The sequence below is a fragment of the Bombina bombina genome, chromosome 5 (genome assembly GCF_027579735.1).
Source record: "Bombina bombina isolate aBomBom1 chromosome 5, aBomBom1.pri, whole genome shotgun sequence".
NCBI lineage: Eukaryota > Metazoa > Chordata > Amphibia > Anura > Bombinatoridae > Bombina > Bombina bombina.
Genome location: NC_069503.1, coordinates 163,017,744 through 163,306,101, shown reverse-complemented (window position 1 = coordinate 163,306,101; position 288,358 = coordinate 163,017,744). Strand labels below are relative to the sequence as shown.

Genomic DNA, 288,358 nt, shown 5'->3' with positions numbered 1-288,358 from the left:
CCTTACAAGAGAAAACATAATTTATGCTTACCTGATAAATTTATTTCTCTTGTGGAGTATCCAGTCCACGGCCCGCCCTGTCATTTTAAGGCAGGTATTTTTTAATTTTAAACTACAGTCACCAGTGCACCCTATGGTTTCTCCTTTCTCTTGCTTGTTTTCGGTCGAATGACTGGATATGACAGTTAGGGGAGGAGCTATATAGCAGCTCTGCTGTGGGTGATCCTCTTGCAACTTCCTGTTGGGAAGGAGAATATCCCACAAGTAATGGATGATTCGTGGACTGGATACACCACAAGAGAAATAAATTTATCAGGTAAGCATAAATTATGTTTTTTTTCAGTCATGTGACTGCTATTGAAAAGCATTGAGAAGCAGTGCATTGATTAAAATAGCCAGTAGGTGGAGCTGTCCGCTTGTGTTGCAGCAAAGATATGCAAGCCAAGCATGCTAAAATGAATCAGTATAACTAGACCTGAGCTATCAAGCAGCTTTCATAGGAACAAGATGTTCCTGTCTATAAATCAGTCAAGATTGGAAGGCATAGAAAGAACTGTTTGCAGAAAAATGAACGTAAAGTCTGTGTTGTGTGATTATTTTATTAGGTTTATGATGCTGTTTAGCAAATGTTGTTCATTTAACTTAGTTTAATTATATATTCTGTGTTATGTTATTATTTTATTAGGTTTATTATGCTGTTTAGCATTTAAAGTCTTCATTTCTAAACTTTAAAAATAATGTATTAGGTGTTACTTATGACAATTTTGAGAGGGGCCTGGAACCTAACTCCCTCACTTCCCATTGACATTATAAACTGGGTTTCAATTTACAATGGTTTTGATTTACAACCATTCTTTCTGGAACGTAACCAGCCTTTATTCACAAACAGTATTTTGAAACATACACTGTGTTATTTCATCAATCACAGTTTGTCATAGGAAATGATTTGCACGAGGTGGTGATAAAGGGGGTGGCAGTGGAGGATCTATAACTGTGTGTGGTATTGTTCATTACACGAGGATATATTGATCCTGTCAATAAGACCTTAGTGTTAAAAGAACATTAAATGTTAACATAAATGATGCATAGGATGATGTTCTTAAAGTAAAGATTAACCAGAGAATAGTATCTAGACACATTTGTTCAATTATATTAGTTGTTTAAATAGTGCAGAAATAAGTGTTTAATGAGGAAATACAGCTTAATGTGTCTTATAGACATTTATCCTTTATAGTTAAAGGGACAGTAAAAACAAATGTCAACTTTCATGATTCAAAGAGAGCATGCAATTTAAACAACTCTCCAATTGACTTCTATTATCAAATTTACATCCTTTTCTTGGTATCCTTTGTTGAAAAGCATACCTAGGTAAGCTCAAGAGCAGAAACGCACTACTAGGAGCTAGCTGCTGATTGGTGGCTCCTATCATTTGGTCACAAAATATGTTCAGCTAGCTCACAGTAGTGCATTGTTGCTGCTTTAACAAAGGATAACATGGGAACAAGCTCAGGAGCGTGCACGTGTCTGCAGTACTATATGGCAGCAGTTTTGCAACAATGCTATCCATTAGCAAGAGCCCTAGGTGGCAGCACTATTTCCTGCCATGTAATTCTCCAGACACCTACCTAGGGAACATGGAACAAAACAAATTTGAAAATAGAAGTAAATTGGGAACTTTTTAAAAATTGTGTGCTCTGTCTGAATCACAAAAGAAAAGGTTTGGGTTTCATATCGATGTAACTAAATAAGGTTGTACGATTACATAAAAGGTTAGAGCCACTGAATAAAAATAAGACAAATACGTAGATGAGTCATAGAATAACAGCTATAATTAGGGTGACCATATTGCCGCTTTAATAAGGGACACATAAAAAATACATATTCAGGGCTGTTTAAAGAAATGTTCTGTATAAGAACCCTGACATATGTATTTTTCATATGTGTCCCTTTTTAAAGTGGCAATATGGTCACCCTAGCTATAAATCATTACACTGCACATGAATATTTTAACACTACCAGTTTGTAATGCAATTTTGCAAATCAAGAGCAGTTCACGAATACACTCCTTGAAAAGTCTGGCAGTATTAATGTTCCTTGTTTTTGCTGTAACCATATAAGAACAGGTGTAAATGATCTTGTGTGATCTGAGCTAAGCAATCCCCTTTGTTGAATGTTTCAGGGTCAGGAATTTCACAAAAACAGCATTTTTTTAACTAAACATTTGATGTGGGGTTGCATTTTAAGCTTAAAATCTTAAAAGGAAAATGCAATGTGTCAATACTATAGTTTAGCCCTAACATACTATTGCAGGGGAGAATGTTTTTCAAAGTGAATTAAAAAAAAGTCTGAATTATTTATTTATTTTTGTTTACATCTAATGAGTGATTAACTATAAACATCTTAGTTGGAATTATTGCTTTATTACAGTTTCTAATAAGTAATTAGAATGACATGTTATGTTTTGAGCCCTTCATTCCTACCTTCAAGCTATGTCATATGTTCTTTCATGTCAGTTACTCTTTAGGAAATCCCCACCCTTGTTAAAGAGTCAGTCAACACCAGAATTGTTGTTGTTCAAAAAGATAGATAATCATTCCCTTTTGGAATGTACCTTTAAGACTAATCACAGGGAAACTCACTTACTGGAAAACAAAATCACTCACTTACTGGAAAAAAAAAATCAGTTTTCACTACACCTGCTGTTCTACCTGGCATTGTGAATGTAAGCTAATCTATTACACACCTTTTTTTGGTAGATTATGTAAATAGACATGCATTTGCATTCAGATTAAAGGGACAGTCAACACCAGAATTTATATTATTTAAAAAGATAGATAATCCCTTTATTACCCATTCCCCAGTTTTGCACAACCAACACTGATTTATTAATAGACTTTTTACCTCTGTAATTACCTTGTATCTAAGCCTCTGCAGACTGCCCCCTTATTTCAGTTATTTTGACACACCTGTATTTTAGCCAATTAGTGCTGGCTCCTAGGTAACTCCACGGGCTTCAGCACAGTTATCTATATGGCATACATGAACTAATGCCCTCTAGTGGTGAAATAATTTCAAAATGCCTTCAGATAGGAGGCAGCCTTCAAGGGATAAGAAATTAGCATATGAGCCTACCTAGGTTTAGCTTTCAACTAAGAATACCAAGAGAACAAAGCAAAATTGATGATAAAAGTAAATTGGAAAGTTGTTTAAAATCACATGCCCTATCTGAATCATGAAAGTTTATTTTTGACTAGACTGTCCCTTTAATGTAAAACAAAACATTTGTGTAATTTTTTTTGCTTCTGCTGACTTGTAGCAGTAGTACTGGTACTACTTTATATTGTCTCTTTGAACTTAAACAAAATGAGGCTTGTATGATTAAGATAGAGCATGAAAATCTAAACAACTTATTAAATTAAAGGGATACTCAGGTCAAATTAAATTTTAATGATTCAGATAGAGCATGCAAATATAAACAACTTTCCGATTTACTTGAATTAAAAAAAAATGTGCACAGTCTTTTTATATTTACCGTTTTTGAGTCACCAGCTCCTACTGAGCGCGTGTAAGAATTCATAGAATTTACGTATATGCATTTGTGATTGGCTGATGGCTGTCACATGGTACAGGGGGTTTGGAAATAGACATTTGAAACTTTGAAATTAGAAAAAAATCGAATACTCATTTGAAGTTCAAGCTAAGTGATATTGCATTGTCTCTTTATCACGCATTTGTTGATTTAGCAAATCTGCTGTATTTACTGGACCTTTAACTTCTATTATGACATGTGTTTCATTCTCTTGGTATCCTTTGTTTAAAAACATACCTGTAGGCTAAGGGGCAGCAATGCACTACTGGGAGCTAGCTGATTGGCGGCTGCACATATATGCCTATTTGTTCTCCCATTAGTGCATTGCTGCTCATTCAACAAAGGATACTAAGAGAATTAAGAAAATGTGATTATAGAAGTAAATTAGAAATTTGCATGCTCTGAATCACGAAAGAAAAAAAATGTGGTTCATGTCTCTTTAAGCTGCTATCCAGCTGCTCCTTTGCTGCCCTGAAGATCCTTCATTAGCTATTTACAAACAATTTCCGAACTACAACATGAGCAAATATTACACAATACAGGTAGCCCTCAGTTTACGCCGGGGTTAGGTTCCAGAAGGAATGGTTGTAAATCGAAACCGTTGTAAATTGAAACCCAGTTTATAATGTAAGTCATTGGGAAGTGAGGGAGATAGGTTCCAGGCCCCTCTCAAAATTGTCATAAGTAACACCTAATACATTATTTTTAAAGCTTTGAAATGAAGACTTTAAATGCTAAACAGCATTATAAACCTAATAAAATAATCATACAACACAGACTTCACTTGCATTTTTCGGCAAACAGTTCTTTCTATGCATTCCAATCTGGACTGATTTATAGACAGGAAGATCTTGTTCCTTTGAAATCTGCTCGACAGCTCAGGTCTGGTTAAACTGATTAATTTCAGCTTGCTTGGCTTTGCTGCAACAGAAGCGGACAGCTCCACCTACTGGCTATTTTAATAAATGGACTGCTTCTCAATGCTTTGCAATAGCAGTAACATGACTGGAAAAAAAGGTTGTTTTCTTTCATGTAATTAGCAAGAGTCCATGAGCTAGTGACGTATGGGATATACATTCCTACCAGGAGGGGCAAAGTTTCCCAAACCTCAAAATGCCTATAAATACACCCCTCACCACACCCACAAATCAGTTTTACAAACTTTGCCTCCTATGGAGGTGGTGAAGTAAGTTTGTGCTAGATTCTACGTTGATATGCGCTCCGCAGCAAGTTGGAGCCCGGTTTTCCTCTCAGCGTGCAGTGAATGTCAGAGGGATGTGAAGAGAGTATTGCCTATTTGAATTCAATGATCTCCTTCTACGGGGTCTATTTCATAGGTTCTCTGTTATCGGTCGTAGAGATTCATCTCTTACCTCCCTTTTCAGATCGACGATATACTCTTATATATACCATTTCCTCTACTGATTCTCGTTTCAGTACTGGTTTGGCTTTCTACTACATGTAGATGAGTGTCCTGGGGTAAGTAAGTCTTATTTTCTGTGACACTCTAAGCTATGGTTGGGCACTTTTGTATAAAGTTCTAAATATATGTATTCAAACATTTATTTGCCTTAACTCAGGATGTTCAACGTTCCTTATTTCAGACAGTCAGTTTCATATTTGGGATAATGCATTTGAATAAATCAATTTTTTTCTTACCCTAAAATTTGACTTTTTTTCCTGTGGGCTGTTAGGCTCGCGGGGGCTGAAAATGCTTCATTTTATTGCGTCATTCTTGGCGCAGACTTTTTTGGCGCAAAAAGTTTTTTCTGTTTCCGGCGTCATACGTGTCGCTGGAAGTTGCGTCATTTTTTTGACGTTTTTTTTGCGCCAAAAGTGTCGGCATTCCGGATGTGGCGTCATTTTTGGCGCCAAATAATGTGGGCGTCTTTTTTGGCGCTAAAAAATAAGGGCGTCATTTTTGTCTCCACATTATTTAAGTCTCATAATTTATTGCTTCTGGTTGCTAGAAGCTTGTTCACTGGCATTTTTTCCCATTCCTGAAACTGTCATTTAAGGAATTTGATCAATTTTGCTTTATATGTTGTTTTCTCTATTACATATTGCAAGATGTCCCAGATTGACACTGAGTTAGAAGATACTTCTGAAAAAAACGCTGCCTGGTGCTGGATCTACCAAAGTTAAGTGTATCTGTTGTAAACTTGTGGTATCTGTTCCTCCAGCTGTTGTTTGTAATGAATGTCATGACAAACTTGTTAATGCAGATAATATTTCCTTTAGTAATGTTACATTACCTGTTGTGGTTCCATCAAAATCTAATGCTCAGAGTGTTCCTGTTAACATAAGAGATTTTGTTTCTAAATCTATTAAGAAGGCTATGTCTGTTATTCCCCCTTCTAGTAAACGTAAAAGGTCTTTTAAAACTTCTCATTTTTCAGATGAATTTTTAAATGAACATCATCATTCTGATTCTGATAGTGGTTCCTCTGGTTCAGAGGATTCTGTCTCAGAGGTTGATGCTGATAAATCTTCATATTTATTCAAAAAGGAATTTATTCGTTCTTTACTTAAAGAGGTCTTAATTGCATTAGAAATAGAGGATTCTGGTCCTCTTGATACTAAATCTAAACGTTTAAATAAGGTTTTTAAATCTCCTGTAGTTATTCCAGAAGTTTTTCCTGTCCCTGATTCTATTTCTGAAGTAATCTCCAGGGAATGGAATAATTTGGGTAATTCTTTTACTCCTTCTAAACGTTTTAAGCAATTATATCCTGTGACGTCTGACAGATTAGAATTTTGGGACAAAATCCCTAAGGTTGATGGGGCTGTCTCTACTCTTGCTAAACGTACTACTATTCCTACGGCAGATAGTACTTCCTTTAAGGATCCTTTAGATAGGAAGATTGAATCCTTTCTAAGGAAAGCTTACTTATGTTCAGGTAATCTTCTTAGACCTGCTATATCTTTAGCGGATGTGGCTGCAGCTTCAACTTTTTGGTTAGAAGCTTTAGCGCAACAAGTATCAGATCATAACTCTCATAGCATTGTTAATCTTCTTCAACATGCTAATAACTTTATTTGTGATGCCATCTTTGATATCATTAGAGTTGATGTCAGGTATATGTCTCTAGCTATTCTAGCTAGAAGAGCTTTAGGGCTTAAAACTTGGAATGCTGATATGTCTTCTAAGTCAACTTTGCTTTCCCTTTCTTTCCCTTTCTTTCCATAAATTATTTGGTTCTCAGTTGGATTTTATTATCTCAACTGTTACTGGAGGGAAAGGAACTTTTTTACCACAAGATAGAAAATCTAAAGGTAAATTTAGGTCTAATAATCGTTTTCGTTCCTTTCGTCACAATAAGGAACAAAAGCCTGATCCTTCGCCCTCAGGAGCGGTATCAGTTTGGAAACCATCTCCAGTCTGGAATAAGTCCAAGCCTTTTAGAAAAACAAAACCAGCTCCCAAGTCCACATGAAGGTGCGGCCCTCATTCCAGCCCAGCTGGTAGGGGGCAGATTACGTTTTTTCAAACAAATTTGGATCAATTCAATTCACAATCTTTGGATTCAAAACATTGTTTCAGAAGGGTACAGAATTGGCTTCAAGATAAGGCCTCCTGCAAAGAGATTTTTTCTTTCCCGTGTCCCAGTAAATCCAGCAAAGGCTCAAGCATTTCTGAAATGTGTTTCAGATCTAGAGTTGGCTGGAGTAATTATGCCAGTTCCAGTTCTGGAACAGGGGCTGGGGTTTTATTCAAATCTCTTCATTGTACCAAAGAAGGAGAATTCCTTCAGACCAGTTCTGGATCTAAAAATATTGAATCGTTATGTAAGGATACCAACATTCAAGATGGTAACTATAAGGACTATTCTGCCTTTTGTTCAGCAAGGGCATTATATGTCCACAATAGATTTACAGGATGCATATCTGCATATTCCGATTCATCCAGATCACTATCAGTTTCTGAGATTCTCTTTCCTAGACAAGCATTACCAGTTTGTGGCTCTGCCGTTTGGCCTAGCAACAGCTCCAAGGATTTTTACAAAGGTTCTCGGTGCCCTTCTGTCTGTAATCAGAGAACAGGGTATTGTGGTATTTCCTTATTTGGACGATATCTTGGTACTTGTTCAGTCTTCACATTTAGCAGAATCTCATACGAATCGACTTGTGTTGTTTCTTCAAGATCATGGTTGGAGGATCAATTTACCGAAAAGTTCTTTAATTCCTCAGACAAGGGTTACCTTTTTAGGTTTCCAGATAGATTCAGTGTCCATGACTCTGTCTCTGACAGACAAGAGACGTCTAAAATTGATCTCAGCTTGTCGAAACCTTCAATCACAATCATTCCCTTTGGTAGCCTTATGCATGGAAATTCTAGGTCTTATGACTGCTGCATCGGATGCGATCCCCTTTGCTCGTTTTCACATGCGTCCTCTTCAGCTCTGTATGCTGAACCAGTGGTGCAGGGATTACACGAAGATATCTCAATTAATATCTTTAAAACCGATTGTACGACACTCTCTGATGTGGTGGACAGATCACTATCGTTTAGTTCAGGGGGCTTCTTTTGTTCTTCCGACCTGGACTGTAATTTCAACAGATGCAAGTCTGACAGGTTGGGGAGCTGTTTGGGGGTCTCTGACAGCACAAGGGGTTTGGGAATCTCAGGAGGTGAGATTACCAATCAATATTTTGGAACTCCGTGCAATTTTCAGAGCTCTTCAGTCTTGGCCTCGTCTAAAGAGAGAATCGTTCATTTGTTTTCAGACAGTCAATGTCACAACTGTGGCATACATCAATCATCAAGGAGGGACTCACAGTCCTCTGGCCATGAAAGAAATATCTTGAATTCTGGTATGGGCGGAATCCAGCTCCTGTCTAGTTTCTGCGGTTCATATCCCAGGTATAGACAATTGGGAAGCGGATTATCTCAGTCGCCAAACGTTACATCCGGGCGAATGGTCTCTTCACCCAGAGGTATTTCTTCAGATTGTTCAAATGTGGGGACTTCCAGAAATAGATCTGATGGCTTCTCATCTAAACAAGAAGCTTCCCAGGTATCTGTCCAGATCCAGGGATCCTCAAGCGGAAGCAGTGGATGCATTGTCAATTCCTTGGAAGTATCATCCTGCCTATATCTTTCCGCCTCTAGTTCTTCTTCCAAGAGTAATCTCAAAGATTCTGAAGGAATGTTCGTTTGTTCTGCTGGTAAATCCAGCATGGCCTCACAGGTTTTGGTATGCGGATCTTGTCCGGATGGCCTCTTGCCAACCGTGGACTCTTCCGTTAAGACCAGACCTTCTGTCGCAAGGTCCTTTTTTCCATCAGGATCTCAAATCCTTAAATTTAAAGGTATGGAGATTGAACGCTTGATTCTTAGTCAAAGAGGTTTCTCTGACTCTGTGATTAATACTATGTTACAGGCTCGTAAATCCGTATCTAGGGAGATATATTATAGAGTCTGGAAGACATATTTCTTGGTGTCTTTCTCATCATTTTTCCTGGCATTCTTTTAGAATTCCGAGAATTTTACAGTTCCTTCAGGATGGTTTGGATAAAGGTTTGTCTGCAAGTTCCTTGAAAGGACAAATCTCTGCTCTTTCTGTTCTTTTTCACAGAAAGATTGCTAATCTTCCTGATATTCATTGTTTTGTACAAGCTTTGGTTCGTATAAAACCTGTTATTAAGTCAATTTCTCCTCCTTGGAGTTTGAATTTGGTTCTGGGGGCTCTTCAAGTTTGAACCTATGCATTCATTGGACATTAAATTACATTAAATTACTTTCTTGGAAAGTTTTGTTCCTTTTGGCCATCTCTTCTGCCAGAAGAGTTTCTGAATTATCTGCTCTTTCTTGTGAGTCTCCTTTTCTGATTTTTCATCAGGATAAGGCGGTGTTGCGAACTTCTTTTAAATTTTTACCTAAGGTTGTGAATTCTAACAACATTAGTAGAGAAATTGTGGTTCCTTCATTATGTCCTAATCCTAAGAATTCTAAGGAGAAATCATTGCATTCTTTGGATGTAGTTAGAGCTTTGAAATATTATGTTGAAGCTACTAAGAATTTCCGAAAGACTTCTAGTCTATTTGTTATCTTTTCCGGTTCTAGGAAAGGTCAGAAGGCCTCTGCCATTTCTTTGGCATCTTGGTTGAAATCTTTAATTCATCATGCTTATGTCGAGTCGGGTAAAACTCCGCCTCAAAGGATTACAGCTCATTCTACTAGGTCAGTTTCTACTTCCTGGGCGTTTAGGAATGAAGCTTCGGTTGATCAGATTTGCAAAGCAGCAACTTGGTCTTCTTTGCATACTTTTACTAAATTCTACCATTTTTATGTGTTTTCTTCTTCTGAAGCAGTTTTTGGTAGAAAAGTACTTCAGGCAGCTGTTTCAGTTTGATTCTTCCGCTTATAATTTCAGTTTTTTTCATTATAAGATTTAAACTTTAGTTTGGGTGTGGATTATTTTCAGCGGAATTGGCTGTCTTTATTTTATCCCTCCCTCTCTAGTGACTCTTGCGTCCAAGATCCACATCTTGGGTAGTCATTATCCCATACGTCACTAGCTCATGGACTCTTGCTAATTACATGAAAGAAAACATAATTTATGTAAGAACTTACCTGATAAATTCATTTCTTTCATATTAGCAAGAGTCCATGAGGCCCACCCTTTTTGTGGTGGTTATGATTTTTTTGTATAAAGCACAATTATTCCAATTCCTTATTTTTTATGCTTTCGCACTTTTTTCTTATCACCCCACTTCTTGGCTATGCGTTAAACTGATTTGTGGGTGTGGTGAGGGGTGTATTTATAGGCATTTTGAGGTTTGGGAAACTTTGCCCCTCCTGGTAGGAATGTATATCCCATACGTCACTAGCTCATGGACTCTTGCTAATATGAAAGAAATGAATTTATCAGTTCTTACATAAATTATGTTATTCTGAAACGGTGTAAATTGAACCGTTGTAAAACGAGGGCCACCTGTACAAAACTGTTTTGTGACAATTTATTTGAAACACACTTTTGAATGTGCGCATCTAATATATGCAAAAAAATTATTTCATTTTATGATTAATATGCAAATAAAATATTTTGTAATTGGTTTTCTCTGACATGTATGTGCCAAATAACTTTAACTTGTCTCTAAAACAACTGACATTGGCTGTAATATTATACAAGTCATTACAAAAGTCAGTTAAAGGGACATTAACCAAATAAAATGCATAGTAAGAAAAACTTTGTAATGCACATTTTTTTCCACATTGCTCCCAGAAGAGGCTGAATCTTCCAACATGCAACACAGTGATTGGTCAATGCAAGAGCTAATTTATGTTTGTCCCTTATTTGCCACAGAAAAGAGATAAGATATGCACAATAACGATGGTTTTCAAGAACTGAAACAAACAAAAAACAATGTAGCTTTTGCTGACAACATAAGTTTTAAATGTCTGTAAAGTTACTCTGTATGTAGATATCTTACAATGTAATTTTTAATTGATAATATGTATCATGTAAATATAATAATGACTTTAAAGGGACAGTCTACACCAGAATTGTTATTGTTTCAAAAGATAGATAATCCCTTTATTGCTCATTCCCCAGTTTTGCATAACCAACACTTATATCAATATACTTTTTACCTCTGTGATTACTTTGTATCTAAGCATCTTCTGACAGCCCCCTGATCACATTACTTTTCATTTATTATTATTTATTTATTTTAGCCTATTAGTGCTGTATTGTGTTGACTCGTAAATAACTCCCCTGCTGTGAGCACAATGTTATCTATATGGCCCACATGCAGTCTCCTGTTGTGAAAAGCTAATAAAAAAGCATGTGATAAGAGGCTGCCTGTAGTGGCTTAGACACAGGCAGCAATTTCAAAGTTTAAATGTTATAAAGTATATTAAAGGGACACTGAACCCAAATTTTTTCTTTTCTGATTCAAATAGAGCAAGCAATTTTAAGCATCTTTCTAATTTACTCCTATTATTTTTATAATTTTTCTTCGTTCTCTTGCTTTCTTTGGCCTAGATTTAGAGTTCGGCGGTAAAAGGGCTGTTAACGCTCCGCGGGTTTTTTTCTGGCCGCACCATAAATTTAACTCTGGTATCGAGAGTTCAAACAAATGCTGCGTTAGGCTCCAAAAAAGGAGCGTAGAGCATATTTAGCGCAAATGCAACTCTCGATACCAGAGTTGCTTACGGACGCGGCCGGCCTCAAAAACGTGCTCGTGCACGATTCTCCCATAGGAAACAATGGGGCTGTTTGAGCTGAAAAAAAACCTAACACCTGCAAAAAAGCAGCGTTCAGCTCCTAACGCAGCCCCATTGTTTCCTATGGGGAAACACTTCCTACGTCTGCACCTAACACCCTAACATGTACCCCGAGTCTAAACACCCCTAACCTTACACTTATTAACCCCTAATCTGCCGCTCCGTAAACCGCCGCCACCTACGTTATCCCTATGTACCCCTAATCTGCTGCCCTAACATCGCCGACCCCTATGTTATATTTATTAACCCCTAATCTGCCCCCCACAACGTCGCCGACACCTACCTACACTTATTAACCCCTAATCTGCCGAGCGGACCTGAGCGCTACTATAATAAAGTTATTAACCCCTAATCCGCCTCACTAACCCTATCATAAATAGTATTAACCCCTAATCTGCCCTCCCTAACATCGCCGACACCTAACTTCAATTATTAACCTCTAATCTGCCGACCGGAGCTCACCGCTATTCTAATAAATGTATTAACCCCTAAAGCTAAGTCTAACCCTAACACTAACACCCCCCTAAGTTAAATATAATTTTTATCTAACGAAATAAATTAACTCTTATTAAATAAAAGATTCCTATTTAAAGCTAAATACTTACCTGTAAAATAAATCCTAATATAGCTACAATATAAATTATAATTATATTATAGCTATTTTAGGATTAATATTTATTTTACAGGTAACTTTGTATTTATTTTAACCAGGTACAATAGCTATTAAATAGTTAAGAACTATTTAATAGTTACCTAGTTAAAATAATTACAAATTTACCTGTAAAATAAATCCTAACCTAAGATATAATTAAACCTAACACTACCCTATCAATAAAATAATTAAATAAACTACCTACAATTACCTACAATTAACCTAACACTACACTATCAATAAATTAATTAAACACAATTGCTACAAATAAATACAATTAAATAAACTATCTAAAGTACAAAAAATAAAAAAGAACTAAGTTACAGAAAATAAAAAAATATTTACAAACATAAGAAAAATATTACAACAATTTTAAACTAATTACACCTACTCTAAGCCCCCTAATAAAATAACAAAGACCCCCAAAATAAAAAATTCCCTACCCTATTCTAAAATACAAAAATTACAAGCTCTTTTACCTTACCAGCCCTGAACAGGGCCCTTTGCGGGGCATGCCCCAAGAATTTCAGCTCTTTTGCCTGTAAAAAAAAACATACAATACCCCCCCCCCAACATTACAACCCACCACCCACATACCCCTAATCTAACCCAAACTCCCTTAAATAAACCTAACACTAATCCCCTGAAGATCTTCCTACCTTGTCTTCACCATACCAGGTTCACCGATCCGTCCTGGCTCCAAGATCTTCATCCAACCCAAGCGGGGGTTGGCGATCCATAATCCGGTGCTCCAAAGTCTTCCTCCTATCCGGCAAGAAGAGGACATCCGGACCGGCAAACATCTTCTCCAAGCGGCATCTTCTATGTTCTTCCATCCGATGACGACCGGCTCCATCTTGAAGACCTCCAGCGCGGATCCATCCTCTTCTTCCGACGACTAGACGACGAATGACGGTTCCTTTAAGGGACGTCATCCAAGATGGCGTCCCTCGAATTCCGATTGGCTGATAGGATTCTATCAGCCAATCGGAATTAAGGTAGGAATTTTCTGATTGGCTGATGGAATCAGCCAATCAGAATCAAGTTCAATCCGATTGGCTGATCCAATCAGCCAATCAGATTGAGCTCGCATTCTATTGGCTGTTCCGATCAGCCAATAGAATGCGAGCTCAATCTGATTGGCTGATTGGATCAGCCAATCGGATTGAACTTGATTCTGATTGGCTGATTCCATCAGCCAATCAGAAAATTCCTACCTTAATTCCGATTGGCTGATAGAATCCTATCAGCCAATCGGAATTCGAGGGACGCCATCTTGGATGACGTCCCTTAAAGGAACCGTCATTCGTCGTCTAGTCGTCGGAAGAAGAGGATGGATCCGCGCTGGAGGTCTTCAAGATGGAGCCGGTCGTCATCGGATGGAAGAACATAGAAGATGCCGCTTGGAGAAGATGTTTGCCGGTCCGGATGTCCTCTTCTTGCCGGATAGGAGGAAGACTTTGGAGCACCGGATTATGGATCGCCAACCCCCGCTTGGGTTGGATGAAGATCTTGGAGCCAGGACGGATCGGTGAACCTGGTATGGTGAAGACAAGGTAGGAAGATCTTCAGGGGATTAGTGTTAGGTTTATTTAAGGGGGTTTGGGTTAGATTAGGGGTATGTGGGTGGTGGGTTGTAATGTTGGGGGGGGGGTATTGTATGTTTTTTTTTACAGGCAAAAGAGCTGAAATTCTTGGGGCATGCCCCGCAAAGGGCCCTGTTCAGGGCTGGTAAGGTAAAAGAGCTTGTAATTTTTGTATTTTAGAATAGGGTAGGGAATTTTTTATTTTGGGGGTCTTTGTTATTTTATTAGGGGGCTTAGAGTAGGTGTAATTAGTTTAAAATTGTTGTAATATTTTTCTTATGTTTGTAAATATTTTTTTATTTTCTGTAACTTAGTTCTTTTTTATTTTTTGTACTTTAGATAGTTTATTTAATTGTATTTATTTGTAGCAATTGTGTTTAATTAATTTATTGATAGTGTAGTGTTAGGTTAATTGTAGGTAATTGTAGGTAGTTTATTTAATTATTTTATTGATAGGGTAGTGTTAGGTTTAATTATATCTTAGGTTAGGATTTATTTTACAGGTAAATTTGTAATTATTTTAACTAGGTAACTATTAAATAGTTCTTAACTATTTAATAGCTATTGTACCTGGTTAAAATAAATACAAAGTTACCTGTAAAATAAATATTAATCCTAAAATAGCTATAATATAATTATAATTTATATTGTAGCTATATTAGGATTTATTTTACAGGTAAGTATTTAGCTTTAAATAGGAATCTTTTATTTAATAAGAGTTAATTTATTTCGTTAGATAAAAATTATATTTAACTTAGGGGGGTGTTAGTGTTAGGGTTAGACTTAGCTTTAGGGGTTAATACATTTATTAGAATAGCGGTGAGCTCCGGTCGGCAGATTAGGGGTTAATAATTGAAGGTAGGTGTCGGCGATGTTAGGGAGGGCAGATTAGGGGTTAATACTATTTATGATATGGTTAGTGAGGCGGGTTAGGGGTTAATAACTTTATTATAGTAGCGCTCAGGTCCGCTCGGCAGATTAGGGGTTAATAAGTGTAGGTAGGTGTCGGCGACGTTGTGGGGGGCAGATTAGGGGTTAATAAATATAACATATGGGTCGGCGATGTTAGGGGCAGCAGATTAGGGGTACATAGGGATAACGTAGGTGGCGGCGATTTGCGGTCGGAAGATTAGGGGTTAATTATTTTAAGTAGCTTGCGGCGACGTTGTGGGGGGCAAGTTAGGGGTTAATAAATATAATATAGGGGTCGGCGGGGTTAGGGGCAGCAGATTAGGGGTACATAAGTATAACGTAGGTGGCGGTCGGCAGATTAGGGGTTAAAAATTTTAATCGAGTGGCGGCGATGTGGGGGGACCTCGGTTTAGGGGTACATAGGTAGTTTATGGGTGTTAGTGTACTTTAGGGTACAGTAGTTAAGAGCTTTATAAACCGGCGTTAGCCAGAAAGCTCTTAACTCCTGCTATTTTCAGGCGGCTGGAATCTTGTCGTTAGAGCTCTAACGCTCACTGCAGAAACGACTCTAAATACCAGCGTTAGAAAGATCCCATTGAAAAGATAGGCTACGCAAATGGCGTAGGGGGATCTGCGGTATGGAAAAGTCGCGGCTGTAAAGTGAGCGTTAGACCCTTTAATCACTGACTCCAAATACCAGCGGGCGGCCAAAACCAGCGTTAGGAGCCTCTATCGCTGGTTTTGACGGCTACCGCCGAACTCTAAATCTAGGCCTTTATTTGAAAAAGAAGACATCTAAGCTAAGGAGCCAGGCAATTTGTGGTTCAGAACCATGGACAGCACTTGTTTATTGGTGCTGTCTAATCAGCAAGGACAACCCAGGTTGTTCACCAAAAATGGGCCGGCATCTAAACTTAAATTCTTGCTTTTCAAATATAGATACCAAGAGAATAAAGAAAATTTGACAATAGGAGTAAATTAGAAAGATGCTTAAAATTGCATGCTCTATCTGAATCATGAAAGAAAAAATGTGGGTACAGTGTCCCTTTAATATAACAATGTTGGTTGTGCAAAGCTGGGAATGGGTAGTAAAGGCGTAATCTATCTTTTTTAAACAATAACAATTTTAGTGTTGACTGTCCCTTTAAACGGACATAAAAGGCCTTTTAACTAAAAATATTTTTTTTTGCAGACTTCCATTAAATTGACATACTAGGTGAGTTTACATTAGTAGTACACAGAACATAACAGGTAATGCTTACATAGGCAAGTTCACTGTCAGTTTTATCAACTTTAGCGGCAAAATGTTTAATATATATACTGTGTGTGTGTGTGTGTGTGTATATATATATATATATATATATATATATATATATATATATATATATATATATATATGCAAAATAATTTGTAGAGTGATGGTAAACTTGACATGTTTTAAATATCAGGGGCCCGATCCGATATGCAACGTCGCCCACAGAAGCCGGCGACGCCGAAATTTGCGCTGGTTTGGTATCCTTTATATGGCGTAACCTAGAAGTTACGCTCGTATATTTCTGCCGTCGCCCGTAGTTTTTTGGGCCATAGGCAGGTATACCAAACCAGCGCAGTTTGGTATCCAATATACAGCGTAAGGATTTACGTGGCGAAAATGGAGAAATCTTACTCCGTTTTCACCTCACCACAAATTGCAGGCGTAGTAAGCCTTACGCTGTCTATTGGAGCCCCGTAACTCCCTAAACTAGCTGCTAAATAAAACCTAACATCTAACGCATGCGCAATGTCTATCTACCTGTCAACCGCGATCTGCTAAATAAAACCTTACACCTAACGCATGCGCAATGTCTATCTACCTGTCAACCGCGATCCCCCGCCGCAATCCCTAATAAAGTATTGAACCCCTAAACCGCCGCACACGGACCCCGCCGCCACCTACATTAAAAGTATAACCCCCTAATGTGATCCCCCTACACCGTCGCAAGCTACATTACATACCCCCTAAAGTGAGCCCCTTACACCGCCGCCATCTATCTTACCTACCCCCTAAAGTGAGCCCCCTACCCCGCCGCCATATATCTTACCTACCCCCTAAAGTGAGCCCCCTACCCCGCCGCCATCTATCTTACCTACCCCCTAAAGTGAGCCCCCTACCCCGCCGCCATCTATCTTACCTACCCCCTAAAGTGAGCCCCCTACCCCGCCACCATCTATCTTACCTACCCCTAAAGTGAGCCCCCTACCCCGCCGCCATCTATTTTAAAAATATTAACCCCTAATTGAATCCCCCTACACCGCCGCCAGCTATACTAACCCTAATTATATTAGGGTTAATATAGTTAATATCGTTATTATATTATATATATTAACTATATTAAGCCTAATTATATTAAGGTTAATATAGTTAATATCGTTATTATATTATATATATATATATATATATATATATATATATATTAAGTATAATAAACCTATCTAACTCTAACATCCCTAACTAAATTCTTATTAAAATAGATCTAATTAATATTAATATTATTAATTAAATTATTCCTATTTAAATCGAAATACTTACCTATAAAATAAACCCTAAGATAGCTACAATATAATTAATAATTATATTGTATCTATTTTAGGGTTTATATTTATTTTACAGGTAACTTGGCATTTATTTTAACTAGGTAGAATAGCTATTAAATAGTTAATAACTATTTAATAGCTACCTAGTTAAAATAATTACCAATTTACCTGTAAAATAAATTCTAACCTAAGTTACAAATACACCTACACTATCAATAAATTAAATAAACTACAAATATCTAAACTAAAATACAATAAAATAATCTAAACTAATTAAAAAAAAAAAACACTAAATTACAAAAAATAAAAAAAATATTACAAGATTTTTAAGCTAATTACACCTATTCTAAGCCCCCTAATAAAATAATAAAGCCCCCCCCAAAAAAAACATTTCCCTACCCTATTCTAAATTTAAAAAGTTCAAAGCTCTTTTACCTTACCAGCCCTTAAAAGGGCCTTTTGCGGGGCATGCCCCAAAGAATTCAGCTCTTTTGCATTGAAATAAATATACAATACCCCCCCCACTACAACCCACCACCCACATACCCCTATTCTAAACCCACCCAAACCCCCCTTAAAAAAACCTAACACTACCCCCCTGAAGATCTCCCTACCTTGTCTTCACCCAGCCGGGCCGAACTCTTCATCCGTTCCGGGCGATGTCCAATCAAGCGGCAGTGAAGTCTTCTTCACACCGGGCGATGTCTTCAATCAAGCGGCAGTGAAGTCTTCTTCCATCCGGCCAGATTTCTGGACATCGCTGGTTTGTGAGACTTACGGCACTTTAGCCTCCGACGGCGCCGTATATTGGATAGCTCGAGTTGCAAGCTGAAACTGTGTGCGGCGGGGGTTCCCTCGCTTGTGCCGCAAACTAGGATCTTTATCGGATCGCGCCCCAGGTCCGGAATCTAAGCTATATTTGACAGGGACTTTATCTGATCACTTCTAATGAAGATGCGCTATTACTTACTTTTTATTCTAACCGTGCTCCAGCTGCCCTCTTCAAAATCTGTGCTCTAACTGCACAGCACTTTTTGTTGTAGCCGATTGGAGAACAGTTCAAACTGTTAGCTCAAAATAAATATGAGTTTTGAAGTAGGCGGACGGAGCACGGAGTATTAGAATGGCTAAATTAAAAAGATATAGCACATCTTCATGTCCCTTTAAGGGAAGCAGCTGCATTAGAACACTCATGTGCGTTGGAGCTGTGCATGGTGTACAGGTTCCCTGAAGATTTAGGTTAGTTAGACTTAACCCCTGAGCAAGAAGGTGGGGCCCGATCCGATATGCAGCGTCACCCGCAAAAGCCGGCGACGCCGAAATTTGGGCTGGTTTGGTATCCTATATACGGCGTAACCTAGAAGTTACGCTCGTATATTTCTGCCGTCGCCCGTAGTTTTTTGGGCCATAGGCAGGTATACCAAACCAGCGCAGTTTAATATCCAATATACAGCGTAAGGACTTACGTGGCGAAAATGGAGAAATCTTACTCCATTTTCACCTTGCCACAAAATGCAGCCGTAGTAAGCCTTACGCTGTCTATTGGAGCCCCGTAACTCCCTAAACTAGCTGGTAAATAAACCTAACACCTAACGCATGCGCAATGTCTATCTACCTGTCAACCGCGATCCCCCGCTGCAATCCCTAATAAAGTATTTAACCCCTAAACCGCCGCACACGGACCCCGCCGCCACCTACATTAAAAGTATAACCCCCTAATGTGATCCCCCTACACCGTCGCAAGCTACATTACATACCCCCTAATGTGAGTCCCTTACACCTGCCATCTACCTTACCTACCCCCTAAAGTGAGCCCCTACCCCGCCGCCATCTATCTTACCTACCCCCTAAAGTGAGCCCCTTACACCGCCGCCATCTATTTTAAAAAATATTAACCCCTAATTTAATCCCCCTACACCGCCGCCAGCTATATTAACTATATTAACCCTAATTATATTAGGGTTACTATAGTTAATATAGTTATTATATTATATATATTAACTATATTAACCCTAATTATATTAGGGTTAATATAGTTAATATCGTTATTATATAATATATATATAAGTATAATAACCCTATCTAACTCTAACATCCCTAACTAAATTCTTATTAAAATAAATCTAATTAATATTAATATTATTAATTAAAATATTCCTATTTAAATCTAAATGCTTACCTATAAAATAAACCCTAAGATAGCTACAATATAATTAATAATTACATTGTAGCTATTTTAGGGTTTATATTTATTTTACAGGTAACTTGGTATTTATTTTAACTAGGTACAATAGCTATTAAATAGTTAATAACTATTTAATAGCTACCTAGTTAAAATAATTACCAATTTACCTGTAAAATAAATCCTAACCTAAGTTACAAATACACCTACACTATCACTAAATTAAATAAACTACAAATATCTAAACTAAAATACAATTAAATAATCTAAACTAAATTACAAAAAAAACAAACACTAAATTACAAAATATAAAAAAAATATTACAAGATTTTTAAGCTAATTACACCTATTCTAAGCCCCCTTATAAAATAATAAAGCCCCCCAAAATAAAAAAATTTCCCTACCCTATTCTAAATTTAAAAAGTTCAAAGCTCTTTTACCTTACCAGCCCTTAAAAGGGCCTTTTGCGGGGCATGCCCCAAAGAATTCTGCTCTTTTGCATTTAAATAAATATACAATACCCCCCCAACATTACAACCCACCACCCACATACCCCTATTCTAAACCCACCCAAACTCCCCTTAAAAAAACCTAACACTACCCCCCTGAAGATCTCTCTACCTTGTCTTCACCCAGCCGGGCCGAACTCTTCATCCGATCCGGGCGATATCCAATCAAGCGGCAGTGAAGTCTTCTTCCATCCGGGCGATTTCTTCAATCAAGCGGCAGTGAAGTCTTCTTCCATCCGGGATGTCTTCTTCCATCCGGCGATGTCTTCAAGCAAAGCGGCATCTTCAATCTTCTTTCTTCGCTCCTCCGCCGCGGAGCATCCATCCGGCACGAAGACTAAACGAGGAATGAGGTACCTTTAAATGACGTCATCCAAGATGGCGTCCGTCGAATTCCGATTGGCTGATAGGATTCTATCAGCCAATCGGAATTAAGGTAGAAAAATCTGATTGGCTGATTGAATCAGCCAATCAGATTCAAGTTCAATACGATTGGCTGATTGGTTCAGCCAATTGTCTTCTTCAGTCTATATTATAAGACTCTATCCTCATAAAACCTGCAAACAACAAAACAACATAGTGCAATAATGCTACAAATAGAAAAGAAAGTAATGAAATATTGCTCACCAAATTCTGTCAACGCGTTTCGGCCTCTCAGTTAGGCCTTTTTCAAGACTATGTTTTCTGGTGAGTTATGGTGGCTATTTAAGGTGTGTTCTACCAATCAGGGGGTTGTGTATTTGGCGCCAAAAAACGTTAGCCTAACTTGACCCGGAAGTATTATCTTTCCCTTACGGTTTTCCTATGAACTCTTTTTTCTGTTTCCTTATTCTTATTCTAAGTGTTCTATTGTTGATTCTCTTTATATTAAGATTCCGTTTAGTATTTTCTACTTGGTTGCTTACATTTCGTTTGTTTTGTCCCCTCGTTAAACCGGATGTTTGTGTTTTAGTGAAACCGGAAGTATCAGATGTGGAAGGTTTCACTCGTTGAACCGGATGTTTGTATCTAAGTAAAACCGGAAGTGACGTCTTGTCTCTTGCGTCACTTCCGGTCTACCCAGTGTTTACAAACATTGCCGGTTGCCATGACAATACCTCCGGTATAGTGTTTTACAGAGGTGACAGATGATTTAGCGGAGATTTCTCAATATTTTGGGTACCAAGGGTTTGGTTTGTTTTATGGATGCCTTTTACGATCGTTCCTACATGGAACGAACATACTATAGAAGAATCTACTAAGAAGTTAATACTTGAAAAAGGGATAGAAATGAACTTGGAAATTAGTATAAAATTGATATTTAAAATTGAATTATATAAAATAGTAAAAACTCTATTGCTGGTCGTAGGATTTTTAATATATTAAGAGACCCTTTGAATGTTTATTAAAATAATAAAATAATAAAATACTAGAAATTAGTGCAGGTGATATATTAAAATCTAAAACTCTCAAAATGTCTAACGTGTCATCCCCTTAACCCTGTATGTTACTATAAGAAAGGCTTGCACTGTGCAATAAACAGAATTGGCTTTCGATCATAATGCTGCGTGGTCTGAGTCATTCTAAGGGGCCCTTATCAGATAATCTACATATGCCTCAGGTGGTACACTAGGCCCCAGGCTTTGGCCTGCACTGACACTTACCCCCTCAAGGGGACACCTAACACCATGACAATACCTCCGGTATAGTGTTTTACAGAGGTGACAGATGATTTAGTGGAGATTTCTCAATATTTTGGGTACCAAGGGTTTGGTTTGTTTTATGGATGCCTTTTACGATCGTTCCTACATGGAACGAACATACTATAGAAGAATCTAGTAAGAAGTTAATACTTGAAAAAGGGATAGAAATGAACTTGGAAATTAGTATAAAATTGATATTTAAAATTGAATTATATAAAATAGTAAAAACTCTATTGCTGGTCGTAGGATATGTAATATGTACATGGATCCATGTTTTTAACTGAATGTTTCTAATTATATGCTTAATTTTACTTTAATGTATTAAATTTGTCAAACTCTTACATTGCTTACATATTCATCTTTATACAACCTTGTGTTGTCTTTTACCAAGAATATCTACACTTGATAGAAAAGCACATTTAATCTCTTAACCCACCTCCCAATAGCCTCTAGTTAGGCGCTTTCTGATATTCCACTACCAATACATATCTTTCCATGCAATTGACACATTCAATTTCTCCAGTGCAGAAAAACTGTAAGAGATTAACTAATTCAAATCGGGGAAAATGTTGACACCTAAAAAGAGACCAAGTTTTGGGAAGAAATTTGGTCCTGTTTTGCAAGCATTATATTGTATAAAAGAGAAATTGTAAATTTGCCTGCTACAGCTTTTTTAATGCACTCATTGATGTCGGACCACCGCAAATCAATACTACTACCCCGATCTCGCGAGTTAATAAAGTGTCGAGTTTGAAAATATGCAAATAGGCTATGTCTTGGTAGTTCAAATGAATCCATTAGATCGTTGAAAGAAAGCATCTGTCCTGAAGTGGTAATAAATTGATACATATACTTAAGGCCATTTTGAGCCCATATACAATATATTTGCTCATTAGTTCCTGGAATAAACTCTGGGTTGCCTTGAATTGGTAAAAAAGCTGAGAATCTATAATCTATATCACACATACTACATATTTTTTGCCATGCTATGATTATATTTTTGAAGGATATAAGATTACAGATATTTGATGGGAGTTTTTTTATTGGACAATGCAAGATTGCTTTTAAAGAAAAAGGGGCTGTGACAGATTCCCTGGCTACCCCGACTGGGTAGCTCCGCCAAACGGGTCCTGCTTCCTCCCTGCCGACTGCAGCTATGTAGCTGGCAAGTGACCACAGCCTGTAGCCACCCCTGATGCCCGACAGCATCAGTACCCAGGGTCCCACCCTATGGCAGACTCCAGCTACACGGACTGGGTAGCTCTGCCTGATGATCCTTTCTCTGCCTGAAACAGGCTGGCTATGTAGCCCAGGAAAGTGATTTCTATGTAGCCCAGGAAAGTGATTTTAGCTGGAGCTCACCCAAATAACTAGCAGACTAGCCTTCAGGTGAACAAGAACTGATTTTATTGAGAACACACACTCCTTTTATACACACATATCATATTGATAACACAAAGGACAATCCCACAATTTTCCAGCCATTCCCACCCCTCCAGACAGCCTGGCACCTCCATAGGAGCCACAGTCTCACATAATCCCAATACGTAGGGGTGGCGGTTTCGGGTGATCCCGGTGGAGCGGTGGCACTTCCAGTGTGTCATTTTAAAGCTCTTGGTCCCCAGATTTCACAGTCCAAAAATCAGCATGATTTGTTACTGGGGACCGGAGTTACAGTCCGTTGAAGTTATGGGGATAGGGGTGTCCAAAACCCCCGGTTCCCAAAGGAGCTCCCCTCCGGCAATTCCCCCACCCCTTGTACTCCCCATGGGCTACTAATCCCCAAAAGGGCGGAGCTCTGGGGTACATGGTTGCTGGAGCAACCTGGGTTAAAGTTAGCGGGTGTTCTGCTGTCCTGTGGCCGACCGGGAGTTCCAGGAGCCTGGCAAGCCTGAGAGGGGTTAGGCAGGTGTCCGTTGTGAGGCAGTCGGCCGGGAGTTCCAGGAGCCCGGCCAGCCTAGGAGGGTTTTCCTGGTCATAAACCAACTCTTCTCTGAACACAAAAACAAGCAAAAACAAAGCAAACAAACAGCTTCCAGAGATGGTGGTTGCTCTGAGTAGCCCAAAACCACTGAGAAACAACAGGGGTGAGGTTGTAGGGGGGGGGGTTGGGGGTAGCCTTAGCTGTCTGGTATCCGTGACAGGGGCTATACATAGACTCTTTATCTCTACAGACGAAACTTTATTTGAGCTGTTGTTCGTTCCTGGTAGAGCGCTTCTCTCTTTGTATGCGAAACTTTATTTGAACTGATCAACCATCCCATAGCTATTTTGGTTAAGGTTATCAAATTGTAAAGTTTAATATCCGGCAAAGCCAGTCCACCATTCCTCTTTTTTTGACAAAGTTTCGCTATTGAGATACAAGGCTTACATTTTGTTTTTTCCCAGGTGCCTCCCTTTCCCCTTTCCTTCACCTCCACGTATATTTCTACTACACTTATTGTGGTCTATTTTAGACTAGGGTTATTTACACGTCATGTCAGCACCTCTTAAAATTCTTTCGTGGAATGTCGGGGGAATAACATCCCCTATTAAACGTAAACAAATTATATCTTTATTGGGTAAACACTCCCCTGAGTGTTGTATTTTTACAAGAAACCCACCTTAAAGAGGCTGAACTTTCCAAATTAAGATCACGTTGGGTAGGACGAGTTATTGCGACTCCTTGTGTGAGCCGGAAATGTGGAGTTGCTATCCTATTTAATAAAAAATTAGAATTTGAAACTATCAGTACTGAATGTGATAAAGATAACAGATTTATTATTATGAAGATTCGGATTAGAGGATATGAACTCATTTTATGCAATGTTTATGGCCCAAATCAGTTTTCCCACAGATTTTGGGACACAATCCAAAACAAATTATACCCTCACTGTAGTTATAGACTTATTTTAGGCAGGGATTTTAATATGACTCTCTCCCCGAAAATTGATAGAATGTCCCAGAGCAAACGACAAGATATGAAGGCTAGTAAATATTTTAAAAAATTTTGTTCCTCTCTTAAACTTAATGACATTTGGAGGATCAAATTTCCTGACATTGTAACATTTTCTTGTGAGTCCAAATGTCATTGTACATTCTCAAGGATCGACTATATTTTTATCTCAGAACAGCTGCTTCAGTTACGACTATGTCCTCAGATACATGATATTATCATTTCGGACCACGCGATAGTTTCTCTGAGTATCCATTCATGTCAAAGAGATAATTCTCATAATTCTAGTTTCTTTTTTCCTTATTATTTAAGTAATAACAGCAAAATTATAAATTGGTTAAAACTACAATGGCAGGATTTTTTCAGGAATAATATTTCATACTATAATAAAAGTGAAATATTCTGGGAAACCTTTAAAGCTGTACTTAGAGGCCAAATCAAGTCTTATTTATGTCATTATAAAAAGAAATGTTTACTGAGTGAAAGACAATTATCCAATCAAGTTAAAAACGCTTTTAATCAATATAAGCTACATTCTTCTCAGAGCAACTGGCTATATTACTCTCAGTGCAGAATTAAAAGAGATATATACATTAAGCAGCAATGTCTTGAGGAAGAGACTAAATTGGCCAATCGTTTTAGAGGTCATTATGGTAGCTCAGCCAAATATTTGGCCAGAATTACTAAAAAATAATAAAAGCAGAAACTACATTCCGGCTATTAAGGTTGAACACCAGAGATATACAGACAATAACAATATTAGAAAGTTTTTTTTTTAATATTATCAAGAACTATATAACACTCAACTTTAATAAAGATTTTTTTTGGAATAAGATTACTATTCCTCAACTTTCCCTCTCAGATGTAGAAATTTTGAATGCACCTATTTCAAAAGAAGAAATACTGTTAACAATAAAAAACGCAAAATTGAATAAAGCTGCTGGGTCAGATGGGATCGCGGTAGAATTGTACAAAATACTTATGGAAGAAATAAGTAACTTATTAGTGGTTCTGTTTAATAATTATTATATAACCTCTTCCCCTATATCAAATCTCTTCTCAGCAGCTAATATAACCCTTATCCATAAAAAGGGTAAAGACCCCGAGCATACAGCGTCATATAGACCTATATCTGTCTTAAACTCTGATTATAAAATTCTTTTATCCATTATAGCTAATAGAATGAAGAACTTTTTGCCTAAAATAATCCATATGGATCAAATGGGCTTCATCAATGGACGCACTGTAACCTCTAATTTACAGAAAGTTGAAATATTGTTAGATTTTTTCTGGAACCAAAATGTGACCCCAAAATGACAAGTTTGATAAGGATTTAGCTATACTAACTATAGACGCCGAGAAGGCATTTGATTCCATATCATGGGATCACCTGCTATATTCTTTAGAAAGTTTTGGTATTAAAGGTCATTGTTTAGATTTTATAGCCAAGATCTATAAAAATCCATACTCAGCACTTTTGATAAATGGCAATCTTTCTAATAAATCGTGCTAGGGCGAGGTACTCATCAAGGCTGCCCTATGTCGCCTTTATTGTTTAATATTGCAATTGAACCTCTAGCAATTTGGCTTCGTTCAGAACTATTAGGGATGAGAGTGGGCACAATGGCGTTTAAAATCTCTCTCTATGCTGATGATTTCACTAATTTTTTTTAGAGGATTCGATAAAGTCAATTCCAAAAATCCTTTATTTACTTTCAACTTTTAGTTCTTTCGCAGGGTATAATATAAATCTCCAAAAAAGTGAACTTTTATGGATACGAAAACATAAGGGAAGTTGCATTAATCATTCTTTTAAAAATACAGACAATATCAAATATTTGGGTATTATATTACATAGAAATCCCAAGATGTGGTATAATTTAAATTTTAAACCGGTTTTTGAGAAAAGCCATTTCAGACCTTAAGAATTGGTTGACATTTCCTCTTCCGCTCTCGGCTCAAGTTAATCTAGTTAAAACAATTATTTTTCCACGGATACTTTACTTACTGCAAAATCTTACATTATTCATTCCTAACCAGGAAACTCGAAAGTTTTATACGGCATGTTCACAATTTTTATGGAAAGAAAGTAAGCCAATCACACACTCTAATACGTATACAATGAACTTGTGCACATGGTACATAGGTAATGCTAATGCCTCAAAAAGTGTGTACATAAAAAGGCTGCACAATTTGATAATGGAAGTAAATGAAAGTTTAATTTTGACTTTAGTGTCCCTCTAATATTTAGCACTGTCTGCACACCATCAAGGGCCCCAACGTGCACAACAGATATGGGGACCGTACACGCTTCTGCCGTTCTGTTTTAGAGGAGGGTACCCTCAGAGTGTGGAAGAGAGAGTTGCTACGGTTACATGATTACAGGGATATGAAACCCAAAAAATCTTTCATTATTCAGATAGAGCAAGTGATTTTAAACAACTTTCTAATTTACTTCAGTTGGCAGCAGTTTTGCAAGAATGTTTTATATGTGTAAGAGCACTAAATGGCAGCACTATTTACTGCCATGTAGTACTCTAGATGCCTGCATAGGTACCTCTCCAACACACAATATCAAGGGAACAAGGCAAATTTTATGAGGAGTAAATTTAAAAATGTTATGCTCTGTCTGAATCACAAAATATTTTTTTTTAGGTTTCATATCCCTTTAAGCTATACTGTTTACATAGTCAATAATATTTACTTCTGCTGTTTGTTTTATATTTTCCTATCAGCATTTGCTTTATTATTGTTTATTGTGTATTTGTAATAAATTATTATTATTATTATTTTATTATCAGGTATCTGTATAGCGCCAACAGGTTCAGCAGCGCTATGAACATAGGTGGTATATAAAAAAAACAATTACAGGGATCAAATGGGTAGAGGGTAGTGCCAAGAGTTGCACTGTTGTAGTCGGCTCTTATGAAGGTGAACTACAAACAGCTGGGCCCATAGGCTTACATGCTATGGGATTATAGGGGATAGCAGTGGAGATAGGAAGGTTAGTGTAGGTTGTATGCATCCCTGAATAGTCTTCAGGGAGCACTTGCAGCTTTTAAAACTAGGGGAGAGTCTTGTGGAGCGAGGCAGAGAGTTCCATAAGATGGGAGCCAGTCTGGAGAAATCTTGTAGACCGGAATATGAGGAGGTAACAAGAGAAGAGGAGAGTAGGAGATCATGAGTGGAGCGAAGAGGTCGGGAGAGAGAGTATCTGGAGACAAGGTCTGAGATGTAGGGGGGAGCAATGCAATTGAGGGCTTTAAATAAAAGCCATACAGTATAGTGCCTGGGTTATTATGGTGCTTGTGTGTTTGGGGTATGCATTGGTCTCAGTGCTGTGAATTCACTGGGAGGTATTTTACTGTAAATTGGGTTTGGTTTACCATGTCCCAGTCTTCCTGCCCCTGCAGAGACTCAAGTATTCCCTGTGAAACTACAGAGCATGTGGTGACAATGTTACATAGAATATTGTTTTAGAATTCTGTGTGCTTATTTCTGGCTTTATCATATTGTGTTTGAATATCCACCACTTAGTTATGTGCTTTCCTTCTTACTCACAATTAAATCAATAAATCAATGTGACAGAACAATAAATTCTCCACTGAGGAAAATGGTGTTGCAACAGATTTAGCAATGACAGAAAATTAGAGATCTCTCTCATTTCTGTATGTGAAGGAGAGACAAACCCAGTGCAATATAGCACTGCATGATATGAGAGTTTTGTTACACTTACACTTTGTGCTTTGTATTTTATATTACTTTACACTTCATATTGGGTCCTTCCAGTATTATTACTTTTAAGCTTTGCACTTTCAATGTTATGTTTGAATACATTTGAATTTAGATTTAGATCCAAATATATGTTTGTGTTTCTTTTACAACTTAAATTGCACTTTGTATTTTTTTCTATTGTAAAATAAAACAGAGCTTCAGAAAGTGGGAGGGCTGAACTGGAGAGTTCACAAGGTATGTCTGAAGCTCTCTCACAATTCTTGTGAAATGCTGTAAGCATTGTAAACAAGCTGGTTTCACTGAATTATCTTGTCAGCTGTATGGAGGTGAAGTTTGCTCCAAATTCACAATACGTTATTTAACTGACAGAAAAGTAATATATAGTAAACTATATGCAAAAGCAAGTTAAATTGTAGTGAAAACATTGGTTTAATTTGTATCTGCTGCAAACAGACTTTATATTAGCCCCAGGAGTTCTCCTGTTAACTTCTCTCTCCCCTGGTAATTTCAGTATTCCAGGGAGACATTACTTTCTGAGGAAGGCATCTCTCATCTCTCTGTAGCCCGGATGATCGAAAGTACTGGAAGTCGGTGATATATTCAAAAGAGCCTGTACCACAACGTCAGTCCCGCACGCGTACAAATTACGTTTTTTCATGGGATTCCCATAGCGCCGGTATTATGAGTTTTGCGGTGAGGCTAATAAGTGAGCTTTACAGCCTAAAATTACAAGATCTGTACTGCCATCTAAAGTCAGTAGTTATAAGTTTACGCTACAAAGCTGTAACATAAAACTCATAACTAAAGTGTTACAAAGTACACTAACACCCGTAAACTACCTATTAACCCCTAAACCGTAGGCCCTCCTGAATGGCAAATACTATAATAAAGTTATTAACCCCTAATCTGCCGCTCCCGACATCGCCACCACTAAAAAAAATGTATTAACCGCCTATTCCGCCGCTCCCCGACATTGTCGCCACTATAATAAACTTATTGACCCCTAAACCGCTGCCCTCCTGCATCGCAAGCACTATTTAAATATTATTAACCCCTAATCTGCCGTCCGCCCACACCGCCACTATAATAAACCTATTAACCCCTAAACCGCAAGCCCCACACAACGAAATATACTAAAATAAACTATTAACCCCTAAACCGAAAGCCCCCCACAACAATATAAACTAATTTAAACTAGTAACCCCTAAACCTAACAACCCCCTAACTTTATATTAAATCTTAAATTAAGTAAAAATTTACCTGTCAAATTAAAAAAATTTATCTTAAACTAACAATTAAACTATAATTGTCATGATCGCTTCCGTTCATCGCCGTGTCGCCGCGGCTCCCGGAACTTCTCTGTGTCTCTGACGTCATGTTGCTTAGCAACATGACGCTTTCTCTCACACCCCTCTGATGACGGTTACGCTCCTGCCCTTTAAATCTCGGCGGGAGATCTGAATCTGGGCCCGTTTGTTTGTTTCCCTGGATTGTGAGTACCATATCAGTTTTGTTCTTCTGTGTACCGACTTCTGCCTGCCTGACCAAGCCTCTTGCCTAATCCCTACTTGCTGATATTTGGACATTGACTTCTGCCTGCCTGACCTTGCCTGTAGCTTTTACCCTTTTGCTGATACTTGGATGCCGACTTCTGCTTGCCTGACCTTGTCTTTTGCCTACACCTTTTGCTGATATTTGGATGCCGACTTCTGCCTGCCTGACCTTGCTTTTGCCTTTACCTTTAAAACTATTCTTTGATAAACAAGACCTGCTTAAAGGGACATTTTACTTTTACAAGCTACAAAAGAGAACTTTGCCTTTCTGTTTGTTATACACCTGCTTAAAAGGGACATTTACTTTTACAAGCTGCAAAAGAGAACTTTGCCTTTCTGTTTGTTATACACCTGCTTAAAAGGGACATTTACTTTTACAAGCTGCAAAAGAGAACTTTGCCTTTCTGTTTGTTATACACCTGCTTAAAAGGGACATTTACTTTTACAAGCTGCAAAAGAGAACTTTGCCTTTCTGTTTGTTATAAACCTGCTTAAAGGGACATTATACTTTTACAAGCTGCAAAAGAGAACTTTTCCTTTGTTTTACAAGCCTGCTAAAGAGGACCTTTTTCAGAAGCTTCAAGTAAGAGCATTTCCTTTTTGTTCTTTGTACTACTTAAAGGGACGTTTTATCCTTTGTGGCTTTCCTGCATTCTTGAACAATATTCATTTTTGTTATCTTCTAATCTGCTTCCTGAGTGGGTCACGTCCTGGATATTTCTCAGTGTGCTAGCGTGTGCTTTCAATTCACGCTAGCAGTTGGGTTACATCCCGGATTGATTCCAGAGCGGCTGACATTACAAACGGGCCATAAAAATGGACCCCACTGAATTATCTATGGCCGTGGCTCACCAGGGACAGCTCTTGGGTTCTCATGCCACTCACTTGCAGTCTCTGGACACTAAACTTGATCAAATTACTGCTCTATGACAAAATTTGGTTGCTACCGCACCTCCCAATCCTAATCCCAATCCAAATCCAATTGAGGCATTACCTCCTCCGATTCCTAACAATCAGTCTCAGGTACAACTAAGTCCCAGGATTCCTCTTCCGGATAAATATGATGGGAATCCTGAAGAATGTAGAGGCTTTTTGAATCAATGCCGTCTTCATTTCCGAAATAGCCCTACTCTCTTTGCTACTGCCTCTTCTAGAATCACGTTTCTTATTTCCTTAATGAAAGGAAAAGCCTTGGCTTGGGTGTCACCTTTGCTAGAAAAGAATGAACCTATACTGTTGGATGTTGATACATTTCTATCTACATTCTCAAACGTATTCGATAAACCTGGAAGGTCATCCGCTGCTGAAGCTACTCTCCTGGATTTACGTCAAGGAAATCAACCAGTCTCTCAATATGCAATTGAGTTCCGCACCCTTGCCTCTGAAACCACTTGGAATCAGGGAGCACTCAGAGCCGCTTTCCGTAAAGGACTTTCTGAGCGTCTCAAGGATGAATTGGTGTATCGTGAACTTCCAGAGTCCTTAGAAGCCTTAATAAATCTCTGTATCAGTCTCGACGCCAGGTTTCGTGAACGCCAACAAGAAAAGGATAGAACACAGAGGACTTCCACTCGAACTCCTTTTCGTTTAGCTCCTCGTTTTTCTAATCCAGTCACTCCAGCCTCTCCTACTACTGATCAGGCTGAACCCATGGAAGTAGGAAGTATAAAATTAACTGAGACTGAACGCTTGAGAAGACGGACTCTTGGCTTATGTCTGTACTGTGGCCTTAAAGGACATTTATTAAGGGATTGTCCTACTAGGCCAGTAAAAGCCAGGGCTTAACTCTAGTCCAGGGAACTGAGTTAAGCCAAAATAGTGGTCATTCCCTATACAAGAAACTCTTTGTTCCAGTAACTCTTCTAATTGGACATAAGAAGATCTATACCCAAGCTCTAATTGATTCTGGTGCTGGAGGTGTGTTCATTGACTCTACATTTGTTTCTACTCATTCTATACCCTTACTAAAGAAGGAGTATTCCATTTCAGTCTCTACGGTCAGTGGAGATCCTTTGGGTTCTGGATACATTCAGTTTTCTACTCAACCCTTAATCCTCACCGTAGGAATACTTCATTCTGAGACAATTTGTTTCGATGTCATTCCCACTCCGCAATTTCCCATTATCTTGGGATTACCCTGGCTCCAGATTCACAATCCCATTTTTTCTTGGACTTTCGGTGAACTCACTTCCTGGGGATCTACATGCCAGACTAAATGTCTTCAAAAGATTACTAAGTTACCACTCACTATTGCTCTCACAGTTGAAACTCCAGAATCCTTACCTATGCATTACCATGACTTTGTGGATGTCTTCTCCAAAAAAGAAGCTGAACGTCTTCCTCCTCATCGCCCTTTTGATTGTCCCATTGACCTCCTTCCTGGGGCTGCCTATCCTCGAGGCAAGACATATCCACTTTCTAAACCAGAAAACATGGCTCTGGAAGAATATATAAAAGACAATCTGGCTAGAGGATTTATTCGACCCTCCTCTTCCCCTGTAGGGGCTGGTTTCTTTTTTGTGGGAAAAAAGGATGGCGGATTAAGACCCTGTATTGATTATCGTGGATTGAATCAGATTACCATCAAGAACAGTTATCCTCTGCCCCTTATTCCTGAACTTTTTACTTATCTTCAGGGAGCCACCATTTTCACCAAACTCGACCTACGTGGTGCATACAACTTGATCCGTATACGCAAAGGAGATGAGTGGAAGACTGCCTTTAACACTCGATTTGGGCATTATGAATATTTGGTCATGCCCTTTGGGCTATGCAATGCTCCGGCGGTTTTCCAGCATTTTGTAAATGAGATCTTTCGTGATTTTTTGAATATTTTTGTTATCATATACCTGGACGACATCTTAATTTTTTCTCAGAACCACCAAGATCATGTGCACCACGTCAAGAAAGTACTTCAACGTCTAAGAGAATTCCATCTGTTTGCTAAACTGGAGAAATGTTCTTTCCATCAAAAATCCATACCCTTTCTGGGTTATGTAATATCGGCAGCTGGATTCGAAATGGACCCTACTAAACTTTCTGCCATTTTGGATTGGCCTAGACCTGATTCTTTGAAGGCTTTACAACGTTTCCTAGGCTTCGCCAATTATTACAGAAAGTTCATCAAGAATTTTGCTACTATTACTTCTCCTCTTACTTCTCTCACAAGAAAAGGACAAAACTGTAAAGTATGGCCGTCTGAGGCTATAGAAGCTTTTGAATCTCTCAAAGAAGCTTTTTCCTCAGCTCCTATCCTTCGTCATCCAAATCCTGAGTTTCAATTTATTCTGGAGGTGGATGCTTCCTCTGTTGCTGCTGGAGCTGTTCTGTCTCAACGAATACCAGAGACTGGAAGGATTCATCCTGTTGCTTTTTTCTCTAAAAAATTCACTCCTTCCGAATTTAACTATGACGTAGGGAATAAAGAGTTGCTTGCCATCAAGATGGCATTGGATGAATGGAGACATTGGCTGGAGGGTACTTCTTTGCCATTTACTATACTTACTGATCATAAGAACCTTCTGTATCTCCAAACAGCCAAACGACTAAATTCCAGGCAAGCACGCTGGTCATTATTCTTCTCTCGGTTTCACTATAATTTGTCTTACATACCTGGTTCAAAAAATATTAAAGCAGACGCACTTTCCAGACAATTTCAAGATACCCCAGTTCCTGAGTCTGGTACCATTCTCCAACCTCATGAAGTCATTGCCCAGTTAACAACTTCTTGGTTACAAGAATTACAGTCCGCTCAAGAGCATCTTCCTTTGTCCTGTAAACCTCCCGATGGTTTACTCTTTGTTCCTGAACGCCTTCGTTCCAAGATTTTATTTTGGGCTCATGATAGTCCCCTTTCTGGACATCCTGGCATCAGTATTACCACTCGAAACCTCAAAAAACATGTCTGGTGGCCTACACTCTCTCAAGATGTGAAGGATTACGTCTCAGTATGCACACAATGTGCCATGAACAAAACTCCACGCCAACTTCCTTCAGGATTACTCCAACCATTGCCTATACCTCACCAGCCTTGGACTCATGTATCCATGGACTTTATTACCGATCTTCCTTTGTCCACTGGGAACAATACTATCTGGGTGGTGGTCGACAGGTTCACTAAGACTGCTCATTTTGTACCCTTGCCAGGATTACCATCTGCCAAAAGACTCTCTGAACTTTTTATTCTTCATATTGTAAGAATCCATGGATTTCCTCTAGATATTGTTTCAGATAGAGGGGTACAATTCGTTTCTCGATTTTGGAGGTCACTTTGTAAACATTTTGGTACTACTATATCTCTCTCTACCTCTCACCACCCACAATCGAATGGTCAGACTGAAAGAGTAAACCAGTGTCTTGAAACATATCTTAGACATTATGTGGATCATTATCATTCTAACTGGACTTCTTACCTTCCTTTGGCTGAATTGGCCCATAATGCCCGGTACAATTCCTCCCTTCAGACTTCTCCTTTTCATGCAGCTTACGGATATCAGCCTAGGACATTCCCTTTGCATACTTCCTCCACAGTGAATCCTGCTTCTGATCTTACAGCCCGAAGATTAACTCGACATTGGCAGAAGATACATCGTATTCTTTCTGTCACTTCTAGACGTTACAAGTTCTTTTCGGATCTTCGACGGAAGAAGGCTCCCAAATATCGCCCTGGTGATAAAGTTTGGATTTCCTCTCGATTTCTTCGCCTGAAACAACCTTCTAACAAATTGGGACCACGATATGTGGGTCCTTTCCGAATACTGGGTCAGGTATGTTCCACTGCTTATCGGGTAGCTTTACCCAAGTCTCTCAAAGTCCATCCGGTATTCCATGTTTCTCTTTTAAAACCTGTGATGAGTAACAGGTATTCTAAGCCTTTTTCTAAACCTCCACCGTTATTGGTGCATGGACATCCTGAGTTTGAGATCAGCCATATTCTAGATTCCAAATTGCGGGGCAAGAAATTGTATTATCTCATTCATTGGAAGGGTTATCCAGTCACGGAACGTTCTTGGGAACCTGCTCATCAAGTAAATGCTCCTATATTGGTCAAGACCTTCCACAAGACTCATCCTGATAGACCTGGTCCTGTCCCCCGGAGGGGTCCTTGAGGAGGGGGTGCTGTCATGATCGCTTCCGTTCATCGCCGTGTCGCCGCGGCTCCCGGAACTTCTCTGTGTCTCTGACGTCATGTTGCTTAGCAACATGACGCTTTCTCTCACACCCCTCTGATGACGGTTACGCTCCTGCCCTTTAAATCTCGGCGGGAGATCTGAATCTGGGCCCGTTTGTTTGTTTCCCTGGATTGTGAGTACCATATCAGTTTTGTTCTTCTGTGTACCGACTTCTGCCTGCCTGACCAAGCCTCTTGCCTAATCCCTACTTGCTGATATTTGGACATTGACTTCTGCCTGCCTGACCTTGCCTGTAGCTTTTACCCTTTTGCTGATACTTGGATGCCGACTTCTGCTTGCCTGACCTTGTCTTTTGCCTACACCTTTTGCTGATATTTGGATGCCGACTTCTGCCTGCCTGACCTTGCTTTTGCCTTTACCTTTAAAACTATTCTTTGATAAACAAGACCTGCTTAAAGGGACATTTTACTTTTACAAGCTACAAAAGAGAACTTTTCCTTTCTGTTTGTTATACACCTGCTTAAAAGGGACATTTACTTTTACAAGCTGCAAAAGAGAACTTTGCCTTTCTGTTTGTTATACACCTGCTTAAAAGGGACATTTACTTTTACAAGCTGCAAAAGAGAACTTTGCCTTTCTGTTTGTTATACACCTGCTTAAAAGGGACATTTACTTTTACAAGCTGCAAAAGAGAACTTTGCCTTTCTGTTTGTTATAAACCTGCTTAAAGGGACATTATACTTTTACAAGCTGCAAAAGAGAACTTTTCCTTTGTTTTACAAGCCTGCTAAAGAGGACCTTTTTCAGAAGCTTCAAGTAAGAGCATTTCCTTTTTGTTCTTTGTACTACTTAAAGGGACGTTTTATCCTTTGTGGCTTTCCTGCATTCTTGAACAATATTCATTTTTGTTATCTTCTAATCTGCTTCCTGAGTGGGTCACGTCCTGGATATTTCTCAGTGTGCTAGCGTGTGCTTTCAATTCACGCTAGCAGTTGGGTTACATCCCGGATTGATTCCAGAGCGGCTGACAATAATTATTAAACTAAAATTAAACTTCCAATTAAATAAAACTAAACTACCGATAAAAAATCCTAACACTACTCTAAAAATTACAAAAAGTATCTTTTTACAAAAAATAAAAAATAAAATACAAAAACAAACAAACACTAAATTACGAAAAATAACAAACATATCAAAAATAAAAAAGAATTGCACCTAATCTAATAGCCCTATCAAAATAAAAAAGCCCCCCATAATAAAAAACCCTAGCCTACAATAAACTACCAATGGCCCTTAAAAGGGCCATTTGTGGGGCATTGCCCCAAAGATATCATCTCTTTTACCTGTAAAAAAAATACAAACACCCCCCCAACAGTAAAACCCACCACCCAACCAAACTCCCCAAATAAAAAAACTATCTAAAATAACCTAAGCTAACCATTGCCCTGAAAAGGGCAGTTGTATGGGCATTGCCCTTAAAAGGGCATTTAGCTCTTTTACATTGCCCAAACCCTAATCTAAAAAAAATAACCCACCCAAAAAAAACTTAAAAAAACCTAACACTAACCCCCGACGATCCACTTATAGTTGTTGAAGTCCCTCTTGAAGGATCTATCCAACCGGCGAAGTCATCATCCATGCGGCAAGAAGTCTTCATTCAGGCTGCCTCTTCTATCTTCATCCAGCCGGCAAAGTCATCATTCATGCGGCAAGAAGTCTTCATCCAGGCGGCCTCTTCTATCTTCATCCAGCCGGCGAAGTTCTCATCCAGGCGGCAAGAAGTCTTCATCCAGACGGCCTCTTCTATCTTCATCCAGCCGGCGCGAAGCGGGTCCATCCTTAAGACATCCAGCATGGAGCATCCTCTTCATACGGTCGCCACCGTACACTGAATCTTCAATGCAAGGGACACGATTCAAGATGGCGTCCCTTGCATTCATATTGACTGAAAAATTTGAAACAGCCAATAGGTATTGTGGCTGCTAAAATCCTATTGGCTATTCAAATCAGCCAATAGGATTTAAGCAGCTCTCATTCTATTGGCTAACTTGAATCGCGTCCCTTACATTGAAGATTCAGTGTACGGCGGTGACTGTATGAAGAGGATGCTCCCCGCTGGATGTCTTCAGGATGGACCCGCTCTGCGCCGGCTGGATGAAGATAGAAGAGGCCACCTGGATGAGGACTTCGCCGGCTGGATGAAGATAGAAGAGGCCGTCTGGATGAAGACTTCGCCGGGATGAGGATCGTTCAAGTAGGACTTCAAAAACTGTAAGTGGATTGTCAGGGGGTTAGTGTTAGGCTTTTTTAAGGGTTTATTGGGTGGGTTTTATTTTTTAGTTTAGGGTCTGGGCAGTTAAATAGCTAAATGCCCTTTTAAGGGCAATGCCCATACAAATGCCCTTTTCAGGGCAATAGGTAGCTTAGGTTATTTTAGATCGTTTTTTTATTTGGGGCGGTTGGTTGGGTGGTGGGTTTTACTGTTGGGGGGGCGTTTGTATTTTTTTTACAGGTAAAAGAGCTGATATCTTTGGGGCAATGCCCCACAAAACGCCCTTTTAAGGGCCATTGTTTTTTTCTAGATTAGGTTTTTAATTTTGGGGAGGTTTTTTTTATGGGTATTAAAATAGGAATTTTTTTTTATTTTTGATAATTTGTTATTTTGTGTAATGTATATTTTTAGGGTCTTTTTTTTTTTTTTTAGCAAAAGAGCTGTTTATCTCAGGGCAATGCCCTACAAAAGGCCCTTAATTAATAACTATTTACTAACTAGTCTACCTAGTTAAGATAAATACAAACTTACCTGTGAAATAAAAATAAAACCTAAGCTAGCTACAATATAACTATTAGTTATATTGTAGTTAGCTTGAGTTTTATTTCACAGGTAAGTATTTAGTTTTAAATAGGTATTATTTAGTTAATAATTGTAAATTTAATTTAAATCTAATTTAATTATGTTAAAGTTAGGGGGGTTAGGGATAGGTTTAGGGGTTAATATAGCTTAATTTAGCTTGTTGCGATGTGAGGGGACTGGCGGATTAGGGGTTAATAGGTTTATTTAGGTAATAATTGTAAATTTAATTTAGCTATATTTTTATTATGTTAAAGTTAGGGGGTGTTAGGGTTAGGTTTAGGGTTACCTTAGGGTTATTTTAGGGTTAGGTTTAGGGGTTAATATAGTTTGATTTAGCGTGTTGCGATGTGGGGGGCTGGCGGTTTAGGGGTTAATAAATGTAGTACAGTGGCGATATCAAGAGCGGCAGATTAGGGGTTAATAATTTTATTTAGGTAGCAGCGATATTGGAAGCAGCAGATTAGGGGTTAATAACTATAGGCAGGCATCAGCGATGTTGGGGGCAGCAGATTAGGGGTGTTTAGACGTAGGGTTTATGTTAGGGTTTAAACAGTATTTTTATTTCCCCATAGACATCAATGGGGCTGCGTTACGGAACTTTTGTTTCCGCGATCGCAGGTGTTAGGTGTTTTTTTTGGCCGGCTCTCCCCATTGATGTCTATGGGGAAATCGCGCATGAGCCCGTCAAAACACCGCTGCTTTTGTGTGCTGTATGGAGCTCAACGCAACTATATCGCACGCAAAAGGCGTATGTTTGAAAACTTGTAATAGCAGCGCTATAGGAAATTAAATAACGTAACTTTTGTTGAGTTTGTTAATTTCTCTATAGTGCTCAAAACTCGTAATCTAGGAGTAAATGTTTTATTTAACCTTATTCCTCTCCTTCTGAGGCGGAATTCTATTTTGTGGCCAAAAAAGAAGAACCCTTAGATCTTGTATTGAATGCATACAGAAAGAGAAGCGCTCTACCAGGAATGAACAACAGATCAATAGCTTGTTTTAGCCTCTTTTAGCCTAGTTGTGCTTTTCATAGAGCAAAACTCTCCTGAAGTATATCAGTCTGATCCCACCTTGTATTGAATATAGAAACCTTCAAGGTGCCACTGTCTTCACTAAAGTTTATTCACAACTTTTCTAAAATTATTACAGCCATAAATGCCCTTCCCTTATAAGAGAAACAACTGCAAAGATTTGTCTCCTTCTACTCTTGAAGTCTTGATAAATTATAAACTGCGTTCTCTTCTGCTCCTATCCTTTGGCGTCCATATCCTCACAGACAATTTCTTCTTGAAATTGATGCTTTTGACACGGGCTGTTCTGTTTCAAAGACATCTTAAAACTAATTGCATGCACCCCGTTGTCTTTTTCTACAAACATTTTATTATTTTTTTTGCAATGGAATGTAGTTATATTGTAGGGAACAAGGAGCTATTGGCCATGAAATTAGCCCTGACAGAATTTGCGGCAGGATCCACTGATCCTATACTAATATACACCAGTCATAAGATTTTTTTGTATTTGGAGCCTACTCATTGTCTCACTCCCAGACAAGCTAGATGGGCACTTTTCTTCTCTCCGTTTAACTTCATTCTCTCCTACATTCTTGGAAGTAAGAACAAAAAAAGCTTACACTCTCTCTCTCAACAGTTTGAATCCAATTGTACAGAAGCCTCTAAATCAACCCGATTCCTCCAAAAAGAAATGACAAAATGCTTAACCTGGAAACTCTTCTTCTTGGCCCAAAGGGAAATTCTTTGTTCCCTCTTCCCTTCATAAGGGACTACTTCAGTTGGCTCATAAACATTTTTGAGTAGGCATTCAGGCGTCCTTAGAATTCTCTCTTATTATGATCCCATGTCTGGTGGCCTACAATGTCTACTGACATTGAAGACTATGTTGCAGCCTGCCCTACTTGTACTAGTATTAAAGAGCCCTTACACTGGCCTATGGGACTTTTGCAACCATTGACCATCCAGTTGTATGGATCACAGTAGAACTCTTTTCCAAGCAATCTAACTTTGTGCACTTGCCAAAATTAGCCTCAGCTCTAGAACCCAGCTCTTATTTTCTGAATCAGATTGTTCATCATCATGGTCTACCAGTGGAGATTGTTTCTGACGATGGTCTCAATTTATTTCTAAATTTTGAAAGGTATTTGCACCCGCCTATGTATCTCTGTTTCTCTTTTCTCTGGATATCACCCTTAGTCAAATGGACAAACGGAAACAGTTAATCAAGATTTAAAAGGGTACCTAAGATCCTACTCAAACACCCAGTAAAATAAATTGGTGGATCTGCTTCAATTGGCTGGCTATGCTAGGAATTCCTAATGGCATTTGTTTTTTACAGACAATCTCCATTTTTTGCAACCTTGGGATATCAACCACACACTTTTCCCTTCAATACTAGAGTACAGCCATTATTACACTGGAGGAAGAAACCTCCTTGCTCAAGTCATCTTATAGACATAAATGTTGGGCAGATAAAAAGAGAAAATCACTGCCTATATTGAAGGATTGTGTCTTGCTTTCTGCAAAAAAACTTTTTTTTGAAACAGCCATCTGCAAAATTCAAATTGTATCCCTAATCAACCATGTGGCTTATAAATTGGTTTTACCTTCCCATTTATAGATTCCTTCCACATTTCATGTTTCACTCCTGTAACCAGTGTTTCGTAATCGCTTCTCCTCTAAGAAACCACTCCAGCCCCTGTTCTAGTGGATGGCCATCCAGAACACAAAGTGGCCAGAATCTTTGACTCCAGATACAAAGGGTGTTAACTCCAATATTTTGTTGACTGGAAGGGCTAATCTTTAATAGATGGATATTGGGTTCCTGCAATGGAAGCTCACTTTCCGGCTTTTGATTACTTTGGTCTCTGGAGGTATCCTTTATTGAAGGGTCATGCCATGCCCCTTACATCTATGTCCTCTAGGGGGAACTTGTGCACCCTTTTTCCTTGGTTTTTACTGATCTTGCCCTCTCCCTTTTTCTACTACAGTTTAATTATTGTTGTGCAATGTATTGGTGTAGTCTCAAACAGCGTAATTTTGACGTAAATTGTCTGCACTTTTTGTTGTATCTAGTATTGTTTTTGCCATGAGTTTTGAAGTTAATTACATCGTTTTTTTTTAGCCTGTTCCTTGGATTACCCTTTTATCTTTCGATTTTGTACCTTGCTGCTGGTTGCTGACAACTTTGCCTGAACCTTGGACCACTCTTTGCCTAAATATTTGATACCTCTGCTACCTGATTGACTCTGATCCGGATTAAATTGTTTCTCATTTTGCCTGATTGCTATCTACCTTAGCCGAAGGCTCCTACCTTATGCCGACTACCATCCAGGATTAGGGAGGGGGAATACATTTATTGGAATCTGACACATACCCTACATCCTCCACTAAATAGTTTCCTTTACTTTCTGGGGGTCAAATATCCCTCTAAACCACTGTTTTTCAAACCTCTCCTGAGGCTTCTCTAACAGGCCAGATAAGATTATCTGAATTGGAGCACAGGTGAAATAATCAGCTGATTAGTAAACATGATTATTTTAGCTGCTCTCATCCAAGGTAATCATGAAAAGCTTGTCTGATGGGGAGGCATAAGTACAGATTTGAAAGCCAGTGCTCTAAACTAAAGCCCTCCTTTGATGAGCGTTATTACATACTTTGTATATGGTAAATCAATCATATGATGTTTGTTCATTCAGTTTAATGTCCTTTTACATAACAGGAACAGTTACGTCATGGGCAATTTATGAGCTGTTTTCCTTCTTTCCTGTTCATTATCTCAGCAGTAATCGGTAATCTCTTTGGCTCTGAACAAAAAATTATGGACTTAAGAAAATAAACCCCCTATATTAGTATGTTGATAGTACTAGGATTCACTGACAGAATGATACTAGACAGAGTTTACAAGGTTTTAAAGAAAATTGTCTTAACTGCTACAACCACAAGATAATATAGCAAAATATAATACAATATATACCTAATAAATATATAAAAAAATGTAAAATATAAGAGCGACAGTGTATCTTAAAATACCCTAATGATAAACAATAACAATGTCAAAGATAATACTACGATGAAGCTATGAAAATAAATAATAAAAAGGGATCAAAATTCATGTAAAATAATGGAAATAAGATGACCTTCTAATTATTAATGCAAAATATAAATAAGACCAAAATGTTTTTAATCTGTAATTTCTGTGTTCTGAAGTACCCACATAAATCATAGGTTGATTATTTCAGCACACTAACCATTTGTATAAAATAACTAATGTTTGCAGAAATACCTAAGCAAAAAAACTACCACAAAAATCAGGGAAATCATTTTCTACACAATACATGGTAGCTGCACACTAGTCACAATCTCCCACTTCAAATTGAATATGTTTTGTCTGATTACACGTCTATTACTATCAGCAATGCTTAATCGTTATTACAAGCTGTCTATTAATAAACTTGTTTTACCAAAGCATTTTATACACTCGATACATAATGTAGTGTGCCCTAAATAATAATGGAAAGTGCAAAGCACAAGTAACATGCTCATTTCCCACTGATTACAAGAATTCTATTAAGTGTATGCACCATTGTTTTCTGAATAAATGTAATGTTGTATATGCACCATTTTATATGACTACAACACTGTTATGTGATACTGTTTACTTTTTTACATTTGTTTAAAGTAAATTGTAGGATTTTCTACCTAGCAACCTTAGATGTCTGATGACGTCCCATGTTGACTAGCTAAGGGGTGAAACGTGCATTGTTACACTGTCAGAGCCCTAGTCAAGACTATTGAATTGGGGGCGGGGCATAGGGCTTGTGGATGATCCTCCATGACTAAAGAATATCCTCTGAACTGCTTTACCACTTGTGATGAGAGCAGGATGTGATGTCACTAGTTTTGGGGGCGGGGCTAAGGTCCGGTAGTCTGTGTCGCAGTTAGTTAGTGAAATCAACCTGACCAGATGTATGTTTCTGTGCTCTGTAATAAAATAGAGTTGTACCATCATTGCTGTGTCCTGCATATGTCCTGCATCTCATGACATGGTGTCAGAAGTTCTGGCCTGCGTTTCTGTTCCTAATCGATGACGATGTCAAAAATTACCCCACCTGAGCCTTTTGACTTCTCTCAGCCTGCAGCTTGGCCCACATGGCGTCAGCGGTTTCACCGCTTCAGGATTGCTTCCAAGCTGTACAAGGAGAGTGGTGAAGTACAAGTTAATTCTCTTTTATACTCTATGGGGGAAGATGTGGAGCCTGTGTTCAATGCTTTTACTTTCCAAGAAGGGGAAGAATTTAACTTTGATATAGTTATGGATAAACTCAGTGCCCACTTTGTGCCCAAAAGAAATGTGATTCATGAGAGAGCTTGTTTTCACAAACGTAATCAGCGTGTGGGAGAATCTGTGGAGTCATTTATGCGCAGCCTGTATGAACTAGCTGAATTCTGTGAGTTTGGTGTTGCTAAAGAAGAGCAAATCAGAGACAGAATAGTTATTGGAATTGCAGAGGCTGAAGTCTCACTGAAGCTGCAGTTAGAGCCTGATTTAACATTAGATGGGGCTATTAGGATGGCCCGCCAGAGTGAACTGGTGAAAAAGCAAAGTGCTGATCTGAGGTCTGAGAGTATTGTGGATGAAGTGCAACAGTCCAGGAAAACTGCTAGTGAAAGGCACAGTGTGAGCGGTAGATCTAAAATAATGGATAGACCTAGAAGTGGATGGGTGCAGCATGCCCGATGCACACGATGCTACCGTGCCCATGATCAGAGTGTTATATGCCCGGCCAGAGATAAAAGATGCAGAAAATGTAACAGAATGGGCCATTTTGAAGTGGTGTGTAAAACTGAATACATTAAGGAGATGCAGGTGGACAGTGACCAAGAGGGTTCAGGAAGTGTCTTTTGTGGGGTCTGTTGTGGAGCGGCCAAGCTCAGAGGAAGATTGGAAGGTTACTTTTACTGTAATGGGAGTTGATTTTAAGATTGACACAGGAGCAGATATCACTGTAATGTCTTTTGCTGCATTTATGAAACTGCCTCGACAGCCCCAGCTGGCGAAGGTTACTACAAATGTCCATAGTCCCGGTGGCCGCATTGATTGTGCGGGGAAATTTCTTGCCAGCTGTGAGTACAAGCAAAGAAAATTCACCATGTGGGTGCATGTGATTCGAGGCCATTGTGTTAGCAATTTATTGAGCAGAAAAGCAGCCTGTGATTTGGGCCTCGTGGCCAGAGTAAATGAGATCTCCGAAGATATGTTTGGTGAATTGGGCCTACTGAATTGCAAGCCAGTTCGTATAGCACTTAAAAGTGACGCAGTCCCATACAGTATTTCTACTCCCCGTAGAATTCCATTCCCGCTCATGCCTCAAGTGGAGAAGGAGCTTATGCGCCTGAAGTCTATGGGGGTTATTGAAGAGGTTGTTGAAGCAACTGACTGGTGTGCCCCCATTGTTCCGGTTGCAAAGAAAAATGGAAAGGTGCGCATCTGTGTGGACCTGAAAAGGTTGAATGAGGCAGTGAAGAGAGATTTGTGCTCTAAAAGTTGGCTGGGGCAAAGTTCTTTTCTACATTAGATGCTTCTAGCTGCTTTTGGCAGATCCCCCTGGATCCAAAGTGCCGCAAACTGACTACCTTTATCACACCAGTAGGTCGGTTTTGCTTCTGCAGACTCCCCTTCGGGATATCCTCTGCCCCAGAAATTTTTCAAAGGGAAATGAGTTCTCTCCTAAGTGACCACGTGGGTTACTACAAATGTCCATAGTCCCGGTGGCCGCATTGATTGTGCGGGGAAATTTCTTGCCAGCTGTGAGTACAAGCAAAGAAAATTCACCATGTGGGTGCATGTGATTCGAGGCCAGTGTGTTAGCAATTTATTGAGCAGAAAAGCAGCCTGTGATTTGGGCCTCGTGGCCAGAGTAAATGAGATCTCCGAAGATATGTTTGGTGAATTGGGCCTACTGAATTGCAAGCCAGTTCGTATAGCACTTAAAAGTGCTATACGATATCCTCTGCCCCAGAAATTTTTCAAAGGGAAATGAGTTCTCTCCTAAGTGACCACGTGGGCACGGCAGTCGTCATGGACGACATTCTGGTGTATGGGTCTACAGCGGAGGAGCATGATCAGCGTTTAAGTTGTGTGCTGCAGGCTATCAAAGATTCTGGGCTGAAGTTAAATAAAGAGAAATGCCATTTTAGGAAAACTGAATTATGTTACTTTGGTCATATCATCAATGGGGATGGCATCAAGCCAGACCCCGAGAAAATTCGTGCTATTGAACAGATTAAAAGTCCTTCTGATGTACATGAGCTGAGACAGATATTGGGCCTTGTAAATTATGTGGGCAAGTTTCTTCCAGATTTATCAACAGTTCTACACCCTATCACAGAGTTGCTAAAGAAAGACGTTGCCTGGTGAAGAGATATATAGATAGATACCTATATACCTAATAGGGCTCTATATAAAGCCTTGACATTTATGTTATATTACTGTATTACTGCATAATCATATAGTCATATAATCAAAGAGTTAAATATTTTAACAGAAATATTTAATACATTATAATACACTATATTCCTTTGTTTTTCTGTGATTTCTCAATATCAAAGCTGGCTTCACATATCCTGTACACGAATAATTGTGAAATGTCGGTTTTTGTTCCTGAATAAAAACCGCAATATTTATGGATGTTTTTTTGCATTATCTGAATCGCTGATTATTGCAATTTATAATGAAATTGTCGTATGCCCATGTTTGTAAAAATGACTTCCCGTATTTTATGAACACGGTTTTGTATAACAGGAGTGGTTCGAGCATAATAAATTGGAGTTGTTGGAATATCTATCCGTGTGTGTGTGGCTTATTTTGGCTTATCTGACAACTCTCCAGGTGCCTGCCTCTTTGAAAGTTGGTGACCAGTCTTGCAAGTCAGGTGATAAATATATCTTCGGCCGAAGAAAGGAAAATAATTACCTACAGTTTATGATGACAGCGGTGGGATAGGATAAAAGCTATTTATATCCCTGAGGTAAATTGGAATTTTGTTTGTTTTTCTTTTAAACATATGATTTTTTTTTCCACCTTATTTCGGGGGTTGGCTAAAATATCCTATACCTATAGAAAATTAAAAATTTAAAAAAAGGGGGTAGAGATGTAAATTGTTTTTATTATCTCCATTATATCAGGATTAGGTAAATAAAATTTGGTAGGTAAAATTGGTATAAAATTGGTATAAACACAGTTTGAGGTAAATTGTTGTTTTAAGGTTAAAGGAAAAGGTTAAATGTGTTTCTTAGATGGAAGAAACATAATAGAATTATAGGATACTGATTATACTGACTGGTTGCCGACTTTCAAAGTTTTTATATGTGTTATATGTGTTATGTCATTTTTTTTAATGTACTGCATGTATTGCTTTACAATTTCTTCATAAGATTATAAGTTTCTGTACTAATTTGATTATTGTGGTTTGTGGTTTAGAAAAGTTATGAAATCTTTCCTGATGTTAAAGATGCTCAGATCATTTTTCTGTAAATATGCTGGACGAAAGATAAAGTAACTTTTAGAAAAAATTTATTCTTTTGCACAAATTAAGCTTTTTGCACGATATTTAAATTCAGTATTGTGGTTTCTAAGCAAGTTGAATTAAATGAGTATGGTTTTTTGCAAGAGAATAGATTACTAACCATTGTTTATATTTTAAGAATTGTGGTTTGATATTTGGTAAGAGGTATTTTGGTATTTTTTGCATAAAGTTGTTGTTATCTGTGAAAAGATAAGAGTTGATGAATTTACAGAGTTGAGAATGGGGAAGTCACAGTCAAAAAATAAAAGTAATAAAGATAATAAAGAAAAGAAAAATTGTAAACAAATAATATATGTAAGTGCTAGTGCAAAGCCTCCGTTGCCATCATATAATAAACTATATCCTAGTTTAGTGACTCCGTCAGATGACGAATTACAGACTATTGCAGTAGCAGCTACATTACAGTCAGGACCTTCACAAGAAAAAGCTTTTATGCAGGCCAAGTCCCTGCTGGGGTCTGCCCCAGTGCTGGGGTTCTACGACCCTTCCAAAAAGACTGTGGTTAGTGCTGATGCAAACAGTTATGGGTTGGGGGCTGCTCTCCTGTAGTTAAATGAAAATAAACTACAGCCCATCGCCTACTGTTCCCGCACACTGACGGCTGCGGAGTCAAAATACGCTCAAATTGAGAAAGAGTGCCTGGCTGCAGTTTGGGCCTGTGAGCGCTTTCAGCGTTATCTAGTGGGTTTGGAGAAATTTAGTCTGGAGACTGACCACAAACCGCTAGTCCCTCTAATCAACTTTTATGATATGGACAAAACACCCTTAAGATGCCAGAGACTTTTAATGAGACTGCTCAGGTTCAATGTTCAGGCAGTGCATGTGCCGGGGAAACAACTGGTTGTGGCAGATACACTATCCAGGCTCCCGCTGGCTGCTGCTGAAGAATCCTCCACTGAATCTGATGTGAAAGTGTAGGTTGATTCAGTTCTGGCCTCTAAGTCCATTTCTTCAAGGAAACTGGAGGAGATAAAGAAAGAGACATATTTGGACACAGATCTGCAAGAGGTTATAAAGTACATAAAAGAAGGCTGGCCCGAGAGCAGGGCAGCCTGGATGTCTTTAAGTTCTTACCAGCCAGAGAGGTCGCAGCTCACGGAGCTGGAGGGGTTGGTGCTGTTCCAAGACCGCATCGTAATTCCTGTCAGCATGAGGAAGGAGATGTTAAACAGGATTCACGATTGCCACTTAGGCATTACAAAGTGCAGAGAAAGGGCAGCTACAGCTGTGTGGTGGCCTGGGATCAGCTCCGACATTGCAAATCACGTGTCTAAATGTGCCTTTTGCCGGGAACGCCGGCCTACTCAGAGAAGGGAGCCCTTGATTTCTACTCTGCTGCCTGCGGGGGGCCGTGGCAGAAAATAGCTGCTGATTTGTGTGAACTGCACAGGAAAAAGTTCCTTGTTGTGATCGACTACTATTCCAGGTATTTGGAAATTGCACCTCTGAATGATATCACAAGTCAAGCTGTTATCATTCGTCTGAAGAGCTTGTTCGCCCGGTGGGGCATTCCAGTGGAGCTGGTGAGTGATAATGGTATGCAGTTCGCTTCTACAGAGTTCAGTGCTTTCAGCAGGGAATATGACTTTGTACATTCCACGTCAAGTCCACATTATCCGCAGGTCAACGGAATGGCTGAAAGGGCAGTTCAAACAACAAAATTCATTCTAAAGCAATCTGAGCCGTACCTAGCCCTCTTGTCATACAGGGCGACGCCCATTCAAGCCACCGGGTTTAGCCCGGCACAGCTGATGCTAGGACGCCAGATTCGCACCACTTTACCCTCAGTGGGTGTCTTCAAGCCGCCTGGCCCTGTTCCTCGGGACGAAGTCCTTAGGAGGGATGAAGAGGCCAAAAAGGGTTATCGTTTCTTCTACGACAGGAGACATTCTGTCAGGCCCTTACAGGAACTGAATGCGGGGCAAAGTGTCAGAATTAAACTGGATGATGAGAAGAAATGGAAGACGCCTGCTACGGTAATTGGACGCTCTCCAGAACCAAGGTCTTATACAGTCCTTACTGATGGAGGGATGGTTACACGCCATAACCGAAGACATCTTCAGCCTGTACCTGAGAGTCTGGAACTGGATGCCTCAGTACCACCGCCGGTGGGATCCCCTGTTCTAAGAGAGGTGCCTTCCCCTCAGCAAGATCACAGCGGGGATATATCTTTGCCTCCAGCGGACTCTTATTCCCCATCTTCTGTATCAGAGGACAGTTCATGCAAAGTTACATCAAGCGGAAGAGTGGTGAAACTTCCGGCCCGATATAGGGACTGACTTTAGCTAGAACAGTGACCGGACGTATGGGCAGAATAATCCCATGGTCACTGTGGACTAGGGTAGTCTACCCCGATGTCCAAGTCAGGATGTAATTTATGTGTTTATATTTTCTGAACCTATTTGTTTATATATTGTTCGGAAAAAAATGTTGTTTTATACTCTGTTCGTATACCTTGTTATTTGTTATATTCAAATGTATGCTTCGCCTTTGAAAAAGGGGAAGATGTGATGAGAGCAGGATGTGATGTCACTAGTTTTGGGGGTGGGGCTAAAGTCCGGTAGTCTGTGTCGCAGTTAGTTAGTACAATCAACCTGAATAGATGTATGTTTCCATGCTCTGTAATAAAATAGAGTTGTACCATCATTGCTGTGTCCTGCATCTCATGACACCACTGTTTAAATAAATATATATCCGATTAACTGCTGAGCCATTTACACCCCTGTGCTGAGATGTTTTGGAGTTTCTAGATGTTGCACACCTTTAACCCTTACTTACTGTAGTCTATTTGTAGTGAGAAACCAATACATATTACATACGAGTTGTTTTTTTTAGTAAACCCAGCAGATTCACACTATACCCTTATTTTATGTATATATCATGACGAATTGTACAATAAATGTGCATATTTTTTTTAAAGTGTAATAAATAAGATTGAAAAAAAATTGATTTAACCTCTTATAAATATGAGATTTTGGGTATAGTTATGTAACGTTGATGTGCACATACTCTCTCATGAACCAGGTGATCATTAATACTACAGTGATCACCTGACTATGAAAACCTATACAGGGGCTTTTATTTTAAAGAGGAGCTTTTAATCTTTAAAATAAAGGGTCTTGGGGGATTCTAGGCCTTTTTGATGGGTTGCTATATGTGCATAGAGACCCCTTATGAAAAAACATTGTGTGTTTTTTACTTTTTCTTAAAAGAAAAAACTTTTATGCACTATAGACTATGGAGCACTATAGAGCAGGCAATTGCATTTCAAATGGTGGGTCTTGGGGTTTCTATGACTTAAAGAGATACTAAACCCAAAGGCCCAGATTACGAGTTTTGCGTTAGAGGCTATGCGGTGCTAACGAGCAGTTTTCACTCAACGCTCACTTACATGCAGCGCTGGTATTACGGGTTTTTAAAAACCTGTCGTTAAAAGACAAGAAGTGAGCGTTGAGCAAAATTTTGCTCATTACCGCACTCCAATACCAGCGCTGCTTAACCCCTTAGTGACCAGAGCACTTTTCCATTTGTTGACCGTTTGGGACCAAGGCTATTTTTACATTTCTGCGGTGTTTGTGTTTAGCTGTAATTTTCCTCTTACTCATTTACTGTACCCACACATATTATATACCGTTTTTCTCGCCATTAAATGGACTTTCTAAAGATACCATTATTTTCATCATATCTTATAATTTACTATTAAAAAAATTATAAAATATGAGGAAAAAATGGAAAAAAAAATTTTTTCAAACTTTGACCCCCAAAATCTGTTGCACATCTACAACCACCAAAAAACACCCATGCTAAATAGTTTCTAAATTTTGTCCTGAGTTTAGAAATACCCAATGTTTACATGTTCTTTGCTTTTTTTGCAAGTTATAGGGCACTAAATAAAAGTAGCACTTTGCTATTTCCAAACCACTTTTTTTCAAAATTAGCGCTAGTTACATTGGGACACTGATATCTGTCAGGAATCCCTGAATATCCTTTAACATGTATATATATATTTTTAGAAGACATCCCAAAGTATTGATCTAGGCCCATTTTGGTATATTTCATGCCACCATTTCACCGCCAAATGCGATCAAATAAAAAAAAATGTTCACTTTTTCACAAATTTTTTCACAAACTTTAGGTTTCTCACATTATTTACAAACAGCTTGTGCAATTATTGCACAAATGGTTTTAAATGCTTCTCTGGGATCCCCTTTGTTCAGAAATAGCAGACATATATGGCTTTTACGTTGCTTTTTGGTAATTAGAAGGCCGCTAAATGCCACTGCGCACCACACATGTATTATGCGCAGCAGTGAAGGGGTTAATTAGGGAGCATGTAGGGAGCTTGTAGGGTTAATTTTAGCTTTAGTGTAGTGTAGTAAACAACCCCAAGTATTGATCTAGGCCCATTTTGGTATATTTCATGCCACCATTTCACCGCCAAATGCGATCAAATTAAAAAAAACTTTAAATATTTCACAATTTTAGGTTTCTCACTGAAATTATTTACAAACAGCTTGTGCAATTATGGCACAAATTGTTGTAAATGCTTCTCTGGGATCCCCTTTGTTCAGAAATAGCAGACATATATGGCTTTGGCGTTGCTTTTTGGTAGTTAGAAGGTCGCTAAATGCCGCTGCGCATCACACGTATATTATGTCTAGCAGTGAAGGAGTTAATTAGGTAGCTTGTAGGGAGCTTGCAGGGTTAATTTTAGCTTTAGTGTAGAGATCAGCCTCCCACCTGACACATCCCACCCCCTGATCCCTCCCAAACAGCTCACTTCCCTCCCCCACCCCACAATTGTCCCCGCCATCTTAAGTACTGGCAGAAAATCTGCCAGTACTAAAATAAAAGTTTTAGGTTTTTAAAAAAAAAAAAAAAAAAATTCTTCTGCTGTGTAGGACCCCCCTTAGCCCCAAACCTCCCTCATCCCCCCTCAAACAGCTCTTTAACCCCCCCCCCTCTGCCTTTATTGGGCACCATATTGGGTACTGGCAGCTGTCTGCCAGTACCCAGTTTGAAAAATAATAATGTATTTTATTTTTTTTATTTTTTTAAATATTGTATTTATTTCTGTAGTGTAGCTGCCCCCCCCCTCAACATCCAACCCCCCACCCTCTCCCTGATGCCTTGATTTCAAAATCCCACCCTCCCCAGTCCTCTCTCCCACCCTCCAGATCTACAGCATATTGATGCTGTTTTGATAGACATCACGCGCACGCACCCGCACTAGATCCCTCCCCCCTCCTCCACCAATAACTGCCCACCCGCCTCCCTGGATGAGCTCCCACCCACCAACCATAACGGCCATCGGTAGCCGATGCAGAGAGGGCCACAGAGTGGCTCTCTCTGCATCGGATGGCTAAAAACAGTTATTGCAGGATGCCTCAATATTGAGGCATCACTGCAATAACATGAAAGCAGCTGGAAGCTATCAGGATCGCTTCCACTGCTTTCAAAGACCAACGACGTATGGGGTACGTCCTTGGTCATTAACTGCATTTTTTTGCAGGACGTACCCCATACGTCGTTGGTCACTAAGGGGTTAAGTCAGCGGTGAGCTGGTGTAACGTGCTCATGCACGATTTCCCTATAGGAATCAACGGGGAGAGCCAGCTGAAAAAAGTCTAACACCTGCAAAAAAGCAGCGTGAAACTCCTTAACGCGGCCCCATTGATTCCTATGAGGAAATAAAATGTATGTCTACACCTAACACCCTAACATGAACCCCGAGTCTAAACGCCCCTAATCTTTCACTTATTAACCCCTAATCTGCCGCCCCCGACATCGCCGACACCTAAATTATAATTATTAACCCCTAATCTGCCGCTCCGAACACCGCCGCCACCTACATTATACTTATGAACCCCTAATCTGCTGCCCCCAACATCGCCGAACCCTACATTATATTTATTAACCCATACTCTGCCACCCCCAATGTCGCCGCCACCTACCTACACTTATTAACCCCTAATCTGACGCCCCCAAAGTCACCGCCACTATAATAAACATATTAACCCCTAAACCGCCGCACTCCCGCCTCACAAACATTAGTTAAATATTATTAACCCCTAATCTGCCGTCCATACCATCACTGCCACCTACCTACATTTATTAACCCCTAATCTGCCACCCCCAACGTCGCCGTCACTATATTAAAGTTATTAACCCCTAAACCTAAGTCTAACCCTAAACCTAACACCCCCTAACTTAAATATAATTTAAAAAAATCGAAATAAATATTCCTATCATTAACTAAATTATTCCTATTTAAAACTAAATACTTACCTGTAAAATAAACCCTAAGCTAGCTACAATATAACTAATAGTTACATTGTAGCTATTTTAGGATTTATTTTTATTTTACAGGCAAGTTTGTATTTATTTTAACTAGGTAGAATAGTTATTAAATAGTTATTAACTATTTTATAACTACCTAGTTAAAATAAAGACAAATTTACCTGTAAAATAAAACCTAACCTAAATTGCACTAACACCTAACACTACACTATAATTAAATAAATTAACTAAAGTAAATACAGTTACCTAAATTAAATTATCTAAAGTACAAAAAAAACAAATACTAAATTACAGAAAATAATAAACAAATTACAGAAATTTAAACTAATTACACCTAATCTAATAGCCTTATTAAAATTAAAAAAGCCCCCCCACAATAAAACAAAAAAACCAAGCCTAAACTAAACTACCAATAGCCCTTAAAAGAGCCTTTTATAGGGCATTGCCCCAAAGTAATCAGCTCTTTTACCTGTAAAAAAAAAACAAAACAAAAAAACCCCAACAGTAAAAACCACCACCCACACAACCAACCCCCCCAAATAAAATACTAGCTATAAAAACCTAAGCTCCCCATTGCCCTGAAAAGGGCATTTGGATGAGAATTGCCCTTTAAAGGGCAGTTAGCTCTTTTGCAAGCCCAAACCCCTAATCTAAAAAATAAACCCACCCAATACACCCTTAAAAAAAACCTAACACTAACCCCCTGAAGATCAACTTACCGGGAGACGTCTTCATCCAAGCCGGGCGAAGTGGTCCTCCAGACGGGCAGAAGTCTTCATCTAAGCCGGGCAGAAGTGGTCCTCCAGACTGGCAGAAGTCTTCATCCAGACGGCATCTTCTATTTTCATCCATCCGGCGCGGAACAGCTCCATCTTCAAGTCATCCGACGCGGAGGATCCTCTTCTTCCGACAACTAAAACAGAATGAAGGTACCTTTAAGTGACGTCATCCAAGATGGTGTCCCTTAGAATTCAGCCAATCAGAATCTTAGGGACGCCATCTTGGATGATGTCACTTAAATGTACCTTCATTCTGTTTTCGTCGTCGGAAGAAGAGGATGCTCCGCGTTTGATGTCTTGAAGATGGAGCCGCTCCGCGCCGGATGGATGAAGATAGAAGATGCTGTCTGGATGAAGACTTCTGCCCGTCTGGAGGACCACTTCTGCCCGGCTTGGTTGAAGACTTCTGCCCGTCTGGAGGACCACTTCTGCCCGGCTTGGATGAAGACTTCTGACTGTCTGGAGGACCACTTCGCCCGGCTTGGATGAAGACGTCTCCTGGTAAGTCGATCTTCAGGGGGTTAGTGTTAGGTTTTTTTAAGGGTGTATTGGGTGGGTTTATTTTTTAGATTAGGGGTTTGGGCTTGCAAAAGAGCTAACTGCTTTTTTAAGGGCAATGCCCATCCAAATGCCCTTTTCAGGGCAATGGGGAGCTTAGGTTTTTTTAGCTAGTATTTTATTTGGGGGGTTGGTTGTATGGGTGGTGGGTTTTACTGTTGGGGGGTTTGTTTGTATTTTTTTTTACAGGTAAAAGAGCTGATTACTTTGGGGCAATGCCCCGCAAATGGCCCTTTTAAGGGCTATTGGTAGTTTAGGCTAGGGTTTTTTTTTTATTTTGGGGGGCTTTTTTATTTTAATAGGGCTATTAGATTAGGTGTAATTAGTTTAAATTTCTGTAATTTGTTTATTATTTTCTGTAATTTAGTGTTTGTTTGTTTTTGTACTTTAGATAATTTAATTTAATTTTGGATAATTGTAAGTAATTTTTTTTAATTGTATTTAATTTAGTTAATTTATTTAATTATAGTGTAGTGTTAGATGTAATTGTAACTTAGGTTAGGTTTTATTTTACAGGTACTTTTGTATTTATTTTAGCTAGGTAGTTATTAAATAGTTAATAACTATTTAGTAACTATTCTACCTAGTTAAAATAAATACAAACTTGCCTGTAAAATAAAATTAAATCCTAAGGCCTAGATTTAGAGTTTGGCGGTAGCGGTGAAAACCAGCGTTAGAGGCTCCTAACGCTGGTTTTAGGCTACCGCCGGTATTTGGAGTCATTCAAAAAAGGGTCTAACGCTCACTTTTCAGCCGCGACTTTTCCATACCGCAGATCCCCTTACGTAAATTGCGTATCCTATCTTTTCAATGGGATCTTTCTAACTCCGGTATTTAGAGTCGTGGCTGAAGTGAGCGTTAGAACTCTAACGACAAAACTCCAGCCGCAGAAAAAAGTCAGGAGTTAAGAGCTTTTTGGGCTAACGCCGGTTCATAAAGCTCTTAACTACTGTACTCTAAAGTACACTAACACCCATAAACTACCTATGTACCCCTAAACCGATGTCCCCCCACATCGCCGCCACTCGATAAATTTTTTTTTAACCCCTAATCTGCCGACCGCCACCTACGTTATACTTATGTACCCCTAATCTGCTGCCCCTAACACCGCCGACCCCTGTATTATATTTATTAACCCCTAATCTGCCCCCCACAACGTCGCCGCCAACTACCTACAATAATTAACCCCTAATCTACTGACCGCAAAGCGCCGCTACTTAAATTATCCTTATGTACCCCTAATCTGCTGCCCCTAACACCGCCGACCCCTATATTATATTTATTAACCCCTAATCTGCCCCCCTCAACGTCGCCTCCACCTGCCTACACTTATTAACCCCTAATCTGCCGAGCGGACCGCATCGCTACTATAATAAAGTTATTAACCCCTAATCCGCCTCACTAACCCTATAATAAATAGTATTAACCCCTAATATGCCCTCCCTAACATCGCCGACACCTAACTTCAATTATTAACCCCTAATCTGCCGACCGGAGCTCACCGCTATTCTAATAAATGTATTAACCCCTAAAGCTAAGTCTAACCCTAACACTAACACCCCCCTAAATTAAATATAATTTTAATCAAACGAAATTAATTAACTCTTATTAAATAAATTATTCCTATTTAAAGCTAAATACTTACCTGTAAAATAAATCCTAATATAGCTACAATATAAATTATAATTACATTGTAGCTATTTTAGGATTAATATTTATTTTACAGGCAACTTTGTAATTATTTTAACCAGGTACAATAGCTATTAAATAGTTAAGAACTATTTAATAGTTACCTAGTTAAAATAATTACAAAATTACCTGTAAAATAAATCCTAACCTAAGTTACAATTAAACCTAACACTATACTATCAATAAATTAATTAAATAAAATACCTACAATTACCTACAATTAAACCTAACACTACACTATCAATAAATTAATTAAATACAATATGTACAAATAACTACAATGAAATAAACTAACTAAAGTACAAAAAATAAAAATATATTTACAAACATAAGAAAAATATTACAACAATTTTAAACTAATTACACCTACTCTAAGCCCCCTAATAAAATAACAAAGACCCCCAAAATAAAAAATGCCCTACCCTATTCTAAATTACTAAAGTTCAAAGCTCTTTTACCTTACCAGCCCTGAACAGGGCCCTTTGCGGGGCATGCCCCAAGAAGTTCAGCTCTTTTGCCTGTAAAAAAAACCATACAATACCCCCCCCCAACATTACAACCCACCACCCACATACCCCTAATCTAACCCAAACCCCCCTTAAATAAACCTAACACTAAGCCCCTGAAGATCATCCTACCTTGTCTTCACCTCACCAGGTATCACTGATCTGTCCTGGCTCCAAAATCTTCATCCAACCCAAGCGGGGGCTGGCGATCCATCATCCGGTGGCTGAAGAGGTCCAGAAGAGGCTCCAAAGTCTTCATCCTATCCAAGAAGAAGAGTAGATCCGGACCGGCAACCATCATCTTCCAAGCGGCATCTTCTATCTTCATCCGATGAGGACCGGCTCCATCCTGAAGACCTCCACCGCGGACCCATCTTCATCCGGCGACGTCCAACTGAAGAATGACGGTTCCTTTAAGGGACGTCATCCAAGATGGCGTCCCTCGAATTCCGATTGGCTGATAGGATTCTATCAGCCAATCGGAATTAAGGTAGGAATATTCTGATTGGCTGATGGAATCAGCCAATCAGAATCAAGTTCAATCCGATTGGCTGATCCAATCAGCCAATCAGATTGAGCTCGCATTCTATTGGCTGATCGGAATCTACTCTTCTTCCCGGATAGGATGAAGACTTTGGAGCCTCTTCTGGACCTCTTCAGCCACCGGATGATGGATCGCCAGCCCCCGCTTGGGTTGGATGAAGATTTTGGAGCCAGGACGGATCGGTGATACCTGGTGAGGTGAAGACAAGGTAGGATGATCTTCAGGGGCTTAGTGTTAGGTTTATTTAAGGGGGGTTTGGGTTAGATTAGGGGTATGTGGGTGGTGGGTTGTAATGTTGGGGGGGGGGTATTGTATGTTTTTTTTTACAGGCAAAAGAGCTGAACTTCTTGGGGCATGCCCCGCAAAGGGCCCTGTTCAGGGCTGGTAAGGTAAAAGAGCTTTGAACTTTACTAATTTAGAATAGGGTAGGGCATTTTTTTATTTTGGGGGTATTTTGTTATTTTATTAGGGGTAATTAGTTTAAAATTGTTGTAATATTTTTCTTATGTTTGTAAATATTTTTTTATTTTTTGTAACTTAGTTCTTCTTTATTTTTTGTACTTTAGTTAGTTTATTTCATTGTAGTTATTTGTACATATTGTATTTAATTAATTTATTGATAGTGTAGTGTTAGGTTTAATTGTAGGTAATTGTAGGTATTTTATTTAATTAATTTAATGATAGTATAGTGTTAGGTTTAATTGTTAGGATTTATTTTACAGGTAATTTTGTAATTATTTTAACTAGGTAACTATTAAATAGTTCTTAACTATTTAATAGCTATTGTACATGGTTAAAATAATTACAAAGTTGCCTGTAAAATAAATATTAATCCTAAAATAGCTACAATGTAATTATAATTTATATTGTAGCTATATTAGGATTTATTTTACAGGTAAGTATTTAGCTTTAAATAGGAATAATTTATTTAATAAGAGTTAATTAATTTCGTTAGATTAAAATTATATTTAACTTAGGGGGGTGTTAGTGTTAGGGTTAGACTTAGCTTTAGGGGTTAATACATTTATTAGAATAGCGGTGAGCTCCGGTCGGCAGATTAGGGGTTAATAATTGAAGTTAGGTGTCGGCGATGTTAGGGAGGGCAGATTAGGGGTTAATACTATTTATTATAGGGTTAGTGAGGCGGATTAGGGGTTAATAACTTTATTATAGTAGCGGTGCGGTCCGCTCGGCAGATTAGGGGTTAATAAGTGTAGGCAGGTGGAGGCGACGTTGAGGGGGGCAGATTAGGGGTTAATAAATATAATATAGGGGTCGGCGGTGTTAGGGGCAGCAGATTAGGGGTACATAAGGATAATGTAAGTAGCGGTGGTTTACGGAGCGGCAGATTAGGGGTTAAAAATAATATGCAGGGGTCAGCGATAGCGGGGGCGGCAGAATAGGGGTTAATAAGTGTAAGGTTAGGGGTGTTTAGACTCGGGGTTCATGTTAGGGTGTTAGGTGCAGACGTAGGAAGTGTTTCCCCATAGCAAACAATGGGGCTGCGTTAGGAGCTGAACGCGGCTTTTTTGCAGGTGTTAGGTTTTTTTTCAGCTCAAACAGCCCCATTGTTTCCTATGGGGGAATCGTGCACGAGCACGTTTTTGAGGCTGGCCGCGTCCGTAAGCAACTCTGGTATCGAGAGTTGCAGTTGCGTTAAAAATGCTCTACGCTCCTTTTTTGGAGCCTAACGCAGACATTCTGTGGACTCTCAATACCAGAGTTATTTTAAAGGTGCGGCCAGAAAAAAGCCAGCGTTAGCTACGCGGGTCGTTTCCGACAAAACTCTAAATCTAGCCGTAAGATAGCTACAATGTAACTATTAGTTATATTGTAGCTATCTCAGGGTTTATTTTACAGGTACGTATTTAGTTTTAAATAGGAATAATTAAGTTAATGATAGAAATTTTTAGTTAGCTTTCTTTTAATTATATTTCAGTTAGGGGGTGTTAGAGTTAGACTTAGATTTAGGGGTTAATAACTTTAATATAGTGGCGTCGATGTTGGGGGCGGCAGATTAGGGGTTAATAAATGTAGGTAGGTGGCGGCGATGTTAGGGACGGCAGATTAGGGGTTAATAATAATAAACTAGTGTTTGCGAGGCGGGAGTGTGGCGGTTTAGGGGTTAATATATTTATTATAGTGGTGGCGATGTCCGGTTCGGCAGATTAGGGGTTAAAATTTTTCTTTTAGTGTTTGTGATGTGGGAGGGCCTCGGTTTAGGGGTTAATATGTAGTTTATGGGTGTTAGTGTACTTTTTAGCACTTTAGTTAAGAGTTTTATGCTACGGCGTTGTACCATAAAACTCTTAACTACTGACTTTCAAATGCGGTACCAGTCTTGACAGGAGAGGGTCTACCGCTCACTTTTTGGCAGACTCGTAATACTGGCGCTATGCTAGTCCCATTGAAAATAGAGGATACGCAATTTACGTAAGTGAATTTGCGGTATTTCCAAGTCTGGCCAAAAAAGTGAGTGATACACCTGTATCTGCAAGACCAGCGGGCGTTAAAAAGCAGCGTTAGGGTCGTCGGCTAATGCTGCTTTTTAAGCCTAACGCAAAACTCATAATCTAGCCAAAAGTTTTTCTTTCATGATTCAGGTTGAGCATGCAATTTTAAGCTACTTTCTAATTTTCTCCTATAAACAAATTTTCTTCGTTCTCTTGGTATCTTTATTTGAAAAAGCAGGAATAAAAGCTTAGGAGCCAGCAAATTTTTAGTTCAGCACCCTAGATAGTGCTTGCTGGTTGGTGGCTACATTAGATACCATGAGATTGAAGAAAATTGAAAACAAATGCACATCTCTAGAATACAGTTACTATTTTAACACCCAAACATAACAAAATGTGGATCTCACCACCTTGGCGCTTTAAGGGGGACACATATGAATAACACATATGTCAGGGTTCTAATAATGGAACATTATTCAAACATTTATTTAAACAGCCCCTGACATATGTATTGTTCATAATTGTCCTTCATTAAAGCCGCAATATAGCAACCCTACTTATATCATGTGACGGCCATCAGCTAATCCCAGACTAATATACACTTTTATCAACAAGAAGAAATTCCCTGTATACGGTATACAGATGACGTCACACTCCACACACACCTGTGTCTCCTGGTAGTCACACCGCAATTGTATGCAGAGTGTTTGTCCGACATGCCACAATAAAGGTATGAATTGATTTACTTTATTTCGACTCATGTGCTTGTGTTGTGCCTAACTTAGTGGACATCTCACTTGGTCTGGGAACCGTATACAGGGAATTTCTTCTTGTTGATATTTATACCTGAGAACTAGCAGCCTGGTCTGCAAGCTTAGGTTTGTGCCGGGAGAGGCGCCGACACAGCTTCCATTTACGCTCCCATTTAGACCTAACCGCTCAATTCTTAACTCTCACCCATCCGTGTACATTAATATACACTTATACACTTATCAAGCTATGGTGGACAAGGGTGTACTTATGCGCCCCTGTCCACTGCAGCTCGCCTCTGGCGGACATAATTCCGCTGGCGGAATTTAACATTGCACGCGAGTAGTATTTTGAGTGCAATGCCGCCCCTGCCTGCGCACAGCCAATCACGCGCGAGCAGGAGCTGTCAATCTCCCCAGTCAGATGAGACCGGGGAGATTTAAATTCACCTAAGAGGTGGAGAAGAGTGTAAGAAACAGCGGTCTGATGACCACTGCTTGATAAATACGGACTGCAGATTTTCTTATGAGAATCTGCAGTTGTAGATGAGCAAAGCCTTTCATAAATCGAGCCCATACTCTTGCACATGATCATTGGTCGCTGGTGCTTCAGAAAGTGTGCATTTAAAATGTAAATAGGAAAGTCTATGGAAATGTCATGTTCTATCTTAACCATGAAAGTTTAATTTTAACTTTAGAGTCCCCTTTAAAGTATATTGCAAAGCTGTTTTACTACATTCACTTAACATTTTATTTTACAACTTCAAAGTATGCCTATACCTTTAAAGGGACACTCAGGTCAAATAAAATTTTCATGATTCAGATACAGCATGTCATTTTAAACAACTTTCCAGTTTACTTCCATTAAAAAAAATGTGCACAGTCTTTTATATTTACACTTTTTGAGTCACCAGCTCCAACTGAGCATGTGCAAGAATTCCCAGACTATACGTATGCGTTTGTGATTGGCTGATTGCTATCACATGGTACAGGGGGAGTGGAAATACGCATATCTTTAAAATTTCTTAGAAAGAAATCTACTACTCATTTGAAATTCAGAGTAAATGCTATTGTATTGTCTTGTTGATTATGCAAATCTACTGTGTTTACTGGTCCTTTAACACCTCTCAAACTATATTCATACCTTATAGAGCTGACCACTACCTCAGGTTAAGAGCAAGAGAGAAAAAATAAACATTAGACTGTGGAAGATGAACTTTATTTTATTATAACTATGATTCAGAAAGCAGGAATGCAAAAGACACTAAAGCAGAATGAATCTAGTGATTATTTGTATCCTGTTTAATTCCTGCTGCTATACTGTAATGCTATAGGTATTTCAGTCAGATTCATTATGTTTTATTAATGTCATTCTTTTGCATTTTTAGTTATAATTTATATAGCAGAGGTAAAAAAAACATGTAGTCAATGAGCTCATAGAGACAACTATGACACCTGTTAATTAAAAATAAATGAGAAAAGAGATAACTATAGATTGTTAAAAACAATGGAAAATATCTTACAGGCTTTTATAGTGAAAAGTATGAGGTAACAATCTAAGGTTTTGCCTCACACAAAACAAGTGTGCAGTAGGTTCATGTTCTCAGTTTCTGAGGAAAACTTCACCTCTCTCCTTTATTTCTTGACATGTTTAAAAGGGACAGTTTACTCAAAAACATTTTCCCCTTTAATTTGCTCCCAAATATCCACTTTACCTGCTAGAGTGTTTTAAATTGTTTACAAGTATTTTCTTTACCCTTATATTGGCACTTGAAATAGTTGATTTAGCCTGTGGTATCCCCACCTATTCTGAATGTTTCTGGCCTTAGGTCCAAGCTATAGATACGCTGTGTAAACACAGCCAGCAGAATACATTACACTCCCAGTGGGTATAGAAGTGATAAGGTTATAACATTTTCCATTGTTCTCTCCTAGTATTGGTCTTTGGTTTACAGACAGATATAAGATAAAGAAGCTGGTATATGTACACAATGTGATAAAGTAATGAGATCTTATTATACCTACAAGCTCAACCTATTTTAAAAGGTTGTGGCTTCAAAACACAAAATCAGCTTTTTATGTACACAAATAAACCTTATAAAGGAAATTCTCATACATTTGATACTTAGCAGCTGGTAAAAAAAAGTAATTGGAAACATTTTTACAGTATACTGTCCCTTTAAATAGCCATATATTCAACTCTATGCATTTAACCGCCACAAATCTTGGTGTGGCTACTTGGCAAGTGGCATTCTCTTTATTTTATTTATTTTTTTATTTTGCACAAAACTTTTTTTTTCCCCCCGAACAGAAACTGACATGGGTTCCATAGAGGTGTGTCGCTTGTTGACTCTCTTCTTCCTAGAAGTGGGAATAGGTAAACTTGGTTTGCCATGGCTAATTAAAAAGTGGCCATTCTGTGTCTTTAGTGTAAAAGCGTTATTTTTTTTTTACTAGATTGGACACAAACAGATTCCATGCCAGCTGTGAGGCAAAACCAGCTATTTAATTTATAAAACTAAACCCAAAGGAGCAATTACTCATACTATTTATACTTTGCAGCTTGTATAACAAGTCATTGGAAACACATTAAAGGGACACTCGGGTCAAACTAAACTTTCATGATTCAGATAGAGCAGCAATTTTAAACAACTTCTCAATTTACTTCCATTAACAAAATGTGCACAGTCTTTTTATATTTATACTTTTTGAGTCACCAGCTTCTACTGAGCATGTGCAAGAATTCACAGAATATACGTATATGCATATGTGATTGGCTGATGGCTGTCACATGGTACAGGGGGAGTGGAAATAGACATAACTTTGAAATTTGTCAGAAAAAAAAATCTACTACTCATTTGAAGCTCAGACTTAGGGGCCGATTTACCAGCCAATGAAACTGTTTCTGCGTGAGCCTTCAGGCTCGCCAGAAACAGGAATTAAGAAGCAGCAATCTTAAGACCGCTCCTCCTTAACTCGCACGCCTCCTGTGAGGCTGAGGTCTGCAATCCGCCCGATCGGGTTGATTGACACCCCCTGCTAGCAACCAATTGGCCGTGAATCTGCAGGGGGCGGCATTGCACAAGCAGTTCACCAGAACTGCTTGTGCAATGTTAAATGCCGACAGCGTATGCTGTCTGCATTCAGTGATGTCTGGCGAACATGATCCGCTACAGCCGGCCCCAAAGTGCTATTGCATTGTCTTTTTATCATGCATTTGTTGATTACGCAAATCAATTGTATTTACTGCTCCTTTAAGGGAAAAATAATTTTATAGTATGCTGTCCCTTTAAATATCTCTAGCTTAGCACCTCATTCAGTTGGGAGCATTAAGGTATTATTAGCATAATGAACATTTTATGAAGAGAAGATATTTATGATTCTGCAAGGTAGCGTAGTGTGCCACTCTTCTGGGCATAGTCACGGGACCCTGTCTTCAGTAGAAGTTACACACAAAACTACAATAGCTTTCAGGTCCTCAGTCTAAATAAAACACTGCATAACAGTCTCAGATCACATAAAATATGTGTCTATGACTTAGCTGCAGCTGGGCAGAACAGAGAAGTTTCCATAGCTTCCACTTGATACAATATCTGAAAAACACAATAACATCCCAGCGCAAACAATTCAAGTGTCATTTATTAAAAGCAGAATGAAACGCATAAGGAAATGTGCTTCCAAAATAAAAAGTAAATATTCAGCAAAACACACCTCCTTAGATTGCAACCCCCTCCATGAATAGGGTTGACAGTTGTCCAGCATTTAACTGGACAGTCCAGTATTTTAGTAGGCTGTGCAGTACAATCTATACAAACAATACTGGACAGCTAAATGTAAAGGGCCTTTTATACCCTCTATTCATTACAAATATGGCCAAAAAAGAAGTAACACTCAGCATTTTCTATTGTTTGTTACAGGCAGTTAAGTGGATCAAATTACTACTTTGTACATGTGTTCTGGCAAACAAGGGGATACAATAACTGCTCAGTGGTGAAAAATATAAATGGTGGATCAAGGGTGGGGCCTAAGACTAAGCTTTTAGGGGGATATTGTGTGAGCTCACCTACCACCTTTGCCCAGTCACCTACAGGCTGCCCAGTATTTTTATAGAGAACAGCTGGTAACCCTAACTATGAATGAAGCCACTGGTCGGCGTCCCGCAGTAATATTCTGCTCAGCTGTAGTCACCAGCCAGTTAATTCTATTGCTCCAACTACAGAAGCCCATGAAGTGCAAATTGCAGCTATTGTTTTACAGCAGGGATACGGACTGGTGGTTTCATTCATGGCTGTGGCTCAATCTAGGGAGGGGTGTTTTGCTGACTATTTAGCTTTTTGTTTGTAAGTACATTATATTGTGCATTGCATTCTGCTTTGAATAAATCACACTTGTATCGATTGTGTTTGGCTATTATTGTTTTTGTCAGTAGAAATTAAGCATGATAACTCCTATTTCATTCCTACCCCCCCCCCCCCTTTAATATGCTAAATAGTTTAAACACTAATAAATACAAATATTCATAAGAACTACATATTATTTACAGCAACATGGCATATTCACAATCTGAAGTTCATCTATAACTCTAACACGGTGTTACTTCTAGGGGGCGCAAAATGCCATATGCATGAAAGATATAATATATCTTTAGAATCCAAAAAATAATAATAGTATTTAAATTGTTGATAAGAAAGTGCTAGTGATAAACAGCCTATAATATGCAATGATGTATAAACAAGAATATATATACAGTATAAATACAATACAAAAATGAAAAAATAAGATGAAAAATTAGTATGGACAAATTAAAGTCCATAAAGTTCTTATCTGTATATGAAACCTTCTTCAATGATATCCCATGAAGGATCAAAACCTTATGTAAGATAATGGTAGTCCCATATGATGTAAACAATCTGGATGTCGCAGTTGAAGGAAGGAGTCAGCTGCTTTGTCAAGATTGTCAGGATCTGGATACAAGTTTTCTCTGTGAAATAATCACAAACAACAAAGGCGCCTCCTGGTGTAATAAAGTTGGTACAAGTAAATAATGGGATGATCAAAATGGTACTCACAAGTGGAACAGCACCCAATTGTGCTGATTCAAACAGACTGGGATCTCTCAGTGTCCCAGCTCACTGACACAGCAAGGATACTGGTGCCTCCAACGTCCTACTGGACCAAATAAGCTCAGACTCTCAAAGCAGTTAGTAAAAACCACAATTTAATAACAAAATAAAAATCAAGGTGTCAATAATATAACACTTGATATTAAAATACAACAATCTGAAGTTAGTTGGACTAAGATATTCAAAAGAAGCAACTAACAGTATAGTCTAACATATAGACCAGCTCACACACTTTTTTGGAGCATCTGGAATAACGTCTGAATGATCATCCTCATAGTTTCATGGTGCAAATATAAGCATTGTCATTAGGGGGCATAGGAGTTTTTTCAGACTCCCCTGAGCATATACTCTTGCCTGTGGACAAACATCCTAGCCAGCAGCCATTGATTGAGTTGGTCTATGAACCTTAGGTTACATCCCAGTTTGGAGATTTTCTGGCTCAAAAGGAGTGTCCATGGTCTGAATAATTCCATGATTCTGCAGGGGTGGGTATCAAGAGGCACTATGCAGCGAGGGTGGTTCATTGAAAGCTGAAGGACTGAATACACAGCCTACCACCAGAAGCATGAGTGTCAATACTGTTCTGAGATTATGTGGTTTATGGCTGACTTACATCTGCAGTTTGATGAGGTTGGCCACCCGAGACAAAGTTGGCGTTAACACCGTGCTTATACCCTGCAATTTGTGCCCTGGAGCTTGGAGGGCAAAATATTGCTTGTTAAGAGGGCTATACCAAGTGCCACTGTTAAGGAGATCCTCAGTTTGACTACCCCTATTTGCGGTTGTGGCAAATATACGGTCAACAAGACAACAGTTTACCTGAGCCATTGTGGTTTTAAATTTTCTTCACTGGTCCATGGGACTCCTTATAGTTTTAAGAGTTGGAGTCTCTGTTACAAATGATAGCACTACTATTGCTAGACATTGACAACAGGAAGACTTGTCTCATGCTTATTGGAACTGGCTGTACCTGTTGTTTCCTTTCCCTGAGAAAATCTGACTGGAGGACTAAAATTGGCTGATTCTATGAATGTTTTTTATTTGTTTGTTTGTGTCTTTAGTGTTCTCAATCAGAGCCTCTGAATTCTTTTCCACCTCTGTTTCACAAAAACTTGTCACATGTAAGTAACAGGAAGCATGCTTTATTTTTATTTCCAAAATAAAAATTCTTCCATGTATCAATTGCCATTTACCAAGCCAATCTTCCAATGTTTTTGAATCCCTTTGCAGAGCAATTATGTCCTGCCCTGAGCTAATCCCCTAACAAAAGTTAGTCTGCAGTCAATCATCTGCAAAGATAAGATATCTAATCCTTCCTGTAGGTCATTTATAAAATATTAAAGGCAGCTGGGCCCAATACTGATCCTTGTGGAATACTACAGTTGTCCAATTTAAGAATAGACTATTTACTCTTTGTTCCCTGAACCAGTTATTTATCTACATGCTTATTTTACAACAACTTGTCATGTAGCATTTTATCAAACCCCCCTGTAAATCCAGGTGTAAATCCAGCTATGCCTTAGATCATTGTCGTTTTGGTGGTTTCTAGGTTTCTTTGTTTGTTTTTAATTTCAGGAAAATATCTCTTGTAACTTCTGAAACAAGAAGAAAACAAGTGCTGTATTTGGAATTGGACACATACCTTTTTAACAAATCTAATTTATACCGCAGAATGAAATGGATTTGAATTTCAACATTTTTCTTTCATGATTTATTTAAAGGGGCCGTTTTATCATTCCCCCGAATTGGGCCAAATACCCCTGTTTCCACGCGAGCCTTCAGGTTCGCCGGAAACAGGAGTTGAGTAGCAGTGGTCTTAAGACCGCTGCTCCTTAACTGGTCCGCTGCCTCTGAGGCTGCGGACATCAATCCGCCCGATCGTGTAAGATCGGGTTGATTGACACCCCCTGCTAGCGGCCGAATCTGCAGGGGGGCGGCATTGCACAAGCAGTTCTGGTGAACTGCTTGTGTAATGTTAAATGCTGACAGTGTATGCTGTCGGCATTCAGCGATGTCTGGCGGACATCATCTGCTACAGCGGATCATGTCCAACAGACATTGATAAATCGGCCCCCATGTGTAAATGTTTCTTCATTCACTTAATTGTCTTGGTATCCTTTGTTGAAATTCAGGTAAGCTCACAGTAGTGCATTGTTGCTCTTTCAAAAAATATACCAAGAGAATGAAGCAATTTTGATAATAGAAGTAAACTGGAAAGTTGTTTAAAACTAAATGCTCTATGTGAATCATGAAAGAAAAATGTTTTGGTTTCATATCCCTTTAAGCACATTATCTTGTAATCTTAGATTACCTATTAAGGTCTAGATTATGGGTGGAGCACTAACTGTTGCACATGAACGATATCAGTTTTTTCGACTTTTTGCTCATGCGTATTACTAGTTGAAAGTAAACACGCTGTACAGTTACACTCATAGAAATACTATCTGATAAAAATAATTTAAAACAAAAATATATAAGGGCTCAAAAATGTATGGTAGGTGTTTGACAAAAAAAGGTCTGACATATACAGGGAGTGCACAATTATTAGGCAAATAAGTATTTTGACCACATCATCCTCTTTATGCATGTTGTCTTACTCCAAGCTGTATAGGCTCGAAAGCCTACTACCAATTAAGCATATTAGGTGATGTGCATCTCTGTAATGAGAAGGGGTGTGGTCTAATGACATCAACACCCTATATCAGGTGTGCATAATTATTAGGCAACTTCCTTTCCTTTGGCAAAATGGGTCAAAAGAAGGACTTGACAGGCTCAGAAAAGTCAAAAATAGTGAGATATCTTGCAGAGGGATGCAGCACTCTTAAAATTGCAAAGCTTCTGAAGCGTGATCATCGAACAATCAAGCGTTTCATTCAAAATAGTCAACAGGGTCGCAAGAAGCGTGTGGAAAAACCAAGGCGCAAAATAAATGCCCATGAACTGAGAAAAGTCAAGCGTGCAGCTGCCAAGATGCCACTTGCCACCAGTTTGGCCATATTTCATACTCAGAGACATGGCCAAGGTAAGAAAGGCTGAAAGACGACCACCACTGAACAAGACACACAAGCTGAAACGTCAAGACTGGGCCAAGAAATATCTCAAGACTGATTTTTCTAAGGTTTTATGGACTGATGAAATGAGAGTGAGTCTTGATGGGCCAGATGGATGGGCCCGTGGCTGGATTGGTAAAGGGCAGAGAGCTCCAGTCCGACTCAGACGCCAGCAAGGTGGAGGTGGAGTACTGGTTTGGGCTGGTATCATCAAAGATGAGCTTGTGGGGCCTTTTCGGGCTGAGGATGGAGTCAAGCTCAACTCCCAGTCCTACTGCCAGTTTCTGGAAGACACCTTCTTCAAGCAGTGGTACAGGAAGAAGTCTGCATCCTTCAAGAAAAACATGATTTTCATGCAGGACAATGCTCCATCACACGCGTCCAAGTACTCCACAGCGTGGCTGGCAAGAAAGGGTATAAAAGAAGAAAATCTAATGACATGGCCTCCTTGTTCACCTGATCTGAACCCCATTGAGAACCTGTGGTCCATCATCAAATGTGAGATTTACAAGGAGGGAAAACAGTACACCTCTCTGAACAGTGTCTGGGAGGCTGTGGTTGCTGCTGCACGCAATGTTGATGGTGAACAGATCAAAACACTGACAGAATCGATGGATGGCAGGCTTTTGAGTGTCCTTGCAAAGAAAGGTGGTTATATTGGTCACTGATTTGTTTTTGTTTTGTTTTTGAATGTCAGAAATGTATATTTGTGAATGTTGAGATGTTATATTGGTTTCACTGGTAAAAATAAATAATTGAAATGGGTATATATTTGTTTTTTGTTAAGTTGCCTAATAATTATGCACAGTAATAGTCACCTGGACACACAGATATCCCCCTAAAATAGCTATAACTAAAAACAAACTTAAAACTACTTCCAAAACTATTCAGCTTTGATATTAATGATTTTTTTGGGTTCATTGAGAACATGGTTATTGTTCAATAATAAAATTAATCCTCAAAAATACAACTTGCCTAATAATTCTGCACTCCCTGTATAGGCATACATAGACATATCTAAATATAAATATATTTACAGTATATGTATACAGTCTTACCATTGCACTCCCTCTTAAGTGTTAACTGCTGGTGTAGAGATCCAAACTCACACAAAGCTTCACACACCTCGTAACACAGCTTCCTTTGTGTATATGTATATATACTAGTCCTAAAGGGGCCATTTTTTGCAGTACAACAGTTCCACCGCTTGCTCTCTCTCTATCCCCCCTCTATTTGGCTCTCTCTCACCCCCTCTCTTCTGCTCTCTCTCTCTCTTCCCCTTCTCTTTTGCTCTCTCTCTCCCCTCTCTCTTATGATCTCTCTCTCCCCCTCTCTTTTGCGCTCTCTCTCCCCCTCTCTATTGCGCTCTCTCTCCCCCTCTTTTGCTCTCTCTCTCCCCCTCTTTTGCTCTCTCTCTCTCTCCTTTCTTTTGCTCTATTTCCCCCTCTCTTTTGCTGTTTCTCTCCCTCTCTTTTGCTCTCTCTCTCCCCCTCTATTTTACTCTCTCCCCTCTTTTTTTACTCTCTCCCCTCTCTCTTTTGCTGTCTCTCTCTATCCCTCCTCTTGTGCTCTCTCTATCCCCCCTCTTTTGCTCTCTTTCTCCCCCCTCTCTTTTGCTCTCTCTCCCCCCTCTCTTTTGTTCTCTCTATCCCCCCTCTTTTGCTCTCTCTCTCCCCCACTCTTTTCCTCTCTCTCCCCCCTCTCTTTTGCTCTCTCTATCCCCCCTCTTTTGCTCTCTCTCTCCCCCCCCCCCCCTTTCTTTTGCTCTCTCCCACCTCTCTTTGCTGTCTCTCTCCCCCTCTCTTGCTCTCTCTATCCCCCCTCTTTTGCTCTCTTTCCCCTCTCTTTTGCTCTCTCTCTCTCTCAATCCCCTTCTGTTTTGCGCTCTCCCCCCTCTTTTGCTCTCTCTCTCTCCCCCTCTCTTTTGCTCTCTCTCTCCCCTCTATTTTGCTCTCTCTCTACCTTCTCTTTTGCTCTCTCTCTCTACCCTCTCTTTTGCTCTCTCTACCTTCTCTTTTGCTCTCTCTCTCTACCCTCTGTTTTGCTCTCTTTCTCTCCCCGCTATCTTACCCCCTCTCTCCCCCCTCTTTTGCTCTCTCTCCTCCCTATCTTTTGCTGTCTCTCTCCCTCTGTTTTGCTTTCTATACCTCTCCTCTTTTGCTCTCCCTCCCCCCTCTCTTTTGCTCTCTCTATCTCCCCTCTTTGCTCTCTCTATCCCCCCCTCTTTTTCTCTCTCTCTCTCTCTCTATCCCCCCTCTTTGAGCTCTTTCTATCACGGCTGCACGGCACCGGCACCACCCACGTCACATTCGACCCCGCCCACGTCACGTCCGCATCACACCCGCCCCCATCCCCTGTCATGCCCGGTTGGCCCTAGATGCCAGGAGGTTAGTCTGCTGAAGGCCAGGTGTGTTTGTCCTCACGCAGTCTGTACTGTGCATGACAGCTTCGGACAAACACACTTGGCCTTTTATGTTATAGGATTATATATATATATATATATATATATATATATATATATATATATATATATATATATATATAATGTGTGTAAAGATGTGTACATATGTATTTAACTATTTGTGTTTTACTGTATATGTACTGTACATATTTAACATTCCAATGTTCTTCACTTACAGAATAAAGTACTTTGTATTGTAAATATATTTCTAGATAAACACAGCTTTGTAATTCACTTGTCTTTTATTATTAATTTGGGGGGTTGGTTGTGTGGGTGGTGGGTTTTACTGTTGGGGGGTGGTTCGTATTTTTTTTTTACAGGTAAAAGAGCTGATTTCTTTAGGGCAATGCCCCGCAAAAGGCCCTTTTAAGGGCTATTTGTATTTTAGTTTAGGATAGAAGTTTTGTATTTTGGGGGGGCTTTTTTTATTTTGATAGGGCTATTAGATTAGGTGTAATTAGTTTAAATATCTGATAATTTATTTTTTTATTTTGTGTAATTTAGTGTTTGTTTTTGTAATTTAGAATTGTATTTAATTTATGTAATTTATTTAATTGTAGTGTAAGGTTAGGTGTTAGTGTAAGACAGGTTAGGTTTTATTTCACAGGTAAATTTGTATTTATTTTAGCTAGGTAGTTAGTAATAAGTTAATAACTATTTACTAACAAGTCTACCTAGTTAAAATAAATACAAACTTGCCTGTGAAATAAAAATAAAACCTAAGCTAGCTACAATGTAACTATTAGTTATATTATAACAAGCTTAGGGTTTATTTTACAGGTAAGTATTTAGTTTTAAATATGAATTATTTAGTTATTAATAGTAGGTTTTATTTAGATTTATTTTAATTACATTAAAGTTAGTGGGTGTTAGGGTTAGGGTTAGACTTAGGGTTAGGTTTAAGGGTTAATAAATTTAGTATAGTGGCGGCGACGTTGGGGGCAGCAGATTAGGGGTTAATAAATGTAGGTAGGTGGCGGCGATGTTAGGGGCGGCAGATTAGAGGTTAATAATATTTAACTAGTGTTTACGATGCAGGAGTATGGCGGTTTAGGGGTTAATATGTTCATTATAGTGGCGGCGATGTCCGGAGCGGCAGATTAGGGGTTAATAATTTTATTTTAGTATTTGCAATGCGGGAGGGCCTCGGTTTTGGGGTTAATAGGTAGTTTATGGGTGTTATAAAAGCGTAATAAAAAGAGAGATAAGATAGTTACCTACGATAGGGTAACTATCGCACAAGACAGGGATTTCAGCACAACCTTAAGTGTATATGCTTTAAAAAAGCAGTCTCACCATTAAATATGGTTTATTGTGTGTTTTCCCAATCTCGCATTCATACATCAGTATGAGAAACAAGCCCAGCCCATGGATTGACAAAAGAACCAATGTACACCAAAGGTTAATGCGTTTGAAACAGACTTACAGTCACTTTATTTATAAGGACATAGAGCACATCTTGTTCTATCACCTCAGCAATGCAGCACAATACAGGCAACACCTCCACTAGAGGATGGTAGAGCTCTAAGCGCTAAATCTGACCATCATAGTGATCCATGAGGATCTACGCCTGTAAAGTTTAGGACAAACTTAAATGCATAAGCAAAGGAATGGTAATCAAAAAAAGCCCAACAAATATAACTTATATCAATATACTGCAAGTAAGTTATTTGTATTGTGCGCAATACCTATATACCAGTATTAAACAGGACCTTAATGATCCAAATAAGAAGACATCACAGACTTAGGGAATGTATACAACACCAATTTCAGCGGGCACCACCATTAGAGATACGGTATAAGGTGTCATGAAATACAAATGTTACAGGATCTATGTATACAGACCCAAAGCTAGTCCCAATGTGTCTTAAAATAGCTTATGTGAGTACATTATGGCGAATTGTGTATATCGCATGTACAAAAAAATTACAGCTACAAAATGCAGAGGAGACAATTCACATATTCATAAGTGAAAGCAAACTGACACGTGAAAGTTCCAAACAGTATCCATGTGTTTTGAGGCAGTTGATACTTTTAAGCTGTGAGATTCTTTCTACACAGTGTATCCAAAAAGGAAACGATAACAGTACTTGTCTGGCAGGTGTTGCGGTAAGTAGAAAATCCACTTTGGAATGATGCCACGAAAACAGCGTTGTCTGCAAACAAACTCATCAACCTCCAGTTATGGGTGTTAGTGTACTTTTTAGCACTTTAGTTATGAGTTTTATGGTACGGCTTTGTAGCGTAAAACTCATAACTACTGACTTTCAGTTTACGGTATGAATCTTGACGGTATAGGTTGTACCGCTCACTTTTTTGGCCTCCCAGGCAGACTCGTAATACCGGCGCAAAGGAAGTCCCATTGAAAAAGGACTTTTTGAAAGCTGCGGTAATTACGTTGCGTTCTGGCCAAAAAAGTGTGCGGTGCCCTTAAACCTGCAAGACTCGTAATACCAGCGGTAGTGAAAGAGAGCCTTAACGCTGCTTTTTCACTCATACCGCAAAACTCGTAATCTAGCCGATAGTAATGTAAAATATGCGTAAGGCGTGGTCAGGTTAGCGCACAAGAAGAATTGCTAAATTCAATGCACAGTAATGAAATATTAAATATAAAATAGCAATAATAATTATTAAAACATACATACTGTAAATATATATATATATCTTTTTTTATGGATTGTTTAGAACTTTTTACAGTATTTATAATCATTTTTGATAATACTCAATGAAGCTAGTCATTCTTCATGTGCACTAACCCGAACACATTAGATCTAAATAGCGAACCCCAATAAGCGTTACGCAGATAGTTTCCATTCCTATGTTCTTCACATAAAAAATATATACATTTTATTATAAAATATATATTTCTATATACAGGGCTTGAAATTCCCAGTGGTCCAGTAGTGCTGGATGACTTAGAAATTTTACTATTTCCTATCTTTAACATTAGGTGGACTAGTAACTTTTAACCCCTGGCTAGTAAACCATAGTGATATTTCTCCACACCACTATATATATATATATCTGATACTGTTAATTTAAAATAGATATCTATACTTGTACATCTATAGGAATGGATATATATATATATATATATATATATATATATATATATATATATATATATATATATATATATATATATAGACATATTTACAATAAAAAGTATATATTAGTGTTTGTGAAGAACATTGAAATGTGAAATATGAATAACTGATGTTGAGTTAGTGTGCGAGCGATAGGTGTTAGGTTTTTATCTTCTGCACTCTCCATTGACTTCTATGGGGAGAATACTTTAATGCAGTCGTGATATTTGGTTAACGTGCGTAATACGCACGATTCCCGACGTGCGCAAAAAGCTTCTGCCAAGGAAATTTTGCTCAAGCAATATATAATATTGTAATATAGCCGTAAATGATTTTTAGGAAAAAAACTGCCATATTACGGTGATGATCCACATAATTTTCATCTGTCTTGCTGTCTCATAACCAATTCCTCAGTGACTCTGAGGACCTGTATGCTCTGTACATCATTAGATATTGATCTTCCCTTCACCATTCATATTAAATAAACACTAATGATGATTGTGGCGCACCTGGTTCAGCCTCCATTATTATTTTAGGACTTCAGTTATCTTTTTTTTTTTTATATTTTATTGAAATTACTGGGCGTTCTCTTGTGAAGTGGATCAAATGTGTTTTGTTGTTTTTTTTTTAAAAAATTCAAACCATTTCAGATTGCTGCAAAACAACTTTATAAACAATTTATAAAAAGTTTATTAAAAGCATTTGTGCAAAAAAAAAATCAGGTTTAACACATTGGGTAGTTCTACTTAAATACCGTCTTACTAATATTTACTTTGGATGTCATATTAACCGTATGTATGTAGTGTTCTTGGCTCAATCACCATGGGTCATATTTTTATATAGCCAATGAATGCAAGCTTTTATTTCATATTGTAGGATCACTGTAGTTGTATGTATGTTTATTAATATGCACTCTCAAGTTCCTCTCATTTAAGTCACACACTTTGTAAGATAAATAGCACTGCCACATAGCGATATCTTCATTTCACTCCCATGCTTGTTTTGCTAAGGCTGGACCTTTGCCCCTACATGTATCCTTCGATTTTAGGGAGATCTCTACTGTAACAGATATACTCCTAGTGCTATGGTGCAGCCTTTAATCTAGACACTCCTCTGCTAGCGGCCAAAGCAGCGGGAGCCTGTTTATTGCAAATGTGGGGCTTTATAGAAGAATTTTAGTTTTAAACACATTTTGCCATTAATATTCGTTAATTGTTACATAACCAGAGCTGCTACATATGGCTGACTCATCTACCCTCTCCATACTGGATATCCCGACAAATATTGACATCATTCATATTATCAAGCTCAGCTTGTCCCGTTAAGGGCTTGCTTTACCCTGTATTACGAACAGTCTCCCCTACCTTACTATGTTACTTATCCTTGAAACACAGTTCGTCCCAGCCCATAGTTAGTGTCCCTAGGTTCTTATTACGAATGGAGTTATACATCTTTATTGTTATTTGTCTTTATCTATTACTCCAATAACGTAGAATTTTTTCTATCATATCTCCCATACTTAACTACCCACCCCATAAAAATATACCTCCTAATTTAGGAGACCTAACTACACGACTCATCTTGCCTATGTCGTACCCTGTTTATCCTAGTTAAATAATTTGCCACACTAGTTTTACCATTTCTACCACACTAATTACTCCATTATACTTACATATTATACTACACTATTCACCCAGAAACGGCATTTGTCGATATGGCTAGAAATATATCTTGTTACTTTACTGTATCTATAGGACCACCTTAGGAGATTTAACTACGTGACTTATCTTGCTTATGTCGTCGTACCCTGCTTATTCCTATTTACTTGTCTTACCATGCTAGCTTTATCAGTTCTACCACCCTATCTAATCCATCTGTTAAGGTATATTTTATACATAGCATACCCGCATACTTAATAACAATAATTTACTTTATCATATATCTCCTTAGACAGATATTCTACCACACTTACATATCATTCCACACGGCTTAACCAGAAACGACATTTGTCGATGTTGCTTGAAATATATCTTGTTAATCTACTTTATCATATAATTATAGAAAAGAGGTTTTTGACTCTTCCATAGTATGGCCTATGTTGTATATCTTATTTATTTAGATGGAAGTAGTTTATGTGAAATGTACCATTTCTGCATGTTCTGTTCGATATTATTTTGCATAAGTTGTATTGGTTTTTCGCATAGCCTCAATAAAAATCTTTAAAAAAAAAAAAAAGTTTAACACATTGGACATTTTGAAAAATCTTTTATGGGAGTCTCTAGTCAAAATTAAACTTTCATGATTCAGACAGGGCATGTAATTTTAAACAACTTTCCAATTTACTTTTCTCATAAAATTGGCTTGCTCTCTTTGCATTCTTTGTTGAAAGATAAACCTAGGTAGACTCATATGCTAATTTCTAAGCCCTTGAAGGCCACCTCTTATCTCAGTGCATTTTGAAAGTTTTCACAGCTAGACAGCGCTAGTTTATGTGTGCCATTTAGATAACATTGTGCTCACTTTCGTGTAGTTATTTATGAATTGGCATTGATTGGCTAAACTGCATGTCTGTCAAAAGAACTGAAATAAGGGGGCAGTCTGCAGAGGCTTAGATACAAGGTAATCACAGAGGTAAAAGTATAATAATAGAACAGTGTTGGTTATGCAAAACTGGGGAATGGGTAACAAAGGGATTATCTATCTTTTTAAAAAATAAAAATTCTGGAGTAGACTGCCCCTTTAAAGTTTAAACTTTGGCTTATGATCAATAGGAATGATCTAAAATATAGTCAAGGAGAATAACATTTTTTTTTCTCTTGGAGTTAACGATGGTTTAGTTTAATTAAAACCAGTTTTTAAACCTTTCATAATGATTTGTATACAGAGATAATGCTCAGCGAGGAAGGAACAATGGCTCAGTGAAACTGTGCCTTTAACAGAGAGAACTTTCCTGAAGTGTATCAGTCTGATCACGCCTAAAAATGGATGGTCCAGCCCCCAAATTCCAGGCAATCCACCTTCGAACTAGGAACAAACCAATTCAAAACAATTGTTTTGGCCTTCTGTGGGTATTGTCAGTAATGGGCAGCCATATCCCTCTTGGCCCATTGAGCAGGAAGCAGGGGCAGGCTAGGGTCATCCAATCTGAGCTTGCCCCTATAATTCATTTTTTAATAATAAAATATTCCATTTGTCTGATCATGTCAATATTAGTAAATATTGAATCTGACCAGTGTGGATCTCCCTTCCTCTCCTCACTTGCGTTTTTGTGGGAGAGATTTGTGTTTAGGAGAGAGAGATTTATTTAATATATTTGTTAAAAATTGTAAGACCTAAAGGTTCTTTTCAGAGCCATTAACCCCTCGCTTGCCAGTGATAACTATAAATCATTGGCAGTAGCACAGCTGCACTTTTTGCTCTCTGTGCATTTTTTTAGGGGTTCTTTTTTTTTTTTTTAGTAATTTTTTGTGAGACCCAAAGGCTCTTTTTTTTTTTTTTAAATTTTCAAACAAATTTTATTGAAAACATAAAGTACATAGTATGGAAAACCGGTACATAATATGGTAAGAAGCATAAAAAGATTTTTAGAGTTTTACATATCAAAGTTGCATAACAGACAATATTGCTAGTAAGTCAATATTTAGCGAATGGTGGGTGATGGAGGGAATTTGGGTTTTTGGTGGATGCTATCTTTTCACCAGATGAGATTTAAATGACGTGTGGTAGCAAAAGGGGCAGAGAAAGAGGGGGAAAAGAAAGTTGGAGGAAGAAGGGGAGGAGGATATGGTAAGTGGGAGGGGTGGAGGGAAAAAACAAAAAGAACACAACACCAGGCTGGACAAAACTACTTTGTGTCAACACTAGAAGGGTGTGGATGATAGTTGCCCTCAAATGGTTCTGTTCCAAATGGCAAGTATCAACTCGTGGGTTTCAAGATTGTGGGTTTGGGAGTAGTGAAATTTTTCAAGTGTGATGAGTTCGGATACTTGAGACTTCCAGTCTAGGAATGTAGGAGTGGTTTGTGTCTTCCAGAGTTTTGGTATTAGTTTTTTAGCTGCAGTTAACATTAATATCCAGAGAGCTTTGTGGGCTGCGCTGTTTGTTTTGGGAATTGACCTGAAAAGAAGGGAGTCAATAGTAATCTGTGTTTTTATGGCTAGGAGGTCGCAGATTTCATGTGATATCTCTGACCAGAATTTTTTTAACTTCGGGCACGACCACCAAATATGTTGGAGCGAGCCTTCCTCTCCGCATCCCCTCCAGCACGATGCGTTGAGTTTAGGGAACATCTTATGGAGCCTGGCTGGAGGGAGGTACCATCTACAGAGGAATTTTAAATGCATTTCCTGAGTCTGAACTGACACTGAGGATTTTTTAGTGATTGCAAAGGCCCTCAACCACAGATCGGTATCTCCTTCCAGATTGGCCTCTTTATTCCATGCTATCGTGTATGATGGGAGGGTGTCTGTCTCAGGTATTCTCAGAGTTCTATATAGGGTGGATATGAGGTGCCTGGGTGTGTGGGTCATGGTGCAGATGTTTTCAAATGGGGTAATTTCCCTGCCTATTTCACTCTTATATTTGTGGTGAGATATAAAGTGGGTTAGTTGTGTGTAGTGATACCAGGAGGAGAAAATCTCTCCATGTGTTTCCATTAGACAGGCTTGTGATTTAATTTTACCATTTTCTATTAGGGAATAGACTGAGTTCTTGTTAAGATTGTGTGGCTGCTTGACCCTATATCCTAGTTTACAGTAAGGGAGTTCTGGGTGTTCCAGAAAGGACATTAAAGGGCTGTGTTTAGAGGATATATGACTGCTTGTGGCAATGATTTTATCCCAATCTGTTAATGTTGCCAGGGCAATCGGGAATTTGATTAGGGTTTTGGGCCTATGTGTGGGCAAGGTCCACGCTAAGGTGCTCATGTTGTTAAGTTTGAAGATGTGTCTGTCAAGTTCTGTCCAGGCTTTTTTATCAGAATTATGGGCCCATTCTACAATGTGTTGGAGCGATATGGCTCCTCTATAGTCAGATATTTTAGGTACTCCCAAGCCGCCCCTATCTCTAGGTAGATACATCGTTTTTTTGGGGATTCTGGGTTTGATGCCCACCCAAATGAATTGTTCCATAAGGTTTTGGAGTTGTTCAATGTAACCTCTTGGTAGGTTAATGGGAAGTGTTTGTAGGATGTATAAAATCCTGGGTAAAACATTCATTTTCACAACTCCAATTCTGCCTAACCAAGTGAGGGGTCTATTCTTCCATGTGGAAAGATCTCTTGAAATTTCTTGTTTTAAATTAAGATAATTATATTTGACAAGTCCAGTGGGGAAATAGTCAGAGAGATCCCTAGATATTTTAGTTTCTGGTGTGCAATGGTTATATTATAGTTAGTTTTTAGTGAATGTATATGATGTTGTAGTGTGTTAATGTTAAGAAGTTCTGATTTGTGTAAGTTGAGACTAAAGTTAGATATGCGGCCGTAAGCTTCTAGTTCCTTCAACAATGCTGGGATAGAGTGCATCGGCAAAGAGAGCCTGTTTGTATTCCTTGTCCCCTACTATTATCCCTTTGATTTCACGATTTTCTCGTATTTTTGTGTGGGGAAAGGGGGCATCCCTGCCTGGTTCCATTGTTAATATCAAACGATTCAGATAGGACATTGTTTACTTTTATGCTAGCGTTAGGATTGGAATAAAGCGAAAGGGTCATGTTGATAAAGGCCTTGGGTATGTTCATTTCCTGAATTGCTCGCATCAGAAAGGACCACCTCACCCTATCAAAGGCCTTTTCTGTGTCTGTTGCAAAGAGGACCATTGGGATCCCCTCTGCCTTTGCGTAACTAATTAGGTTTAGGACCTTGATGGTGTTGTCCCTGGCTTCTCTGCCAGGGACGAAGCCCACCTGGTCGTTGGATATCAAGAACGGGAGGAATTTGCTAAGCCTATTTGTCAGCACTTTGGCCAGAATTTTCACATCTGTGTTTATTAGTGATATTGGTCTAAAGTGTTTGGGACTAGTGTGTGGTTTTCCCGGTTTGGGGATGACTGTGATGTGGGCCTCTGGGAGTGTCCTTGATAGATGTGGATGGTTTCTTAGTGTGTTAAAAATAGTTATCATGGGGGGCGGAGCAAACTACTAAGGCAGCAGGATGCACTTCTTACAGCTCTGAGCCCCCAATTACAATTTTATAGATTCATTTATACTAAAAGAGCTCAAAAATATGCTTGGATGCAATGGAGACCAAGTTTTATCGGTCCTAAACATGAAGACACTAAAAATTCCTCTCTTCTAGGACTATAACACTGCCATTCCTCTTTCAAACTTGCCACGTGCAAGCGTTGCATTCATATCTAAAAAGATTTGCCGACATGGAGTCTCTGGAAGCCTGGGAACAACACACCCAGCAACTACTGGACAGGCATTACCAGAGTATGCAGGAAGATATACAACTACTACTTTTGGCTTTTATTCCGCTATTGCCTCACGCAACTGAGAAATCTGGCCTTCAGGGGGCCGCATTGGAGCAGAAGCGATCTCACACCACGGAAACCATACTCCCTCAAATCCCACAGAAAGCACTGCCAACAGAGGAGACAGAGCAAGCTACATGGTCATATAGATCACTTTTCTCACGCTGGAATAGAGATGAGCTTTGGGCTGCGATGGAGGTATGCAAGATGGAGAACGGGAGCCCCTTATCAGTGACGGCAGGTCAATTAGACACCCGAGTGCAATGCAGTACCAATCAACTAATACCCACGCAGGACCTGCACAGCTTTGCGCTGCTCGACTAGATGCCAAACCTCCGACAGTCACCCACATGTCATGCGGTCTCAAACCACAGCCTCTCTTTGTTCTATCCTTAACCTGCTCTGTGCGGTCTGGAGTGGGGTGAATCTGGATGTTGCACAGCTGAAGCCTAAACCATCTGTTCTAACATCAGGCTACTTTTCAGCTGCTCCATGTTAATATTTATGTGAGTCATATGTGGCCGATATTTACCTAGTTTTTAAAGTTTGACAGTTTGCTTTCATGTTGACATACTTGTTTATCCCCTCCTGACACCGCATACAGTGTACTGCTCTAAGATGACAGACCTTGCACGCATATTCCCTGCGGTCTTAACTGCTTTTCATATATAGGGCTGGACTGCTCTGTGACACACTGGAGTCCACAATAGATCGCAAGGTCCCTGAGTGTTTTAAAAGACATCTAGCCTATATGCAGGGATATTTTGAAAGCTGCCTTGTACCACAAATAGATTGTTTATTGCCCTACAACTGAGCCTGCCCATGGAGTTAATCAAGTGACTGATGCTAATCCTCATTGCATTCTATCTGCTGCCGGCTTGTCTTTGCAACGCTCTCAAGACATGTTATGCTGCACCCAGTTTTAGAGAAGCATTACTTCAAATTTGTGTGGTTGTCTGCATATATAAGCCAATATTTAGGGACTGTACGCACACGTTCCCCTTGGCAAACATGCACCGATTATAACCTCTGATTCTGATGCTAGCAAATATACACACATGGCTGGATAACTGCACTGTGGTCTTGTTAAATCACGTTTGCCTATCTATATTTTATTAGCCTGAAGCCTTTTTGTTACTGTACTTAGCTTAATGTTCTGTATAGATAATGTTAGAGGTGTACTGTTTTATATTATAAGTTCTAAATATCAAGCATTCTTAGGGCAGTCATACAGGTCTGCATATTATAGCTCACTATGGTCTGTTTTCTAGTAGAACTCTCCCAACTCTGAAACTATTAGAGTACACCATTCTCTTGAGACTCAAGATAAGTTAGACAGAGGTCTTCTAATTATATACCACTAACTGCTACACTTTATTCCCATTTAGACTAAGAGACTTGAATAGGGCTAACTATTTGTGGGCGATTTGTGTCCCTCTGCTTAGTGCTGGCATTTTCTTGGGGGAAATATCTACATGATGCCTAGAGCTCTCTCAAAAGTCCCTAACTTAAAAATAAAACCCACCCGAGATTGTGGTTCCGGTTCCGGTGGGAGGAGCTAGCGCAGCACGAGGAACGCTGAGTGCTGCTGCGGAGAGCTCGAACTATACCAACCCCTGCTTCTAGCCCGTTGCTGCAGGCCATCTGCCTGCCTAGGGCGCTTGCACTAGATCATTGGTGCACAGTTCGGAGACCTGGAACAAGCCGACTGGCTCGGTCGCTGGAGCCTGACACGTAGTACCGCTGGCCCTGCTAAAACTATTGCTTGCCTGGAGGTCCGCCGCAGGAATTAGCCTTGGTGGCTTTATAGAAAGTCCTGCTGGATGTAAGAACAGTATGGGAGGCTGACAAGTTGAGCAGTATTTCTCGGCGGAGGGACCAAAAGAGTAAAAGCTTACAGAAACCCCCTGGCTACGGGTAAGAAAGCACTGGATAAAGTCTTTCCTGGTAAAGACCGAAGTAACAAGCAGAGGACATGCTTGGGGAAATCTTCCAGAGCTGATACATCACGGTTTGCCAATTTCTTGTGCTATTTGATCTACAGACTGTAAGTAGAGATTTTGGTACTTATAATTGATTGATCTACAATCTGTAAGCAGAGACTTGGGTACTTATAAACGAGGTTGTTGCCTGGAAAAAGTCCTCAGAAATTTCAGAGTTACTTTGCATCACAGTCCTTTTAATCAAAAAGGTTCCCACATACAAGTAATCTTTCCCTAAAAGTTAATCCAAGGGAAGGGGAAAGCTGACGTTAAGGGAAAGGAAGAAAAGGGGGGAAAATAAGGGAGGAAAAATCCTATATTGACTCGCATATTATCCAATGTTGGGACCCACAGCCCTGCTACTGCTGTATAAGTCAGAGGGCACAGGTTCTCATCCCCTTTTCTTTTGGTTGCAACTCTGACACAGCAGTTCATAGAGTCTACACACTCCTAAACCACGCTAGCAAGCTGTGCCCTGGATCCCCAACTGTGAGGGTTAAAGGAAGGGACGACTGTCATATATCTGCAAAACAGACCCCAATATAATACCCCACAAGCAAATAAGAATCGGACTTCCAAGGACATGTCTTATGAATATATCCCCCATAATTAAAGGGAAAGGGAAAAAAAAAAAATCTGTTGAAAAGTGTATCTAATGTGTCTATTTTCATAGCAACAGGCATATGGTTAAAGAGAGGATATGTGATCTTATCATAAAAACACAGTGTATTGTCTCTCCTGCAAATTTTCCTGTTCAGCCTGATACATTGCAATACTGTTGTTTGTTGTATAAAGGTATCCTTCGGTAATATATTAAGTAATACAGACCTCATTTTAATTGTCACAAGAGCTAAAGAAGGAGGTCCCTTATAAACTCTTATTATTATCTGTAAATAACACCTGTTGACTACACAGTAGCACCGTTTAGTATCACAGTTTTAAGCAGTAAACGGGTAATAGAGGTGACATACAAGAGTTTAACATAAAGCGTATAGGCATGTTTGACCTGTAGAACTTGTTTATGTTATCTGTATAACAGTAGCATCCTCCTAAAAAAGGGGGAGAAGGAGAAGGGAAGAGAAAAGGGAACCTCACATATTATTACACTTAAACTTGTCTTACATGATTGGCTAGGAAGACACACGCTTCACTCCCCTTTTTTTTTTTTTCTTTTTTTTTTTTTTTATCACTAAGGACATTTGCATGATCACACTTGCACTGGGCAGAGATTAAGCAGTATCACTACACTCAATACACTTTTCACTTAACTATTGGAATTTATGGGGTTATGCCCGCCCCGGCTTGTAACTAAATTCCCTCACCGCACTCTTTTTTTTTATAGATTAAATGCACATGGATAAATTTATCACAAACTTTAAAGCTAACTCGCCAATCATGCCCCCCAAATCGAAAGACAAAAAACCACGCACATCTGATGTACATACAGACACTGTAAATGAACCAACACTGCATAGACTTGATACTCAACCATTAGTCAATCAGATGTCGGATCTGTTTCTGCCACAATTTGAGTTGTTAAAAACCCAAATGACTGACATAATGTCAGAATTTAAACAGTTTTCTAATCGACTCACATAAGTTAAAAACAGGGTATCGGCAAATGAGGATATATTACATAAGCAGGAACAAAATATAGATGCAAACACTAAAACCTTGAAAGTGCTCCAAGCAAAAATGCATGAGTTAGAAGATCGCTCGAGGCGAAATAACCTTAAAATAATTGGCCTCCCCGACAATGGGGATTATGTAGATTTAATTCATTTCTCAAATACAACTCTCCCCATGGCTGTTGGTATCTTACAGAAAGATATACCAATACCAGTAGAAAGGGCACATAGGCTGGGGCCAATCAGGGATGCTATAAATGACAAGAATTATAACAGACCAGTAATGGTTAAATATCTCAACTATCAGGATAAGATGAATATCTTAAAACTTTATAGAAAGATGGAGAATCTATATATTAGCCAAAGTAAAGTTTTAATATTTCAAGACTATTCCAGTGAGACCGCCTCTAAAAGAAAAGAGTTAGCCCCATATTGTACTAAATTGATCAATGCTGGCTTCAAGGCTAGACTCGTTTACCCAGCTAAAGTTGTAATAGAGGAACAAGATGGTAAATGTATCCTCAATAATATGTTAGAAGCCAGGGAATTTTGTAAAAATAAGAAAGTTATCTGGTAAAAATTGCAGACAACGATAAGTCAAACTAGAAGCATACACAAGTATTATGTGTCTTTTTATTTTTAAACTGTGTCTTTAGGCGGCTGCGGCTAACATTGTTAATGTGTTTTGAGATGTCTAAACTAGTAATTTGTCCGCAGCTCAGGGATTTGAGTGCTGTCTCCTGTCTTTCTTTCTTATCATTTTTTTTTTTTTTTTTTTTTGTTTCTTCGCCCCCTCTCTCTCCTACAGTCCATCTCTCCTCCTTGGTCCATCTCCCTGTTAATACGAATATGGTATACTCTATGAATTATTACCCTACTCCTGACACCCCAGCACAATGATAGATAAACTAAAATGTCTCTCTTGGAATGTTGGCGGAATAACATCTCCCAGTAAAAGGAAAATAATTATCAAACAACTTGCTAGACACAAGCCAGATATTGTATGGTTGCAGGAGACGCATTTAAAGAGAGCAGAGATGGAGAAGTTTAAATGTAAATGGATAGGTAAGGTCATCGCTTCAGATTGTTCCAGGAGAAGGAAGGGGGTCGCTTTCCTTATTAACAAAAATCTACAATATAGCATTCAGAATATCCAAATTGACACACATGACAGGTGGTTAATTTTACATATCGAGATTGCTGGGGTTCGATATGTTCTGGGCAATATATATGGGCCTAATAATATAGACCAGGCTTTCTGGGATGACATTATTATCAAATTATCACCCAATTTAGATCATAAAATTATAGTGGCGGGCGACTTCAATCTAACCCCTATGTCTTCCCTTGATAGATGTACACCCAAACAGTATATTCCCCCTCTTAAAAAAACTCGCTTATTTCGCCAGATTTGTAAAAATCTTAAACTACATGATATTTGGCGTATTCAACACCCCGATACTAAACTATACACCTGTGAATCTAAATCCCATAGATCTTTTTCACGGATTGATTTCTTTTTAATTTCTAGTCCCCTTCTTAAAGTCAGAAGTAAAGCTTAGATAAATGACATTGTAATCACTGATCACGCTATAATCTCTCTCGAAATGGAATTTCGACCTCCTCTAGCAGAATCAACTAACAATTTCTATTTCCCAAAACACCTAATAAACAACATCCCGTTCCAACATTGGATACGTCATAAATGGCAAGAATATAGCTCTGACAATTATTTGCATGCAGATAAACCCGAAATTTTCTGGGAAGCCGCAAAGGCATTCTTACGGGGACAGATTAAAGCCTATATGGTCACAGCCAAAAAGAAATACATTGCACGTGAACTGCAGCTATCAAACACAGTCACGAATGCTTACAGAAATTATGTAATTACACCGTTAAAGAAATTTTGGGACAAATATAAGATGGCTAGGCAAGATAGGGATCTCTTCTTAAAATCTAAATTGACCATGGAAGAAATGAGAATGAATGCCCTTTACACAGGACATTATGGTAAATCTGCAAAATATCTTGCCAGACTTGACAAAGTCAGGAAAAAGAATAATACGATTGAGCAGTTAGTAGTGGGTGATAAGAACTATACAGCATTGGCGGATATCAAAAATGTGTTTTTTGATTATTATCAAAAGATATATACTGCTAAAACAATTGACCCAGAGGACAGTGAGAGGTTCTGGAATAGTATCTCATGTCCAGTAGTCTCTCCTGATCAGATCGAAGTATTGAATCTCCCCATAACAACTCTGGAAGTTACAAAAGCTTTAGAGGAAGCTAAACTAGGCAAGGCCCCTGGTCCAGATCAACTACCTGCTGAGTTTTATAGATTACTTAAAGATGAGATTGTGCCTATCCTTACCCAGCTGTTTAATGAGTATTATGTTAAAAAAAGGCCATGTCCAGATTCTTCTCCGCGTCAATCATCACCCTTATTCTTAAAAAGAATAAAGATCCTTCAGACCCTGGTTCATATAGACCGATTTCTCTACTGAACGTAGATTATAAACTGCTCACAACTATTATTGCTAACAGACTTAAAAACGTATTACAGGAGATTATTCACCCAGATCAGTCAGGCTTTATGATGGGAAGATCTCCTACAAAAAACATTCGTAGAACATATATGATTCTTGAACATCTATGGAATAAACTCCATGGAGACAAAGTAACATGTAAACAGGATTTTGCCATGGTGATGATTGACGCCGAGAAGGCTTTTGATTCTATTATTTGGCAACATCTTCACAATTCTTTGTTCAACTTTGGCTTTTCAGGAAACATAATCCATTTTGTGAAAGCCATCTATAATTTCCCCATTTCCACGATTCTGGTTAACGGTAGCCAAACCGCGTCTTTTAAATTAGAAAAAGGGACACGACAGGGCTGCCCTCTCTCTCCCCTGCTTTTTAATATTGCAATAGAACCTATGGCAATATATCTTCGCAAAGAAATCTCAGGCATAAAATTAGGTCCCCAAATTTGTGTTCTTTCTTTATACGCCGACGATCTACTACTCTATTTCAAAAACACTAAAAGAAACATCCCAAAAGCGCTTGAAATTCTAGAACAGTTTAGTCTAATTTCTGGCTATAAAGTAAATACCCTTAAATCAGAGATACTATGGGTTCATAAACATAAGGAGAGCTTCCAGCAACATAATTTCAGAGAAAGTCTTGAGAAAGGTCCCTGAGGACCGAAACGCGTTGGCTATACACTGGTATTGCAGCTCAGAATATATCTGGTGAGTAGAATACTGTTGTTGTCATTCTAAAGTGATTTTATTGCACTATGTCTATTTTCTGTACACTTTTTTAGGTACAGGAGGATATCCCATTACATTTGATAACCTTTTAAGAAGAGGAACATCAACCCAGCACTTTCTACACTCACATTTGTAATACTTGGAATTATATACACATTTTTTTGGAGCAATTTGGACTTTATTTATTTCACCAGGATTTTGAATCCTTTTTTATGACACACACTTTTTAGGTGTACACCTCACGAGAATTATTCACTATCACATATATTATATTCCTTCCATATGGGTTGCTGATCACAACTCATATATTTTTTATATATTTTTATTTATTTTTTCATCTTTTCAAAAAATATTTAATATATTTTATATTTTTTACATTTTTTCACCTTTTTGATTTTTACACCAACGTTGGACATATTATCATTTTTTTTTTTATTTTTTTTTTGGATATTAACCTTGAACATTTGCTTTGGACATTTTGGTATGGGACTTAAACACTTGTATGTTACATAGGACATAACCTCTTGGACATTGTATGGGGCAATCCATTAGATTGTTGAATCTATTTTTAACTGTATTTTTAACTGTCAGTTTATGTTAATAAAATGTTTGTTTAATACATTTTAATATCACATCCTATATATATATATATATTGTTTTTAATCTTTTACCTTTTAAGTACTTTTTCACATGGTTTTATATATATTCTTTGTGTAACACAATATTATATATTAACCTTTATGTATACACATTCCAAGTCGTGGACACCATCTTTAGCAACCCAACCCTCATCTGAGGGTAGTGTAGCGCTGTATCTTGGCATTTCTTTTTACTCTTAACTTTTGGAGTCTGGTTGGGAGACTCCGCCTATATCAGATATAGCTTGTATGGTATTGTGGCGCTGATAGATATACATTCATTTGAACTATTCACCCAGATCAGTCAGGCTTTATGATGGGAAGATCTCCTACAAAAAACATTCGTAGAACATATATGATTCTTGAACATCTATGGAATAAACTCCATGGAGACAAAGTAACATGTAAACAGGATTTTGCCATGGTGATGATTGACGCCGAGAAGGCTTTTGATTCTATTATTTGGCAACATCTTCACAATTCTTTGTTCAACTTTGGCTTTTCAGGAAACATAATCCATTTTGTGAAAGCCATCTATAATTTCCCCATTTCCACGATTCTGGTTAACGGTAGCCAAACCGCGTCTTTTAAATTAGAAAAAGGGACACGACAGGGCTGCCCTCTCTCTCCCCTGCTTTTTAATATTGCAATAGAACCTATGGCAATATATCTTCGCAAAGAAATCTCAGGCATAAAATTAGGTCCCCAAATTTGTGTTCTTTCTTTATACGCCGACGATCTACTACTGTGATAACCAAAAGTTATCTAATAGTTTGATAATTAGAATATGAAAAATAAAGGTTTTGTTGCTCTTTTCTTAAAATAAGCAAGAGAAAATGATTTATTAAACTTACTTATTTAAGGTGAGTCATTAATTTTGTAATTGATAGAATATTATGAAACTTCACTAAGGTATGAATATATAAATATTCAGGAAAGATTATGAGTAACTGAGATTTAAGTTCAGAGCATGTCATATGAGTTACAGAATAATGCAACAGTTAATGCTGATTAGAACAGATAAAGCAAAGCAAAGGTTTAGACTGCTTTATAAAGTAAAGGTAATTTCTTCACGCACTCACACTATCACGCAATAAAATATATACACAGTCCAGACATACTAGCTTGAATCCCAAACCGCAATATACAGAGTCAGATGAAAATCACAATATAGGTTATAGATAAATCCAGTAACAAACAATGGTGTTTAAGGTTTAACCTTTATGAGTTAATATATTGTAGCGTGGAGAGCGGTACTTATCTTAATAGTAGCGGTGGTAAGAAGCGTGGAGAGCAGTAATGCCTTTTAAAAATAAAGGCTGAGAGGTAAGTTGAAGCTCTTAGATTCGGCGTCTGTTTGGTGTGAGCGCGACTTCGGCGTGGTGAAAGAAGTTCCGATTGGCGGATGAATCCGGAAGATGATCCCGGTCTGAATAGAGGTAACTGTAGATACCCAGCGGGTATCGAAGGCGAAGTAAAAGACCTGATGGTTAAAGCAACAATTGCACAATGTGGTAGTAGCTCCACAGAGGAGCAAGGAAAAGTGATAAACAGCTTCAATTTTCAGGCCCTGATTGAGGAGTAAGCACTTCCTTAAATAGGAAGGAAGTGCTTATGCAGGTTCAGATTTAAAGGGATATCACATGCCCCCCTCCTCAGGGAATCACCCCCGGGGATTCTGCGTGAGGTTTAAGTGGATATTTCTTATGGAAGAACCTGATCAATCGGGGCGAATGGACTTCGGAATGAATGAGCCAGGAGTTTTCCTCAGGGCCGTAACCCTTCCATTTAATGAGATATTCCAGTTTATTTCTGTGTATCCTAGAATCCAGTATGGATTCAACCTCGAATTCTTCCTGATGATCAACCATAACAGGTGGTGGCGGAATAGAAGAAGGATGGTTTTTGGTTGGGAATGGTTTCAACAATGAGATATGGAAAGAAGGATGTATTTTGTAGTATTTTGGCAGTTTAAGTCTAACCACATTGGAATTTATCACATGTTCTATTGGAAATGGACCCAAAAATTGATTCGCAAGTTTCTTGCTAGGAACTTTGAGTTTAAGATTTTTTGTTGAGAGAAGTACTAAGTCTCCAACCTTATAATCAGGACCCTTACGATGTTTTAAATCATAATATGATTTTTGATATTGTTTGGCTTCATGTAGATGTCTTTTCAGGACAATTAACCTTTCGTGTAGGTTAGATGTAAAATCAGTTGCTGTGGGAGAGTTTACAGATTTGTTAGAAAGAGATATAGTGTTTGGGTGGTAACCATATGTTGCAAAAAAGGGTGAAGTTTTGATAGAAGCACTTAAGGAATTGTTATATGTGAATTCGGCCATGGGAAGAAAAACTGTCCAATCATCTTGGAGATGTGATATGTAACATCGTAAAAATTGTTCTATGGTCTGATTAAGTCTCTCTGTGAGTCCATTAGTCTGGGGATGGAAAGCAGTGGTATAAAGGTGGTCAATCTTTAGCAATTTACACAGAGATCTCCAGAAAGATGATGTAAATTGCGTTCCCCTATCTGTAATTATGTTGGTAGGTAAACCATGTAGTCTGACTATGTGGTCGATAAATACCTTAGCCGTAGTCATAGCTGAGGGTAATCCCTTAAGTGGGATAAAATGAGCTAGTCTGGTTAAATGGTCAATTATTACCATGATAGTATTATATTGTTGAGTGTGTGGGAGTTCAACAATAAAATCCATGGCTATGGTACTCCATGGTTTATCTGGGATAGGCAGAGGTGTAAGTAGACCAATTGGTCTCTTATGAACTAATTTATTTCGGGCACAATTTTCACATCCTGATACATAGTCATAAATATATTTGTTCATGCCAGGCCACCAGAAATTACGTCTGGTTAGTTCAATGGTCTTTTTAATTCCAGGATGACCAGACATTGTATCATCATGGGTGTGTGTGAGTATTGAAGATCTCATGCTTTTGGGTATATACAATTGACTGTTATGATAGTACAATCCAGATTGAGAGTCTTTAACACAAGTTTGGTGGGGTATGGAATCTTGTTTTAAAGCCTTATGAACCTCTTCGCCTATGATTTTTTCAGGAGGTATAGTAAAATTAGGTGGTTCATGAGTTAAGCTTTCGTTTATACGTGATAAAGCATCAGCCTTAGTATTTTGACTGCCTGGTTTGTAGGTAATTATAAAGTTAAAACGGTCTAAAAATAAAGACCATCTCGCTTGTCTGGCTGTCAAAGTCTTGTTCTTTTTTAAATATTCAAGATTCTTATGGTCAGTAAAAATAATGAATGGAAGTTTAGACCCTTCTAGGAGGTGTCTCCATTGTTCAAGGGCAGTCTTTATTGCTAACAATTCTTTGTCCCCCACACTATAATTACTTTCTGCACTAGTTAAGGTTCTTGAATAAAACGCAATGGGGTGAATTTCCCCATTCTCAACTTGTTGTTGGGAGAGTACTGCTCCTATGCCAGTATTAGAAGCATCTACTTCAAGTTGGAATTGGAGATCAAAGTTGGGTAGTGATAAGATTGGGGCTGTAGAAAATAACTCTTTAAGTTTTTCGAAGGTTTCTTGAGCTTTTTGAGACCATTTAAATTTTTGATTAACACTAGTCAGTTGTGTCAGTGGTCTTACTATTGAAGAAAAGTTTTTAATAAACTTTCGATAAAAATTAGCGAAACCGATAAAGCGTTGTAACGCTTTTACAGTAGTAGGAGCTGGCCAATCTTTAATGGCGGACACTTTGTCAGGATCCATTTGTACATGGTTAGGAGTTATTATATAACCTAAAAATTTTATCTTAGAGACATGGAATACACATTTTTCTAATTTAGCATATAATTTGTGCTCCTTGAGACGGGTAAGTACCCATCTAACATGCTTTTCGTGATCAGAGGGTGTTTTGGAGTATATTAGAATATCATCTAAGTAAATTATAACACAGATGTCCATAAGGTCGTGGAATATTTCATTAATAAAATGCTGGAATGTTGCAGGAGCATTGCTTAAGCCGAAGGGCATTACATTATATTGAAAAAGCCCATAACGGGTTCTAAAGGCGGTTTTCCACTCATGACCTTCTTTCATACGGATAAGATTGTAACCCCCCTTAAGATCAAGTTTTGAATAAATTGTAGCTTCGTTTAAACGTTCCAATAATTCGGGTATGAGGGGTAGAGGATACCTGTTTTTAACAGTAATTTCATTTAAAGCTCTATAATCAATAATGGGTCTTATTGTACCGTCCTTATTACGTACTAAGAACATTCCAGCAGCAGCTGGAGATGTTGAATGGGATATAAAACCTTTTCGGAGATTGTCGTCTAAATAGGAACGTAAGTAAGTAAGTTCCTCTTGTGAAAGTGGGTATATTTTTCCGTGAGGAATTTGAGAGCCCGGTATCAGATCAATTGGACAATCAAACTCCCTATGAGGGGGGAGGTTTTCTGCCTCTTTTAGATCAAACACCTCTGCCAGATCCTGATAAATTTCTGGTAGTTCGGGTTCAATAGCAGAGATTAACTGATATGGATAACATGTTTTTAAACAGAATGGTGATGCTAATGATACCTGTGGAGTGGACCAGTCAATGCTGGGGTTATGTTTTTTTTAACCATGTAAAGCCAAAAATAAGTGTATGCATGTGGATGGAAATTAAGTCAAAAGTGAGATATTCAGTATGTCCATTGTCAGTTGTCACTAGTAAAGGTATAGTTTGATGGGTAATGGGACCATGTTGTATGAGGGAACCATCAATGAGTTTAACAGAGACTGGTTGTGCCTTGCAAACAATAGGAATTTTATTTAAATCAACAAAAGAAATATCGATATAATTTCCAGATGCCCCAGAATCGATCAATGCATTAGACTGTACGTTTTTCTGATCCCACTGTAAAGAAAGGTTAAGAGTCAGTTGAGGGTTTTGAGTGAAGTATAAGATATTATGTTTTGAATGAATCTTACCCTTCTTCTGCTTTTGAAGAATTGGGCAATTATTAACGGAGTGTTCTTTTTGCCCACAATATAAGCAAAGATTCTCAGATCTGCGTCTGACCTTTTCTTCAGGTGTTAAAGGTCCTTTTATGGCTCCAATCTCCATTGGGCTTTGATTAGAAGTACCCTTTTCCTGGTTGGATGTGTAAAGATACGGACGTCTAGGTGGTACGTCATAGGTAGCTCTCTCAGCCTTCCTTTCACGTAATCGCCGATCCAGGGTAGTACTTAATTTCATCAGTCCATTCAGGGTTTCGGGCATCTCCAAATGGGACAACTCATCTTTTAACAATTCTGAAAGGCCCAGTCTGAACTGGTTCTTCAAACTAATTTCATTCCATTTGGAATCTTCTATCCACATTTGGAATTCGGTAATATAGTCTTCTATATTCCTCTTACCCTGTTTTAGGGATCTCAATTTCGTTTCTGCCGTCATCTGGGAATGAGAGTCCTCATATAAGGATGTCATGGCTAAAAAAAAATCTTCCAAGGAATCTAAAATTGGATGGTTATTTTCAAAATATCTATTAGCCCATGAGCGAGGCTCCCCCTGTAGGAAGGAGATAGTAGTACAAACCTTGATTCTCTCAGAGTGATAGGTTTTAGGCCTTAATGAAAAAAGTAATTTGCAAGCATTTTTAAAGTCTCTATATTCACTTCGTTTACCAGAAAAGGGTTGAGGATAGTTAATGTGAGGTTCAGGGACTTCTGAGCTCTTAGCTGGTAAACACTCTTTTACTAGAGTTTTAAGTGCTTTATTTTCTGATTGTACCTCAGTTAAGGCCCTGGCTAGATATTCTAATTTTTGATGAATGTTGGTGAATTCATTTTTTATTTCACTAGGATCCATCCTATATTTTACAGGTTATAACCTTATAGGCCTGAAAATTCTGTGATAACCAAAAGTTATCTAATAGTTTGATAATTAGAATATGAAAAATAAAGGTTTTGTTGCTCTTTTCTTAAAATAAGCAAGAGAAAATTATTTATTAAACTTACTTATTTAAGGTGAGTCATTAATTTTGTAATTGATAGAATATTATGAAACTTCACTAAGGTATGAATATATAAATATTCAGGAAAGATTATGAGTAACTGAGATTTAAGTTCAGAGCATGTCATATGAGTTACAGAATAATGCAACAGTTAATGCTGATTAGAACAGATAAAGCAAAGCAAAGGTTTAGACTGCTTTATAAAGTAAAGGTAATTTCTTCACGCACTCACACTATCACGCAATAAAATATATACACAGTCCAGACATACTAGCTTGAATCCCAAACCGCAATATACAGAGTCAGATGAAAATCACAATATAGGTTATAGATAAATCCAGTAACAAACAATGGTGTTTAAGGTTTAACCTTTATGAGTGAATATATTGTAGCGTGGAGAGCGGTACTTATCTTAATAGTAGCGGTGGTAAGAAGCGTGGAGAGCGGTAATGCCTTTTAAAAATAAAGGCTGAGAGGTAAGTTGAAGCTCTTAGATTCGGCGTCTGTTTGGTGTGAGCGCGACTTCGGCGTGGTGAAAGAAGTTCCGATTGGCGGATGAATCCGGAAGATGATCCCGGTCTGAATAGAGGTAACTGTAGATACCCAGCGGGTATCGAAGGCGAAGTAAAAGACCTGATGGTTAAAGCAACAATTGCACAATGTGGTAGTAGCTCCACAGAGGAGCAAGGAAAAGTGATAAACAGCTTTAATTTTCAGGCCCTGATTGAGGAGTAAGCACTTCCTTAAATAGGAAGGAAGTGCTTATGCAGGTTCAGATTTAAAGGGATATCACAACTACTCTATTTCAAAAACACTAAAAGAAACATCCCAAAAGCGCTTGAAATTCTAGAACAGTTTAGTCTAATTTCTGGCTATAAAGTAAATACCCTTAAATCAGAGATACTATGGGTTCATAAACATAAGGAGAACTTCCAGCAACATAATTTCAGAGAAGTGGAAAGTTTTAGATATTTAGGGATCCAATTACATAGAGATCCTGAGCTATGGTATAAACTTAACTATACAGCTTTCTTTGCTAATATTACACACAGAATACATCGATGGTCCCTATTCCCACTCTCACTAACTGCCAAAATAATGCTCATTAAATCTATTCTCTTTCCCCAGCTATTGTATATAATGAACAACTTGCCGCTATTTATTCTGGATAAAGATATTAAGTTCTTCAATAGTGCGTGTGCGGATCTTATTTGGAACAAAGGTAGACATATGCTCTCTATTAGAAAGCTCTCTCAAGCTAAGGAATTTGGAGGCCTTGCATTCCCGGACATTAAGACTTATAATATAGCCATATTGGCACGATTTGGAGTAGACTGGCTACTCTCTGCCGACTATTTAACAAATAGTAATGCGGAGGAGGAGCTTATTAAGCCATTCTCCCTTATAGCGGCCTTACATTGCCCCCATAGACGACTCCCTGAAAAAATTAAAACATTAGCTAGTATTTCTAATACTGTTAAAGCATGGCAGCAACTCTGTTCACGGTTAAAGATTAACTTTCATGTATCTAGCTTCCTTCCTATTAGAGGTAATCCAGAGTTTCAGCCAGGATTTCAATACACAATATATGATGGCTGGGCTAGTAAGGGCCTAACTTCGATAGTACAATTATTAGATGATGGATTTGGGGTACGCACGTTCGAGAATATCGCCATACAGTATAATCTTTCGAACAAATCCTTTTATGCATATTTACAGATCCGCCATTTTATACAGGAAAAGCTGCAGATGGGGCCATGGCCACGGAAATATGAGAGGGTCGGAGACTATATTAACTCATATAGTCAGGGGAAGCACTCAATCTCGCTATTGTACAAAATATTGCTCGCAAAACAAGGCCAGCTAATCATGGAACAATGTTCAGCACACTGGGCTAGACATTTTGACGAAATTAATGATGAAATAATTAATAAAAGCATTAAATGGGTGAATGACGCGCCCCTTCCCTTCTCCTGGAAGGAATCTCACTTAAAACTTCTCAATAACGCATACATTTCACCCAAAAGACAGGCTAGCAAATTTATTTCACTGTTTCTGGTACTGCCCAAAAATAAATCAGCTTTGGCGCAAAGTAAATTATTGGTTAAATAAGAATATACAGGAGCCCTTTTCATTTGATTTAAAAAAAAATGTTTTATGGTATCAGACTCAGTATCCCATAATCTAAGTAATACCATCATCTTAATAGTTAGGAAGCTAATACTGAAAAATTGGAAAAATAATAAAACCCCTCCTTTTAGTCTATTTCTCCAAGCGGTCAAAGCACAGATTATGTTTGAGCAATATAATGTTTCCAGTACAAGTGAGAAGCAAATACAACGATTCTTTAACAAATGGCTGAAAGTAATACAGACTTATCTGCTCCCTACACAATACATACTTACCAAAGCATTTCAGAGATCTGTATATTTTGAAGGCCTAATTTTACGCAATATATTCCCTGTATCTTGGTACTAACAACCCTTTGTATAGGATGAGGGGGACAGGGGGAGGGGGACGTTGGAGTAGAGAATTCACAACATTTCCCCTTTTTCCTCTTTTCTTTCTTTCTTTCTTTCTTTCTTCTCTCTTTCTTTCTTTCCCTTTCTTTCTTCTATCTGCTTTGCAAGATTCACTTACGAGAAAAGTATGTCAGCAAGATATTGAGAATATGTAAATATACAGATGTATGTTATATTTGTCAAGATAGGTATAATTATTTTCATTTGTTGTTTATATTTTCTTTAAGCATGTATTTTGTTTTTTATGGCTGACTTGAAAATAAATAATTAAAAAGGATATCTAAAAAATGAAGCAAAATAAATAAAAGAAGTAAAAAAAAAAAAAAAAAAAGATAGAGCTCTCTCTTTTACACTAAACAATCCTTTGTCATAGAACCTTGATGGGGACCACTCTCAGTCACCATATTATAATTTTAATTCCTTAATACACTTAAAGATGTTTATAACCTCCAGCACCATATACCACTTTGCGATATTATGGAGATTATATGTTCAATGTACACTTTTAATATGTTCATTTATTTTCTGTTTATGTTTTCTGTTAACATTTGCGAATATTCCTGTGTTACGTATCTGAGGGGTTTCACTCCACTATTTCTTTTTTAATGTTCATTCCCCAATTATTACAGTTATCAGTCACGTCTATATTAAGTAATAAGGTACAGCCATTAGAAGTTAAATATATATACTACGCTATAGAACAGGTCAATATTATATATGATTTTGTTCAGCCTGTACAAAACCCGCTGTATGTTTAGCAACTCTTTAGTTATTTGCTAATATGGTTATGTCCTCTTTCTTATACATATGCAGTACCATATAAGAGGTATACTATTTGCACCTACTTGCGAGTTATAAGGAGTTAGAAATAGGCGTTTGTTAATATCGAAGCTCATCCAGCCCACATAGTTAATAATGCTGTTATGGTTGGGCACTTTTATAGTTATTTATATTCTGTTGCATATTAGCGTTTATTAACCCTGTTCTGTGTACATCTCTATAAGATTATTGGATGTGGTTTATATATATATATGTCCACTTCTTATAATATCTGCTCCAGCTCCAAAGATATATTGATATAACTCTCTCATGTAACTTTAAACGCTGTACCTACTCGCAACTAGTGTACTACAGTCAGTTAAGATAGACATTAGCACCTTGCCCCTAGATATATTATTATGTCTTGGTGCTTATTAACCCTGCTCTGTGTACATCTCTTTAGGACTGTGGGGCATGATTTATATATATCCGTTTCCTATACTATCTGCCCCAGTTCTAAAGATATATTAGTATAACTCTCTCATGCAAGATGACCATTTAATTTTAAACGCCATATCTACTCGCAACTAGCGTATTACCGTTAATTAAAACAGGCATTAACATCTTGCCCCTCGCTATGTACTTCCCCCTTATTAACCATATTATTTGGCCTCCTCAATTTAAAGTGCTCCGCCCCTCCCTCCCCTACTTCTTTCTAAGCGGCTCTTGCCCGCTGTATCCCATCACCCTACTCCACTTCTACTATTCCAGCTCATATTGGTCACACTTTAAAACCCTTTTGGAATCCTCTACTTAGCATTTGCTCCTCATAGTAACCCTTCGGGTTGATAATAATTCATATAAGGGTTTTTTATCATTTGATATTTATGATATTTGAGCTGTGACCACTATATTGTTTTCCAAATCATAAAAAAAGAGGTCCCTATTATATAGACTCAAATTTATACTAGACCACATTTTCCTGTATTATTGACTTTTGGGACTGTTTCCCCCACTTGATCATGTTGTCTCCCAGTGCTTGTCTTGGGGTCACGTATATGATATTCAACTGTAGCCTATATGTTAATAGATATACAATTACTTTTGTTGGTCTGAATGTAATAAGCTGTTTAAATATTGGAGTCTTATTATGTCATGTATGTTCCTGAAACCTCAATAAAAAAAATTTGTTCAAAAAATAGTTAGCATGCGTGGAACCAAAGTGTCTTTAAGAATTTTATAATATCTTGATGTAAAACCATCAGGACCAGGACTTTTGCCTGTTGGGGTGTCCTTAATGGCTTGGATTAATTCATCCGCGGTGATGGGGGGAGTCAAGGGACTGGGCTTGTTCGTCTGATAAAGACGGCAAGTTCAGATCCCTGAAATAGGTATTTGTCATCTCCTGGAGAGGGATGTCAGGGCAAGTGGGGCTAGTCCGTTTTTGTTCGTGGTCTATGTTGTATAATTTAGTGTAGTACGACTTGAATGCAGATGCTATCTGGTCACTGCTCTTGAGTGTAGCATTATTTTTTGTTACCAGTGAGTGTATGTGACTATTAAGTTGTTTACGGCGTAGACAGCGAGCCAGTATTTTACCTGGTTTGCTTCCACCCTCAAAATAAAACTGTTTAAGATAAAGAGCTTTCCTTTGGTGGACTTCTGTGATGTATCTTTTAATATTGTGAAAAAGGTTAGACTGCTAATTGGTAGGGAATATAGCTCACCTTTAAAACTTATCCCAAAAAGTTTATATAATTAAATGTTGAATAAGGTGGTGCAAATAAAATTGCTATTCCTAGTAAAAAAGAATTTGTGGTTGTTGACGGTGTTTATAAGTACCTCTGATTTGTGTATTCTTTTTTGAAAAGATGATAAGGAAATAGATATTATGTTTAAAAATACTTTATTTGTATACATACATGTGGTTGTCACAAACTAAAAATATATATGTAAACACCGGTGTTTCTAATGTTAAAATCATACAGTTGTATCTAAAAATTTATACATTGTATCTTGACATCTGTTCTATACAGATTGTATCTGTTTTATACATTCATATATTGAAAAGCAATTAAAAGGCAATTTATACGATATTGTGCATACAATTTATCAGAAAAAACAGTTAAAACGTTAAAAGCAACTGAAAAAACTTGATTGGCTGATATGTAAAAAGTTTCTTTCTATTTCTTGTTTTGTACAGTACTGTGCTGAAAGGGTATATAAGATACGATATTGCAATGTGTGGTACTTATGCTGAAATGTTCTTTTTAGTTGGTTACCTTATGGTGTGTCTGGCTGATCACACTGATTTGACTGAGTCTGTATCGTAAGAATTTCAACTGGTATAATGATCAGTGCTGAAGTGTGTTTCCGTTGTTTCGGTGTTTTGAATCCGTCTTCTCGAGGTGTTGTCCTCTTATAATGGTATTTGGTTTATGATCCGTGGTTATTGGTTGATGATTTGAGGCTCCAAGTTTCTGGGTTTGATAGTGACCAGGCACTTGTTATAATCCTTTCTTTCAAGTGTGTGCGTTAGGGAGCCGGGTTTTCTTTCGGTCAGTGACTGATTCCTTAGTGTTGGTAATCGCTCTTTTTGGGGAATCCTTTGTGGCTTCTTGTTACCCTTGGCAGTCAGAATGTGGGTATCTGTGATGTGCCGTGTTCTTGGCACAAATAGTATAGATTCTTTTCGGGGCTTCAGCTTTTTGAATGAAGATGTAAAAGTAGCAGGAGAAAAAAACTCCCTCCGGTTTGCGTTCACCACAAATCGATGTGGCTAGGTTCAGGTATCTACGCGTTTCGGCTTGACAGCCTTTCTCAAGATACTGCCCTGTCGTGATCTGTTCAATCTGAGCTTTTATGGTGTATAAGCTGGTTTGCTGCTTAGGTCCGGTTGCACAATTGTCTAACAAAGGCTCTCTGGGGTTTATATGCTGTGCGCCATTTAAGAGTGTCCCCTTCGGTATCCCTTGAAAACACACTGGCTATCCGTCTCGCGCTCCCGACACGCAGGGGGCATGAGACTTGCAGGAGGGTTCTTGTGGTATTAGTGCTAATGCCTTAGCGTTCGTAGGTATGTGTCGACTTGCCTCTATTTGCTCCGGGTGTCCCGCTTGTCCGCTCCTGTGTATAGCTCACTTGCGGTGGTTAGGCCCCAGGTTCAGCTGCAGCATGTGGTGCGGTATGATCATTCGGCTCACCGCTGCCTTGTCTTTGTCATTCGACGCAGGGTCCCATCCCATCACTTAAGAAGGGTGTATAGGGGGAAAGAAGAGGGATACACATCAGGTAGAGGGTTTGTAGCTGGAATGGGATATTGTAGCCCTCTTAGAAACCGGCCATCTTCTAGCGTGGCCAGACTCCGCCCCCAAAGGCTCTTTTTTGAGCCATTTAGTTCATTTAAATTTAGTGTTGATTTTTTTTAGTAATTTTTTTTCTGTGACAGATAAAAATAAATAATGTCACAGAGAATATATAGTGCTGACGAGGCATATGCCATCCTTGAGCCAGAGTCAGACGCCTCTATGTCTGACTCAGAACCCAATTTTGACCCAGCCATATGCTCATATACATTATTAGATACAGTCTCAACTGATAGTAAGGTATCTGTGGCTGCTAGCCCCCCTGCCAGAAGGAGACGTATTGCTCCAGCTACCATTACTGAAGAATGGGTAACGCCTCATCACCAGAGGCCAGATATCCCACCCTTCACTGCAAATCCTGGCATAAATATGGATGAGGCAGGATTTAGCCCCCAGCAGTTTATGGAGGTTTTTCTGGGTGATGATGTATTGAGGAACATTGTCACCCAAACTAATTAATATGCCCATCAGCCTGACACTTTCTTGGCAAAGCAGCAATGGGCCCCCATCGATGTACCAGAATTTAAAAAAATTACTAGGCTGATGGGCATCATAAAGAAACCCTCCATCCGCTCCTACTGGAGCAGTAGCCCCATTTGCTCTACCCCCATTTAATCCCAGTGTATGTCAAAGAAGAAGTATGAAATGATTCCTGTACCTCCCTAGGGAGCATCCCCAGTTTGACAGGCTGTATAAAATCTGCCCCCTGATTACCCATATTAACACATAAATATATATATTTATAAGCATATACATATATTTGCAGGGAGCACACAGTTCCCATAGACCGCAATGTAAAGGCACTTTTCAGTGCCTTTTTTTCCTAACACCCCACACCCGCAACTTTTAACTCCTAAAAACTGCCTAGTGCAATCATTATTTTATAGGGGGGGGGGGAATACATTTTTTTTTCATAAAAAACTATTTATCACGCTCCCGCCAACGGGAAATTTGCCCATTTGCGGGCGTGCTATAAATTAGTGCTCCACTTGTAATCTAGCCCTTTATTTGGAAGGGCACAAAAAAGTATATATACAGTATATATATATATATATATATATATATATATATATATATATATCTTCTTATCTGTGTATATATGTCACCTTGCCATATACCATATTCCTTTTAACACCTTTTTATCAATATGAAAATTAGCGTGCGATTGGGAGTGATAAATAGCGCTCTACTTGTAATCCAGCCCATACTTGCTAAGAGAAAAGTAAGAGAGAATAGTATAAGGTGTCCTGCAATCTGTGCTGTGTAAATCCTGTCCTGTTAACCATCCATATTAAATTCACCCTCCGTGCCTCCTACGGCATTCTTTTATTTCTGCTTTCTTTATTTTAGCAAGGCAACCTTTGTACAAAGAAATTCTACCTTCTGAGTTAAAAAAGGAATGCAAATTACTTATTGACTAAAATGCTTTGCTAGAAATTACCAACGATCCTGTGATTGATGGTGGTGTCTTACTATGAGACTAGGTTAGGCTGGGTGGAACCTACAGGTCAGGTGGGAGGATCAGTGCAGATTAGTCTGATCTCAGGTTACAGGTAGGAAAAGCTGTGCTTCTGTAGGAGGTGACAGTGGGACACTATAGGTACTGGCAGAAGCTGGTGATTACTTGCAGACAAGGAGAGCACAGAAATCCGTTTGATTGACATTAAGGTAAGTATAAGACATAACAGCTAAATAGCAGGGATCACCTAAAATGAAGCTGAAATCTGTAATGGTGTTAATGGCTTACTGTGCTGTTACCCCATGGGTGGTCCATGATATTGCAGACATAGCATTATGTCAGCTGTCTGGCTACCTCTTATGGACTTGCTATATTATAACTGACATTATATTGCTTCTTATATTAGTATTTTTGTAAGATAATATGTTAGATGCACATCTACCAATACTGCAAATAGGGTGTTATTTATTATCCTGTGTTATGTCAAGTATAATATAAGCAATTGCCATATTATTTATCTAAACAAGTAACTATTGGTTCTGGTTTCACAATATTTATATTATCTCAAACAGGAATGTTCTAATTAAAGGTCATTTTTATACCAGTTTGTGAGTTTAAAATGTTCTAGACATTTACGGATTTTTCACACCCTTTGAGCTACAAAAAAAAAAAAATCATGTGTGTACAAGGAAACTACCCCAAGGGCAAATAGCTTTTCTATGTAACAGGGTGGGGGTGTGTGAGTTTGTTTGAAGAAAAGGGAGTCTCTGTGATGATATAGAGGAATAATACCACTAAAGCATGCTTATTATTTATCAGTAGCAGATCTACTTAACAGAGGGCCCTGGTACAAAGTTTTTTGGCCCCTCAAAGGTATCTCAGTAGTTAGCAATAGTAGTAATATACCTGCTGTTCTGTATAATGATATTGAGGATAGGTAGACGTACCTGCATTCTGCACTAATGCAAGACTCCCCTGTATTACACATTCTGCACACTCCTATGTATAGACAGGCTGCTATGGGCCCCCCAGAACTCGGACCCTGGTTAAAACTGCACCTACTGCACAAATGGTAGTTCCACCCCTGTTCATTATTAAACAGTCATGTTTCTCTATATCACCTTAGTCAATGGCTTATTAATCTCTAATATTGAAACAATACCTCAGTTTTTGTGTGATGAAGCGTAACTACTCCATAAAAAGGATTACTCTGCTAATGTTCTTATATGCTTTATATGACAATTACTTGAATTATATTAATGCATATACTTTATATATGGCTCATGACCATGGGGGAGAGGCAGAGAATGAATTGCTGCGCACACACTCAACTGCCTCTCACCCATAGAAAGGGAAAACCAGGAGCTACACAAGTATAAATGGCTCAGCTGGTACAGCCTCTGATTGGCTATAACATTTACAGTATACTAAAAACAAATAAAGCTAGAGCAGAGGGGCAGATCTTTGCTAAACAAACTTTTTTCATGTCACAATAACTTGTCTGGGAATGATTCATTAAACTTACATCTATGTCCCATTAAAAGTTACCAATGATTGTTTTGTTTCTGCAATAATACAATATTATGCTTTTATTTGGCACCCTGGAGAGTGGTATACTGATAGTCTGAAATGCGTTGCAGTCATGTGTCTAAACAGTGCACACGAATGTGCTCACTGCCAAGACCCCCAAAATTAATTTAGCAAAGCAGCACTTGCAGCAGCAGTTAGAAAGTAGAAAAAATGGCTTTAATACATTAAGAATTAAAAAAGATTAAAATGACAATAGTTTGGGAGTCTCTCCTTATTCACATATGAGAACATACGTGCAGATTTTTGTGTGTGCATTTATCATCTATCTATCTATACATAGGACAATGTGTATCTAGGAAAAGGACAAGGCAAACTTTCATTTTGAATTAATTCTGCTATTCTTAAAAGGATATTCTAAAACAAACATTGTATGTTATAATTAATTCCATTTTTTATAATGTCCCTTTAATTTCCATACTGGTTTAAGACCTTTACTTCTGTTAGCATTGCAGAGGAGAGATGCATTGATGGATAATTTTTGTCTATAGTCAGTTATACATACTTTATTTAGCACAGACAATAAAGTAGTTTAGACTCTGTAAGAACGTATAACTTGTGAGCATTACCTACAGGGACAAGGGGGGGGGGGAGTACACAGTGCAGGGTATATTAAATAGCATTTCTTCTTGAAAGAACAGGAAATTAATGTTTCTTCCACGCCCAGCTGAGTTTGGTAGAACCAGGATGACATATATATTTGAACAAACAACCCCCCCCCCCCCCCCCATACACACACACTGTGCCTTCCCCTTCTTGACGTTGCTCTATTATTTGTCAAGTAGAAATCATGGCAACTGTTGTTAAGATTTCTCAGAGGTGGAGTTTTCCATGTAACAGTCCATTGTAAGTCTGACTAAAAAACAACAACATAATGGTTTCAACAGAACTGTAACTTACTCTGCTGAGGGGTTTTTGTCAAAGGTGACACTGGACGTATATTGCCTCTTTATACCATACATGTTAGGGTTACTAAACTAAGCTGAAAATACTAAATTTAATAAATGTTTACCTTTTCATTTTTTGAGGTGTATCTTTCCAGACAACTTTGTAAAGGGACAAAAAGGTTACAATCTACTAATGCATTATTTCACTATTGCTTGTATATACTGTACCTATGTGTTTAACAAAGCAATGCACTACTGGTCCCAAGCTAAACATAGCTGGGAAGCCAATGGAAGGGCGGGGCATGTTTGCATAGCCACCAATAACTGGCTCAATGTTATTAGTGTATTGCTGATCCATAGCTGACTTTAACTATGTGCTTAATCTACTGCAATAATAAAACGTTCTAACTCATTAGGGCATTTTCTTATTGCAACTGTATGTCCATTTAAATATTCATAAGATTCCTAGTTTATGTGTTTGTGGTGGGGGGGACGGGGCCAAAAAATAGCCTATATATCATAATATCAAGGTTAAAAAAAATATATATATATATATGATTTAACACTCAAATAATAACTTTAAAGCAAATATCTAGCATGATAATTTGTATTTTCCAATCGACCACATGACATCTAGAGCCTCATATTCCCTCTTAAAGGACCAGTCAACACAGTAGATTTGCATAATCGACAAATGCAAGATAACAGGACAATGCAATAGCACTTAGTCTGAACTTCAAATGAGTAGTATATATATATTTTTTTAATATTAAAAGTTATGTCTTTTTCCACTCCCCCCTGTACCATGTAACAGCCATCAGCCAATCACAAATGCATACACGTACCATGTGACAGCCATCAGCCATTCACAAATGCATACACACTTATTCTTGCACATGCTCAGTAGGAGTTTAAATATAAAAAGACTTTGCACATTTTGTTAATGGAAGTAAATTGGAAAGTTGTTTAAAATGGCATGCTCTATGTGAATAATGAAAGTTTAATTTTGATTGAGTGTCCCTTTAACTAAAAGAGGGGAAAGATGTCCTGTGCCCGACCTCTTTTTATGCTAAATCAAGGGTTAAACACATTTGATATTTAACATCAACCACAATAAATCTAGATGCAGGGCTGGACTGGGAAATCAAACTGGCCCTGAAATTTATGAAGACCAGCCCTTCCCCCTTCCTAGCCAACCCAACACCATCCCCCATAGCCCAACCTATGAGCGGAGTAGCGTTGAATAGATGTGCTACACTGTGCACAAGGCTCACACCATGTCCTTGCTAGGAGGCTCCCTCTGCCCAAGATGTGGCTCTGTGAAGCCAATGGCCCACTGGGAAGTCTTCCGGCATCCCAGTGGGCCAATCCGGCACTGTCTATATGGCCAAGTGACCCCTCTTTTCAGAAAGAAGATTCTTGTCTTTTAAGAAACTCGTCTTATGTAAATTTTAATTTAGTTTTGGATTAAAAAAGACCTACTCTTTTCAAGCCCTTCCACATTTATTACTCCAAATATGGTGTCAAACAGATTAAAAAACAAGCAAATGTTAATTTTACCCTGCTCTTACTCTAAAATACCTTATTATTGTTACACTCCCAGAGAGAGCTTCTATCTACACAAGCCTGCAAAATTCTGCACAGCGATTGGTTAGCTCAGATCACAAATTCATTTAAATCTAATTAGGGACATTTTAATGGATGTATTACATGAGCTACTCTTGATTTGCAAACCAAGTAAACTAGGCTAACTAAATAATAGTCTTAAATTATTTAAAAAAAATGTATTTTGTAAGTTCAATGTCCCTTTAAAATAACCTCATCAGCATGATCAGACTGTAGACATGTACCCAACCTTGGGGGGGGGGGGCATTTGTGCCCTCTTTCTCCCACTGTACCATGAGAATAGTGTGATTTTGAGAGGCTTTTCACCACTTTTGCTATTAAAATAACTGGAGGAGTTCCTCATATAAAATGTGTACGATACACTACTACAGAGATTGAGATTATTATTATTAGTAGTAGATTTCATATTATTACAAGTTTTGTTAAATTATTTTAAGACTTATTACTGTGAGTAACAGTGAGTGTGCGTATGTTACTGGGCTGCCAGTCTTGTTTATACACTGCGGTCAGAATAAGATTTTGGCTCAAGGCTTTGAGAGCAGGGTGTGTCTGGTGTCTGTATATGCTTGCAGAAAAAAGAAAAAAAAAATATTTCTATTAGGACAGAAGACCAAAACACCTTTTAATAAAACACTAAAATCACAAACTAAACTTTACAGGACTAATACTATTTATTGGGCGTATTGTATGAATTTTCTAAAGCAATGTACTGCAGCCAACAAGGTTTAAAAGGGACATGAAACCTAATTTTTTTTTTCTTCCATTATTCAAATAGAGCATGGGGTTTTCAACAACTTTCCAATTTACTTCTATTATCTAATTTGTTTTGTTCTCTTGATATCATTTGTTGAAGAGCATAGCTAGGTAGGCTCAGGTGCCACTGATTGGTGGCTGCACATATATGCCTCATATTATTTTCTCACCCAATGTGTTCAGCTAGCTCCTAGTATTGCATTGCTGCTTCTTTAAGAAAGGATACCAAGAGAATGAAGCAAATTAGATAATAAAAGTAAAATGTTTAAAATTGCATTCTCTGAGCCAAGAAACCAGTTTTACTACTTTCCCATAGAGAGGGTGGTGTGCATTCCATGAAATTCAGACCCCTGACTCTCCTTCATGCTCCACAATGATTGCTTGATATATGCAGGCGTTCATTTGAATTGACTCAAGGGGTGTGCCACTAAATTGCAAAACTTGCTAGCAAATGATTATAAAATGTATTTTTCGGGTATTTTATTCTTCAATGCACTGATTTATTTCCATTGCATATTTAAAAAATACTCCTACATTCCATTGGCCTTTACTATGTGATTTTAGTATCTTGCATTATTTTAACTGTAAACTTTTAATTGACACATCATTTATATTCTAAGCTGACAGAATGTAGTTATTTTGATGAGTGAGTTAAGGAGGCTGTTGATTTAGTTGTATTTATAGCAGTATTTCTGAAAACACATTAATGATGGCAGCTGTAGTTTTAGCCCATAAAGTCTAGGGGTTTAAAAACTATTAATGGTAAACGTGCAATGGTCTGGGGCTTCATGTATGGTTACCAATTCCTAACATTATTTTCTTAAAACCCCCAATCACTTGCCAAATTTCCTTACCCTAACTTCAGCCCCTTACCCTAAAGGGATAAGAAAGTCAAAAACTAAACTTGCATGAATCAGATAGATCATGTCATTTTAAAACACTTTTAAATTAATTTTTATTTTTAAATGTGCTTTGTTCTCTTGGTATCCCTTGTTGAAAAAGAATACACACATATCCTACACTAGTAGGAGCTAGTTGCTTATTGGTGCCTGCACACATCTGTCTCTTGTGATTGGCTGACTATATGTTATCATCTAGCTGCCAGTAGTGGAATAATGTTTATTCAGCAAAGGATAACAAGAGAATAAAGCTAATTTGATAATAGATGTAAATAGGAAAGTTGTTTAAAATAGAATGTTCTATCCAAATCATGAATGAAAATGTTGGGGTTTCCTGTCCCTTTAACCCCAGTTCCTACCCCATAAACCAATCCCTACTTCAGTCCCAAACCAATTACTAACAGTGCTACCAATCCTCAAACCTAACCTCAATTCCAAACCTTACTCTAATCCTTAACCGTGACCCCGATCCAAAACCTTAACCTGTTATTAACCCTAACCCCATCCCCTAACCTTAACCCAATCCTAGCCTTACCTTACATTGTGATTATTGTGTGCAATAGGCTGCTGAAATCTCATGTTGTTATCTCTCCCTGCAACCTCACAGCTACCCAGCTGATTTTAGTCAGTGACCAGGCACATGACAATGTAACCAGATAGCGCCCATCAGAGCTTCAGTCTGCAGTAATTTTGTAACTTTATAGTTTTATTTAAGCAATCCCCCGCCACCACTCTGCAACTACTTAAAGTGATGGTAAATTTAAGTCTGTAAGAATGTTGCAATGAAAAATATATTAGTTTGCAAATAAAACCACATAAAAATTTTTTTTTAAAGTGTATATATTTTATAATAAAATAATTATAATCCTAATTGATATTGTCTGTTCCTCCACCCCCCTTAATTTCCTCTTTTGGCTGGGCTGTGATGTATAGAGCAGTCACATCCACTTTAAAGGGGCTAGACTTCAAGATTGTCAAATGACACACATACTGATTGGATGTTCTCTAGAATTGTCATAAAAAAAAGTTCATCAAAGTGAGCCGGCATAACATTGCAAAAGAAGCATTACTATATGCACTAATTTAACCCTTTCACAGATTGATTAAAAACAAAAAATACACACACACACTTTTTTAATGGCAAAGATTAAATATATGGCATTTGATTATTTAAGGTTTACCATCACTTTAATACATTGATACCCCAGCTGTGCTGCCCCTCTGTTTAGTGTTGGGGTCCAAAAAGCTAAATACAAAGGAAGTACTGGGGAATTTCCATCTGCAACTTCTTATTCCTACCTAATCTCCATGGGGCCCTATTTGTATTCATTTTTTAATTCAATTTCCATCCTTTACCTGTCTTCCTATATTCTTTTATAAATTCAGGGCAGCTCAGGAATAGGTGAGCTACAGCAGAATACGGGAATGTGTAGCACCCCCTTTAAATCACCCCTGACTGTCCCTTTAACATGTCACATGTAATTACTTTCATGATTGGAGGTGGTTTGGGTGGGTGATATAAATAGTATAGGGTCAGCACAAAAACAAAATTCACTCCTGGATCAGTGGCGTATTATGGCCTAGGCCAACAAGGCTGGTGCCTAGGCCAACAAGGCTGGTGCCTAAGGCAGCAGATTTGGGAGGGGCAGCACATCTGCCCTATCCTCTCTCTAAAAGCCAGCACACAGTACAGTGAGCTATAAAGTCCAGGCTTTTACAGAGAAGACAAGGCACATGCGCTAATTAAGGTCGCTCTTTACAGGCAGTGCTCCTTTAAACCGTTGCTTCATTTAGATCCGCAGGCATTTTTGCAGTGGAAGCGTTCTTGGCGAGAAACCTGACTGGGGATATGCTTCCAAGGTGAGGCTGGAGGAGAAGACCTTGTGCCGATATGCTGCCCCCCCTTAACAGCTGTGGTGGGTCTGCGAGCGCAGTGCTTATTGCAGGTCTTAGCAGCTAACAGACTGGATGCGTCTGTGGCTGCACTGCTTAGATCAGCTTGTGATGTCTAATCATAAACTCTCAGCGCTAATGTATGTTAGCTACTAATAGCTAGCTTTCTCTGCATTTATGTGATGTCTAATCATAAACTCTCAGCGCTAATGTATGTTAGCTACTAATAGCTAGCTTTCTCTGCATTTATGTGATGTCTAATCATAAACTCTCAGCGCTAATGTATGTTAGCTACTAATAGCTAGCTTTCTCTGCATTTATGTGATGTCTAATCATAAACTCTCAGCGCTAATGTATGTTAGCTACTAATAGCTAGCTTTCTCTGCATTTATGTGATGTCTAATCATAAACTCTCAGCTCTAATGTATGTTAGCTACTAATAGCTAGCTTTCTCTGCATTCATGTGATGTCTAATCATAAACACTCAGTGCTAATGTATGTTAGCTACTAATAGCTAGCTTTCTCTGCATTCATGTGATGTCTAATCATAAACTCTCAGAGCTAATGTATGTTAGCTACTAATAGCTAGCTTTCTCTGCATTCATGTGATGTCTAATCATAAACACTCAGTGCTAATGTATGTTAGCTACTAATAGCTAGCTTTCTCTGCATTCATGTGATGTCTAATCATAAACTCTCAGAGCTAATGTATGTTAGCTACTAATAGCTAGCTTTCTTTGTATTCATAAACCCATGGAGTAAATAGGAAACGGACACTTAAAATGTGTGTTGTTGCATGTAAAGGGCAGTGATTGTTTCAAAGTGTATTCTTCTTTCCCTCCCTTCCTCTCTCTCTTCTTTCGCTTTCTCCCTCGACTCCCTCCCTCCCTCGACTCACTCCCTTCTTTCTCTAAATTCCCTCCCTTGCTCCTTTCTTTCCCTCACCACTTTTCTCTTCTCTCTCGCCCTCCCTCCCTGCTTTCCTTTCCCTTCTTTTTACCACTCCCCTTCTTTTCTTTCACCTTCTCTCAGGGAGAAAATGGTATGAGATGCATGCAATTCAACCCACCGGTAGGCAAGTGTTTTGCTAGCCCATTTTCTTTTTAATTGTTATTAAAAAACAAACAAAAACAAAAACATTATACACAATGGCCCCAAAAAATATTAAGTGTAAAAAAGGCCTAAAACCTTTGAGGGGGGTGGCAGCAGAATTTTGAGTGCCTAGGGCAGCACAAAACAAATACGCCACTGCCCTGGATATATACCTGTCACCCATGTTGTAACGGAAACTGTGTTTCCACGTCTGAGACTCTTTCTAAACCATATGTACAAAAGTCCTTGATATTGGGAGTTGTATTTTGCCAGCTTTCCACACATTTCCAATTTGCCAGTTATACTAAGTTCATATTAATGGGACACTAAAGTCAAAATGTAGCTTTCGTGATTCAAACAGGGCAGGCAATTTGACAGAAAGTTAAAAGTAACCCTAGGTAGGCTCAGGAGCGTGCACATGTGCTTAGCATTCTATGGCAAAGAAAGCAAAAGTGATAAAGTAAATTGGAAAGTATTTTTTTAAATTGCATATTCTCTCTGAATTATTACATTTTGACTTCATAGTCCCTTTAACTCTTCCTGAACGCTCTTTCGGTGCATGAGCAATAAGAAATCTGCACTTAATATACATTATATATGTAATTCATATGATAAAATTATAAAACTCTGCTCAGCAGTGAAACTGTTAAAGGTTCTATGCCCAGCCCTGGTAGCCTGCTGGTTTTTCTGCATTTTAGCTGTGCTTGTGCAGTCTCATATAGCAAGGAAACCATAAAAATGATCTCCCTTTACCTGTGTGCTACGATTAGACAAGGGCCCACCTGGGAATTCCACTAATCTGCTCTAACACAGTAGGGCTGTAATACACATCAAAATCCCTTTGTCTGGCAGATGGATAACCAATGATCATTACAGGATTAAACTCACAGCAGGACAAACCCACCTGTCTCCTGAAACTCATGGCTTTTAAATAGAATATCTAGAAAAAGTGCACACCTGTTTACTAAACAGACTGATTTCCATCAGCACAAATTTGTATATAATCCCTACTGTAATTACATTTTATCTCTGTCGTCCATTAAACACATTATCAGGTTACAGAGAAAAGAAACTAGGGTGGAAAATCTGACAAGAAAATAAATGTTTCCAAAATAAAATAAATATATTCTCTTAGGGCCCAGAGAGAAATGATCATCTTATTTATTTGGGCGTTATATTGTAGTGTAGTTGTCTTCCCTTCACATTAAAAAAAAACATTAATACAGTTGAATTGCATAGTCAACCAAAGTCATAAATAAAATACAATACAGAAGCACTTAGTCTGACTTTCACCAGTAGATTTTGTTCTGACAAATTTCAAAGTGAATCCAATTTTCCTTCCCCCTTGTATCATGTGACAGTCTTCAGCCAATCACAAAATGCATATAAGTATACACTGTGAATTCTTGCACATGCTCAGTAAGAGCTTTTGCTGCAGAATGTTTATATAAAAAGACTTTGCGCGTTTTTATAATGAAAGTAAATTGGAAAGTTTTTTTTGTTTATTTGCATGCTTTATCAGGATCATGGAAATTTAAAGGGATAATACATATGTCAATTTGAAATAGCATTTTTGCAATATGCTTCCCATAGCAAAAATGTTTCTAATAGAATTTGTTAACTTTTTCTCTGAGGCATACGCACATATGCTACGAGGGCGCATGCACCATCATTCAAACACCAAACCTTCTCAGAGAGTGAGCAGTGTCTTGTAGGGCACAAATTATGTCTTAACCAGTAACCGAACCCTAACAAATAAGTAAAAAATTTTCATAAAAAGAAGGATTCTATTATAATATACATACAAATTAGTTGTTACTCACTTCGCCATTTCCAGCTCGCAATGTACTATTTTTCATGGGTCCACCAGATCTCTTCATGGGGAAACTAGATTGTATGGATTAATTCACATACACCGGGATAAGCTCCAATGCTATCTCTACCCACTGCCGGACACGGTTCCCTTAATGAGACAAAGCTCACGGCGTGGTGCTGAGTGCTGGACGATGACTACACTCAGAAGACGTTCATGAACCCGATAGTGATCAGAGTTTAACGAACAAACATCAAGCTGGTAAATCATTTATAAGTAACAACAAAGTTAAATTTTTTGTTGTATAAAATCCAAAATCTTTATTCTTCATATATTTAAAATATGAGAGCACACAACTTTAATAGAGATGAGGTGAAAAAGTTTGCGGCTTACGCCTTTCGGCAATAAGCAATAATCATAGGCTGTCCTACTGTTCCCCCTCTGTGACTTATAAAACAGTGAATCATTTACAATTGGCTAAAACAAATATTAAAACACTCCCTCCATTCTGTTAAAGATATATATACACTTGTCAGTACTATGGTATAAATTGGTCATAAGAATCGAGCATTAACATTGTAAAAGCTGAGAAATTAAACTTACTAATTAAGCCTTCACAGTAGTAATACTGACCTTTTGGAGGGATTAAACATATAAGGCTAGATTACTATATTAATGATATTATGAATAATAGATTTCATATAATTAAACATTTTGGGCTATATTACAAGTACAGCGCAATCTATAGCACAGGGTGGATGGTTACAAAGTTTCATGAGAGTATTGTAACACGGCCAAAACTTTTTTTAGAGAGTAGTTGCAATCAAGCGCAATCCATATATTATTATTTTTTTACATGGACATTAACATAAATATATATAGAGGAAGATATATGAAGTTGTATTCCTAGCCTATTGTGCTACATGGAGAAGGTTTGCATAAGTGAGCCTATTGACACATATTTAAGAAACGGAAACTGTTTTTTTGCCTCTCCACCACCTTAAAAGTGGTGAGATCAATTACTGATGCTTGTTCTGGGTGATTGACATGCTCTGGTGATTGCTGGCAGACAGGTTTATTACTCGCAAACCTCTCTTCCTGCAAAGATAGTATATTTCACCAATTCGCCCATAGTCTTCTACCAAAACTTAATTGGACATTAAACACTTTGAGATGGTAATATAAAATGATAAATTGTATATATAAAAAAATCTCTGCAATATTACTCTTTTCCTGTTATTCCATTTTAAAATTGTAGCATTTCAGTTCCTGTTAGAAATGGAAGTGCAGAACACTGTTCTATTCCACACAGCCATTGGCTGCACACTCTAGTGACCTATTTATAACTGTCTTTAATTGGTCGCTGCAGAGAAGGTAACCTAAGTTACAACATGGCAGCTCCCATTGTTTTATAGACACTAAAACTTTACTCTTATTTTGTCAATATTTAAACAGTTACTGAAACTTTATAAAAAAAACCATCTACATGTTATTCTCAGACTAATCATTTCTTTGAGTGCATCATTCTACCTAGCATTTATTTTACGTGTAATGTCCCTTTAATCTGTGAAAGCAAAATAGGTGCAAATGGAAAACCACAAAGTCAGAAGTTGATAATCAGGTGTTAACATGTGCCTCACTAAATGGTTAATGTGTGGATACACAGTGCACCTGAGTGATGACCTAAAGAGTCTATATAACAGAAAACATGAATCAATTAGTAATACTTAGTGTGATGTCAAGGGATAAGCAAATTATAAGTCAAAACTGACAGGTCAGGTACTGCTAGTATAGAATTAATGTATGTACTATATCCAAAGCAAATATAACTAAACAGAAAACAGGAACATGTCATTATATAATTGTTAAATATCAATTTGTGCATTATATACACTAAGTATTGTATCTTAAATGGATGATCTATTGACGTATCTAACAAATATCTATCTGCAATGTATAAGCAGGATGGTACCTGATGCTATAAACCAGAGATGGCTAAATTCTTAGCACAAAGGGGCCGTAGATCAATATTTTAGAAGCTTTATGGGCTGCATATAAATGTATGCTCATTAAACAAATAAAAGATTTTCTTTAAAATATACAGTAGCACTGGGCCGGTTTAGGTGAGGTTGCAGGGTATCCTCTGTCTGCAGTTCTTCCCTGCAGAGGGCTCATTTGAGTCCCACAAAAACTATGGCACGCATTTTAGTTCTGCTTTACTTGAAGGGCCACAAACACTAATGTCAAGGGCCACATAATGCTCTCAGGTGGTAAGTTGGCCATCTGTTATAAACTATAACATCATATAGACAGGGCTAACTGCTTTGTATGTATACAACTATGTAATATTAGCCACAATAAAGGTAAAATAAACCTATAAACTATTTGCTATGCAACACATGTCTACTAGAGTTCCCTTCTATATCTACCAAAATAATTGGTTTACCTATTTTTTGCATTTTGTGCTACCTGGCAAGCTGCCAGACACCTTTCTTAAAGGGACATTAAACACTAAATAAATGCTAGAAAAAAATTGAGAAATCTGTGAACAACATGTATTTGTTTGTAACTTTTCATTAGTTGTTTAAATATAGACAAAATAGGTGTAAATTTTAGTGTCTATAAAACAATGGGAGCTGCAATGATGTTACGTTCTCTGCTGTGGCCAATTAGGGACAGTTATAAATAGGTCACTAGAGTGTGCAGCCAATGGCTGTGTGTAATATAACAGTGTTCTGCACTTCCACTTCTAACAGGAACTGAAAAGCTCACAATTTTAGAATGGAACTACAGGAAAAGGGCGCAAATTAAATAATGAAATTATTTTGTAGAGGTTTTTTATATGTACAATTTATCATTTTATATCAGATGCCCCCCTGCAGACACACAAGAAGTACACATTAATTGCAAATACCTTTTAGGTTAACTGCCCCTTTAATGTATATCATTTTGCATGTTAGGGTCAATTAATTAGTTTGTTTAGTTTCAAAAGGTTCCTGTCCAAATAATATGTGGGCTAAAATGGACGGACAATGGAAAAACAAAATATTTATTTAATGTGTTGTAAGGCTGAGATTAGATTTTTTTTATGGGATTATTCCATAAATAAATAAAATGATTATTTACAGATCCTGACTGAGTTTACAAAGAATTGACATTGGGATTAATTTATAGCAAGCTTCATTTTACCTCAGGTCTCTTACGTTACCAAGGAACCTGTCCCAAGAGGGCTTCAAAGTCAAAAACATAACGTATCAAACATACAAACAGTTTATTTCCTTGTTACACGTCACTTTGGTAAATATATGTTGCTTTACCCACAATTCCCCACCTGTTTCACACAACTACTGAAATTCTAGTTTGTCTCAATTTAAAAAATAAATAAAAAATGAATGGCTAAAATCTGGTAAAACAGGAGAAATTCACCTGTTGTTGTTGGTTTGCGTGTCCCCCTAGGCTAAGACTAATTCAGTGTGTATTTATGACAAAATAAACTTGTTTTTGTTGGGCTAAATCCCCAGTTGATAATATGCTGTGATATGGATAATTTCATTTAGGGATTACTTATGGGTAACTGTGATACTTGTTATGCTCAAATAAAAGGTATTGCATAACAAAACAGACCATAGCAATAAAATTAGATGGAGCAAAATACTGTTGTAGTAAAATATCTGTATTTTATATTTGAAAATTCTATAATCTATATGAAAGGGCAATATTTAAAGGGACAGTGTACTGTATAATTGTTTTTTTCTCAATCACTTGTTATACCAGCTGCAGAGTATAAAATGTATGATAATTTGCTTCTTTAGGGTTATTTTTGAATATGAAATAGCTGATTTGTTTGTTGAAACCACAACACGTTAAAATTGATTGAGCTTAAAGGGAAATCATATCGTCTTATTAAATAACTTCCTGTACACACATATGCATATCTCTGTCAGTATACTAAAATCAAATACTTTAAAATGTAAAAACAAATTTTTAAAACAATTTAAATTGACATTTTATTACTTGTCTCTCCTAACCCCCACTGGGAGTGTAATTTCTTCTGCTGGCCATGTTTACAAAGCTTTTCTATAGCCTATACTTACAAATAGAAATTTTCAGTATAGGTGGGTATACCACAGGCTTAATTAACTATTTCAAAAGCTGATATAAAGATAAATTAGTTATTTTAAACAATTTAATACATTCCAGCAGGTAAATTTATATGTGGGAACAAATTAAAGGGGAGAACAATTCGAGTACAAGGCCCCTTTAACCCCTTAATGCCCTTAGGACGTTCTATGCCGTGCTAACTGAACTGGGCTTTAAAGGGACATTATACACTAGATTTTTCTTTGCATAAATGTTTTGTAGATGATCAATTTATACAGCCCGTACAACTTTTTTTAAAAATAAAAAAGTATAGTTTTGCTTATTTTATAATAACATTGCGCTGATTTTCAGACTACTAACCAAGCCCCAAAGTTTTAGGAGAAAACTGATGTATACCTACTCTAGCTTGCTCCTGTTTGTGTTAAGGGTCTTTTCATATGCAGAGTAAGTGGGGAGGGGGGAGTGACTGTTTTTCAGTGGGTGTTTCAGTAACCTTTTAAACAGAGCTAAACTGGGAGCTTCTAAGTACGTTTTTAAACGGTTTAAAACTGGATTTTTAGATCAGTATCTGTGCATATTATTCTTTATAGTAGTGTATATTACATGCACTTTTATGCAAATTAGTGTATGCTGTCCCTTTAATCCCCTTAGGACGGCATAGAACGTCCTAGCATTTTGGCTATACTAAAACCAAAGGTGCTTCCCGAATGGGATCGCGGGCTGGAGGGCGTGCATATCGTCATAGGCACTCCCCCCAGACACAATCCCAACATTGAAATCAAGCGATCACATGAACGATTGCGCGATTTAACCCTTTCGTGTCAGGGCTAAAGTGCCTACATCGGAACAACTGTTACGATGTAGACAAATTGAAACCACACGATCGCGAGATTTCAATTATTGGATCACGTCTGGGGGGCATCCCTACAACCCTAGGAACACGATCAAGTCCTGACAGCACAGAAGGCTTCAGGACAGCCGTTAGCTATGACGTTCTATTTCGTCATAACGGCTTTAAAACCCAGTCTAATTATGACGGAATAGAACGGCATAACGGCTTTAAAAGGTTACATTTTTAACTTATTTGTTTACATTAGCAGGAAGTACTAATCAGCCAGTTTTTATTAGTATGAAGTACCTGCTAGCCAATGAGTATTAGTAGAACGTACACAACTGATAAAAAGAAACAACATATTTAAATGCTCTATCAAATGGATGAGAGAAAGATACATGCATACAGCTGATGTTCTACAGAAGATAAACAGTTTGTAATCTCTAGCACCCTCGGAAATTCAGTTGTCTTATATTATCCTGACCTGAGAGATGTCTGAGACAAGCTATTTGTTTCATACTAAGGAATGAGCAGAGTCAGGGCTACATATCTATCAATCCAAGACAGATTGTGTCCGGGAACATTCAAACCCCTACCAGACCCCACCCAAGCTGCAAGCCACTCCCATATAATGCCCTGGTCACCCAATCACAATCTGCTCCAACTCCAGGAGCAGGCTTGTGACCTTAGCACTATAAGTATACTATTGGTACAAACACTGATGCTATAAAGTGCTTAAGTCACATGCACGCTCCTGGGCCTGATGCTCTTATGGAAATGTGCTATATTTCAACAAAGGTGCATTTATGTAAACTGGACAGTTGTTGCTCTATTTAATTCATGAAAGTTTAATTTTTACTTTCAATTCCATTTTATATATTTTATTAATCCTTTTCCCTCTCCTTTCTGGGCCACTGAGTGCTATTCCTTTTGCAGTAAAACGGTTCTATTGATGCAGAAACATGTTATACCTTCATTTATAACAATGATAGGTTTCTTTTCTTGATGTAGTTGTCTAAGTCCCCTGCAGTCTCTAGAATGACAAATCTATGCTATCCCACAAGAGACTTGTACTTTGACACACTCACTTTTCCCCAGTTTATGTTACAGTAAATATTTTTTGCTTTGTTCTCATAGTACCCTTTGTTGAAGAGTAAAGCTAGGTAGTCTGACAGAATTCAGGAGTGTGCATGTGTCTTTAGCAATCAATAGCAGCGGTGTTTTCCATTATGTATAACATTGCTATAAACATTGTTGCAAACACTGCTGCCAGATGGCTAAAGACATGTGCACGCTCCTGAGGTCACCTAGGATAACTTTTTAGCTAAGGATACCAAGTACTAAGCTAAATTGATCATATAAGCAAATTAGACATTTTAAAAAGACATGCACTGTCCAAGTTAAGTTGTTAATTTTTATTTTAAAGTTAGCAGCCAGGAGATGCAACTGTGTCTTAAGGTTTGATTGCTCATTGGCTGAGAAGCAGGTCTCCCCCCTGCTTTATTGGCTTGTCAGGGCTTGAGCACTGAAATTAAAAACCCCTGGCCTAAACCAAAACACACCCCTGCGTAAAGCAGGGGGAGCAAAATTCTCTTTCTAAAGTAAATATACTGGCAACGTTACTGATTATCTGAAAGCTGGGTTTACCATAGAACATTGTTTTCAATCCTGTCCTCAGACCTCCCTAACAGGCCATATTTTAAGGATATCTGAACTAGAGCGCAGTTGAAATAATCAGCTGATTAGTAAATGTGTTTTTTACCTGCTATCATGCAAGGTAATCCTGAAAACCTGGTCTGTTGGGGCGGCCTAAGGGCAGGTTTTAAAACCAGTGCCATAAAACCTTCTTAGAAGACCAGTCAACATTGTAGATTTGTATAATTAACAAATGCATAATAAGAAGACAATACAATAGCACTTAGTCTGAACTTCAAATGAGTAGTAGATTTTTGTTAAATAAATTGCAAAGTTATGTCTATTTCCACTCTCCCTGTATTATGTGACAGCCATCAGCCAATCACAAATGCATATACGTATATGCTGTGAATTCTTGCACATGCTCAGTAGGAGTTGGTGACTCAAAAAGTGTAAATATAAAAAGACTATGCACATTTTGTTAATGGAAGTAAATTGGAAAGTTGTTTAAAATTGCATGCTGTATCTGAATCAGGAAGTTTCATTTTGACTTGAGTGGCTCTGACATCACACAAATAATAGGATTTCTCTTGTGCAGGATTGCAACATCTAGAAATCTCTGCAGAGAGGACGTCACAAGGTAATCCGCAGCAAGCAGTAAAACAGAAAAGGGATTATTTATTTACATAACTATTAAAGGAACATTCAGATATTTATATATATACATAATATATCAGTATTCACATGTTGATTTGGAAAAGATCTGCATATAAAATAAAGGTTTTACAAACATTGCAAAAATTGTTACAATAATATGCATTGCTTTGCAGACCAGCTACATACCCTTTAAAAGAGTCTTGAATTCTGTTTGGTTAGATATGAAACAGGTGGTGCAACTGATTGTTCACTGGCTGAAAAACAGGTCTCCCACCCTTTATTCATGGACAGCGATTTCCCTCATAATAATAATATTTATTTCATCTCAGTATAGGAATATCCTTTTTATTTTCAGTACAACAACAAAAAAATTAAAGGGAAAGTAAACACATTGACATTTTTATTTAAAATGTTTAGCTATGCATAATGAAACAACTTTGTAATATTATTTCATTATTTATCTCCCCTTTCATTTAAATTAGCTCTTAATATTGAATAATTTATAGTTCTCAGAACTTAAAATGCACCCTGCATAATTCTCAATACTAACCCTGCTACATATCCCAAACTGACTATCAGATAGCAGCTGCAAAACAATGCAATTGTATGTAATATGTACGGTTCTCCTGATTGGCTCAATGGTTGTATCTTCTTTAGGAATTTCAACTACTGCACCCAGACATTGTCTACCTTTTGTTGTCTGCAGGCTAAAGCCCAGATTGGCTCTTCCAAATAAGCAAATTATGGGTGGAGTTTGACTTCAGAAAAGCAATTGCAGTAAAATGGTGTTAATGTATTTTAAAACTGTTAATAATTGGCTGCTATGTTATTCCATAGCAACAGAAGTGTCTTGTAATTACAAGGTGTTTACTGTTCCTTTAATTGTGTCTCACTTTAATACATTTTGTCTCCTGGACAAAGTGGGGTTAATCAATCTCATAACAATTAAAAGTATCATGTGATTTATTTGAGGGGGATGTATATTTGTCCCTCTGAGTGATCTTACTTGCTGATCAGTGATCTACATCATAACTGTGAGACATTTAAACAATAATCTTACAAATAGCTGATATCATTACTAGTGTTGTGTTTTATTACTGTGCTCTTATGGTTATTTAGTTCTGAACAACTTTCCTACAAAATGTTTAGTCTTATTTTGTTCTTAGTGTGATAGTGTAACCACAACTCTATATACAACAACTAAATCCATATATATCAATCTATAATAAATCCCATTCACTTATTTTTAAACATAAAAAAGCTAAGTGCACTAATGCGTTTGGAAGCTGCAGTTGAAGATAAGTGGTATATTTAGATTTCATGCTGACGTGCCCTATGCACTGGGAAATATGCTACCCCATAAACCAAACAAGTATCTAGTCCTCATTTTCAGGATTACTTTGTGTGAGAGCAATTTATAACCATGGTTATTAATCAGCTGGTTTTTGGCACATCTGCTCGAGTTCAGATATCCTACAAATGTTGGCCTGTTAGTGTTCCCCGGGGATTGGAGTTTAAAACCCCTGACATAAACGAAAACAGGCACCTGTATTAAACAGGTGGAGCAAAATTGTCTCTCAAATTAGCAGTTACTGATTATCTAAATGCTGGTCTGACCATAGAAACTTTTTAACTGAGTTAAACAACATCACACAAAAGATTATTATTATTATTGCACTATTGCTTGCATTTAACTATGTATTTAACCCCTAAAGATAAATTAGACACATAAAGTCAGCTATAATGTAGTAATGCACTACTGGGAGCTAGCCGATCACATCTGGTAAACCAATGTAAATAGGCATATGCGTGTATTAGTCACAATTGCCTGCTCTTAGTAGTACATCACTGATCCTGAGCATAGCTAGGTATGATTTTCAACAAAGGATACAAAGATTGTAAATTTGATAACAGAATTGAATTGAGAAGTTGTCTTTATTTGACAAGATGCTATTGGATGCACCATCTGCACTATATATGTCTATAGCAGTGAGCTCTAGTGCTGCTGCCAGACTGAATTTGTTTGGGTTTCATATTTCTTTAACCTTTTAACGCAGTTACAACATTGTATTCCGTCAGAATTTTGCTGGGCTTTAGCGCCGAAGGACGGAATATAACGTCCTAACCGCTTGGCTTTCATGAAGCCACTGGCACTTACCTGATGGGATCGCGGTCTGGAGGGCGTGCCTAGCATCATAGGGACGCCCCCCTGACACAATCCCATCATTTAAATCTTGTGATCACGTGCACGATCGCGAGATTTCAATTTGTTTACATTGGAACAGTTGTTCCGATGTAGACACATTAACCCCGACACAAAAGGGTTAATCAATGTAAATCAGAGTATAGTCTATGCATGCATGTGTTTCTCCTGTGAGAATAATGTGTTTTGTGTATTTTGACACAGTCTCATCACCTTTCAGTTTGCAAGATAAAACTGCACTGGCAGAAATGTTTCAAGAATATTTCCGACCTGATAGGGAACATTCAGCTACAGCTACGGAGTGGGGACCCCTGTTCAGCCCAATAGCAGAAGGTTAAATGGACACTGAACCCAATTTTTTTTTCTTTTTTTATTCAGATAGAGCATGCAATTTTAAGCAACTTTCTAATTTACTCCTACTATCAAATTGTCTTTATTCTCTTGGTATCTTTATTTGAAAAGCAAGAATGTAAGTTTAGATGCCGACCAATTTTTGGTGAACAACCGGAGTTGTCCTTGCTGATTGGAAAACACCAATAAACAAGTGCTGTCCATGGCGCTGAAACAACAATTGGCTTGCTCCTTAGCTTAGATGCCTTCTTTTTCAAATCAAGATAGCAAGAGAACGAAGAAAAATTGATAATAGGAGTAAATTAGAAATTTGCTTAAAATTTGCATGCTCTATCTGAGTCGCAAAAGAAAAAAATTGGGTTCAGTGTCCCTTTAAACTAATTTTATAATAGGGAAAACAATATGCTTTGATTTTTGTATTATAAGTACGAATTTCACTTTTGCATGTGCAGCGTAGTTTTATTACTGTAATTTTACCTGAGCGCATTCGCTTTTTTTCCAGCATTGTTTCAATATGAATCTTATTTTTTCCATAAAATACGTTTTTTTTGCAGAACAATTCAGTTAATTAATTTGTGTTTCAAGCAATTTTTAAATTATGTTTATTTGTGAGTTCTATGGTAATGTATTCAACTTAAATGCAGGGATCACCACTTTGTTAGACATATTATTCTCAAGCCTTTAGAGAATTCCACTATGGTCATCATTTTACTGGTAAGATTGCCAGGTGTCCAGTATTAAACTGGGCTGTCCAGTATTTTAATAGGCTTTCCAGTAAAATCTATACAAAAATACTCAACACTTGTTTTTCAAGTTCCCTGAGTGGCAGCTAAATATTAAAGGCCTCCTATGCCTCTATGCTAAACAAATATGGGGCAGACAGAAGTGACTCTGTGTGTTGCTGGCAGAGAAGCGGAGTTAAACACTGCTCCATGTGTTTTATATTGATCCACTAGGGTAAAATGTGTGCTATGTGTTTTATACTGGGGATGTAAAAACATTGCTTTGTGTGTGGTTCAAATCACTGCTGCAGGGCCACCATGAGGGGGTGACAGGGGTGACTACAGTCAGGGGCCTAGCCGAGCTTGTGACTAACATAGCACTCATAACTGTATTCTTCAAAGGGGAGGTGAGCACTGAGCAGCACTCAATGCTGTAAAAAAATAAAAAGCCTGGTTATCATTTCTTTAAAAAAACAAGGGGTGCTTCAGACCCCAGGCCCGGCTGCAGTATAATGTCACTTGCACCACCCACCTGCCTGTTCCCAAAGATGCACTGTAGCACCAAACTGGCAGTCTCTGACTATCACTCAGACCACCCCAGGAACACATTTTGATTGGTTAGGGGGCGGGAAGAAAGGGTGGGGGATTGAGTGCGCGGGAACTTCCTGGCCCTCTGCTAAAAGGCACATGCAGGAGCTAATAGCCACACTGTCTGGAGGAACGCATGACAGAGACTGACTGACTGATGAGAATCTGGATTCTTGTGGAAAGAAAGAAGTAAAAGGAGGCACACAAGGTACTGGGAGGGGGTGAGTAGGAGCAATAGTACTACATTAGCCTGGGCCCTGGGTCTAGGGTTGCCACCTCGGCCATGTTTTCCTGAACACTTATGAGTTACACATGCTGCAGGGTATGCAGGGAGGAACATGTATTGTGTATCTGGACAGCACTATTCATATTCCTCCCTGCACACCCTGCAGCATGTGTAACATATACGTGTTCTGTATTTTAAGGGACAGGTGGCAACCCTACCTGGGTCATACAAAACTCCTGGCAGTGTGCATGTTGCCCAATTGTGTGTGCACCAACATGGCTGCTGTTATAGTAAGCATTCTTTAACCAAGCAGTACTTAGCAATTAGGTAGCATGAGTTGCATCAATTGTAAGTAATGTGAATGTGATCAATTGATATTATTTATTGCTTTCAAAAATGTTTGCCGGACAATTTCTAGTAAAGAGCAGTTATTAACCCTGATAAAATATTGTTTGAATTTAATTTTTATTGGCTAAAGCTGTTGATATTGAAATTATTAAGAAGTGTATGTTTGTGAGCGGCTGATTTATAGAAATAAATTACTCATTGGTTGGTAAGGACAACTCCCATAATTATATTTGGGGGCAGACGGGCAGGAGCAGTTCTCCTAATATTTTTAAGAGCAAGGCTATGCATTTTTATACCTCAAAAACTGTAATGCATTTAAAAAAAAAAAATTTTTAAAGGGACAATGAAAAAAACATTAAGGGGATAAGCATAAGATACTTTTCACTTATATGAAACTGACATTCCTGTATAAAGTATTCTGGTGCCATTTAGCCCCAGTAAGGCTGCAGTAAACTTGCTGGGAAGAAAAAAAAAGTTGCTGGTCTTTTCCCCCTATTGCCAGATCAGTAAGTAGGAATGCCAGTCTCAGAGTATTCTAAAAATCTCATAAGTGTGGATGGAGCCAGGTAGCTCCTAGAATGTTATTACTCGCTCTAACTGTTTTGGTTATTCTCCATATATCTATATACAAATACCACTGTCTGACTCTTAAAGGGACATGAAACCCAATTTTTTTTTTTTTATTTCATGATTCAGAAAGAGCATGTATTTTTAAACAACTTTCCAATTTACTTCTATTATCTAATTTGCTTCATTCTCCTGATATAATTTGTTGAAAAGCATATCTAAATAGGCTAAGTAGCTCCTGATTGGTGCTTGCACGTAGATGCCTCGTGTGATTGGCTCATTCATGTCCATTTGTTTTCTTCAACAAAGGATATCTGAAGAATGAAGCAAATTAAATAATAGAAGTAAATTGGAATGTTTTTTAAAATTGTATTCTCTATCTGAATCATGAAAGAAAATTTTTAAGTTTCATGTCCCTTTAAATATTCTTACTGGCTTCTAAATTCTAAACAGATTTGCTGACCCGTGATTTAAGCATACATATGATTAGTTTGCATTGCAATATCCCTTTGGCACACACAGTACTATTACTCTTACAAGGGACTTGGGTAAGGATGTTAATTATTGTTTTAAATAATTTATTACAATAATAACTAACAACCTTTACCTAAGTCCCTTGTAAGCATAGTACTTTTATTTAAAGTGAATGTCAATTTTCCTGTTTACGAATCCTCCAAATGCTTTATTTTATACATATTAGTTGAACTGCAACTTTATTTTTTTTTAGAAAAATAACCGATTAATTATATATTTATCTTACTAATTTGATTCCGTTACGAACACAAACTCCTCCCAGCCATTACTTCCTCCTTCTCCCTGGTGTGATGTATAGAGCAGTCCCACCCGCTCTATATGTAGCTCTGAAGCGCACTCCCGCGATTAAATGGCGGTAAAAATGAATTCAGTATAAGGTATTAGAAATCCTAACTAAGCATTTATATAAGAATCGATGAATGAAACTTAGCCTTATTTTGTGCAATCTTTAAATTTCCGTTCAGCAGTTATCTTGACTTTACATTCACTTTAATATATTTAATTTTAAGCTATTTCCTATGCTCCATTGGTGATTTTTCATGCATATACTACATAGTACATACTATACTTTTTAAAAATAAATAAATAAAGCAATGCTGCACTGTCCCCTTGAAGCATTTGTAATATAATTCATTTTTCTGGCATTTCTCACAGTCATTGTCTGTCACACATTATATGATGTATCGTATATTGTGAATTGTGTAATAATCTGATATACAGGAGATAACTGCCATGCTGGATGTGTTTTATCACTAACATGGTGGCAATATCAAGATAGAGGGGGGCTGACTGGCTCAGTCAGGGCCCCCAAAATTTCTAGTGCCAGCCCTGCACTGCTGTGTATGTGTGTTACTGGCTGTCAAGGGTAAAATCATTTTTTGTGTAACTAAGCCTTGAAATATAATCAAGGCTTAGTTGTGAAAAATGTACATGTGGTCAAGGGTTAGGCCTAAGGTAGAACTTCAGGGTGGACCATGGTGTAACCCCCACCAACCACCTGTACTTAGTCACCTGCAGGTCGCCCAGTATTTTTAAGGAGGGCGTGTAGCAAACCTGGTACTGGCGAGATTTCTTATAGAATCTTGCAAACCCAAAGACCTTTAATCGGGTCCTAAGGGCTCATGCATTCGCATTTACTTTCAACTTGTAATATGGGCGGAATTTAACTTGTATGCAAACGGCCTAAAAAAAAAAACAATATTGCTCGCAACGATCTTAATCTAGCCTTGAATGGGGTAAGATTATGTCAGAATATCCAAATCACTTGTTACCCTAAAAAAAACACATGCGTACGATAATAGAAGCGATTTAATATACTATACACTGTAAGCAGAGTAAGCTGATTTGTATTGGCTGCATTAATTAATGTTTAAAGTATGCCCCCTGCTAACTTTGCTCTCCCCTGAGAAGGTTCCCTGTCCAGCAAGTCCCGTTACTATGGGAGAACAGCTTGCAACTTGCCAGGAAAGCCCCTTTTATAGCCTGAGGGCAGACCCTGCGAGTGTGGTGTTTTGCATTTTATTTGGCCTAAGAGAGAAATCAAGTATGAGTAGTTTTTAATTGAAAGATATAACATTTTATAGAAATTATTCCAACATCTACGTTGTTGAACCTGTTTGCAATAGTGTCCTTTTTAAGCGTACCTGCTGAGGTTACAATGGCTGATTCACATATTGCCTTCTGCTATAAACAAATCCCTCCTGAATGAAGCTTGCAGCTTCTAATCTAATGGTTTAATGTTGCCATTGTCAGTGCAGGCAGGCTGCCAAATTACAGATAATACCATTTATATAGCCACGTATTCAGTCTTATGTCTGCCAAGGTATTATCGCTTCTTAAAGTGATACATTTGCTAAACTGTTTCAATTAGATCAGACCAACTATTTTTCATTAGGACATTTTACTTTTAAATTTATTTTACTTTGTAACAATGCAAAGGTTTAAACACACGATTAAGGTGACATGTCTGGGTGCAGTAGTTGAAATTCCTAAAGAAGATACAACCATTGAGCCAATCAGGAGAACCGGCGTACATATTACATACAAATTCTCCAATTACCTTCACCCAGGAAGGCAATGCTCGCATTATGAATTATGTTGACACCCTTTTCATGGTTTTGGCACAAAGTAAAAAATCTTAATGTTTTTTTAAAAATACTTTTAAATGATATTTTACCCCACAATGTTCCTTTAAAAATCATGATATGCTCAAAGGGGTGTGCTCAAAAGACTGCAAAACACAATGCTTGTAAACATAAGCATCTAAATTCCCAAATTACGTTAGTATTGCAGATTATTGGTATAAATACCAGTTGTTTATTTCATTACCAATATGAGGGTTAGTATTTTATGAGAACAATTCTGAAGGATTTTGTTTTGTTGCCTCAATTCTAATATCAAAATATGCAATGGTCACGCTAATGATTTGCGCAGAAATAATGGTAATAAGATGCACTATATAGCCAAAAGTAAGTGGGCACCTATACTAATTTTTAAATTCAGGTGTTTCTGCCGCACCCATTGTTAACGGGTGCATAACATCTTGCACATAGCCTTGAAATCTCCATAGACAAACATTGGCAGTACAGTGGGCTGTACTGAAAAGAGCAGTGGTTTTACATGTGGCACTTATAGGATGCTACCTCTACCACAAATCAGTTCATACAATATCTGTCCTATTAGATCTGCTCCGGGTCAAATGTAAGTTCTATTATTGTGAAGTCGAAGCATCTAGGAGCAACAACAGCACAGCCACTAAGTGGAGCTGCTGAGTTCTGAGGCGCATAAGCATAGCCTAACATTTGTTGTATCACTCATAAAAGAGGAAGCCTCTGGAAGCAAAATCAGTGCTTCAGTAGCTTCATTACGTGGGCTTTCATGGCAGCCCAGGTGTACACAAGCTTCACACCAACATGCCCTATGACAAGCATTGGTTGGAAAGGTGTAAAGCACACCGCTACTCAACTCAGAAGTGATGGTGAGGAATTACTCTTCACTATTTGGGTGATGATGAATCACTCTTCAATATCTGACAGTTTGATTGAAAAATCTGTGTGCAGTGGCTGCCAGGAGAATGTTCCTACTGGAATACATAGTGCCTTATGTAAAGTTTGGTGGAGGAGGATTAATGGTCTGGGCTAGGACCTTTAGTTCCAGTGAAGGGTCATCTTAATGCTAGAGGATACAAAAAAACATTTTAGACAGTTGGGTGTTTCCATCTTTGTGAAACAGTTTGGGGAAGAACCTTTCCTGTTCTAGCATGACTGTGTCCAAAGGGAGATCCAAGAAGACAAGGTATGATGAATTTAGGAGGAAGTCAAATGGCCTGCACAGAGCCCTGACCCAAACCCCATTTAACACCTTTGGAATGAATTGGAACACTGAATGCAAGCCAGAACTTCTTGTCCAACATCGGTGCCTGACCTCACAAATGCTCTTTTGACTGAATGGGAACAACTTCCCACAGACACACTCCAAAATCTTGTGGAAACCTTCTGGCAAAAGTAGCAGCTGCTATAGCTGGAAAAGGGGCCAACTACATATTAATGCCCATGGTTTTGGAATGGGATATCGAACAAGCTCATATAGGTGTGATGGTCAGGTGTCCATATATTTTTTGCCATAAAATGTAAATTGTTTCATCAGTCAGGGAATTTCATACATGGACTGTAGCTTGGGTATAAATTAATGGGGTGAAAGACAACAGTCCACAAAAATACTGCACAACTTTTAGATAGGGTTGCCAACTGTTATCCACAAATACTGGGCAAATAGTGTGGTTACACTATGCCCGCTCCTTAAAGCTCTACCTTAGGCTCCACCTTTGAGCTCATTCTTATATTAATATATCCCTTACAAATTAGCAAAGAATGTATCCTTTTGGCTGCCAGTAACACATAAAGAAATAATTTTACCTCTTTGCCCATAATTCACAGAGAACAGTGATTTGACCCTCCTTTTAGTACCAGTAGTATACACAGAGCAGAAATGTTACCCCAGTGGTTATATATTACACACAAGAGTGTTGTTTTAACATCGCAATTAATGTCAGTAACGGCTAAGTGAGCGTTGTTTTTTTTACCCTCCTTTGCAGTATTTAGTGCGTGTGCAATGTCACTTCTTTTTGGGCAATATTTATAATGCATTTGAGACAGTGTTTTTGTATAATTTTACTGTACAACCTGCTTAAAAACCAAGTCAGACCTGGTGAGTTTTAAATAGTCAGCCCCTATGTGTTGAACTACTGGGACTTAGCTGAACATATCAGGTGAGCCAATAACAAAGGCATATGCTACCATCCAATCAGCAGCTAGCTCTCAGTAGTACATTGCTGCTCCTGAGTCATATCAGGTGAGCCAATAACAAAGGCATATGCAATCACCAATCAGCAGCTAGCTCTCAGTAGTACATTGCTGCTCCTGAGTCTACCGAGGCCTGGTGTTTAACAAAGGATACCAAGGGAATTAAGTACTTTTAAAATAAAATAAGTAAATTGAAAGGTCTCTTAAAACTGCATGCTCTATGGCAAACATGAAAGTTACATTTTTATTGTTATGTCCCTTTAATACATTGCCAATGGTTATTCTCAACTCCTCATTAAAGGGACACTCAAGTCAAAATAAACTTTTATGATTCAGATAGAGCAGCAGTTTTATGACACTTTCAAATTTACTTCCATCATGACATTTTTCATAGTCTTTTTATATTCACACTTTCTGGGGCACAAGATCCTACTGAGCATGTGCACAAGCTGACAGGGTATACATTAGGGTTGCCACCTGTCCCTTAAAATACAGAACACTTATAAGTTACACATGCTGCAGGGTGTGCAGGGAGGAATATGAATAGTGTTGTCCAGAAACACAATACATGTTCCTCCCTGCACACCCTGCAGCATGTGTAACTCATAAGTGTCCAGGAAAACATGGCTGAGGTGGCAACCCTAGTATACATATACCAGTCTGTGATTGCCTGATGTCTGTCACATGATACAGGGGGCCGGAAAATTTAGTAAAATTGTATCATTTCCTATACATATTTGCAGATTTTTGTTCAAATATTAAACTGTTAGCACTGCGGAACCTGTTGGCGCTCTACAAATACCTGATAATAATAACTGTACATAAATATTAAAAATGTAGCCACTTAAATTCATTTAAAATGAACACAAAGATTGATTTTATAAACATTTAATTAGGTTAAGGAATGAAAAAGTACGCTCATGCAGGTTTGTTTCCTGATGAACGTGTGGTGTGCACTCTGATTGGTCATAATGCCCATTGATCGAATGTACAGCGGCATTATAGTGAGACAATGATATGCTCTCATTTGTTAGAGCATGTCATTTTACACGATTGACCCTGCAAATTTATGTAACCTCAAATGGGTTAAACACATAGGTACAGTACCACATGTGAGCTGCAGATACCTGCTGGTTCGGACCACAAGCTGCCACTCAGTAGCGCTGTAGCTGTACATCTAGCACCTCTGATTGACTCTGCAGCCGTTCTCTGTGACTCTTAAGTGGTATTTTACATATGTGTTTAACCCATTTGCCGGGGCTAAACACTTAGAACTGCAGGGTAACTAGTGATAAAATTATATGTTCTAACAAATGAGAACATGTAATTTTTGTTTCTATAAAGGCTCTTTAATATAATGTTCATAATATTAGTGTTTACAGTCCGTTATGCAGCTGTCTTGCACAGGCTTTGATCCCTAAATATGTTTGTTTACAGACATAACCATAATAAGTGCCCAGGCAGCAGCTGGGAACATGCAAAGAATTATTAGCCATTTACCTACTCATTTTTCTCTAGATGGATTTGAATACTGTCAAAACAGCACATTCGTTACAGTGCACCTCATATTACATGTAGCCCAAGGTGTACTGCACAGCCTCATTTACATCTGAAGGTCTGTACCAGCATATTCTGTGTGTACACAATCTTTATTCATGAGCAGAATCATCTCTGAAATGGCACTCGTGCTTTATTATACACTAAGGTGTCTCAGCATGTGTGGTGAATGCAGCCACTGTGTAAACATCTGCCAGCTCAATGCTGCACCCTGATTAGGTAAACAGTGGCAGAGCGGAACCCTGGGGAATACAAGTGGCCACATTTTAAATGCAACTGAATAAAATGGGAATGCAGCTTTTAAACAGCATTATATTGATGTAAATGTTATGGACTAGACCAGTGGATCTCAGCAGTTTTAGGGGGACATATTGCTGTACATGCTGGGGCCCCATGTTTATTTTGGAAGCACCTGCCCATAATGGTGTAACACAATGATATAGTAACTTTTTTAATGATTTTTCACTGGCCTACACTTTCAGGATGGATCTCCTCACATTTCAGTAAGCGTTTAGCAAGACATATTATAAATTACCTACATCTCAGACCTTAAAAATATCAGTTATGCCAATAAAATATCATCAGGATAACAACTATCAGCCAAGTGCCCTGCTTTTTGCTGGATAGTCCCAGTTCAAGACAGCTCTCCCTCTCACTGCATTCCCTTCTCTGTAAATGTACTGGTTTAACAAAGTAAAGATGAGTCTGTCCAGCAACGCCCTCAGCATACCCCAACATGCCTAACCCTGCCCACAAGCACTGGTCTGTCAAGGCTCCACCCATGTATCAGCCTGTCTCCACCCCCCAGGATCCCTGTACAAGATACTATTAAGATTTTAATACCTGAATATACGAACTACGTGACGTCAAATTATTGTACATTTAATTCTAACAAATAATTTCTCAGAAATAAAAAAAGGATTTAAAACATGCGCTGTCACAATTCAGAGAAAATTCAGTCACATTTTACATACATTGAAAAATGAAAGTTTTAAGGGAAAGAATCCATTAATACCCCACTAATGATCAAATTACTATAGGAAAAATATATTCTATATTATATTATGTGTGAATTATACAACAATTTATGTGGAGGTGCTCCTGTCCGTAATATAAATATGTAAAAAGAAAAAGGAGAGAAGGTGGACAAAAAGGGAGCACTCAAAGAGGAATATACCATTAATAATACAAATGAGAGCAGGGAGAGGGAAACCCTAACAGGAAAATAAATAAAACATAACTTTTAATAGTAATTGATAATATAAGAGTGTAGATTATGTGCATTAATACTTAGATTAAAATCTGAGTTGTATATGAGTCGGCAACCACATTATGAGGCCCATTTATCAAGCTCCGTATTGAGCTTGTGGGCCCGTGTTTCTGGCGAGTCTTCAATCAGGGGAGAGCATTAATGCACACCCCTGTCTCAGCCTATCAAAAAAATCGGCTATGTGATTGGCTGTCTCTATTGTCAAGTAGTTGTATACTAACTAAGTGTCCAATCAATTAAGTGGAAGTGTTCATATGTGAACATAATTAGTATCGCAATGAGAAATGTAATTCTTAAAGAAATGGAAAATACTGATAAAGATTGTCCGTACAGAGATCGACAGTTCAAGTGAATATCACACATAGAATGCGATCGTAATTGGTGTTTTATCATTATATTTTATTTGTGTATGAAAAAAAGAGGGAGGGGGTCCTCATAGATACGACCATAGCACCCTATAATCATTAATTAGCCCAACGGTGTCAGACAATATTGTTTAGTATATAAAACCTCAATATATCAATGCAAGTCAGTTATACAGTCCTATATAATATAGCCAGTACAGAACAGATAAGTAAACCATTCATAAATCCCTCTTGATTGGTAAATCTAATGTAGGAATGAATAGCAATTTCCTGATCCACAAATGTGATGCTAGAAGCACCTAATAATGAAAATGAAGATATATCATTCGTGTGTAAACAAAGTGATCCCTCTAGGAACGTTCATGATTCAGAAAGAGCAGCAATTTTAAACATCATTCCAAATTACTTTTATCTATTTTGCCTTGATCTCTTTGTATCCTTTGTTTAAAAGCATACCTAGATAGGCTCAGAGGCAGCAGTGCCCTACTAGGAGCTAATAGCTGCACATTTACGACTCTTCCTCATTCGCTCACCTGATGTGTTCAGCTAGCTCCCAGTAGTGCATTACAGATCCTTCAACAACCGATAGCAAGAGAATAATGCAAATTTGATGACAGAAGTAGATTGTAAAGTTTAAATTGTCTGCCTCTTTAATTATATGGTATATTGGAATGTGGTGCCATTTGCATTTACATAGAATTAACTTAAAAAAAACTATATCCTAAACATATATTGCTTTGATTAAATACTTGCTAAATTATTGTTGTAAAAGGGCATTTAAAGGGACATGAAACCCCAAAAAAGTTATTTCATGATTTAGGTAGAACAGACAATTTTAAACAATTTTCCAGTTTACTTCTATTATCAAATGTGTTTCATTCTCTTGGTATCATTTGTTGAAGGAGCAGCAATGCACTACTGGTTTCTAACTTAACACATGGGTGAGCCAATGACAATCGGTATATATATGCAGCCACCAATCAGCAGCTAAAACCTAGGTTCTTTGCTGCTCCTAAGCTTACCTAGATAAACCTTTCAACAAACGATAACAAGAGAAGCAAATTAAATTATAGAAGTAAATTGGGAAAAAAAAATTATAATGGTATGTTCTGTCTAAATCATGAATGTCTAACTTTGATTTTACTGTCCTTTTTAAGTCTCTCTTTTTTTGTGTGTGTGTAAAATTGTGCTTGTTAAGGCTCCCTAGTGATGCCCAAAAGCAAATTCCATAATCTGCAGATATAATCAATGGTTTAGATCACTGATTTTCCAACCTGTAGTCAGACCTCCCTAACAGGACAGATTTTGAGGATATCTGAACTGGAGCACAGGTGAAATAATCAGCTAATTAGTAAACATTGTTATTTTACCTGCGCCATGGTAATCCTAAAATCTGGCCTGTTAGGGAGGTCTGAGAACAGGTTTGTACAGTGGTTTAGGCAATTTGCAGCATTTACATTTTGCATTTTGGTCTCTCTAGCGAGACTTTTTTTGTAATATCCATTGAAATTCCAGCGTTAAACAAATATTACAGAAAGAACTCCTTTTTGGTAGTAAAGAGAAATATTTGAAGTACATAGCAAGTGTGTTTCATATACAAGAGGATGTAGTTTTGTTATAGGCTAAAGTGGGTTCTGTTTATTTCAAATACAGCTTTTATGTTCCTTCAACGTATGGGGAATTGAAAGGATTTGTTCCTTATTTTGATATCTGTATTTTGATATTTTATTTTTGGCTACAACTATTACACTTCTTTACTGTGGTGATTTTCAATATCATAATTTTATCTAAAAGTAAGATATTACCCTCCTTGTGTTATAGGTGCCAAATAATATAGGATTGATAGATGAACTCCCTGCATTAAATGTACTTTTGTTTGATTTAGGTAATAAAATTATAGAATTAATTGTATCAAACTTTCTCTTTCAGGTGAACTATCAACATGAGTACCCAGCCACTTGGTAACATCACTAGAAAGCCCGGATTACAGATATGGTCCATCGAGGTATGGATTCAAATGGATTATTCTTCACACTCCTGCCATGCAGCACCATATTTATTTAGATTGTATCCCACCCCAACAGCACTAAAAAATATTTTTCATTTTGTTAGCAAAATCTGTATTCTTTTATAGTACAGAGACACACCCCTTGAAACACATTTACATTTATCGTATCTCATGTGTTGTTGCCAGTTAAGGATAAATATAAGTGAACTAATGCATTGGTTTAGAAATCAATTAAGATCTGCCTTGCTGTAATCTTAGTTACCTGAAGTAATTTGAATGAAGATGTACAATATGTAAAATAATAAATAAATAAAGGAACAAACGAGAATAAAAATGAGAACATGACAGAAAATTGCCTTATTTAAAGGGACAGTCAACTCCAACATTTTTATTGTTTAAAAAGATAGATAATCCCTTTATTACTTATTTCACAGTTGAATAACTAACATGATTATATTAATATACTTTTTACCTCTGTGATTACCTTGTATCTAAGCATCTTCTGACAGCCCCCTGATCAAATGGCTATTTATTTATTATCTATGGACCTGCATTTTAGCCAATTAGTGCACAACTCCACGGGAGAGAGCACAATGTTATCTATATAGCCCACATAAACTAGCACTCCCCTGTTGTGAAAAGCAAATAAAAAAAGCATGTGATAAGAGGCTGTCTGTAGTGGCTCAGAAACAGGCAGAAATGTAAAGGTTTAAATGTTATAAAGTATATTAACCCCTTAACGACACGAGTCGTACAGGGTACGTCGCACACAACCTGGTCTTTAAAGACCAGCGACGTACCCTGCACGACCTAGGTGTTTAAAGCGGCTGGAAGCGTTCCTGATCGCTTCCAGCCGCTTTCAAGGTATTGACGTGATGCCTCGATATTGAGGCATCATGGCAATACCTTTTCTGGCACACCGATGCAGAGAGGGCCACTCTGTGGCCCTCTCTGCATCGGCCAGCGATGGTGCCGATCGTTGGTGGGTGGGAGCAGCTACAGGGAGGAGGGTGGGTGGCCCATCGCTGGGAATCTCGTTCGGATTAGTCCCGGTGCGTGCGGGCGCGTGCACGGGGGCGGGGCTGCGTGCGGGCGCATGTGTGTGCGCGCGCGCCCGATCATAACATAAACGGTCCGGTTGTGGTGGGAGCGGGTGATGGGGGTTTAATTTTTTATTTATAAAAGGGATCTGGGAGAGGGGGGTGGGGGGTATTGAGGGGGGGCCAGCTACACTACAGAAAAAAAAATATTAAAAAAAAATGCACTAAAGTTGTAAAAGTGGGTACTGGCAGACAGCTGCCAGTACCCAAAATGGCACCAAATAGTGAGAGGGGGGAGATTAGAGAGCTGTGTGGGGGGGGCTCAGGGAGGTTGGGTGCTATGGGGGGCTCCTACACAGCAGCATATGTAAATATGCTGGGAAAATTTTTTAAAAAATTAAAAGAGAGCTTTTATTTTAGTACTGGCAGACTTTCTGCCAGTACTTAAGATGGCGGGGACAATTTTGGGGTGAGGGAGGGAAGAGAACTGTTTGGGAGGGATCAGGGGGTGGGATGTGTCAGGTGGGAGGCTGATCTCTACACTAAAGCTAAAATTAACCCTGCAAGCTCCCTACAAGCTACCTAATTAACCCCTTCACTGCTAGACATAATACACGTGTGATGCGCAGCGGCATTTTGACGCCTTGTAATTACCAAAAAGAAACTCCAAAGCCATATATGTCAGCTATTTCTGAACAAAGGGGATCCCAGAGAAGCATTTACAACCATGTGTGCCATAATTGCACAAGCTGTTAGTAAATAATTTCAGTGAGAAACCTAAAATTGTGAAAAATTTTACGATTTTTTTTAATTTGATGGCATTTGGCGGTGAAATGGTGGCATGAAATATACCAAGATGGGCCTTGATCAATACTTGAGGTTGTCTACTACACTACACTAAAGCTAAAATTAACCCTAGAAGTTCCCTACATGCTCCCTAATTAACCCCTTCACTGCTGGGCATAATACACGTGTGGTGCACAGTGGTATTTAGCGGCCTTCTAATTACCAAAAAGCAACGCCAAAGCCATATATGTCTGTTATTTCTGAACAAAGGGGATCCCAGAGAAGCATTTACAACCATGTATGCCATAATTGCACAAGTTGTTTGTAAATAATTTCAGTGACAAACCTAAAGTTTGTGAAAAAATGTGTGAAAAAGTGAACAATTTTTCTTATTTGATCGCATTTGGCGGTAAAATGGTGGCTTGAAATACTGTATACCAAAATGGGCCTAGATCAATACTTTGGGATGTCTTCTAAAAAAAAATATATACACGTCAAGGGATATTCAAGAATTCCTGAAAGATATCAGTGTTCCAATATAACTAGCGCTAATTTTGAAAAAAAGTGGTTTGGAAATAGCCAAGTGCTACTTGTACTTATTGCCCTATAACTTGTAAAAAAAAGCAAAGATCATGTAAACATTGGGTATTTCTAAACTCAGGACAAAATTTAGAAACTATTTACCATGGGTGTTTTTTGGTGGTTGTAGATGTGTAACAGATTTTGGGGGCCAAAGTTAGAAAAAGTGTGTTTTTTTTTCCATTTTTTCCTCATATTTTATAAAATTTTTTATAGTAAATTATAAGATATGATGAAAATAATGGTATCTTTAGAAAGTCCATTTAATGGCGAGAAAAACGGTATATAATATGTGTGGGTACAATAAATGAGTAAGAAGAAAATTACAGCTAAACACAAACACCGCAGAAATGTAAAAATAGCCCTGGTCCTTAAGGGAAAGAAACTGAAAAATGGCCTTGGTCCTTAAGGGGTTAATATAACAATGTTAGTTGTGCAAAGCTGGGGAATGGGTAGTAAAGGTGTTATCTATCTTTTTAAACATAGAAACATAGATATTGACGGCAGATAAGAGCCATAGGCCCAGCAAGTCTGCCCAATATTGCCTAACAGTATAAACTTATCTAGTTCATAGGATAGCCTTATGCTTGTCCCATGCATTTTTAAAGCCCCCCACAGTGTTTGTCATTACTACCTCTTGAGGAAGTTTATTCCATAAATCAATCACTCTTTCTGTAAAGAAGTGCTTCCTCAAATTACTCCTGAATCTGCTACCCTTTAGCTTGAGCTCATGACCCCTTGTTCTTGAATTTTATTTTTTAGACCATGTACCATTTTTGTAGCCCTCTTTTGCACAGATTCAAGTTTGTTAATATCCTTCTGAAGATATGGTCTCCAGAACTGCACACAATACTCAAGATGAGGCCTAACTAATGATCTATAAAGTGGCATAAGAACCTTACTATTTCTGCTGCAAATACCTCTACCAATACATCCAAGCATTCTGCTAGCCTTACTCGTTGCATTACTACATTGTTTACTAAGTTTTAAATCATCTGAAATAATAATTCCCAAGTCCTGTTCCTCGTCTGTAACAGTCAGTAAAGTGTCATTGAGTCTGTAATTAACATTTGGATTTTTCTTCCCTAAATGCATTATTTTACACTTTGCTGTGTTAAACTTTAGATCCCAGTCGTTTGTCCAATCCTCCAATTGTTGTATATCACTTCTCATTTTGTCTACCCCCCCTGGAACATCCACTCTGTTAAAACAATAACAATTTTGGTGTTGACTGTCCCTTTAACATTTACAGTAAACATGATTAGCCAGATCTGGTCCTCAGTAACTTTTATGTCAACATTGTATCAACACTTTGTTTGTTTGTTTTTTCTTCTTCAGCACTTTGGGTTTGTTAAACTGACCTCTCTAGTTGTCAAGATGCAAGGTTTCTCTAGATTTCTCCCCAAAAAGCACCCACAATCCAAAACCCTAAATAAAAATCTGGCATTAGAAGTTATTATTATATCATTATTAATCATTTAAATTATAAGAAATATATAACCCCATATACAAAGTCATGACAATTTTATCATGGCTGTATTAAACTCCACGTGGAGGGGATATTATTCATTCATCGCTAGTACCAACCACTTTTCTTTCATGTAATTAGCAAGAGTCCATGAGCTAGTGACGTATGGGATATACATTCCTACCAGGAGGGGCAAAGTTTCCCAAACCTCAAAATGCCTATAAATACACCCCTCACCACACCCACAAATCAGTTTTACAAACTTTGCCTCCTATGGAGGTGGTGAAGTAAGTTTGTGCTAGATTCTACGTTGATATGCGCTCCGCAGCAAGTTGGAGCCCGGTTTTCCTCTCAGCGTGCAGTGAATGTCAGAGGGATGTGAGGAGAGTATTGCCTATTTGAATTCAATGATCTCCTTCTACGGGGTCTATTTAATAGGTTCTCTGTTATCGGTCGTAGAGATTCATCTCTTACCTCCCTTTTCAGATCGACGATATACTCTTATATATACCATTACCTCTGCTGATTTTCGTTTCAGTACTGGTTTGGCTTTCTACAAACATGTAGATGAGTGTCCTGGGGTAAGTAAGTCTTATTTTCTGTGACACTCTAAGCTATGGTTGGGCACTTTGTTTATAAAGTTCTAAATATATGTATTCAAACATTTATTTGCCTTGACTCAGGATGTTCAATATTCCTTATTTCAGACAGTCAGTTTCATTATTTGGGATAATGCATTTGAATAATCAATTTTTTCTTACCTTAAAATTTGACTTTCTCCTGTGGGCTGTTAGGCTCGCGGGGGCTGAAAATGCTTCATTTTATTGCGTCATTCTTGGCGCAGACTTTTTTGGCGCAAACATTTTCTTTGTCATTTCCGGCGTCATACTTGTCGCCGGAAGTTGCGTCATTTTTTTTGACGTTTTTGCACCAAAAATGTCGGCGTTACCGGATGTGGCGTCATTTTTTGCGCTTAAAGCATTTAGGCGCCAAATAATGTGGGCGTCTTTTTTGGCGCTAAAAAATATGGGCATCATTATTGTCTCCACATTATTTAAGTCTCATTGTTTATTTGCTTCTGGTTGCTAGAAGCTTGTTCATTGGCATTTTTTCCCATTCCTGAAACTGTCTTTTAAGGAATTTGATCATTTTGCTTTATATGTTGTTTTTTCTATTACATATTGCAAGATGTCTCAGATAGACCCTGAATCAGAAGATACTTCTGGAAAATTGCTGCCTGATGCTGGATATACTAAAGTTAAGTGTATTTGTTGTAAACTTGTGGTATCTGTTTCTCCGGCTGTTGTTTGTAATGAATGTCATGACAAACTTGTTAATGCAGATAATATTTCCTTTAGTAATGTTCCATTACCTGTTGCTGTTCCATCAACATCTAATATTCAGGGTGTTCCTGTTAACATAAGAGATTTTGTTTCTAAATCCATTAAGAAGGCTATGTCTGTTATTCCTCCTTCTAGTAAACGTAAAAGGTCTTTTAAAACTTCTCTTTTTTCAGATGAATTTTTAAATGAACATCATCATTCTGATTCTGATAATGATTCCTCTGGTTCAGAGGATTCTGTTTCAAAGGTTGATACTGATAAATCTTCATATTTATTTAAAATTGAATTTATTCGTTCTTTGCTTAAAGAAGTCTTAATTGCATTAGAAATAGAGGAATCTGGTCCTCTTGATACTAAATCTAAACGTTTGAATACGGTTTTTAAACCTCCTGTAGTTATTCCAGAGGTTTTTCCCGTCCCTGATGCTATTTCTGAAGTAATTTCTAGGGAATGGAATAATTTGGGTAATTCATTTACTCCTTCTAAACGGTTTAAGCAATTATATCCTGTGCCATCTGACAGATTAGAGTTTTGGGACAAAATCCCTAAGGTTGATGGGGCTATCTCTACTCTTGCTAAACGTACTACTATTCCTACGGCAGATAGTACTTCCTTTAAGGATCCTTTAGATAGGAAAATTGAATCCTTTCTAAGAAAAGCTTACTTATGTTCAGGTAATCTTCTTAGGCCTGCTATATCTTTGGCGGATGTTGCTGCAGCTTCAACTTTCTGGTTGGAGGCTTTAGCACAACAAGTAACAGATCATAATACTCATAGCATTGTTAATCTTCTTCAACATGCTAATAACTTTATTTGTGATGCCATCTTTGATATCATTAGGGTTGATGTCAGGTATATGTCTTTAGCTATTTTAGCTAGAAGAGCTTTATGGCTTAAAACTTGGAATGCTGATATGTCTTCTAAGTCAACTTTGCTTTCCCTTTCTTTCCAGGGTAATAAATTGTTTGGTTCACAGTTGGATTCTATTATTTCAACTGTTACTGGGGGGAAAGGAACTTTTTTACCACAGGATAAAAAATCTAAAGGTAAATTTAGGTCTGCAAATTGTTTTCGTTCCTTTCGTCACAATAAGGAACAAAAGCCTGATCCTTCCCCTACAGGAGCGGTATCAGTTTGGAAACCATCTCCAGTCTGGAATAAATCCAAGCCTTTTAGAAAGCCAAAGCCAGCTCCCAAGTCCACATGAAGGTGCGGCCCTCATTCCAGCCCAGCTGGTAGGGGGCAGATTACGATTTTTCAAAGAAATTTGGATCAATTCGATTCACAATCTTTGGATCCAGAACATTGTTTCACAAGGGTACAGAATAGGCTTCAAGATAAGGCCTCCTGCAAAAAGATTTTTTCTTTCCCGTGTCTCAATAAATCCAGTGAAGGCTCAAGCATTTCTGAAATGTGTTTCAGATCTAGAGTTGGCTGGAGTAATTATGCCAGTTCCGGTTCTGGAACAGGGGATGGGGTTTTACTCAAATCTCTTCATTGTACCAAAGAAGGAGAATTCCTTCAGGCCAGTTCTGGATTTAAAAATATTGAATCGTTATGTAAGGATACCAACATTCAAAATGATAACTATAAGGACTATTCTGCCTTTTGTTCAGCAAGAGCATTATATGTCCACAATAGATTTACAAGATGCATATTCCGATTCATCCAGATCACTATCGGTTTCTGAGATTCTCTTTCCTAGACAAGCATTACCAGTTTGTGGCTCTGCCGTTTGGCCTAGCAACAGCTCCAAGGATTTTTACAAAGGTTCTCGGTGCCCTTCTATCTGTATTCAGAGAACAGGGTATTGTGGTATTTCCTTATTTGGACGATATCTTGGTACTTGCTCAGTCTTCACATTTAGCAGAATCTCATACGAATCGACTTGTATCGTTTCTTCAAGAACATGGTTGGAGGATCAATTTACCAAAGAGTTCGTTGATTCCTCAGACAAGGGTAACCTTTTTAAGTTTCCAGATAGATTCAGTGTCCATGACTCTGTCTCTGACGGACAAGAGATGTCTGAAATTGGTTTCAGCTTGTCGAAACCTTCAGTCTCAATCATTCCCTTCGATAGCCTTATGCATGGAAATTCTAGGTCTTATGACTGCTGCCTCGGACGCGATCCCCTTTGCTCGTTTTCACATGCGACCTCTTCAGCTCTGTATGCTGAACCAGTGGTGCAGGGATTATACAAAGATATCTCAATTAATATCTTTAAAACCGATTGTATGACACTCAATGACGTGGTAGACAGACCACCATCGTTTAGTTCAGGGGGCTTCTTTTGTTCTTCCGACCTGGACTGTGATCTCAACAGATGCAAGTCTGACAGGTTGGGGAGCTGTTTGGGGGGTCTCTGACAGAACAAGGGGTTTGGGAATCTCAGGAGGCGAGATTTCCAATCAACATTTTGGAACTCCGTGCAATTTTCAGAGCTCTTCAGTCGTGGCCTCTTCTAAAGAGAGAGTCGTTCATTTGTTTTCAGATGGACAATGTCACAACGGTGGCATATGTCAATCATCAAGGAGGGACTCACAGTCCTCTGGCTATGAAAGAAGTATCTCAAATACTGGTATGGGCGGAATCCAGCTCCTGTCTAATATCTGCGGTTCATATCCCAGGTATAGACAATTGGGAAGCGGATTATCTCAGTCGCCAAACGTTACATCCGGGCGAATGGTCTTTTCACCCAGAGGTATTTCTTCAGATTGTTCAAATGTGGGGACTTCCAGAAATAGATCTGATGGCTTCTCATCTAAACAAGAAGCTTCCCAGGTATCTGTCCAGATCCAGGGATCCTCAGGCGGAAGCAGTGGATGCATTGTCACTTCCTTGGAAGTATCATCCTGCCTATATCTTTCCGCCTCTAGTTCTTCTTCCAAGAGTGATTTCCAAGATTCTAAAGGAACGTTCGTTTGTTCTGCTGGTGGCTCCAGCATGGCCTCACAGGTTTTGGTATGCGGATCTTGTCCGGATGGCTGCTTGCCAACCGTGGACTCTTCCGTTAAGACCAGACCTTCTATCGCAAGGTCCTTTTTTCCATCAGGATCTCAAATCCTTAAATTTGAAGGTATGGAGATTGAACGCTTGATTCTCAGTCATAGAGGTTTCTCTGACTCCGTAATTAATACTATGTTACAGGCTCGTAAATCTGTATCTAGAAAGATATATTATCGAATCTGGTAGACTTACATTTCTTGGTGTTCTTCTCATCATTTTTCTTGGCATTCTTTTAGAATTCCTAGAATTTTACAGTTTCTTCAGGATGGTTTGGATAAAGGTTTGTCTGCAAGTTCCTTGAAGGGACAAATCTCTGCTCTTTCTGTTCTCTTTCACAGAAAGATTGCTAGTCTTCCTGATATTCATTGTTTTGTACAGGCTTTGGTTCGTATAAAACCTGTTATTAAGTCAATTTCTCCTCCTTGGAGTTTGAATTTGGTTCTGGGGGCTCTTCAAGCTCCTCCGTTTGAACCTATGCATTCGCTGGATATTAAATTACTTTCTTGGAAAGTTTTTTGTTTCTTTTGGCCATCTCTTCTGCTAGAAGAGTTTCTGAATTATCTGCTCTTTCTTGTGAGTCTCCTTTTCTGATTTTTCATCAGGATAAGGCGGTGTTGCGAACTTCATTTAAATTTTTTCCTAAGGTTGTGAGTTCTAACAACATTAGTAGAGAAATTGTGGTTCCTTCATTGTGTCCTAATCCTAAGAATTCTAAGGAAAGATCGTTGCATTCTTTGGATGTAGTTAGAGCTTTGAAATATTATGTTGAAGCTACTAAAGATTTCAGAAAGACTTCTAGTCTATTTGTTATTTTTTCTGGTTCTAGGAAAGGTCAGAAGGCTTCTGCCATTTCCTTGGCATCTTGGTTAAAGTCTTTGATTCATTATGCTTATGTTGAGTCGGGTAGATCTCCGCCTCAAAGGATTACAGCTCAATCGACTAGGTCAGTTTCTACTTCCTGGGCATTTAAGAATGAAGCTTCGGTTGATCAGATTTGCAAAGCAGCAACTTGGTCTTCTTTGCATACTTTTACTAAATTCTACCATTTTGATGTGTTTTCTTCTTCTGAAGCAGTTTTTGGTAGAAAAGTACTTCGGGCAGCTGTTTCAGTTTGATTCTTCTGCTTATAATTTCAGTTTTTTTCATTATAAGATTTTAACTTTGTTTTGGGTGTGGATTATTTTTCAGCGGAATTGGCTGTCTTTATTTTATCCCTCCCTCTCTAGTGACTCTTGCGTGGAAGATCCACATCTTGGGTATTCATTATCCCATACGTCACTAGCTCATGGACTCTTGATAATTACATGAAAGAAAACATAATTTATGTAAGAACTTACCTGATAAATTCATTTCTTTCATATTAGCAAGAGTCCATGAGGCCCACCCTTTTTGTGGTGGTTATGATTTTTTTTGTATAAAGCACAATTATTACAATTCCTTATTTTTTTTTATGCTTTCGCACTTTTTTCTTATCACCCCACTTCTTGGCTATTCATTAAACTGATTTGTGGGTGTGGTGAGGGGTGTATTTGTAGGCATTTTGAGGTTTGGGAAACTTTGCCCCTCCTGGTAGGAATGTTTATCCCATACGTCACTAGCTCATGGACTCTTGCTAATATGAAAGAAATGAATTTATCAGGTAAGTTCTTACATAAATTATGTTTTATCACTGCTCCATAGAATTCAATGTTCGAAACCACATAGGAAGGCTACCAGAACTTGAGAAGAGCATTGTAACTAGACCTCAAAAGGTCCTATAGAAAGTCTTTGACAGTCACCCCTATTCAACAGCACCACTAACTCTTTAGTGATATTGTATCACAGAACATACTATATTATACAATCAGCAGATACCATATTTCTCAAAGTCTTTGAACTCTATAGGAGCGGATCCCCTAGAAAGCCAGCTCCCAACTCAGCTAAGTGCCCCTAAGATGCCTGTAGGTATGTCTCTGTCTCAGCTGAGACCCCTAAGGCCCCTGTAGGTATGTCCCTGTCTCAGCTGAGACCCCTAAGACCCTGTAGGTATGTCTCTGTCTCAGCTGAGACCCCTAAGGCCCCTGTAGGTATGTCCCTGTCTCAGTTAAGACCCCTGTAGGTATGTCCCTGTCTCAGCTGAGACCCCTAAGACCCCTGTAGGTATGTCTCTGTCTCAGCTGAGACCCCTAAGACCCCTGTAGGTATGTCCATGTCTCAGCCGAGACCCATAAGACCCCTGTAGGTATGTCCATGTCTCAGCCGAGACCCATAAGACCCCTGTAGGTATGTCCCTGTCTCAGCTGAGACCCCTAAGACCCCTGTAGGTATGTCTCTGTCTCAGCTGAGACCCCTAAGACCCCTGTAGGTATGTCCATGTCTCAGCCGAGACCCATAAGACCCCTGTAGGTATGTCCATGTCTCAGCCGAGACCCATAAGACCCCTGTAGGTATGTCCATGTCTCAGTCGAGACCACTAAGACCCCTGTAGGTATGTCCATGTCTCAGCTGAGACCCCTAAGACCCCTGTAGGTATGTCCATGTCTCAGCTGAGACCCATAAGACCCCTGTAGGTATGTCCATGTCTCAGCCGAGACCCATAAGACACCTGTAGGTATGTCCATGTCTCAGCCGAGACCCATAAGACCCCTGTAGGTATGTCCATGTCTCAGTCGAGACCCCTAAGACCCCTGTAGGTATGTCCATGTCTCAGTCGAGACCCATAAGATCCCTGTAGGTATGTCTCTGTCTCAGCTGAGACCCATAAGACCCCTGTAGGTATGTCCCTGTCCCAGCTGAGACCCATAAGACCCCTGTAGGTAGACCCATAAGACCCCTGTAGGTATGTCCCTGTCTCAGCTGAGACCCCTAAGACCCCTGTAGGTATGTCTCAGCTGAGACCCATAAGACCCCTGTAGGTATGTCTCTGTCTCAGCTGAGACCCCTAAGACCCCTGTAGGTATGTCCATGTCTCAGCCGAGACCCATAAGACCCCTGTAGGTATGTCCATGTCTCAGCCGAGACCCATAAGACCCCTGTAGGTATGTCCATGTCTCAGCCGAGACCCATAAGACCCCTGTAGGTATGTCCATGTCTCAGTCGAGACCCCTAAGACCCCTGTAGGTATGTCCATGTCTCAGTCGAGACCCATAAGATCCCTGTAGGTATGTCTCTGTCTCAGCTGAGACCCATAAGACCCCTGTAGGTATGTCCCTGTCTCAGCTGAGACCCATAAGACCCCTGTAGGTATGTCCCTGTCTCAGCTGAGACCCATAAGACCCCTGTAGGTATGTCCCTGTCTCAGCTGAGACCCATAAGACCCCTGTAGGTATGTCCCTGTCTCAGCTGAGACCCATAAGACCCCTGTAGGTATGTCCCTGTCTCAGCTGAGACTCATAAGACCCCTGTAGGTATGTCCATGTCTCAGTCGAGACCCATAAGACCCCTGTAGGTATGTCCATGTCTCAGTCGAGACCCATAAGACCCCTGTAGGTATGTCCATGTCTCAGTCGAGACCCATAAGACCCCTGTAGGTATGTCCCTGTCTCAGTTGAGACCCCTAGCTTTTAATAGCTTTCCAGTTTACTTCTATTACCTTATATGCTTTATTCTCTTGATATCCTTTGTTTAAAAGCATGAATAGGTAGGCTCAGGAGCAGCAATGCACTACTGTGAGCCAACTGTGGATTGGTGGCTACACATGTATGCCTCTTTTCATTGGCTCACCCAATGTGTTCAACTATCTTCCAGTAGTGCATTGCTGCTCCTTCAACAAAGGATCCCGAGGGAATAAAGCACATTTGATAATAGAGGTAAATTGAAAAGTTGTTTAAAAATGTGTGCTGGGAGCTAGCTGAGCATCTGATGAGCCAAAGACAAGAGACATGTGAGTATCGCCAGCCAGCTCCCAATAGTACATCACTGCTCTTAAACCTACCTAGGTATGCTTCTGAAAAGAGGATACCAAGATATCAAAATACATTTGATAATAGAAGTAAATTGAAAAGTGTTTTAAAATTGCATGTTCTGAGCCATAAATGTTTTACAGGTAAAAATCCCCAAATATGGAATTAATAATAAAATGATTACAAATGACCATTTTCCCCTCCAGTAAGTCGCTAGTGTAGATTTTATTAAAATAAGAACTATTAGCTTTTCTATTGCTTTACTGTATTCTCTTTCTGATGTATACACAAGTATTAATCATCACAGAAACTACCTTTAGGTTATAAACTGTATTGTGACATAAGATGTTGTTGTTTACACTTGGTCTCATCCCCTCTCCAAGCTGTCTCACTTTACAGATGCAAACCAATATTCTGAAATCAAAACTATTCCAAAATCCAAACCTTTTCCAGTCCCAAGCAGTTTTTGTACCTGTATTTTGAATTTCCTATCCCTTTAAAAGGGACAGTCTACCATAGAATTGTTATTGTTTTAAAAGATAGATAATCCCTTTATTACCCATTACCCAGTTTTGCATAACCAACATAGTTATAATTATACACATTTTACCTCTGTGATTACCTTGTATCTAAGCACCTTCTGACAGTCCCCTGATCACATGACTGTGACTATATAAAATCTAATGAGTTGCATTTAGCATTATGTTGTGCAAACTTTTAAATAACTTCCCAGGCGTGAACACATTGTTATCTATATGGCCCACATGAACTATCAGTCTCCTGTTGTGAAAAGCAAATACAAAAGCATGTGATTAAGAAGCTGTCTATAGACATTTAGAGGTTTAAATGTTATAAAGTATCTTAATATAACAATGTTGGTTGTGCAAATCTGGGGAATGGGTAGTAAAGGCATTATCTATCTTTTTTAAAACAATAACAATTTTTGTGTGGACTGTCCCTTTTAAGTCTTTAGCTCCACAATCAAGCTTTTATATAAATAGTTATACAGTTTTATCTCCGTCAACTCCTTGACTATAAGATGTCTCAGGCAACCAAGAGGTTAGGTGTCTTTTTTTTAAGCAAAAACTAGAACTAACTTTAAAAGGCTTGTAGTTTAATGCCATAGGTTTAGTGGCATTCCTGTTAGCTAAATAATCAACCAGAAAGGGTTTAACTATAATCTTATACTATAATAAAGTGTATCAGTCAGAAGACAAAGACCTCAGCCCTAGGCTCTCCTTGTAAAAAATAGTAATCTGAAAATAAATCATCATAAAAAACAAACATTAGCTAACACAAATATATTTACTTGCAGTATTTCAAATAAGGACAACAGCTACCAGGCATGTTAAATAGGTAGTCAACGTATTTGCTGTCAATAAAACAGAATGCTCACTTCTTATTTATTTATGTAGTCAGGTAAAATGAGTGGGTGAGCTGACGTTAAAATATTAGATCCACATTCAGTCTAAATAGCACAATGTTTAGTCACACACTGTAAACATGCTGAAGGATATCAAATAATGAAAAGCACAATTTTGAAGTTTCAAGTTCCTGTACAAGCTGATATAAGGCACAGGACTATTATGTCAGGATCGTTAATGTGCAGCCAAACCAATTAGATGAGGAGACGAGCAATGACATTTTGATACTAGGCTGCATGCTCATGTTGTGATTGACAGCTGAGCAAATCCACAGCACATAAACAACAATCAGCAATTTTTAACTAACATAAAATGTTATTGTATATAAGCCTGAGAATGCCTTATTCATTTACTAGTACAATTATATAATCCTGAAGACAAATTTCAGCTGAACCTATATTTTTCTACATGACTTATAATAATAATAATACCATAATGTGGTTACAAGTTATAATCTGTTTTTATTTTTTATTTCAGAAGATGCAAATGGTCCCGCTCCCTGAAAAGGCCTATGGGAGTTTCTTTGAAGGTGATTGCTACATCCTGTTGTATGTAAGTATCAACAATGGGGCACCTAGACATTGTATTATATGCATGAATCTTAAATCACCTCCTATTAATACTTATCTATATAATAATCTATTTCAGGGAGGATATTTGTCTTGAAATGCACCATCTTTTTTAATAAAATGCTTTCTGTTTACATAATTAGAGGTTACGCATCTAATTTCATGTAATACCTTAATTATTTAAAGTATTCCTTTAAAATAGAGACTTGAATATTATTGAAAATCTCTTATCTTAAAATTAAAAACCTAAGAATATTTATTAACAAGAAGAAGCATTCTGTAAGGACATGTATGGAAATATTAATAGAACAAGAAAGACTGTTAGATGGGTAAAAAATATTTTGGAGGCTTTAATTTCTGCCAAATGTTCCGTTACTAGATAATGACAGGAGGATTTTAATTGGTTAAATTCAGCAAAGAAATAGCTCTACAAAGTGATCAGCAAATAAATAGTTACTGCACACTCAGATTTGCAGAAATATGTTGAATTTAAGTTTCCTTGCTGCAGTGGTTGAGTTAATTTCAATTTTGGATTTTGTTTTGCGGTTCACTATGGTCACTTGTAATGCAAACTCTACAGCTAACTCCAACCTACACTTCACATTTGCCGGATGATAACCGGGATGTAATGGGTTAAAGAGTTTGTGGCCATTGGCCCACTGGGATATTATGGGTGGAGCCACACAAGTTAGGGGCGGAGTAACATGCAGAGGGACAGTAGTTAAGAGTAATTAATGGGCGTGTCTGGACAGGCTGTTGGAGGGGTGTGGCTGTGGATAGATGTGGCTTGCTTAGTCCCTTTTAAAACCAGGACACCAACGGGCAGAGAACAAAAGTGGGCCATACCTCCCAATTCGTGACAATCCTGCAGAATGAGGGATGGCTGGAATTTTTACCAACCTTAGGCCTAATTCTAAGCTTAACCCTAACATTAGCCCTAACTCTAACCTGAACCCTAACTTAACCTGGGACATAAATTAAATACTAGCCCTTATATTAGTCCTAATCTGAATTGTAACCCAACTTTAGCTCTAACACTAACCTGAGCCCTACCTTAACATGGGACATAAATTGAGTACTAGCACTGATATTAGTCCTAACCTGGATCTTAACCCAATCTTAGCCCAACATTAGCCCTAACACTATCATTACTTCTAACTCTAATCTTAGCCCTTGCTTTAACCCTATCCCTAACCGTAGGTCTAACAATAGCATTAACCTTACCTTACATCTAATATTAGCCCTACCCATAACCTTAACCCTTACTATTAATCTAACCCTAACCAAAGGCCTAATCATAGCATTAACAATAGCATTAACCTTATCTTAGATCTAAAAAATACATTTAAAATGAGGTGCAACATGAGAACATGGTACAGTTTTTATCTTTATAAGAATTCTAAGCTACATTGCTTTTTTGTGAAAACTTCAAATTGATACTCACTTACAAAGACCTATAATTTTACCTCTTTCTCTGTGGAATCCTTTATTGAAAATTAGCTCCATTACATTAGAATATACGGAGGTAGGCTCAGGAGTGTGCACATATCTTGAGCATTATATGACAGCTGTGTGTGTAGCAATGTTTGTAACAATAATATATGTAGAAAGCTTTAGACAGATTCAGAACTCCTAAACTGTTTGTTTTTGCCTTTTGAAACTAAGATGAAGTGTGATAGTGTCTTAACCCTTTTGCTGCTAAGCCTTTTTTACACCCAAGCGCTGATCCAATTTTGAGCTGTTTTGGCTACCTACATTTAAACCCTATTTTAAGTAAAATTTCAGTGAGTGACCCACACAAATTATATATTGTTTTTTTCAGCAGGCCAAACATATTCAGAATATACCATTATTACATTTATTATTTATGACAGATGAGAGAGCTGCAGTAAAAACTTAAAAAAAAAACCCCAAAAAAATAAAATTTTTGCATAGATTTTAGTAAATAATTTTGAAAATAGCCCAATGACCACTGTTGTTACTGTGATCTCCTTACTAAATTGTCATCAAGAGGAGCCATGTGTGAAATAGGTGCTCATACGGCTTTTGGGGGTTATAATATAGATTAGAGAGGCCCCATTGTGCAGTAAAGAAATAAAAGCACTTTTCTTTCTAATGACATGGATCATCTTAATTACTGTTGGGAATATCACTCCTGACCAGCAGGAGGAGGCAAAGAGCACCACAGCAAAAGCTGTTAAATACCACAATCCCCAGTCATTCTCTATGCTTGTATCAGTTGCAAGGAGAGGTAAAGTTAGGTGTCTAATTCTTCAATCAAGAGTTTATTTTTTAAGCAGAGCAAGTTTGCTCTGGTTTTCTTTGGGGTTTAGCCGTAGTCCATGTCAGTCTCTTCAGTAGAGCAAGTGGTGGCTTTTAAGCATTTGGGAACTTGTGGGGTATAATCCCCACTGGGCCTCCCACGTAATTTCATGCTGCCCTTGGTTAAAAGTTTGAGTAAGTTTACTCAGCCTTTTCTTTTTTCCACAGGTCCATGTGAGGTAGGAAGCCCCTCTCATACCAAGTGAGGCGGGCTTATCTGAGATAGCAAGGATGTTTTTGGTGCCATTTTAGCTGTTTCCTGTTGTTCCTGGATGTTGCAGCTCTGTTGCATATCTCCCCAGAGGTGGTTTAGCGTTCTCTCTGGTGCAGCTGTATGGGGGTCTGGATCATTTTCTGTTGTTTTTTTGTGGGGCTACTGCTCTGTTTAAATTTAAAGGGACACTCAATCAAAATTAAACTTTCGTTATTTAGATAGAGAATGCCATTTTAAACAACTTTCCAATTTACTTCCATTAACTAAATGTGCACAGTCTTTTTATATTTAAACGTTTTGAGTCACCAGCTCCTACTGAGCATGTGCAAGAATAAGTGTGCATGCATTTGTGAATGGCTGATGGCTGTCACATGGTACTTGTATGCATTTGTGATTGGCTGATAGCTGCCATATGGTACAGGGGTAGTGAAAAAAAACTAACTTTTAAAATTGTCAGAAAAAAAATCTACTACTAATTTGAAGTTCAGACTAAGTGCTATTGCATTGTCTTGTTATCTTGCATTTTTTTGATGAGGTTGTTTCCTTTAGGTTTAAGCTAGAGCACCTCCGTTTGTTACTCAAGGAGGTTTTGGCTACCTTGGATGACTCTGAGGCATCGGTCATGATTAACCCTAAGAAATCTAGTAAACAATAAGTTTTTTTATGTCCCTTCCTCGTGGAAGTTTTTCCTATACCAGATCGTGTTTCAGATATTATTGCACGAGAATGGGAGAAGTCTGGGATTCCTTTTTCCCCTTCTCCATTTTTTAGGAAGATGTTTCCTATTGCTGATTCTATTAAGGAATCTTGTCAGATGGTTCCTAAGGTGGAGGGAGCAGTTTCCACTCTGACCAAGAGGACCACTGTTCCTATTGAGGAAAGCTGTTCCTTTAAAGATCCTATGGATAAGAAGTTGGAAGCTTTGCTTAAAAAAAATTATGTTCAGCAGGGGTATCAATGGCAACCGGATGCATGTATTGCTGCGGTTACTAGTGCGGCGGGCATTTGGTTTGATGCATTGTCTGATTCTATTCAGCAAGATACTCCTCTTGAAGAAATTCAAGATAGAATCATGGCTTTGAAGTTGGCTAATTCCTTTATTGCAGATGCTTCTCTACAGGTTATCAAGTTGGGAGCTAAAATTTCTGGTTTTGTCATTTTAGCTTGCAGAGCTTTATGGTTAAAATCCTGGTCTGTGGATGTGTCCTCTAAGTCTAAGCTTTTGTCTATTCCTTACAAGGGTAAGACCTTGTTTGGGCCAGGTTTGGCTGATATTATTTCTGATATTACGGGAGGGAAGGGACATTCTCTTCCTAAGGATAAAAGAAATAAAGGGTCGGCAGAGTAATTTTCATTCCTTTCATAACTTTTCTGGTAAATCTTCCTCTTCTTCTTTCAAGCAGGAACAGTCCAAGCCATCTTGGAAGTCAAATCAGTCTTGGATTAAGGGGAAGCAGTCCAGGAAGTCTGTTGCTTTCTCAAAATCAGCATGAAGGGTCTGCCCCTGATCTGGGAATGGATCTTGTGGGGGGCAGACTTTCTCTATCTTTGCTCAAGCTTGGGTTCGAGATGTTCAAGATACCTGGGTAGTATATATCGTGTCCCAGGGTTACAAACTGGAGTTCAAGAATTTTCCTCCCAGAGGAAAGAGGCAGGTTTCTTCTCTCCAGGTTATCTGTAAAACAGATAAAAGGAGAGGTGTTCTTATGTTGTGTTCAGAATCTTTCCAACATGGGAATGATAGTTCCGGTTCAGGAACAGGGTCTGGGTTTTTATTCCAATCTCTTCGTCGTTCCCAAAAAGGAGGGAACTTTCAGACCTATTTTAGATCTCAAGAGTGTAAACAAGTTTCTCAGGGTTCCGTCTTTCAAGATGGAAACTATTCATTCCATTCTTCCTTTGGTTCAGGAAGGTCAGTTCATGACCACAGTGGATTTAAAGGATGCATATCTGCATATTCCAATTCACAGGGATTATCACAGGTTCCTCAGATTTGCATTTCTAGACAAACATTTTCAGTTTGTAATCTAAAATATCAAACAGAGACAGATGCGCCACATGGCCCAATATTGTAGTTTCCAAATTTATGTAGATTTTACTATATAGTTGAACTCACATGTATTGGAGCACCTCAATTGGTGCAAATGACACAGTCTGGGATCTATAACAGTCACCCAGCAGACCGGCCTCTCGAGTTGTTCAGGGTCTGTGTAAAATAGAAAACACAAAAAAGCCTATATGGCCTAGTATTGTATGACTAGAGTGATTTCACACCAGATAGTAGTATAAGATTTTGAACTCACATTTGGTGAAGCATCCCCAATGATGCTATAGAGACAAGCTGGGATTAATTCAGTCACCCAACAGACTTAGCTCGTGGCATACAGCATGCAATAGTCCTCTCAGTGGTCTTTAGGTCAGTGATATCCTCAGATAAAAACCAGTTCATAGGCAGCAAGTGTTTATAGTAAAAGTTAAAATCACTTTAATAAAATAATATTAAATTGCGACGCGTTTCTCAGTCTCAGACTGTTTCCTCAGGCAGTTTGTAGATCTTCCTTTTGGTCTGGCAACAGCTCCCAGACTTTTTTCAAAGGTCTTGGGAGCATTGTTGGCGGTGCTTTGATTGAAGGGTGTTGCAGTGGCTCCTTATCTGGAAGACATTCTAGTTCAGGCTCCATCTTTTCAACTAGCAAACTCCCACACAGAGTTGTTGTTGTCTTTTCTGTGCTCCCATGGTTAGAAGGTAAATTAAGGAAAAAGTTCCTTAATTCCGGCTACAAGAGTGGTATTTTGTGGGACCATTATAGATTCTCTAGAGATGAATTTTTTTCTGACAGAAGCAAGAAAGTCAAAGATTTTTCCATACGTGTCTTGCTCTTCAGTCCCTTCCTCGGCCGTCAGTGGCTCAGTGCATGAAGGTTATTGGTCTGATGGTTTCAGTCATGAACATCATTCCGTTTGCTTGGTTCAATCTCAGACCTCTGCAGTTATGTTGGCTCGGGCAGTGGAACGGTGATTATGCAGATCTATCTCCAAAGATTGTTCTAGATCAGATGTCCAGAGATTCTCTTCCATGGTGGTTGTCTCAGGATCTTCTCTCTCAGGGAACTTGCTTTCGCAGACCTGCCTGGGTGATTGTAACTACAGATGCCAGTTTGCTGGGCTGGGGTGCTGTCTGGGGTTCATTAAGAGCTCAGGGTCTATGGACTCGGGAGGAGTTGGTTCTTCCAATAAATGTTTTGGAACTGAGAGCAATTTTCAATGCTCTTCTAGCCTGGCCTCAGCAAGCTTCAACCCAGTTTATCAGGTTTCAGTCGGACAACATAACTTGCTTTCGCAGACCTGCCTGGGTGATTGTAACTACAGATGCCAGTTTGCTGGGCTGGGGTGCTGTCTGGGTTTCATTAAGAGCTCAGGGTCTATGGACTCAGGAGGAGTCGGTTCTTCCAATAAATGTTTTGGAACTGAAAGCAATTTTCAATGCTCTTCTAGCCTGGCCTCGGCAAGCTTCATCCCAGTTTATCAGGTTTCAGTCGGACAACATAACGTCAGTGGCTTACATCAATGATCAGGGAGGAACTCAGAGTTTCTTGGCCATGACAGAGGTAGCCAAGATTTTTCAGTGGGCGGAGATTCACAACTGTTGTCTGTCTGCTATCCACATTCCAGGGGTGGACAATTAGGAAGCGGATTTTCTGAGCAGACAGACTTTTTTCATCAGTCTGGCATATGTGTTCCCTCCGTTTGCCCTTCTTCCTCGGGTCATTGCTCGGGTCAAACAAGAGAAGGCATCAGTGATTCTCATTGCTCCAGCATGGCCTTGCAGAATCTGGTTTGCAGATCTGGTGGAGATGTCTTCTCTTCCACCTTGGCGTCTTCTATTAAGGAAGGACCTTCTTCTGAAGGGTCTCTTCCTTCATCCAAATCTTTGTTTCTCTGAAGCTGACTGCTTGGAGATTGAACAATTGATTCTTTCTAAGCGTGGTTTTTCTGAGAATATGATTCAGGCTCGTAAGCCTGTGACTAGGAAGATTTATTATAAGATTTGGCATAAATATTTGTATTGGTGTGAATCCAAAGGCTACTCGTGGAGTAGAGTTAGGATTCCTAGGATTTTGTCTTTTCTCCAGGAGGGTTTGGAGAAAGGATTATCTGCTAGTACCCTGAAGGGTCAAATTTCTGCTTTATCTATATTATTGCACAAGCGCCAGGCGGATGTGCCAGATGTTCATTCTTTTTGTCAAGCCTTGGTTAGAATTCGGCCTGTGTTTAAGTCTACTACTCCACCTTGGAGTCTTAATTTGGTTCTTAGAGTCCTTCAACAGGCTCCGTTTGAACCTATGCATTCTTTGGATATTAAGATGTTATCTTGGAAGGTTTTGTTTCTGGTGGCTATTTCTTCGGCTCAAAGAGTTTCGGAGCTTTCAGCCTTACAGTTATGAATCGCCTTTTCTTATTTTTCACTCTGATAAGGTAGTTCTGCGTACTGCCTTGGGTTTTCTGCCAAAGGTTGTTTCTGATAAGAATATTAATCAAGAGATTGTTGTTCCTTCTTTGTGTCCTAATCCTTCTTCTCATAAAGAGCGTTTGCTGCACAACCTGGATGTGGTTCGTGCATTGAAATATTATTTGCAGGCGACTAAGGATTTTTGCCAGTCTTCTTCTTTATTTGTATTCTATCGTTTCTGGGCAGCATAATGGTAAGAAAGCTATGGCTACTTCTCTTTCTTGTTGGTTGAGGAGTGTTATTCGCTTGACATATGAGACTGCTGGTCAGCAGCCTCCTGAGAGAATCGCGGCTTATTTCACGAGGGCTGTTTCATCTTCTTGGGCTTTCAAAAATGGAGCTTCTGTAGATCAGCTTTGCAAGACTGCGACTTGGTCATCTTTACATACTTTTTTCTAAATTTTACAAATTTTATACTTTTGCTTCAGCAGAGGCTTCTTTTGGGAGAAAGGTTCTTCAAGCAGTGGTGCCTTCTGTTTAGGTTAACTGTCTTGTCCCTCCCTTATCATCCGTGTCCTCTAGCTTGGGTATTGGTCCCAACAATAATTAAGATGATCCGTTGACTCACCGTGTAATTAGAAAGAAAACATAATTTATTCTTACCTGATAAATTTATTTATTTCTTGACACGGTGAGTCCACGGCCTGCCCTGTTTTTCATACAGTTTGCTTTTCTATAAACTTCAGGCACCTTAGATTACTTCCTTTCCCTTTGGTCGAATGACTGGGCATTGTGGGTAGGGGGAGTGGTATTTAACAGATCTTGCTGTGGTGCTCTTTGCCTCCTCTTGCTGGTCAGGAGTGATATTCCCAACAGTAATTAAGATGATGCGTGGACTCACCATGTCTACAAATAAATAAATATATCAGGTAAGAATAAATTATGTTTTTTCCTGCAAGGTGTTCACTGAACTACAGTGGTCACCTGACTATATAGACAAAATAATTTTTTTTTTTATTTTTTTTTTTAAAGATAGCCTAATAGAAAAAAAAATTTATTAGATGTCTCTAGACATAATTGTTGGGTTTTTTCTTTGTGCATAAACTATAATCTTTGTGTGTCCCTGTGTGTTTTGTCTTCTTATTATTTTTAAATGATCAGCTTTGGCAGCCAGTGGTAAGATCAGATCTTACTTTTAATAACAACAATTAAAAAACAGCAACACATTTCTCAGATAATACATAGCTGTTTCATCAGGTTTAATAAAATAATGACAAATCACTTGCTATATGTAACCAAACATATTTCAAACAACCAAAACCACCTGTGGGTGGGTGTGTACCAATCAAAAATGTCATGGCAACGAACAACAACACCTCGCCTACTTTTTTGGATGCCATACTCAAACAGTACTTAGATCACAGTAAACGATAGGGTTTACTAATCTTGTTTAGACTATTCTGACATTCGAGCATATTTTCACATAAAGATACACAGTACTTTGGACTTCATTTGTGAGTTGGTCTCGATACCTCTACTTGTAGCCACTCTTGATTTTTGGGACTTGGAGCGCCAACATAGACCCATGAGGGGGAGAATAAATACTCTTATAAATATTCTTCATAAATGTAGAGGGATATTTTAACAGTTCATAGAGTAATATATGAACCGTCTTGTCAATATCGCAATATGCTATAAAAATCGCAATATACTATAAAGCTTATAGTCTGCAAGTATGATAATAGGAATTTAAACTAGTGATCATTGGTTTCAAATATATGCTGCAGGGCAGATATTAATATATTTATATATGTTATGATAAATCTATGTTATGATATATTTTTTAGACAATGTTTATCATACTGGTTTTGGTTGTTTGTAATATGTGTTTGGTTATACTGTATATAGCAAGTGATTTGTCATTATTTAATAAGCCTGATGAAACAGCTATGTATTAATTAAAAAAACAGCAACGCGTTTCTCAGCTGTTATTAAAAGTAAGATCTGATCTTACCACTGGCTGCCAAAACTTTATTTGCCCTACCTCCATTACACTTCATGATCCAATAGACATCTGGAATACACCCATCTGGCTTCACCTTACGGTGGTTGGAGTTTTGCTGGAGGCCGGTCTGCTGGATGACTTTTTGATTCCAGCCTGCACTATTTGCACCAAGAGGGGGGCTTTCTCACATGTGAGTGAAAAATGTTATGCACTTCACTAAAAGAGTACATACAATACTAAGCCATGTGGCGCTTCTGTTTCTTTTCAATTTTCACAGATTACTGACTTTGGGATTCTGACCTATGATCCCCTCACATATAGCAGCCTGGACTTGGACTGTTCCACTTAGAATTGGTGATTCTGGAACCAACCCATTACAATATATGGGACTTTTTGTCACTATTGTAGTTATTAATTTGTATTTTATATACATCTGATTACTTGTTTTCTCACCTGTTTAGGGAGATTGTTTTAAATTTGTTACTGACTTAGAGCGCCCCCTATTTATTTTTGTAATTTTAAGATAGGTCATTTTATTATATACAGGTGAAAAGTTCTGTCTTATTTCATTATTAACTTATATGTGGAAGAATTGGACTTTTGCAACGAATGATATATAGAATGGGTACCAAAAGGAAACTGATAAACGCAAATGCCCATTATATCCATAATATTAAGAGAACCTAACAACTGTTAGTTGTCTTTTCCACGGTGGAGAAACTGAATCAGTCTCCCGGAGGTGAATTCAGTAAAGAGCAGTTTAGAAGGATATGGTTGAACGCAAGAATGGAATGCGTTTGTTTGCTAAAGGTGACAAATAACAATGGCGCACTGGGAGAACTTGGCAGCGCATTTAGTAAACCCTGAACAAAGAAATACATTGTTGGCAGAACGTACTGTAGCAGATCAGCATGAGATACAGCAGGAACAACCACTGTACACACTGCAGAGAATTGCTGTTGAGAAACTCATGTGATTCACTTGTTACTAAAGTAATAAAATGAAAACAAATGTGAGCATTTAATTCACCCAAGATATAGTTTCATTTTCTTACTAGATAAACTGCATTTGAAATAGTTATTTAAAGGGACATGAAACCCAATTTTTTAATTTCATGATTCAAATAGAGGATACAAATTTAAAAAAGTTTCCAATTTACTTCTATTATACAATTTGCTTCGTTCTCATGTTATTTTTTGTTGAAGAGATATCTAGAAATGTAGCATGCACATATCTGAGGCGCTACATGACAGGAAATAGTGCTGCCATCTAGTGCTCTTGCTCATGTATAACATTGTTGCAAAACTGCGGCCATATAGTACTGCAGACACGTATACACTCCTGAACTTACTGCTGCTTTTCAACAAAGGATAACAAGAAAACTAAGAAACTGTGATAATAGAAGTATATTGGAAAGTTGTTTAAAATTGTATGTTCCATCTGAATCATGAAAGAGAAAAATGTGGGGTTGTATTGCTCCTTTAAATAGATAAATTAACTAACAAATTTATGTTTCAGACATAGCATACAATTTTGCTTCATTCTCTTAGTATCCTTTATTGAAGGTGCAGCAATGCACTGAACACATTGAAGGAGGCATATATGTGCAACCACCAATCAGCATTGCTTCTCCTGAGCCTACCTACGTATGCCTTTCAAAATGGAATACCAGGAAAACAAGGCATATTAAAAAATAGAAGTAATATGGAAAGTTGTTTAAAATTGCATGTTCTATCTAAATCATGAGTAGTTATTTTGCCTGATTTTCCTCTGAAAATGGTGTTTTTTCCATGGACCTCAGAGACACTGTAGTTACCTGCAAGAATAAGAACCCTGACCCTACATGGTGATAGTTTGATTTATAACTAATTTTCAAGATGTGTGTGTCTGGACTGCAAACCAATGTAAATTTTGTAAACAAAATTATCATTTAAATTATTTCAAAACATTTGTTTTGGAGGCAGATCTTTTGCAATTCTCTACATAAATGTTGATATGCTACGTTTACATAAGAAATTATTTAAATGTCCCTTTAAGCTGTGTGAAGTTTAACTTCCTCTGCTCTATTTTCTATAATTCTTCCATTACATAAACCATTTTCCATTGGTTCTTCTTGTAGGTCAATTCTTTGTCTCCTTTTAACTATATACCCTATTTAAATGATCAAAATTCCATTTAAATGAATATGTAATTTTGCTATTTTTGGAAATACCTGCCCCTTGTGTGCATGTAGTACGCCTGATCATCAAGTCAGCACACTGCTATAGGTAAATGCAGGGAGTAAAGATAACTTTACATTTAACTTTTCTATAACTTACACAGCTGTGCAAGGGGAAAAGATATGTTTAGTGCTCACCCATACTTGCCTTTTTGATTATTTGATTAAAGGCACCATATACAGTATTTTGACAAAGAGGTTAAACAGGGGATTTTTTTTTTTTTTTTAAAACAAAAACAGCAAAACCAGGATATTTTTCTAACTAATGTATAAGTCACTTTCCTTTTAAATAGGGAGAATATAACAATAATATAAATGTGTACTAACATATAACACAGCAGAAAGCAATTATGTATAAACTTAGCATCTCAACATATTGTTGACGTACATAGGATTGTCCAGTATTGTGTCAGGCTGTCCAGTAAAATCTGTATAAAAAATGGAGACACTTAAGTGTCCAGTTTTAATTAAAGGGACACTAAACCCAAAATTTTTCTTTCATGATTAAGTTAGAGAATTCAATTTTAAACAACCTTCCAATTTACTTCTGTTATCAAATTTGCTTAATTCTTTAGATATCCTTTGTTGAAGAAATAGCAATGCACATAGGTGAGCTAATCACATGAGGCATCTATGTGCATTAACCAATCAGCAGCTACTGAGCCTATCTAGATATGATTTTAAGCAAATTATATCAAGCGAATTAAGCAAATTAGATACTAGTATTGAATTAGAAAGTTGTTTAAAATGGCATGCTATTTCTAAATCATGAAAGAAAAAATTGGGTTTCATGTCCCTTTAAAGGGACATGACACCCACATTTTTTCTTTCATGATTTAGAAAGAGAATGCAATTTTAAACATCTTTCTAATATACTTATATTATCTAATTTGTTTTATTCTCTTGATATTCTTTGCAGAAAAGCATATCTAGATATGCTCAGCAGCTGCTGATTGGTACCTGCACATAGAAGCCTCGTGTGATTGGCTCACCATGTGCATTGCTTTTTCTTCAACTAAGGATATCTAAAACATAAAGCAAAATAAATAATAGAAGTAAATTGTAATGTTGTTTAAATTTCTATTCTCTATCTGAATCATGAAAGAAAGATTTTGGGTTTAGTGGCCCTTTAAGTCTCCTGAGTGACAGTTACATTTTTTAAAGGTCTCCTATGTCAGATATGTTAGCAGAAAAAAAACTATGCTGCTCAGATACTACTGTTTTTTTTTAACCAGCCAAGACGAGTTATAAAAAATTAAAAAGTAAAAAGAAGAAAAAAAGTTTTTAAGGCTAGTTAAAACACTGCTCTGTGGGTGTAGCCACAGGGAATACAATCTCTGCTCTGTGTTTGTTCCTGGCAACCATGGGGGGGGGGGTAAAATGTCAAAAAAACATAAATCTCCTCATTATTTTTATACATCAAGTAGGTGTTAGGTTACTAGATCTTTTATACTTACAACATAAAATCAAATGTTGCTGATTTGAACACAAAATGTATCCCTATAAATCACAAAAAAAAGAAACCTTTTTCTCTTATGTAACATAAATATTATGTGAATTTATCTTATTCAAAACTATAGACCCACCCTTTCCCTGTATTAGGAACTTTAATTTTGAAATACTGAATATATACTACTATCCTTGGGCATAACATTTCTTCCCCTTCCCAGATCTATACTCCATGAAGTGCCAGAAAGACCACTCACCCCTTAACCTACGTTTAATCATATATTGCGCATTCTCAAACTTTTTTTTATTATTATTTTTTTTGCATATCTAGATCTTGGACCTTGATCCAATATTTTCATTGTTCTTTGAGGAATTGTTTATAGCATTTTTTTAAACCAAATATCATTTTGTTCTATGAGGAATTGTTTATAAATGGCATTTTTTTAAACTGATTTATGATAAAATTATTTTTATTGGTTTCAACAATACCTTGATGGCAATAACAAAGAACAATAGATCTAACAGATTACATTTGGGTATTTTAAACATAAAGTTAGTCATGTGTTAAGTCTAACAATGAAAATCTATCATATTCTACGGTTCCACCCATTTCTTGTGTTGATATCCCATGTATTAACAAATTAAGAGTATTAACTCAGCATTCATTTCCAAGTATCTTTGTGGGATATAGTCCCGTATATCTATTCGTTTGTAGTGCAACCTTACTGGCTCATGCCGACACTGATCTTAAACGCCCTGTCAGATCACTGATGTAAGAGTGAAACCAAATATTGTTAACCTTTTACGTAAACAGCTTCAATTAACTAAATAAATTAACTCAAAAAAAACAATAAAAAATAAAAATAAAAAAACAAACACAAAAAAAAAAACAACATTTCCATGGTCATAGAATAAAGTCTCGATTTCCATATGTCACCTGGCCGAGAGGGGTCTCCAATTTACAACTAAGTGTCAAGTCCGTCTATATGGGAGATTGCGTAGGGGTATCTGCTCCACCCTCTATAGAATCCCCGTGGAATCCCCTGGTCTCCCTCAAATATTCCCATTTGCTATCCAGTAGAACCAAGTTTTGTGGAATTCATCAGTGGTGCCTTGAGTCCAAGCTATAATTTCTGTCATGTTATAAATATGCTGTATTTTATCTAGGATTTCCTTCCAGTTTGGGGTTCCCTCTTTCCAGTGCCTGGCTATGCAGACTCTGGTCGCTGTGCATAATATTTTAATGAACCTATTAATCTGAGTGTTATACTTTGAATTTTTTTGATTGAGAAGTGCCTGAGATGCCGAGAGTGAGACGGGCTCATTAAGTAGTTTACCTATAAAGTCAGATAGCTGAACCCAGATATCTCGGACCCCAGAACACTCCCACCACATATGTAAGTACGTTCCCACCCCTCCACATCCCCTATAGCACAAGTTTGTACCGGATGGTGTGAAGTGAGAGGTCCTTATGGGAGTCAGGTACCACCTAAATGTGGTTTTAATGCAATTTTCCCTGAGGTCAGCACTAATTAAACCCTTACCGGCTTCATATAGAATCTGATCCCATTCCTTCTTTGGAAGAAGCACTTCCAGATCCGCTTCCCATTTTTCAATCAAGCTTGACTTGGACTTGTATTTGATATCCTGTATCAATAAATATAATGTAGCTATAGTACGCTTGCCTCTGCCTAGGGATTTACACATATGTTCCAATGCGGTATATGGGGCTGTATCTAAATTTATTCCGTATTTGTGAATCGCCGATGTCAATTGAAGGTAAAGGAACCATTGTAGTTTCAGTGGTTGTATTTTGGTTTGCAGTTGTGTGAAGGTCATTAGTCGTCCCCTTTCAGTAAAGTCTGCTACTCTATAGAGTCCTTTATTTTCCCATTTACCTATTAGTCTATGCAATTCCGGAGGTATGATGGATCTTATGGGTCTAATTTTGGTGTTGGTAGGTATTAAATTGTTTTGTTCTACTAGGGATTTCCAGATGTGTATAGTTTCTGTAGTGACAGGAGATTTATAGAGCGGTGCTTCCCTCTTGAGTCCCTGTGTCCAAAGTATGTCTTCTGGTATGTCATTATGCATTAGATCAGTCTCTATTTTTGCCCATATGACATAGTGAGCTGGTTTAGTTAGCAATGTGGCCTGGGCTAATCTAGCTGCATGGTAATAAGCTGTAAGGTTGGGTACCCCCACTCCCCCTAACTGTCTATGTTGGGACAATATATGAGAAGGTATTCTCGCCTTTGTATCTCCTCTCAGAAAGGAATGTAGATCCGATTGCAATTTCTGCAAATCTGAAGCAGGGACTTTGAGTGGGAGGGCTCTAAAAAGATAAAGGATTCTAGGTAATATATTCATTTTTATAGCTGATAGGCGCCCGTACCAAGAGAACGAGCCCCTCTTCCAATTTTTGAGGTCTCGCCTAATTGTCTTATACAGAGGGAGATAGTTCAAACTATAAAGTTTTGTAAAAGAGTCTGCCAGTTTCACTCCTAAATATGTTAGGGATTGTTTTGCCCAAGCGAAATTGAAATTAGCTTCTATAAGCTTCTTCGTGTGTGGAGGAATAGCTAGAGGTAAAGCCTCACATTTCTCGTGATTAATTTTGTATCCCGATATATCTGAGAATTCTTGTAAAATCCTATATAAATTAGGGAGGGAGATTAAGGGCTTAGTAAGTGTCAGTAACACATCATCGGCGAATAGAGATAGCTTATACTCAGCATCTTTTATGATTACTCCTGATATGTCCGGCGACTCTCTGATACAGGAGGCCAGAGGTTCTATACATAGAGCAAATAGCAATGGGGATAATGGGCACCCTTGTCGCGTCCCGTTGAGAATATCTATGGATCTAGATTGAAAGCCCGCCGCCCCAATCGTAGCAGTCGGTGTCGAGTATAGTCCCCTAATAGCTCTCATGAAGAACCCCTCAAATCCCATTTCCTCCAACACTCTAATCATGTATCTCCAATCCACTCTGTCCAACGCCTACTCTGCATCCAGAGACAGAAGCAGAGAAGGCGTCCCTGTTCCCACCAGATAATCCGCCAGTACCACCGTCCTTCTAACATTGTCCGGGGCTTCTCTATCGGTGACAAACCCCACCTGATCGGGATGAACTAGTTGTGGTATTATTGTCTTAAGTCTGTTCGCCAATATTTTCGTCAGAATTTTAATGTCCTGATTAATCAGGGAAATTGGTCTATAGTTCTGACAGAATTTTGGGTTTTTGTCTGGCTTGGGGATTACTACTATTTTTGCTCTAAGTACATCTGTCGGTATCTCAGTTCCCTGCATGATATCGTCACAAAACTTCTTAATGTGTGGGATCAGCTCAACTTTAAATAGTTTGTAGTACTCTCCCGTCAGTCCGTCTGGCCCTGCCGCCTTACCTGCTTTTAAGTCTTTTATGACGTTAAGAATTTCCTGGATAGAAACCTCTGCATTTAAAATTGCCTTGTCCTCTGTACTAATACACTTCAGTTTAACCCTCTGTAAGAACTGTGTTAATAGTTGTTTAGTCTGGTCGTTATCTCTAACTTTGTGCCCGTCATAAAGTCTGTCATAAAACCTAGCAAATGTTTCTGCAATATCTTGTGGATTGGATGTTTGGGTACCATCCGGTTTTTGGAGGATTGGGATTGAATGCGGTTTAATCCTTTCTCTCAGCCTATGTGCTAAGTACCTATCAGGTTTATTGGAGAATAGGAAGTAGTTAGCTTTAGTTTTTTGTACTGCTTTTATTGCTTTGTCATCTAAAATTTTGGCTAGCATTTCTCTTTTCAGCTGTAGTTGTCTATAGGTTGTTCTAGATTGTGTCTGTCTATGTAGTGATTGTAATTTCTGTAGTTCCCCTTGTATTTGGTCAATAGTTTGGTTGGATACTCTAATGAGTTTTGCTTTCTCTTTGATTAGGAGGCCTCTTATGAAAGGTTTGTGAGCTGCCCAGGTGTTTATTGGATTAGTGGTGGAGTCTTTGTTATGCAGCCAAAATTTGGCCAATGCCTTCACAATCATATTATAAGTGGGTTTATTTTTAAGAGTTATGGGGTCATATGTCCATGAGCGGGTCCTGTGTATATTGATAATTCCCGTCATGTCTACTTGAACAATAGAATGGTCAGACCAGACACATGCATGTATGGAAGAGGTGGTCACATTGGGAATCAAGGTCTGACTAACCAAAACATAGTCCAATCTTGAGTATGTTTGGTGTGCCGATGAGTAGTAGGTATGATCTGTTGTCTTGCCATAGAGGGCTTCCCATGTGTCTATGATATTATGTGATGATAATGTGTCCCTGACATATTTAGAGATAGAGTTATATCGGTGTTGTTTATTAGTCAATTTAATCCTTCCTACCTCGCCTTGGGGTGTCAAAGAAATATTGAAGTCCCCAGCTAAAATTATGCGAGTTTGGGACCATTGGGTAAGAAGGTGAGTTATGTGACCAAAGAATGTGTCCTGTTTTTCATTCGGGGCGTATATGTTACATAAGGTGACCTGTATGTCCTGCATTCTACCCCTTACTATTAAGTATCTACCCTCAGTGTCTGTAATTATTTCTTCCTTTGTGAATTGTACTGAAGAATGTATAAGAATGGAGACCCCCCTTTTCTTTTGATCAGTAGTTGAGTGAAAATGATGTGGAAAGTGTCTGTTCCAGTATTTCGGGATTATTTCTTGAGTGAAATGAGTCTCTTGTAAGAATATTATTTTCGCATTTAGTCTATGGTATTGGGCCAACGCCTTCTTTCTTTTAATGTCAGTATTGAGTCCTCTCACATTATGGGAGAGGAGTGTTATGTCATGTGTCATGATATATCAATTCGATATCCCACCTACCTTTCTCCATGTCTGTTTGGAATTTTCTCAACCCCCCCCGACCAGGTTTGTCTTTTGACCACAAAGAAAAAACACTAAAAAAAACTGAATAACAATAACAATATATCAACATCTCTATTTGCGAAACAAACATTTACTTTCCATTAATCCTGTGCATTTATAACTATGTACTTTTATTCAACTATTAAGTGCGGAAGTCTTAGTATGCTTAAGGGTATAAATTGGAGAGCAATTAGTAAGAAAAAAGAAAACAAAAGAAGGGGGGGGAACCACTCCCTCACAACACCTCCACCTCCACCACTTCCTCTAGGAGGGTATCAATCTGGTTCAGGATATTGGTCTAGTTAGCCCTTTGCCAAAATGTCTCTGTCAATTTTGTAGAGTGCCTTTGGCTATCATACTATATTCCCCCTGTATGCAGGCTTAATCGCCTAATTTGTTTGGGAGCAAATAAGGAATTATTCATAGAGCTGTTCATACTCATCTGTATAGGTATTCCTTAGAAGAGTAGATCTTGGTTGAAACAATCGTCTACTGTGTCCCAACTTTATTCCAAATTCAGGCTTTCTGCTTCTTCTTGTTGACTTTTGACCACCTCAACCTTTTAGATGGATTTTCCCTCTGTGTAGACTTATTTCCATCAGTTTCTTGTTGAGTCAAGCAACTCTCCGGTACCTCTAAATTAAGGAACTCACAGATTTCTGGAATATCTTTACTTTCCTTCAATGTAATCACTCTCCCCTCATGATGGATATTGAGAGCGAATGGAAACCCCCATCTATAATTTATTTGATTCTTCCTTAATAAGAGAGTCAAGGGTCTCAAGGAACTCCTACGCTGCAAGGTTCTCACACAAAGATCTTGGTAGAAGTGGACAACTGTGCCCTGGAATTTGAAGATTTGATTTTTCCTGGACGCTGTAAGGATGTCCTCTTTTTCTTGGAAGCGTAGCATTTTGACAATTATGTCTCTCGGAGGGGTTCCTTCTTTAGGTCTAGGTTTTAAGGCCCGATGTGCTCTTTCTATTTGAAACCTATCTTCTTCTATTTGACCCGTAATTGCTTGGAAGAGCTGTTTCAGGTAGTGCGGGAGTTCATTTGGTGTGATAGTTTCCGGGACTCCTTTAAGTCGGATGTTACTTCTACGATTACGATTCTCTAGATCCTCCATCTTCTCTTGGATGTTTTCTAGCTCTTGTTGATGCTCTTGTAATTGCTGGTTCACTAATGTTAGGTCTTCTACTACTGAGTTTTCATTATCCTCTAGAGAGGAAACTCTAGTTCCAAGGTCTTGAATATCATGTTTTATTTCTGCCAAACTGCTAGTCACTGATGACTGGAATGCATCCATCTTCTCCCACATTTTCTCGAAGTTGGCTGCAATGTCTTGCTTGGAAACTAGAGATTTAATATCAGCTTTCGTTACTGGGGTCAGATCTGCAGCAGACTCTGATGGTGTCAAGTCAGTATTCTCTCCTTCCTCTTCAGCTACTGGCTTTGTGAGTGGTGTAGTGTCTCCTTTAGGAGATCTAAAAAATAAGCTGGGAGCTGTAGATTTCCCTGATATAGAGGTTTTAACCTGCCTCCTGGACGCCATGGTGGCTCTATGTATGAGGCTCTAATCCTGTGCCTTTTTTTTTTTAAAAAAAAGTTACTTTGTTTACTCAGGAGAGGCTTTCTGCTTCCAATGTAGATTGCCTAGACAGCTATCTTAATGATTACAAACATAGTACCCTGTCTGAGCAACCTCCTGTGGGATAACTTCCTGAAGTAAATATCACTGACCAGGGGTCTCTCCCTTTGACTGTATGGTTAGTAGCTTTTCTCCCCTTTTCTCTTATTAACCCTATTTTTTATTTTACTTTCTGTCTGTAAGGGGGGTCCTTCTTTAATGATGCAGTGAGGGAAACAGTTAGGTGGTCTTGCACATTAAGCCTGTAGATTGTAGTGGGAAGTGAGATGTCTCATATTAGTAGCTACATCTGCCTGTATTGTGGATGAGCTTTCAAAATGTATTTGCAGCTGTTGTGTCATCTATGAGGCTCAGCACACTAAAACTCTCTTTGTTCTTCTTATTCCCATCTCCCTAATCTTATGTAGGACAGAAAGGGTAAGCCACAATTGCCCTTTATGGTCTCCCATATGCCACCTTCAGCATTTCAGTAACGCTGCAAAAGTGCTCAGAGTCTTACCCCACGTGGCTCAATAAGATGGCGTCTCTTCTACACTCTGTTTCAGCTCTCATTGCCTCTCCACCGGAATCGCTCAGTTCCCCCTCCCAATGCCGGGTAAGAAGCACAACCGGAGCCTCCCCAGATCTCTCACTCTTAGGGTAGGCACATCTGTTAGCCTTCCGTGATGCTGACTGCACCGGATCTTAGTATTAGGCTGCTCTCATTGTTCCGCTCCTGGCTGCCGGCTGTTCACTGTATGTGGGGACTTGCGGCCTTAAAGTAAGCCTGTCACTCGATGTCTGTGACCTATTCTCCCTCTTCTCTCTGTGGCGGCTTGCTATAGGAAGAGTGGGTACAAAGGCTGCTTGGCTGTCTAGGGTAGCTATAGTGTTAAAGCCGACAGGGGCCTGTGAGGTTCCGGCGGGAGGGCAAGTTGCGCTCTGCAGATGATCTTCTTCCCTTTCACTGCAGATCTCAGCCAAGTGTCTCTGCCGGATCCCCAGTGTTATAGGATCACACTCAGCAGGGGATTAATAAGTGCCTCCGGGTATAAAGATCTTTGTTAGATCCCACTTAACTTCAAATAATTTAAACTTTGGCAGGAGCTCAACCTAAACACGTCTTTCTCCCTTGCTAGTTGGCTCCTCCCCCCTTTTTAAACTGATTTAAAGGGACATGAAACCCAAAATTTTTCTTTCATGATTTAGAAAGAGAAAGTTGTTTATAATTGTATGCTAATTTTCTTCTATTATCTATTTTGCTTCATTCTCTTGATATTCTTTGCTGAAAAGCATATATAGATATGCTTAGTAGCTGCTGATTGGTAGCTGCACATAGATGCCTCCTGTGATTGGTTCACCGTGTGCATTGCTATTTCTTCATTAAAGTATATCTAAAGAATGAAGCAAATTAGGTAATAGAAGTAAATTGGTATGTTGTTTAAAATTGTATTCTCTACCTTAATCATGAAAGAAAATGTTTGGGTATAGTGTCCCTTTAAGAAATGGTGAGTGCTTATTTTTCCAACCCTTCAGAATAAGATTCCTACCTATTAGAATGGACATATTAAGAACAAATTTGAATTGTGATAGATTTCTGTTGGTGAAATAAAAAACATGTGTTCTGCTTGGAGCATCATGTGGGTATTGCAGATTTTATTAGCCCAAAAATGAATCATTCTCTAAAATCTTTGTACCTTTTCGCATAACCAGAAGAAATGTAAGATATTTGCTCTGTTTTTTCTGCATTTCCCACAATGAGACCCATCTGCATCATTTGCCCCTTTGGAGATTATTTCTAGTGTAATATGTCATCTAAATTAATTTGATATGTTGCTTTTGGATTGTCATCGAGAGTGAAGGTTCCTCTACTAATCTTAATGAGCAAGCGGTCCTAAAAAGTGTAAAATGAGTAAAGTATAAATCTTTCCATTTAAAGATTGCCTTATCTAAGTGTATCTATATTAGTTACAATATTATATAATAAGGAGAGGATTTTCCCCTTTTAAATGGTATTTATTACTCTTGAAAAGTATAGGAAGATCCCAGGGTTAGCCCTTTCTTTTGCTGTAGCACCGCTGACAACTATAGAACTATGTGACCACAAGTTTTGTATAGTTTGTGTAAAAGAGAATCATTATTACTAACGTTTATTATTTTGCATAAGCTATATGAAAAAAGATTATTTTTATACAATAACGACCCACCCTCTCAATATCACCAATTTTATTTTGTTAACCTTGTAAAGATCCTGTACTGTGGTATTCTGTCTGCCTTAAAAGGACATGAAACCAAATATTTTCTTTCATGATTCAGACAGAGAATGCAATTTTAAACAACTTTCCAATTTACTTCTATTATCTAATTTGCTTCCTTCTCTTGTCATCCTTCATGAAAGGTCTATCTAGGAAAGCTCAGGAGCCGCAAAGAACCTAGGTTCTAGCGGCTGATTTGTGACTGCATATATATACAGATTGTCATTGGCTCACCCATGTGTTCTATTAGAAACCAGAAGTGTTTGCAATTTCAGTTCTGCAGCATCACTCATATGTTGTACAGAATAAAAAGTTATATTTAAAGGGACATATTACTGCATATATTTATTTTATGTAATTGGCAAGAGTCCATGAGCTAGTGACGGATGGGATATACAATCCTACCAGGAGGGGCAAAGTTTCCCAAACCTTAAAATGCCTATAAATACACCCCTCACCACACCCACAAATTGTTTTCTTCTATGATAAGCGCTTCTAAGCATTCTGAAGCCCAATTCCTCTCAGAGTACAGTGTTTGTCAGAGGGATGTGAAGAGAGTATCCCCTATTGATTTTTTTATGGTTTCCCTCACGGGAAATCTTTTCAAGGGTTCTCAGTTATCGGTCGTAGGGATTCATCTGCTACCTACCTTTTCAGATCGACAATATACTCTTATACCATTACCTCTACTGATAGTTTTCAGTACTGGTTTGGCTATCTGCTATGTGTGGATGGGTGTCTTTCGTTAAGTATGTATCATTATTTTAAGACACTCTCAGCTTTGGTTGGCGCTTTATGTATTGATATAAAGTTCTAAATATATGTATTTACTTATATTTGCCATGAGTCAGGTCTATGTGTATCTCCCTTTGCAGTCTGGCAGTTTAAATATGTGAATCATGTTTTAGGAAGTTTTTGTCTTACCTGGAGTATAGTCTTTTTTTTTCAAATTTGACTTGTTTTTCTTTTAAAAAAATTTGCGGGCAAATTAGGCTCGCAAGGGTGCAAAATGCTGTTATGAAGTGAGTTATGACGCGAGTTGCGTTATTTCCAGTTTGTTGGCGCCAAAAAAAATTATATACTTCCTTTTGCATCGTGTGTCATACTTGGCGCCAAAAAATTTAGTTTTATTTTACCCCACTTCCTATATGCTCCTTCCTTAATCTTATCCTTTCTCAGAAGCTGCTGTAGGTACCATGCTGCCTGAACACAGTTCTACCAAAGCTAAGTGTATCTGTTGTAAGCTAGTGGAGATTATATCTCCAGCTGTAGTATGTAACAGTTGTCATGATAAGATTTTGCATGCAGAAAAGGTTTCTTTTAGTGCTAGTACAGTATCTGTTGACCCCTCAACATCTAAAGTACATGATATCCCTGTTGATATGAAAAATTATATTGCTGATGCGATACAGAAGGCTATGTCTGCTATTCCGCCTTCAAATAAACATAAAAGGTCTTTTAAAACTTCTCATACTTCTGATGAAATGTGTAATGACCGACAACATACTGATATATCCACCTCTGATGAGGATCTCTCTGACTCAGAAGATCTTACTTCAGACATTGACACTGATTAATCATCTTATTTTTTAAGATTGAGTATATTCGTTCTTTGTTAAAAGAAGTGTTGATAACTTTGCATATTGAGGAGTCCGGTCCTCTTGATAATAAATCCAGTAAATGATTAAATTCTGTCTATAAACCTCCTGTGACTACTCCTGAGGTTTTTCCTGTTCCTGCTGCTATTTCTGATATGATTGCTAAGGAATATTCTAAGACTGGTACTTCTTTTGTTCCTTCCTCAAGGTTTTAAAAGTTGTATCCTTTGCCAGTGGCTAAATTAGAGTTTTTGGAAAAAGTCCCTAAGGTTGATGGGGCTATTTCTACTCTTGCTAAACATACTACTATTCCTATGGAAGATAGTACTTCTTTTAAGGATCCTTTAGATAGGAAAATTGAATCTTATCTAAGGAAAGCTTATTTACATTCTGGCTATATTCTCAGACCTGCCATTTCTGTGGCCAATGTTGCAGCTGCATCAACTTTTTGGTTGGATAGCTTAGCACAACGGGAAAAAGACTCTGATTTGCATAGTATTTTTCTTTTGCTTCAACATGCTAATCATTTTATATCTGATGCTATTTTTCATATCATCAAGATTGATGTTAAATCTATGTCTTTGGCTATTTTAGCTAGAAGAGCTTTATGGCTCAAATCATGGAATACTGACATGGTGTCTAAATCTAGGTTGCTATCTCTATCATTCCTGGGTAATAATTTATTTGGTTCCCAGTTGGATTCTATTATTTCCACTATTACTGGGGGAATGGAGTTTTTTTTGCCCCAAGATAAAAAGTCTAAGGGTAAATCTAAAGCTTCTAATCGGTTTCGTTCCTTTCGCCAGAATAGAGAACAGAAAACAACTCCTTCCCCCAAGGACTCTGGCTCCAATTGGAAGCCATCTTCGAATTGGAATAAATCCAAGCCTTATAAGAAACCAAGGCCAGTCCCCAAGACTGCATGAAGGTGCGGTCCTCAATCCAGTTCTACTGGTGGGGGTCAGATTGAAATTTTTTCAAGACCTTTGGGCAGGTTCCGTTTTGAATCATTGGATTCAGAATATTGTTTCTCAGGGGTATCAAATAGATTTCAGAATAAGACCTCCTGTGAGAAGGTTTTCTCTCTCTCTCACATTCCAACAAATCCTATGAAAGCTCAGGCCTTTCTGAAGTGTGTTTCAGATCTGGAGCTTTCAGGGGTAATTGTACCAGTTCCACTTCTGGAACAGGGTTTGGGTTTTTATTCAAATCTATTCATTGTCCCGAAGAAGGAAAATTTATTCAGACCAATTCTGGATCTGAAATTTTTTAATCATTTTGTAAGGGTCCCAACTTTCAAGATGGTGACTATAAGGACTATTCTGCCTTTTGTTCAGCAACGTCATTATATGTCCACAATAGATTTAAAGGATGCATATCTTCACATTCCAATTCATCCAGACCACTATCAGTTTCTGAGATTCTCTTTCCTAGACAAGCATTACCACTTTGTTGCTCTTCCATTTGGCCTAGCAACAGCTCCAAGAATCTTTTCCAAGGTTCTAGGTGCCCTTCTATCTGTAAACAGAGAGCAGGGTATTGCAGTGTTTCCTTATTTGGATGATATCTTTGTACTGGCTCAATCTTTTCATTTAGCAGAATCTCACACTAATCAACTTGTGTTGTTTCTTCAAAAACATGGTTGGAGGATCAATTTACTAAAGAGTTTCTTGATTCCACAGACAAGGGTCACCTTTTTAAGTTTCCAGATAGATTCATAGTCCATGACTCTGTCTTTAACAGACAAGAGACAAATGAAATTGGTTTCTGCCTGTCGAAACCTTCAGTCTCAATCATTCCCTTGAGTGGCTATGTGCATGGAAGTTTTAGGTCTCATGATTGCAGCATCGGACACAATCCCCTTTGCTAGTTTTCATATGAGACCTCTTCAGCTTTGCATAGATCTCATGGTGTCCCATCTAAACAAGAAACTTCCCAGGTATCTTTCCAGGTCCAGGGATCCTCAGGCGGAGATGGGGTAGATGCGTTTGCAGTTCCTTGGCCATACCAACCTGCTTACATCCTTCCGCCTCTAGTTCTTCTTCAAACCGTTAGCTCATAGAAAATTTTACTTTCAAAGTGGGCAGCTGAGCACGGTTTACTTTAATTTCATATCTATATTTAAAAAATAAGTTATAGCGCATCTTCATTACAACTGATGACTTATTCTGCACAACTAGCAAAGTTCTGTAAAACATTTTGAAACATTCTCTTGTAGATAGAAAAAAAAATGTTGATTAACTGGTCTCTTAAACACTTGATTTTTATTTTTTAAATGTACTAAAGAAAATGGATGTGTTCCATCTGCAGTTAAATGAGAGCTGTTAGGGATTCCCTGCAGCTATGATCCCTGTATTATGACTCATACACACTGACTCACTGTAAGACACACCTAAGGTGCACACCATAATATCACTGGAGACAATGAACCTGTTGCTTTCTATTCCAACACCACAGACACTGTCAAAGATTTGTTTTTTTCAGTGCTGTAAATTATTTTGCTATTTTCCAAAGCAGCCCCAATTCTTCCCATTAAATTCTATGGAAATTATATTTGTGCGAAATATCCCCAACAGCAATGCCTTGTTCTATTTTACCTTTTTTTTTTTTAATGACTGTGATACTTTGTATTAGATACCAAAAAATGTTCATTTGTGATTCATACGAAACATACAATTTTTAAAAAAAGTTTCCAGTTGACATTTTTAAATTAGTTTGGTACCCATGATGTTCTTTGTTGAAGAGATATACAGGTAGGTGTCTAGATCACATGACAGGACATAGTGCTGACATCTGGTACTCTTGCAAATGCATAACATTCTTGTAAAACTGCTGCCACATAGTGCTCTGTGACATGTGCACGCTCTTGAGATTACATCCCTTCTTTTTAACAAAATGTGCCAAGAAGAGAGTGAAGCAAATTTTGAAAATAGAAGTAAATTAGAAAGTTGTTTAAAATTGTATGCTCTGTCTAAATCACTAAAGACAATGTTAGGTTTCATGTCTTCTTAATGCCGATTTTAATTGTGGGTTTGGTGAAGAAACATTACTATCCTTTTACTCCTTGGGGTAACATTGGAAGTGTCTGTACTTATTTCTGTTTTATGGAAGTATATCATTTATTGGATTTAGTATATTTTACAGTGCAGAGCAAAACTACATTCCAAGATAAAACAGACAATTATGTTCCATGGATGGAATTGAAACAAAAGAACAAAGTAAAGTGGTTGGAAGCCTAAGGTTTAAAGGAATATAAAAGAAAATTGCACAGCAGTGAATTTCAGATTTGAATAGAAACATTTTTGCAATTAAAATGCTTTTTGTAAAGTTATTACAAATTGAGTGTTAACTCTTCCTGTGCATATGACCCATTGAATATACAGGTTGTGCGTTGACCCATTACCCTCTCGCACAGGTTCTGAGTATGCAATGAGAGTGCACGCAACCTGTAAACAAGAGAACGATTGTTCTATGATGCAATTCCCCTTCTTCAAGATATTGATGCAATTCCCCTTCTTCAAGATATTGATTAAGGAAGAGCAAAAGGCTTTTTTCGAATAGTAGATCTGCTAAATTTGTTCACTTAAAGGGACACTGAACCCAAATGTTTTCTTTTGTAATTCAGAAAGAGCATGCAATTTTTAGCAACTTTCTAATTTACTCCTATTATCAATTTTTCTTCGTTCTCTTGCTATCATTATTTGAAAAAGAAGGCATCTAAGCTTTTTTTTTTTTTGTTTCAGTACTGTGGACAGCACTTTTTTATTGGTGGATGAATTTATCCACCAATCAGCAAGGACAACCCAGGTTGTTCACAAAAATGGGCCGGCATCTAAACTTACATTCTTGCATTTCAAATAAAGATACCAAGAGAATGAAGAAAATTTGATAATAGGAGTAAATGAGAAAGTTGCTTAAAATTTTCATGCTCAATCTGAATCACGAAATAATTTTTTTTTGGTACAGTGTCCCTTTAAGCATAACATTCAAATTGTATGTAAAAGGGAAAGTCTAATTGAAAATTTGTTATTGTTTTCAAAGATAGATAATCCCTTTATTATCCATACCCCAGTTTTGCATAATCTCAGTGCTTTTTACAAACTTGCATTTTAGCCAATCATTGTTGGTTCTTGTACAGCCATTATCATTCTCCATGGAAGTGAGCACAATGTTATCTACATGGCATACATGAAGTAGCACTGTATAGTTGGTGTGCAAGATTTAAAAAGCTAATAAAAAGTACTGCAGGGGCTTAGAAACAGGAAATCTTAGAGGTCATAACGTATATTAATATAACCATGTTGGTTATACAAAGCTGGGGAATGGGTAGTAAAGGGGGTATCTATCTTCTTAAACAATAACAAATAAATCAAGTAGACTGTCCCTTTAATTTCAATAGATTTGCTTTAACGTGTATGAAAATCACTATTACACTGGATACCCCAGTGCTAAATTTGTTATTTCTATGGATTTATCTTGAAGTCTACAGGGATCAACATTCCAGTTTTTATATGTATAACAGGGATGGCCAACTGGCGGTCTATGGACCTTCAATGTGCAGTTGCAGGATTGCTTGAATGAGCTTGCACCGCCAGGGATCCAACCTGCATCTGCATTTTCAATGGAGCCCAATAGTCTCTTCCAAATATGTCAGATGTTCAGCAAACATTCAGTTACAGCTAACACATACGTCTGATATTAGTTATTAGTAACATGTGAGTAGGTTATTGTAGCTTTGCTTGTTGTGAGATGATCCTTATGTTTCTTCTGCTGTTGTTTGCAGTGCAAGCAGCTGCCTGGCAGCCTGTCCAGTGATCTTCACTATTGGATAGGGAAGGAGTCCTCGCAAGATGAGCAGGGGGCAGCTGCGCTATACACAACTCAGCTTGACGAGACGCTGGGAGGGAGCCCGATCCAGCACCGAGAAGTACAGGGATATGAATCAGCCATCTTCAAAAGTTATTTCAAAAATGGCATTATGTAAGTTTTATATATATGTATTATAAATATATATATATGTGTGTGTGTGTATTATAAATATATATATGTGTGTGTGTGTGTGTATTTATAAATATAAATATATATGTGTGTGTGTGTATTATAAATATATATATGTGTGTGTGTATTATAAATATATATGTGTGTGTATTATAAATATAAATATATATGTGTGTGTATTATAAATATATATATATGTGTGTGTGTATTATAAATATATATATGTGTGTGTGTGTGTGTATTATAAATATATATATGCGTGTGTATTATAAATATATATATATATGTGTGTGTGTATAATAAATATAAATATATATATGTGTGTGTATTATAAATATAAATATATATATGTGTGTGTGTGTATTATAAATATATATATATATATGTGTGTGTGTATTATAAATATATATATATATATATATGTGTGTGTATTATAAATATATACCGTATATGCGTGTGTGTGTGTGTATTATAAGTATGTATCGATCTCTCTATCTATCTATCTATCTATCTATATATCTATAACTATAAAATCCTACAGACTCCATGCAAACCTTTTAGCGGACCCTGGGTTTCAAATCTCAACATCGCTTGGCAGGATTTATTTAAAGAAATATGCAACCCACAATGTTTCTTTCATTTATTCAGATAGAGGATGTAATTTTAAACAATTTTCTAGCTTCATATTCCTTTAAAGGGACATTAAACATTTTGAGATTGATTTTAATATAAAATGTTTAAAGGGACATGAAACCCAACATTTTTCTTTCATGATTTAGTTAGAGCATTTCTTTTATCAAATGTGCTTCATTCTCTTGGTATCATTTGTTAAAGGAGGAGCAATGCACTACTGGTTTCTAACTGAACACATGAGTGAGCCAATGACAATCGGTATAAATATATGCAGCCACCGATCAGCAGCTAGAACCTGGGTTCTTTGCTGCTCCTGAGCGTGCCTAGATAAACCGTTCAGCAAAGGATAACAAGAGAAGGAAGCAAATTAAATAATATAAGTAAATTGGAAAGTTGTTTAAAATTGTATTCTCTATCTAAATCATGAGTGTGTAATTATGACTTTACTGTCCCTTTAACTATATGTTAAAAAAAAAAAAAACTTTTCAATATACATTTATTATTTATTTTGTATAATTTTCCTGTAATTAAGCTCTGAAAAGTGTGGTCTTTTCAATTACCCTATGTGTGTTTAAAGTATATACTGATATTTTGTAACTTAAAGGGACATTATACACTCATTTTTTCTTTGCATAAATGTTTTGTAGATGATCTATTTATATAGCCCATAAAGTTTTTTTTTTAAAATAAATGTATAGTTTTGCTTATTTTTAAATAACATTGCTCTGATTTTCAGACTCCTAACCAAGCCCCAAAGTTTTTAATTGAATACTGTCAGCTACCTTCTCCAGCTTGCTCCTGTTTGTTTAAAGGGTCTTTTCATATGCAAAAGAAGGGGGAAGGGGGGGAGTGTCTTATTTCCCACTTGCAGTGGGCTTTCCAACTACCTTTTCAACAGAGCCAAACTGACAGCTTCTAAGTAAGTTTTTAAACAGTTTTATACTGGATTTTTATATCCGTATCTGTGCATCTTATTCTTTATAGTAGTGTCTATTACATGCAGTTATATGAAAATGAGTGTATACTGTCCCTTTAAAGGGACACTGAACCCAAAAATTTTGTTTTGTAATTCAGAAAGAGCATGCAATTTTAAGCAACTTTCTAATTTACTCCTATTATCAATTTTTCTTTGTTCTCTTGCTATCTTTATTTGAAAAAGAAGGCATCTATGCTTTTTTGGGGTTCAGTACTCTGGACAGCAATTTTTTATTGGTGGATGAATTTATCCACCAATCAGCAAGGACAACCCAGGTTGTTCACCAAAAATGGGCCAGCATCTAAACTTACATTCTTGCATTTTAAATAAAGATACCAAGAGAATGAAGAAAATTTGATAATAGGAGTAAATTAGAAAGTTGCTTAAAATTTCATGCTGAATCTGAATCATGAAAGAATTTTTTTGGGTACAGTGTCCCTTTAATTATCCTAGATTTTAAAGCGTGTTCTTCATATCTCATATCTTCTCCTAAGGCCAGTTAGTGACGGTTATAAATTAACCAATAAAGTAACCACCACACAGGATTTAAAGTAACTCTAACATTTAGCCACCAATAAGCAAGCACAACCCAGGTTCTGAACCAAACATGGGTTGGCTTCTAAGCTTAGATTCCTGCTTTTTAAATAAAGATAACAAGAGAACAAAGAAAAATTGATAATAGGAGTAAGTTAGAAAGTTGCTTAAAATTTCTGCTCTATCTGAATCATGAAATAATTTTTTGGGGCTTAGTATCCCTTTAATACAACAGGTTTTAGTTGTGCATAAACTTTTAGCATTTCTTTCTAGTTTCAGAGAGAGAGCTGTGCTGCATGCAATAACAGTTCACGTTTAAAGGGACACTGAACCCAAATTTTTTCTTTAATGATTCAGATAGAGCATGCAAATTTTAAGCAACTTTCTAATTTACTCCTATTATCAATTTTTCTTCATTCTCTTGCTATCTTTATTTGAAAAGCAAGAATGTAAGTTTAGGAGCTGGCCCATTTTTGGTAAACTACCTGGGTTGTCCTTGCTGATTTGACAGCTCCAATAAGCAAGTGCTGTCCAGGGTCTGAACCAAAAATTGGCTGGCTCCTTGGCTTAGATGCCTTCTTTTTCAAATAAAGAAAGCAAGAGAACAAAGAAAAATGTATAATAAATAAGTAAATTAGAAAGTTGCTTAAAATTGCATTACAAATGACAAAAAATAGAACACAAAGTGCGCTACTGCATGACCCAAAAATTTGCTTCTAGTATGTATCACAGGCACCAATCATATAAACAATGACACATACGTTCATATTATTATGTAACCTATGTATATTAGAAAAGTTCTTCTATGTTGTATCGTGTTATCCTGATACAAAAATGACTTGGTATTAGACAAGGCAGTTCATAAGTCCCATGTATTCTGCGTGTTAAAGCTGCAGCTCCTCCAAAGAAAGTCCCATCACAGACCGTTCAGGATTTAACTACAAAAACAAGAAGACAGGGGAGCGCAACACGCATCTGAGTGTAGACAATAAGTTCAAATTTATTAAATAGCCCCTTCCCCAGAGTGCTACTTACAAAATAGACAAATATAACGGACACATCAGTTGTATACAACTATGTAGCTTGCTTCGGCGTCTGACGTATCACTTGTCCGCCTCCTTCTGAATGCTCCCAGCTGATCCAATCGTCAGTGTGTTTTACACGCTGTTTCTCTGACAGTTCTGACAGTTCTTGATATATGGGATATCGTAAATCCAGAAGGGTGCAAAGGTTTCGTTTCTAACTAGACAGTGCGGATCAGGTCCGCCAGACTTCGCTGAATACTGAGAGCAATACGCTCTCTGTATTCAGCATTGCACCAGCTGCTCACAAGAGCTGCTGGTGCACCGCCGCCCCCTGCAGACTCGCGGCCAATGAGGGAGGTGTCAATCAACCCGATCGTACTTGATCGGGTTGATTTCCGGTGATGTCTGTCCGTCTGCTCAGAGCAGGCGGACAGGTTATGGAGTGGCGGTCTTTGTGACCGCTGCTTCATAACTGCTGTTTCTGGCGAGTCTGAAGACTCGCCAGAAACACGGGCCGTCAAGCTCCTTTCGGATAGGCCCCATTGTCTACGCTTAAAATTGCATGCTTTATCTGAATCATGAAAGAAAAAATTGGATTTAGTGTCCCTTTAACCAATATAACAGATATGCACCTTCTCACAAAGGATGGGCGAATGTTTTGCAATAGTCGAAAACTGAAACAAATTTTAACTCGTTTGTTCGTTTCGAATTTAGAATGTTTGCACATCATTCTAACATTCGTTTTATGTAATAGTATTTGTAAAACTTTCTTTGAATGTTATATTCGATTAAAAATGTTCTATAATTCGATTCAAATTATGCAATATTTGAAATAGAAACATTCAAAGTTATATATTTATAGCTGCTATTTATCAATTTTCTAAATTCCCTACCACATAAACTAGTGAACTTCTGAATAGTATTTGTTAAATCGAATGTTACATTCGAAATTTCGAATGTGGATATTCAATTTCATTATGAACATTTGAAAAAAAAAAGTAACATTCGATTAATGAATTTTAATGGATTTTCATTCTTATCAACATTCGATGGTCCAAAACAAATTTCCACAGGACTATTCTTTCTACCAAATAAATTACATGGTCTGCACATTCACCCTTCCCTACTTCTCACTACAATAAACGCTGCATCATCCATCTGTCTGTCTATGTGTGTATCTATCTGTCTATGTGTGTATCTAGCTGTCTATGTGTGTATCTAGCTGTCTATGTGTGTATCTATCTGTCTATGTGTGTATCTATCTGTCTATGTGTGTATCTATCTGTCTATGTGTGTATCTATCTGTCTATGTGTGTATCTATCTGTCTATGTGTGTATCTATCTGTCTATGTGTGTATCTATCTGTCTATGTGTGTATCTATCTGTCTATGTGTGTATCTATCTGTCTATGTGTGTATCTATCTGTCTATGTGTGTATCTATCTGTCTATGTGTGTATCTATCTGTCTATGTGTGTATCTATCTGTCTATGTGTGTATCTATCTGTCTATGTGTGTATCTATCTGTCTATGTGTGTATCTATCTGTCTATGTGTGTATCTATCTGTCTATGTGTGTATCTATCTGTCTATGTGTGTATCTATCTGTCTATGTGTGTATCTATCTGTCTATGTGTGTATCTATCTGTCTAATGTGTGTATCTATCTGTCTAATGTCTATGTGTGTATCTGTCTGTCTAATGTGTATATCTATCTATACATTGATAATGGCAGTAATGTAGCAGAAGAGTGCATTGCCTTGCTGCATTGGTATAACCCATACCTATACTTTTCATCCCTTAGCTACAAGAAGGGAGGGGTGGGCTCAGGATTTAAACACGTGGAGACAAACATGTACAATATCCGTCGGCTGCTGCACGTGAAAGGGAAGAAACATGTAACTGCTACAGAGGTGAGTATGGATCTTTAGCAGCGAGTCTTTATATTATTATATTATTCAGCAGCAATACTTTCTCTGTAAATCCATAACACAAATAGCGTTCTCAAGAGTTTTCATTATAGCAGGGGGGCCTTCAGGGGCCACATCAGATTTATTTAGAGGGCCAAGTAACACATTTTATAATTGATGCCTGAATCTGATTAGTTAAAAAAAAACATTTACATTAATGACAAAATCTTACTTTTAGGTTTCTACTCTATCACAAAAAAAACAGGGAAATTAGGCTTAATTAACTTAAATTTGAAAACTAACCGCTGGGCTCCTCTCTAATACACTGTTTGCTATTAGAAACATGACTACAAAACCTTACTGACAATGATATGAGTTTCATATCCCTATTAAACACAGGATTGATGGGGGGTGGGCACAGACTTTTGGTTCCTTTAAAAGAGATCTCAGAATGACAAGTGACTTATTAAAGGGACATGAAAACCCAAAAAATTATTTCATGATTTAGGTAGAAGATGCAATTTTAAACAACTTTCAAGTTTACTTCTATTATCAAATTTTGCTTCATTCTCATGGTATCATTTGTTGAAGGAGCAGCAATGCACTACTGATTTCTAACTGAACACAAGTGTGAGCCAGTTCTTTGCTGCTTCTGATCTTTCCTAGACAAACCTTTCAGCAAAGGATAACAAGAGAAGGAAGCAAATTAAATAATCAATGTAAAATGGAAATGTGTTTAAAATTGTATGCTTTGTCTAAATCATGAATGTCTAATTATGACTTTACTGACCCTTTAAGGATCAAACTAAATTGGTCTTACAAAACATTGGTCAAAACCAGGGGTCAAGTCCAGCAGGAACGCTTGGGAACGGAGTTCCTGTACTATTTTTGTAGGAAGAACTACTGTAAGTTCCCCCAGGACAGAGATCAGAAACACTTCAGTTAACACTGCTGCTGCTGGTCAGAGGAGCTGGAGCACAGTCTGGTTAGAGGGATAGTGAGATCCTCTAGTAAAGTGCAGTAACACAATACACTAAATGCAAGTCTGTTACAGATAGGTCCTTACATTTCTGTGTGGCTTGCTCTGGGGTTATTTAGCTCCCCTCAGCATTTAACAGGACTATTGCAACTTAAGTGGAAGAGATTCTGTGACAGAGGGGGAGTCTGAGGCCCAAAGGCAACCATTCAACCCTTCATTGGTTTTAATTTGCTTTGATTAAACAAAGTGTATAGATTATATACATATAAATACAGTGTGTGTGTGTGTGTGTATAAAACAATATTAATTGTAAAGGGGTGAAAAGTCTTGGTGAGTTGTTGTAGGACTTGATCCCTGGTCAAAACTGAAAACTGCTTGTTGGTATTTTATCTTTAAAAGGCAAAAAGACAGATACCACTGTAAGTCTCTATCTTCTTTACAAATAGAATTCTTTACAAATAGAATGGGCCTCCCTGTACAATAAAACAAAAGACAGACTGATCCCTGTTAAATGTTCATATTAAATGTCACCAGCACTGAGGTCACAGAAGTATCAGACTATATAATAATAATAATCTGTGTTGCAGGTGGAGTTATCCTGGAAAAGCTTCAATAAAGGAGATGTCTTCCTTCTCGATCTTGGGAAAGTGATCATCCAATGGAACGGGCCTGAAAGCAACAAGTCTGAAAGGATAAGGGTCAGTTATTTTTTATGTTATAGCACTGCATTGCTAATGATTAGCAATGTATCCACCAATCGGCAAGCGCTTCCCAGGGTGCTGAACCAAACAAAAGTCTAAAGTGTAATTACTTAACATCTAAGTTTATTCATTCATAACTTTATTGAGGACCAAAGTCAAAGTTGCAAAAAAGGGCAACTGACAAAAAAAAAAAATAGTATCATCCATGTATTTTTATAAGCGCCTATAAAATAACCGTGCGTCTCTCATCAGGCCTGTACCTTAGCTCAGAGCATCCGAGACGATGAGAGAGGGGGGAGAGCGCAGATCGGCATCATAGACAATGAGCAGGATTCCTCTGATCTAATGCAAATAATGAGCGCTGTGCTTGGAACCAGAACTGGAGAGCTGAAAGCAGCGGTTCCCGATGAAAAGGCAGATGAACAGCAGAAGGCCAATGTCAGGCTTTACCAGTAAGTCCACAGCTCCTGCAAGGAATGTGCAACCTGGAGTCTGTCTGTGTTATTGTAACTAGGCGGCTGTTTGAATAATTTATTGTACTTTCTTGTGCATTAAATCATGGCTTCCTTTCTCTGCAGATTTAAAAAAATAGTATAACTTAACTCCTCAATTGCCAAAGAGAAACACACTACATAGTTCATCTATTTATTCAGCATTTTTAGAGTGAAAGTTCATAAGTAAAGGGACATACACAGCTGCAATAGGAAAGTTCTCCAATCTATTATAGAGTATTTTACTATTGCTTGCCTATACGTTAAGCCCATCATGGTGAACTTTTAAGGTCTCCTCTACCCCTCACCTATTATATATATTTGCCTTGTAAATACTACTTGTTTTTATCTTACTGTCAGAAAGAGTGCCGGACAGATAGCTCAGCATGCTAAGGCACTGAGCTCTGTAGCATCCCAAGGGTTGCAGGTTCGATCTCCGGCGAGGTCCACTCAGCCTTTCATCCTTCCGAGGTCGATAAAATGAGCAGTGCCTTGAGACCCTTACTGGTGATTAGCCGCGCTTTACATGTACCAATACATACATACATACAAAGAGAGCAGTGATTAACCCCATCTGTTATCCATATATAGAGCAGTGATTAACCCCTTCTTGCCAGCTACCTGCAGACCAGTTTCTAACACAAAGTCAATCAATTTGGCAATGAATTCCTTATGTGAGCTACATATAAAGCAGAGTTTAATCCTATAGATCCGCGTTTAGCACCTTTTTCATCACATACAGAGCAATGTTAACAACAATTAAATTAACTTTTTTCTCCTTGGCGACCTTTTAATGCGCCTCCGTGTCTAGGGAGGACCCTTCATGAGCCCAATTACAGATCAAGCATGTGGTCTAGCAGGAGGGTGATTGGGCTCTCTATGCGCCCCCTGAATTAAGCCAAATACAGCCATTTAGATGAGGAACTTCATACTCACAATGACAATTTTAGTTGTATTCCGATATACTCTGTCAGGGCATCCTGGGGCATACAAAGAAGCCATGCACACCACCAGACCCCAGGGAGGTGAAATTTATTGTCCCAGTCATAGACCCTGCTAGCCTGTATGTATGATAGGGGACAATATTGTGTTTTACCTAATAAAGGGACAGTCTACTCCAAAATTATTATTTGTTTTAAAAAAATAGATAATCCCTTTATTACTAATTCCCAGTTTTTCCACAACCAACACTGTTATATTAATGTACCTTTTACCTTGTATCTAAGCCTCTACTGACAGCCCCCTTATCTCAGTGCTTTTTGCATACTTGCATTTAAACTAATTAGTCCTGGTTCCTGCATTACTCCATGGGAGTAGTAGAATGTTATTTATTTGGCACACGAGAAACAGCACTGTCTGGCTGCGAAAAGCTGATAAAATGCACTGAGATAAGAGGTGGAATTTAGGGGTTATAATGTACTTTAATATAATAATGAGGTAGTGCAATGAATGAATGGGTAGTAAAGGTGTTATCTATTTTTTTAAACAATAAACATTTTGGGGTAGACTGTCCCTTTAAAGCACAGCTAACTTTTATGTTTTGTTTAATTAAAGTGTTTTTGAAAAGTCTGGAGATTTGGTTGTTCAAGAAATAGCTACAAAACCACTGACCCAGGACCTGCTTCAGCATGAGGTAAGTGGTATCCCGATATAATCTTGTGACAAGAATAAACAGAGCTCTTAACTATGTCAAAATATTACTGTCCAGTCACTGATCTCAACAAAAGGATTGGCTCTATGATTAGCGCTATGAACTGAACTTGATAGGAGACTATTAACAAGCTGCAAACATACAGGGCAGACAGTATTTAGTATAATGTATCTTTTTATGATGTCCTCTGTGTTTGCTTCTGTGTAGGGCTGTGAAAAGTCTAAAAAATGACTTCTAAGTATTTGTGCATTTACTTAGGCTGAGTGTAGGAAGATGTTCCCGAATTATCAGGGACAGAGAAGGTTTCAAAATTATTGTAGAATGCTGTTAGCTCAATGGATTATTCTAAAACACTGGAATAAATGGATATTCTAAGGCAATTTGTTAATAAATAGTTTAGAAACAAATCTAAAGCAAAATGTTGCGCTCTTTTAACCTGGGGTATTACATTTTCGCCGTTCATTATCTGTTTTGTCCCAGAGCTAATCTTATTCTCCAGAGCAGGACTTAAAGGGACAAATTAAAGTTTCAAAATTATGAGTGTGCAATTTTAATCAAATTTCCAATTTACTTTTATTATCTAATTTGCTTTGTTCTCTTGGTATGCACTGTTGAAAAACATACCTAGGTAGGCTCAGGAGCAGCAAAGCACTACTGGGAGCTAGCTACTGATTGGTGGCTGCACATATATGCTTCTTGTCATTGTCTCACCTTATGTGTCTAGCTAGCTCCCAGTAGTGCATTTCTCCTTCAACGTGGACAACAAGAGAATGAAGCACATTTGATAATAGAAGTAAATTGAAAAGCTATTTAAAATTGTATATTCTATCTGAATCATGATAGAACGATTTGTGGTTTCATGTCCCTTTAAGTTCCAGTATGTGTTTAACCCTTTGCTTAGTAAGAGATCCCAGTGACACATATCATGGTTTTATTTTGTGTAGTAAAATTAGCAAAACTAACATTTCTGCATGTTTTAGTGTCTGGCTCCCTCTAGTGGCTTCATTGAAATGTATCTCTGTACATTTTTTTTTTTTTTTTTCTTCTCTGTTTTTCAGGACTGCCACATTCTAGATCAAGGAGGGGTGAAGATCTTTGTCTGGAGAGGGAAAAACTCCAGCCCCACAGAGAAGAAGGCAGCTTTCAGCAGAGCTGTGGTAAATATTCCACACAGAACCCACAAACCAGTGCACTCTGTGCTAAATAATATAGGCCTAGATAACAAGTGTGGCGTAAAAATGGTAGCTCTGTGGTGCGCTAACATCGCTAGAGTACAGTCCATAGTTACAAATTCAGAGCAAAATGTTAGACTCCCAGTTAAACGGCACCCATGGGGATTGGTACATTCCGGATAAGTGTAGTTTCTGGTTGCTTGAGAGTTACTATTAAAAATAGGCACATCTAGGGGAGGGGCGTGGCTAGCAGCGGCCATGAATAGTCGCAAAGAATGAAGCTCCCAGATCATTCTTAACAATCAGCAGATTATCTTTAGTGAATTTGACCATCCAACTCTACAACTACAAAATTAATTTGTCACATCTACTGCTGCCTTGTTTGCAGTCGAATTTACCTACTTTTAGCACCTGGTAATAGGGTTGCCACCCACCCTGGTATCACTTGAACAGTCCTGGTCTGGCGCTGTATGTCTTGTGTCCCGGATCTACCCTTAAACGCCCCGGGCTAAGAGCTCACCTGGTGCAGCAAGCAGCAGTGAGCACAGATTTTAAAATAAAATTAGCTGGCCAGGGAAGCTCTTAGCCCAGGAGGAGAGACAGAGCCTAGAGTGTGTGGGAGGGGGGGAAGAGGGTCGAGACTCGGTATTGGAATTGGGGAGACTGCGGTAACATCTACTGAACTGCTACAGCTGTCACATTACACACATTACTACAATGTTTTCAACCCGCCCACGTCTGTTGAATTCAACCAACCAGAAGCCACCTGCGAGGGACGTCATATTTTGGCTTCTCCATAGAAACTAGAAGCAGCATGCTCAGTGATTGCAGGAGGCTTGCCCACCTTGGCAACAAAGTGACGGCGCAGAATGGTGCCTGGGCAGTGGGCACCCTAAAAGGTGGGCTAATGCTAAACAGGCTTGTGGAGGGGATTTGTCACGTCCTGTGGCTGCACAACTCTGATGAGCATAACCATGTGCGCAGATTTATTAGTGCAATCACCATCAGACAAACAGCAGCCGGTGGCGGTCCCATTAGGTATCAGCACAGAGGTACGTACAAAGTACAAACCAGTTACCTGACCGTGTATTTACATATACTCTCTGCACAGATGTGCAAGACAAGCTTTTTATGTACCAAAGGATCACATTGTGCTTTAAGTCATTGTGTTCTCATGTAATGGAATATAAATAAATATATAAATATAAAATTTTATTTCATATTGAATTTGAGGCCACGAGAAGCCACACCCCAAGCCACGCCCTGAGACACACCCTCTCCACCCCCATTTAAAAAGTGTCCAGGAATCTTCTGGGCAAAAGGTGGCAACCCTACCTGGGCTAGCTCATTGTAAACTCAGATGGCAGCCTACAATTGAGCTCCTAATACTCCACACGGCAGTCTGGACAGATGGGAACCTGCTGCTGCTACTAACTTATATCAACACTGATGAGAAAAACAGAAATCTCCTCTACTGCAGGGTACTTACAGTTGTAAACTGAAGGCCCTCTGAGTATTATGGAGGAAGATCTCGCTGCAATGAAAGCCCTCCTGACGAGTCTCGATGACCTCATGACCAATAGATTCCATCAGCTAGTAACTTATATACGATTCCCGTCTGAAAGAGAAAATGTCACCGCTGTACCTTCAACACAACAAATGAGACAAGTAGAACTGAATCCAGAACCAAAGATGGCAATCGCTCCATTACTCTTGTTGAGCCATGCAGACAGAGACCTACTAGATTCATATGAAACTGAGGGCCATATTGTTTCTTTGCCTGTCCAAGAGGGTGCGGCTGGCCTGCTGGACCAAGTGGCAGACTACTTACACTCTCAGAATAAAGATTCAGCCGGATCTCCCACTCTGTTGGCGGCTCCTAGCTCTTACATGCACATCAAAAGGCCAGAAGTGCCGGAGACAAAATTTGCTGCGCCATATCTCAAAGCGAGAGCCTTAGTCAGTCTACCTAGAACTCTAAAGTCTACAGATGAACACCTTGCCAAGATGGAGAACCCCCTATACTCAGAGCTGAATAAAATATGCATAATCAATTAGATGAAGGACTTACCCCATCGTATAAGAGCGCCTGTAATTCCCAACCCCAGCTTTTTTGCTCTGGAGGCTTGGTGTGGGTTGAATCGCAAGCGGGCACTCGGCAGACAGCATTTGTATATACTTAATACTACTTCTGCCACCATAAAGTCCTGATCATAATTGGGATCTATTATGTTTACTCTATTTAGCTGGTTACAAGTTTATGAGACACAGTTAATAAACCAATAGTTGTTGATGTTCAATCTCACATCATGCATGCCTACTGTTTATAATGTTTATATGTTATAGTTATATGAACCAATTGTTAGGTGTAGATATATAGGCGGATTATGCTGAACCTATAGATGAGATCTCCTTTCCGTTTAACCTCATTACAGTTTGTTTATTAAATATTCAGCTCCCTTCATGGCTATTTGATATTAATATTTAAATACAGTAAATAAAAGCAAATTATTCATATTAATGTCGCCTCCGTTCAGTCAAGGGCACCCAGTGGCAGCGTGAGGTCTAATTCTCAGACTGCCTTGTGCTCACAACTTTCAATAGCAGTTATGTAGGGTCTGGTAGCATGAAACGGGCGCGCTTTCACCTTCGAGAGCCCACTATAGAGAAAGGAAGCTGCGGAGCAAAGTTAGTGTTCATTTTAATGTACAGTATCTTTGTTTTTTGTTTTTTTTCTTTTTTTTCTTTTGTGGTTGCTTGAGTTCCGGTTAACTGAGTGTTTACTGTATATGTATGTATGTGTGTGTATATACTGTAAACATACAGATTTGAGCCCTTCCCAGTTTAACACCTTATCCTATACCACATCCCTTTTAATGCGTATATAGCCTGTGTATATATATATGTGTGTGTGTGTGTATATGTATGTATATGTGTATATAATATATATATATATATATATATATATATATATATATATATATATATATATATATATACACATACACACACACATACACACATACACACACACATACACACACACACACACACACACACACTTGAGTCCTTCCCAGCCCAACACCTTTAAATCACTGTTAAAACATTTTTAATTACAAAAAAAAACATATTTAACAGGGTGCGCTAAAAAACTGTCTGTCTTGCTAAACTTTTGTGGTAGTGCTATTTTACTTTTTAACTTCTAATACCAAATTTACACTATTCTTAATGCAGGGCATGTAGCACACCCTGCGCTATCAATACATCTCCACTTGTAATCTAGGCCATAGATATAAATAATAAATGCTACTGACTTTTTTACATTAGGCTTTAAAGGTAAATAAAAGCAATAACTTTCTCTCTTGATTGACAACTTTTTTTCTGCTAAGAAGTAAACTATACAGTATATCATTTTACTTTACTAGTTAGGGAAGAAAAGTTATTGGTCCAGAGGGAAAAAGTTCCTAGTCCACTCAGTGTTAGAGAGACATTAAAGGGACACTGAACCCAATTTTTTTCTTTTGTAATTCAGATAGAGCATACAATTTTAAACAACTTTCTAATTTACTCCTATTATCAATTTTTCTTCATTCTCTTGCTTTATTTATTTGAAAAAGAAGGCATCTAAGCTATTTTTTGGTTCAGGACCATGGAAAGCACTTGTTTATTGGTAGGTGAATTTACCCACCAATCAGCAAGAACAACACAAGAAAGATACCAAGAAAATGAAAATAATTTGATAATAGGAGTAAATTAGAAAGTTGCTTAAAATTGCATGCTCTATCTGATTCATGATAGAAAATAAATTGGGTTCAGTGTCCCTTTAAGTCTCCCTCTAAATATGGGTGCCGCCATTTTGGAACCTAAGTTACATTACAGGTATCTGAAGGAGAGTTGCTGCACTGTGCAAACTCATCAGCACTGGAATGCAGAGAAAGCTAGATTTCAACATGGCCGCTCATAACTAGAGGGAGGGTGGATAATCTAAATGCCATGCTTATAAAATCTATTTAGTTTTTAATTTCCCTTTTAAGAAGAAAAAAATGCTCAATTTCTTAATCATCTACTGCAATTTCTTACTAGTCAATGGAAACGCTGTTACTATATTCCTCTTTAGAAATAATAGATTGTTGTGTACTTTGTTACAAGTAAGGGAGCAAACTTGCACATATTATGTAATTTTTTTTTTCTAGATGGTTGTAAAACAGATTTTGCTGATGGTTATAAAGTTAGGTATTATTCAGGATTCCCTATATGTGAGGTGGCATCTTGCCATAGAAAAAAACTTCATAATTGCCTTAAATCCGTCTGCCTTAGCACAGGCCTAGTTGGCCTAAGACAAAACAGCACTGGTCGGAGCTATTTAGCTTTATTACATAAGTTTATTGTAAATTTTATTTGCTACAAATAATTAAAAAAAAATACTGTACAAGCAGATATGGTAGGTAAGAGTTTATCAATTTGTTCTATTTCTCTCTTCACTCTTTCTCTAGGGTTTTATACAAGCTAAAGGATACCCAGCAACCACAAACGTAGAAGTAATGAACGATGGCGCTGAATCTGCCATGTTCAAACAACTGTTTCAGAACTGGAAAGATTTTGAGGAAACGCAAGGGCTTGGGAAATCATACAGTGTTGGAAAAATTGGTAAATAAATATTTTTTGGTTAACTTATACAGAAATCTCTGACAATTATTTAATGGATTAAATTGTTTAATTGTGGAAATGATTACGTTTATGTCGGGGCTTGACAAAGTGATATCAATCTTTGGGGCTACCCAAAAATTACACAATTTTAGGGTCCAAACAAAAGGCAGTTTGTGTGTGTGTGTATGTATGTATGTATGTGTGTGTGTGTGTGTGTGTGTGTATGTATATGTGTGTATATATATATATATATATATATATATATATATATATATATATATATATATATATATATATATATATATATATATATATATATATATATATATATATATATATATATATAAAAAATAAACTCCCTCCTTGACCCATTGCAATCTGGATTTTGTCCCCATCACTCCACAGAGAAAGCAATTGTTAAGGTTACCAACGACCTACTTACAGCAAAATCAAAAGGCCACTTCTCTCTGCTTATCCTCCTTGATCTGTCCGCAGCCTTTGACACTGTTGACCACCCTCTTTTGCTCAGAACCCTCCAATCCTTCGGCATCTGTGACACAGCCCTCTCGTGGCTCTTTTCCTACCTGTCAAACCGTACCTTTAGTGTAGCCTTCTCTCGCCTCCTCTGCCCCGTCACCACTTTCTGTCGGTGTACCGCAAGGCTCTGTCCTCAGTCCCCTTCTCTTCTCAATCTACACATCATCACTAATAAAGTCCCACGGTTTACAATATCATTTGTATGCCGACGACACCCAAATCTACTTCTCTGCACCAGACCTTTCTCCTTCCTTGCTAACCCATGTCACTAACTGTCTCTCTCACATCTCTAACTGGATGTCCTCTCACTACCTCAAGCTAAATCTCTCCAAAACCGAGCTCCTTATTTCCCCCCCTTCTTCTAAACTTTCCACCCCCAATCTCTCTATAACTGTTGACAACTCCATCATTACCCCTACCCCGCATGCCCGATGTCTCGGGGTCACATTTGACTCAGATCTTTCTTTCACTCCTCACATTCAGTCATTGGCTAAAGCCTGCGGCTTCCACCTTAAAAACATCTATAAAATTAGACACTTCCTTACACAAGACAAAACTAAGATTGTAATCCACTCTCTCATTCTTTCCTGCCTCGATTACTGCAACTCTGTCCTCTCTGGTCTCCCCACCTGCCGCCTAGCTCCTTTACAATCCATAATGAATGCCTCTGCCAGACTCATCTTCCTTACACGTCGCTCTTCATCTGCTGCACCTCTCTGCCAATCCCTTCACTGGCTTCCACTCACCTCTAGGATCAAACACAAAATTCTCATTCTGACATACAAAGCCCTCAACTGCACTGCTCCCCCCTATATCTCAGACCTTGTCTCCAGATACTCTCCCTCCCGTCCCCTTCGCTCTGCTCATGACCTCCTACTCTCCTCCTCTCTTGTCACCTCATCACACTCACGTTTACAGGACTTCTCCAGACTGGCTCCCATCTTGTGGAACTCTCTGCCTCGCTCCACAAGACTCTCTTCTAGTTTTAAAAGCTTCAAGTGCTTTCTAAAGACTCTACTGTTCAGGGATGCATACAACCTATGCTAACCTTTCTTTATACCAGTTCCTCTCCTCCATTGCTATCCCCTGAACCCCCTTAGCATGTAAGCCTAAGAGTCCAGCTGTTTGTAGATCACCTTCTTAAGAGCCGACTATAACAGTGCAACTCTTGGCAGGGCCCTCTACCCATTTGATCCCTATAATTGTTTTGTTGTACTCCCCTTTGTTTATAGCGCTGCGGAATCTGTTGGCGCTCTACAAATAACCGATAATAATTATATATATATATATATATATATATAATGTGTGTGTATTGGATAAAAGTAGGTCTGTTAGTTAGGGGTCAGTATAAGATAATACAATGTTATAAAAATGATGTTTTTTTTAAAATGATTTATCCCCTATTGCTGCCCTCATATCCATGTTTTAGTTTTTTGCTGTCACTGGAAAGTACATACAGCCAGAAACACTACTGCCCTTCTCTATCTGAACTAATCAGAGCTACAGTTTACATCTCTTCTTCTACTGCTCAATGCTATATGCAACCTATACATTCTATGTCCCTTTAAATAAGTTTCAGCCTCTGCCAGCAACTTCATTACCCACATTGATTTCATGTTTCCTAGTGTCATTGCTTTGTATAAGGGAAGATTATGGCAACTACAAGCCTGTGAGTCTAACTTAAAAATATAATGTTAAAGTAAATGGTAGCAATTGTATAAAATGTCAGTTTGCTGTGTATGAAAACAACACATTTACAGCCACAACAATGTAAAATGAATTTAGCCAAGAACTAAAACACCTGACCAGTGTTTCTCCTTAGTAAAGGATGTATAAACATAACATATATATATATATATATATATATATATATATATATATATATATATATATATTGATAACAAATTATTTGTGAAGTGTAATGACAGACATGGAGCCCACAACTGAAGACCCTAATACTTTAATAAGCCCTCAAGACACAGAGCAATTAAAAACTAAGGTGCAACCCTCTTGTTTTATCAGTATTTACCTTCACAACTGAGATAAATATTATTTTGGATAATAATATCATAGTTTTACGGAACACACTAACTTCATATATATTATAAAACCCTTCAACACTTTATACAGAACAATTATTACCCCATTCACATTTGAATTATTTTTTTTTGTCTTAGAAACTACATTAGTTATAATTTTAACAGAACAAAAACATATCCACTGCATTTTTGTATCAGCTCATGTGTAATCTATAGATTTTTTTTCCCTTTTGTAGCTAAAGTGGATAACGTGAAGTTTGACATCAACCAGCTATATGCCAGACCAGAACTCGCTGCAGAGCAGAGAATGGTAGACGATGCGTCCGGGAAGGTTGAGGTGAGCGAACGCCTTAGTTATAAATTGCACTGAAGCCTAAAGAATTCAGATATTAGAAAATAAAGATGTTGTCTAACTTTTCAAGAAATGCACATATACTAATCTGCTCCCAAAAACAGAATAGTAATATATAAAGTTTTATATATAACTTTTCAAGAAATCAAGTTCATTTTAATCTTTTTGTTCTGCTGAGAGCACTATAATTTATTTCTCCAACATTGGTGTGTCCAGTCCACGGCGTCATCCTTACTTGTGGGATATTCTCTTCCCCAACAGGAAATGGCAAAGAGTCCCAGCAAAGCTGGTCACATGATCCCTCCTAGGCTCCGCCCACCCCAGTCATTCTCTTTGCCGTTGCACAGGCAACATCTCCACGGAGATGGTTAAGAGTTTTTTGGTGTTTAAATGTAGTTTTATTCTTCTATCAAGTGTTTGTTATTTTAAAATAGTGCTGGTATGTACTATTTACTCTGAAACAGAAAAGGATGAAGATTTCTGTTTGTAAGAGGAAGATGATTTTAGCAGACAGTAACTAAAATCGATTGCTGTTTCCACACAGGACTGTTGAGATGAAGTAACTTCAGTTGGGGGAAACAGTTAGCAGTCTTTTCTGCTTAATTTATGACTAGCCATATTTCTAACAAGACCATGTAATGCTGGAAGGCTGTCATTTCCCCTCATGGGGACCGGTAAGCCATTTTCTTAGTTAAACATAAAAGAATAAAGGGCTTCAAAAAGGGCTTAAAAACTGGTAGACATTTTTCTGGGCTAAAACAATTGCTTTACTAGGCATATTATGCAGATTCTAACTAATTATTGGTATTATAATCTTGGGGAACGTTTAGAAAAACGGCAGGCACTGTGTTGGACACCTTTTTCAGATGGGGGCCTTTCTAGTTATAGACAGAGCCTCATTCTGGGACTGTATAGGGGTTAAATGTAAAAACGGCTCCGGTTCCGTTAATTTAAGGGTTAAAGCTCTGAAATTTGGTGTGCAATACTTTTAATGCTTTAAGACACTGTGGTGAAATTTTGGTGAATTTTGAACAATTCCTTCATACTTTTTCACATATTCAGTAATAAAGTGTTTTCAGTTTGAAATTTAAAGTGACAGTAACGGTTTTATTTTAAAACGTTTTTTGTGCTTTGTTGACAAGTTTAAGCCTGTTTAACATGTCTGTACCATCAGATAAGCTATGTTCTATATGTATGAAAGCCAATGTGTCTCCCCATTTAAATTTATGTGATAATTGTGCCATAGTGTCCAAACAAAGTAAGGACAGTAATGCAACAGATAATGATATTGCCCAAGATGATTCCTCAAATGAGGGGAGTAAACATGATACTACATCATCCCCTACTGTGTCTACACCAGTTATGCCCACACAGGAGGCCCCTAGTACATCTAGTGCGCCAATACTTATTACCATGCAACAATTAACGGCTGTAATGGATAACTCCATAGCAAATCTTTTATCCAAAATGCCTACTTATCAGAGAAAGCGCGATTGCTCTGTTTTAAACACTGAAGAGCAAGAGGACGCTGATGATAACTGTTCTGACATACCCTCACACCAATCTCAAGGGGCCATGAGGGAGGTTTTGTCTGATGGAGAAATTTCAGATTCAGGAAAAATTTCTCATCAAGCTGAACCTGATGTTGTGACATTTAAATTTAAATTAGAACATCTCCGCGCACTGCTTAAGGAGGTGTTATCTACTCTGGATGATTGTGACAATTTGGTCATTCCAGAGAAATTATGTAAGATGGACAAGTTCCTAGAGGTTCCGGTGCCCCCCGACGCTTTTCCTATACCCAAGCTGGTGGCGGACATAGTAAATAAAGAGTGGGAAGGCCCGGCATACCTTTTGTCCCCCCCCCTATATTTAAGAAATTATTTCCTATAGTCGACCCCAGAAAGGACTTATGGCAGACAGTCCCCAAGGTCGAGGGGGCGGTTTCTACTCTAAACAAACGCACTACTATTACTATCGAAGATAGTTGTGCTTTCAAAGATCCTATGGATAAGAAATTAGAGGGTTTGCTCAAAAAGATTTTTGTACAGCAAGGTTACCTTCTACAACCAATTTCATGCATTGTTCCTGTCACTACGGCAGCGTGTTTCTGGTTCGAAAGAAAAGAATCTTCGTATGAGGAGGTTATGGACAGAGTTCAAGCACTTAAATTGGCTAACTCTTTTGTTTTAGATGCCGCTTTGCAATTAGCTAGATTAGCGGCGAAAAATTCAGGGTTTGCTGTCGTGGCGCGCAGAGTGCTTTGGCTAAAGTCTTGGTCAGCGGATGTGTCTTCCAAGACAAAATTTCAAAGGTAAAACATTATTTGGACCTGATTTGAAAGAGATTATTTCAGACATCACTGGGGGAAAGGGCCACGCCCTCCCACAGGATAGGTCTTTTAAGGCTAATAATAAGCCTAATTTTCGTCCCTTTCGCAGAAACGGACCAGTCTCTAATTCTGTATCCTCTAAGCAAGAGGGTAATACTTCACAACCCAAACCAGCCTGGAAACCAATGCAAGGCTGGAACAAGGGTAAGCAGGCCAAGAAGCCTACCACTGCTACCAAAACAGCATGAAGGGATAGCCCCCGATCCGGGACCGGATCTAGTGGGGGGCAGACTTTCTCTCTTTGCTCAGGCTTGGGCAAGAGATGTTCAGGATCCTTGGGCGCTAGAAATAGTTTCTCAAGGTTATCTCCTGGAATTCAAGGAACTACCCCCAAGGGGAAGGTTCCACAGGTCTCAATTATCTTCAAACCAAATAAAGAGACAGGCATTCTTACATTGTGTAGAAGACCTGTTAAAGATGTGAGTGATACATCCAGTTCCAATAAGAGAACAAGGAATGGGATTTTATTCCAATCTGTTCATAGTTCCCAAAAAAGAGGGAACATTCAGACCAATTTTGGATCTAAAGATCCTAAACAAATTTCTCAGGGTACCAACGTTCAAAATGGAAACTATTCGAATGATCCTACCTACTATCCAGGAAAATCAATTTATGACTACCGTGGATTTAAAGGATGTGTACCTACATATTCCTATCCACAAGGAACATCATCAGTTCCTAAGGTTCGCTTTTCTGGACAAGCATTACCAGTTTGTGGCACTTCCATTTGGATTAGCCACTGCTCCAAGGATTTTCACAAAGGTACTAGGGTCCCTTATAGCGGTTCTAAGACCAAGGGGCATCGCAGTAGTACCTTACTTGGACGACATCCTGATTCAAGCGTCGTCCCTGTCAAAAGCAAAGGCTCATACGGACATCGTCCTAGCCTTTCTCAGATCTCACGGATGGAAGGTGAACAAAGAAAAAAGTTCTCTGTCCCCGTCAACAAGAGTTCCCTTCTTGGGAACAATAATAGATTCCTTAGAAATGAGGATTTTTCTGACAGAGGTCAGAAAATCAAAACTTCTAAGCTCTTGTCAAGTACTTCATTCTGTTCCTAGTCCTTCCATAGCGCAGTGCATGGAAGTAATAGGATTGATGGTTGCAACAATGGACATAGTTCCTTTTGCACGAATTCATCTAAGACCATTACAACTGTGCATGCTCAGACAGTGGAATGGGGATTATACAGACTTGTCTCCGACGATTCAAGTAGATCAGAAGACCAGAGATTCACTCCGTTGGTGGCTGACCCTGGACAATCTGTCACAGGGAATGAGCTTCCGCAGACCAGAGTGGGTCATTGTCACGACCGACGCCAGCCTAGTGGGCTGGGGCACGGTCTGGGAATCCCTGAAAGCTCAGGGTCTATGGTCTCGGGAAGAGTCTCTTCTCCCGAAAAACATTCTGGAACTGAGAGCGATATTCAATGCTCTCAGAGCTTAGCCTCAACTAGCAAAGGCCAAATTCATAAGGTTTCAGTCATACAACATGACGACCGTTGCATATATCAATCATCAGGGGGGAACAAGGACTTCCCTGGCGATGAAAGAAGTGACCAAGATAATTCAATGGGCGGAGGATCACTCCTGCCACTTGTCTGCGATCCACATCCCAGGAGTGGAAAATTGGGAAGCGGATTTTCTGAGTCGTCAGACATTCCATCCGGGGGAGTGGGAACTCCATCCGGAAATCTTTGCCCAAATAACTCAATTATGGGGCATTCCAGACATGGATCTGATGGCGTCTCGTCAGAACTTCAAGGTTCCTGGCTACGGGTCCAGATCCAGGGATCCCAAGGCGACCCTAGTAGATGCACTAGTAGCACCTTGGACCTTCAACCTAGCTTATGTATTCCCACAGTTTCCTCTCATCCCCAGGCTGGTAGCCAGGATCAATCAGGAGAGGGCCTCGGTGATCTTGATAGCTCCTGCGTGGCCACGCAGGACTTGGTATGCAGACCTGGTGAATATGTCATCGGCTCCACCATGGAAGCTACCTTTGAGACAGGACCTTCTTGTTCAGGGTCCATTCGAACATCCGAATCTGGTTTCCCTCCAACTGACGGCTTGGAGATTGAACGCTTGATTTTATCAAAGCGTGGGTTTTCAGATTCTGTAATAGATACTCTGATTCAGGCTAGAAAGCCTGTAACTAGAAAAATTTACCATAAAATATGGAAGAAATATATCTGTTGGTGTGAATCTAAAGGATTCCCATGGAACAAGATAAAAATTCCTAAGATTCTATCCTTTCTACAAGAAGGTTTGGAGAAAGGATTATCTGCAAGTTCTCTGAAGGGACAGATCTCTGCTTTATCTGTTTTACTTCACAAAAGACTGGCAGCTGTGCCAGATGTTCAAGCATTTGTTCAGGCTCTGGTTAGGATCAAGCATGTTTACAGACCTTTGACTCCTCCCTGGAGTCTAAATCTAGTTCTTTCAGTTCTTCAAGGGGTTCCGTTTGAACCCTTACATTCCGTAGATATTAAGTTATTATCTTGGAAAGTTTTGTTTTTGGTTGCAATTTCTTCTGCTAGAAGAGTTTCAGAGTTATCTGCTCTGCAGTGTTCTCCGCCCTATCTGGTGTTCCATGCAGATAAGGTGGTTTTGCGTACTAAGCCTGGTTTTCTTCCGAAAGTTGTTTCCAACAAAAATATTAACCAGGAGATAGTTGTACCTTCTTTGTGTCCCAATCCAGTTTCAAAGAAGGAACGTTTGTTACACAATTTGGACGTAGTCCGTGCTCTAAAATTCTATTTAGAGGCTACTAAAGATTTCAGACAAACATCTTCCTTGTTTGTTGTTTATTCTGGTAAAAGGAGAGGTCAAAAAGCGACTTCTACCTCTCTTTCCTTTTGGCTTAAAAGCATTATCCGATTGGCTTATGAGACTGCCGGACGGCAGCCTCCTGAAAGAATCACAGCTCACTCCACTAGGGCTGTGGCTTCCACATGGGCCTTCAAGAACGAGGCTTCTGTTGACCAGATATGTAAGGCAGCGACTTGGTCTTCACTGCACACTTTTGCCAAATTTTACAAATTTGATACTTTTGCTTCTTCGGAGGCTATTTTTGGGAGAAAGGTTTTGCAAGCCGTGGTGCCTTCCATTTAGGTGACCTGATTTGCTCCCTCCCTTCATCCGTGTCCTAAAGCTTTGGTATTGGTTCCCACAAGTAAGGATGACGCCGTGGACCGGACACACCAATGTTGGAGAAAACAGAATTTATGCTTACCTGATAAATTACTTTCTCCAACGGTGTGTCCGGTCCACGGCCCGCCCTGGTTTTTTAATCAGGTCTGTTGAATTATTTTCTCTAACTACAGTCACCACGGTATCATATGGTTTCTCCTATATATATTTCCTCCTGTCCGTCGGTCGAATGACTGGGGTGGGCGGAGCCTAGGAGGGATCATGTGACCAGCTTTGCTGGGACTCTTTGCCATTTCCTGTTGGGGAAGAGAATATCCCACAAGTAAGGATGACGCCGTGGACCGGACACACCGTTGGAGAAAGTAATTTATCAGGTAAGCATAAATTCTGTTTTTTATATATGTAGCTGTATTGGTTTAATTAAACACTTTGACCACATACATTTGTTAATTAAATGTTTTCCTGGAATTCCTTTGAATTCATTTTTTTTTGTGTGTGTGGACAGGTTTGGCGCATTGAAAATCTGGAATTAAAAGAGGTTGATTCGAAAACGTATGGACGTTTCTATGGAGGAGACTGTTACTTGGTTTTGTATACCTACATAAAATCTGGGAAGCCAAATTATCTTCTGTATATGTGGCTTGTAAGTAATCAGTTCTGGAACATTTTATTGATATGAAAAGTTTAAAATATCAGATGAACAGTCTTACTTTTACTTGGATATTTATAGAATGATTTAAATGATTAATTTTATACCCATTTTGTATGAATGCTGCCAAAAAAAATTATCATTCAAATGTTGGTTCTCATAGGAAACTGTAATATTCAAATATTGTTTCAAATATGTCATGTGACATAGATTTAAAACTTGAACTTAAAGGGACATGAAACCCACACTTTTTATTTTTATATATTGAATGAGCAGCAATTGTCCATCTGGAGCTACTAGCTAGCTAAACACATCTGTAAGCCAATGATAAAAGGTATATATTTGCAGCACCCAATCAGAAGCTAGCTACCAGCTCCCAAGCCTACCTTGATATGCTTTTCAACCAAGGATATCAAGAGAATGAAGAAAATTAGATAGAATTAAATTGAAAAGTTGTTTAAAATTGTATGCTGTAATGTATGCTTTAATGTAACACTCAACAGCATATTAGTCATTTGCCTGAAATTTGCCATTTCATTTTGTTAAGGATGTTTCTCAAAACAAAAAGAAAATAAGACATTTATTTTAAAGAGATATGGACACATTTTCTCTGTAAAGACATACAGGGATGTTAAACAAAAGTGATAGGAAACATTCAATAAAATATGTTAATTAAATAATAATTACCCTTTCTTATAAGTAATACAAAACTTAGCTCTTCTCCAGTGAAAAACAAGAATTGCAGGAAAAGCAGGCAAAATAAATAACAGGTCATTTTTTTACAATATGATTAATGACTTATTTCATCTTGTGATTACTGTCACCTTTTAATTGCATATGATCAGCACATTAATATTAAAGGGAATGAAAAATATTTAGAGAAGTCCAATATATATATATATATAACCTTTTAATAGTAATCAATTTGGCAATCCCTTTTTTTTTTTTTTTTTTTTTTAAATCTTTTTCTCAATTTTTTTTTTATAAAGCTTAAGACTTTAGTTGGACTTGAACCTAAATCTCACACTAGCAGGTAATCACACTAGCAGGTAATTATTGGCTTAGTCAGAAATGACTAAAAAATATCTAGGGACATCCAATATAGATATACATTTTTTAATGGTTATCAATTTAGCAAATAGGTTGGACAAAAAACATATTTATTTATTTATTTTGTAATTTTTCTCTATTTTTTTAATGGAGCCTGAGACATTAGTTGGACTTGAACCTGAATTTCCCACTAAGTTTAGTCAGAAATGACTAAAATATCTAGAGAAGTCCAATATATACATTACTTTTCAATGGTTATCAATTTAGCAATTGGGCTAAACAAAAAAAACATGTTTGTTATATATTTAGTACTTTTTCTCAATATGTTTTAAATGGAGACTGAGACTTTAGTTAAACTGGAACCTACATCTCCCACTATCAGGTAATGCTTGGATAAGTCAGACATGACTAAAAAAAATATCTATGTTCAGTATTTACCTGTCTTTTCAATGATTATCAATTTGACAATCAGGTTGGACAAAAAACATATTATTGATTTATTTTTGTACTTTTTCTCAATATTGTTTGATGGAGCCTGAAACTTTAGTCAGCAATTACAACTGGCATATGTTTTTCCAGACACAATTTTTGTCTTAGGGAGGTGATAGCTTGAATTTTAAATCGCAAAACAAATAAAGCCAATTAACTAATTTATTGCCTTCATTCTTTGGATAAGGAGTTGTGTTTTGATGAATTGCAGGGACGTCATGCCTCTCAGGATGAAGTTACCGCATGCGCCTATCATGCGGTGGAGTTGGATCGGAAGTACCAGGACCAGCCAGTACAAATCAGAGTCACCATGGGGAAGGAGCCTAAACATTTCCAAGCCATCTTTAAAGGAAAGATGATTATATATGAGGTAATGTTTCCAAGAAACTATTATCTTGTCCAATATTGAACCAAGGATTAACGATGTGTGTGTGCTGCTGTAAAAAAAATATTTTTAAAAACTTATAATAAACATTTATAGAGGTCCCACTACAATCAATATACTGTATATCCTCTTAAAAAGTCACCATCACCAACTTGGTTTATTGATAATTTATTTAATAATATTGTAGTTAATTGGTACATATTCTTTAACACTCAGACATATCTCTTTGTAAAATCTTTATGTGATATTGCTATTTATATGTGTATTTTCTTCACATATAATTTTTCCAAACTCCCTTTACATTATATATTTAATTCAGAAGGTAACATTCTAGTACGCGACTTGTGATATGACCACCATTTTTTATTTTTTTTATTTTAAATATCTTTTATTGAATGCTCAGGGCATTACAGCAATAAGCTTACACAAGTTAAGAATGGTTCATTGCATGACCTATACTAAAATAAAGGTACTTATCAAATGCTAATAAACAACAAGTGTAATCCACACCTCGAGTCTAATATAGCAGCAGCCATACTATGCATTACCGATTCTGTAATGAAGCGTTGTTAAGAGGCAGCTAATGAGAATCAATGGTTATTAATCAGGTGAAAATTGAAGAGAGGAGATTAGTCCATAAATATCAAATCAGGAAATAACAACAGAACTGTAAAAATAATTTTACATATGTGCATCAGGTTCCTGTCTATGTCCTGTGAGTCCATTAAAGAGGATTCTATCGCTTTAAAAAAAGGAATGGACTTTGGGAGTTGGGATGCCAGGACCCCTACTGGTCTTCTCTAATCTGGACGCTCTCCTTGATACCATATTTAGAATGACCTATCAAAAGTTAAAGCAGTAGTTACACAAGGAATAAGATCAATGTATAACAGCCAATCTTCAGGTGTCTGCTGAGGCCAGATAGTTCTGGATCTTTAGCTCTCAATTCAGCAATTAAGATGTAGTATGCAGTGTAAATGGATGTATACTTACATTTGCAGTACAGTGTTCACTTAATGCCTGCAGTAGGGTAGAGATGAATGATATGTAGATGTCTTAGCTTTGTTATCTAGATATTAATGTCCTTTATTTAAAAGTGTGCAGTAATAGTAGTACGAGAGTAAAAGGGCCTTAATGTAAATTTCAGTAATCGTTTGTTGCCAGCATACCCGTTGCCTTTAATGTGAAGGAGCACTATTGTCTACATGGTACGTGGCTGAGATCACTAGAATAACCGTAATGTTTACAATGGTAGTGGGCTGCAATTATATACTCACGGCCGTAGCTTTCTGTGGTAGGAAGAAATAAGTCTCCCTTCATGTGACAGGGCCTCATTCATGCACTGGATGCTATACTGGCAATAGCCAAGTTTGGCAAAGGTAAATCTAGTGTGGGTCCTCAAGCCTGTCAATGCTGCTTTAAGGGCAGCAAAACTTCCGGTGGTGAGCCGTTTAGTGCAGATGTTGCTGAGTGAGTGGCAGCCTTTTAGCAAGCTATTGCGCCTACTCGCTCCATTACTGGAGACCATTGGTCGTCCATTGTGGATTTGTAGCGCTCGTTCATCCCCTGAAAACACCACATTAGGTTCCTAGGGTGAAAAGTAGTGTCTCATAATAATTTCCTCCTTAAAATCTCCCATATTTGGTGTGGGAGAAGACAGATTAGGCCAACCGTACTCTGGAGCTCTACAAGCATACGTCCATCATGGCCACTGGTTAGCTCCACCCCTCTGGCCCATTATGTTTTAATAAGGTCCCATAAGCGGAGTTTTTCAGAAGATATACAGTATATAATTCCCATTAAATTATACATCCTTTACAAGAGGACCCACTAGCAATGTTAGGGTTTTGCCATAGATATTCATTCACCTACTGGTAGACAAATATTGTCTGGCTTAAGAGTACAAAAAATGTCTAGCCTATTCACTAGGGGCCAGATTACAAGGGGAGCGGTATTTTGCATTTTTCGATATAGTGAAAATTCTGCTAGGATTTTCATTTTTGCGCTAGTCAGGTTGCACTGGTATTTAAAGTTTAAAGAAAACAGATTTCTTTCCTATGACATTGAGAGTTCACAACATCATTCCAATTACTAGTGGGATATTCAACTCCTGGCCAGCAGGAGGAGGCAAAGAGCCCCCCAGCAAAGCTGTTAAGTGTAATTGCCTTACCCATAACCCCCAGTCATTCTCTTTGCCTCTGTCAAATTGGTGTAGTACTGTTCCCTGCAAGCAAGGATTGGGGTCTAGCTGTGTCCATGTCAATCTCTTGAGTAATAGTAGTGATAGCTTTTAGCAGTTAAAAGGTGGCGAGGAAGTCTTTGCTTTGCTTTTAACACTTTGCTACCCCTTTGTAGAAAGCCAGAGTTAGTTACTCTGTTCTTTCTTTTCCTACAGGTCTATGACAGGGAGTGAAGAGCCTGCCACAACTAAGGATCTATCATGCAATTGGATGTAAGGTCTAGCACTTAAGAGGTTAAACCTCTTATCCTTATTGTTTTTTTATAGAGAGGATTCATATGGGGACAATATATTTAGCACAAAATATGAATGGCACTCAGAATGAGACATGTTGGCTAAGAGATGTATGGGGTTAACAATACCGGATACTCTTTATTAGGTAACCTAGGTCTTATTTTTATTTTTAAGGCAGGAGCTTAAATGCAGGAGAGAGGTCACAGTGACTTTTGAGGCTTTTTTTATTTTAAGATTATAACGAGTGAGCCGTTTTTTAAACGGATTTTATCTTTGTGCCCTTTTTACACTGGTAAAAGTATTGCGCAGTTATTTGGTTCCGCTCACGTGACGCCTGCACTTCCGGTTTACGTAGCGGTGCTGTTGTGAGATTAGTAAGCTTTCATTACAGAGGGAGCTCCAGTGTCTACTCTCATCTGGTGGTATTATTTACATCATCTACACAGGACAAGTATCATTTAGGAGGAGAGGATTTCCTCCTACTAGTGGGATATCTCTCTTGGCAGTAGGAGCCTCAGACAATCTGAGTTTTTTTCAAGAAAGTTCTTCTTTGTTGTTTTTATTATTGTTTGAATTTAAACAATAAAAATTCTGGAGTAGACTGTCTGTTTAACATACTGTTCTTTAAATATGCTGAAGTAATATAGTCTGTGTTTATCAACATAATCTAGTTTTAATATGTTCACATAATTATATTCTTATCTTTGCCCAATTAATCAGTTTAAGTTACTTTAAACTTTCCTTGTTTTTGTGTAAAATATTGTGTTAGTCCTATTATCCCTATCAAGACCAAAAAGCAAATTATGTAAATGAAATAGCTGGTTTAGGTTATTTGCAGCATTTTGAAAACCTAGTTAACATAATTTAATTTTTGGTCTCTCTAAGGAGTGTGGGACAAAAAAAAAATACTAAGTCTTAAATGATAACTTTCTGATTTTCATCATCTGTGTTTGTACTTTTATAATATGTCACTGTTTTCCTCAATTAGGGGGGAACAAGTCGAGCTGACAAGAAGGAACCAGAACCACCAATCAGGCTGTTCCAGGTCCGAGGAACAGATGAATTTAACACAAAAGCCGTAGAGGTTCCACCCAGAGCCGCTTCCCTTAACTCAAATGATGTCTTTGTTCTCAAGACGGACTCTGTGTGTTACTTGTGGTGCGGAAAGGTACTTACACCCTGACACCGTAACGGCTGTTCATGTATCTGTTTATAGATACCATGTGACAAAATACAGGGACAGTGTATTCACAAGTGTAAAAGCTCAAGACAAATAGGAGTACTTTAGAGACCATCAAACTACTTAAGAAATCATTTGCACATCATCAGGCTTGTAAAGTCATCAGCTAAGGTAAAAAAAGTCTGTGTGATGACTTCAGAATGATTAACCTATTACCTTACTGATTACTAAATATTTCGGCCTGTGGGCAAACTTCAGGATGACTTCTGATGACTAGTCATCAATTACTTCAGAATGACTCTAGGAAGATCATCAAAATCTTTTTACTGCTCTCCCTAGTCAAAAAGGATGAAGTAAAAGTGCCCTTAATTTAAACTAAAACAGCATTATAAGTTGTGTACATTTCTAGTCGGCTAATTGGCTAATAAAGGCAAATCCCATAACACTATTAGTGGAAGGGGACATGAAGCATTTGGTTACAGAATTTGCTATTTTGGCCCACAAAGGAGCATAGGACAAACACAGTTTTAACACAAAAGCGTAGTTAACATCTTTTTAAAATTTTTATTTTGAGATATTTTCTTTCATGTAATTGGCAAGAGTCCATGAGCTAGTGACGTATGGGATATACATTGCTACCAGGAGCGGACAAAGTTTCCCAAAGCTCAAAATGCCTATAAATACACCCCCCCACAACTCAGTTTTACAAACTTTGCCTCCTATGGAGGTGGTGAAGTAAGTTTGTGCTTAGTGTTTATGATTTTCTTCTATGATAAGCGCTTCTAAGCATTCTGAAGCCCAATTCCTCTCAGAGTACAGTGTTTGTCAGAGGGATGTGAAGAGAGTATCGCCTATTGATTTTATGATTTCTCTCACGGGAAATCTTTTCAAGGGTTCTCTGTTATCGGTCGTAGGGATTCATCTCCTACCTCCCTTTTCAGATCGACGATATACTCTCATATTCCATTACCTCTGCTGTTAGTTTTCAGTACTGGTTTGGCTATCTGCTATATGTGGATGGGTGTCTTTCGGTAAGTATGTATCATTGTTTAAGACACTCTCAGCTATTGTTTGGCGCTTTATGTATTAATATAAAGTTTTAAATATGTTTTTTACTTATATTTGCCATGAGTCAGGTCTATGTATATTTCCCTTTTGCAGTCTAAACAGTTTCAGTATAGGAATAATGTTTGGGAAGTTTATTTAAAAAATTTTTTTACCTGAGGTTGTCTTTTTCTTATTTGACTTGTTTCTCAATTTCCTTCACGGGCAAATCTAGGCTTGCGAGGATGCAAAATGCAATTTTTTTTGGCGTGAAGTTGCGCCTTTGATGGTGCAAATTTTGTAATTTTCTGCATCTTTGACGCTAGTTGCTTTGGTATGAAGTTACGTTTGTTATGATGCGAGTTGCATCATTTCCTGGTGTTAGTTTTGCGGCAAAAATATGTTTAACTTCCTTTTGCATAATGCGTCATTCTTGGCACCAAAATTTAGTTATTTTACCCCTCTCCCTCTATTGCTTGCTGTTTTCATTAATTTTTGAAAACTATTACACGTGATTTTTTATTTTATTTTTTGTTTTTGTTTTTTTTTAAAAATACTATCTTTATTTTCCTATCTACTGAAACTGTTACATTGTGGAAATTTTTGCCTAACATTATTTTTTCTTTTTTTGTTTCATTCTGATCCTGACTCTGATGTTACTGTAGAAACTATGATGCCCTGAAACACAATTCTACAAAGCTAAGTGTGTTCTTTTCATTATTAAGCTGTTATTTTTTTCAGCTCAATTTTGTGGCATTTATTTATTTTATGCTTAAAATGTTTCTACATGTACAATTACATTTTCTGTTTTTACTTATTCAGTTCATGTACTTGATTTCATCTGCAAACATCACATGTTGTTGCTTATATCATAAAAGGTTATGACTGCTATTATCCCTTTAAGTAAACTTACGAGGTCTTTTAAAAATTGTTAAGATTTAATTAATTTTGTTCTGACCGACACCATACTTAGGTTTATTCTACTGATGAAGGTTTTCTCATTTTTAGCTTTTAGGAGCCTAGTCCTCCTATTAACTATGTTATGTTAAAATCTGGATTTTAAGATTTTAATTTGCTCCTGAGGGTTTTTCCTATTCGAGATACTACCTGAATTATGTTCTAAAGAATGGTTTATCCTGATTCCCTTTTGGGACTGTACTACTATTTCTATGGAAATTGGTACTTATTTTTAGGATTCTTTAGAGTTTGAATATAACCTTAGTAGAGCATATTCATGTACTGTTTATATTTTTAGCTCAGCCTTTATCTGTGGCTGACATTACTGTTCTTTCAACCTTTTTTTGTTGTTGAACAGTTAGCATAATGTCATAATATCAGTATATCTTTACAGCCTGTCCCTTTAAGAACTGCCTGTTGTGTTCCTTTATAAGCATCCTAGCTGCTTTGCTCATTGCTTGTTATTGAGGAACCTCCCCTGGTTTCATTAGAGCCACTTACTGCCTTGTTCAGCTGCTTCCTGCAGCATATCCTGGAAGTCTGCCTTCAGATTCAGTGTGCACCTGGACACCTCCCCCTTCAGACTGGAGCTTTGCAGTTAAACAGAAGCCTGCTGCTCTTTGGTAACAACACATCCTTTTTGTCAGCGGATTCCAGTAAGTACTTACTGCATTACCATTGTACTACAGACTGTTGCTGTTTGAAGTCTCACTTTACTCAGTTGTTCCAGCTTCTGATACTATAACCAAGACTTTGTTTATCCTGCATGTGATTGAGGAATTGAAACAACCAGTTTACAAGTTCCTTTGCTTAATGCTCTTATTTTTTCTTTATGCTGTTAACCATCGATGTAGCAAATTATCAGCATCTTTATTTTTATATATTTTCTGAGTCCACACACTGATTATTTCATTTGCAAATGTTACATTAAGATCAATTACTAACCACTATATTAAGAATGTATTGTTAAAGTTAAACTTACATTCTGATAAGGTGGGATATAAAAACTCTGCAGTTAGTTTTTATTTCAAAACAGTATGTGAAGTAAAACTAAAGCAGAAACAACACTACTTAATTTTTTCTATATAATTGACTGAATCTGCACATTTGATTCTTTTACCTAAGGAACACTTCTGATTATCAGCAGCTGTGACAGAATAACAAGCCTGAAAATGGATCAAGCAGATTTGCCCACACATGTATACAATCTTTCACAGAGAGTAGATCAACTTTCTCAAGGTTTAAGAGAGTTGCAATTAGAAAATCAGACACTAAGAGACATTATAAAAGATACTGCAGCTCCTAAACAGGTTACTATTGATTCAACAAATGAGCCTATTGTATCACCTCCAGAAAAATTTTCTGGTGATAGAAGTCAGTTCCGTGACTTTAAGAATGCATGTTACCTTTTATTCACTTTAAGACCAAAAACATACACTACTGATAAACAAAGAGTACTGACAGTTATTTCTTATCTCAGAGCAGAGCCTAGAACTTGGGCCAACTCTTATTTTGAGCAAAATGATCCCATATTAGATAACTTAGAAGTTTTTTTTCATGCAATGGCGTTATTGTATGATGATCCGTGCAAACAACTCACATCAGAAAATTCAATGAGAGCTCTTAAACAGGGAAAGAGGCCTGTAGAGGACTATATAGCCGAATTTAAAAGGGTTTCAAAAGATTCACAGTGGAATGACATCTCACTTAGAAACCAATTTAGATTAGGATTATCAGAAGCCCTGAAAGATGAGCTATCTAGAATAGACATACCAGAAAGTCTGGATAATTTAATGTCTTTGTCAATTAATATTGACAGACGTTTAAGGGAACGAAAGAAGGAAAGATATAATTCAGATCCAATAATAAGGAAATCCTATCAACCTTATAAAGTTACAGAAGAACCAATGGAAATTGGTGTAATCAGGGGACCTTTAAGCCCTGAAGAGAAAAAGAGGAGAAGGGAAAATAACCTCTGTATTTTATTGCGCATCTAAAGAACATGAAGTAAAAGACTGCCCTAACCTTACCAAGATAAAGAGGTAAGAACTATAACTTCAGTAGTACTTCTGACATAAGTTTTGGTAAACCATCTTACTGTCATTTACTTGTTTCCTTACAGTGGGGCTCAAAAGAGATTATGTTGAAGGCACTCGTTGATTCCGGTGCTTCAAGCAACTTTATTGATTTAGATTTGGTGTATAGGAATGAAATAGCATTAAAGAAAAAACAAAATTCATATGTGTTACGTGTATTTGATGGTAGTCAAATTTCTAACGGACCAATCACACATCAAACAACACCTATTATTATGGTTACACACGGGGAACATAAAGAACATATTTCATTCGACGTAACACCATCACCTCTATTTCCATTAATCTTAGGCTTACCTTGGTTACAACAACACCAACCTAGCATTGATTGGCAAACACTTAGTACACAATTCCAATCTCATTATTGTAAGCAACATTGTTTACCAAAACAAATATACTCACATATAAATAATCTGTCCACAACAAAGAATCAAGTTGGAAAATTACAACACCCAGTACCTGAAATCTATTCCCAATTTCAGGATGTATTTGATAAAAAGGAGGCGGAGACTTTACCACCGCATAGGACTTACGATTGTCCAATAGATCTCCTTCCTGGGTCACCAATACCTTTTGGTCACATTTATCCACTATCTCAGCCTGAGCTACAGCACTTAAAACAATATCTAGATGAGAATCTAAAAAAGGGCTTTATAAGAGCTTCCACTTCGCCAGCAGCTGCTGGAATGTTTTTCGTGCGCAATAGAGATGGAACACTTAGACCAGTTGTTGACTACCGACAGCTCAATAAGATTACAATTAAAAATAGATACCCATTACCTTTGATAACTGAATTAATTGAAAGGTTGGGTAAGGCATCTATTTACACTAAACTAGATTTGAGGGGCGCATATAATTTAATCCGTATAAGGAAAGGGGACGAATGGCTCACAGCGTTCCGTACCAGATATGGTTTGTACGAGTACACTGTGATGCCATTCGGCCTCTGCAACGCCCCAGCAACCTTTCAACATTTTATTAATGAGGTTTTCCGTGATTTACTGGATGTTTGTGTAATCATCTACTTGGATGACATCCTGATTTACTCAGAATCCTTGCAAGAACACATAAAACATGGAACTACAGTACTAACCAGATTAAGAGAGAATCATCTCTATGCAAAACCAGAAAAATGTACATTTCATACCCAAGATATATCATTTCTTGGTTACAGAATTACAGCAGATGGTATCAATATGGAAGATACTAAGATATCCTCCATTACAAATTGGCCACAACCAACCAATGTAAAAGAACTTCAAAGTTTCTTAGGTTTTTCGAATTTTTATCGAAAATTTATTAAAAATTTTTCTTCTATAGTGAAACCTCTCACAAGGCTTACAGGAAAAGGGACACCTTTCGTTTGGACTCTGAATGCACAACAAGCATTTGATTTACTAAAAGAATGTTTCACAACTGCACCAATACTTCATTTCCCAGATCCTACAAAACAGTACATCCTAGAAGTTGATGCATCGGAGTATGCAATAGGTGCCATCCTATCTCAAAGGACAAGTTTAACAGAACCCGTTCATCCGGTTGCTTACTACTCACGATCTTTAACACCTCCAGAAATTAACTATCCAATTGGGGAAAAAGAACTCCTATCGATTAAATCAGCTTTCGAACATTGGAGGCACTTGTTGGAGGGTACAGATATACCAATTCTTGTATATACTGACCACAAGAACCTAGAGTATTTGCAGACTAATCGCACGCTGTCATCAAGACAACTCAGATGGAGTCTGTATTTCTCTAGGTTTAACTTCCATATACAATACAGACCTGGATCACGTAACGGGAAAGCAGATGCTCTGTCAAGACAGAGAACACCCCATAACCATATTGAACCACAGAGAACTGTTCTATCTCCAGGAAATTTCATCTCCTGCATACAACCTTTTACACAAGAATTAAAGGATGCTCAAAGCAGGGATGTTAATACAAATAAATATAATCTCATAAAACATCCAGATGGTCTATATTATTTTGAGAATCTCTTGTATATACCACCAACTTTACAAAAGGTAATTCTACAACAAAACCATGACTCAGTCCTTAATGGACATCCTGGTATACAAAATACATATGATTTAATTAAAAGGAAATACTGGTGGCCTAAGATGTGGAGCTCAATAGAGGATTACGTCAAAACTTGTACTTTATGTGTTCAAAACAAAAAGGATCACAAAAAACCTTATGGATATTTAATGTCATTACCGATACCCGATCGACCATGGAAAGAAGTCGCTATGGATTTCATAGTAGAGTTGCCTAAATCTAAGACTTATACTACAATTTTAGTAGTTATCGATTTATTTACTAAGATGGCACATTTCTTGCCCATACCAGCTTTACCCACTGCATCTCAAACCGCGGAGTTGTTTTTATCAAACATTGTAAAAATACATGGACTACCAACAAGTATTCTCACAGACCGTGGTAGCCAATTCACATCTAAATTTTGGCAATCCTTATGTGACAAATTGAATATCACAAGAAAACTTACAACATCATATCATCCGCAAACGAATGGCCAATGTGAACGCACCAACCAAACTTTAGAGCAATATTTACGTGTTTTCTGTTCCCAGCAACAAGATAAATGGGCTGAATATTTGGCAACTGCTGAGTTTGCCTATAATAACACCAAAAATGATTCCACTCAGCTTTCCCCCTTTTTCGCCAATTATGGATTTCATCCTACTTATGATCTCCTACCCAATATGCATGCTCAATGTCCTATTGTTAACGACTTAGTTAATTCCATCGCTCAAATGTCCTATTGTTAACGACTTAGTTAATTCCATCGCTCAAAATTTTAAATTATTACAGGATAATATCACCCAGGCTCAATCCCGCCATCAACACTACTACAATTTACGCCGGCGACCAGCTCCGGATTACAAGGTCGGGGATTTGGTCTGGTTATCCACCCGTCGCATACGAATACCAGCTACGAAAGCTAAATTCAACCAGTTGTATATAGGACCATTTCCCATAGAAAAAATCATTAACTCCAACGCTGTTGTACTACGGTTACCGGAAAGGTATCGCATACACCCTTCATTCCACGTTGCCATGATTAAACCTTATACTCCTGTCCGATCTGTTCCATCGTCCATTCCGGATTCGGTTCAGTCCCAATCTGACCAAGAGGAGTATGAGGTCTCTGAAATACTGGATTCTAGAGTGTTTCGGGGTGTACTTCAGTATTTAGTCCATTGGGAGGGGTATTCGCATGAGGAGGATTCTTGGGAGCCTGCCACTAACATTTCTGCCCCTCGTTTGGTCTCGCTTTTTCATCGGAGACATCCTGAGAGACCCTCTTTTTGAATCGACTCCTGGAAATAAAACCTGGAGGTTTTCCTTGTGTGGTGGACCTGTCATAATATCAGTATATCTTTACAGCCTGTCCCTTTAAGAACTGCCTGTTGTGTTCCTCCCCTGGTTTCATTAGAGCCACTTACTGCCTTGTTCAGCTGCTTCCTGCAGCATATCCTGGAAGTCTGCCTTCAGATTCAGTGTGCACCTGGACACCTCCCCCTTCAGACTGGAGCTTTGCAGTTAAACAGAAGCCTGCTGCTCTTTGGTAACAACACATCCTTTTTGTCAGCGGATTCCAGTAAGTACTTACTGCATTACCATTGTACTACAGACTGTTGCTGTTTGAAGTCTCACTTTACTCAGTTGTTCCAGCTTCTGATACTATAACCAAGACTTTGTTTATCCTGCATGTGATTGAGGAATTGAAACAACCAGTTTACAAGTTCCTTTGCTTAATGCTCTTATTTTTTCTTTATGCTGTTAACCATTGATGTAGCAAATTATCAGCATCTTTATTTTTATATATTTTCTGAGTCCACACACTGATTATTTCATTTGCAAATGTTACATTAAGATCAATTACTAACCACTATATTAAGAATGTATTGTTAAAGTTAAACTTACATTCTGATAAGGTGGGATATAAAAACTCTGCAGTTAGTTTTTATTTCAAAACAGTATGTGAAGTAAAACTAAAGCAGAAACAACACTACTTAATTTTTTCTATATAATTGACTGAATCTGCACATTTGATTCTTTTACCTAAGGAACACTTCTGATTATCAGCAGCTGTGACACATAAACAGTATCAGATTCTCAAGTATATAACGCTGTTTATTTACTTCTGATGTATTCATTTTGTTATGTTTACTATATCTATTATGATTTCAAATATATTTTATTATATCTAGCTTGTTAGGATAATAATTTGTTTGATTTCTATTATCTCCACTGTTTCTGGAGGTTTAGAGTCTTTTCTGCCCTACTTTTAGTCCAGTGATGAAGATCAGTTGATGAATGTCCTGACTACAAATGTTTGTTCTAGATCCAAGGGTCTTAGATTCATATCCCGGCAGGGTTAATGCAGCCCTTTGGCCTTTTTGAGGTCAATTTATTGTGTACCATTTATTTGGGTAATAATAACAACATTTTTTTCAGCAGCTAATTTGGTTAACTCATTGGGAGAAAACGCTATATAATTGTTATTTGACTTCATGAAGGTACGGTTCTCAACCCAGTTCTTCTGGTGGGGGGCAGATTAAATTGTTTTTGGATGATTTCAGTCCAAAATCTTTATTATTCTTAGGGTCTGAATAGATTTTTAGAATGAGACCTTCTATTTGAAGATTCTTTCTTTCTCAGTACACTATGAATTGTTTTCAGGAGTGTTTATATCAGTTCTTTAGCAGGAACAGGGATTGGGTTTATATTCAATTATATTCTTTGTCCCAAAGAAGAAAGGTTTATTCAGTCCAATCTTGGATCTGAAGACTTTATATTGTTTTGTAAGAGTCTCAACTTTCAAGTTCAAGGACTATTATGCCTTTTGTTCAGCAAGGTCATTTCATGTCCACTCAATTTTACAGAATGTTTATCCTCATATTTTATTTCATTCAGACCACTTTTGGTTCTGAGATTCTCTTTTTTAGATAAGCTTTACCAATTTGTCGCTTTTCCATTTGGTCTAGCGACAGCTTTATGGATCTTTTTGAAAGATTATGGGTGCCCTTCTTTCTGTTATAAGACAGTAGGATATTGTGGTGTTTCCTTATTTGGATGGTATCCTGGTATTAGCTTAATCTTTTCTTTTATTAGAATCTCTCATGAATCAACTAGTTTTGTTTCTTCAAGACATGGTTAGAGTATTTATTTTACCTAAGAGTTTTGTGATTCCTCAGACAAGGGTCACTTCTTTTTGGGTTTCTAGATGGATTCTGTGTTCATGACTTTTTCTTTATTGGACAAAAGTCAATTGTATTGCTGTTAGCCTGTCTAACTTACAGTCTAGAACATTCCTTTTAGTGGCTATGTGCATGGAAGTTTTAGGTCTCATAACTGCAGCTTCGGATGTGGTTCCCTTTGCTCGTTTTTCATCTGAGACCTCTTTTGCTTTGCATTCTGATTCAATGGTGAATTGCATTCTGATTCAATGGTGCAGGGATTGTTTTCAGATATCATAGTTGATATTCTTAAATCCCAACACTTAACTCTCTCTGGTTTGGTGATTAGACTATCATCGTTTTATTCAGGGGGCCTCCTTTTGTTTGTCCTTCCTGGACTGTAATGGATGCAAGTCTTACAGGTTGGGGAGCTGTCTGAGGGTCTCTGACAGCACAAGGGTTGGGAAACTTCAAGAGGCAAGGTTTCCATTCGATATTTTAGAACTCTGTGCTATTTTCAGAGCTCTTTCAGGCTTGGCCTCTTTTGGGAGAGAACATTTCATTGTTTTGCTTTCAGACAGACAATATCACAACTGTGTGGCATATGTCAATCATGGAATAGGGACTTGCAGTCCCTTAGCAATTAAGAAGTATCTTGAATAAGATCTTAGGTGGAATTCATCTCCTGTCTAATTTCTACGACTTAAATCTCAGGTTTAGACATTTTAGGGGATGATTTATCTCAGCCATCAGTCTTTATATCTGGGAGAGTGGTATCTCTATACAGATGTGTTTTCTTAATTTCCCAGGTACCTTTTCAGGTCAAGGGATCCTCAGGCGGAAATGGTGGATGTATTAGCAGTATCTTGGTTTTGCAACCTGGCTACATATTTTCACCTCTGTTTTTTTTTCTTCCAAGGGTGATTTTCAAGATCGTATTAGAACAGTCTCATGTGCTTCTGATAGCATCAGCATGGCCTCACAGGTTTAGTATATGGATTTTGTCCATTTGCCATCCTTGGCCGCTTTTTCTTTGGCCAGCCCTTTTGTTTCAGGGGCCATTTTTCCATCAGGATCTCAAATTACTAATTTGAAGGTATGGAAATTGATTAGTGTTTATTCATAGAGGTTTCTCTGACTCAGTTTTTATCACTATGTTGCAGGCTTATAAGTCTGTCTCACTGAACATGTATTGTCAGGTTTTGAAAGCCTATATTTTATGGTGTTCTTCTCATAAATTCTCTTGGCATTCTTTTAGAATTCCTAAGGTTTTTCAGTTTCTTCAGGATGGTTTGGATAAGTTTGTCTGTAAATTTTTTGAAGGGACAAAAATCTGTTCTTTCTGTTTTATTTCCTAGAAAGATAGTTTAAACTTCCTGATATTCACTGTTTTGTTCAGGCTTTTTGGTTTGTATAAAGCCTGTTCATTTATTAATTCTCCTTTTTAGAGTCTTAATTTGGTTCAAGGATTTTGCAGGCTCTTTCTTTTGAGCCTATATTTTCTTTAAAGATTATCTACTTTCTTGGAAAGTATTGTTTCTTTTGGCTATCTCTTCTGCTAGAAGAGTTTCTGATTTATCAACTCTCTCTTATGTGTCTCCTTATCTGATTTTTTTAATCTAGATAAGTTGTTTTGTGGACTTTTTTTCGTAAGGTTGTGCATTTGGACAACATTAGTACAGAAATTGTTGTTCCTTCTTTGTTTTCTAATCCTAAAGAATTATTTTAGAGTTCTTTACATCCTTTGGATGTGGTAAGAGCTTTGTAATTCTTTATCGAGGTTATTAGGATCTCAGAAGACTTCTAGTCTATTTGTTGTTTTTCTGGTTTCAGAAAAGGTTAGAAAGCCTCTGCCATTTCTTTGGCATCCTTATTAAAGCTTTTGCTTTTCAAGGCTTATTTGGAGGCTGGGTAGGTTCCGCCTCAGAGATTTACAGCTCATTCTGCTAAAATCAGTCACCATTTCTTGGGCTTTATCAGATTGAAGCTTCGGATGATCAAATTTGCAAAGTAGTATTTTGGTCTTCTTTGCATACTTTTATTGTTTTACCATTTTAATGTATTTTGCTTCTTCTGAAGCAGTCTTTGGTAAAAAAAAAAAAAAAAAAGTTATTCAGGCAGCTTTTTCAGTTTGATTCTACTGCTTTTGATTTAAGTTTTTTCAAGGAAAACTTTATTATTGTGTGGATTTCATTTCTCAGTGGAAATAGCTGTTATTTTATCCCTCCCTTTCTAGTGACTCTTCTGTGGGCTTCCACATCTTGGGTATTTCTATCCCATACATCACTAGCTCATGGACTCTTGCTAATTACATGAAAGAAAACATAATTTATGTAAGAACTTACCTGAAAAATTCATTTCTTTCATATTGACAAGAATCCATGAGGCCCACCCTTTTTATGGTGGTTATGTTTTTTTTTGTATAAAAGCACAATTATTTTTGCAGTTCCTCTTTTTATATACTTTTTACTCCTTTTGTTATCACCTCACTACTTGGCTATTCGCTAAACTGAGTTGTGAGTGTGGTGAGGGGTGTATTTATAGGCATTTTGAGGTTTGGGAAACTTTTCCCCCTCCTGGTAGGAATGTATATCCCATAAGTCACTAGCTCATGGACTCTTGACAATTACATGAAAGAAAATATCTCAAAATAAAAAGATTTTAACTACGCTTTTGTGTGAAAACTGTGTTTGTCCTATGCTCCTTTGTGGGCCAAAATAGCAAATTCTGTAGCCAATATGAAAGAAATGAATTTATCAGGTAAGTTCTTACATAATTTTTTTTTTTTTTATTAATTTTCAGACAATAAAATAGAACAAGAGACAAAGAAGAAAAACAATAAATCACGTCAAATATAGACACCATTTCCTTTCCATATCAAATGTTCAAGTTATAGTCGAGCAATAATTAGGTGGTATCTCATTTTGTAGCTAATACATAACAGAGAACTATATCAGTAATCAGTCAAATCGCCCTCAATGGGCATTATAGCTGCCCTGCTAGCTTTTTCATATTTTTAAACTCAGAAATCTCTAGTTCTTCTACTCTAAATCAAAAACAAAAAGGGCACCACATGGCTCAAAATGTCCATTTAGTGAACTTGTCCTCACAATACAATGTGTATAATACCCGATGAAACTGCAAAATATTATTACGGCTGCGAAATGCGTAGTAAATACTATTTGTGCTAAGTTTTATTGTGCATTTCTGTTTGTTTTTAGTATTTCAGACCACTTGAGGTCTTTAATAAATCATATTTTATTTTAACATGTTAGTGAAATCGTTCTTTATTTGGAGAAGGACTTAAAGACTGTGTGTGAGGTTGCAGAGCAACTCAGAGGTCTCAGCCCACTATCTTTCCCCGGTAATAGGTGTAAACACACCACTACATGGAAAGGGAATTTTGTATTACCATTATGTGATGCACAGTGAGTCACGCTTATTGTTTTTATTTAATTCACCAATCTGACAACCGAATACAACAACATATTCTCTGTCACAGGGTTGCAGTGGGGACGAGCGAGAGATGGCAAAGACTGTAGCTAACATAATCTCCAAGCAAGACAAGCAGACTGTCCTGGAGGGTCAGGAACCAGCAGAGTTCTGGGTTGCACTGGGAGGGAAATCTCCTTATGCCAGTGACAAAAGGTACAATTGTTTGGTAAATAACCTCATAGTGTTAAAGGGTCAGGAAAGTAAAAACTTAATGTTCATGATTAAAATCGATAATTAACAAAAATCTTCCCAGTTGACTTCTATTATTAAACTGGGCTTTTAGGTCTCCTTGGTGAAAACAACCATTTCCATGACAATATACTGAGGTAGGCCAAGTGCATGCGCAACTTGAGCACTATATAGTAGCTGTGTCTGCAACAATGTTTGTAACAATCTTTTAAATATGGTGCTGTTTTAAAAAAAAGTTGTCTAAAGTTTGGATATAAAAATGTAAAAGAAAATGCATTAAGGTGTTAGCATTTGATTATTGCAGTCCTCCCAACTGCTCCTATTTGAGAGGGACAGTCTCACAGTCTGAGCTCTGTCCCTCTGAGACAGCCATATGTCTGATTTTTAGAATTTCCCTTATACTCCCAGACACGCCCACTGACAGCCCAGACACGCCCACTAACAGTCAGATACGCCCACTGACAGCCCAGACACGCCCACTGACAGCCCAGGCACTCCCATAATCCCAGTAGCAAAAAAGATTTGTTCCAGCCACCAATAGTTAAAAAACCTTTATTTCTTCATATGGGGTCTTTTGACAAACATACGTATGTTTGTCAAAAGACCCCATATGAAGAAATAAAGGTTTTTTAACTATTGGTGGCTGGAACAAATCTTTTTTGCTACTTGGAGTACTTGCAGGATAAGGCAGATCCTGGGTTCCGTGCCCCACAAGCCACATATCTGTTGGTGCTGTTTTCCACACTTTGCTTTGAGGATTTGACTCCCATAATCCCACCCACCATCCATAATTGATGGTACAAAATGGATACGGATCCCTTCTTCTAATACCAAGCCCCAAATGTTAGGATGTATGTAGTACTGGACCACTGCTTGTATAAACTATGGCCATATTTAGTCAATAACTTGTGGATGCTGTCCTTGCATTGTATCACAGATTTTTCTGAAATTCAATATTTTTACAATATGAATATTGTGTTTTTGTTTACATTATGATCGTTCTGAAAATTAAAATGACTAGATTAAAACGGATTCCTATGTGTTAAACCCCTGAAAAGGTCTGTAGCCTACTTACTACTTAGGTATGCTTTTCAGCCACTAATCAGCAGCTAGCTCCCATTAATACACTTACTTAGCTGTGATTTTCAACAAAGAATACCAAGAGAACAAATTAAATTTGATAACAGAAGTGCATTGAAAAGTCTCTAAAAATTGCATGATCTACATGAATTATAAAAATGTAACTAACTTTCATGTGCCTTTACCTCTGTAGAATTTGTTTGCCAGCATTTTCTTTTGTTTGTATTATTTCTGTAATAAAATAATACAACGTTGACAAAAATCTATTTAAAGGAATATCACTATTTTTATTGACTTTTTTTTTCCATCAATAAGTCAATTCTCAAAGTAATTAGATGTACAAAACCCCTCTCTGACACTAATTAGCAGAGTTGTTCTACTCTTTACAGAGTATATCACTGAGAAGTCACAATAAGGTCTATTTATAAGTTACAGTTATCATGTGTTTCTTTCATTAGGGAGAATATTTCTCACAGTTGGCTTGAAATGATGATATATAAATAAAGTTTTACAAAATAAACTGTAGCTTTGTTCTGACCAGCTTAAAGGGATAATACAAGAGTTTGTGAAAACTGAATAAGTAATTATTCAGTTTATGACTATAATTTACTGTAAAGTGATACCGTCATGTCAGATATTGAGCCCTTGTGCCACACTACAGCCATGCAGAACACTTTTATAAACTGTTAGTTAACTGTTATCTTGTCAGCGCCCGTACAAACGTTACTGCCCATCTGGTAATTACTGCTGTACCCAGTTTATTAAATGTTTAGGTCAATGCTGATAATAAAGATTATATATAGGAACAGGGGCCCTGTTTCTAATTCAGTTTCGTATGGTGAATAATTATTTATTTTGTTACAAGAAAGGTGGCTATTCTTAGTGATTCAGCATTGTTACTGAGACAGCATACCAAAGCAAGTTACTGCTGTACGTGTTGGTCTGGCCTTGCTCCTCGGATAGGTTTGGCCATCCAAAGTTTCTGGTTTAAGGGTGAATGATAGACGTAAAGTTTAGGCAATTGACATTTAGGCATTCAGGGATGGGTTTGGGCAACCTCAGCTTTCATGAAAAGAAACTGGTACATAGAGATAGGAGGGGCATGGGGATTAAGTCCCGCCCCATACAAATTGTAGGATAATTGAGAGGTCTGTTGTTAGTCATTTTTATCTCTCTTTTCAAAGCATAGAGAGCCCACTCATGTAACTCCTTCATGAAACTAAAAGATGGAATTGGGGAAAAGCTTATTGCCTCTTCTCTGCTCATTTGATCCTGTGTACATGTTTTTGTTACTGTGCAACTTGTGGGGCAGTTTTGTAGTTGTAGTTCAGACTGCTGTTCCTCTTTTTGCTAGTTTTGTCATGGATTTTTTATGGTAAACCTGGGACCACTGGAACCGCACCTGGACCCAGGAGAACCCTTTCATACTCCACTTGTCCAACTTGAGAATTTCCCATTTACAACTCTCTGCATTTTATCCAGTTTTCAATCGAATTACTGTAATTTTCCTCCAAACCATTAATTCTCCATTTATACAATAATCTTCTATATGGAACTTTTATCAACTGATTTAGCAAAATCTAAATAAATCATATCCACTGCAACTTCCCACATTAGTTATATTTTATAAAGGACAGTTAACATTCGTTTGCATATTTTTCTCTTTCACCATATGTTTAGAATGAACAAATGATCAAATAATAATTGTGTGAAAACATTCTCCTTTTCCTGCCCTTATATAGCTTGAGATTTCATTGTATTAAATGCTAGTAAAATGTGTAACCAATATTTTCCCTATGGACCTGCAACTTGGCAGGCCCGGGGTTAACTGCCAGTGACTCTGGAAATAGTGTAGCTTTAAGTGAGTGCGATAGCAACCAAAGCTGAGCCTGTTTGGGAGTCATGGGATGTGTACCCGGTCCGGTCTGAGAGTACTGTCCACTTTTCCTTGTTTTGCTTACGCCTAGGGTGATTACACAAGTCCCTAAACCCTGACTGGTTCCCAGTTTGTTTGATTAAGAGCTTGCATTTGTGTGTGTGGCTGCATTGTGTGGCTGTATTAGCGACCCAGTTTTTTGGAAGAGACCTTGACGTGGTACCTGGGCTTGTCCCATTTGGCCAAATGCGGTAACTGACTCTTCCAGTTTTGCTTTTAATCTTGGCTGAGAGATTTGAGTGAGTGCCGGACTTTTTCTGTGTGCTGTGTCCTCTATCTTTCACCATATGTTTAGAATGAACAAATGATCAAAATGATTGTCCCAAAATGTTCTCCTTTTCCTGCCCTTATATAGCTTGAGATTTCATTGTATTAAAAACTAGTAAAATGTGTAACCAATATTTTATAAAATGCCAGTTGTAGTGCCTTGTAAAATGAAACCCATTTTTAGGTAATAATTTCCCCTAAACTTTTTAATGAGAAATTTAAACATAAAGTAATTGATGATTAAATATTTTTAACAACTCTTTCTCTGGTCATTTCAGATTCCAAGAGGCAGTGGTACAATACAAGCCTCGTTTATTTGAATGTTCCAATCAGACGGGCCGGTTTATCATGACTGAAATTGTGGATTTTACCCAAAGTGACCTTGATGAGGATGACGTAATGTTACTGGACACTTGGGAAGAGGTAAGTGTCCAAACATCGAGGGGGAGATCCCACATATGTGCTGTGTTAAAATGACAGTAAAGACCTTGATATTTTATTATTAAATGTTTAGTTATGAGTAATAAAACAACTTTGCAAAATACTTTCAATATTTACGTTGCACCTTGTTCATTAATTGTGTATTCTACAGATGTCTCAAGGATAACTATGCTGCATATTTCCCCCTAATTGGGTTTAGCTGATAACATCTGTAAAACAATTCACTTTATACTAACATAAAATGGCTGTAGCTAGCCATGTTGTCTGCAGAATCAAGCCCCAAGTGGCTCCTCCAAATAAGGCAAGTTGTGGGCAAAGTCTGACTATAAAAACAATTGCAGTAAACAAGATGATGATTTGTTTAAAAATGTTTAGACTTTGCTGATATGTTATTCTGTATCAACAAAACAGAAATGTCTTGTAATTATAAGGTGTTTACTGTCCCTTTTAAACATCTGTATTGTTATACTAATTATTAGGAGTTACAGGAAGAATTTTTGCTTTATATTTGTATTAGCAAAAATTCTTCTAGTTAAAGTTAGAGGATGTCTATAGTCTATACAAAAGATGCCTATGGGGAAAAGTGAACAGACATACCAACCTAAAGAGAACATGAAAGTCTCTATTGGCCTAACGAGCAAAGGTCCATTCATTTATTACAATAAATGTAACACTTTTTTAAAATTCTAATTTATATGCAGCAATAATTCTTTAAAAAGACATGAAAGACAAAATTAAACTTTTATTGTTCATATACACCATACAATTTTAAGAGATTTTTTAAATTTTACTTCTAGTATCGAATTTACTTTGTACCCTTGGTAATCTTTGTTGAAAAGCATACCAAGATAGGCTCAGAAGCAGCAAAGTACTTTTGGGAGCTTGTGATTGTGTTCAGCTAGCTCCCAGTAGTGTATTGCTGCTGATCCTATCTAGGTATGCTTTTCAACAGAGGGTTAAAGGGACTCAAAAGTCATTATTCAGATAGAGCATGCAGCTTTCCAGTTTACTTTTGTTATCAATTTTGCATTGTTCTCTTGATATTCTGTGTTGAAGAATAAACCCACGTAGGCTCAAAAGACTTCAGAAGCACGCACATGTCTTGAGCACTCTATGGCAGCAGTGTTTTAACACATTTGTCGCTCCTGAGCTCCTTTGAGTTTACCTAGATTTACTCTTCAACAAAGTCTACACCTCAGCCATCTTAAAGTCTTACCTTAGATTAAGTTGCAAATATCCTTCTGCACCCTTTCTATATCATGCAGCAGGAACAGTTATTTTGAAATGAATATTGTTTTTGGCTACTTTTAAGTGGCTGGCAAGCTCCACCCACTGATGACATCATAATCTAGGCTGCATATGGCATCCAATCACAAAAGGCTCACAAGTTGAATTCAGCAGACTGTCAATACTATTCAGCAGAGTGCCTAGATGCAGCCTGATCGTGATGTCATCAGTGGGTGGAGCTTGACAGCCATTTCAAAGTGGCCAGAAACAATATTAATTTTAAAATAACTTTTTTACCGTTCCTGCTGCATGATAGAGAAAGGGGCGCAGGAGGCTATTTGCAGCTTAATCTAAGGTAAGACTTTAAGATGACTTAGGTGTAGACTGTCCCTTTAAGCAACTTTGATAATAGAAGTAAAATGATTTTTTTTTAAACTGCATGTCCTATCTAGACCATGAACTTTGACTTTACTGTCTCTTTAAACCGTGGTTAAATACATAAAAATATGCAATGATAAAATGTGATAAACACATTTGTACCACATGATGTTCCTTTAACTACTGGCTAACTTCATGCAACATTATTTTATGCAACCTATTTTTTTTAAATAAAATGTATAGGTTCACAGCTAAATACTCAATAATGGTAACATCTAGCATTACTGCAAAAAACTGTCACTGTTCTCTTGTTTGCCAGATGTCACAATACCACAGCTAACATTTGATGATCTTTTTTTTTTTTATAGCAACAAATTGTCTCACGCTTGCCTGGTCACATTCTCGCTTGTCTGTTGCAGTGACCTTGTCACTTTATATTGTTTTTAATATTCTGGATTTTTTGATGTGTAAAAACTCACTCATGTGCACCATTCCATCCAACTAGTGATTTTATTACAAGGCATTTTTATATATCCTTGTCTTTTCTCTAGATGTCAACCTCTCATTGTTTGATTATTTAGATCTTATGACTTGCTGTCCTATTTATCAGTATGTATAGAGGGCCAGTAGTACTATTTTCACATCATTCTTTTCTAGTACAGAAAAATAATGGTGTACTGGATGTATATTAGACTCAACTGGACTGCAGCATCATGGGAAATGTAGTTCCAAAACATCTGGGGTGCTAAAGTTAGCCATTACTGCTATAGGAAATGCATTCAGTGCATCAGAGCAGCTAGTACAATTGCTACAAGCTAGCAGCAGCACAAATCATTAAAAAATAATTGTTAATGGGGGTCTGGATTATCAAGAACTAAAGTGAAGCTTACATATTTATTAGTTGATACAGTTAGGCATATTAAATAGTTCTTGCAGTGTTGGTGCATACATTGAACATTACGTTCCTTGGGGATGTTTTAAAGTCTAAGCTTAATGCAAAAAAGGTGTTCACATTCTCCAGTCCAATAAAAACTTGTAAAATTAAAAAGATATTGAACTCCTTTTATCTTAGTTGCATTTAAACAATAATAAAATAATAAAAAAAAGTGTTTATCTATGTGTTCAAACCCCTTGGAGGTGTGTTAAAGTCAGCTCTAATTTGACAATGCACTGCCAATCGTGAGCGAAAAATTGTATTTGTTTGGTGGCCATTCACATATGCTCCCTCTATTTTCTGATTTAAACAGGTTTAAGCAATAATGCAATAATAAAACCTTGGAGCACTTTAGAGCATTTTAAAAGAATGAATTGGATGAAATCCATCAGTGGTGGACCTAGTTAACAGAGGGCCCATTTTGTTTTGCCCCCCCCCCCCCCCAAGGTATCTCAGTAAAAAACAATAGTAATAATATACAAGCTGCTCTGTATAATGACTTTGGGGATGGATAGATAGATAGATAGATAGACAGACAGGCAACCTGCACTAATAAAAAGCTCTCCCATGTACAGACTGGCTGCTGTGGGCACCCTCCAGCACTTAGGCCCCGGTGCCACTGCGCCGGCTGCACCAATAACACCCCTGAAGCCCATTATTTTCTGACTCATAATATATAAAAAATTGTCATTTATAGGTTCAGTCGCTTTTCATAACATAATAATGAATCAAGACTAACAACTAGGTACACGATTGGTTACTCTCATGAGCTGTATTCTTGTGATGCTGCAGACTTTATCACAGTAAGCGTATTGGCACGTGTGCAGCTAAAGCTAGGCGAGCATTATAAATATATAAATAAGGCAGAGAGATTTTGTAGGATATGTTGAACTTGGTAATTTATGTGTTTGTTTATATTTCAGATTTTCCTTTGGGTTGGAAAAATGGCCAATGAATTTGAAAAGAATGAAGCAGTAAACTCTTCAAAGGAATACTTGATGGCCCATCCAGCCAAGAGGGACTTAGCCACACCCATTATAACAGTGAAACAGGGGTATGAGCCCCCAACCTTCACAGGCTGGTTTGAGGCTTGGGACTCACACAAGTGGAGCGTAAGTATATAAGTATATAACTAGTTGGTTAATGAATCTACCCAACTGATTAAGACAATTTTCATGATGTCAACACAACAGAAGCTTATCTCATTGTGCATAGTGATTGTACTTTTTTTATTTTAAGGATAAATCTATGTGAAGTATAATATGTAGATGCATGCTCCCATATGTACAATGGTAGTGTTGAATTATGATAAGTAGATGCATGCTACCAAATGAACAATGTTAATTCTAAAGTATATGTAGATGCATGCTCCCAAATGTACAATGGCAGTGCTGAAGTATGATGTGTAGATGCATGCCCCCATATATACAATGGCAGTGCTGAAGTATGATAAGTAGATGCATGCTACCAAATGAACAATGTTAATTCTAAAGTATATGTAGATGTATGCTCCCAAATGTACAATGGCAGTGCTGAAGTATGATGTGTAGATGCATGCCCCCATATATACAATGGTAATGCTAAAGTATGATGTGTAGATGCATGCCCCCATATGTACAATGGCAGTGCTGAAGTATGATGTGTCGATGCATACTCCCATATGTACAATGGTTATGCTGAAGTATGATAAGTAGAGGCATGATCCTATATGTACAATGGTAGTGCTGAAGTATGATATGTAGATGTATGCCCCCATATGTACAATGGCAGTGCTGAAGTATGATGTGTAGATGCATGCCCCCATATGTACAATGGCAGTGCTGAAGTATGATGTGTAGATGCATGCCCCCATATGTACAATGGCAGTGCTGAAGTATGATGTGTCGATGCATACTCCCATATGTACAATGGTTATGCTGAAGTATGATAAGTAGAGGCATGATCCTATATGTACAATGGTAGTGCTGAAGTATGATATGTAGATGTATGCCCCCATATGTACAACGGTAATGCTGAAGTATGATAAGTAGATGCATGAGCCTATATGTACAATGGCAGTGCTGAAGTATGATAAGTAGATACATGATCCCATATGTACAACGGTAATGCTGAAGAATGATAAGTAGATGCATGATCCCATATGTACAATGGCAGTGCTGAAGTATGATATGTAGATGTATGCCCCCATATGTACAACGGTAATTCTGATGTATGATAAGTAGATGCATGAGCCTATATGTACAATGGCAGTGCTGAAGTATGATAAGTAGATGCATGATCCCATATGTACAACGGTAATGCTGAAGTATGATAAGTAGATGCATGCTCCCATATGTACAATGGTAGTGCTGAAGTATGATATGTAGATGTATGCCCCCATATGTACAACGGTAATGCTGAAGTATGATAAGTAGATGCATGAGCCTATATTTACAATGGCAGTGCTGAAGTATGATAAGTAGATGCATACTCCCATATGTACAACGGTAATGCTGAAGTATAATAAGTAGATGCATGATCCCATATGTACAACGGTAATGCTGAAGAATAAGTAGATGCATGATTCCATATGTACAATGGCAGTGCTGAAGTATGATAAGTAGATGTATGCCCCCATATGTACAACGGTAATGCTGAAGTATGATAAGTAGAGGCATGATCCTATATGTAAAACGGTAGTGCTGAAGTATGATATGTAGATGCATGCTACCAAATGAATAATGTTAATTCTAAAGTATATGTAGATGCATGCTCCCATATGTACAATGGCAGCACTGAAGTATGATGTGTAGATGTATGCCCACATATATACTGTACAATGGTAGTGCTGAGGTATGATAAGTAGATGCATGCTCCCATATGTACAACGGTAATGCTGAAGAATGATAAGTAGATGCATGATCCCATATATACAATGGTAGTTGTGAAGTATGATAAGTAGATGCATGCTCCCATATGTACAACGGTAATGCTGAAGAATGATAAGTAGATGCATGATCCCATATATACAATGGTAGTGGTGAAGTATAAGTAGATGTATGTCCCCATATGTACATCGGTAATGCTGAAGTATGATAAGTAGAGGCATGATCCAATATGTAAAACGGTAGTGCTGAAGTATGATAAGTAGATGCATGCTCCCATATGTACAATGTTAATTCTAAAGTATATGTAGAGGCATGCTCCCATATGTACAATGGCAGTGCTGAAGTATGATGTGTAGATGTATGCCCCCATATGTACAATGGTAATGCTGAAGTATGGTATGTAGATGCATACTCCCATGTGTACAATGGTAGTGCTGAAGTATGATAAGTAGATGCATGCTACCAAATGAACAATGTTAATTCTAAAGTATATGTAGATGCATGCTCCCATATGTACAACGGCAGTTCTGAAGTATGATGTGTAGATGCATGCCCCCATATATACAATGGTAGTGCTGAAGTATGATAAGTATATGCATGCTCCCATATGTACAACGGTAATGCTGAAGTATAAGTAGATGCATGCTCCCATATGTAAAATGGTAATGCTGACGTATGATAAGTAGATGCATGCTCGCATATATACAATGGCAGTGCTGAAGTATCATGTGTAGATGCATACCCCCATATATAGAATGGTAGTGCTGAAGTATGATAAGTAGATGCATGCTCCCATATGTACAACGGTAATGATGAAGTATGATAATTAGATGCATGATCCCATATGTACAATGGTAATGCTGAAGTATGATAAGTAGATGTATGCCCCCATATGTACAATGGTAATACTGAAGTATAAGTAGAGGCATGATCCTATATGTAAAACGGTAGTGCTGAAGTATGAAATGTAGATGCATGTTCCAATATGTACAATGGTAGTGCTAAAGTATGAAATGTGTATGCATTCTCCCATATGTACAACGGTAGTTCTAAAATATGATATGTAGATGCAATGCTGAAGTATAATATGAAGATGCATGCTCCCATATGTACAACGGCAGTGCTGAAGTATGATAAGTAGATGTATGCTCCTATATGTACAACGTTGGTTCTGAAGCATGATATGTAGATGCATGCTCCCATATGTACAATGGCAATGCTGAAGTATGATAAGTAGATGCATGCTCCCATATGTACAACGGTAGTGCTGAAGTATATGTAGATGCATGCTCCCATATGTAGTGCTGAAGTATGATATGCAGATGCATGGTCCCATATGTACAACAGTAGTTCTGAAGCATGATAAGTAGATGCATGCTCCCATATGTACGGTAGTGCTAAAGCATGATAAGTAGATGCATGCTCCCATATGTACAATGGTAGTGCTTTAGTATGATAAGTAGATGCATGCTCCCATATGCCCAATGGCAGTGCTGAAGTATATGTAGATGCATGCTCCTATATGTACAACTGTAGTTCTGAAGTAAGATATGAAGATGCATGCTCCCATATGTACGGTAGTGCTAAAGCATAAGTAGATGCATGCTCCCATATGTACAATGTTAGTTCTGAAGCATGATAAGTAGATGCATGCTCCCATATGTACGGTAGTGCTAAAGCATGATAAGTAGATGCATGCTCCCATATGTACGGTAGTGCTTAAGCATGATAAGTAGATGCATGCTCCCATATGTACAACGGTAGTGCTGAAGCATGATAAGTAGATGCATACTCCCATATGTACAATGGTAGTGCTAAAGCATGATAATTAGATGCATGCTCCCATTTGTACAACGGTAGTGCTGAAGCATGATAAGTAGATGCATGCTCCCATATGTACAACGGTAGTGCTAAAGCATGATAAGTAGATGCATGCCCCCATATGTACAACGTTCGTTCTGAAGCATGATAAGTAGATGCATAATCCCATATGTACGGTAGTGCTAAAGCATGATAAGTAGGTGCATGCTCCCATATGTACGGTAGTGCTGAAGCATGATAAGTAGATGCATAATCCCATATGTACGGTAGTGCTAAAGCATGATAAGTAGATGCATGCTCCCATATGCCCAATGGCAGTGCTGAAGTATATGTAGATGCATGCTCCTATATGTACAACTGTAGTTCTGAAGTAAGATATGAAGATGCATGCTCCCATATGTACGGTAGTGCTAAAGCATAAGTAGATGCATGCTCCCATATGTACAATGTTAGTTCTGAAGCATGATAAGTAGATGCATGCTCCCATATGTACGGTAGTGCTAAAGCATAAGTAAATGCATGCTCCCATATGTACGGTAGTGCTTAAGCATGATAAGTAGATGCATGCTCCCATATGTACAACGGTAGTGCTGAAGCATGATAAGTAGATGCATACTCCCATATGTACAATGGTAGTGCTAAAGCATGATAATTAGATGCATGCTCCCATTTGTACAACGGTAGTGCTGAAGCATGATAAGTAGATGCATGCTCCCATATGTACAACGGTAGTGCTAAAGCATGATAAGTAGATGCATGCTCCCATATGTACAACGGTAGTGCTGAAGCATGATAAGTAGATGCATGCCCCCATATGTACAACGTTCGTTCTGAAGCATGATAAGTAGATGCATAATCCCATATGTACGGTAGTGCTAAAGCATGATAAGTAGGTGCATGCTCCCATATGTACGGTAGTGCTGAAGCATGATAAGTAGATGCATAATCCCATATGTACGGTAGTGCTGAAGCATGATAAGTAGATGCATAATCCCATATGTACGGTAGTGGTAAAGCATGATAAGTAGATGCATGCTCCCATATGCCCAATGGCAGTACTGAAGTATATGTAGATGCATGCTCCTATATGTACAACTGTAGTTCTGAAGTAAGATATGAAGATGCATGCTCCCATGTGTACGGTAGTGCTAAAGCATAAGTAGATGCATGCTCCCATATGTACAATGTTAGTTCTGAAGCATGATAAGTAGATGCATGCTCCCATATGTACGGTAGTGCTAAAGCATAAGTAAATGCATGCTCCCATATGTACGGTAGTGCTTAAGCATGATAAGTAGATGCATGCTCCCATATGTACAACGGTAGTGCTGAAGCATGATAAGTAGATGCATGCTCCCATATGTAGAATGGTAGTACTAAAGCATAAGTAGATGCATGCTCCCATATGTACAACATTAGTTCTGAAGCAGGATAAGTAGATGCATGATCCCATATGTACAACGGTAGTGCTGAAGTAAGATATGAAGATGCATGCTCCCATATGTACGGTAGTGCTAAAGCATGATAAGTAGATGCATGCTCCCATATGTACGGTAGTGCTAAAGCATGATAAGTAGATGCATGCTCCCATATGTACGGTAGTGCTGAAGTATGATAAGTAGATGCATGCCACCATATGTACAACATTAGTTCTGAAGCAGGATAAGTAGATGCGTGATCCCATATGTACAACTGTAGTGCTGAAGTAAGATGTGAAGATGCATGTCCTCATAAGTACAGTGGCAGCTGAGGAGTAAGATGCAGATGTGCACAACCATACTGTGACAGTTGTGTAGTATGTAGACTCACATGCCCATGAGTACTATGCGGTACAACATTTTGACATTTGATACCGTATGTATAATGGGATTGTGCACTATATGTAGACACACATTCCCATGGTGATTATGCAGCGTGATATGTAGCTGAACATCACAAAGATATCTAGACACATTCCTATACTACAATGGTATGGAAACACCTTTCAATTCAGTACTAAGGCAGTCAGTAATAAAATATGCAGACATTCCTATGGGAGCCTCCAGCTAATTACCTAGCGCAGTTCAGGGGGCAAATAGCGCAGCAATAAATAAATATATACTGTATGTATATGATTATATACATATATATATATTTGTGTTCATATGTGTATATACACATATTAAACCATAAATATATATGTATATAAGCATATACATTTATAGTGAAAACACAGTCCCCCATTGACATCCAAGTAAAGGCACTTTCAGTCCGTTTTTCTTTACTTACACCCCACATCCCCTCACTTTAACCCCTTATAACTGCTTTGTGCATTTTGTTTTTTAAATAAACATGCTGATATTTTTATTTAAGGTTACTGTACAGTCCTTTAGTTTGGAGGCAATTGGGGCAATTTTTTTCATTAACCACTGGCGCGATCCGATATATGGCGCAGGTTTCGGCGCAAGTGTGGAAGGTGCAAGGTGCCGGCAGTTGCTAAAGTGCTGTAAGTCGGACAAACTAGCGATGTCCAGAAATAAGCGTAAGTACAAATTTCTGGAGTCGCCAGTGACTTACGGCACTTTAGAAACTGCCGCCGCATAAAAAAACTGACTAAAGTATAAAATCTCCCGTTACTGTCTAACACGTCTCCCAAAAATAACCCGACACTTATACCCCTCTATCCACAATCCCCCCTCTCACTCCTAATAATAAATATATATACCCCTAAACCGCCGCTCCCGGACCCCGCCGCCAGCTACATTAAATTTCTTACTCCCTAATCTGATTCCCCTACACCGCCGCCAGCTACATTAAATGTCTTACCCCCTAATGTGATCCCCCTACACCTCCGCCACCTATATTAAAATTATTACCCCCTAATCTGAGCCCCCTACCCCGCCGCCACCTATTTTAACCCCTAATGTGAGCCCCCTACCCCGCCGCCACCTATATTATATGTACTACCCCCTAATCTGACCCCCTTGCACCGCCGCCACCTATATTAAATTTATTAACCCCTAATGTGAGCCCCCTACGCCGCCGCCACCTATATTAAATTTATTAACCCCTAATCTAATCTCCCTACACCGCCGCCACCTATATTAAATATATTAACCCCTAATCTAATCCCCCCCTACACCGCCGCCACCTATATTAAAATTATTAACCACTAAACCTAAGTCTAACCCTAACACCCCTAACTTAATTATTATTAAAATAAATCTAAATAATATTAACTAAATTATTCCAATTTAAATCTAAATACTTACCTATAAAATAAACCCTAAAATAGCTACAATATAATTAATAATTACATTGTAGCTATTTTAGGGTTTATATTTATTTCACAGGTAACTTTGTATTTATTTTAACTAGGTACAATAGCTATTAAATAGTTAATAACTATTTAATAGCTACCTAGTTAAAATAATTACCAAATTACCTGTAATATAAATCCTAACCTAAATTACCATTACACCTAAAACTACCCTATCAATAAATTAATTAAATAAACTACAATTATCTCAACTAAATACAGTTGAATACACTAATCTATATTACAAAAAAAACAAACACTAAATTACAAAAAAATTAAAAAAGATTACAAGAATTTTAAGATAATTACACTTAATCTAAGCCCCCTAATAAAATAACAAAGCCCCCCAAAATAATAATTTCCCTACCCTAAACTAAATTAAAAAAGTAATCAGCTCTATTACCAGCCCTTAAAGGGCCTTTTGCAAGGCATTGCCCCAAAGTAATCAGCTTGTTTACCTGTAAAAAAAGAACAACCCCTCCCCCATTACAACCCACCACCCACACACCCCTACGGTGAGAAGTCTTCTTCTAGGCGGCGACCTCTTCTTCTTCTTCCAGGAACCAGCCGGCATGGAGCGGAGGAGTTGAAGACCGTCCTCTCTGGAACTGAAGACCGCCGAGGCTTGAACTGAAGACGGAAGCCATGGAGCGTGGAGGATCCTCTTCATACGATCTCCGCCGTACACTGAATAGGAATTCAAGGTACGCGATTAAAAATGGCGTCCCTTGAATTCCTATTGGCTGATTTGAGCCTTCAAATTCAAATCAGCCAATCGGATGAGAGCTACTTTAATTCTATTGGATGATTTGAATAGCCAATAGAATTAGAGCTACTGTAATTCTATTGGCTATTCTAATCAGCCAATAGAATTAAAGTAGCTGTCATCCGATTGGCTGATTTGAATTTGAAGGCTCAAATCAGCCAATAGTAATTCAAGGGACGCCATTTTTAATCGCGTACCTTGAATTCCTATTCAGTGTACGGCGGAGATCGTATGAAGAGGATCCTCCACGCTCCATGCCTCCCGTCTTCAGTTCCAGCGTCGCCGGTCTTCAGTTCCAGAGAGGACGGTCTTCAGCTCCGCGGTCATCGGTCTTCAACTCCTCCGCTCCGCACCGGCTGGTTCCTGGAAGAAGAAGAGGTCGCCGCCTAGAAGGAGACTTCTCCGCCTGGAACAGGACCTTCTCCGCCGGTCTTCAGGACAGTTAAGGATCACTTGGGGGTTAGACTTAGGTTTTTTTAAGGGGGGATCGGGTGGGTTTTACATTAGGGGTGTGTGGGTGGTGTGTTGTTCTTTTTTTTTTTTACAGGTAAAAGAGCTGATTACTTTGGGGCAATGCCCCGCAAAAGGCCCTTTTAAGGGCTGGTAATAGAGCTGATTACTTTTTTTATTTAGTTTCGGGTAGGGAATTTTTATTATTTTGGGGGGCTTTGTTATTTTATTAGGGGGCTTAGATTAGGTGTAATTATCTTAAAATTCTTGTAATCTTTTTATTTTTTGTAATTTAGTGTTTGTTTTTTTTGTAATGTAGATTAGTGTATTTAACTGTATTTTAGTTGAGATAATTGTAATTTATTTAATTTATTGATAGGGTAGTGTTAGGTGTAATGGTAACTTAGGTTAGTATTTATTTTACAGGTAATTTGGTAATTATTTTAACTAGGTAGCTATTAAATAGTTATTAACTATTTAAAGGCACAGTCTAGTCCAAAAAAAACTTTCATGATTCAGATAGGGCATGTAATTTTAAACAATTTTCCAATTTACTTTTATCACCAATTTTTCTTTGTTCTCTTGGTATTCTTAGTTGAAAGCTTAACTTAGGAGGTTCATATGCTAATTTCTTAGACCTTGAAGGCCGCCTCTTAAGAATGCATTTTAACAGGTTTTTCACCACTAGAGGGTGTTAGTTCATGTTTTTCATATAGATAACACTGTGCTCGTGCACGTGAAGTTACCTGGGAGCCATCACTGATTGGCTAAACTGCAAGTCTGTCAAAAGAACAAATAAAGGGGCAGTCTGCAGAGGCTTAGATACAAGATAATCACAGAGGTAAAAAATATATAAATATAACAGTGTTGGTTATGCAAAACTAGGGAATGGGTAAACAATGGATTATCTATCTTTTAAAGCAATAACAATTCTGGTGTAGACTGTCCCTTTAATAGCTATTGTACCTAGTTAAAATAAATACAAAGTTACCTGTAAAATAAATATGAACCCTAAAATAGCTACAATGTAATTATTAATTATATTGTAGCTATCTTAGGGTTTATTTTATAGGTAAGTATTTAGATTTAAATAAGAATAATTTAGTTAATATTATTAATATTATTTAGATTTATTTTAATAATAATTAAGTTAGGGGGTGTTAGGGTTAGACTTAGGTTTAGTGGTTAATAATTTTAATATAGGTGGCGGTGGTGTAGGGGGATTAGATTAGGGGTTAATAATTTTAATATAGGTGGCGGCGGTGTAGGGGGATTAGATTAGGGGTTAATAATTTTAATATAGGTGGCGGCGGTGTAGGGGGATTAGATTAGGGGTTAATAATTTTAATATAGGTAGCGGCGGTGTAGGGGGCTCACATTAGGGGTTAATACATTTAATATAGGTGGTGGCGGGGTAGGGGGCTCAGATTAGGGGTTAATAGAGTTATTATAGGTGGTGTAGGGGGATCATATTAGGGGTTAATATAGTTAATGTAGGTAGCGGCAGGGTAGGGGGCTCAGATTAGGGGGTAATAAATTTAATATAGCTGGCGGCGGTGTAGGGGGTCAGATTAGGGGGTAATACATTTAATACAGCTGGCGGCGGTGTAGGGGGTCAGATTAGGGGTTAATATATTTAATATAGCTGGCAGCGGTGTAGGGGGTGAGATTAGGGGTTAATATATTTAATATAGGTGGCGGCGGTGTAGGGGGGGTCAGATTAGGGGGTAATACATATAATGTAGGTGGCGGCGGGGTCCGGGAGCGGCGGTTTAGGGGTTAAACACTTTCATTAGGGATTGTGGCGGGGGATTGCGGTTGACAGGTAGATAGACATTGCGCATGCGTTAGGTGTTAGGTTTTATTTTGCAGGTAGTTTAGGGAGTTACGGGGCTCCAATACTCAGCGTAAGGCTTACTACGCCTGCAATTTGCGGCGAGGTAAAAATGGAGTAAGATTTCTCCTTTTTCACCACGTAAGTCCTTACGCGGTACATTGGATACCAAACTGCACGGGTTTGGTATATCACTCTATGGGCTAAAAAACTACGGCCAAAGGGTGAAATATACAAGCGTAACTTCTAGGTTACGCCGTATATGTGATACCAAACCAGCGCAAAATTTGGCGTCTCCGGCTTTTGCGGGCGACGCTGCATATCGGATCGGCCCCACTTGTAATGGCTGGTTATTTAACATTCACTGGTAAAGGGACAAATTTGCCTCTTTACCAGTGAACATTAAGATAGCACCTCACTTGTATTCTGGCCCAATGTATTTTTTTATTTAGTTTAGAAAACAAGCATTAGTTTGGGAGACAAACATATATAACATGCTCTCAAACGTTTCTCCCTTCTTGTCTTCTAGACACTTCTCTGATCCCAGCCTACTTCATATATTAATATATTTTATTCTTGTCTCTTCCATATATTAATATATTTTATTCTTGTCTCTTCATATCTCATCATCTGTCGTTCCTAATCGCTTATTCTGCTTATTTTATTACGTTTCCCTTTCTGCTCGCTGGCATTGCTGTCCTTAATGCTAGCTGAAGAGAAGCATTTTTTTTCTATATACTTTTTTAGAACAATTGCTTCTTATAAAAGTTATTACTCTTTCAGAAGCATATGCATATATGCTGTGCATGACCCCTGCACCCAGGACCAGCAATGGTGTGTATTGTATCATTGGTCTCTAAATATGCATCATACCAGTGAGAACCAACACATGGGGCCCCATATCAATATTTTAGAAGCCTTAAGGGCCACATATATTATTTGTGTGCTACTGTGCTTATTATTTATAAATTAATATTTCTTACAAATGTTTAGGGCTACAGGGCCAGATTTAATAATCTTCTCTCCCTTTAGAGGGCTAATTTGAGTTTGTCCACTGACCGGAAGTCCCCAAGGCCATCCCTGATATAAATCATCACTAGATCTCTGAGCACCTCAGTGTTTGAATGTATGTGGGCTGGCCACTGGCAGCATATTTACATATGTCCTTGGAACAATAATATCTTTTATCAGAAGCATTACAGTATATTGTAAAAATGTTTCTAGCCAAAACTGAATTGCACTCCTGTACATGAATTTTTAATTTTGACAGTTTTGACCCTTTTTAAGACACATCAAATAATAATAATAAAAAAAATGTGCATAGCTTAGGTTTAGTCCAGCAGCAGTTGCAGAGTTAAATTAACAAATGTTCTGCAGCAGTCATTTAGACCAAGTCAATACGTTTGTGCATTTGGGGAATATCTCATATTTATGTATCTTGAAATCTTTGTATACTCCAAAGACCTTGTTAGCAGACTACAGAGGTTCAATATATCTTTATATAACTCAGCATCTCAGCTGGTGTAGCCTGTGATTTGCTGTGGCTGACACAGATCATTAATAATTTGCTACCGGGAGTTCCTTACATTTTCAAAAGTTGCATTAGTACATAAGCTTTTAACATGCTGTAGCTTGGGATTTAAATGGATAGTAACAATTTAAATGTAATGGATTGGATAGAGTATTTTAAACTTTCCAATATACTTTTATACATTTTCTATTGGTATCCTTTGTTAAAGAGTAATCCTAGGTAAGCTAAGGCGTGTCGCCATCTGGCTGCAAAATACGCATATACGTTATACATAGTTGCAAACACTGCAGTTCTTAAGCTGCTATCTGCCAGTGCTGCCACCTAGGTTTACTCTTCAGCAAAGAATACCAAGATAACAAAGAACATTTGAAAATAGAAGTACATTGGAATATTGTTTATAATTGCATGCTCTATCTTAATCATGAATGTTTAATTATTATTTTTTTATTAAATATTAATTACTGTTTCTTTATGTATGACATAGGCTCTGTTATTTGCATGATTGCATATTTGAAAGTTCTATTTCAGCAGCTGCAGGCCATATATACAGACTATATATATATATATATATATATATATATATATATATATATATATATATATATATATATACACTCACATATTAATATGGCACCTACTTCAAATTCTTTCATAATCCAATTCTCTCTTTGGTCTCTTTCTTTAGTCTAACGTGTCCTACGAAGATATGAAGAAGAATTTGGGTGATGTATCTGCTATTTCACAGATAAGTGTGGTGAGTTAACACAAATTTCTTGTTTGTTTGTTTTTTTTGAAATTGCAAAGATAATTCATTCATAGGGCATACCTGTAAGGTGAAACCTATCCAAAATAATTTAAAAAAAAGTTTATCTATTAGGATAAAACAAAAACATGAACCAACAAAAATTCCAGGAATCATCCCTTCTTTTTTTATATGGGAAAATGCTGATGTCACAGTTTGTACTCTATTGGAAATGATAATAGCAATACGGATACACAGGTTATATAGCTCAAGTAGCATTTTCCTGATGTAATAATATGGTAGCCAAATTATTGCATTCAAGGTGAAGTTCTCAAAGGGAACTCACACAGCTGTCTGCACTAAAACAGAATTCAACATGTCTGGTATTTACAATATTTCTTGTGTCATTTATAAAGGTTATGGCTATAGTTAGTTTTATGAATAGGACCAGGTAAGGGTTAAATATGGTTCTGGAGGTAGATCAGGAATAGGATTAGAGCTAAATTAAGGATTAGAGCTAAATTAAGGATTAGAGCTAAATTAAGGATTAGAGCTAGATTTCTTTAAAAGGTTTTGGTTAAAGTTGTGGTTATAGCTAAGGTTATGGATATGGTTTAGCCTAAGGCCTAAGAGTAGGACTAGATTTACAGCTAAGGCCAGAAACATGAAATCCAAAATGATTCAGTCAGAGCATATAATTTTAAAAGAATTACCAATTTACTTTTATTATTAAATTTGCTTTGTTTTCATTGTATTCTTTGTTAAAGAGATACATAGATAATGTGCACATCTCTGGAACAGTAGATGGCAGCAAACACTGCTGCTACCCTGTGCCCTTGAAATTGTATAACATTGTAAGAAATATTCATGCAAGTTCCTGAGCCTCACTACCTGCTTTTCAACAAAGGATACCAAGAAAACAAAATAAATTTGATAATAGAAGTAAAATGGAGAATATTTCAACAGTTCAGAATCTAAGATGTTAATAACAGTGTATCAAGCAGGTAACATTTTCACCATGCACTACTTTAAATTGTCTCCAGTTAAACATGTTTATCCATATTAAAAACTTTGCAATAGATTTGTATTATTTATTTTTCCTGTTTTTCCTGTAGGTTACATTTGAATTTTGTAGTTTTTCCACTGCTCACAGAACCCAGACCCTCCTACATGCTGCACAGTGATTGTTTGATATGTGCAGCATATCATTTATATATGTCCTTAATTGGCCACAGCAAAGATATGAAAAACAACACTTAATTGTTTCTTACCTGAACAATGGCAGCTAATATATATACAGTGTATGTGTATGTGTGTATGTATGTATATATATATATATATATATATATATATATATATATATATATATATATATATATATATATATATATATATACACACACACGTGAAACTCGAAAAATTAGAATATTGTGCAAAAGTTAATTTATTTCACTAATGCAACTTAAAAGGTGAAACTAATATATGAGATAGACTCATTACATGCAAAGCAAGATAGATCAAGCCGTGATTTGTCATAATTGTGATGATTATGGCTTACAGCTCATGAAAACCCCAAATCCACAATCTCAGAAAATTAGAATATTACATGCAATCCATAAAACAAGGATTGTACATAGAACAATATGAAAAGTATAAGCATGCATACTGTATGTACTCAGTACTTGGTTTGGGCCCCTTTTGCAGCAATTACTGCCTCAATGCGGCGTGGCATGGAAGCTATCAGCCTGTGGCACTGCTGAGGTGTTATGGAAGACCAGGATGCTTCAATAGCGGCCTTCAGCTCTTCTGCATTGTTCGGTCTCATGTCTCTCATCTTTCTCTTGGCAATGCCCCATAGATTCTCTATGGGGTTCAGGTCAGGCGAGTTTGCTGGCCAATCAAGCACAGTAATCCCACGGTCATTAAACCAGGTTTTGGTGCTCTTGGCAGTGTGGGCAGGAAAATGAAGTCAGCATCCCCATAGAGCTCGTCTGCGGAAGGAAGCATGAAGTGCTCTAAAATCTCCTGGTAGACAGCTGCGTTGACCCTGGACTTAATGAAGCACAGTGGACCAACACCAGCAGATGACATGGCTCCCCAATTCAACACAGACTGTGGAAACTTCACACTGGACTTCATGCATCTTGCAGTGTGTGCTTCTCCATTCTTCCTCCATACTCTGGGTCCTTGGTTTCCAAATGAAATGCAAAATTTGCTCTCATCAGAAAAGAGGACTTTGGACCACTAAGCAACAGACCAGGTCTGTTTTTCTTTAGCCCAGGTAAGACGCTTCTGACGTTGTTTGTTGTTCAGGAGTGGCTTGAGAAGAGGAATACGACACTTGAAGCCCATGTCCAGGATCCGTCTGTGTGTGGTTGCTCTTGTGAAAGTCCCCAACACTTTTGAATGGCCTTATCCTGACAATCCTCTCCAGGCTGCGGTCTTCCCTGCTGCTTGTGCACCTTTTTCTTCCACACTTTTCCCTTCCACATAACTTTCTATTATTGTGCTTTGATATAGCACTTTGGGAACATCCAACTTCTTTTGCAATTACCTTTTGAGGCTTTCCCTCCTTATGGAGGGTGTCAATGATGGTTTTCTGCACAACTGTCAGGTCAGCAGTCTTTCTGATGATTGTGATTCCTACTGAACCAGACTGAGAGACCATTTAAAGGCTCAGGAACCCTTTACAAGTGTTATGGCTTAATTAGCTGATTAGAGTGGGACACTTTGAGCCTAGAATATTGCACCTTTTTACAATATTCTAATTTTCTGAGATTGTGGGTTTGGGGTTTTCATGAGCTGTAAGCCTTAATCATCACAATTATGACAAATCACGGCTTGAACTATCTTGCTTTGCATGTAATGAGTCTATCTCATATATTAGTTTCACCTTTTAGGTTGCATTAGTGAAATAAATATGAACTTTTGCACGATATTCTAATTTTTCGAGTTTCACCTGTGTATGTGTGTGTATGTGTATATATATATATATATATATATGTGTATGTGTATATATATATATATATATATATATATATAAAATTTTTGGTTCATATTAAGTATTGCATTTCTCAACTAAAAGGAATGATTCAGATAGAACATACAATTTTAAACAACTTTCCAATTTACGTCTGTTATCTAATAAGCTTAATTCTCTTAGTATTATTTGTTAAAAATATACATAGGTAGGCTCAAGAGCAGCAAACAACTACTGGAATCTAGCTGCTGATTGGTGGCTGCAGATATGCCTCTTGTTATTGGTTCACCTGAGGTGTGGAGCTAGCTCCTAGTAGTGCATTGCTGCTCTTTCAACAAAGGATATCAAGATGATGAAGCAAATTTGATAATAGAAATACAAAATAATATAAATTTTATAACAGAAAGTTGCATAAAATTGTATAATTGATTTGAAACATGAAAGAAATATTTTAGGTTTCATGTCCCTTTAATTTTAAACTTATCTTAAACAGAAAAATCCTGCAGTGCCCTGTTCAGAGCCCCATAAAACTGAATGCATTTTATAAATCAACTGTCTTCAACATTTTATTATGAATGTAATTTTATAGTAATAATTCTTTAAAGGGACAGTCTACAATATAATTTTATTGTTTAAAAAGATAGATAATGTCTTTTATCACCCATTCCCCAGTTTTGCATAACTGACTATTTTTATTTAAAATCTATTTAGTTGCATTTAGTAATGTGTTGTGCTAACTCTTAAATAACTCCTCCTGCGTTAGCACAATGTAATCTATATGGCCCACGTGAACTAGCAGTCTCCTGTTGTGAAAAGCAAATACAAAAGCATGTGATTTAAGAGGCTGTCTATACAGCCTTTGAGACAGGCAGAAATTTAGAGGTTTAAATGTTATAAAAGTATATTAATCTAACAATGTTAGTTGTGCAAAGCTGGGGAATGGGTAGTAAAGGCGTTATCTATCTTTTTAAACCATAACAATTTTTGTGTAGACTGTCCCTTTAAGGATCAGAACATACAGTAGATTTGCATAGTTAACCCCTTAACGACCAACGACGTATGGGGTACGTCCTGCAAAAAAATGCAGTTAATGACCAAGGACATACCCCGTACGTCGTTGGTCTTTGAAAGCAGTGGAAGCGATCCTGATCACTTCCAACTGCTTTCATGTTATAGCAGTGATGCCTCGATATTGAGGCATCCTGCTATAACATTTTTTAGCCGTCCGATGCAGAGAGAGCCACCCTGTGGCCCTCTCTGCATCGGCCATTGATGGCCATGTTCGTTGGTGGGTGGGAGCTTACCAAGGGAGGCGGGTGGGCGGCCATCGGTGGGAAGGGGGGCGGGATCGATTGCGGGTGCACGGGAGCGGGGCGCGCGCGGGTGGGAACCCTACACTATGAAACAATGATGGTACTCGGTGGGAGTGAGGGTGGGCAGCTCAAAACTTTAGCAGCTCAAATGTTTAGCGATCTGGTAGGGGTTGGGGGGTTGGGGGTTGAGGGAGGGCAGCTACACTACAGAAAATAGTATTTTTTTTAAAAAAATAAATAAAAAAAAACATATTTCATTTCAAACTGGGCACTGGCAGACAGCTGCCAGTACCCAATATGGTGCAATAAGGCAGAGAGAGGGGGGTTAGAGAGCTGTTTGGGGGGGATCAGGGAGGTTGGGGGCTAAGGGAGGATACTACAGAACAGAATTATTATTTAAAAAAAAAAACAAAAAAAAAAAACTCTTATTTTAGTACTGGCAGACTTACTGCCAGTACTTAAGATGGCGGGGACAATTGTGGGGTGGGGGAGGGAAGAGAGCTGTTTGGGAGGGATCTGGGGGTGTGATGTGTCATGTGGGAGGTTGATACCTACACTAAAGCTAAAATTAACCCTGCAAGCTCCCTAAAAGCTCCCTAATTAACCCCTTCACTGCTGGGCATTATAAACGTATGGTGCGCAGCGTCATTTAGCTGCCTTCTAATTACCAAAAAGCAAAGCCAAAGCCATATATGTCTGCTATTTCTGAACAAAGGGGATCCCAGAGAAGCTTTTACAACCATTTATGCCATAATTGCACAAGTTGTTTGTAAATAATTTCAATGAGAAACCTAAAGTTTGTGAAAACATTTGTGAAAAAGTGAACATTTTTTTTTATTTGATCGCATTTTGTAGTGAAATGGTGGCATGAAATATACCAAAATGGGCCTAGATCAATACTTTGGGATGTCTTCTAAAAAAATATATATACATGTCAAGGGATATTCAGGGATTCCAGACAGATATCAGTGTCCCAATGTAACTAGCGCTAATTTTGAAAAAAAGTGGTTTGGAAATAGCAAAGTGCTACTTGTATTTATTGCCCTATAACTTGCAAAAAAAGCAAAGAACATGTAAACATTGGGTATTTCTAAACTCAGGACAAAATTTAGAAACTATTTAGCATGGGTGTTTTTTAGTGGTTGTAGATGTGTAACAGATTTTGGGGGTCAAAGTTAGAAAAACTGCGTTTTTTTTCCATTTTGTCCTCATATTTTATAATTTTTTTTACAGTAAATTATAAGATATGATGAAAATAATGGTATCTTTAGAAAGCCCATTTAATGGCGAGAAAAACGGTATATAATATGTGTGGGTACAGTAAATGAGTATGAGGAAAATTACAGCTAAACACAAACACCGCAGAAATGTAAAAATAGCCTTGGTCCCAAACGGACAGAAAATGGAAAAGTGCTGTGGTCATTAAGGGGTTAAAGGGACACTGAACCCAAATTTTTTTCTTTTGTGATTCAGATAGAGCATGAGATTTTAAGCAACTTTCTAATTTACTCCTATTATCAATTTTTCTTCATTCTCTTGGTATCTTTATTTGAAATGCAAGAATTTAAGTTTAGATGCCGGCCCATTTTTGGTAAACAACCTGGGTTGTTTTTGCTGATTGGTGGATAAATTCATCCACCAATAAAAAAGTGCTATCCAGAGTGCTGAACCAAACAAAGTTTAGATGTCGCCTTTTCAAATAAAGATAGCAAGAGAACGAAGAAAAATTGATAATAGGAGTAAATTAGAAAGTTGCTTAAAATTGCATGCTCTATCTGAATCAAAAAATTGGGTTCAGTGTCCCTTTAACACATACATGATAAAAATACATTGCAATAGCACTTAAGTTATGTCTTTTTCCACTCCCCCCTGTATCATGTGACAGCCATCAGCCAATCACAAATGCATATAAGTATATTCTGTGAATTCTTGCACATGCTCAGTAGGAACTGGTGACTCAAAAAGTGTAAATATAAAAGACTGTGCACATTTTGTTAATGGAAGTAAATTGGAAAGTTGCTTAAAATTGCTGCTCTATCTGAATCATGAAAGTTTAATTTATGCTTACCAGATAAATTTCTTTCCTTTATTTCCTTCATCCCTTACTGTTGGGAAAATACAACACCTGGCCACCAGGAGGAGGCAAAGACACCCCAGCCAAAGGCTTAAATATCCCTCGCACTTCCCCATCCACCAGTCATTCTGCCGAGGAACAAGGAAAAGTAGGCGAAACATCAGGGTATAAAGGTGCCAGAAGAAATAATATAAAAAGGGAGCCGCCCATCAATGAATAACTGAATGAATAATGGGAGGGAACAAAAAAAAAGAAGCGGACCCTATTCTGAGGGCACCACAGGCTGCAAAATTTTTCTCCCGAAAGCTGCTTCAGCCGAAGCTAACACATCAAACTTGTAAAATTTTGAAAAAGTGTGTAAAGAGAACCAGGTAGCCGCCTTACAAATCTGATCCATTGAGGCTTTGTTCTTAAAAGCCCAAGAGGAAGCCACTGGTCTAGTGGAATAAGCAGTTATCCTCTAAGGAGGCTGTCGTCCTGCTGTCTCATAAGCTAAGCGAATGACACTCCTCAACCAGAAAGTCGTAGTAGCGTTCTGTCCCTTATGCTTCCCCGTATAGATGACAAACAAAGAGAAACAAAGAGAAAGATTGTCTGAATTCCTTAGTAGCCTGAAGATAGAACTTCAAGGCACGAACCACATCTAGATTATGAAGCAAACATTCCTTCGCTGAAGGAGCATTAGGACACAAGGAAGGAACAACAATTTCTTGATAAATGTTACGATTCGATACCACCTTAGGGAGGAACCCTAGTTTAGTGCGTAAAAACCGCCTTATCAGCATGAAATAACATATAAGGGGGATCACATTGCAAAGCAGAAATCTCAGAAACTCTGCACACAGAGGCAATAGCCAACAAAAAAAGAACCTTCCAAGATAACAATTTAATGTCAACAGTATGCATAGGCTCAAACGGAGCCTGCTGCAAAAAACTGAGAACAAGATTGAGGCTCCAAGGCGGAGCCCCAGATCTAAACACTGGTCTGATCCTAGCCAGAGCCTTGACAAAGGACTGCACATCCAGAAGCTCAGCCAATCTTTTGTGCAGTAACACCGACAGGGTCGATATCTGTCCCTTTCAGGGAACTAGCAGATAGGCCCTTTTCCAGTCCATCCTGGAGGAAAGCGACAATTCTGGCAACCTTAACCTTATGCCAGGAAAAGCCACGCTCCTCATACCAGTACAATTAATTCATCCACATGGTAGATATGAGTAACTGGCTTATGAGCTTGAAACAGAGTGTCTATAACACTCTCAGAGAACCCTCTTTTGGCTAAGACTAAGCTTTTAATCTCCACCCAGTCAGCCTCAGAGAATCTAGATTTTGATGAACGAAGGGACCCTGTATCAGCAGATCTCTGCGACAAGGAATCCTCCACTGAGTAGATGAGGACATCCCCACCAGATCTGCAAACCACCTCCTTCGCGGCCACGATGAAGCAATCAATCACAGACGCTAGCTCCTGCTTGATGCGAGCCACCACACAAGGGAGAAGCAGTAATGGAGGAAAAATATGAGTCTGAACCTTCATGGTACTGATAGGGCATCTATTAATTCCGCCTGAGGATCCCTTGACTCGTACCTGGGTAGCTTGGTATTGAGGCGGGATGCCATGAGATCTATCTCCGGCGTCCCCCACTTGCTGCATATCTCTGCAAACGCCTTGGGTGAAGAGACCATTCCCCTGGTTGAAAGGATTGCCTGCTGAGAAAGTCCGCTTCCCAGTTGTTCACACCCGGAATGTGGATCACCGACAGCGTACATTTGTGAGTCTCCGCCCACTCTAGTCTCTCAGATACTTCTCTCATCGCCAAGGAACTTCTCGTTCCCTCTTGATGGTTGATATAGGCAACCAAGGTTATATTGTCTGATTGGAATCTGATAAACTGGGACGAACCCCGAAGGGGCCAAGCCTTCAAGGCATTGAAGATTGCCCGGAGTTCCAAAATATTGATCGGAAGGGAGGGCTCTTCCTGAGTCCACAGAACTTGTGCCTTCTTGGCACCCCAAATGGCTCCCCAGCTGGAAAGGCTTGCATCTGTAGTAGCAATCTCCCAGGACGGTCTCAAAAAGCACGTGCCTTGGGACAGATGATCTGGACACAGCCACCAGGAGAGTGAGTCTCTTGACAGGCTTTCCAGCACAATCTGTTGAGACAGATCTGAATGGTCACCGTTCCGTTATCTCAGCATGCATAGTTGCAAGGGTCCGAGATGGAAGCTGGCAAAGGAAATGATGTCCATGCAGAATACCATGAGTCCAATTGCCTCCATACACTGAGCCACTGAGGGTCTCGAGGAGGCCTGGAGGGCAAGACATGCAGAAGTTAGCTTGCAACGTCTCTGATCTGTGATGAATATTCTCATGGATATGGAGTCTATTATAGTTCCCAGGAAAATTACCCTTGTACTTGGAGTAAGAGAACTCTTTTCCAAGTTTATCTTCCATACTGAGAAGGGACTCTGAATGTTCTTCCGCTAGACGAAAAGATGGTGCCTGTACTAAGATATCGTCCAGGTAAGGCGCTACTGCAATACCTTGTGTTATGGCAACGGCTAGAAGAGCCCCCAGAACCTTTGTAAATATCCTTGGAGCAGTAGCTAGGCCAAACGGAAGAGCTATGAACTGGAAGTGCTGATCCAGAAATGCAAACCTCAGGAACTGAAAATGTTCCCTGTGAATTGGGACGTGAAGGTATGCATCCTTCAGGTCTATTGTGGTCATAAACTGTCCTTCCTGACCATATTGTTTCCATCTTGAAAGAGGGAACGCTCAGAAACTTGTTCAGGCACTTTAAGTCCAGAATTGGACAGAAAGTTCCCTCCTTCTTTGGAACCACGAAAAGGTTTGAATAAAACCCAAAACCTCTTTCTGCTGTACGCAACCTAAGGAGGCAACCCTCTTTTCTGGTCTTGTCAAAAGACTGAAGAGTATGAATCTGCCCCTGGGCGGATGAGACTTGATCCCTATCCTGTATCCTTAAGAGACAACCTCCAGGACCCAAGGATCCTGTACATCCTGGAACTAAGCGTCTGAAAAAAGGGACAGTCTGTCCTCTATTCGATCCAATCCCGGATCGGGGGCTGCCCTTCATGCTGATTTGTTCTTGGCGAGCTTCTTAGTCTGTTTGGACTTATTCCAGGAGTAAGCGGGCTTCCAAGTACTCTTGGGCTGCTCGTAATTGGAAGGACTGCTATTGTTGCGACCTGTCAGCATGAAAGGAACGAAAATTAGATAGTTGTCGTCCCTTAGGCCTATTCTTCTTATTAGCGCTGCAGAATCTGTTGGCACTCTACAAATAACCGATAATAATAATAATAATCTTGCGGTAGGAAGGCACCATTCCCTCCGGTAACCGTAGAGATAATGGAGTCCAGCCCTGGACCGAATAAAATCTTCTCCTTAAAGGGAAGAGACAGGAGTCTGCATTTAGAAGTCATATCCACAGACTAAGACTTCAACCAGAGAGCCCGGCGGGCTAGAACCGCAAAGCCAGAAGCCTTTGCATTTATGCGAATAATCTGCATATTTGCATCACAGATTAAGGAGTTAGCAATTCTCAGTGCCTTAATTCTTTCCTGAATATCCTTGAGGGGATTCACCACCTCAATGAGCTCTGACAGAGTGTAGCACCAGTAGGTAGCTGCTCCAGCAACCGCAGCTACAGCTGCTGCCGTTTGAAATGATAACCCTGTATGTTGAAACATCTTTCTCAGAAAAGTTTCAATTTTTTTTTATCCATAGGCTCTCTAAACGAAGAACTATCCTCCAGAGGGATAGTAGTATGCTTGGCCAGCGTGGAAATAGCACCATCCACCTTAGGGATGGATCCCCACAAATCTAATTGAGAATCAGGAACCGGGAATAATTTTTTAAAAGTAGACGAGGGGGGAAAAGAAGTTCCCATTCGTTGCTAACAATGTTCGCTATCTTAACTGGCACAGGAAATGTCAGAGGGACCTTACTAAACCCTGTCTAATTTAGGGATCTTAGGCTCCTCAGTGAGTGTAGCCTCTGGAACCTCTAGAGTAGACAGAACCTCCTTAAATAAAAAACGCAGATGCTCAATTTTAATTCTAAAAGAGGGTTCCTCCGCTGAAGAAGATTTAATAACTGAAGTCTCTGACTCAGAAAGTTTACCCTCTGAAGCTACAGAGGTTAACTCATCCTCGGATAGCTGGGATATAGTAGCTAAATCCAACAAATATTTAGATGACTCTAGGTCAGGAGAACTATGTTTAACATTTCTCTTGCGTTTGTTAGAGCGAGGTAGAGCGATTGTAACTGCGCAGTAAAGTCAGCTGAAAAAAAGCCCCCTTCAGATGGAGGATTAGTTGAGCCGCGGGGAACTGCATGTGGAGCGGGTAATGTGGAGGGGGGAGTAACTTCTCAGGACCCAGATTCCTGAGAAGTAGACGGCTCAGAAGGGCTAATAGCGCTATGAGTATTAGCAGGCTTGTCTCCCTTCTTAGACTTTAGAACAGTGTTTAGGCAAATGGAACAAAATTGAGCAGGCAGGTAAACTACAGCCTCCTCACAATATAAACAGGAATTATTAATCAGTACAGAAGTAGCGAAACCTTCTAATGTAGTATCAGAGTCCTCCATAGCTTTGTATATACCCACAGAAGGACAATCAAAAAGAAACACTTTTATTTAAAAAACGTTGCCTTAATACTCCCAATGGCTGGGGCACTCACCACCTCCTAGACCCAGACAGCTAACAGTGAATGTCAGGAGTGATGTCTGCAGCAGGATCTTAGCAAATGAAAGAGACTGCACGTGGTATGTAAGACAGGAGTTCCCCTGCTATGAAAAAGGGCGCCAAACTATTATGAGCTGCGCAACACTTCAAAAACGAAAGTGAAACCTGTTTGTTCCAAGCCAAAAACACACAGCCTATGAGCCTAAAAAAACTCTCACATTAAGCAGATATAAATCCCCAAACTGTTCAAATAATCTCCCTGAAGGAGATATTAACCCTTGATCCTATCGAGGTATAAAGGATCCACACTGTGACCCTGTATAGCGTTTTATAATGTGTATATATAAAAAAACGTTGTTACCCTCCAGGATCCATGCTGTGGAACAGGCACAGCCTCTCAAGTGTGACAGTCTTCCAGCAACGCTTCTGACATGGACTTGAGTGTGTAGCAGCAAGCAGTGAAACTTGTCAACACTGATTGCTCAGGAGCTGTTAGCGACAGTCTGGATGGGTTCGCAGAAAAACTTTCCCTGCATCTCCAGACTCTAACTTTCATCAATACTCTCACTGAGAGGTTGACATGATTACTTAAAACTCCAGTCCTTTCTCAAAGGGAACATACCCATACAGGACTATCCAAATCTTCTGACACTTCTCTGCCACCTCCAATAGTGACTAAAGGTAAAAAATGACTGGGGGATAGGGGAAGTGGGAGGGATATTTAAGCCTCTGGCTTTGGTGTCTTTGCCTCCTCCTGGTGGCCAGGTGTTGTATTGTCCAAACAGTAAGGAATGAAGTTGTGGACTCTCCCTGCCTTATGGAAGTTTTAACTTTAACTTATATTAACATTATATTATATTAACTTATATTAACATTTGGGTGCTCACACTAAAATTACAACTCAAGCCTACTACTATCATTTATATGACTTTAAGAAATATTACATTTTATTTGAACAGGTTAAATGATGTATGCATGTAAATAGTAAAGAAAATCTTTATATATATTTATAAGGGATTTTCTTTTAACAGTCGTCTGTACCAAAAGCTCGAGGACATACCGTCAAACACTTGCAGCTTAATTCATTATTCATTAGTGCTTATCCATATTAAAAAGATAAACCTTATTTTTCAGGATTTGCAAAATACCAACTTGGACAAAAAGACTACAAACAAGCTTAATAAACCGGTGAAGACAGAAGTTATTAACAATGTGCCAACATACCAGTCTCATAGCAACGGAAAACAGCAATACAGCAATGCGAACCAGTCAAACAGCAATGGCATCCAAAACGCAATCCAAGGCATACAAAACGCAGCATCTGTGCCAGAAAATAATGGAAATGAATTTTATGATAAAGTTCTGATACTCAACAAAACTTCAGATGAGCTACCTGAAGGAGTAGACCCCTCCAGAAAGGAGGTAAGCAGATACCGAGCATTCTTTATTTATTTATTTATTTATTTATTTTTAATTTGGGGCTGTCTGATCTGCCAGAGGCTGGAATTAAAGAACACAAAACTGCTCAGGGCCTAAAATTTGTCAGCATGGCAAGAAATATCAAACCGAGACTCACATGGGCCAGTCCTCACGTAAAATGGACTGAACCTGCAGATCACAGTTAGTGGTGTGCTTCCTCCCTTAGAGAAAATATGCACATACCAATCCAATTATACTGCATTCATTTCTAGTTTCAGGTCATTTTCTTTCAGTTAACCAATCGCATTATGTATTTTAAAACAAACTCACCAGATTACATTCAGCAAGAAAAAGCAGCAAGATCTACAGGTGCAACATGCTTAGAGAATTCAGATGAGAATTCAATTAGAGAAAACTTCATACGCCGCTGTTTAGACCACTCACTAAGGCTATGAGACTAATTTTACAATTGACCTCTTATTTACTATTACAATGCAGCTTTCGGCCATTACATTGTACATTAGTGATGGTAAATCCTAGCGTTTTTGAAAGCCTAAGATTTACCAGTGCTACAAATAAAGGGGACTTTCAGTCATTAAGAATAAAATACAGGTAGCCCTCAGTTTACGCCGGGGTTAGGTTCCAGAAGGAATGGTTGTAAATCGAAACCGTTGTAAATTGAAACCCAGTTTATAATGTAAGTCAATGGGAAGTGAGGGAGTTAGGTTCCAGCCCCCTCTCAAAATTAACACCTAATACATTATTTTTAAAGCTTTGAAATGAAGACTTTAAATGCTAAACAGCATTATAAACCTAATAAAATAATCACACAACACAGACTTCCCTTGCATTTTTCTGCAAACAGTTTATTCTATGCATTCCAATCTGGACTGATTTATAGACAGGAAGATCTTGTTCCTTTGAAATCTGCTCGATAGCTCAGGTCTGGTTAAACTGATTAATTTCAGCTTGCTTGGCTTTGCTGCAACACAAGCAGACAGCTCCACCTACTGGCTTTTTTAATAAATGCACTGCTTCTCAAAGCTTATCAATAGCAGTCACATGACTGGGAAAAAAAAGGTTGTTGTTCTGAAACGGTGTAAATTGAACCGTTGTAAAACGAGGGCCACCTGTACTTTATGCTGAAAGTTCCTTTATTTGCCTGAAGCATTCACGGTGCTGAGCACTTCAGGCCTCCCACAGCAGAATGCTATTTTGTCATTGAGGTGATATTAGCCAATGCGTGCTAGCTATCCTCTTAGCCAATAGCCGTGTGGCCCATTTGGCTAAGAGGTGGAAACATCACCTCTTCGATAAAATAGGGTTCTGCCTTAGGAGGCCTGAGGAGCGCACTGCGGCATTTGCTACAGACAAATAAAGGACCTTTCAGCATGTATATTTAAAAAATAAAAAGAACATTGTTTTCTAATTGAAGAACATAGGTGTTTGATAAAACAATTTTAACAACATTAAAATAATATTTTTTAGTAAAAATTATATATATGAGTGTAATATTTTATTTTAATGTTTTTTCGAGATTTTTTGTTTAACCCTTACACTTAACTTCAGGTATCAAGTCACGCTAAATATTAGAGAGAAATTTCAGCTTTTGATAGATAAATGTGAACAGCATCTAAACACTCCAAAACAGCTCTGCACTTGGGTTAGAAATGGCTCAGTAGTTAAGGGATTCAACCAATAACTAATTATACCATTCCAGAATCAGAATATTATTTCCTTCTTTTTCAGATGTACCTGTCTGATGCGGACTTTGTCAGCATTTTGGGGGTGCCCAAAACCCAATTCTACCAAATGCCCAAGTGGAAACAACAAAGCATGAAGAAGGAAAAGGGTCTTTTTTAGATGATCTCAAGGCCCCAAGTCTTTTCTGGTTATATATATATGGAGACTTTTACCTCTAAGAAATGTTTAACAAGAACATATTGATAAGGAATTTTCTTGATAAAGAAACATTTGAGCTGTGTAACTTCTGGATCTTGGACCATAATGCACTTTACTAAATTGCAAATTTTAAGACAATTTAAAAAGTCAAACAAATACATTTGTGTTTCTGTTAAAGGTTGTGGCTTTCATAGGTCTAATTGCAGTTTGAATAAATTTGTCATACTTTATAGATCAAAATATTGTTATATATACTGTTTTTGCTGATGACATATTAAGAGATCTTACAGCCTCTGATATCACCTACCTTCTAACTCAACATATCCTATAAAACAGTTATATTGATGAAACTTTAAATGCAATGCCGCATCCTCTGTTATTGCATACTTCCTAGATCAATATATTCTTTTACATTCAGTTATATTGATGACATTTTAAATGTAATGCTATAGGCTCTGGAAAACATTACCAGACTAACCTTAAATATGTTACCTACAATAATTACCATAGGAAATACCCCCATTACTTACATTATGTGTTATGCATACAGTTTTTATTGATGACATGTTAAAAGTAATCTTATAGCCTCTGATACAACATACCTCCTAGGTCAACATATCCTTTTAAATAGTTATATTGATGACATTTAATGTAATGCCACAGCCTCTCATATCACATACCTCCTAGATTAATGTATCCTTTTACATACAGTTGTATTGATGACATCCTAAATGTAATACCGCAGCCTCTGAAAAACGTTACTAGAGCTAATATAAGATATGTTACATACAATAATTACCAAGGAAATATCCTCCATTTATTTGTTTGAGAATGTTTGTGTAACTAAATATTTTTTGCCAACATTAAACAAAAAACAGGAGATATTAGCCAAAGATGTTGCCAACCATAATTCATTATATCTATCTAGTCTGCAGACACCTTCCCAATCTGATTTATCCACGAATAAATTCCACATAATAGGCAAGATTACATATGCGGCGTTGCCCGCAAAAGCCGGCGACGCTGGTTTTTACGCAGTTTTGGTATCACATATACGGGGCCGCATATAAATGCGGCTTGTATATTTCACCCGTTGCCTGCCATTTTTACTCCCATAAGCTAACATAGAATCGCGTCACAAATCGGTATCACATATTCCGTGCAAGGACTTACGCGGCAAAAATTGAGACATTTTACTCCATTTTCACCTCACCACCAGTGTTCCCTCTAAGGACAGTTTTGTGTGCAGCCCAGCAGTGAAACGGTTAACAAGAGAACCCTACCTTGCCATCTGCATTGTGCAGTGTTTGCTAATTGTAGGGTGTGGTTACCTAATTAACTGTTTTACTGCTGGGCCGCACACAAAACTGGCCTTAGAGGGAACACTGCTCACCACATATAGGCAGACGCAGCAAGACTTGCGCTGAGTATGTTAGCACTGTAACCACCTGAAAATAGTAACTAACGCATGCGCAATATCTATCTACTTGTCAACCGCAATCCCCCACCGCAATAACAAATAAAGTATATTAACCCCTAATCCGCCATTAACCCACATCACAATAAACGTAATAAATGTATTAACCCCTAATCTGCCATTAACCCACATTGCAAAGTACCTATTAAAACTATTAACCCCTAATCCGTCATTAACCCACATCGCAACAAACTTTATAAATCGATTAACCCCTAATCCTCCAAACCCATACAACGCAATAATCATAATAAATCTATTAACCCCTAATCCGCCAAACCCCCACAATGCAAAGAACTAATTAAATTACTAAGCCCCTAACCTAACACCCCCTAAATTAACCCCAATTACCTAAATTAAAAAATACTAAGTTACAATTAAAATAAAAAAACTAACATTACTTAAAATAAAAAAATTATCTAAGATTACAAAGAATAAAAAAGTCTAACATAGCATAAAATAATAAACCAAATTATCAAAAATAAAAAATTAAACCTAATAAACCTATAATAAAAAAGCCCCCCCAAAATAAAAACACCCCCTAATCTAATACTAAACTACCAATAGCCCTTAAAAGGGCCTTTTGTAGGGCATTGCCCTAAATTAAACAGCTCTTTTACCTTAAAAAAATACTAAGTCCCCCCTCTAACAGTAAAACCCACCACCCAACAAACCCCCCAAAATAAAAAAAATAACTAACACTAAAAAACTCTAAACTACCCATTGCCCCTAAAGGGGCATTCGTATGGGCATTGCCCTTAAAAGGGCATTCAGCTCTTTTAAGAGTGCCCAATAAATCCCTAATCTAAACCCTCCCTCAAAAAAATCCTAACTCTAACCCCCAAATAGGTAGAAGGTCCTGTTCCAGGTGGTGAAGTCTTATTCCAAGCGGGGACCTTTTCCTTCTTCATACAGGACCAAGCCGGCATGGAGCAGAACCGGCGACCGCGGATCCATGGAGGATCCTTTTCGTACAATCACCGCGTACACTGAATAGTGAATTCAAGGTACGCGTTTAAATATGACGTCCCTTGCATTCCTATTGGCTGATTTGATTCTTCAAATTCAAATCATCCAATAGGATGAAAGCTACTGAAATCCTATTGGCTGATTTGAACTAGTTTATCCGACTTAAGGGACTTTATGAACTGCCGGCGCAGTATATGTGATACCCCGATGTGCGAGGTGAAATAACGGGCGGCGTGGGTTTCATAAGTTACGCTGAAGCTTGCACCGCATATGTAATCTCACCTAATGTATTCAGATGGTTATTTGTAACCCATAAATGCACGTTATGCCAAATTTGTGTTTTATTTTTACTTTTTTTTTAATGATATGAATGATATATTTAACTAATTGTTAATCCTTTATGCCTGTTCTGTCTGATGCCTATTGCTGGATGTTCTAAACACAGTTTGTGCAGCATGGAAAATGTATAATTACAGAAATATGTTATATGTACTTGGTTTTCCTTGGTTCTACTAAATAATTTGTTTATGTATAAACAGGGATTTCAGGGGTTTTATCTACTTAAAAGGACAGTCTAGTGAAAATTAAACTCATGATTCAGATAGGGCATGCAATTTACTTTTATTGTCAAATTTGCTTTGTTTACTAGGTAGTCTTTGTTGAAAGCTAAATCTAGGTAGGCCAATATGCTAATTTCCCAGCCCTTAAAGGCCGCCTCTTATCTTAGTGCATTTTGACAGTTTTTTAATTTACAGCTAGACGGCGCTATGTCATGTTTACCATATAAATAACATTGTGCTCACTCCCATGGAGTTACCTAGGAGTCAGCACTGATTGGCTAAATGCAAATCTGTCAAAAAAACTTAAATAAGGGTGCAGTCTGCAGAGGATTAGATACAAGGTAAGGAAGAAAGAACACTGGTCAGAGCTCCGGAAGTGAGGTCAGGCAAAGTTGAGGGGAAACACTGATCCAAAGGTACTGAGGCTGCGCGGAGCCAGTTCAAAATCGGCAGGCTAGCTGCAAATCATCAAAGGAGAAAAAAGCCGCTACCGAGCAACAGTACAGGTAAAAAACTCTTTATTGAAAAAATGCATTAAAAAGCACCATGGAAAGGGCCAATCTTATGCGTTTCGTGCCGCAATAGAGAGCTCACTCATGAGTAAGCGCCTTGTTGTGGCGCAAAATGCGTAAGATTGGCCCCTTCCATGGTGCTTTTTAATGCTTTTTTTTTCAATAAAGAGTTTAACTGTATTTTTGCTTGGTAGCTGCTTTTTTCTCCTTAGATACAAGGTAATCACAGAGGTAAAAAGTGTATTAATATAACTGTGTTGGTTATGCAAAACTGGGGAATGGGTTATAAAGGGATTATCTTTTTATACAATAAAAATTCTGAAGTAGACTGTCCCTTTACGACAGACCTGCCAACTGTCCCTATTTGAGAGGGACAGTCCCTAATTCTGAGCTTTGTCCTGCTTGTCCTTCTGAGACAGTCATATGTCCCTATACCCAGAATTTCCCTTAGAGCTCCAAGACAAACCCACTGATCAACCAGACACGGCCATAATCCTGCCCACTATCCCCCGATGACACCACCTCTTCCAGCACAGACCAACCCATAAAACATCCCTCCTAAAACTCCAGAGTCCCTAATACCTATCCACAAGTGTTGGGTGTTATGCTTAAAGGGACAGTAAACGCCTTGTACATTTCTGTAGTGTTGCTATAGGTTAATATATCAGTCAAGCGTTAATGTTTTTAAAACAAATTAACATCCTATTTACTGTAATTATTATTTGCCTTATCTAGAGGAGCCAATCTGGGCTTTAGTCCACAGACAACAAGACTAGTCACAGTTATAAAGTTATTATAACATAGATTGTATCACAGTTGTTATCTGATAAAGCCAATTAGAGGCATCTATGTAGCAGAGTTAACCTTGAGAAGTCAGCATGGTGCATTCCAAGTGCTGAGAATTACAATAAACAATTAAATATATTGCAAATTTATTTCATTATACATAATTATACATTTTATACAAAAATATCAAGCTGTTTACTGTCCCTTTAAGCCATGAATTCCATTCTTGCTCAGGACAGATTTCATGTAAGAGAACTAGAGCACACTAGATAAGAAGCCTTATAACTTTATTTCTTTCATGTAATTAACAAGAGTCCATGAGCTAGTGACGTATGGGATATACATTCCTACCAGGAGGGGCAAAGTTTCCCAAACCTTAAAATGCCTATAAATACACCCCTCACCACACCCACAAATCAGTTTTACAAACTTTGCCTCCAAGGGAGGTGGTGAAGTAAGTTTTTGCTAGATTCTACGTTGATATGCGCTCCGCAGCAAGTTGGAGCCCGGTTTTCCTCTCAGCGTGCAGTGAATGTCAGAGGGATGTGAAGAGAGTATTGCCTATTGAATGCAGTGATCTCCTTCTACGGGGTCTATTTCATAAGGTTCTCTGTTATCGGTCGTAGAGATTCATCTCTTACCTCCCTTTTCAGATCGACGATATACTCTTATATTTACCATTACCTCTACTGATTCTCGTTTCAGTACTGGTTTGGCTTTCTACAAACATGTAGATGAGTGTCCTGGGGTAAGTAAGTCTTATTTTCTGTGACACTCTAAGCTATGGTTGGGCACTTTATTTATAAAGTTCTAAATATATGTATTCAAACATTTATTTGCCTTGACTCAGAATGTTCAACTTTCCTTATTTTCAGACAGTCAGTTTCATATTTGGGATTATGCATTGAATTATCATATTTTTCTTACCTCAAAAATTTGACTTTTTTCCCTGTGGGCTGTTAGGCTCGCGGGGGCTGAAAATGCTTCATTTTATTGCGTCATTCTTGGCGCGGACTTTTTGGCGCAAAAATTCTTTTCCGTTTCCGGCGTCATACGTGTCGCCGGAAGTTGCGTCATTTTTTGACGTTATTTTGCGCCAAAAATGTCGGCGTTCCGGATGTGGCGTCATTTTTGGCGCCAAAAGCATTTAGGCGCCAAATAATGTGGGCGTCTTATTTGGCGCTAAAAAATATGGGCGTCGCTTTTGTCTCCACATTATTTCAGTCTCATTTTTCATTTGCTTCTGGTTGCTAGAAGCTTGATATTTGGCATTCTTTCCCATTCCTGAAACTGTCTTATAAGGAATTTGATCTATTTTGCTTTATATGTTGTTTTTTCTCTTACATATTGCAAGATGTCTCATGTTGCATCTGAGCCAGAAGATACTACAGGAAAATCACTGCCTGCTGGATCTACCAAAGCTAAGTGTATCTGCTGTAAACTTTTGGTAGCTATTCCTCCAGCTGTTGTTTGTAATAATTGTCATGACAAACTTGTTAAAGCAGATAATATTTCCTTTAGTAATGTACCATTGCCTGTTGCAGTTCCCTCAACATCTAAGGTGCAGAATGTTCCTGATAACATAAGAGATTTTGTTTCTGAATCCATAAAGAAGGCTTTGTCTGTTATTTCTCCTTCTAGTAAACGTAAAAAGTCTTTTAAATCTTCTCTCTCTACAGATGAATTTTTAAATGAACACCATCATTCTGATTCTTTGGACTCTTCTGGTTCAGAGGATTCTATCTCAGAGATTGATGCTGATAAATCTTCATATTTATTTAAGATGGAATTTATTCGCTCTTTACTTAAAGAAGTACTAATTGCTTTAGAAATAGAGGATTCTAGTCCTCTTGATACTAATTCTATACGTTTGGATAAGGTTTTTAAAGCTCCTGCGGTTATTCCAGAAGTTTTTCCTGTTCCTAATGCTATTTCTGCAGTAATTTCCAAAGAATGGGATAAATTGGGTAATTCATTTACTCCTTCTAAACGTTTTAAGCAATTATATCCTGTTCCGCCTGACAGGTTAGAATTTTGGGACAAAATCCCTAAAGTTGATAGTTGGGGCTATTTCTACCCTTGCTAAACGTACTACCATTCCTACGTCAGATGGTACCTCGTTTAAGGATCCTTTAGATAGAAAAATTGAATCTTTTCTAAGAAAAGCTTATCTGTGTTCAGGTAATCTTCTTAGACCTGCTATATCATTGGCTGATGTTGCTGCAGCTTCAACTTTTTGGTTGGAAACTCTAGCGCAACAAGTAACAAATCGTGATTCTCATGATATTATTATTCTTCTCCAGCATGCTAATAATTTTATCTGTGATGCCATTTTTGATATTATTAGAGTTGATGTTAGGTTTATGTCTCTGGCTATCTTAGCCAGAAGAGCTTTATGGCTTAAGACTTGGAATGCTGATATGGCTTCTAAATCAACTCTACTTTCCATTTCTTTCCAGGGAAACAAATTATTTGGTTCTCAGTTGGATTCTATTATTTCAACTGTTACTGGTGGGAAAGGAACTTTTTTACCACAGGATAAAAAATCTAAAGGTAAAAACAGGGCTAACAATCGTTTTCGTTCCTTTCGTTTCAACAAAGAACAAAAGCCTGATCCTTCGTCCTCAGGAGCAGTTTCAGTTTGGAAACCATCTCCAGTCTGGAATAAATCCAAGCCTGCTAGAAAGGCAAAGCCTGCTTCTAAGTTCACATGAAGGTACGGCCCTCATTCCAGTTCAGCTGGTAGGGGGCAGGTTACGTTTTTTCAAAGAAATTTGGATCAATTCTGTTCACAATCTTTGGATTCAGAACATTGTTTCAGAAGGGTACAGAATTGGTTTCAAGATGAGACCTCCTGCAAAGAGATTTTTTCTTTCCCGTGTCCCAGTAAATCCAGTGAAAGCTCAAGCATTTCTGAATTGTGTTTCAGATCTAGAGTTGGCTGGAGTAATTATGCCAGTTCCAGTTCCGGAACAGGGGATGGGGTTTTATTCAAATCTCTTCATTGTACCAAAGAAGGAGAATTCCTTCAGACCAGTTCTGGATCTAAAATTATTGAATCGTTATGTAAGGATACCAACGTTCAAGATGGTAATTGTAAGGACTATATTGCCTTTTGTTCAGCAAGGGAATTATATGTCCACAATAGATTTACAGGATGCATATCTGCATATTCCGATTCATCCAGATCATTATCAGTTCCTGAGATTCTCTTTTCTAGACAAGCATTACCAATTTGTGGCTCTACCGTTTGGCCTTGCTACAGCTCCAAGAATTTTCACAAAGATTCTCGGTGCCCTTCTGTCTGTAATCAGAGAACAGGGTATTGTGGTATTTCCTTATTTGGACGATATCTTGGTACTTGCTCAGTCTTTACATTTAGCAGAGTCTCATACGAATCGACTTGTGTTGTTTCTTCAAGATGATGGTTGGAGGATCAATTTACCAAAAAGTTCTTTGATTCCTCAAACAAGGGTAACCTTTCTGGGTTTCCAGATAGATTCAGTGTCCATGACTCTGTCTTTAACAGACAAGAGACGTCTAAAATTGATTACAGCTTGTCGAAACCTTCAGTCTCAATCATTCCCTTCGGTAGCCTTATGCATGGAAATTCTAGGTCTTATGACTGCTGCATCGGACGCGATCCCCTTTGCTCGTTTTCACATGCGACCTCTTCAGCTCTGTATGCTGAACCAATGGTGCAGGGATTACACGAAGATATATCAATTAATATCTTTAAAACCGATTGTTCGACACTCTCTAACGTGGTGGACAGATCACCATCGTTTAATTCAGGGGGCTTCTTTTGTTCTTCCAACCTGGACTGTAATTTCAACAGATGCAAGTCTCACAGGTTGGGGAGCTGTGTGGGGATCTCTGACGGCACAAGGAGTTTGGGAATCTCAGGAGGTGAGATTACCGATCAATATTTTGGAACTCCGTGCAATTTTCAGAGCTCTTCAGTTTTGGCCTCTTCTGAAGAGAGAATCGTTCATTTGTTTTCAGACAGACAATGTCACAACTGTGGCATACATCAATCATCAAGGAGGGACTCACAGTCCTCTGGCTATGAAAGAAGTATCTCGAATTTTGGTTTGGGCGGAATCCAGCTCCTGTCTAATCTCTGCGGTTCATATCCCAGGTGTAGACAATTGGGAAGCGGATTATCTCAGTCGCCAAACGTTGCATCCGGGCGAATGGTCTCTTCACCCAGAGGTATTTCTTCAGATTGTTCAAATGTGGGGGCTCCCAGAGATAGATCTGATGGCCTCTCATCTAAACAAGAAACTTCCCAGGTATCTGTCCAGATCCCGGGATCCTCAGGCGGAGGCAGTGGATGCATTATCACTTCCTTGGAAGTATCATCCTGCCTATATCTTTCCGCCTCTAGTTCTTCTTCCAAGAGTAATCTCCAAGATTCTGAGGGAATGCTCGTTTGTTCTGCTAATAGCTCCGGCATGGCCTCACAGGTTTTGGTATGCGGATCTTGTCCGGATGGCATCTTGCCAACCATGGACTCTTCCGTTAAGACCAGACCTTCTGTCGCAAGGTCCTTTTTTCCATCCGGATCTGAAATCCTTAAATTTAAAGGTATGGAGATTGAACGCTTGATTCTTGGTCAAAGAGGTTTCTCTGACTCCGTGATTAATACTATGTTACAGGCTCGTAAATCTGTATCTCGAGAGATATATTATAGAGTCTGGAAGACTTATATTTCTTGGTGTCTTTCTCATCATTTTTCTTGGCATTCTTTTAGAATACCGAGAATTTTACAGTTTCTTCAGGATGGTTTAGATAAGGGTTTGTCCGCAAGTTCTTTGAAAGGACAAATCTCCGCTCTTTCTGTTCTTTTTCACAGAAAGATTGCTATTCTTCCTGATATTCATTGTTTTGTACAAGCTTTGGTTCGTATAAAACCTGTCATTAAGTCAATTTCTCCTCCTTGGAGTTTGAATTTGGTTCTGGGAGCTCTTCAAGCTCCTCCGTTTGAACCTATGCATTCATTGGACATTAAATTACTTTCTTGGAAAGTTTTGTTCCTTTTGGCCATCTCTTCTGCTAGAAGAGTTTCTGAATTATCTGCTCTTTCTTGTGAGTCTCCTTTTCTGATTTTTCATCAGGATAAGGCGGTGTTGCGAACTTCTTTTGAATTTTTACCTAAAGTTGTGAATTCCAACAACATTAGTAGAGAAATTGTGGTTCCTTCATTATGTCCTAATCCTAAGAATTCTAAGGAGAAATCGTTGCATTCTTTGGATGTTGTTAGAGCTTTGAAATATTATGTTGAAGCTACGAAATCTTTCCGTAAGACTTCTAGTCTATTTGTTATCTTTTCCGGTTCTAGGAAAGGCCAGAAAGCTTCTGCCATTTCTTTGGCATCTTGGTTAAAATCTTTAATTCATCTTGCCTATGTTGAGTCGGGTAAAATTCCGCCTCAGAGAATTACAGCTCATTCTACTAGCTCAGTATCTACTTCCTGGGCGTTTAGGAATGAAGCTTCGGTTGACCAGATCTGCAAAGCAGCAACTTGGTCCTCTTTGCATACTTTTACTAAATTCTACCATTTTGATGTATTTTCTTCTTCTGAAGCAGTTTTTGGTAGAAAAGTTCTTCAGGCAGCGGTTTCAGTTTGAATCTTCTGCTTATGTTTTTCGTTAAACTTTATTTTGGGTGTGGATTATTTTCAGCAGGAATTGGCTGTCTTTATTTTATCCCTCCCTCTCTAGTGACTCTTGTGTGGAAAGATCCACATCTTGGGTAGTCATTATCCCATACGTCACTAGCTCATGGACTCTTGTTAATTACATGAAAGAAAACATAATTTATGTAAGAACTTACCTGATAAATTCATTTCTTTCATATTAACAAGAGTCCATGAGGCCCACCCTTTTTTGTGGTGGTTATGATTTTTTTGTATAAAGCACAATTATTCCAATTCCTTATTTTATATGCTTCGCACTTTTTTTCTTATCACCCCACTTCTTGGCTATTCGTTAAACTGATTTGTGGGTGTGGTGAGGGGTGTATTTATAGGCATTTTAAGGTTTGGGAAACTTTGCCCCTCCTGGTAGGAATGTATATCCCATACGTCACTAGCTCATGGACTCTTGTTAATATGAAAGAAATGAATTTATCAGGTAAGTTCTTACATAAATTATGTTATTGTTTATTATGCTGTAGTTAGTGTTGCCACCTCGGCCATGTTTTCCTGGACACTTATAAGTTACACATGCTGCAGGGTTAGCAGGACGGAACATGTATTGTGGTTCTGAACATCACATGAATAGTGCTGATGAACAGCACAATACATGTTCCTACCTGCATACCCTGCAGCATGTGTAACTCATAAGTGTGCAGGAGAACATGGCCGAGGTGGCAACCCTAACTGTAATGTATATGTGTAGTGTGTCGTGGACTCAGACTGTTTTTATTTGTGTGTATAGCATAGATGCCTTGATAGACGGGTCTTAAAGATACCAAAAACTTATAAAAATCTCAGGGACAAATTCTTGTATTTTATGCTCCAAGCGGTATTCAGTTTGCTTTTTCACTTCCTGAGAGTGGATGACATGATTCTAGTCTGAACTATCACAAAGCTTCCCTCTGGCATCAGTAGCACCAAAGTTCTATAGGTTCAAATCTCAAAAGTAAACTCACAAATCTCAAAAGTAAACTCATGTATAGAGAATAGACTTGACAAATTGCTTTAATAGTATCATTTATCATCACATTAAAGAAACCCACTCAATTTGTTTATCCAAAGCCTGTGACCACAGGTAAGTCAGTTATTGGGTCAAGTAATTAACTATTCTCACAAAAATATCCCAAAAATCTGGTACCGTACCAAGCCATCAAGATTCAAGAATACACATTTGCTAATTCTGGTGATTGCTAATAAACATATGGATGAACACAGAGTCTACATTTTAACACATGGTATTATTATGGTAACTATTATTTAAGTTGATATTTAAACTCTAGAAAGTCCAAAGGTAAATATAGTTCCTCAAACTCATTAAAGCCAGGAAATTGTTGATGACGCCTTACACAGTATCTTAAGTGACATCACATATATCATATTGATCATTTAGAGTCTTGTCAAAGAACAAAAGTCAAAGTGAAAAAAAGCGTAGAAAGGACAGAGAAACCAAGATTTCTTTCCTAAGATATGGAGAGTCCACAATGTCATTCAATTACAAGTGGGAATATCACTCCTGGCCAGCAGGAGAAGGCAAAGAGCACCACAGCAAAGCTGTTAAGTGTCACTCCCCTACCCATAATCCCCAGTCATTATCTTTGCCTCTGTCAATGGAGGAGGTGAAGTTTGGTATCTGAAAAAATTATTCCTTTTTTGGGTACTTTTCCCTGCAAGCAAGGATTTGGGTTTAGCTGAGTCCACGTCAATCTCTTCATTAGAGTAGCGGTGGCTTTTAAGCAGTTAGGGAGTTGTGAGGTAGTCCTTGCTTTGTTTCCTAAAACATTGCTGCCCATGGTACAGAAAGCCAGAGTTGGTTACTCTGTTCTTTCTTTTTCTACAGGTCTCTGTAAGGAGTATGTGTCCTTTCACACCTTGTGAGCTGTCTTCCTGCCGGACAGCTACCCTGCAGGTAAGTGTTTTTGTCTTCTATGTCTTGGAGACTTGCACTTCAGAAGAATATGTCATATGCAGTAGATGGGGACATTTTTAAAATCCTTTATACAGGATTTTCTTTGGCAGTGGGCAGGAACATTATGTATGTTGAGACTAGGGGTTAATCTTCCCATTATTGGGACATTTTTCCTCTTTGGGCTAATTTTGTTGAAATACTTTATTAGTATGTGTGTGGCTTATGTTTTATACAGGGATTTATGTATAAACTTAAATTTTGGCAGTTGGTTTTCTTTGCTTGCTTAGCTAGAACAGGCTAACTGACAGACTGCTTCAGCGTTTGTGTAAATTAAGCTCCGGTGTTGTAGGCAGAGGGAAACGCGCGCCTTTTACTTGCTGCATAGTTTCCTCTCTCTGCCAGTCATGTGACTTCTCTCTGCTGTCGGATATTCACTGAGTGGAGCAGCGTCATTGAATTTCAGTCTCTTCAGTGTCGATCTACTATATGATCGTTTTAGAGACTTCTGGCAGCCAAAAAATGATACGGTAAGGCACTTCAGCCTGTCTGAGGTGTAGGAGGCCTGATTGGTTTCTTATATTAAAGAATTTTCGCATAACGTTAAGCGGCTGTGGTATTAAAAATTCTTAAAGTGACAGTGTATTTAAAAAAATTCTACAATTTGGGGAATTTTTTATTTAGTATTATGGACATGGACCAAGACTGTGTCTTTTGACAAATGCTTGTTATGCCTAGAGGCACATATTGTTTTGCCTATGCAATTCTGTGCTGCATGCTTAGCTAGAACACTTCAATTTAAAGATAAATTGTTGCCCTCTGAGCCCAATGTCTCTCTGGATGATGCTGTTCAGGCAATGCCACAGCTTTCTCCTCAAACATCCCAAGCCTTTATGGCGTCACATACAGTGCCCTGCAGTTCCTCTCAGCCTCCTGGAGGAGTTTATTTGCCTGCAGATTTTGCTGCACAGGTATCTTCTGCGGTATCTGCGGCATTATCTGCTTTTCCTATGCTGGGATAACGCAAGAGGAAAATTAGACATTCAGATAGTAAGGATTCTGTTCCACCTACTGCTACGCAGGTTGCCCTCCCTCATAAGTCTGATGAGGAGGACACGTCGGTAGCCTTTGAGGGTGAAATCTCAGATTCGGAAAGTATTATTCTTTCATCTGATACTGAAAAAGTAAACTTCAGATTTAAGCTTGAACACCTTCGTGTACTGTTAAAGGAGATATTGGCTACTTTTGATGACTCCAATACTTCTGTTGTTGTCAACCCTTAGAAGTTTAGCAAACTTAATAAATACTGTGATGTTCCTTCCTCTGTGGACGTTTTTCCTGTCCCAGACCGTATAATGGCGATTATTTCACAGGAATTATTTTCTCCCAGTCTCCTGTATTTAAAAAGATGTTTCCTGTTGCTGACTCTATTAAAGATTCTTGGCGGACTGTGCCTAAAGTAGAAGGGGCTATTTCTACTCTGGCTAAGAGAACTATGATCCCTATAGAGGATAGCTGCTCCTTTAAGAAACCTATGGACATGTTCATCAAGGTCTTCAACCTGCAGTTTGTATTGTCACAGTAGCAAGTGCGGCATCTTATAGGTGTGACGCCTTGCTGAATCAATTTTAGTAGAGACTCTGTTGGAGGAGATTCAAGATAGGATGAATGCTCTTAAACTAGCCAAGCCCTTTATTTCTGATGCTAACATGCAAGTCATTAGACTGGGAGCCAAGATGTCTGGCTTCATTGTCCTAGCCCGCAGGGCATTGTGGCTAAAATCTTGGTCAGCTGATGTTGCCTCTAAGTCCAAGCTTCTGGCGCTTTCTTACAAGGGTAAGACCTTGTTCGGACCTAGTCTGGCAGAAATAATTTCTGATATTACGGGTGGAAGTGTGTCAGGGGGAAAACAGAGTCAAAGGACATCAAAGTAATTTTCGTTCCTTTCATAACTTCAAAGGTCAAAAGTCTTCCTCTCCCTCTTCCAAGCAGGAGCAGTCTAAGACTTCTTGGAAGCTCAATCAGTCTTGGAATAAGGGGAAGCAATCAAAGAAACCCTAAGCTGAGTCTAAGTAAGCATGAAGAGTCGGCCCCCAGTCCGAGATCGGATCAAGTGGAGGCAGACTTTCCCTGTTTTGTCAAGCATGAAGATGAGATGTCCCAGATCCTTGGGCTGTGGACATAGTATCTCAGGGTTACAAAATAGAATTCAAAACTTTCCCTCCCAGGGGCAGATTCAACCTCTCAAGATTATCTGCAGACCAGGTAAAAAGAGAGGCATTCTTGAACTGCATTCAGGACCTTTCTTCCCTGAGAGTGATTGTTCCAGTTCCAGTAAGCGAAGGGAACAGAGTTTAGGATTCTATTCAAATCTGTTCATGGTTCCCAAAAAAGAGGGAACTTTTCGACCCATTTTAGACCTAAAGTGCCTCAACAAGTTTCTCAGGGTACCGTCCTTCAAAATGTAAAGCATTCGTTCTATTCTTCCTTTAGTCCAAGAGGGTCAGTCATTAAGACCATAGACCTGAAGGACGTGTATCTTCATGTTCCTATCCACAGGGATCATCACAAGTTCCTGAGATTCACTTTTCTAGACAAACACTTTCAGTTTGTGACTCTTTCGTTTGGAGTTGCCACAGCTCCCAGAATTTTCTCAAAGGTTCTGGGGGCTCTCTTGGCAGTGATCAGGTCTCGGGGAATTGCAGTGACGACATTTGGTTTAGGGGCCATCTTTTCAACAAGCAAACTCTCATACATAGATCTTGTTGTTTTTCTATGTTCCCACATTTGGAAAGTGAATCTGGAAAAGAGTTCCCTTGTTCCAACTATAAGGGTGGTTTTCTAAGGGACCATTATAGATTCCATATCTATGAAAAGTTTTCTGATGGAGGTCAGAAAATCCAACATTCTCTCCTCTTGCCTCTCTCTTCAGTCTACTGTTCGGCCATCAGTGGCTCAATGTATGGAGGTAATTGGTCTGATGGTTGCTTCCATGGACATCATTCCCTTTGCTTGATTCCACTTGAGAGCTCTGCAATTATGCGCAGACAATGGAACGGAGGCCATTTGGATCTGTCTCAGAGGATAGATCTAGACCAGTCGACAAGAGACTCTCTCCCGTGGTGGTTTTCTCAGGACCATCTGTCTCAGGGCACATGCTTCTGGAGACCTTACTGGGTGATTGTGACCACAGATGCCAGCCTGCTAGGCTGGTGAGCAGTCTGGGACTTGTTAAAGGCACAGGGACTATGGACTCGGGAGGCATCTGCTCTCCCCATAAACGTTTTGGAGTTGAGAGCGATTTACAATGCTCTGATGGCTTGGCCTCAATTGTCTTTAGCCCGGTGTATCAGGTTTCAGTCGGACAACATCACCTCAGTGGCTTACATCAACCACCAGGGAGAAACTCAGAGTTTCTTAGCCATGGAGGAGGCGACATGGATTATTCAGTGGACGGAAGCTCACAATTGTTATCTATCTGCCATCCACATTCCTGGAGTGGACAACTGGGAAGCGGATTTCCTGAGCAGACAGACATTTCATCCCAGGGAGTGGGCTCTCCATCTGGAGGTGTTCTCCAGGTTAACTCTCAAATCGGGGGTGCCAGAGTTTGATCTGATGGCATCTCGGCAGAACGCCAAGCTTTAATTGTACGGTTCAAGGTCAAGAGATCCTCAGGCCGCTCTGATAAATGCTCTGGTGGTTCCTTGGGATTTCAGTCTATCATACCTGTTTCCTCCGTTTGCGCTCCTTCCATAAGTTATTGCTCGTATCAAACAAGAGAGAGCATTGGTAATTCTAATAGTTCCTGCATGGCCTCGCAGGATCTGGTATGCCGACCTAGTGAAGATGTCATCTCGGCCGCCTTGGAAGTTGCCTCTGAGGAAGGACCTTCTAACTCAGGGTCCATTCCTTCAGCCAAATCTTGTTTCTCTGAAGCTGACTGCTTGGAGATTGAACCCTTAGTTCTGTCTAAGCGTGGATTTTCTGAGTCGGTCATTGAGACCATGATCCAGGTTTGCAAGCCTGTTACTCGAAAAATGTACCATAAGTTATGGTGTAAATACCTTTTATTGGTGTGAATCTAAGGGCTACTCTTGGACTATGGTCAGGATTCCTAGAATTTTGTCTTTTCTCAAGGAAGGTCTGGAGAAAGGGTTGTCAGTCAGTTCTCTGAAAGGTCAGATTTCTGCATTATCTATTTTGTTACACAAGTGTCTGGCGGATGTGCCAGATGTTCAATCTTTTTGTCAGGCCCTGGTCAGAATCAGGCCTGTGTTTAAACCTGTTGCTCCTCTTTGGAGCCTTAATCTTGTTCTTAAAGTTTTGCAGCAGGCTCCATTTGAGCCAATGCATTCCATAGATATTAAGTTGCTATCTTGGAAGGTTTTGTTTCTTATTGCTATCTCTTCCCCTCAGAGTTTCGGAACTCTCGGCTTTACAGTGTGATTTACCTTACCTTGTCTTTCATGCGGATAAGATGGTTCTTCTGACTAAATTGGGATTTCTTCCTAAAGTGGTTTTGGATAGAAATATTAATCAGGAAATTTTCCCTCTCTCTGTCCCAATCCTTCTTGTCTGTGTCTGTTGCACAACTTGGATGTTATATGTGCTCTAAAATTTTACCTACAGGCGACTAAGGATTTTCGCAAGTCTTCTGCACTGTTTGTTTCTCAGGAAAGCGTAAGGGTCAGAAGGCTACTTCTCTTTCCCTCTGGTTGAGAAGTATGATTCGTTTTGCTTATGAGACTGCTGGACAGCAGCCTTGTGAGAGAATTACAGCTAATTCCACTAGGGCTGTCTCCTCTTCTTGGGCTTTCAAAAATGAAGCTTCTGTGGAACAAATTTGCAAGGCTGCAACTTGGTCCTCTCTGCATACGTTTTCCAAATTTGATACTTTTGCCTCGGCTGAGACCTCTTTTGGGAGAAAGGTTCTTCACGTGTTGGTGTCATCTGTTTAGGTCTGCCTGTATTGTTATCCTTCCCTGTAAATTCTGTGTCCTCTAGCTTGGGTATTGGTTCCCACTAGTAATTGAATGACGTCATGGACTCTCCATATCTATCTTAAAGTCAATGTAAATTTTGATGCTAAAGTGTCCATTTTTAAACAATTTGATTAAAAACAGGGGCACTTTAATTCATAAAAATTTACATTTCACTCGTGAAGAAATACCTTTTTAAACTTGACAGCAGCTCCAGCTTCCTCCGGTCGTCGCAAGCCATTTCTGATGTCAGAAATGATGAATAGGTCATCCTTCAATCACGGCTTCCCCCCGGGGGAATCAGTGTCTGATTCAATGCCGTGATTGGAGGAAGCCGTATTCCTCATTTTAGACCCAGGAATAGACTTTGCAAAGGTTGGAGGAAGCTGGAGCTGCTGTGAAGATTAAAAGGTAAGTTTTTTTTCACAACAGGAGTGGAATGTAAATTTTGATGAATTAAAGTGCCCCTGTTTTTAATCGAATTTTTAAAAACCGGGCACTTTAGCATCAAAATTTACATTCACTTTAACAAAACAAACAAAATTTATGCTTACCTGATAAATTTCTTTCTTTCCGGATATGGAGAGTCCACGACCCCACCCTTTATTAAGACAGTTATTTTTTTTACTAAATCTCAGACACCTCTACACCTTTTTGTGTTATTCCTTTTCCATTTCCCTTTGGTCGAATGACTGGGGAATATGGGTAGGGGAGTGACACTTAACAGCTTTGCTGTGGTGCTCTTTGCCTTCTCCTGCTGGCCAGGAGTGATATTTCCATAGTAATTAAATAACGTTGTGGATTCTCCATATCCGGAAAGAAAGAAATGTATCAGGTAAGCATACATTTTGTTATTTCTATTTGTAACTGTAGTAAGAGAATATGTCAGAAGGGCTTCACAAATCCATGGAGCCACATTTTTTTTTTATTGAGGTTCATGATGACAAATACAGACATTTTTAAGGATATAAACAGTACAAAAAAAATCAACTTAACACTTCAACCTTATTTGAAAAGCACAGCAGGAGTGTGTGTACACACAAATAAGTAAATATATAAACATACAGGGAGTGCAGAATTATTAGGCAAGTTGTATTTTTGAGGATTAATATTATTATTGAACAACAACCATGTTCTCAATGAACCCAAAAAACTCATTAATATCAAAGCTGAATAGTTTTGGAAGTAGTTTTTAGTTTGTTTTTAGTTATAGCTATTTTAGGGGGATATCTGTGTGTGCAGGTGACTATTACTGTGCATAATTATTAGGCAACTTAACAAAAAACAAATATATACCCATTTCAATTATTTATTTTTACCAGTGAAACCAATATAACATCTCAACATTCACAAATATACATTTCTGACATTCAAAAACAAAACAAAAACAAATCAGTGACCAATATAGCCACCTTTCTTTGCAAGGACACTCAAAAGCCTGCCATCCATGGATTATGTCAGTGTTTTGATCTGTGCACCATCAACATTGCGTGCAGCAGCAACCACAGCCTCCCAGACACTGTTCAGAGAGGTGTACTGTTTTCCCTCCTTGTAAATCTCACATTTGATGATGGACCACAGGTTCTCAATGGGGTTCAGATCAGGTGAACAAGGAGGCCATGTCATTAGATTTTCTTCTTTTATACCCTTTCTTGCCAGCCACGCTGTGGAGTACTTGGACGCGTGTGATGGAGCATTGTCCTGCATGAAAATCATGTTTTTCTTGAAGGATGCAGACTTCTTCCTGTACCACTGCTTGAAGAAGGTGTCTTCCAGAAACTGGCAGTAGGACTGGGAGTTGAGCTTGACTCCATCCTCAACCCGAAAAGGCCCCACAAGTCATCTTTGATGATACAAGCCCAAACCAGTACTCCACCTTGCTGGCGTCTGAGTCGGACTGGAGCTCTCTGCCCTTTACCAATCCAGCCACGGGCCCATCCATCTGGCCCATCAAGACTCACTCTCATTTCATCAGTCCATAAAACCTTAGAAAAATCAGTCTTGAGATATTTCTTGGCCCAGTCTTGACGTTTCAGCTTGTGTGTCTTGTTCAGTGGTGGTCGTCTTTCAGCCTTTCTTACCTTGGCCATGTCTCTGAGTATTGCACACCTTGTGCTTTTGGGCACTCCAGTGATGTTGCAGCTCTGAAATATGGCCAAACTGGTGGCAAGTGGCATCTTGGCAGCTGCACGCTTGACTTTTCTCAGTTCATGGGCAGTTATTTTGCGCCTTGGTTTTTCCACACGCTTCTTGCGACCCTGTTGACTATTTTGAATGAAACGCTTGATTGTTCGATGATCACGCTTCAGAAGCTTTGCAATTTTAAGAGTGCTGCATCCCTCTGCAAGATATCTCACTATTTTTGACTTTTCTGAGCCTGTCAAGTCCTTCGTTTGACCCATTTTGCCAAAGGAAAGGAAGTTGCCTAATAATTATGCACACCTGATATAGGGTGTTGATGTCATTAGACCACACCCCTTCTCATTACAGAGATGCACATCACCTAATATGCTTAATTGGTAGTAGGCTTTCGAGCCTATACAGCTTGGAGTAAGACAACATGCATAAAGAGGATGATGTGGTCAAAATACTCATTTGCCTAATAATTCTGCAACCCCTGTATAGGAAATCACTGAATAATCATTATAAATGGCGTCTAGGAAACTTTCCACAGCTACATCTTAGACATCTTGTATAAAAAGTATTGTTGTATACTATACAACTAGATTATGTCTGTGAAATAGATGATAAAGACTGAATGAATCTCAAATTGTATTTACCTCACACATGGTAAAGGGAGCTGCTGCCATTTTCAGATCAATAGACAGCCAATGGGAGAGAATTATTTAAATATAACCCAATCATTATGTTAGTACCAAATGCAAATACAAAAATCAAATACCTCAAACATACAAAATAGTAGATAAGGATAATTTAACAGCAGTACTACTAGCATTATACAAACAACATATTCAATGTCACATTCTATTCCTAGGCAGGTATATTCTAAAGAAGATGCTGTACATGTAAAAATAACACATAGTATACAAAATGGTCACTCATGGAGTTGCTCATTTGATATAAAACACAAATAGGGGGACACTCTGAGAATCAGTCTGCAAGAATAAAGCATTAGTAATTCAAAATTCCAACTGTATAAAGCAAGATAATCCCAGCTTTAAAAATATTGACTCAAATAAGCACAGTAGCAAGTATGGAAAAGTAAAAGTTGCATAGCGTTTTGTAAAGATAATGTCTAAATGATGTTATTGGTCACAGAGTAATTAAATGCCCGAGCAAAGTTTTAAAAGTAGTATTTACATTATTAATACATTATTAAAAAGTGAAAACTAGGTATAAGGATCCCCATGCGCCATGTTGTCAAATTTCACACTAATAATCATATGCTAAATCACTTGAAACTGATGCAGTATAACTGTAAAAAGCTGACCCGTAAAATATCACCTGAGCATCTCTATGTAAAAAAGGAAGATATTTTACCTCACAATTTCCTCAGCTCAGCAGAGTAAGTTCTGTGTAAAAAGCTATACTCAGTTACTGCCCAGCTGCAGGTAAAAAAAAAAAATGAAGAAATGAACAGCAGTCAATCAGCATCAACAGTGCTGAGGTCATAAAATATTTCACTGTGATCTCAGATTTCACTTAACTCTCATGAGATTTCATTGTAAACTTCCTTAAGCTGAATAGGGAAATAAGATTAGAGTGCACGTAAGCTCGCTACTTCCGCTGTCCTGGGACAGACATACTAATTTGCTGCTTAGAAGTCCTTTACAATGGGATGTGGCTACTGAGAAACTCTTGAGGTAAAATATATCTTTCTTTTTTACATAGAGATGTTCAGGTGATATTTTCTAGTCAGCATTTTACAGCTATACTGCATAACTTTCAAGTGTTTAAACATTTGGGTATTATGGCCCTTTAAACAACGCTTTATTAAAGATGTTGGCGATGTTCATAAGTCCCAATATATACATTTCTCTTAGTAATGTTTAACTTAATCATGGCCAAACATTAGCGCTCACCAGTGACGTGCGGTGAGGTCAGAGGCACTGGCTATGATACGCCCGAGAAGCACATATATGAACCCAATAGAGGTAACTTAAATTAGATATATATACTGTATGTTGCAGATAAAGTCAGATATTGGGTAATCCTAGGATTACCTAAGGGGCTGTGGGTAAAGCCCAATGTAAGATCATAAATCCCCTCAGACTAATCAAGTCACTGCATTAAACATATATATGATGTACCGTAAATCCACCATCTTTTTTGCTCCCCCATGTAAACCTCATTCCCCATGGTTCACTTGGGGTGGATGACAGAGAATCGGCGGGGCAAAAATATAAATATTTCTGACTTTTCCGAATTTCTGACTTTACCCGTAACATATATATTTGTGTGCCTCATCATGTACTTTTAACCCTATGTTAAAAAATAATCTTATCTAGGAAGAACAACTGTGTATTACATACTAATAGCTTTAAAAGCTAAACAAACCATCATGCTTTTGCAGAATTCATGTCAGTTTATAAATAAGGAGTCAAGTCATACATTCAGGTCTTAAAAAATAAAAAATATACACACTGCCAGTGAATGTTTCCACTGAAATGAGTGTAGCATTCGCACGCCCACACCCTTTCCACTATGTTTCATAGCAATCTGCCTAGTAAAGATTAGTTAAAAATGCTGTTTTGTAGCATGAAGGGAAGAAGCATTCTGTAGACACATTACCTGTCATTTTGCCTGTTATTGAAACACACACTGGAGGGGGAGCCTTAAAGGCTGTGACACACTGAGAGAGGCGTGGCACGCAGCGTGATGATGTGGCTGTGCACGCTCAGTGTGTCTTGCCTTTTCCTCTCTGCGTGCTCAGCCATTTCAGGTCACGTAGCTGAGTGCTCAGAGTTGAAATATTTGAACTTCAGAAGCAATGCGAAGCAACTGCTTCGTCTCGCGCTGCATCGCTTACAGTGTATCACAGTCTTTAAGCCCGGGAGCAAAAGAAAAAACACACACATCTCTCATGTAGTGGCTATCCTCTCAGTTTTGAAAGCCCAATCCCTGCTGCAATATTCAGTGCACAGTCTCTTTAAGTTAAAATCTTGCAGTCTTTTACACTTTCATACACTCCTGATTTCCTAGCTCAGAATTGAATTAACTCTCCAGTAAGTCTTTAACTCCTATTTTATCTTGGATTAACAAAGTTTCAGAGTTTTGTGTCTTTAGTGAATTAGACTGAAATGGAAGATGTTTCTAATTGCAGAGTGCATTTCATCCTTAGTGCCTGACCCCTGGTTAAGTTTATTGAATATTATTGCAGCATGCAACATCATTTTTTTCTCTAAATACTAACATTTTTATGTTGCATGCTGCAATATATTAGATAAAACTTAACTAAATCAATGGATGTGAAAAACTTACCGACCGTCCGTAACCACGGTGTAAGTCTCACAGGCAAGTCTGTCTCTTGTAGACGTCCACTCTATCTCAGTCTCCTTCTCACTGCGTGCACTTTCCGGCTTCTGCTCTGACTTGCCGCCACTCAGTCTCTGTCTGAGCCGCTCTAGTGTCGCTGCTCTGCCTCTTCCTCTCTGTCTGCTGAGCTGCTCCTCCAATCCAGTGTGACAACTATGGTCACATTCTCTTCCTGCTGCTGTCAATCACCAGGAACGTGACCGGCACTGTTTGGCTCCCCCCATAAGAGGCAGCTATTTTTCACAGTCTTGCATTTTTGTCCCCATCTATTATAAGATAATATGATTTGATTATATTACATCAAAATATATTAACAGTACTTGGGAAGCTTGATTGTCTGCTGTATACAATCGACAGCTTAAACAATGGGTGAGATTATATATGCAGCGGCGTCGCCCGCAAAAGCCAGAAACGCCGGTTTTTAGTCTGGTAGTGCTATCACATATATGTCGCCACATATAAATACGGCGCGTATATTTCACCCATCGCCCGCTAATTTTACTCCCATAAACTAACATAGAACCGCGTCTCAAATCGGTATCACATATTCAGCGTAAGGACTTACGCAGCGAAAATTGAAAAATCTTACTCCATTTTCACCTCGCCACACATAGGCAAGCACAGCAAGCCTTGCGCTGAGTATGTGAGCACCGTAACTGCCTAAAAGTATTAATAAACACCTAACACATGTGCAATATCTATCTACCTGTCAACCGCCATCCTCCACCGCAATAACTAATAAAACTATTAACCCCCTAATCTGCCAACCCCCACATCGCAATCTAACTAAAAAAAACTATTAACCCCTAATCCGCCATTCACCCACATCGCAATCTACCTAATAAAAGTATTAACCCCTAATCCACCATTTACCCACATCGCAAAGTAAATAATTAACCTATTAACCCCTAAACCGCCAACCCCCCACATCGCAATAAACCCAAATAATCTATTAACTCCTAAACTGCCAACCCCCCACAACGATAATACTAAGCCCCCTAACCTAACACACCCTAAATTAACCCCAATTACCTAAAATTAAAAAATACTAAATTACAATTAAAATAAAAAACCTAATATTACTTTGAAATAAAAAACTAAGTTTAAATTAATCTAAAATTACAAAAAAATAAAAAAAGTCTAACATTATAGAAAATAATAAACCAAATTATCAAAAATTAAACCTAAACCCTACTAAAATAAAAAAGCCCCCCAAAATAAAAACAACCTCTAATCTAAACTACCAATAGCCCTTAAAAGGGCCTTTTTAGGGCATTGCCCTAAGTTAAACAGCTCTTTTACATTAAATAAATACTAAGTTCCCTCCTAACAGTAAAACCCCCCACCCACTAAACCACCCAAAATAAAAAAAAACCTAACATTAAAAAACCTAAGCTACCCATTTGCCCCTAAAAGGGCATTCAGCTCGTTTACTGCCCTTAAAGGGGCATTCAGCTCTTTTACAAGCCCATTAAAACCCTAATCTAAAAAAAAAAAAAAAAAATCTTAAATCTAACCCCTAAATAGGTACTCACAGTTCCTGTAGTCCACCGGAGAAGGTGTTAAGTATCGAGAGATACAAGATATTGGCACTTGGACATACAGATTTCTCACTCTTCATCCCTGAGTGGGATACAGGCTTGTTATTTTTTTAATCTTGTAAGTGTTTTTAACCGGTGTATGTGGAATAAAGTGTACAAACGTCTACCTTGATATGGGCTTGCGCTTGTTTCTTTTTCTATAGGATTGCCGCATAGAGAGTGTGGGTGACACACCTCTGAAAGTAGCTGCAGCCCGTGGATCAAGCACCTAGGAATTTCCTGGAAACAGCTGAAATACATAACTACCATTGGACACTATTGGACTCTAGCTAATACTCTTACCCTTGGTGGTGAGCCTGTGGAAGTGGTAATCTTATTCCCCTCTGTTTTTGTTTAATCTGTATGTGGGAATATTTATACTGTGTAATATCAGTTAATTTATAGTATCATATTGATTCCTTTATCATCTATATAATTGAATATCAAGTTGTGCACCACCCCCTCTCCTATCTTGCGCTGCTAATACTCTGTTTTGAGTTAACTTTCTAATTTACTCCTATTATCAATTTTTCTTCGTTCTCTTGCTATCTTTATTTTAAAAGCAGGAATGTAAATCTTAGCAGCCAGCCCATTTTAGGTTCAGCACCATGGATAGTGCTTGCTTATTGGAGACTTACATTTATCCACCAATAAGCAAGCATAACCCAGGTTTCTCACAAAAATGGGCCTGCTCCTATGTATCACATTCCTGCTTTTTAAATAAAGATAGCAAGAGAACGAAGAAAAAATGATAATAGGACTAAATTAGAAAGTTGCTTAAAATTGCATGCTCTATCTGAATCATGAAAGGAAAACATTGGGGTTAGTGTCCCTTTAATTTAAGTTTTTTTTATTTTTAAGTAATGTTAGATTTTTTATTTTAATTTTAAGTTAGTATTTTTTTATTGTATGTAATTGGGGTTAATTTAGGGTGTGTTAGGTTAGGGGGCTTAGTAATGAAATTATTTATTTGCGTTGTGGGGGGTTGGGGGATTAGGGGTTAATAGTGTCGATAGGTAGTTGGCGTTGTGGGTGAATGGCAGATTAGGGGTTAATACTTATAATAGGTAGATCTCGATGTGGGTAAATGGCGGATTTAGGGTTAATACATATATTAGGTAGATAACGATGTGGGTGAATGGCGGATTAGGGGTTAATACATTTATTAGGTATAGTGCATTGTGGGGGGGTTGGCGGTTTAGGGGTTAATACTTTTATTATTAGTTGCGATGTGGGCGGATTGTGGATATAGGGGTTTTGACGTGTCAGATTTATTTTTGGGAGGTGGGTTAGACTTTTACGGTTAGACTTTTACAGGAGATTTCACTTTTTTTTTTCTTTTCTTATGTACTGGCAGTTTCTAAACTGCCATAAGTCACTGGCGACTCCAGAGATTTGTATTTACGCACATTTGTGGACATCTTTAGTTTATCCAAATTACGGCAGTTTATGATCTGCCAGCTGGGTTTATGTGATTCTCCGATGTGCGAGGTGAGTTTACGGGCGACGCGGGTTTCAGCAGTTACGCCGAAGCCTGCACCACATATGTAATCTCGCCCTATATGTATATTATGATTTTGTTGCTTTAGATAATAAATCAATTTAGTTAATAGGAGTTCCCTAAATTGTAACAGTATCTTATATTGCCAAACGACGTCATTTGTTATGTTGTATCCAAATTTTGGTGACAATTTCGAAGTATAAATCCAAATTTCTATACAAGTGAGCGTTAAAAGGGATATGAAACCCAAGCATTTTCTTTTGTGAATCAGACAGAACAGACCATTTAAAAAAAAAAAAAATCCAATTTTACTTTTTTTATCAAATTTGCTTTATTCCCATGATATTCAGTATTAAAGAGATATCTAGGTAGGCATCTGGAGCACTGCATGACAGGAAATAGTGCTGCCATATAGTGCTCTTGCAGATGGATAACATTCTTGCAAAACTGCTGCCATATAGTGCTACAGAAATGGGCCAGCTCCTAAGCATTTCCCCCTGCTTTTCAACAAAAGATGCCAAGAAAACAAAGACAATTGATAATAGACGTCAATTAGAAAGTTGTTTAAAATTGCATGATCTATCTGAATCATGAAAGAAAAATTTGGGGTTTTATATCCGTTTTACATTGCAAGGTCAAACCTAATAGATAAACTAATTAACTGTAAGTCGCTTTACCAAATATCTGGATACAATTATTCTCCCTGTGTATAGTACTTAGATAAACCATAGACATCTACTGCTGTACCAAGTACCGGATTATGTCATTTTAAACCCATTAATATAAATACACGATATGTTGCAGTTACACCAGAAATTAGACTAGCGCTATTTAAAAGAAAAACAAAATATTAAACAGATATAGCCCTAGTAGTAGAAGACTTGGTCTATGATGTTGACATTAATTTAAATAGACAGTACTCAGATATCATTTTGGATGATTTGGGGATAAGTTGTATTAATATTGATAAATTAAGCATTATGATATTGGCTTTGGAGTTAACCCAGATATAGGTCTACATACAATCTGTCATTAAGTCCAGGTGGCTCTCTCTATGTAGGTAAACTATTCACTTAGTTTCTTTTTTCAACAACTGTTTAAAACTATCTCTTCCCCTAATGTCTCTAGGTATAAAGTCTATGTTCTGAAAGGAAAAAGCTGTCTTTCCTTCATTATATGAGGAGATGGTTCTTGGGGATCCTTGTACCTATTTTCCACTTTTTAATATTGTATCAATAAAGTAAATACTTCTTTTAAATCTTCCCTTGAGGATTTAAGTACTCTGTGACCAATAACAGCATCTGTACACTATCTAAACAAATCTGTCATCTTGTCTATGTGTTTACCCCCCCCTGTAAATTATTTAAACACATAGTTAAATTCCTTCTTGGAAGCAGACAACTGGTTCCAAGCAGAGACAGCTAGTAATTGGCAAAGTCATGTGACTGCTGCTTCTGATTGGCTCACCAGCTGTGTCTGCTTGGGACCAGAGGTTTTCTGCAGCACCCAAATTTAACCCTTTAACTGTGTGTTTAACTTCTTTGTGGTGCCAATAGTGGTACAATTACATGGAATTTTTCCACTACAATGTCCCTTTAAATGTTACTTCCAACTACTAACTCACCTCAATATTTTGCATATAACTGTAAACAGTGACTTCTAAACAGTGCCTCTGGCTCCTTTTTATTTTTGCCAGCTCCTAAGTTTCATGTAAATATATCAATCACTGTACTATTAGAAGAAGTAATATATTAAATTGAAGAGTTATTGCTTTTTTGTTCCATTCAGAATGCAACACTCTTTGACTTGAATAAAAAAAAAAATATATATCTTAGTGCCTAACGCACAAATTCTCCATATTTCTCATGAGATAGATTTTATGTCATCTTTTTTTATATATATATATATATATATACATACAGCAGTATGAGGTGCATGAGCGACATCTACTGGTTGTTGTGATATGAAACATTATTTTACAAAGAAAAGAAATCCAAAAGATCCCAGCACTACAATTCTATATAGTCAAATACTGTATTTATTAAGTCATATAACATATTTACCATATAGAATATTGGTAGTACATAGAATGCAAATTATGTTTCCTCCCTCTGATTAATTACTTGCTGCAGCAAAGAGCAGCTCATGCAGCAGTAAGCACAATGTGCAGCACTGTTGCACATTCTCCAAGGACCGTAGAACTCCAACCTCAACAACACAGAGCCACAAAACTGCTTCTCAATTCTCAAGCACCAACACAACTCTACATCAATATCAATCTTTCTACATCATGGGACATGCGTTGTGCAGCTATATTATGTTGCTTTCTGTTCCTGGTACAGTTAATTCGGATGGAACCACCATGGAGGGGGCGGGGCAGTTCATAATGAAAACCAGGATTGTGGGGGTACGTGAGGACAGAGTTTGGGAAACACTGCTCTAGATGTTGGTCTCACCATTTTACTGAGAGGAGGGGGGAAAAAGAAAATTTATGCTTACCTGATAAATTTGTTTCTTTTTAGACACGATGAGTCCACGGATTTCATCTTTACTTGTGGGATTACGCCTCCTGGTCAGCAGGAGGAGGGAAAGAGCACCACAGCAGAGCTGTTATATAGCCCCTCCCTTCCCTCCCACTCCAGAAATTCGACCGAAGTTAGGAAGAGAAAGGAAAAGCCAAGGTGCAGAGGTGTCTGAAGTTTATAAAAATTAATAACCTGTCTCATAGAACAGGGCGGGCCGTGGACTCATCGTGTCTAAAAAGAAACAAATTTATCAGGTAAGCATAAATTTTCTTTTCTTTTTAAAGACACGATGAGTCCATGGATTTCATCCTTACTTGTGGGATACAATACCAAAGCTAGAGTACACGGATGAAAAGGGAGGGACAAGACAGGGAATCTAAACGGAAGGCACCACTGCTTGAAGAACCTTTCTCCCAAAAACAGCCTCAGCCGAAGCAAAGGTATCAAATTTTGTAAAATTTAGAAAAAGTGTGAAGAGAAGACCAAGTTGCAACCTTGCAAATCTGCTCAACTGAAGCATCATTTTTGAATGCCCATTAGGAAGCAACAGCCCTGGTGGAATGAGCCGTAACTCTTTCAGGAGGCTGCTGTCCAGCAGTCTCATATGCAAAACGGATGATACTCTTCAGCCAAAAGGAAAGAGAGGTAGCCGTAGCTTTCTGACCCTTACGTTTTCCAGAAAAAATGACAAACAGAGAAGACGATTGACGAAAGTCCTTAGTCGCTTGTAAGTAAAATTCTAAAGTACGGACTACATCCAAATTGTGCAGAAGACGTTCTTTCCGAGGAGGAGGATTAGGACACAAGGAACGAACAACAATCTCCTGATTAATGTTCTTGTCTGAAACAACCTTAGGAAGAAAACCAAGTTTAGTACGTAACACCACCTTATCCGAATGAAAAATAAGGTAAGGCGAATTATATTGTAATGCCGAACATATAAGGTAAGGCGATTTATATAGTAATGCTCAGACACTTCAGCAGAAGAAATGGCAACAAGAAATAAAACTTTCCAAGATAACAACTTAATATCTATGGAATGCATAGGTTCAAATGGAACCCCTTGAAGAACTTTAAGAACTAAATTCAAACTCCATGGAGGAGCAATTGGTTTAAACACAGGCCTGATTCTAATCAAAGCCTGACAAAAAGATTGAACATCTGGGACATCTGCCAGACGCTTGTGTAACAAAATAGATAAAGCAGAGATCTGGCCCTTTAGGGAACTCGCTGATAAACCCTTCTCCAATCCTTCTTGGAGAAAAGACAAAATCCTGGGAATCCGAACTCTACTCCATGAGTAGCCCTTGGATTCACACCAATAAAGATATTTACTCCATATCTTATGGTAAATCTTCCTAGTTACAGGCTTACGTGCCTGAATTAAGGTATCTATGACCGAATCAGAGAAACCTCGCTTGGATAGGATTAAGCGTTCAATCTCCAAGCAGTCAGCTTCAGAGAAACTAGGTTTGGGTGAAGGAAGGGTCCCTGAATGAGAAGGTCCTTCCTCAACGGAAGTGTCCAAGGTGGCAGAGATGACATGTCCACCAGATCAGCATACCAAATCCTGTTAGGGCACGCAGGAGCGATGAGGATAACTGATGCCTTCTCCTGTTTGATTCGAACAATAACCCGGGGAAGAAGCACAAACGGGGGGAATAGATATGCTAGGCTGAAGGACCAAGGAACTGCCAAAGCATCTATCAGCTTGTCCTGGGGATCCCTGGACCCGGACCCGTATCTCGGGAGCTTGGCATTCTGACGAGATGCCATGAGATCCAATTCCGGCCGACCCCATTTGAGAATCAGATTGGAAAATATTTCCGGATGGAGTTCCCACTCTCCCGGATGAAAGGTTTGTCTGCTCAGAAAATCCGCCTCCCAGTTTTCCACCCCTGGGATGTGGATCGCTGACAGATGGCAATAATGGGCCTCCGCCCACCGGATTATCTTGGCTACTTCGGTCATCGCTAAGGAACTCCTCGTTCCTCCCTGATGATTGATGTAAGCCACTGTCGTTATGTTGTCCGACTGGAATCTGATGAATTGAGCCGAAGCCAACTGAGGCCAGGCCCGAAGCGCATTGAAGATCGCCCTCAGCTCTAGGATGTTGATGGGAAGGAGAGACTCTGCCTGAGTCCATACTCCCTGAGCCTTTAAAGAGCCCCAGACTGCTCCCCATCCTAAAAGGCTGGCATCCGTTTTCACAATTATCCATGAAGGTCTGCAAAAGCACGTCCCCTGGGATAGATGATCCAGAGATAACCACCATTGAAGAGAATCCCTCGTCTCTTGTTCTAGGGTTATTTGAGGAGACAAATCCGTATAATCTCCATTCCACTGCATGAGCATGCTTAACTGCAGAGGCCTGAGGTGAAACCGAGCAAACGGAATGATGTCCATTGCTGCCACCATCAATCCGATTACCTCCATGCACAGAGCCACTGACGGCCGAGGAGTGGACTGAAGGGCTCGACATGTATTCAGAATCTTTGACTTTCTGACCTTCGATTAGAGTTCCCAAGAAGTATACCCTTGTCTGCAGAATTAACAAACTCTTTCCAGATTTACCTTCCACCCGGTAGTTCTCAGGAAAGATAGCACAATGTCGGTATGGGACCTTGTTTGCTGATAAGATGACACCTGGATTAGAATATCATCCAGATAAGGCGCCACCGCAATGCCCCGCGGTCTTAGAACCGCCAGCAAAGACCCCAGGACCTTTGTGAAAATTCTGGGTGCCGTGGCCAGACCGAAAGGAAGAGCCACGAACTGAAAATGTTTGTCCAGAAAGGCAAACCTCAGGAACTTCAGGAACTTGTGATGATCTCTGTGGATAGGAACATGAAGATATGCATCCTTTAGATCCACTGTCATCATAAATTGACCCTCCTGGATCAATGGAAAAATGGTACGAATAGTTTCCATCTTGAAAGATGGAACTTTGAGAAACTTGTTTAGACTCTTAAGGTCTAATATAGGCCTGAAGGTTCCCTCCTTTTTGGGAACTACAAACAGATTTGAATAAAAACCCTGTCCTTGTTCCTGTATCAAACTGTATTACTCCATTGGAAGAGAGGTCTTTACACAATGTAAGAACGCCTCTCTTTTTATCTGGTCTGCAGATAATCTTGAAACAAGAAATCTTCCTCGGGGGAAAGAATTTCTGAACTCCAGTTTGTATCCCTGAGACACTATTTCTATAGCCCAGGGATCCTGAACATCTCGTACCCAAGCCTGAATAAAGAAGGAAAGTCTGCCCCCTACCAGATCTGGTCCTGGATCGGGGCAAACCCTTCATGCTGACTTGGAATCAGCAGCAGCAGGTTTCTTGTATTGTTTACCCTTGTTCCACGATTGGTTGGGTCTCCAGGTAGACTTGGATTGCGAATAGTTTCCTTCCTGTTTAGAGGAAGAAGAGAAAGGATTTCCCTTGAAATTTCGAAAGGAACGAAAATTACTTTGTCAACCTTTCTGCTTGATTCTTTTATCCTGAGGGAGGAGATGACCCTTGCCTCCCGTGATGTCAGAGATAATTTCCTTCAAGCCAGGTCCAAACAGGGTCTTCCCCTTGTAAGGAATAGCCAGAAATTTAGACTTGGATGACAGACCGCAGACCAAGGCTTCAACCAGAAGGCCCTGCGGGCTAGGATAGAAAAACCTGAACTCTTAGCAGCCAATTTAGTAATCTGCAGAGAAGCATCAGTAATAAAAAAATTAGCTAATTTATGAGCTTTAATCCGATCCTGTATTTCTTCCAAAGAAGTCTCAGTCTTAAGAGACTCCGCAAGAGCATCAAACCAATAAGCTGTGACCGTAACAATGCAAGCAGCAGGTTGCAATAGCAAACCCTGGTGAACATAGATCTTTTTAAGTAGACCCTCCAACTTCTTATCCATAGGAACTTTGAAAGCACAACTATCCTCAATAGGAATAGTAGTTTGTTTAGCCAAGGTGGAAATAGCTCCCTCCACCTTAGGAACCGTCTGCCAAGATTCCCTGACAGCGTCAGCTATAGCGAACATCTTCTTGAAAATGGGAGGAGAGAAGGGAATACCTGGTCTCTCCCATTCCTTAGAAATAATCTCCGAAGTTCGCTTGGGAACTGGAAAAACATCTGAGTAAGAAAGAACTTCTAAGTATCTGTCTAACTTATTCAACTTCTCAGGAACGACCACTATCGAATCAGTCGTCCAGAGTCACTAAAACCTCCCTGAGTAACAGGTGGAGGTGTTCTAGTTTAAACCTGAAAGAAACCACTTTCTCCTTCCGATAGAACCTCCATACCCTCCAACTCAGAGCCCTGGGAGGGCACGTCCGAGATTGCCATCATAGCATCAGAAACTTCATTGACCACGTAGTTGTCCTTCCTTTTACGTTTGCCTTGAAGTATAGGAAAGGCAGATAATGCATCAGAAAGTGTAGAAGACATAACTGCAGCTATGTCCTTTAATGTAACTGCAGCAGAAACTTGAGAAGAAGTACAGGGCACTGCTTGAGCGGGCGTTAAGGGCTGAGACACTTGGGGAGAAAGCTGCGGCATACTCTGCATCTCATCGTTAGACTCCTGAGAAGCATCCGCTTTGGACTATTTTTTATCAGAATTTTTTTTTCTCTATAGTTTAAAGCCCTCTCAATGCATGAGGGACAAAAAGGAACAGGAGGTTCCACATTGGCATTCAAACACATGGCACAAGTAACATTCTGGACATCTTCTAAATCCATGATATTGAAGAAAAACAGTGCAATAAAAATATATATACTGGCCCTTTAAATTGTATTGGCCCCTTAAATTTTTAACCTACCACTCTCTTACTGAGTTGAAAAACAAGAATGTGTAAGAACTAATACCAAAAACAAAAACTGGCCCTTTGATAAATCCTGAAAAATAACAGGATACTATGCCTTAAATTGTATTGGCCCCTTAAATTAAAAAAACAACAATTTTACTGAACTGGATAAACCTTTTTAACAATTCCTTTGCTTGCAAGAAAAAAAGGACTGACACCTCTTCGCCTCAACAGCTCTGCTGAGGCGCCTACCTGCCACCCGGTTTTCAGACCACTCTTCCCAGCAAGTTTACGATTGGGTCTCAGAACGCTATCAACCGCTTGCTTTATACAACCATGCGGTTCTAGCGTAACACTCAACTGATATCCTGGATGTCGGAACAGGCTAACAACTGCGCAGCTTCTCTAAACCCGACTGAAGCGCGTGAAAATTAGCCCCGCCCTTCGTGGGCATCAAAATCTAACACCGCTTCTCGGCTAAGTTTTTAATTAAAAAAACGATAGCCCCAATTGAAGCCCAGTGCCTGTATAATGCTGCCTTATAGCGAAGCCCAGTGCCTGTATAATGCTGCCTTATATGGAAGCCCTCTATTTAGCCCATGTTCCCAATGAAAATAGCCCCAAGCGTAGCCCAGTGCCTGAATAAAGTCATTTTGTAGGGGAGTCCTCTACTTAAGGAGCCCATGTTCCCAATAAAAATAGCCCCAAGCGTGGCCCAGTGCCTGAATAAATGCTTTCTGGCAGGGGAGCCCTCTACTTAAAGAGCCCATGTTCCCAATGAAAATATGTATTATTAAGTGCAGAGTCCTCTCTGAGTTGAAATATGTCCCAGAATAATAAAGACTGCACTTACCTCGATGCTGTCTGACAGCAGGACAGCCTCAACAGGTTTAAGAGGTCCTTTCCCTCCTATAGCCCTGTGGACAAAGATAGGGCCTGAGTTAGTTTCTGCTTAGGCCATCACAAGAAGGACAACATCACAATATAGGAGGTGCAGTGAGAATTATGTCCCACCAGTTCCCATTGCTCTAAAGCCACAAATAGCTCTACTCTAGAGACTGACATGGACTACGGCTACACCCTAGAATAAAGCAGCACTCTCTGGCACTACTTTAAAAATAATAAACTCTTGATTGAAGAATCTAATCTAACACCTCACTTTACCTCTTCCTATCACTAACGTAGGCAAAGAGAATGACTGGAGTGGGAGGGAAGGGAGGAGCTATATAACAGCTCTGCTGTGGTGCTCTTTGCCTCCTCCTGCTGACCAGGAGGCGTAATCCCACAAGTAAGGATGAAATCCGTGGACTCATCATTCTTTAAAAAGAAAACTATTTATTGTTAAGACTATAGGTAAGGTGAGTGAAATATAAAACTTTTTTGCGCTGCCTAATGGGGTAAGCCTTTTACTCCTAGGATATTTTCCCCAAAAATATCTTACTTAGGTGTACAGGAAAGGTTTTGGAAATTTTTTGGAGTGTAGGCGCAAATGAATGCTTTTACCCTTGTCTTAATTATTAAGTACCCTTATCTTAGAGTTGAAGGAAATGTATAAAAGATTTGACACTGACTTTAATAAAAAAGGTATATTTATTTGAAAATAATAATAGGACTTTCTTTCATGTAATTAACAAGAGTCCATGAGCTAGTGACGTATGGGATATACATTCCTACCAGGAGGGGCAAAGTTTCCCAAACCTTAAAATGCCTATAAATACACCCCTCACCACACCCACAAATCAGATTTACAAACTTTGCCTCCAAGGGAGGTGGTGAAGTAAGTTTGTGCTAGATTCTACGTTGATATGCGCTCCGCAGCAAGTTGGAGCCCGGTTTTCCTCTCAGCGTGCAGTGAATGTCAGAGGGATGTGAAGAGAGTATTGCCTATTGAATGCAGTGATCTCCTTCTACGGGGTCTATTTCATAAGGTTCTCTGTTATCGGTCGTAGAGATTCATCTCTTACCTCCCTTTTCAGATCGACGATATACTCTTATATTTACCATTTCCTCTACTGATTCTCGTTTCAGTACTGGTTTGGCTTTCTACAAACATGTAGATGAGTGTCCTGGGGTAAGTAAGTCTTATTTTCTGTGACACTCTAAGCTATGGTTGGGCACTTTATTTATAAAGTTCTAAATATATG

General features: G+C 38.3%; 1 protein-coding gene across 2 annotated transcripts; it reads left to right on the top strand.

The window, feature by feature from the left end:
- The first annotated feature begins 102,186 nt into the window (after positions 1-102,186).
- On the top strand, positions 102,187-256,367 carry VILL (villin like). 2 transcript variants are annotated; one of them, XM_053713770.1, is made up of 21 exons: positions 102,214-102,320; positions 119,828-119,869; positions 134,848-134,923; positions 148,931-149,005; positions 176,848-177,044; positions 182,031-182,139; positions 183,703-183,813; positions 184,069-184,268; positions 185,862-185,940; positions 187,017-187,115; positions 191,624-191,777; positions 194,590-194,690; positions 200,755-200,892; positions 202,649-202,807; positions 206,284-206,463; positions 219,282-219,427; positions 223,025-223,169; positions 226,650-226,838; positions 238,979-239,047; positions 251,246-251,533; positions 253,280-256,367. In XM_053713770.1, exons 3-21 carry the CDS (start codon positions 134,861-134,863, stop codon positions 253,391-253,393), a joined length of 2,616 nt encoding a protein of 871 aa, XP_053569745.1. In that variant the 5' UTR covers positions 102,214-102,320; positions 119,828-119,869; positions 134,848-134,860; the 3' UTR covers positions 253,394-256,367. The 2 variants fall into 2 exon arrangements, with proteins under 2 accessions (XP_053569746.1, XP_053569745.1); XM_053713771.1 differs by lacking the exon at positions 119,828-119,869 and having other exon boundaries at positions 102,187-102,320.
- The last annotated feature ends 31,991 nt before the right edge of the window (positions 256,368-288,358 follow it).

Excerpts from the sequence above, each read along its gene's own strand:
- VILL (XM_053713771.1), top strand. The coding sequence starts at position 134,861 with ATGAGTACCCAGCCACTTGGTAACATCACTAGAAAGCCCGGATTACAG. Across the intron at positions 194,691-200,754 it reads ATGCGTCCGGGAAGGTTGAG|GTTTGGCGCATTGAAAATCT; the intron begins GTGAGCGAACGC and ends GTGTGTGGACAG. Across the intron at positions 251,534-253,279 it reads TAGACCCCTCCAGAAAGGAG|ATGTACCTGTCTGATGCGGA; the intron begins GTAAGCAGATAC and ends CTTCTTTTTCAG.